Here is a 288,358-nt window from a genome sequence, read left to right as displayed (position 1 = left end):
TATTGCCACATGTGCTGAAGCCCTAGCAAGGGTCTTCCATTGTCAGTAATGGCATGATTCAAGCATCAAGTGAACTAGAGTGAGCCACCCTTTCTGATCCATACAGCGTCAAAAATTAAGGCACTGGAAGAGCAATATATTGCTTTAATTTGTGGAAAACGCTGATTACCCAGGGGAAAGCTCAAAGAGAAAAAGGAAACTCACCTCAGCAGGGAAATCAGTGACAACATTGTTCCACTGAGTTCACTACGTAAATCTCAGTCTTCCATTCCAGTATTTTCTATTGCCCAAAAGTATGGGAGTAGCTAAGATAAAGCAAGATCTGAACCTATTCCTTCTGCTGCAGTCCAAGAGAAAACTTGTCCATAATGTCACTTTCTCACTCCCTTACTTTCTCTCTTGCAGAACCTTGCTACATGCCATGAGATACTCTCTGTGCTCAGGCTGTTATTTCTAGACGTGATCCAAAACCAACACATGAGTTCCACATTTGCTGTTTGTTTTGCGCTTGGCTCCTTCCCTCCTCATTCTGCTCCAGGGGAGAGACACAGGTGAAATTGTAAAGGAAGAACTCGATCCCTAGCTGCTTCCCTTTGGCTGTTTTCCTGCTGGCTCTACTGACACAGAATAAACTCAGACTTGTAAACTCTTTGACTTCTGCAAAGCGCTGAATCAGCCTCCAGCAGTGTAATTTTCTTATTAAAAATTGAGTTTAACAGAGTAACCTGACTTTTCCTTAATCGGCTGAATGGACAACCTCGGATCAATGGGTTTCACATCTTCTCCAAGCCAAATTCATTCATCCATTCCAGGATGTGTGGTGCAATCCAATAAGGAGAAAAGCATGAATCACACAAATCAGCAATGAGTCAGTCATTGTGCTGGTGCCTGGGTCACCTAGTGCAAAAGCTGTTATGCCAAGAGAGGTCACTGGGTCAAAGTGTGACAGGATTCAGTGAAATCTGCCTTTGTAAGACACCTCTGACCACGTTCTTCCCAACTACCTGACAGCAATATGGTGACCTGTTCAAAAGATTTCATTAAAAATAAAAATTATAGTTTGCCTAGCAAGGCAGGGTAGGAAGTGAGTGAGTAGGAAGTTTGTAAGCCTTATAAGTGATTCTAACTGGAGGGTTGAGTGCAATAGTTTCAGCATCCTGACTTGGACCTCCAGGTTTACAGAGCCAGGTATTTGTTTCATGTCTGTGTCTACTTAGCACTCTCTCATGAGTTAGAAATCAGAGAAACTCCTCCAGGAAACAGTCTACAGAGCTGAAAGCTGTTGACAGTGTTTGTGTTTGGAGAAACTTAAGGTGAAACTGCAATTCTAATTTAGGTTCCTCAGACATCTAGGGGAGGTGTGGAAGCTGGAAAACTAGGTTTGGACTTTGAACTACGATATAACAATGAGAAAAATATTTAAAATTTGTGAAAAGTTCTTTTCATGAAGTCTAGAGCTGAGGGCCAAGTGGACCAAAATGTGACCTTGAACTGAGTCTCCGTACATCACATCATTCAGAAAAGTTTCATAGGATTGAATCCCCCAGAGTTACTTTGAGGAACATAGGCTGTTGCCAATGGCAGTTCCTTGTTGCTCTGATTTAACTCTCATCACAAAGCTGGTCCCTATTTACAAGGAATAAACATCGCTCATGACAATCTGTTCCCACAGAGAAGCCATTTTCCAGAGTAAGTAGTTGCATACCAAGAACTACTGTACACTGGAAAAGTACCAATTGCTCCAGAAGAAAGCTTTTTAATAACACATCTAAAAGGAAAGCTATTACGAACAGATCTCCCAAAATAGGGTGTTTAGCAGCACCTTCTCCCATATGCTACTCTGTGTAGACAGTCATTCTTCTGAGAGCTGCAGAGCCTGTCCAGGCTTGGAGACACTGCTACTGCTTAGCACCACAACAGGAGAGTTCAAAGACCTTGAAGGAAGAAGACACAAAAATGGGATGAAACCCAGCCAGCTCCAAGTGTGAGTCAAGGACAATGACGAGAACTTTCCCTACGAGGTGAGAAAGTGCGCAAGAATGAGGAGTGTGACTGCTTTCCCACCTAACCACAGGTAGCCCCAGCACAGACAGCCCTGGGGAGAGAAATGATCACTTCAGAAGCGCAATACAACCGGATGTCACTTTGGATATTCATTCCATGTGCTCACTTTAGAAGCATCTATTTCTCTTTACTGGCTATAAAAGAAACCTAAAACAACTAGCCCAGCTGAAGGCTAATAAACATAGTCAGTGTAACCCAGATGGGTGTCTCTAAGGAGGTGCAGACCTGCTAAAAGCGAAGTATTTATACCATAAATGGAAGAAGAATTTGCAATAGAAACAGGGAAGTTTCAGCACTGTGCCACCATGCACAGCAGGAGCTTCCCCTGTGCTATGTGTGTTGATCAAGGCACCTGTGCAAAGAAAGACAAACTGAAAGTGGAAGTGGTGCAATCAGAATCAGAAGGCCAAGCAGGTGAATTGAGCCTCTCCATCCCTGTATGAACTACAAGTGCTGAAATAAGTAATGCAGCACATTCAAGGCCAAGACAAGACATACCACCGTTATTAAGTACATGAGGACGCAAAAGAATTGTTTGTGTTGGCACAAGTGCAACTAGGGATAAATTAGCCATGAATAATTTTAGACTGGAGAGTAGAAACCATAAGAGCATGGATGTCTTGTTTATGTTTTCCATTTGCAGGAAGGTATGTTCCTTTTCCAGGAAATGCAAGAGTAGAAACTACCAGAAGGTTGAATTAGAAATGGGGTGACATCCAGACAGGAGGCATGGGGTTCTGTGAAGTAGCTAACACTCCTTCCCTCATTTCTGTGCCCTGATACAATTCTACATCCCTATGTCTATAAGGACTTGGGGGTCTCGGCAGATGAGAAGCTGGACCTGAGCCAGCAGTGCGCTTGCATCCCGGAAGGCCAACTGTGTTCTGGGCTGCATTAAAAAAGAGATACCAGCAGGGAGAGGGAGGTGATTGTCCCCCTCTACTCGGCTCTTGTGAGGCCCCATCTGCAGCACTGCATCCAGGCCTGGGGCCCCCAGCACAAGAAAGACGCAGAGCTCTTGGAGCAGGTCCAGAGGAGGGCACTAAGATGATGAGAGGGCTGGAGCATCTCTCCTGTGAGGAAAGGTTGAGGGAACTGGGCTCGTTTAAATTGGAGAAGAGAAGGTTCCAGGGAGACCTCATTGCAGCCTTCCAGTAATTGAAGGGAGCATATAAACAGGAGGGGGAACGGCTGTTTACAAGTGTGGATAGTGATGGGACAAGGGGGAATGGTTTTAAACTGAGACAGGGGAGGTTTAGATGAAATATTAGGAGGAAGTTTTTCACACAGAGGGACTGGAACAGGTTGCCCAAAGAGGTTGTGGATGCCCCATCCCTGGAGGCATTCAAGGCCAGGCTGGATGTGGCTCTGGGCAGCCTGGTCTGGTGGTTGGTGGCCCTGCACATAGCAGGGGGGCTTGAAACAAGATGATCATTGTGGTCCTTTTCAACCCACTCCATTCTACGATTCTACGATTCTATGTCTTGCTTGCTCTCATATTGTCCCAGAAAGGAAATTCCTGCTAGCTTGCACTTTTAAAGGAGAGAACCAATGTCAAAGGACCAATGGAGAAAACTACACTCTCTGTCTTTTATGACCTCAGGGCTGTCAGAGACTTTAACCACCTATTCACTTGGATTCTCCCTAAATCCATCTCAGTAAATGCAATGTTTCTTGCTTACATTTGTTGCAAATGAGAACAGAGCCTGCTGTCCTCACTGGGACTTTCGTTCTTTCAGCTGGTTTTGCATCATCCTGAATCCTGGAGGAATTACCATACTGGCCCCTTTTATTTTTCCCCTGGTTAGTTTAAGTATTAAAAATCATCCCTAACCAAGCAAGCATTAAGGAACTTCATTGTAATGGGCATTTCTGAGATTCCATTATGCAGCAGGGATTTGGCAAGGACAAGCTACCTGAGAGAGATTTGCCTGCAGCTGTGGAGATAACAAGGTTGTAAACAGGAGGGCCTCCTCCTGTGGGTGCAGCATCTGAAGCCTGTAGGGACCCAAGCACCCACCTCCCAGTTCAGTAGGAAAGCCCCTTTCTAAAGGAAGGGAGATTATCCTCTACTGATGTCTACTGTATTGAAAAACACAAGCAGTGATGGGACATGGGGTGGTTTGGGGTCATTGCTTTTAAACTGGATCTGGAGACTTCAGAGAAGGTTTGATGGGGAAAAGTGAAGGATTTGGACTTCAATGATGTTAGGATGAGTGGCACTGTCTTCCCCTCCCTCCTTCTGGATTGAGTTACAGTGGGGCTTGACTGGCCCTACCATGTAGCTGGAATATCTCAGAGATGAAGAACCAATATCTCTTTATGAAAAACATCTTGGCCTCTATTTCTTGATCTGTCCAGAAGGAGGAAAAAACATGGCTTTACACACTTAGAGCCTTAAGAAAAGTCTGTAAAAGTAGGTGCCAAAAAAGGATTTATGAAACACTCAGAATTTCAGGTCTGAACCAGAACTCTGAAATATGGCTAATTCTGTACTGAATACATCTGATAGTTCCTATATTGGGGCAGAGGGACCCAAGTACTGCTCTGCCTTGTGACCCAAGACAGAGTATGTAAGACAGCCAGCACCAAGGCCACAGGAGTCCCAGTGCTTCACCAGAGCAGGACAGGAATCTGGGTCCAGAAACCAGCAGATGGGAGCTGATCAGTCACTGGTACATTTGTAGCCAATGTTTGGCAGCTGCTCCCAAATGCAATCACATCTTCCTAGGATCAGAAGACTGTTTTTCCTACAGCCTTTCTGTCTGCCAGAGCCCAGGGAGGACAAGATGAGCCATGAAAGCAGCCCCAGGAGGAGCAAGCATGGTTGCACTGAAGGGATGAGCAAGGAGTTTTCTCCTCACTGAGAGGTTTTGCATCTCTTTCTCATGGGATGCAGAGAGAACAGCTTCCATTGTCCTTCCAGCTCTGAGCTTCCATCTCCTGCCCTCCCAGCGAACCCTAGTAGCAGAGTCCTGTCCCCATGCAGGCACTCTCCACCCTCTGGGGATAGGAGCATCTCTCCTGCTTTGCCTCTTAACACACACATCAGTATGTACATTCTTCATCTCCAGACTTGGGTTTTCAAACCCCCTAGGACCTACTGGGAGGCTCAGATGATGAGTCTTCAGTGTCCACCTCTCATTTCCCAAGCCTGCCACTCAGACATCACACCTACCTCTCCTGCCATCACATCCTGCAGGAAGCCCACAGACACCTGAATCAGACTTGAGTTAAGCAACTGGAGTCAGCAAATTGGATACCTATTACTGAGCAATGAGATAAGATCATTTACACTCATCTTGCTTGTGGTTTGGGGTGTATCTGTTGCATGAACCTGGCTGGGATATCAGCTTGCAAAATCCTCAGTGAGATGCACCAGCCCAAGCTCCACACATGCTCTCCCACCCCTCCCACTACGAATATACTCAGCTGGCAGAAATTATGATGCATGGAGGGATGCCCCATGTCCCAGGAAGACCTGGCACGCTGGTGTCAGCAATGGTGAGGACAGGATGGAGAGACAGAGAAAACCTGGTGGGATACCCCAGCATGGATCACTGGGGGGAAAAAAATAAGTGTCAGTCATTCCTGGGCGGTTTCCTTAGGGGATGTGCCAGGAGGGCCTGGTTCCAGCTCCTGCCAGAGAAATCATGAGAAATATGAACTCAAGGCTGTTATTAACCTATTTAGAAAACTTCTTGCCTTGCTTCCTCTCCAGGATTGCAAAGGTGTGTATGCGTGGGAGGAAAAGCATCAGTTTTCCTCAGGTATGGCTTGCTACCCCAGCTCAAGATCAAGAAGCTTTGCCACCATGTGTCACCTCCACAGTGTGGACACAGCATCCAGACATAACTGTGGTGGCTGTGGTCACCAGGCATCTACTCAAGTTCTCCAGAGCCAACACACAAGGAGAGCCAGCAAACACCATTGGAATTTCAGCTTAGACTTGTAGGATCTGAGTAGCCCACAAAGGATGTGGACCTAGGGCAAGTGGTAGGACCCAGCTGCTGCAGAGGGTTGTGCCTGTTCTTGGGGGGGGGGGATGCATCTCCTCTAGCCCTTCCCTGTCATGCCTCATATTGCCCCCAGGAGTAGTCATGGCTGAGTCTTGGAGATGGTTCCTTCCCATGCCACCCATGCCAGAGCAGCAAAGTACACCTCAGCCAGGATGTAGCTTTCAAAAACACACCAAGTAGGAGATAACAAGTCTATGTCCCAGAGGCAGAATGCCTTTGTGCCAATGGGATGTGCAGATATATGCTTAGGTTAAACAACCTAGAGTTACTTCTAGCTGGACTACAGCAAGCCCTGCTGAGGGCAGTCTAGGAACTGGAGCTGATTGCTCGTAACTCTTTTGGAGTTACCTAGCCATACCTACTGTACCTAGAAATGAATTAATCTTTACTCACTGAAATGGAGCTTCTTCAGAGGTCAGGGAAGTAAGCTGCTCCCCTGGCACCTGAGTGCTTTCTGCTCTTTACCATTTACTGTAAGGTGCTTTGGAGATGTTTCTGGAATGTGCAGTGCCCTGAGGATGGCTCTAGGCCATGAAACTCTAAACCAGCTCCTGGACCTCTGTGATAAGAGATGTCATCTGTCATTATTACTTCCAGCTTCTGGAGCTGCTGAATTCAGATTGCTTCTCTGTCTTCCATCACTGTTTTTTTTTTTTTGCTGCTTGGTTAAGAGGCAACTTTCCATCCCTGTTTCCAGGAAAACATATCATTCAATGGATGTCCTTCTGACCAACACCTAAAGATTATTGTTAGCTTATGTAACAAGAAATACTAGGCTAAATCCTCCGTTGTGTGTCATTTGGAGCATCTTAGCTTTCAGGAGCAAAGCATTTGACCCATGAGATTTGATAGCCTTTGGTCCTGGGATGCTGCTCTGGTTGCACTCTGGATCATTAGCCTGTGACACTCCAGAAGTTTTAAGGCATTTTAATCTGTTTTAGCTCTAAGAACGCCGGTCACTGTCTGGGATTATACTTCAGGTAGATCACAGATTCACAGAATGGATGATGATGGAAAGGACTGCTGGAGATCATCTGCTCCAATCCCTTCCTCAGGCAGGGCACGTCAAATAGGTTGCCCATGACTTTGTCCAGAGGACTTCTGAAGATCTCCAGGGGGCTGCTTCGATTCATGGGAAGGTGGAGGAAAGAAAGATATTTTCTGCACACCTTAGCTGAGTTTCACTAGCTAGAGATCTTAGCTACAGCAGAGTTCAAGGAGCCCTGCCTAGAATCAGAGTCAGAATGGCCCGGGTTGAAAAGGGCCACAGTGATCATCAAGTTTCAACCCCCCTGCTATGTGCAGGGTCGCCAACCACCAGACCGGGCTGCCTAGAGCCACATCCAGCCTGGCCCTGAAGCCTCTAGGGATGGGGCATATGTATGTATAGATATTAGATGCCTTCTTAATGCTGGAATTTTTTTAAAAATGGTCTGTTTCTGCATCTGCGTGTCCCATCATGACTGCCTGTTCCATTTGTGTGAGACTGCAAGAGCTGGACAGCCAGTACAGAGCCCAGGGGGTCTACCCAGCTTTTGAAAGTCTGTAGCAGGGAAAAGGTTGTGATTACAATGTCAGAACTCCTCACTGTTCATCTGCCCACTAGCAAGAGGCTTGTTGGAGAACATAGAGAGGAGAGGAAAGGATCCTATCATGATGGCAGTTCAACATGACTGACACAAAAGTATCTGTACCCAGCTCTGATGAGTGTAGAGCAATGGAGTTTGGGTTTTCACATATATATATATAAGGATGTTGAAAAATTATAGGACAGTGAAGACAGACCCAGGAAAATCACCTGAAAGCTGAAGGAAACACTTCTTGCATTAAGAAGCTCTGAAGTTCAGCATGGCCAGCCAGTCAGAGAAGTTGGAAGTTGGAGAGTTAGCTTGATTACAGAGAACAAATACCATTGCAGGGAAAAAAAAAAAAAATACAAGGTCTTTAATTTCCAGGAGAAAGACCTGTCAAACCAAATGACTTTTAGCCTTGATCCAGGCAAATAAAAACGAGAAGCCCAGGCACGAGGGATTTGCACTTCCCTGGAGCAGTGCTGCAGGCAGGTGGGCACAGCAGTGCAGTGTCTCTTGGAGGGAAGGAAGAACATGGCTCACAGGGCCAGAAGACTTCCCTGCTTGCCCATATACTGCAGGGGGTCTTTCTCCAGAACATGCTCCATCAGTCCCTTTACAAAAGGAGCATTCACTCCATTGGAAAGAGAGACACAAGCAGAAGTGATTTGCTAGCCTGGGGCTTAGCTGGGCTCCTCCTTCCCTTTTGCTGCACTAGTCATGTTGTGTGGCATCTTGGAGCTCCAGGGATGTGGAGCCAAGCCAGAATAATAAATTGTGCAACACCTTTATGACTGGGAAACCTGCCTCCCCTCCCTTACCTAACGGCAGCGCCTGCAGCGAATCATCTCTTGCTGACTGCAGAGTTGCACGATGCAGAGCAGCCTCAGAGCAACAGGACAGGCACTGCCCCAGCACAGGGCCGGACACCCCGGTCATCCCACCTAAAGGACAGGATGTGTTTGCAGGGCCAAGCCTGGAGGTGGAAGACATTTCTCTGCTCCCACAAGCAGTGTAAGGAATGTATCTAAACACCCTGTCCAAGCCCAAAACAAGAATTTCAACCAACTCAGCAGGTCTAGCTGATATTTCTCCTTATTCCCTCCACTTGAGCCCTGCATTCATCTCCTATTCATTTTCTTCTCTCCCTTCTTGCCATGCATATGCTGCCAGATATGGTCAGACTCCCCACATCTGGATGCAGGTGTCCCTGCACACCAGCCGTGGACCAAGCACCTTCTGGGAAAAGGGGCTGGTAGTGGTTTCACATGTGAAGCGTGCTGCCAGCATAGCTTGTTGTTCTGCTCTCCAGCTTGCACACAGCATTGCCAAACATGTACTGCTGTGGGTTGAGTGATTTCTGTCTTGTTTGTTTGCCTAAATCACATATACTCACCTCTAGCTGCCAAGACACTTTCAAGTGCTTCCAGAAGTTAACCAGTAATGAATATACTTCTTTTTCCATCTTAAAATCATACTTATAAAAGCTCTGCAAAAGACTCTGCCTTGGATTTTGTACTCAAAATGTGTCTGGGAGGAAGGCATGTAGGTATGTGCTTTTGCTCACTGATGAAAATCCACCACAGTGTGGTCCAGCTGCACCTCAGATGTCCTCAGCAGAGCTTGGATGACCTTTCTCATCAAGTCTCCTGAAATTTTTAAATTCCTCCACCTCTTTTCTAAATATTTTGGCACTTCCTGGAAAGGACAGGTCTGCTCACCAACCCTTAAGAGAAAATAGATCTCTTCCCACAGAGAGCACAGAGAATTGGAAAGGGAGACGAGGTTGGAGAGAGGAATGGGCATGGGGATGGAAATGGAGGGACGTATGGGATAACAAGGCAAGCTTTTCTTGGAGAAACCACTTCATGATTCGTCAGAGAGAAACCAAAGCAGACAAGAGGGCAGTGGGATCCAGGAGTAGCTGGACGACGAGGCAAGAGTGCCAGACAGGAGAGGTGGTGGGAGTGGAGTGTGTGAGAGGCAGATGGGGAGGACTGAAGGAGAGCTGGCACCAGGGACACAATGTCTGCAACTGGGGCCAGGTCAGAGGCATGCTTACAGCTGATAAGGGACTTGGGAGAAACAGCAGGGATCACTTATGTGCAGAAGCATTTTAAGCCAGAAACTCAAGGGAAGAACTGAGGCTCAGTAGCAAAACAGTCTGAGTTAAAGACAAGGAGAGTGGAGAGTCTCAGTGGAAATACAACAAAGAGCAGAACACATATCATTTTTGAATGTGAGGGACTGAAAGCCTTGTACTGGGCAGGGAAGCATGGGAGAAGGCAAAAAGAGTGGAACAAATGGGAAGAGACATTCCATAAAGGAAGGAATCCTGTGTTCTGGGCTGCATTAAAAAAGGGATACCAGCAGGGAGAGGGAGGTGATTGTCCCCCTCTACTCGGCTCTTGTGAGGCCCCATCTGCAGCACTGCATCCAGGCCTGGGGCCCCCAGCACAAGAAAGACGCAGAGCTCTTGGAGCAGGTCCAGAGGAGGGCACTAAGATGATGAGAGGGCTGGAGCATCTCTCCTGTGAGGAAAGGTTGAGGGAACTGGGCTCGTTTAAATTGGAGAAGAGAAGGTTCCAGGGAGACCTCATTGCAGCCTTCCAATAATTGAAGGGAGCATATAAACAGGAGGGGAAACGGCTGTTTACAAGTGTGGATAGTGATGGGACAAGGGGGAATGGTTTTAAACTGAGACAGGGGAGATATTAGGAGGAAGTTTTTCGCACAGAGGGTGGTGATGCACTGGAACAAGTTGCCAAAGAGGTTGTGGATGCCCCATCCCTGGAGGCATTCAAGGCCAGGCTGGATGTGGCTCTGGGCAGCCTGGTCTGGTGGTTGGTGGCCCTGCACCTAGCGGGGGGCTTGAAACAAGATGACCATTGTGGTTCTTTTCAACCCAGGCCATTCTATGATTCTATGAATCCAAGAACACAAGCCTCTATCAGCCACTACAGGCTTAGCTGCTGAACCCTAAGAGAGCCTGAGTCTCATTCTGTCCTCTGCTGCCATAAATAATACTCAAGAAGACTTTTATGCAGCATGTGTTTCAACCCCACTTCATTGCACAACCACAGCTTCCCACCAACTGTTCATCTTAGGCTCCTGAGACTCAGCTGGAAGAAGGTGGTGGTGGTGAATCATGAGGACTTGAGGACTGAGTAAGCACTGAGTTTTGATCAGTTGAGTGTTTTTAAGCCACAGAGAACTGCTCCAGAAGCACATACTAAAAGAAGTTTTTTAGGGCTTTAAAGTCCAGCCCTACATTAAAAAATGCTAACCTGAATTTAACTGACCCAGCCTTGCCGCTCCAACCATTTCTCACTCATTTAGAACATGCGGCGAGCTTTGCTCAATTTGTGAGCAGCTCCTGCATCTTCTGTTTTCCTCTCTCTGCTCCTTGTCTACACACAGATCCAAGGCCCGTCAGGACCTCAGCTTTCCCAAGGCAGTCACTAACTTCCAACAGGAGCACTTCATTTGGCTTCCTTGAGTCTTTGGAGCAGGACAGAAGGAGGGAGACTTTATTCGCTCTCCAGATCGGCACAGAATAAAATCTTGTAGGTCTCCCACCTCATGTTCCTTTTTTCAGAGGACTCAGTGCTGTACTTGGTTTGAGTTCAGCTCACACTGTCACCCAGTACTGTACACTGACAATGAGAATGTTACGATAAATCTTACAAATTAAATCCTCTTGGAAGTGCTTGGTCACATAAATCAATGGAGAGGAAGGTTTACACTTGGAAAAGAAAACAGTGCACATCAAAGGGGGTAGGTTCCAAGCAATGCGTGTTGCTCTAGCTGAGATCATCAAAACACAGAGGAGTTCCTATAGGAGGCAGCAGGTCTACCGAATACTTAGATATACTCACATACAAAGTGCAAGGATACTGAGCTGTCTCTGATCTTCTCATGCCATTGTCATGCAGACCTCTCCTGCTCAGGCAAGATGCATATGTAAGTAACAAGTCAGTTAGCATCAAAGTCAGCATCAGTGGGCGCTCAAGGAAACCACGACCAAGTTTTAGGGTCCCAGTATCTGAGCTGTTGGTATAAATCCTCCTGGAGATTCTGATTTCAATAGAGCCAACACTGGGATGAGAATGATAGTAGAAGGGAAGTCCAAGGTACAATGAGCCTTGGAGATGATAACAGGGGGACCACATATTCTGATGGGAAAGATAGGGCCTGCAAGCGAGGCTGTTCCTCTTCTCACCCAGAGAACTTCAAAGGTCTTTCTGAGTGTGTTTACATCATTTTATTCAGTGTCCGAGACAGTGCTCCATCTCTAGAGAAACAGACTTGAATGTATGAACCACATGCTGGACACACACCAACAACACGGGCTGTTAGGCTGGACATCTGGGCACAGCTCAGATATCTAAAACTGAATGTCTCTTGTGTGCCCCTGGCCACTCAAACCCATCAGCAGATCTAACTGAGACCTTTGGGAGAGTTTTGTCTTTCCAAACAGCAGCCAGATGTCATGCAGGACACCGAGGACATCTCAAAGGGCCTTACGCACCTACATTTAGGCAACAAGCCTAGCCTTAAAAGTGAGGTATCAGTGTGTTTTAAATCCTATGCAGTTTGTCTAGTCACATCTTTCTTTACTCAAAACTTTGATCTATATCTGTTCTTTCAGCTGGTCTTTGACTCTTAAGTCATTTGGATGATCTGGAAAATGTTATAGGTATCAGGTCAGATCCAGCCAAGACCCAGATCAGCTCCACTACTCTGGCTCTGTCAGATGCCTGCCATAGCTGTTGCACTGAGAACTTAGTGATTAACCAAGTACCAAGAAGCAGCAAAAGTAGGAAGAGACAAGGCAGAGGACAGAAACAAATCTATGGGAGCTGGGGCCTCAGTTAATCGTGGCGGGCTCTGTCCTGAACTTTGGGGGACAATGGGCAGGGTTTTGCCCTCAACATTTTAGCTCTGGTTTCACTTCTGCTATCTCCAAATTGGGTCTGCAGCAGGGTTTAAGAGGCACCACAAAACTTTCTGACAAGAGTTTCATGTCTGGTCCTAATATTCTTTTCTGCCTCATTTTCACCTTCTGCACCATAAATCCTTATCTACTTCTTGTGGGCTATGCATTGATGACTAATTAATGTTAAGTAAGTTCTTCCAGACTTCCAATTCATGCAGATATACATAATTGCAAAATATTAATTCCTGTTTACTTATTATTATGAAGTCAATAGCAAAACCAGCTCCTTATCTGCTTCAGCCATGACTCAGAAAGAAGATGAATGCTGATAGATGTTCAGATGATCCTGTACAGTGACACACGTGCATTCATATGTGTGTGTATGCATGTGCAAAGGCATCTGACATCCCAGGGCTGAGCCCAAACTGGGCCACACAGATGTCAAAGCTGTAAGCACACTGAAAGTCCACAGAGATGAGCAAAAGTCCATCTTGCCAACGAGCTCACTGGAGAAATGCATGTCTAGCAATGACTCCTGTGTTTTAAAATGATGTCCTTGAGAGAGAGACCACATGACACACAGAATTACAATAATCAAGGCTGTAAAAAATGTTGCAAATGACTACAAACCTGTTGTAAACACAAGTTAGCATTATAGCATGCTTGGAACCACAGAATCATAGATTGGATTGGATTGGAAGGGACCTCAAAGTTCATCAAATTCCAACCTCCTCACCACAAGTGGGATTGCCAACTACTAAAGCAGATGACAGACCAGGCTGCCCAGTGACACATCCAGCCTGTAAGCATCTCCAGGGACAGAACATCCACAGCCTGTTGGGCAGCCTGTGCCAGCGCCTCACCACCTTCTCAGTGGAAAATTTCCCCCTGACATCTAATCTAAATCTGAATCTCTTTTAGTTAAAAATTGTTGCTCCTTGTCCTATCACTGTCCACCCATGTAAAAAATTGATTTCTCTCCTGTTTATATGCTCCCTTCAAGTACTGGAAGGCCACTGGAAGTGAGGTCTCCTTGGAACCTCCTCTTCTCCAAGGTGAACAAGCCCGGTTCCCTCAGCCTGTCTTCATAGGAAATGTGCTCTAGCTATCTGAGTATCTTCATGGCCCTCCTCCAAAAGCTCCACATTTTTCTCAAAAGGCAGGAGAGAAACAGGGAGAACAAAATCTAGGAATGAAGAACATGATAGACAGGTAGAAAGGAAACCAAGATGAATGTTTTGCCATTGGTATGAATTGACACATTATTGTAGAATGACAGAAATGAATTTTGAGTTGAACTTTCATCTGGCTTGTGGTCAGAGGACAGGAGCAGGGAGGGTATTCTACAAACAAGGACCAAATGGGTGGCATGCACTGATTAATGAGTGTTTAACGCTTGCAGCGTGACAGAGCAAAAGTGACTGACTTTATTGATAAAGAGGCAGATCTAATCGAGCTCTGTTAGATAGATTAGGACTCTGAAGAGGAATTGGTGGTGCTGGGCTTGATGAAGCTCACTGAGGTGGATGGGGTCTAGAGATTCCTGGAGGAAAGCACAGGCTGAATTTGGAAAACACATGTCATAGGCAATTAAGAGTTATATGGTGCAAAGGCTTCCAGGGATTTTATAGATACCTTGAAATTACTGTGCAATCTCAGAGGACCTACTATATCTCTCAGGTATTCTATCATCTCTAAACACCTCAAATTGCAGCCTAGCACTTAATACAATGGTGTGCAAAATTATTTTCCTAATGAGGGCATGAACGAGCAACCTGGAATCGTATGGCTGCAGCTCCTGCTTGGCCACTTGCTGGGGAACCTGGATCCTCTGAGCTGTGGTCACTATCCCTGCCGTTCTGTTCAGTCCCAGGTGCATATATGGCACACAGCCTGGGCAGTTCTCATATACCCAGGGAAGTGCACAAGATGCAGACAGATAAACTTCCCTGAAGAGGTCGTTAGGAGAACAGAAATGGTTCTAAGCTACAAGTAAAGGCATATAAGCTCATTTGCTGTTAGGGGTCTTTTGTATGTATAAATGACTGTAATGTACTGGTCCAAAGGAGTTACACAAGATGGTGCTACTCTGTAATGTGAAAGCTGACAAGACATGAAATCAGGTGCAGAGCAGGAATATTTAGAAGTCAATGGCAATGGCCATCAGCGTTCTTCCGTGTAGAAGTATTAGCAGGTCACAAACTGCCTCATGGCCAAGAGTCCATGGGCCCTCAAGCAGTTTCTTCCTTTCCTTTCAAACCCCCAAACCAATCAGACCTAATCTAAGAAGTGTCCTACTGATACTACCAGCCAGAGATCAAGGCCAGAAGACATGCTAGAGCCCATGGGTTTTGGTCTGGAGATGGTGACACAGCTGTCATTGCAATACTCTGAGCAGTTGTGTATCTCATCCATCATTCAGCCATGGTGGAGAACTAGTGAGAATGATTGCCAAAGCAATAGTAATAATTTTTTGCATTTTTGGTTTGGGGTTTTTGGTTTTTGGTTTTTTTTTTTTTTTTGCTTCTTGTTTTTGAAATTGGCTCCTCAGGAGAAATGTAGAACTAACAAATAGTTTCCATCAGGAAATCACTGTTGCTCTCTGAGACACAACGATACAAGAACATATCTTAGCGATGTTAGGATCCAGTTCCTGATTCTATCCCCACCTCCAACAAGAGCCTAAGGAAATACACTTACACTTCAGGGAGTCTGGGAGATATGATCAGTCTGGAAGGCCCCAGTCTGATTGGGAAGTCTCCTTCTTATATTGCAGACAAAACACAGCACCTGTCCAAAGCTAGTCAATGTTGGGCACACGCATATCTTTTGTCTGAAACCTGAACCAGCACACTGTTGCTTTTTCAGCCTACTGTACATATTTCTCCCTGGTGTTCCTGGCTATAGTGAAATAATTTTGAGCATCCCGAGTATACCAGATATTTAGGTAAATATTCTGCTGGTGACTTTGGTGCTTTCAGAATCACTGTTTGCTTTCAGTTGCAATGCTGCTTTTAGGAGCAATATTGTTCCTTGTTACTTATGGCTATCAAACCTCCATCTCTCCATAATCCCCTTGACATTCCACCAGGTCTCTTGCACTGCCAGGATCCCACTGAAGGTTTGAGATGAACTTAATTATTCAGAGAACAAATGTTTTGAAGATGGCTTGATTTTCCAGGCATATTTTACATGGCTACAGTTTTTTTTTTCACTTATCTGTTTAAAGCACTTGGAACCAAATACTTCCAAAACACCTCAATAAACAAGCTTTTAAGGTCTTGACAATCATGCCCAGGCCCAGATCTCCATTAAGGACTGAAGTTTATTGGTTGCCTTCTCATGAAAACCAGTTGCTTACTTTCAACCTGAGTGCCCTTACCTGTTTTGACAGAAAATCTAAGTCTTAATAAGCAGAGTTTATTCTAGCAGCCTCCTGCAAGATCTATTTTGTAGCCATGAATGAATCTGGGTCATGTCCATGCTTTAACACTAGTTCAATCACGAAATCTAGGCCAACAGCTTTAATGACTTCAGTATAAATAAGACCAAAGTGTGTTAAAGAGAAATGAATGGATTAAAAGGTAGGCGTTGCACTCAACTCTGGACCTGCAGTCTGATCCTCTTCTGTCTGTTCTGCCTGGAGGTCCTGACAGGAGACATACCAGTGGCCACAAACACTTCTGACTCTAGGGTGTGGATCTTGAGATTACAGCAAAGATCATTAAAGAGTGAACTTGCCTGGTTCCCCAGTGAATGCAGAGTCAAAACGTAAATTGCAGACATCCAATCTATCTCTTACTGTCCAACAATAAGCAAAAGTAAATAAATGATGAGTCACAGCATCTTCCTGTTTATATTTCTCCAGCTAAGAAGAGGTAGATTTCCATCTGAACAACTCCACCCCGTCTATCTATTGTCTCTTTTACCCTGGCTCCCATACTTCTTTTACGTGCTCTCACACAACCCACTGCATCTCATCTTGTTCCCTGTATCCCTGTTTTCCAAACAGGTGACCTCAGTTCATTTCAGAGAAGCTGAACCCCCCCGGTACCCCTTGTAAGGAGATCCCAATAGAAATATCTCAGCAGTGCTACACATTGAGCCCTAAAAGTGGACCTCTTTTTAGTGTTTCTGTGTTCAACTTAAACCTACTGATGAAGGCATGCTAGATCTAGTCATATTTTAGAAAAGAACACCTGCAAATTGTTCTGGACCCTTGTCAGGAATATGCAAATATCCAAACTCTGCTCTAGCTGTCTTTTGTGCCATGGTGAAAGTTAAAACACATATGCAGAGAGGAAAGGAGGTGAAAGGAAATACCAATGCTGCCTTGTGAAGGTGAGGCCACTTAATCCTCATCATCCACCATCTATCGGATCCCACAATTTCCTCCTAAGACATCTCAAGTGACTCTCCTAATAAGTTCGCATTGGAAGATGCCTCTGTCGAAACAGATGGGACTGACAGCTGCCTGCAGCATGTCAGGCAGAAACTCTTGCACGCTCTGCAAGCCAGAGGAGGCAATGACAGAAAAGACAGTGAGTTCTTTGCTTTTCTGATGGCCTCTGCCAGCCTACCTGCGTTACTTGTGCAGTTGGGTCTCATGTGGCAGTAGCAGAATAAGGACAGAGACTCCAAAGAGTGGATAAGTTTGGATAAAGATATCCAAACATAGATAATGTTTGGGTTTTTTTAAAGGAGCTATGAACAAACTTGGGGAATTTATCTTAGGGAAAAAAAAGCCTATGTCAATAAAGCAAGTGCAAGAGAGTCTGTGTGCTACCGAAAGATATTATGCACTGTTGTACATTATCACAAGCGATCAATTAGTGCATCAGGAGTCATTACAGACAATGATCTGGTGTGACAATTGACTATATGCAAAAGATTAGTCCATTGTAAATGAAATGAAATGGGTTTGCTTAACCCAGACACAGAGGTGCTTAAACTAGCCCATTTAATTTCACAACCAGGACAGGCTCAAACACAGGGTAAGAGTCAATTACTATATTTCAGCTGACAGGTAATAATTTCTTATGATGTGTTGACTTAATTCCCTTGCAATCACATGAATATGCCCTTAGTTAAGCACAAAAACAAACTGTTCTGATGCACAGGGAACAGAGGAAGTACATGAAGAGCTTACAGTGACTGCATCAGATGCCACTTGATGACATGGGAATCACAAAGCAAATTGTACAGCAGATGGAAATGCTATCATATACATAGTGATGAGCGCAAAGAAAAAGCCCAGGCAGGCAAGGATAATTCAGATAGGCTGAAATGCATGACAAAGGTTATAAACTAGTGAGACATATGGTGGGCTGCATAGAAAATATTCTTCAATTACACTGGAATAAATAGAAGATTAATTAATACAGACCCATTATTTACAAAAAAAAAAAAAAAAAAGAGAGAGAATAGTAAGGAAGTGAGAGAAAGCCAGAGCAGCCAACGCTGTCCTTCACACATAGGAAAAGGTTAACTGGGGCACGCTGCTAGCAACTGAAATTGTTAATAAGGGATTGGAGAAGGGTCCAGAGCAGGAAAAACACAGGTCGAATCCCAGTGTGCAGAGTCTAATAAACTGAGGGTACTTAAGGAAACACCCGGAGACACTTTGGACCCATTAGTGATTATCTCTGAAATCTCTTGACATTCCCATCAGACTGCTGCAAGGTAAACACAATATCTATCTTTAAAAAACAGGCCCAGGAGGACATCAGCAGACCCAGCTCAGTCAAGCTACCCTCTATACCTGGAAGGATCCCCAGCTGCATTATTATGTGCTCCATCTGTAAGTGCCGGGAAAGCAATGAGGTGATAGCTGCACCAACATGGGTTTGCCGAGAAGAAATCACATGCAATCAAACCTGTTTCCTGGCAGATTACCCTGTGTTCTGGAAGGAATCTGGAGATGAGATACCACTCTTGGCACTGTCCTGCATGAAATTCTAATAGAAAATCAACAGAGCACAGCTGCAATTCTGGTTAAAAAAGTCTGCGCTCAGAAATATCGTTGTACAATGCATTCTCAAATCGGGAATGCCTCGAACAAAGGCTGAGATGGGAGCAGCTGTCTGGTCTGTGCTTTTATTAATTCACAGGTGGAAAAATAGGATGCTTACAAGGGAATCTGCAGTGCAGGTTTGGGTAAGATAAAAATGACCTTCTTATACCAAAGGAAATTCAGGAAAGTCAAATTCCACAGTTGGAGAGGATGACCCAGATGCAAGATAGCAAAAGCAGCATCTGGAGACAGAGTGAGCTTGCTCACAAACTACAAGGCTATGGTGCACAAAGAAAGGTAACATTTCTGTGGGTAATATGGATCTGAGAGCCTAGGATCCGGGGCACAGGAAGTCACTGTTTTGCTGTGCCTATCACTGATGAGGCTGCAGCTGTATTGCAGTGTTCCACTGCATGTTCTACAACTCCAGACAAGCTGGGGGAATTGAGGATGGACATGCAGACAGGGCTGGGAAACCTACAGAAGTAGGGGGGCTCAATGACAGGTATGAGTCCCTTCCAGCTCAGCATATTCAATGCTTTTCAGGGAGAGTGAGGGTCCACAGTCACCACCAAGGTGCTAATGCTGGTATTTGTGGTCTGCCAGCTCTAGCGTGTGCTGGTGTTGCTTTCACAGATGAAAGTTGCTGCAAGTTGCTGCAAATGTAGGGGGAATCAGCACTGGGCGTACAAGGGCTTTGCATGGGAGAGGTCTTGGCTCAGATAGACATAGGCGCTGTGGTTTCCACCAGTCCAGACCCAACAGAAACACAGACCTGCCTCCTCATATAAACCCAAAGGCATTATCTCCTCACTGGGAACCAGAAACATGCATGTGTTCAACAGCCTGCACTTGGCTGGGGCAATACAGGGCAACAGAATGCCAGTGAGAGTGAGGAAAGTGTGGTAAAAGGAAGGAGCAAAGAGTCACCATTGCCCCTCGGTCCTGTTCTCTGACTAATGCCATGGTTGATACAACATAGGTGATTCAGTGAGAACAGTACCAACATTACTGGGCTGTTAACAGCATCTTTCTGCTTGAGTCCCAGCACAGGGACTCCATCCCCTTTTCATTGCCAGGCCCTGCCTCCACGCACCCATCCCCAGCACCGTACCCACCCGCTTCATCCTCAGCCACTCCATGCCAAAAGGACCCCATCATCTCAGGATGCAAGAGAATTATTCTTTGGCAGCTGAGAGAAAGGAAATGAGGTTTTACTTTCACAGTGATTTTTTTTGGTGCTGTTCCCTCCTCCGGGGATATTGGCAATGAGATGCATGAGACGGGACTCTTAGGCAAGATTTGCGTCTTCTTGTGGCTGAAGGAGTCATGTCAGGCTGCTGCTGTAATAGTCTGAAGAGGTTCATCAACGAGACTTTCCGTGGGCATGCCCATCTTTCAGACCATCTTTCAGACCACTTTTCAAAACCACAACAGATCCCTCAGCGCACTCAGCATGGTTTGCCGTACCCCTATTCATGAGGTGGAAGTAGTTATCTAATTATTCTCAAAGTCATTCCTGAATTTACAGGCAGTCTGTGGAACATCCTTCACCATCACACCCACAGTTCCTTTGTCCTGAATGTGGACCTTTCTTGCTCATTCTTGTCCAAAAGTTGATGAATTTAGTCATTAGCCTGGAAAATAAATTTCAGTCCTACTCACACAGCTAGCTGGGCTGCTGAAATTTCTCTCAAGTACAAGATGGCCAAGGTCACTTCCTCCTTTTTTCCCTAGCAATTCTTCTTGCTCAGTCCAACCTTTTTCCCAAATCCCATAAAGAGGCAGGGCATTTATGCAAACAAGGGAATGTTTAGGAGAGGCTTGAAATCTCACTGCTTCTGTATAGATGATTTTGGAAACCATGAAAAATTCAAGCTTTTGTATCCAGATAGCAAAAGAAACACAAATGACCCCAGGTGACTTGTGTTGTAGTTTGGGAAGCATTAAATTAGTTGCTACCTCCTAGTCAAGACATGGAGCTGGAGTATGTATTGATAGGCATGCAGAGCAAAAAAAAGATCAAGACATTAACCTGGATGTGGTTGCAAGTCAAAAAATAACCTTTACATGCAACTGGTAAACATAGCAGATTTTAAAACCAGGGACCCTTTTGTCCAAAAGACAAGGAAACAATTAATTAATGTCATCTTATAGAATGATAACTCCTACACAGACATCAGATTTAGTAAAGACACAACATCTATATACAGAAAACAAGCTTTGTAAGATATGAGATCCTATTGTGCAAGAAATATTACATGTCTTGCTGGTTGGGAGCAAAGATGTAGGAAGGTGTTATTAGAGTCATTACCTTTGTCAGAAAAAACACAAGCCCACATTCTTCTTGAGAAAGATGCTGGTTAGAGAAAAACAGTAGTTTAAGAAAGGAAACACATGTTATATGAAAAATATATTCTGCCAGAGGAGCCCTGTAGCCTTGAAATATCTAAAAACTAGTAGGGGTCGGAAAACTCTCTACAGAATTTTGTTACCTCTCTGATTCAAGATTCTATTTGCCCTTGGTTATTCCTTAATTGACCATGATGACAAAAACCTTTGTAGAAGTTTAGTGTGGATTTTTTTTACCTGATGCAAATACATTCATGTAATTACCCTTTCATTGCTTGACTATGTAAATCTGGGAAGCTTTATATTGCATATGGCAAACTCCCTAGAAGAACAATTGTTAGCATGATCACTAACAGAATACAGAGAATTTGTATGAATCAGGAAATTGTTTGCTTGGCGGAGTGCAGACAACTTCTTTAGAAAATTCAGAAAAATCTGAAGGACTTCAGGAAAACAAAAATAATGAAATTTTTAAGAAGGATTTTGGTATCAAGACCTTCTCCAACTAATGTCATTAAAAAGAAAATATGCATGCTGGAGGATTTTTGTACAAATAATACTGTCCTTCCAGTTTATCTGGAGTAAAATTTCCACACCTGTGAGACTCTAAGAGGTCCAGAATTACACCTCACCAATTGAAATCCTTTCTCATGATTTCTCTGCTCAAGAAGAAAGGGAAACAAAAACTGTTTCTGCAAGAATGAAAGAGTCCAAAAAGCCATGGGTTGAAAATTTCAACTTAATCCCATGAGAACACTGAGTCATCATAAGGACACTGAAGCAACACAACAGTTTGCTTCAGATCCAGACAAGCAGAAAAGAACTGTATTTTCTTTCTTCTGTGGGTCCTTGAAAAGTGATTGTAAAAAGCTCTCTGAACTGAACGTGTGTGTCCTCAATCCTCATCCCTCAGCACTCAACACACCCTCTCTGCAAACAACCATGGCAGGAGGAACAACTGAAATAAATGGGTTTATCTCATAGCGCAACTGTGAGACTCAGCAGAGTTTCAGCAAAATGATGTATTGGAGACTACTCCAGTACGGGTGGGTCAGAGATGTTAAACTCTGCCCAAGAATCAGATTGACATCTTGATAGATGTTAATGAGTTTTTAAAACATTCTATCTAATTCAGTGCCCTCCTGCTAATCTCCTGATTGTACACGATATGTTTTCCTTGAGATGAAACAAACAAAACTTCAGTGAGAAGGAAAACCAGTAGGCTTTGGTTAGTTTGGCTAGTTACTGAGATTTGCCATTGTAAGATAAATTTTTAGATGACTTTTTTCTCAATAACAGGGTAGGACAAGTTCTTTGATTTCATGACAATGATTAACAGCACTCATGCTTCTCCACTGAAACTAAGAGTTTATCCTTGACATGCCCAAGGATCCTTGACATGAACAAGGATTCTCCAACAAGGAAATGATACTGCTGTCTGAGAACCCTTTTAGCTTCTGATGATACCATGCTGCATCTGCTACTGATTCGGGCTAAAAGGTGAGACAGCTCAGAGCCATAATCCCTGGAGTCTTTTTGGAGCCACACCTTAGCAGCTAGCGCGAAACACTGCTTTCTGTCTGCTTTAACAACAAATCACCCTACAAAATATCTTTGTCTTTGATCACAGAAGTCCTGGTCAGGAATACGAGTGAAACGCTCTGGATTGGAAAACCCTCTGCGTGAATCAGGGTTAAAAGAGACTCTGTTAAGAAACATCAGGCAGCACATAGAACTGCCTTCAATGGTGTCTGCAATGAGGTAAGATCCATATGCGCCAGCACCATTAAATCAGTGTGAGGCAGTGAGTTATTGCATGATGAAAATGTAATACCTGCCCCACTGCTAAACTGTGCTACAACTTTTCAAAGTCTTTCAGACACGGCTGTCAAGGACTGCAGAGACAAGAAGTGAGCAAGAAAAGAAGCAGGTGAACTGCAGCCAATGTATCTGAATCAAAAAAGCAATGCAAGCAAGCCCCAGCCCCTGCACTGTTCAGAGCTCTTGAACCTGTTCCTGCAATGTGCCAGGGTCTCACCTCATCTGCCTCATTCTCATTTCATACTCTGTCCTCAAACCACCTTCCAGGTCCATCAGCTCATCCATTCTTTCTCCTGCCTCTTGGTAAGGTCCCTCACACAGTGCACTGCCTTTCTAACAAAGCTACATGCACAACAAGGCTTTTACTCTCTTTCACCTCTCTCTCCTCACTATCAAGTACCGATATTGTTGTGAACAATTGCAGCTTTTGCTTTCTTCAAACACAGCAAATGTTTTTGGGGGGAATTGGATCTTAATCTAACAGCACCAAAAGCATCACAGCCAAAGTTTCTGCCTGCCCTTCCTTTAATCACATTTTCTCTTGTTGCTTCCAGGTCAAATTCAAGACAGCATGAAGCAGAGGAGAGGTGGATAATGCTCCAGGTTTTTTTTGCCAGCACTATGAGAAATTAGCCTCAGATCAGATGCTGCAAACAAAGAGAATATGAGGTCGCTCTATTCAACTCTCAGGATCAACATGCCAGTCTTGTGATGCAAAATCATAGAATAATAGACACAGGGAGGTCTGCCCAGCAATTTGTTGATACTTGGGGTTGGATTAGTGGGTTAGTCTTGCTCAATACATTTTTGCTAATCCAGAAAAGGAAGCAAGCAGTTAGGTGATTACTTGATCATTGCTCACTTCCTTCTCAAGAACATTTATGAATATATTGAATATCAGAAACTGCAAATTAGCACTAGTTATAAAATAATAGAGAACTAAGATGCAGGATATCATTGAAAGCCAGATTAGTGAGAGATATTTACCCTTTTCTTTGAGATGCCTATACCAGAAATCTCCAGACTGCCCTGCTAACGCATTCCAGCACTTAGTAGTCCTGCTGTCTTTAACTTTTTCCCCCCTGCTTCTCTTCCACTACAGTGGGGTCGGTCAGTGCTTGGTTCAGTCTTGTTCAACATCTTCATCAGTGACCTGACTGAAAGGTTAGAGTCCACCTTCAACAAGTTTGGTGATGATACAAAGGTGAGAGAAGTGGCTACACACCAGAACACTGCTACCATTCAGCAAGTCCTGGTCACACTGGAGACTTGGGCAGGGAGGAACCTGATGAGGTCTAGCAAGAGCAAGTATAGAGTCTTGCACCTGGGAAGGAATAACTGCATGCATCAGTACAGGTTAGGGGCTGACCTGCTGGAGATGAATTCTGGAGGACCTGTGGGTCCTGTTAGACAGCAGGTATGCCTTCAGCCAGCAGTGTGACCTTGAGGCCAAGAAGGTCAGTAATATCTTGTTCATTAAAAAAAGCATGGCCAGCATGTCAAGGGAGGTGACCTTCCCCCTCTACTCTACCCTGGTGAGGCCAAATGTATGCTGTATTCAGTTCTGGGCTCTCCAGTTCGAAGAGGATAGGGGTATCCTAGTCAGAGTCCAGCGGAGGGCCATAATCATGATAAAGGGTCTGGAGCATCTCCTACATGAGGAAAGGCTGAGTAACATGGGCCTGTTCAGCCTCTGGAAAAGTAGACTGAAAGGGGATCTGATAAAAGTTTATCTAAGGGGAGGTGGGAGGCAAATGGGTGAGGCCAGGTTCTTCTCTGTGGTGTGTAGTGATAGGACAAGAAGCAGTGGCCTAAAGCTTGAATGTAGGAAGTTCCCTACCAACATGCAGAAGAACTTCTTTACAGTAAGGGTGACAGAGCACTGGAACAGGTTGCCCAGAGAGGTTGTGGAGTGTCCTTCTATGGAGATATTCAAGATCCATCCAGATGCCTACCTGCGTGACCTATTGTAGAAGCTTGCTTTAGCAGAGGAGTTGGACTCAGTGATTTTTTGAGGCCCCTTCCAACCCCTGCAGTTCTGTGATTCTGTGGTTCTGTAGTGCACTCTCCTAACTTTCTGACCCTCTCATCAGGAGGACAGCTTCTTCCATCAATCACATTTCATGTATTCAAAAATAGGCACTATTTTGCACTTGAAGCCACCTCCACAACAGCAATGGTTTGCAATCTCTGAGTTCAACGTTAGACCAAAAAGAAGCTTTTCTGCAAGTACAGACCATGTTATAGATATTGTATTTGTAGACAGATCAATAGCATATAGTAACATGCTGTTCTGAGTTACCTCTCCCAGACCCTTTAAAAATAGACCAGAAGACAACAGACTAGAGATCGAAAAATCTCTGCTCTAGACTAAACAACCCCAGCCTCTTCAGCCCCCCTTCATGCGTCATGTTTTACACCCTCCAGTTACTTGAGTCACATTCCTCTGGACACTCTCCTAATGGTACATATCTTTCCTGTACTCTGGGCAGTGCCCAGAGCTGGGCACATTATTAAAATGTAGGCATTGTCTACAACAACAGGCTGTTGGAGTTATTTCAGGTGTCCTGTGAACAATGCTGCTGTTTACACTTCCCAGGGATGTTTAACTTTTCCTTTCTTTTTTGCAACACCGTGACACTGTTGACTTATGGTCATCAGATAATTATTATAGCACTTGCAAAGCCTTTTTGACGTAGCTGCAGTCTTCCACACTGCTTGTCTTCCTTTCCCCGTTTGTAAAAGGGACAGTTCCTGCATACATGCTGAATGCTGAGCCATAGAATCATTAAGGTTGGAAAAGACCTCTAAGATCCCCAAGTCCAACCACAACCCATCCCCACCATGCCCACTAAACATGTTCTTCAGTGCCACATCTCCACATTTATTGGATACCTCCAGGGATGGTAACTCCCCCAGCTCCCTGGACTAACTGTGCCAATGCCTCTGCAATTTCTGACATTTTCCTGATATCCAACCTGAACTTCCTCTGGAGCAAGTTGAGGCCATCACTTTCTGTCCTGTCACTGCTACACGGAAGAGGCAGCCAACCTCCGTCTCACACAACACCCTTCAGGTCGTTATAGAAGGCAATGGTGTCTCCCCTGAGCCTCTTATTCTCCAGACTGAACAATCCCAGTACCCTCAGCTGCTCCCTGTAAGATTTCTGCTCCAGACCTTTTGCAGCTTTTTTTTCCTTCTTAGGACATGCTTCAAATTGTGAGCAAATCACTGACAACGCTGGGTACAGCAACTGTACAATGGTTTCTCCTATAACACCAACAGATGGAACTCCGTAATGACATCCACAAGGAAAAAAAACAGCTTTTGAATTATTCAGAACTCTGCTTACTTTAATCACTCCACAGAGAGACCTGACCAGTGCAGTAGGCACTGCCAAACGCTGTTCCATCTGCAGTGACTCACACTGCTTATTTTTTATTTCAATCTTTACTTCTAAGCTGGATATTCTCTCAACACCTTCTGATTCTTTCGTTTTTGGATTATGGTGGCCAAAGAATGCATGTTTCATAACAACCTGCACAAGTAAACTAAGTAAACTTGTTTTTGTGATGCTGGCATCACACAGCTCAGGCTATCTTTGGGGAACATAGAAGTTCATGCAGAGATTCCCAGAAGCAGATGATTAAAGCCTAATGCCTGAGCCATTACTAAGCACAACCTGCCCGATTGCAATACCCAACAAAGAAATCTGGCTTTCACATAACCTTTTTTTTCACCTGTACAAGGGTAGTGACCCTGTAAGCTCCCAGAAAGACGGAGCTTCAACACCTTTCTGAGGCTCTGTGTCTTCATGGGTAAGGTGGTTAAAAAAGCAATGGTGTTTCTTAGTACACAACCAGGAAACCTTCAGAGGGTCATCCTGGCACTTCATATGTATTTCAGATCTTCTGCCTCTGTGCTCTGCTCTGTGAGACCTCATCTGGAGTACTGCACCCAGATGAGGACTACTCAGTGCAGGAGAGACATAGACTTGCTGGAGCATGTCCAGTCCAGGACTATAAAAATGGTCTGAAGGGTGGAACACCTCGTTGTTCAGCTGGAGAAGGCTCCAGGGAGACCTGAGAGTGGCCTTTCAGTATCTAAGAGGAGCTGTAAGAAAGAAGGGGACAGACTCTTTAGTATGGTCTGCTGTGATAGGACAAGGGGAAATGGTTTCAAACTAAAAGGAGAGAGATTTAGACTGGACATAAGGAAAAAGGTTATGCTTCAGGGTAGTGAAGCACAGGAACGGATTGCTCAGAGAGGTGGAGGAGAGGCTAGGTTGTATGGAGCTCTGAGCACCTGATAGAGCTGTAGGTGTCCCTGCTCATGTCCAGATTACCTTTAACAGTTCCTTCCAACTGAAGCTATTCTACGATTCTATGATTCAGCTGCAGCTGAAATTCCAAACAAAAGAGAAGCAAGAAAACAGGAGGATGGATGAAGGGGATGTCACAGAAATTGTCCAGCTTCATCAAAAAAATAAAATCTGGAGACTTTTGACTGTGCACCTGAAATGCCAAATGGCCAAAAGCTACGTGCGGTATCTCACGTGGGATATCCTGCACACGTCATGCTCCCACATGGGCCCTGGACACACCATCTCCTGCAGAGGAGGAGACCAAGCAGATCCATGAAGCATCTGGTAATGCCCATCTCATGAAATTTCCCTCTTTGATTTCTTTTTACGTTGAAGAATATTTTAACTTGCATCAAGCTTCTCAGACATTTCAGGTCACAGATTAAGGTAAAGCAAAAGTCCATCTAATTATCAGTGTATCTTCTTTGCTTCTCGTAATCACTAAGGTCTTCTTTACTAATTAGGCTTCAGCTACTGTGGGGTGAGTACTTTAGCACCCAAAAGCCCTGCAGCCCTCCTCACTGTTGTTTTTTGTACAGAACACTTCTCGCCCTCCTGAAACTCTGCCAACCTCCCAGCTAACACAGGGCCAGGTGTCAGGTTTTCCTTCCATACCGTTGTGAAATACTTCTTATTTCAGGGCGTACAAAAGAATATGACATGCCCCATTTTCCTCCACATACAGCTTCTGCAACATGAAGGAGAATGATGAGGGCCCCGGGGCACCATGGAGCTGTGCAACCCACCCCACTTCAAGGCCACACTTTCAACACATCCCCAGCGATCTCAGCAGGACCTGACCTCTTCCACCAGGGAGAGGAAGAGAGGAAGGCTGCAGAGCACTGCTAGCAGCTCTGGGAAGCTGAGGGATTCTGCATTGCCCCGTTTTATCACTGCTCTCCTCAGCCCTGGGACAGCTCGTGCACATCTGCATGAAGGCCCAGCAGCGCTGCTGAGTCAGAGCATGTTTAATGAGAGGAGCCCAGGGGCCCCATAGCTATTTCTTTTTTTTCATTTGGCATCTACATTTGCTGTTTCCAGCCCATTAGCTGTTCTGCCACAGCATGGGTGTGGATGCTTCCACTCCTCAGGCAAGGATGAGGCCCCATTCATGGATTAACCACCTCAGTGGGCAACGTGAACAGCAGACACGATTTGTGCAGTCAGGCTACAGCTGCCAGGAGGGACTGCATTTTAATCCCATTCCACAGGGGTCATATCCTCAGCTCACAGCCTGAATCATATCCTCATTCTCCCACCTCGCAGTCCTGATCCAATTCTGTTACACTTGCAGCCCTCTTAGGGAGGAAGAGGTGGGGGCTGACTCCGAATGCCTCTCTGATGCTGCCAGGAGGAAGACTGTGCCTGAGCTTCCCTCTATAAGCAGTGGTAACAGCTGGGTCTCCTCCAGGCTTGGCCCTCAGAAGCACCAACACAAGTCCTCCCAGCCCAGCATCTGCTCTGCATCCTGGAAAAGAGATTTACTGCCTCCTGAGGAGAACTTTCTGGAGATGGATGTGGACCAAGAGCCCATGAACCCATGGCTAGATGGATTTGATTCCACAGAATCATAGAGTCATTAAGATTGGAAAAGACCTCTAAGATCATCTAATCCAACTGTCCACCTAACACCAATGTTGCCCACTAAACCCTGTCCCTCAGTAACACATCTCATACTTCTTTAATAACTCCCGGGATGGTGACTCCACCACTTACCACCCTGGGCAGCCTGTTCCAATGCCTTACCACTCTTGTATACTCTCTCGGGCATTGTGCAGACACGAGATGACAAACACATCCCTGGCCATCCACTTAGCCTTCTCCCACATACAAGGAATTGATCTTTGATTCAGTGAATGCCCTGCAAATAAATTACATAAGAAAACTGTGATTACATAAAGTGCATTGCACAAGGCATTATATAAAGCTCAGATCACGTCCCAGTCAACCACACTCACCTCCGTTACACTGAGAACAAATAATCCAAGGAGCAGCAGTGAGGGGAACAGTAGAAGGAGGATGCTGTTCTCTGAAGCAGCTATGTGGCACACACATGGCAAATGGGCCCACCAAGTGCCCAAGAAGGGCAGCACCCAGCCAAACCCCAGCTTTTGTCTCCAAGCCTGCCTGCAAGATATCTGAGCTGCAGGGATGGTTTTGTTCAAAATGTTCTGGTTTGCTTTTCTGCAACTTCCTGATTTCAAACCAGCAGGTAGTAACCGTGGGGAACGCTTGGATTCTGACAGCAACAGAGCAAATTTTGTACCAACAGATGGAAATCAAAACCAAGTGGAATGCTCTATTCAGTCTAGTTGCAGAGGTACCCACAAGATGTGCAATGAAAGCCAAAGACTTGTTTGTATGCTCTAGTATTTAGATTTCTCCAGAAAAATTAGTTGGGATTTGTAGATTTTAAAGCCAGAGAACCTTATAAAATTAGACCTGGAACTTCCAATCAATTCACCATTGGGATAGTAGGAGAGACCCCCTCCTTCTTCTGGAGATCATAAGTATCATTTTTTTGGTAGCTTTGAACTGGTTTTGGATGGGATTTTGCGCTTGAAAGCACTTCATGGCAGGAAATATCTGCAAAAGATTCCAATGTGCCTTAGCGGCACCAGACCAAATGAGCATGGTTCTCAGGGCAGTTAACTCGTTGCTGTTGCTTTTAGTGATAACAGCGTACAGTACAAAGGAAAAGCAATAAATCTATAGGAGAGGAGATACACTTAAATTAAACAGCAGTGCTTTGAAGTACCATGGAAAGGCCCAGAGGCAAAGAAAAGCTGGGATCTGCTTGATCCATTGTGTCAGATTTACAGAGAAGCTTCCTATGCCAACAGGGAGACTGAAAGGTATCAGGAGATGAAAAATATCCTCCCTGAGGACTGGTTTTGCTGCTGGGATGGGCTTCTAAATGGAAGGTGATTTTCTGAAAAGCAAGAGGGAATTGTACGGAATAGTATGGGTGGTGCAGGGGATTCCTGAGCCTTGGAGGCAGGTGACATCTAGCAGCTCTTCCCATGAGGAAGACCATGAGGAAAGCCTGGGGTTCTTGCATCAGATTTATACATGGGAACATTAAGATGGCCAAAAAGTGGAGTGGCATTTTACCTCTGCGGGACCTCCCAGCATCACTAGCAACAGATCTGGGGTTTAAAAGAAAAAGAAAAGAAAAATTAAAATCCATTCCCACCTTGAAATTTTGAGAGCTGGAAAGCTGGAAGGGGACCCAGAGCAATTCCCCTATTCCTCATAATGAGCCCTCCCTCCCTGGGGAGTTCCCAAGGGTCTCCTGCAGAAGTGAATAAGTCAAGAGTTTGTGCATGCAAACATGCAGAGGCTAAGCAGGGATCCCAGCTGCCATCCTTGGGCAATGGGAATGGTGAAGGTTATTCAGGAGGCCTTATTACAGCCAAGATCTCCCTAGTCTGGGTCAAACAAGTCCTCAGGAGTGCAGACACCATGAGCACGTCCACATGCCAGCATCTGGCTACAGGACAAGGCAAAACTCATAAAGGTAATGCCTGCTGAGCTTGGTGGCCATTGCATTTCATTACACCCACCCTCCTTTTCTTCAAAGAATGGTTTTAGCAAGGGGTTATTCAGTACACAAAGGCCCTTCTGGGCCAACATTAGTTCACTGAGTCATTGGATGGAAAGCAAATCTGTGGCAGCAAGAGATAAGGGAGTGAGCTGCAAGCTCTTGCATAAGGTGTGCGTTTCCCAATGATGACTGGCAGAAAGCTGCCAGCTTTTGTACTCGAAATGAAAATCCCTTGGAGAAGATGAGACATGCCTGTGAGATGCTCTTGCTGACTTCTCCTCCAGCTCCTCCAGCTGGCAAACTGGTTCTGAAGCAGGACCATGGAAATTGGGCAGTGGCAGTGCTCACAACAAATGCTCCTTTTGCATGGAGCACTGGTGAACAGCCACCTTTGCTCATGCTTTCCAAAAAAGACAGATTTACCACCCACACCTCTCAGACAAATCCTGTGTTCAGGAGATCCCCACTAATTACCAATGCAAACAGGCTTTGCTCTGGGACCTGCACAAGAGCAGGTAGGTAATCACAGGTCACGCTATTCTCATGAATATCAGGCACGAAGCTCTTACTAACACAAATCTCATGCCTAAGAAAAAAACAAAAGACAAGAGATTTGGGCAAAATGGTCTCACAGTTGGTCCTGGCAAGCCTTAGGGAAAGTTGAGTAACCCAGATTCCCCATCTGACACACAGAGTGATGCCTTGCAGGGCTTTTTGGCACTATGGGCAGCTCGCAATGGCCATGATGTACACGGCAGAGGTCCCTCCCTCAATGGAGTTAAGGAGGATGGAGATGGCAGGCATTTGGCTCAAACGCCTCCATGCTCTGACTGGAGAACGTTGTGAATTTGGGTAACGTGGATCCCCTGCTGTGCACTGCACAAAGACCAGGGCAGCTAATACTGTTTTTCCTAGATGGAGAAGGGCACTGGGACTGGAGGTTGGCCTGTCACAAGCAGTCCCCTTCCCCACAGTATCTTTGTGCCTTGGAAGTATTGCCAGGATGGAACTGTGCCATGGGCTGACCGAAGAGAATCACAGCAGCAGGATGGAGGTACAGCTACACTGGAGTCACCCACCTTCCTCTGGGCCCAGATATGCCTCAAGTTGCCCACTGGAGTCAGGGTAAAGCATGGGAAGATCTTGGAGGCCAGTCCATGCTGGGAGGCCAAAATTGCTTTCTGCATGGAAACAGCTTCCCTCCATCCAAAGACCCTGCCAGAATAAACTGCTTTTCCCTCCCGTACCCCAGGAACTGACTAAGGCATAGCAGTCTAACTAAGGCATGGCAACAAAAAGCGATATGTGTGTCTATCTGGGTGAATGTAGCAATAACATTCTATGATTCTGTGACATTCACACTTACTGTTGCCACAATAAAGTATTTTCCATTATCTCTATTAGTTACTACAAATGTTAGGGTGTTTGCAGGGCTCTGACGTTCAGACACAAGTTCACACACATGATGAAGCCATTATGGAAATGGTCCACCCCGCATAACAGCGGAGTCCATGAGCTTGGCTGGTCCAACTCCTCCAACAGACCTCTGGTTTTAACACCACACCTGGTGCTGAGAAAATGGAGGACACTCTTCACAAAATAAATCACGTGCCAGGTTTTGACCAGAGCAGAAGCATCTACTGCTGAGCAGAGGCAAGGAGCACTGCTGAACAAGTCTGGTGATGCCCAGCTGTGGGGCTGGAGTCAGGCAGGAAAGGCTGCACCACTGGTCTTGCTGCTCTTCTGCAAGGGTCCTCTTCAGTCAAAGTTAATGAGATGCTGCAAGGCAAGTGAGGGTAATGCCTTCTTGGAGGCATCAGACATAGGCAGCCACGGATAGAGTAGGCAGATCACAGATGTAACGTGGGAACACTCACCCCCCCTTCTTCAGGTCAGCCAGGTACTCTTTGCACCCTCAATTTGATGTGCACCCTCCTGGCTCTGCTTGTGGGCTTGGGTGCTTCTCACATCAAAATGATCAAAGAGGGGAATAAGTAGCTACAATAACTTACGAAAGATCAGCTCATCTCACTAAGTACAAACACTCTCTACTCATCCAGATGCATCTTGTAACCTGCAAGGAGGAACTGAAAAGAGATCCTCCTGCAATGTTTAAGCCTACATACAACAAGCATGTTGCCCTGGCCAAAACCACCTTCTGCATAGCTGGGTATGAATGCTGCTATCTGCCAGTCCATCACACATAGCCCAGATCTCTCATGGGCCATGAGGAGTTCTCAAATTAGGGAGAGTGGCAGTATCAGGTCTCTCTCCTCTTTAGTCCAGCATGGCAGGGAAGATTACAGAAAGAAAACTGGGGGAAGAATGAGTTCAAGGAGCATTTGGACAACACTCCAAGACACAGAGTTTGAAATTTTTTTGGTCCTGTGTGTAGCCAGTAATCGGACTCAATGAGCCTTGTAGGCCCCCTCCAACTTGCAGCAGTCTGTGATTCTGTGAGTCAAGGAGAGTCACCTGAACCCCATGGGAAGTGCCGAGGTGGGGAGGGTGCCCAGTGAAGTTGGTGGTCTCATGTCTTTCTTCCACCAACCACACTGCTGAAGAAAGGAACGTCTTTTGGATCACCTGGGGAGAAGCAGTGTGGCAATGAGGCAGCAAGATGAAGCAATGATGTGGGCAGCACAAGGCATGAGCAGGAAAATCTGCTCAAGGACCAGATTCCTCAGTCCAGCCTAGGGGACCCAGAGACATCCAATTCCTGGCATTACTGTCACTGACCCCTGCAGAGCAAACAGTCACACAGAGATCTGTCTAGAACCATCAGCACTGACCTCCAGCATCATCTAAATCAAAAAGCTGTACAGCCAGCATTTCCTGCCCAAACCTCTACTTTCTGCTTGGCCAAGAGGGTCTTACTTGCTTTCAGACCAACAAGAGACCTTGTTTGAAAGGCCACATCTCCCATGGCTGTGCTGGACATGGAGGTTGCCGCCGCTAACATGGCGTACAGTGCACTGAGACCAGTTCTGCCTGACCAACACATGCTGGGGCATCTCCCCCCACCATACACAGGCTTCCACACCCCTAGTGTGCAAGATGCTCATAAAGAGAGTAGAGAAAAGAAGGAGAGGGTCTTCAGCTATCTTAAAAGGGATCTGCATGAATTAGACCTGCTAAAGGTTTGGCCTTAGAAGTGCAATGCATTTATCGGCCAGCACAAGCAGAGAGAAGATAGCTAGGAGCTCTCCATTTAAGTGCTAGCATGCTCACCATCTTGAAAAAGAGCCTAAAGAGCCTGTGCTCAAAGTCCCTGTGGTTCCCTAGGAAGTCCCCTCCATGGTCCTGACCTGCAACAAACTCACTAAGTCCCTGAGCTTTTCCCTTTAGGGAAAATGCAATTGGGATAGCGCAGGGTAAGAAGCAGCCTACAAGGACTACGCAATCCAAAGTTCAGCCCCAGAAGAACAAACAGCAGAGAACAGCTGGTGGCACACATGGTCCCCAGCTGCATGCTTTGTGTGACGTTCAACAACATCCCTTTGACACCCTAACTTCATTAGGGTCAGAACAAGTCTGCACATAGAACACAGGTAGTATTCATGTGTCCACTGAGAAATCGTTCTGTGGTGAAATCCTGCATGAAGTAAAGATGACCAGAGGAACTTATCACACTACAGCCACACATGCACCACAAGAACACAAAACCCCAGACTACCTTGGAGCAGCCCACATCCATTGTGCTCTCCAGAGAGAAGTTCCACCCATTCTGCCTTTCCCAGCCTCTCCCTGCTGTCCCATAAGATGCAGCAGGATGCAGAAGTAAGTCACCATGACTATTGGTGTCAGTGGGACCCACGAGACACAGGGGTCCTGCTCACACCCCAGGACCAGGATACACTCACCGAGACCCCAGAAGGATGGGGACAGGCAGGTGCTGACCTCCAGCCCGCCCAGCTGCTTCACCACCTGAGATGACATTGATCTGCAGAAGGTTCAAGGTGTGAGCAGTGGGCACAACTTGTGCGTAAGTCTCTCCTCTTCAGGACTTTTGTGGGTAATGCACACTCAGCCTGTCCTTGTGGAGCCCAAGTTTAACTGGGGATGGGCAAATGCTACAGAAGATACAATGAAAGTAGTATGAGGAAAGCAGAAATTGCAAGCTCTCTGCTCCTCTCCCAGCTAATCTACGTCCACCTAGCAGCTGCCACTGTGTGGCTGCTTGCCTGGCCTGAATTCAAGTTTTCTTGGTAATTTGGCACCAGTATATTGTAAACTCAATTTGGGGGCAAGCAAAGCAGGTGTTAGGGTGCCCCACTCGCACAAAGCCACGTCAGCAGCTGCTCAGGAGGGTCTGTGTGTTGCTGGCTGATAGTTTATCTTAGAGAGTTCCTGAGCACCAGCAGTCCCGCACCCCAGGAACAAAGCCCTCTTGGCTGCTGCAAATGTCACTGTGCGTGTGCAGCAGCAATGATAGTGAGTTAAATATTGTCATGCCATGGAATGAGCTGTTTGTGAAACTCTGCGTTGTTCTTCCCATACTGCAAATCTCTCATCCAGCTTCAGATCCTTTTCTAGAGAGGACAAGTGGCTTGAACCATTTCCCCACTACCTGGTGCTTGCCATGTGGCTCACCCAAGCCTCGCAGCACCAGCTGAGATAGAAAGATAAAGACAAGTGTGTCCCACCACTGCTAGACCCTTGCTATGCTACATTTTTATGGTGCTTGTCACAAACAGGTTGAAAAAAGGACTCAGCAAGTCTTCTTGGTGTGACTCAGCAAAGGCAAGACCAGCAGCCATCCTGTGATTCTGCTCCTCTTGCTCTGGGTGACGAGTTTACTCCACAGTGGGTCATTCCAGGACTTTTCACCTCAGCAGAACTGGGAAGTGCCACCTAATCTCTCCCCCAAGACCCCACAATCCTCCCAGGGCACCCCTTTCTCACACCCCTCCAGTTGCCACGTCTGATGGTGATGGGAAAGGTGCAGGCATACCTCCTCTGAAGAGGAGGCAGGAGCCCATAGATCAGTCACTGGTCTGGCAACATAAGAAACACAGCTACTTGGGATAATGCATGTACTTCAGAAGTTTCTGCTCAAAGATGGATCCAAGTAATGACAGCTGGGCCAGCAGTGACCAGTGTTGCTTATCTTAAACATTTTGATGCCTCTATTGAAATACCCATGTCAGCCACCAAAATGGACATTCAAAGCAGCAGCCATCTGCACAGGCCTGACCTCAGCTCACAGCTGGCTGCTGTGGCATTAGCTTGTGAAATACTAGCACGCTGGTACTTGCATGAGGGATTGGTTACGAGTGAGTTCACTCATCATCAGTTAACTTGGCATCATTATTTTTATAGGAGGCTAGTCTGGACATTTCCCAGCCCTTTGCTGCACGCTGCAAACAGCATGCTCTATCCAACAACAAAGAGGGCAGAATACGGCCATGCAGTCAAAGATTTTACATCTTTCTAAAAGCAAAAAGGGAATGGAGTATTAAAACAACATCAGACATGGTAACACTAGGATATGAAAGGAAGAGGTGCTGCAGAGCTTCCTTTACAGGTTATATATTTTACATATCTCACAAACTGCTATGATGGGGAGGCCAGGATAGGGAGGACTACAGAACGGTCCAGCTGCAAAAGCTAAAAGCATCTCTTCATGGCAGGGAAATAAGCTAGCAAGCAGCAGCACTTCCTCACACCCATTCTGTGACACCCCAGGAAAGGAGGGAAGCAGAAATTTCCAGTTGGGGCAGAAGGTTTGAAGGAACTCTGCTCCCCTGCAAGTGAACATGGTCTACACCACATGCCTTTGGGCCTTAAGGAAAAGCATCAACAGATTCAGCAAAGAGAGTGCCCCCGTTCCAGACTATTCACATCTAAAACATACAGTAAGTGGAAAAGCAAGAGTATAACAGAGCACACAGGGAAGCTAACTTCAGCACATGCAACCAGTGCAACAACTTGAATGCTGTCCAACTTTTGTTGGCAAACTTACAGGATCACAGTGTCAAACTATACATTTGGAACAAAGGCATATAGGCACAAAAAGTAGAAATAATCTGAGTACTCAGGAAGATTAGCCATTGCTATAGGCAGACTGGGCAATAAAACACCTAGAGGATGATAAAACAAGATAAAGAAGGTTTAGAGATTAGTTATTCACTGCTTCTGAAACCTGTTGAAGTCACTGCCTGGATTATGTTTGCTAATGGATTTGTCATCAGTATCTTAACTACAGGGGCCACAGTAGCAACAGAAAGTGCCACTTTGTTCTCAGATTTGATGCGTGCTTGATACACTAAGTACTTTGGGTGTTTTCAGTTTAGATGTTCTCACAAAGATCTTGCAGGTATTAGATGTACAAAGGCACTGGAATGGCTGCCAGTGGAGCTGGTGGAGTTACCATCTGTAGCAGTGTTCAAAAGGTGTCTGGATGAGGAGCTATGAGATATGGCTTAGTGCTTGTGGGAGCACTATGGTAGCAATGGTAGTGGGAGGACAGTTGGACTAGATTTCCAACCTTACAATTCTGTGACTCTATGAAAGGTTTTCACCCACAGCCTCTCTCAGCTGCTGGCACAAGGAAGAGAGAAAAATGCTTTTTGGATGCTACACATAAGTATCTAGGTCCCATATGACACACTATGCCACCAAACACTGGGCCAATGGGCGCTAGCTATGCTATCCCCGAGATAGCCTGCTTTGAAACGCTTCAGAGAAAGCACTTGGAAAACAAGAAAAAAAGAAACCACCTGCAAGTCTTCCCCACAAAGCTTCAGACTCACTTCTCGTAGCTGGAAAGGCTGGTAGGTCTTGAAAAAACAGATTTAGCATCCCACCCAAATGCTTCTTTATCAAGCAACAACTCTCTATAATTATCAGACTACATGAACACCCACTTGGCTTCCCAAGTTTGATCTATTTTTGGTTTCAGCAATAGCTGCTATCACCAAGTCAGTTTCCTTTACCCTACATTTAACTCATACACGTGAACTGACACATGTGATCGCTCTTCTCTGTTCACTGCATGTGCTACCTAAATCAAAAGAGGCAGATGGGACTAGTTCACTCTCTTATTTATTTTTCCCCATAAGAAGTCCACGTGATAATTTCAGCCAGAGGCTTGGAAGGCACCTCTGGAAATCATCCAGTCCAACACCCCCTGCTCCTCAGGGCTCCACCTGCTTTTCTCCTTCATCAGATACTTACACGTATTGGTAAGATACCCCTGAGCTCTCTTGTCCAGGCTGGACAGTCCTAGTACATACAGCTTCCTTGTATAACTGACATTTCAACTCCTTTATTATCTTCACTGGAAGCCACTTGCGTGGCTGGAAGCCTTCCCAGGACCCACCCCAGCATTTCCATCTCTTTTTAAATGGGATGCCCAGCACTGGACACAGCACACCAGTTGACTGTCATCAGAGCTGAGCAGAAGGGAATAACCTGCTTAGTTTTTAGTGTTGGCTTCTTTAGATTTGCTAGCTATTTGCGCAACAGAAGATGCTATGATCTAGGAAGCTGCCTTCCTATTGCACACTACAGCCAGAATTTTCAGGCCTTGATGTATTCTTACGAACACAGTTATGAACACAGTTTCCTGTTATGAAAAGAAACACTTTCAAAAAAACTTCTTCCATCTTTATATTTTCTTCAAAATAAAAAGATAATTGCATTCTTAAAAACAATAAAGGTCCCATCACTTTTCTGGACAAGGCATACTAAGTTAAATACAGTCAGATACACAATTCTGGGATTTGAAAAGCCAAAAGCCTTTCCTGGGACTGACATATAAAATCAAATGGCTCCAGAGTGAACAAAATCTGCTTCAGGACAAGTCCTTCTCATGCTTCTTAATGGCCTCAGACAGTCCATTTCTCTGTATGCGCTTCCACTCTTTTGACCAGGCCTTCTCCCAAAACTTCAAAGTCCTCCAGAATTGCTTCTATGTTGGGAACACAAACCAGCTCATTGTTCAGAGTAGTCACTGTTCGTCCTTTCATATTGGAGACCTGCAGGGCATAAACAAACATTATACAAATGGCAACACCAGTTCAGAGCTGCTTTGCAACCTTTACAAGCCCAAAACAACTGATGTAAATTGCTCTTCTGCCTTGTTACATACAACCCCCACCACACCTCTTTACCACTTCTTGATACCATCACTGCTCAGTGTCACTGGAGCTGCAGCGCAAAGGCTGCAAGGGAAGAAGAGAAACAACTGCCAGAGCATGATGAAGATGGGAAAAAAAGTACACAGGCACATGGAGAAGCCTGTGTAAACAGGACAGAGAACAGCAAAGGCCAGGCACCAGACTGTGACCAAGGATTAGGAGCTGGCTGGGCTCTGCTCTGTAGCTGGATGTCAAAGCCTTGACTTCAAAGAGATTGCCAGCTCCACTAGGATAAGGAAAAAGAAGAAAAAAAAAACGAAAAAACACACCTCAGGTCTAACCAAACTATACCCAACACAGATGCCAGCATCTCCTCCTATTATTTCACCACCATGAACAACCAGGTTTCACAACCAGCTAGGCTGAATGGCCAATGCCCCCTAGCCACGAAGAGGGGAGATAAATCATCCAGAGACTAACAGCAGAAGAACCTGGGCTGCCAACTCCATACTGTGAATCACTACTCAGTTTCTTTGCGTCTTTCTTTCATAGAAAGCGCCGTGAATCACTTCAACATGTCTCACACCTAGTTTAATTACCCTCTAGAGATCACCAACCCACACAGCATGGATGGAATGCATCTCCGTAGATTTACAGGACTTGAGCACTTTAAAGCTGGACTTGATGCCTTAACATCTTGCAGACCAGATATTTCTATTAAGAGACATCCACAACCATGAGAACGGGTCAGCCTGCTACACAGACCAAACATTTTTAGCAAACAATGCATTGCCCATCTCCCAGAAGGAGACCAGAGAAGAGCACCTGGGACAGTACGTTCTGTTTTGACACAGTGATCACAGTGCTAGGGCTTGTCCAAGAACATAAGTTTGTTCCCCTTTGACTCTGTTGATGACTGTGGGGAAGCTGTGGCCACATCCCTGTCCTGGTTTCACTTTTCCTAAGGCATGGACAGAAGTATTTGTTGTATTTCTAAAATGGCTTTAGGACTGATAAGAATTACACAGTAACTGCAGGAAAAAGCGACTCAAGCTTTCAGGGTATGAAGGCAACATGCCTTTAGCAGAATCAAAAACTTACCTTAAAAGGCTGAGGCTGAAAGCTCAAAGGTTTCCACAAAACTGCAATCACTTCCCCACCATGTTTGTCATAGAAGAATAAGGCGAGATCACTGAAGGCTTCCTGGGGTGAAAACAAAAAGGTGTCAGATAGCCCACAGAACCTCTGCTTGAGCCAGGACCACGGAGACAACATTTCCAGTGGATTAAGAAGAAGCAAAACAGCATAATGACAAAACGTAAATGCCTCCTGTGCCTCTATTCCCTCTGTCTTGATGTTCAGAGCCTCCAAATTTTGCATGAGGATCTGACTGCTGACTACCTCTTGCTATCCCAGACGGCCACCACCTCCCATAGGTCTGCAAGAACACTCAGAAAATGGAACCAAACCTAGAAAGTTGGATCACTTTGGCAGAACACATTCTTCATCCGTGTCCCCTTGTCAGCTAGATTTGGCACTATTAAGCCCTCCAGTCCTGAGGTCCAATTGCTGTGTCCGAGACATCACAGTACATCAGATGGTATGGGGCAGGTCCTGTCCAGCAGGCAACCCGGACACACACAGTAAGTTCCACTAGAAGGTCTTTGCTACTAGAAGGCAGCAAAGATATACCCCAGACAAACCAAGGACTTATCACCAAAGGGCAAAATCTAGAGTTCTGCAATCTGTGCAACTGAAGATGGACATCAAAAATCCATCTACAGGACAAATCCCACATGTGCTGTCAACACTAGCATCCCAAAGAATATTTAACAGCAGAAACCTGAAGTAATTCAAAGCCCCAAGAGCTGCAAATGTGACAAGATGGGGGTCTTCCAAGTAACAAGCAATAAGACAAGCCAGAACAGCCTCAAGTTGCATCAGCAGAAGTGCAGATTGTATATTAGATAGAATTTCTTCTCAGAAAGAGTGGCTAGGCATTGAAACAGGTTGTCTAGGGAAGTAGTGGAATCACTGCCCCAAGAGGCATTTAAAGAAAAGACAGGCGTAATACTTACAGACATGATTTAGTAGGCAATATTGGTAATAGGTAGATGGTTGGACTAAATGATCTTATAGGTCTTTTCTAACCTTAATGATTCTATGATTTCTATGAAAAACAATAAACACTCAATGGAGGCACTGCAGGAACCTGCTCTTCTTGCCCCTGTGTTTCAGCAGCTGTGTCAGTGAGTAACCTGTTACGATGGTGCTCAGTGGGAGAGCTCAGAAAGCCCACAGTCTTGTTTCCCTCTAGCCCACACAGGCTGGATTTCCAGCGCTGCAAAGAGCTAGAGGATGAGCATTGCAGCAGAATTAAACAAAACCATTTGAAAGCAACTTCAAATCCAAAAGGCTTGCTCAACAGCTCAGCACTCATCGTGCTGGTACCTGGAGATATACATCGCAATCACAGCTGACCAAAACAGCCACAAATCTTCACACAAATCACACAGAATGGCCTGAGTTGGTAAGGATCTCAAGGATCACCAAGCTTCAACCCCCTGCCGCAGGCAGTGCCACCAACCTCCCCATTTAATGCTAGACCAGGCTGCCCAGGGCCCCACGCAACCTGGCCCTGAACACCTCCAGGGATGAAGCATCCTCAATCTCTCTGGGCAGCCTGTTCCAGCACCTCACCACTCTTTCTGTAAAGAACTTCTTCCTGGCATCCAACTTCCCTCCAACTTAAAACCATTTCCCCTTGTCCTGCAGTTATCTCCCCTTTCAAAGAGTTGATTCCTTAAGGTACTGAAAGGCTGCAATGAGGTCACCCCACAGCCTTCTTTTCTCCAGGCTGAACAAGCCCAGCTCCCTCCCTTTCCAGACCCCTCACCAGTTTCGCTGCCCTTCTCTGGACACGTTCCAGGGCCTCAGTGTCTTTGTTGCAGTGAGGGGCCCCAAACTGAACACAGTAGTTGAGGTGCAGCCTCACCGGTGCTGAGTACAGGGAGATGATCACCTCCCTGCTCCTGCTGGCCACACCATTTCCAATGCAGGCCAGGATGCTGTTGGCCCTGTTGGCCACTTAGGCACACTGTTGGTTCATGTTCAGCTGAGCGTCAACCAACAACCCCAGATCCCTTTGCTCTTCACAGTCATCCAACCACTCACCCCCAAGCCTACAGCGCTGCATGGGGTTGTTGTGGCCAAAGTGCAGCACCCAGCACTTGGCCTTGTTGAACCTCATCCCAGCGATCCCAGCTTATCCAGATCCCTCTGTAGGGCCTCCCTAACCTTAGGCAGATCAACACCACCTCCCAAGTTGGTGCCGTCTGCAAACTTACTGAAGGTACATTCAATGCCCTCGTCTAGGTCATCAATAAAGATATTAAACAAGATGGTCCCAGGGGTGTATTCTGCACAGCATTCCAGACTTCCAGATCAGGGCGTAAAGTGCCTCAAGGATAACTGACCTGCCTATTAAAGGCAGATGTAAAGAAGGCGTTGAGGACCCCAGCCTTTTCCTTATTCTCAGTGGTCACATTCCCCACTGCATCAAGTAAAGAATGGAAAATATGATGAGGGCAATATGATTAGGTCAGCAGGCTGGGATGATTTAGAGAGCTGCCAGCTCATCCTACTCCACAGGATTCTCATGGAGGCAAAGCTGGTCAGAGCATTAATGACCAAACCAGCATGAAAAACCACTGTCTATAAAAAAACCTGCCCTGGTGCTTCTCACCTGAGACTAATGGGCAGTGCTCAACACCTAGTCTGAAAACTCCTTTCCCAGCTGGCAAATTCCTAGTTATGGCAAAAAGCAATGGCAAGAGGGAAGGAAAGCACAGCAAAAGCAAATCACTGGGCACAAAGACTGCCATTATGAAGATTTCTTCATCAGAGGGGACCAGAGCATGTGAGAACCTTAAAAAGGACCATTAATCTACCATGTGAGGTCTCAAGTGCCACATGTTGCTATGAGAAAGATGTTTTTACAAGCATATCTTGTTGGACAGAAGCCAGGAGCACTTGCAGGAAGGAGCCCTCCCAGGCTCAGCTCATTTCCCAGTAAAACTGTTCCTCTGCCTGACGCTCAGCACCTTTCATATAAACAGGAGGGAGCAGAGGACAGACATGAGAACAATTCAAAACCCCAGCAGAAAGCAAGCTCCTGCACTTCTGTCACTGCCAGCACTGTCCACAAGACAGTACTTCAAGTCAGCTTCACCAAACTGCAGAGATGCAACCGAACTCCTGGAAAACTGCAGCATTAAGATCTGGTGTATTAGTCAACAAGTCAACACACTTCTGTTTGTTCAGAGGCTTGAGGAATAAAAGCAAACAGAATTCGCTTCTTTTCCATTTCCCATGCTCTATGCCCGGTGCCACTAGGTTTGCTTCTGCTTCCAAACATCTTTCTCAAGCGAAAGTTAAAAAAAAAAAAAAAAAAAAAAAAAAAAAGCAAACAAAACAGCCAGAAAATGGTAGGGAACACATCTAAACCCATGGTTCCTTCCCAAGCTGCTCTATCTTCGGTTACAGTTCAGTTTTAATGGCCCTGCTTAGAGAGATCCCTACCATCAAACCCTACAGCCAGTTTCCTACTTGCAGAGGTAAGAAGGAGCCTCACCATCAGGGAAAAGGCAAGCAGTGCCTAGAAGATTAAACTCCCTGCAGTCTGCAGGGAGCTACCTGGGCAGAAGGACTGAAGGAACAAAGAAAGGTGGTGAGTAAAACAATATCCCCACCTAAAATGGGATTATTGAATTTAGCCTTTCAGGCTGAAGCATGGATTTTACAATGAGTTAAGAACTTATACCAGTTAAGCAACTACATTACTGTTGTTTAGAGGCGAGTGGGCTTTTTTTTTTTTCCAGCTAATCATTTATCCATTCATTTTTTCACTGTTCCTACTTAAACCTGGAAATTGAGCTCTTATTGCACCACATCTGTTACAAGAACAGGAACTGTCTGGAGAGACCTCAGAAATGGGTCTGGCTGTTCTTGTTGGTGCAAGACAATTCTAAAAGCAAACATATTCATCAACATTTCCTCAGGGCTCAGGACATTTTAAGTGCTCTCAATCAGACACCTGACAGTACAAAACTATTAAAAGTTACTTACTTCCAGCAAACAACCACACATGTCGTTAACACTTACAAGTTCTTGGTTTATTCAGCCCATCCAAACTGTTCTACCTCTTACTGGCTCACCAGAGCCACACAAGAAGCCTGCTACTAAGGATTCATTTTAGTGAAAAACTAGTATGATAAGAAAGGAGGGGAAAATAAACCACCAAGAAAAAAAAAGGTAAAGAAAGTGAGAAAAGCAACCCTACACCTATGATCTCCTAGTTCTGTCAGTAAATACGCCTTGTCCAACAATACATGAGACAGAAGTCTTCAGCTTTTTTTCTAAGGGATGAAGTAAGGCATTACCAAGACAGAAATGCAAGCAGAACTACCTCCTGATCTCACCCAAGCAGCAGAGGAGTAGATACTTTAATACACATCTGCACACTCATGTGCACACACTTCTGACTATAGGCACTGTGGTAAGGCTGATAGCTGCTTTGCAGCTGCAGAAGCAGAGAATTTCCTGCCACCTCTGCCCCTTTCAGTGCAGACATTCAAACACAAAGATTTACTCCATGCCATAAAAGCCAACAGAGCTTTTAAATTTTGCCCTTGCTCTTTGGAAAGACACTATGGAAGCAATCATGCTTGTCAGTCAAAACAGTAAGGGAGCAGTCTGACCTGAAATGATTTCACTGGTTCCAGCTACATCCCATAGCCACAGCTTCTACACTGTATGCAACGCAGAGCTTCTAACATCATTAATTCATTCCTAACAAGCTCTAGCAAGATATACATTCCTACACTGTGGGAGGAATAAAGGAAAGGACTGTAAGTCTTCCAAACAGGTCTTGTCTGAAGACGTTAGAAGTACAAAACATTGCCTTAGAGGAAAGGATGTTTACTGTAAAGCAGGAAATATACTCCTGCTCATCCATGCAGAAAAAAAATCTCCTCTATACAAGATGGGCAGCTCCTTTGCCATGAGCTCTTTGACAGGCAGGTGCAGCCACAGCAAGCTAAAATCTCAATGAAAGAGTGCTTCACATCCACTGATCTCCTAATACCAATGACCTGGTAAAAAGAAAAAACAATTATTTTAACAGCTACTGCAGGTACAGAGACTGACAGGGCTCAAGCAGCTTCATCCAGCTTTCCTGTTGATGCAGAACAGCTCGGGATCTTTGTGAGACAGTAAGAGACTTTGGGTTTTGTGAGCTCCCAAAAGCACGCAGACAGACACGATAACTGCATCCACAAACTCACTGGATGCAGGCAGAAGGATTTTATCTTGAAGAACAGAGGACATCCAAGCCATCCTTGAGCAAGAGCTGTGCTTACAGATTCTTCCTATACTACATCTCTAGCAAACTCAGCAGACACAGAGGCAACTCACAGTTCTGCAGCTTGACAGCAGCCACGACAAACCTACAGTCACAACAGGGGGAACATTGGCTGAGTCACCTAAAAACATAATTTTGCTGGAGAATCCCTGTCAGGACATGACTGTAGGTGTTTGATCACCAAACCTATCCGGACTATAGGCACTGGGTAGTCTGGTTATGGGACAAAGTTCCAGGGAAACCCTCTTTGTGGGATGTTTGACACCTGCTTTCCTTCAAAAGCACTGCAAAGCCTTCTCATCTGGACCAATTCCCAGAACAGATCACCTTTTCCATTACATCTGCCTTGGAATTTAAGCATTCACTATCTGAATGCCATGACAGGACTTTCATCTTTACTCAGAGTCTCTCAGGCATGAGTGCAACTTGATCAGACCATCTCCTGTAGCACATCTTCTTGAAGAAGAACGAATTGAAGCAGTCAGGGTTTAACGCCTCCCCTCCTTTTATTTCTTCCTCTTAGACTGCTTGGGAAAAGTATGCAGCAATCCTCCAGCTCCAGAGCACTCCTCTTTAGCCTATCCCTTTGATGTGAGAAAAATGGGGCACCTGTGGTGTGCAAACAGAGAGGGCAGACATGGGTCTCCTGGTTACTGGAGAAAGGATGCTGCCTCCTCCTTGCTCCTTTCAGCTTAACGTGTCCAGGCATTTGAAAACCTTTTCATGTGGCTCTCTGAAAAGGACAGATGTTTCTTTTCCACCCATAAAAGAGAACACAATCCCATAGAATTGCTGCATAGCAAATATCTCCCTCTGTTGTTATAAAACCACTATAGCTACACTGTCAGACACTACTAAACCCCACTGCTCAATTCTGTGGTTTGTGCTATTAAGGCAAAGCAAATTACTCTGAGGCAAAGCCAGCCACTTCTGTGTCCAAATGCTTTCTCACCCAAAGTCCCTTGTAAAGATTCACTGTTGTCACTGAGCTGTTCTCACAACCCTTTTCAGTATCTGCATCTTGCTGCGTTCATATCAGCCCCAGGGCTCCCAGCCTCCAGGAGAAGGAGAAGCTCAACTGCTTTGAGCAGTAAAAAACAGGGAAGGAAAAACACAAGAAAAAACACAAAGCTATGACAAAGGCCTTGCTTCTAAGCAACATCAGGACCCTGAGACATGGGGCTGGATGATTTCTGACAGGGGAGTGTCTACCAGCTGCTCCCCATCAGCTGCCTGTTGGTGTCTGCACAGAGCAAAATCAGCTTTTGGAGCACTCTGACACAGATAAGCACGGCTGAGTAATCTGAGAGCAAAGGTGTCCAACAACTGCTTCATGTGCAGCTGTTACCTTTGAATTTTCCAGAAAAAATACCAGTTTGCCCAGACAGAGATATTCATCAGCCTGATCAGGTCTGTCTGCTGCTGACCTGGATGCTACAGGAGCAAAGTGAACTGGTATTGCAGGATACCTCCACTAAAATGGTCACAGAGAAACACAGCCTGGTATTCTGCAAAATCAGTGACCAATTCCTGCTCTGTTCCTCCCAAGCACTCTCAAGCTAAAGACAAGAGAATGCATGCTCCTCTTTGGGAATGTAACACTTCTTCCAGTAATGCAACATAACTGTAGCTTTTATCCATGTTTCTTCACTGGGATGTTAGTACATTAGGGCCAGCTATAATTTGTAATCAAAAAAATCAAGCCCTACTCCAAGCCCTACTGTTATCACCTGTATAGGTAATAAAAGGCAGTAAAAATTCACTGTTTGGATGCCATATTTGACTGGTTCAACTAAGTAGTTTTGTTTTTAACAGGATAATTAAAACTGCTTTCCAAGGAAGCTTTTTCTGCACTTTTCTCTTTCTGGAACCATTACTGACACCTCCTTGAAGACAGCAGGTTGACCAGAAGCACAGAAGCACTGTAACACACCCTGACAAGTTTTCTGACAAGTCTCTTTGTAAAGCCAGATTTGCTGCAAGCCTATTAAAATCCCCCTCAAGGAGCCTGCTTTCCTCATCAGCTTTTCCAGTAGTTACCAATTCCTCTCTAAGTAAGATGTCAGCCTCCTGCCAGGTTTCCATAAAAGTCACTTAGCCCTGGACCTCTCTGAAGATGCAGTAGCTCTGGCCCTGTGCACCTTGGCAGCTGCTGAAAGACTCCACTCAACTCTAATCATTTGAGTACGGGATGGAGACAGATGTCAGGATTAAGAAACTTCACCTTCTACCCAGATTCATGCCTCCTTGTCCAAGTTTCACGGTGGTAAGGGAAACTAATTACATGGAGAACAAAAAGGGGAGCCTGGACTGATACTCAGATACTCTCAGATCCAGACATCGGTAGTGGGTGAAATAACAAACAGCTCCCAGTCACTGGGCTTCCTGCTCCATTTCAGAAGTAGTGTACAAAATATTTCTTCCTCTTCTTGTATATCCCGGACCCCAAGAAATCCCCCAGCATCTCTACAATCTGAGCTTCCCAACCAACTTCCTTCTTGTAGGCAAAAGACTTCCTATCCAGCTCTGGACACCTGCTTTCCTTTCTCCTCCACATCATTCCACAGAAGCAAGCAGTGCCACTTGCAGGGACATTAATGGACAATTATGATGTTTTCCTCAACTTAAAGACACCTTGATTACATTCCTGTCTTTTCCCCTCCCCCCTCCCAGACAGCCTCAGTCTGCTGTGGGTGACAGTATGCACACTGTTGTGTCTGACAGTTCTAGTGAAGCCAAAACATACTCACATGGACAGGGCAGAAATCGGTACACAATATGGTTGGCCGACAGCATGGGAAGTAAAGAGGCTGTGCCCAGAGTGAGGAAACCTACAAAGAATCCTTTCCAGTTTTCTCTGGTCATCTCCTAAGCTATCTGATTTAAGGCAAAGAGGGAGTTTGAATGAGAAGGGCCCAGCATTCTCCAACTTCAACAGGAGTTTGAAGTGAAGCAGCTCTGCAGTTCCCTCTTTTGGACCTGCAGGCCCTTCCTGCCACCTCTTTCTGCAGCTGCTGCCACCATCAAACCTGGTAGCAGCAGCAGTGAAACATGCAGTGGCTGTGCAGCATGAGGCAGCCTGGAACAAGCAAATGCCGAACCCTGCAGGTCCAGAAAAATTACAACAGTACCCAAGATCTGTTCTCTTTTGTGGGCACACTTCCTGCTCTGACATGAGCGTGGAGAGAAACTGATACAGAATCTTCAGGCAAGTAAAGCACATGGGAAGGCAGACAAAGCCCTCCCAGCATGTTAGCTCGGAGAGGGGCAAGAGCCCCTGTAAACCCTCAAACCTGCCAGGAGCTGCAAGAGCACAGCTCAAGTCCGCGGGGCTGACAGACCTAGTTTTGCCTTGCAAAAAGCCACCCCCAGAGAAGTACAGCCCAGTTGTTGTGATGAATTTCAGGAAGCAGTGTGCACTGCAAGAAAGGAAATCCTAATTAGATACTAAGAAACAAATTTACAGAACACTGCTGACTAAATATTGGAACAAAAAACTCATGGGAGTGGGAAATTTCCAGACATGGAGATATTCAGCACTCAACAGGACTAGGCTTCCCTGATGGCAAAGCTCAATCTGCTTTTGGTGGGAAACAGGACTGGAGACCTCTGCAGTACCTTCCTGCCAGAACAGCTTATGGTTCTCATGTTCTAATGCTGCTTAGAACACTCACAACACTGTCATAGGAGACAACAGCAGTTGAAAGTCTAGACAACTTTTGAATCACAGCCTCACCTATGCACATGTTAACACTCAGCTCTGCAAGTAAAGAAATAAATGCCAAAAAGCCACAGGGTGTACATTTGCAGAGCACTGGCTTGGAGATCACCACTGTTACTCAGCATCTTGCACATCTGTTGTGGCCATGTGGTAGAAAAGTGCTGGATTGATGATTTTCAGACACAGATGTTCTCAGTTTACTCCTTTCACCAACTTCCTCTGCCATCACACATAACGAAGCCTGGACAAAGCAACCTGTGATCAGTATTCATCCTCTATGGTTCATGCAACCACTGGATTTACAGCAGTAGGCTTACTGTTACCATACCACGATTATCTATGGCAGACACTGCCTTGTACATCACTCTAGAAAACATGGCTAGTTCTGTCTGCAGTGCACTCCAGCTGGAGCAAAAAGCCAGCAAGAATCAATAAACTGAATAGAAAGAAATGGCTTACAAGATACTTATGCACTGAAATTTCATATTCTTTAAAAAAGCTCCAGATACCTTACATCCAAAGTCATTCTCACAGCAGTAACACTCCTATTTCTAAGGAAGGAGTGATACACTCACCAGGTTTTCTGATGAAGAACTGATTGCAGTGTATAAAGAGTAACCATCACAAGTAAAATACAAAGAATCATTAAATGGTATTGTTTGGAAAGAACCTTAAAGTCACCATGGCTAATGACACCTTCCACTGACCAGGTTTCCCAAAGCCCCACCCAACCCTGCCCAGAAGACCTCTAGGGATGGGGCACCCACAGTTTCCCTGTGCAGCCTGTGCCAGCACCTCACCAACCTCTGTGTAAAGAACTTCTTCCTAGTGTCTGATTTAGTCTAGCCTCACCGGAAAGGGCAGGCAATGCCCTAATGCCCTAAACTGCAAAACACAGCTCTCCCTTAGGCAGCCCATGTACAGTCCTAAGGAGCTATGCTTACTCTCAAGTCCTGGAGGTAGCACTGTACAGGGTCATAATCCACCACAGGAAAGAGGACCCTTGCTCCAGCACTGTTCTTCACCACTCCCCGGGAAAATGACTTCACTGGCCGGTCCACACTCTCCAGATGTCGAGGGATCTGATTTGAGTTCAAATGGATGAGGACATCATAGAGGTCCAAAGGAGGGCGGAAGACAATCTGCAGGAAAAAAAACAAAAAACAGTGCCACTTAATAGAGGACACAAGCAGGAGCAATGAGAGAGATGTGCCAAGTTATTGTTTGCATTTTATTTCCTTCTCCCTAGAAAGCAGTAAAATCAAAGCTGAGTTTTTGCAAGAGCATGTCAGAAGATTGCCAAAACATCCTCAAGAAAACATGTTTGTAGTAGACTGATGTGGAGCTCCAATCCAGGCTAAAATACATCCCTGTCCCAGCACAAGCTCTGCTTACACCAGACGGATGTGACCTTCACTTCCCTACACCCCATGCATAATCAAGACACGGTCAATAGAAAGGCAGTATCACCTACAGCCCTCTCCTGGTATACAGGCTGAATGTTTCTTGGACCAGAAAAACATGCTGGGAAGGTTTCACTTTACTCCTGCAGTTCAGCTGTCCAGCAAGCTAAACCCTTTAACAGGGGAGCTGCTCCCTACCCACACCAGACATTTAGACAGAAGGGCTACAGCTTCTACTCCACCAGTCTCCCAGATCTGCAGAAAGAGGTAACCACTATCCCAGGATTACAGGACAGTCCCTAGAGAAGAACATTCCAAAAGGCCAAGCTGGTCCTCTTCAATTCTGACCTAAGTCTCCAGGAAAATCACATGAGAGCACAACAGTGGAGTAGGAAATTCAACAAGCTAAAAAAGGTAACCACATTGATGCAGTTTCCCAAAATAAGAGAAGGGAACCGAAAGGATTACAGGAACCAAGCTAAACTTCAGAGGACATAAAGAGACATCTAACAACAAGACAGTCCCATCTGTCCAACAGGCATCACCCCAAATGGCAGTAGCATCTTCCAGCAAGTAAAGAGAGGATGAGAACACTAATAGAAGAGAGCAATTCCAGAAACAAATATTTGGATAGAAGGAATGTGGAATTCTATATACAGCTGTATTAAAACAGAAATCTTAAAATTATCTGTAAATTTTCATAGAAATGATGTGGGAATATGGACAGAGCCACTGGACATTGCTCAGCATGAGTTGGTTTCTTGCCAGGCTGGAGAACACAGACAAAGAACACTGACCAGCACCAAATCTCAATGGTGGCCCACCAAGAGTTGCTCTCTCACTCTTTTTAAGTCTGTAGCTTTACTGCATTCCTTGTGAAAGCAAAGAAATGGAGCTCACAAACCCATTTCTGCATCCACGTGAAAACTGGCACATCCTCAAGTGACCCAAACATAAGGGGCAAAAAATAAAATAAAATTCAAAAGCCTTGGAGGACCCCATTAGACATATAAGAAGTATCTCCAAGTTGCCTTGGAAAGTCTTCTCCCCCTGTCCCAGGCTCGTGCTTTGCTTAAAAACAGATTAGCAGCTCTGGAAATCCCAAGTTATCCCCAGGGAACATGACAGGCCTGGGTGGACAGTGGTACGGACTAGAGAGATGAGGAGGCATTTCACTGCAGTGGCCAAGAGGAAGGGAACGGGATTAAAATCAGAGGACACCAAGTCAAGGATTGGGGAGAATGCTATGGTCAGGCAACAGGCTGTTTCAGGAACCAAAGCCCTACAAACCCAGCTCAAATACATAGCTTTGGTCTCATCTCTCTGCTGTAACCGTGTAATTGTGAACCAGGCATTTCTCACACACACAGCCAAGTCCACACATACTCCTCCCCGCAGCAGGGTTCAGACATCAAGTCTGAAGTCCTGACGAAGACTAGACCCTGGGGCAACTCAGCCTCATCTCAGCACAACGCAGTTGCAATGTGAGGTCAACTGCAAAAAGCTGGCACCCGAGTAAGAGTTTTACACCAGACCAGCAGCTGCAGTGACATCTCCTCCCTAACTCTGGGTTGTTTCTCTTCCTTACCTCGGCTGAGTCAAAGACTCCTGACAAGCAGTGGGTGGCTGGAACAAATGGGGCCCAGAGAACTAAGAAAACATTCCTGAAGCCTTTTCCAGAACCACTTCCCAACCTCCAAACAAATGATGCTTTAAAAGGGAAATTCATCCCAACAGCAGCACTGCTTTGCTCCACCATACATGAAATCACCTAAGTTAATCTGCTATTTTCAGCTCCAGTGCCTATGAGCAGTCACAAAACAAAGCAATGAGTTCAGAAAAAAATAAATAAGTTTCTTTACAGCTCGGTAACAGACAATGCTCCCACTTCAGGTAAATTTCACCCCAGTAGTATTTCAAGCAAAGGACAAAGCAGAAGTGAAAGCAGTATCAGAAAGTCCATTATTCACTGCTTAAGCAGAAGAAAAGCCGTTCTAAACCAAGTACCTCTAATGTCCAGATACTGTTTGGCTCTCCAAGTCCTCTCAGCTTTAACTGCCTACTACTTAGTACACCAAGACAAGCTCCCATCCAAGACTGACTTTATCTCTTTTCAATGAAGAAATAAACGTATCTTAATCTCCCATACCCATTTGAGTTATGAATTGAAAGCAAAAAATCATGTTAAAAAAAAAAAATCAGTGAGAAAGCAAATAGGGATAAAATACATACAGCCTTTTTCCAGTGCTCAAACTACAATGAAGCCTTCTGAGAATGTACTAGCAAAATCTCACCAGCGTGGGACAGACTTGAGCACACAAGTCAAAGTTGCACAGCTATGCTGAGGCAGTCTCAGAGGTACTGTTTCCCCCATGGAGATGTGACCAGTTCGGCATAATATCATGTGCTTGCTCACACCCAAGACAACCAGAGAATACAAAAAGCTTCAGGGTAATAAGTTTGGATTAAACATCATCAGTTGGGACAGAGCTGCTGAGCACAAGCAAGTCTGCCAGAAGCCAAGGCACCAGCCTCTGTGCTCCCACCATCACTGCTTTTTGTCCCAACACAAGTGCATGAGGCACAGGGTGAATCCCACCAAATGCTTCTCAACTACCATCACTAGAAGACCAATTTTTTTTTTTTTTTTTTTTTTTTTTTTTCCCAATATAGTGACCAATCTATTTCCTCCCTCAGACTATGATTGCAGCTCAGCTTACCACAGACTAGACTCCTATTCTGGAGCAGAAGAACTGGCAGCTACACTGGATCTAACAAAGGGAGTTGAAATGGCTGCAGCTTCCTTGATCAACAACAGCACCTCTGACTCACAGGCACAGAAGATGCCTCTTTATCCATGGCAGTTTAACTAAGCATGAAGCATTATAGTTCAAATACTTTTTTTTCTTTAAAGTAACTTTTCAGACATATGGCTACAGATGGCAGAGGGAAGGTGGAATACATTTGCTCATTCTTCCAGGTCACTCCCCTACACACAAGCTCACAGATGAAGAGTGAGGAAGCTTTCTGGGTTTTTCATTTGATTCACTTCACAAAGCCAGTTTGCAGATCACTTCTCTTCCCAAGCGAGCAGCTCAAGAAAAGAGCAAGTAACCTCATCTCATAGAGCGATTCAGTGATTTTACCATCGCAGCAGCACAAGTCTGTGGCAGAGCCAGAAACTGATCCTAATTACCCCCAGGCTCAGTCTCCCAAAAGACATCTTTCTTAGAATCATAGAATCATAGAATCACCAAGGTAGGAGAAGACCTTCAAGATCACCCAGTCCAACCGTTCACCTATTCCCAATAGCTCCCACTAAACCATGTCCCTCAACACCACATCCAGCCTTTCCTTGAACACCCCCAGGGTCGGTGACTCCACCACCTCCCTGGGCATCCATTCCAGTGCTGACCACCCTTTCTGAAAAGCAATACTTCCTCATGTCCAGCCTGAATCTCCCCTGCCGTAGCTTGAAGCCATTCCCCCTGGTCCTATCACTGATGACACGAGAGAAGAGGCCGACCCCCAGCTCACTACAACCTCCCTTCAGGAAGTTATAGAGAGCAGTGAGGTCTCCCCTGAGCCTCCTCTTCTCCAGGCTGAACATTCCCAGCTCCTTCAGCCTCTCCTCATAAGCCCTGTGTTCCAGACCCCTCACCAGCTTTGTTGCCCTCCTTTGAACACGTTCCAGGGCCTCAGTGTCTTTCTTGCAGTGAGGGGCCCAAAACTGGACACAGTACTCGAGGTGCGGCCTCACCAGTGCTGAATACAGGGGAACAATCACCTCTCTGCTCCTCCTTGCAACACTGTTTCTGATGCAAGCCAGGATGCCATTGGCCTTCTTGGCCACCTGGGCACACTGTCGGCTCATGTTCAGCCCAGCACCAATCAATACCCCCAGGTCTATTTCCTCTACGCAGTCCTCCAGCCACACCGCCCCAAGCCTGTAGCGTCGCCTGGGGTTGTTGTGGCCAAAGTGCAGGACCCGGCATTTGGCCTTGTTGAAACTCATCCTATTGGCTCCAGCCCAGCTCTCCAGCCTGTCCAGATTCCTCTGTAGGGCCTCGCTACCCCCAGGCAGATCCACACTTCCAGCCAATTTGGTGTCATCTGTGAATTTACTGAGGGTGCACTCGATGCCCTCATCGAGGTCATCAATAAAGATATTGAAGAGGACAGGCCCCAACACCGACCCCTGGGGAACACCACTCACGACCGGTCGCCAGCTGGATTTGACTCCATTCACCACCACTCTTTGAGCCCTGCCCTCCAGTCAGCTCCTCACCCAGCCAAGAGTGTACACATTCAAGCCTCGGCTGCCAGCTTCTGCAGGAGAATGCTGTGGGAGACAGTGTGAAAGGCTTTGCTGAAGTCCAGGTAGACCACATCAGCAGCCTTTCCCTCATCCACCAGATGGGTCACTCGATCATAGAAGGAGATCAGGTTGGTCAAACAGGACCTGCTCTTCATGAACCCATGCTGGCTAGGCCTGATCCCCCGCTCATCCCGCACATGCCGCACGATCTCCTTCAAGACAATCTGCTCCATAACCTTCCCTGGCAAGGTTTCTTCCTCAAGCCTTTCATCTCTTCTTAGGAACTGGTAACTCAACCTCGGCCAAAAGCAGATCCTACAAACACCAGGGTTCAAAACACCCTGCTGACATCCTAAATAGAAGAAAATAAGCGTGAAGCCCAAAGTATCACTGTCATGGTCAGACACTGGGCAACAGCATCATCAACTGGAAACACTACATTGGGTAAGATCACTCACCAGCAAGTCCAAAACCTCTTTTCTTCCCTCACTATCATCATCACTCATACATGCATTTTCTAAAGTACAGGGAGTGTCGAAGGTAAACTCATCCTGTAAAAGGCATCAGGAGCCAGCAGGTTTGTTTCCTTCAGTAATAAATAACAATGCAAGGAACAGAAAGCTACTAGCACGGGCTTCCCCTCAAGGGGCTGTTCAGAGACACCCACCCCTGCCCTAGGATCAGGTCTAAAATAGATATCCAAAGCCCATAATGATACACAAGAGTGGCCAAAGTGTTACAGCTAGCCACAATGCTAATTCCAGATGACAAAGAAAAGGATTCAGGCAAATCTCAGCGGAAAGCAGCATATGGGTGAATATAAGTCCCCTCTCTGCTGCTTCCTATTTTAATTATTGCGGGAAACATCTCTACTGAGTCTGCAACTCACCCCTGTGACCTCAGCCCTGACCTTTCTTGAGGCCTTGTACTGAGTCTTCAGCTTAAGTACAAGCTGTCTCCCACATAACAAATCAACTGCAAATTGTGGCCCTTCTACCCAGACATCCAGGAGCATAAGAAGATCCCATCACCACCTTGCCTGGGAGCAAAGTGGCAGGTAGCTGCAAATTCACACCAAAGGCAGCCAATAATCACCCCATAACACAACATCCTGGATCCCTTTCAATCTGGAATTTGTCTGGCCATGAATCAGAAAGGAAGAGTAGTTACCGGCTATTCTGCCCGTTATCATCTTCCTCTTCCTCCATCCCACAGAGACCTCCCAACAGAAGGGGATGTAGTGGTTACTTGGCTATGGGAAGGTGCAAAATCTGTATGCAAGGCCCATGCACATGCCTTGCTCCACACATCTCTTCACTAGGAAGCAGCATACCTCTCGGACGCAAGGAATGAATCTGTATGCTGAGGCAGGCCCCCTGCCTCTTTCCTCATTCCTCTATGCCAAAATACCCTCATCCCTTCTAAGCAGTATCAGGTTCAGTTCTCAGCACCCAAGCTTATGGCAGGAATTATAAGAAAAAAATATAGCAGAAGAGAGGAAGATGTAACACCAAGCACTGCTACGTATGAAAGTCTTCTCCTCCTAACTGCATCAACCTCCCCCATATCATTCTCATAATCCTCTGAGGAAAATGCCAACTGCAACAGCACTGCGCCCAGGAGAGGAGATACAACAATCACAGCCATTCACAGTTCCTGGCCATCACATGTCACTCTTAAACACGAACAGTGCTGCCAAAAACAGCAGCACTTGGCACAGCAGCCCTTCACACCTCAGATCCACCAGTCTAGATCTCAGCTCAGCTGCGCTGCTCTGTGGCTTTATAGGCAGCCCCAAGCAAAATCAAGGGTTCTCACAGTGCTAGATGGTGCACTGAAAATGTGTTTTGACAAATATTACGCAGTGTATGCTGCAGACCTAAAAGCAGGAGATAGGTATCTCAGAGCACATGTTTTATGGAATACTAAAACCATCGTTTGCGAGGTGACTGACCTGGTCGTGAGACAGGCTACAAAGCCAGCATTGAAAACATCTACACCACAGATCAGAATAAAACCACAGAAATAAACCATCTATCCCATGGCAGAGACAGAAACGATGCTCCTGTTTAACAGAAGAGGACCAACACTGACCAGAGGATTTTGCTCATGGTCCTGAGAGACAAGGAAAGAAACCTCTATTTCCATATTTCAATGGAAATATTCCATATTGATCTCTACATAGCAAAGATACAATGACTTGGATTTTAATTCTGCTGAAGGACCATGGTTCAGCTACACAGGGGACCATACAGAGTTGAGCCCTCACTTCTCAGCCAGGTATTTCATGCATCTTTCTTTTTAAACCAGTTTAGGTAAAATATCTTGTTCCTCCAGCCTTCTCTAACCTTTTTCAAACAAGCAGAAAACCCCCCATTCCTCTCACCAGTTTCTAACTGTAGCTGCTTCACTGCAAATGCTCACTGTCAAGACAACAACAAGGTCACCGGAAACTAAATACCAGAAGAAGTCCTGCAATAGCATTTGTCACTGAGCTCAGTTCAGATTAAACTAGAAGGGCTGAGGAGAGGCTACTGATGTCTGCCAAGTCACAGGGCAAGCAGGGAGCCAGGATGTTCTTCCACTGCAGGAGATGTGAAGAGAGAGAGGATTTGTAAAATTGCAACTGGGCAGAAGTTTTGGAGCTCAGGTTGCGCACATCGTCTGCACATGGGGTCAGGACTGGTTGGGCAGCCTCCAGCTTCCATCTGGATGGCAGGAGCTCCTACATGACCAGCTCCTCTCCCAGTCTGCTTTGCCAGAACCTGGAAACCCTCATGTTGTGCCCTAAGGGATCACCTTCACATCCTGGCTGCTGAGCGGATCCATGAGCTGCTCCTCCAGGGCCCGGACAGACTCTGAGGCCAACACAAGAAGGCGCTGCAGGATCTGTGGAGAAAAGAGAGCTGTAGGGTGAAACTCACAACGCCTTGGACATTGCAGGAATCCCACTTACCCACTGGGCCAGGGGAGCTCACCAGCACTGAGAGTATAAAAACACCCCCAGGCAGCAGGCACTGCAGTGCACAGACAGGAGGCCCCAGCTCACCTGTGCTGAGGGTCGCTCCTGGGTCCATACTGAGTTCCACTTGTCTTTGGGGGTGGCGATGAACATGACAGGAAGGCGAGAGCGAGCAGCCACAAACTTGTTCTTGATCTCCGTGCAGTCAGCATCTAGAAAGGACAGGCAGATGGGTGAGATGCTCCACTGAGATGTCAAGACCAGCATTAGAAACTACCTTTTGCCCTTTCCCACGGAGCCTCAGCTGAAGCATGGCCTTGGCACTGCTCTGCTGGTGTGGCCATATGAAGCTGGATGATGCTGGAGCAAGGACTGACTGCTGGATTTGCTAGGAAAGCAGCCAGTAGCACCTACCAAACGCTGAAGGACACACCTCTGCAGCAAAGCAGCAACACCAGCAAACGCTGCAAGCATCTGGGAGAGAAGCCAAGTAAGTAGGTCTGGGCTTGCTCTGCTGTCTGCAAGTATCTAGGGACATCCAGGAGATGGGAGGCAAATGGATAGGGCCAGGCTCTTCTCAGTGGTATACAGCAACAAGACAAGGAGCAAAGGCCTAAAAATTGAACATAGGAAGTTCCATGCCAACACGCAGTAGAAATTCTTCACAGTAAGAGTACTGAAACAGGTTGCCCAGAGAGGCTGTGGAGTCCTCTTCTGTGGAGTTAGTCAAGACCCTGTCTAGATGACTAACTGTGCAACCTCATGTAGGATACCTGCTTTAGTAGTGGATCAGGACTCAATGATCTCAAGGTTCCTCCAACCTCTGTAATTCTGTGCTCTTGCACTTCACTCTGCATTTGCTAACAAAGAATTTTGGTGACAGGATGCAAAACTTAGTGAATCTTTGCTCTGAGGCAAAAGATTATTTAAGAGATTCTTTAAGTGGAAAAACAACTCTTTGGTCAAGAAGACTTCCCAGTTTGTTCACTGACCAAAAAAAAAAAAAAAAAAAAAAGTAGAACGTAGAAAAATACAATTTTCCAAAACCCACCTCTTTCCCAAGAAAAACAGAAAGTTGGGGGAGTGCTGAAACCCACAGAAACAGCTGCTCCCTTCAGGAGCTTGCTCACACTCCCATACAGGTTCTTCATCTCTTCTAAATTAGCCTTAAAAGCTAGGTATTGTTATCTCACCCACAACAGCATTTCAGTAAAGCCAAGACAATCACACAGACTAACCTGGCTCCTGAGAAAGACTGCAGGTACCCAAAAGATGATCAGACAAAATACAAGGAAGAGAGCAGGATCATGGGTCTGCTTGGATGCATCAATACACTCCTTTGGAAAACAGACATATCTACCAGGAAATCCCCAAAGCTCATGAATAAACACAGGAGGATTGTAGCCCTTCTTCTGGCAGGTTTCACAGCTGAGGACTGGTGGACAGACCCTGTGATGTGTGGTGGTCAGGAACCAAGACAGCCAGGAGGCTTCAAATTTTCCTGTTTAAGAGCCCAGCTGCTCCACTAGCAGCCCAAAGGTGACTGGCTCCTCCTACACAACAAAAGATGTGGCCTCAAAGAATCAGGACAAAGCCTCAAGCCAAAATGCTGGCTACTGATGATTGGAAGATTTTAGAGACACAACTGCATTCAATACTCAGATCTCGGCAAGAACAAAATGGCAGACCATTATCACCAAGATTCAACTCTTTTTAGGCAGATATTTGGGGACAGGGAAGAAAGAACCAATAAAAAAAAAAACAACCCATACTCATACAAATCCCAAAGCCAAGTTATACACAGCAGGATAAGAGGGAAGGAATTGAAAATCTTCTTGCCCTATCTAGAAGCTGTAAAATCCTATATATACAAGAACTCTAGAACCAGGGTTGACCAAAGGAGGGCACAAGACCTTCACACTGTGGCTCTCCCACAGCTGTGGCCTCTGTGCTTCCTGCTTACCTGTGAGGCCAGCATTCAGGTTGACGATGAGCGGGCTATTTCTCCAGTCGTAGGTTGCCAGCAGATTGAGGAAGCGCAGGAACCCAACCTGGGGAGAGCTAAGGCAAGACAAAACAGTTCAACACCAGCATTTATTCCACCTAACCTGGCACGGGCTTCAGGAACAGGGTTCCGGAGTGTCCTAGCACTGCCTAAGCCACAGACTGCCCCCAAAGGGATGTACGAAGTGAATGGGGAAAGCCCAGGAGTATAGGGCACTTACCCCTTCTCCAGAACATCAGTGAGTCCATGCAAAATAGCTTACCCTAGAAGACGGTAGGTTTAGACTAGATATTAGGAAGAAATTCTCTACTGTGAGGGTGGTGAGACACTGAAACAGATTGCCCAGGGAGGTTGTGAATGCCCACACTCTGGAGGCATTCAAGGTCAAGGCAGGATGGGAATGTGAGCAACCTGGTCTAGAGAGAGATGTCTCTGCCTATAGCAGAGGGGTTGGAACTAAATGATATTAACGGTTCCTTCCAACCCAAACCATTCCATGATTCATCCCATGCATCTCCCAAAACCCAGACTCTCGGAAATGGAACAAGGGTAAACTAGAGACAGGGCTTGTCCCATCTCCAGTACAAAACCAAACGATGCTGGCCAAGCCCTCACACCTGCCTCCCTGCAACCCAATCTGCTCACAGAGCAAAGTATCTGGGAAGGTGGGGCTCTTGCTAGCAGTGTATTTTAGGATACAGGAAAGCTTTCCAGACATGTTGCTAATTTGGGAAGGAAAACAGATCTTTAGCACAGGTTAGCACAACCTTTTGCCTCCATACAAAGCACAGAACCAATATAACTTGATACTTGCACATTCCACCTGCCAGAGGACAGCATGCAATAGGACCCAAGGGGATTATTTCCCAAAATGCTGCTCTGTTCAGCTTCCAGTGGCTGACCTTCTGCCCTTCCCTTGGGAGTTCTTTCCAGGACAAACACAAGCTGCAGCCATGAGCACTGCTATAACATCCTTCCCAGAGAACCAAGGACGGCCAACACTCTGGTTGCCATCACAGAACGTTCACCCCTGCTTCTCCTAATAGTCACCCCTAGGACAGGGAGCCCCACCAGTCCTCAAGAAAGCAGAAAACATGCAGCAGATGTACTGCCAGCACCCACCCAGAGGCCACAGGGATGCTTGCTCTCATCGTTATCTGCCTTCTCCATGCACAAAGGGTGCCCACTGTTCTATTCTGAGCTCCTCATCCTCACCTGGGTGGTGTGAAGGGGGCTGGGTGGAGGAAGAGAGATGCCACAAGCAAGTCCACACACTCCTCAGAAACGCTGTCACTCAGGAGCTGGGCACTGATCCACCGCTTGGCCAGCCGGCAAGTGCTGCCAAAGACAGGATGCTGCTGCTGGAGCCTGCAAGAATGCAGAGAAGTACCCATGACTGTTCAATAGATACATCCCAGGACTCCAAACACTCTCTTTGCATTTGAGACAGAAAAGAAAAAATAACTACTAGGAACATGAGTCCAGCATCACAGGCATGAAGCACTCTATGGGTGTTATGATTCTGGGAAAACAAAGGGGAAATGCTGTTACATGCTGTCCTTTAACCATATCACTCTTTGGTACTTGTTTTTCCATACCAGAGGCCTTCCATGTGACAAAAGGGACAGCCAGTTCCCCTCTCCCATTCCACCAGCTTACAAGGAGGGTTGAAGAACCACTTCCCACAGTAAGGCTCTCTCTACATCACGACCTTCCACCATGCAACTTCCACTCTACATAGTTCCTGGCAGTACCCCACACTGCAGACTCCCAGCCTTGCCTACCCATGCAGGGAGCTGGTTAGATAGGGCTGATGCAATGTCTCCAGTTCCAGCCGCTGAGACTCCTCTGTGTCCTGGTACTTCAGCATCCCTTCTGGAGTGACTACTTCCTTCAAGATTAGGGGCTCACGATGGTAGGCCACTTGGAGACGGAAAACATAGCCATCCTGAGATGAAGACAGGTGGTGAAGTCAGCCTTGGTGGCATTACACCGAATCACAAAATGGCGAGGGTGGGTAGGGACCTCAAGGATCATGAAACTTCAACCCCCCTGCCATGGACAGGGCCACCAACCTCCCCATTTAATGCTAGACCAGGCTGCCCAGGCCTCCATCCAACCTGGCCTTGAACACCTCCAGGGATGAGGCATCCACAACCTCTCTGGGCAGCCTGTTCCAGCACCTCACCACTCTTTCTGTAAAGAACTTCCCCCTGACATCCTACCTAAATCTTCTCTCCCTCAACTTAAAACCATTTCCCCTTGTCCTGCTGCTATCTACCTTTTTAAAGAGTTGAACCATTACAACCAGATGTTGCTTTATGCTACACTCCAAGAAAACAGTGGCATCCCAGCAACACAGCAATATTTCCATGATTCCTGCTAACCAACCAAGCATCCAACTCCAGTTTTTGTTCACCATGACTGCCCCCATAACCCCCTGCTTGTCTCCTCTACAAATCACCCGTGGATCTGAAGAAAGTCTCCACCACCTCTCCTACCTTGTATACATCAGTGTGGGTGACTGCAGGTCTGCAGATCAACTGGTGCTGCTGCTGGAGAAGCTCAGCCAGCTGAAGGTGGAAAGCTGCCTTGATGCGCTTGATGGCTTCTTTGTCCTGTGGCCACTGGCCACTGCCTTCCATATGGCATATGACTGGATGCAAAGAGACAACAGGAGACCAGTGAGGCTCACGTAGAAGTGAAGTGCTGGATTTGGGTGTCTGGGACTAGAGGTTACGGCAGGAACGCAGGATGAGCTGGGGCTCTGGTCCTGCCTGCAGCACACAAATACGAAACTCAGCAACACCACTTCCCTGTTTTCCCCCACCAAATCATCTTCTTTTCACCTCTCCACACTCACTTTTCAAAGGGGTTATATAAGCAGGACAAGGCTTCTCCTCTGAAGGAAGCAGCAAGTGCCTGATCTTGACTTGCTTATGGAAGGAGTAAATTGGCTTCATGGGAATGGGAGGGAAGACCTGTGAGAAAGCAGCCATCAGCAACTGAGAATACATAGTACAAACACAGTGGCATGACACACCCTCACCCCTAAACCTCCTGTTCTTACAAAGCTCGAGTATGAAGGGCTTGGCAACTTAAGCACAGTCAGTCCTAGAGACTGGATGGCAAAGAGCTGCACACCCCAAGCATGCCCAGTAGGCACAAAATAATGAACAGTTCTCTCTGTTCCTCCACCAATCCAAGACTCAACTGTCAGGGTATCCCCCCAGCTCCTTACAAACTATCCCTTCTGTGTGCCATGCCCAGGCATACTCACGTCCGTGTACCGAAGGGCTGGGTGGACACCTTGTACAGCTGTCACTGTTAGTGGCAGCCCCTCCAGGTTCCACAGCTTGCGGCTCAGGTCATCATAGGAGCAGACAACGCTGACCATGTCCTCCTCACCCGTCCCTAATGCCTACAGACACACAGAGAATCTTTGCTTTTACTTCTCCCATTATTGTGGCACAGGCACTCACCTTGCATTACTCATGGGCTGGCATTACAGCCAAGTCCTGAGGAGCTGGGACTGCAAGCCAGCTGCTCCTGGACAGTGCATTCAAGGGAGAGGAAAGCCAGTGGATAATCTGTCTGCCAGCTACTACAGGCATACAAGACACATTTCAAGAGAGAAATGAAATTATTTCCTGTGCAGGATACTAAAGCAGCAATATGAGTTTTCTCCCTAGAAAGGGAGAAGTTTACAATGATTTGGGGATAAAGAGATCACACACTAGTGAGAATTCTGCTGCTGCCTCCTGTCCAGTTGCTGCATCACAACCAGAGGCAGCAGAACATTGCTCTAACTACATCCTTAGAAAAGGCAGAGCTGTAAAGCATGGCAAAAACAAGGTCAGAAAATACTCATCTCAAGAACTCTGGAGAGAGTACATAAGAAGCACTGAAGGGAGAACTGCTGCTGTCTCTGCAGCTTCTACCATCTGGAAGCACAGCAGAAAAACGTAAAAGAGGAGGAAACACTGCTATTGTAAAACAGCACAGATCATACTTGGCCGAACCGAGACACATGCATTTGGCTTCCCCAGGCTTTATAGCAGAGTAGCAGCACCCTCTGCGGGATGAACTGGAGATGACAACCCCTTGATGTGAGAGGCTGCCTGTTTCTAGAGCTAACTGCACTATCCATCTTCCCTCACACATACACTCTGACCAAAAGCTCCCTAGACTGCCTCTGTACATGAAAACTAGAAAGCAGAGACAGTAAAACCCACCACCAGACCTGCATAAACAGGAATAAATTTCTCCTTTGTTCCTGAAGGACTGGTTATAATCAGACTTCTGAACACCTCTCAGGCAAGCATCCCTTCTCACAATGGGATCTATCAACCCTGCTTATCTCAGGCTAGCTTGTAGGGAGAAAGTGCACACAGATTTTGCAGCATTATCACACAGTCAGTACAAACTGCCATCTCATCCAAAAACCGACACGTGGCTCTGCGCAGACTGCAAGTGAAGCTCATTTCACATCACCAAGCTGGTTTTAACAATGGTCCTGGTGCAGAAGACTCCTCAGTCATATTTGCTACTCTTTACTCTTAAAAAGGTGAAAGGTGAAAAACAAATTTCCTCTTCCGTTCAACAACCAGATTGGGTTGAGCAAAAGCCCCAGCTTTTACTAAAACATCAGTAAAGTAGAGCTGGAGTACTTGGGTCTCATCTCCAGGCTTTAATTTCACATGTTGAAGAGCTGAAGTACAAATGTGGACATTTCCTAGCCAACAAGATGCATCTTTTCTGTTTCAAAGAGACACTTCTTTGCTTCAAGTGCAGATTCAGCAGCAGCACTAGGCATGCAGGATCAAGCACTTTGCATCGCGACAGGAAATACCCTCCTCCTGGGCTTCCCAGGTGAACTTGCAAGATGAAAACACAGCAGCAACCAGCCAATGCCCTGAAGGATGCAGAATACGAAGAAGTGCAGCCAGAGGATCACAGGAGAACCATGATGTAACCATAGATTACATGGATGAACTAAACACAAGCAGAAATGGAAAGCTGGAGGAATGCTTAGAATCACAGAATATCCCAAGTTGGAAAGGACCATAAGGATCACAGAGTCCAATTCCTAATGCTTGCAGTGGATGCTTGCAATGGATAATGAGGTGTGGATGCTTGCCAGAGCCAGAGTACTTCAGCAGCTATGCCTTGGGTTAGCAGAAAAGGCTTGGCAGATATATTGCTCTGCCTGAGTGCCTGCAGATAGGCACTTCCTTACTCTCACTACCACCTTAAGACTTCCCCAGCTGTGCCTGGTCCACAAAGCTCCCTACAGCTCTTCTCAGATTATCTCCCTCTCCCAAGAAACCAATAGCCCAATTTGGCAAGCAACTGTACCTCTTTCCCATTCTTGATCACAGACTCCAGCAGCGCTCCTGTGTAGCAGATGGACGATTCAGGAATGTCCGCATGGCTATGTGAAGGGAAACAACTGAGCGTTAGAGCTAGGGCCTGCCAATCCATCCACCCTGTACTGGCTGCATACAGGTGACAGTCAGTCCAAGCCAAGGAATCCCTCAGTACAGGAAAGTCATGGTGAAGAGATTAACATCCCTGAGTTCTTCCTATACTCAGTTTATCTACTCAAAGCAGCACAACTTGTGCACCTTCACAGGACCCAAAGCCAAAGCTGACAACACAGCCTTTCCCTGCAGAACTCCACCCTGAGTTGAGATGAGAGACCTAGGCCACCTCTTTTTAATATGCAAGATGGTCCCACTTTTGACAATTCTACACTTCCAGACTTGTCTAAGCTTCTAAGGTAGGTTATCGGGAGATCCAGCCTTTTCTACCATTACAAAGTCTCACATGACTTCAGGAAATGTCCTAGGGTTGGAGTCTCTTCCTAGCTCTGCCAACAAAAGATGTCCCAGCATTCTCTCTGCATTTAAGGCAAGAACATTGCTTCCCCCTCCCCCTTATCATACTGCAGGTAGCAGCTACTGCACTAAGTGTGTATCCTCACTACCTCGTCCTAGGAAACAGCTAGCAGCATCAAGACCACAATACTGAAATGACTTCTACACTGCACAAATCTGAAATGACCTACAACTTTCCACAAAGTGCAGATCTGACGGTGGCATTACCACAGATGTGGCTCAAGCCAAGCAGCACAGCAGTGAACTCACATACAGCAACAAGCTTCTCAGCCTCTGCTGCTGCTCAGCGTGACTTACAGTTTCAGCAGGTGCCTGACAATCTGCTCAGGAATGAGACGTTTCTGGCAGATGGTGCTGGCCTCCCACACCACTGCCTCACAGATAGTGCCATCCTGGAATCGTCGTAGCTCAGACTTCTCCCCCCAGAAAGTCCGGAAATCTGTAGCCTGATAGAAAACATTGGCCAAGACAGGCCAGGAGCATAGGTCACCACTGGGACTGACGAAAGTATTCCTGTGACTGTCAGCAACTCCTGCAGTTACCCATAGCTACAGCAGAGCACCAGATATGATCCAGCCTCCTAACTCCCTTAACCAAAAGGAAGCCTCAGGATGGGTGGAGCAAAATATCAGCTCTAGGGCCTCCCACTGTTTCTTCCACGTCCCCATCCCTTCCTAATCATCATTCATTCCACAGTAAAGAGCCTCCTCGCTCCCTTTCTCTGATACCTCTCAGACCACTAGAGAGCACCATCAGCCCAGTAGTCTTCTCATCCTTGACCTGTAACAGTTCACCCAAAGCAAGCACTCAAAAACACACTTGGCATCCCAAAAGCCACAAGTCCCACCTCATCCACTGCTATCCCACTCCACACACAGAGAGCTGGCCTCACCTCAGGGCGATCAGCCTGTGGTCCCTTCTCTAGAGTGCTAGCAGCAAACTCTGGGGCAAACAGGATCCCAAACATCAGAGATCCAACATCCTTGTGTTTTGGGGGTTCAGCATCAATTGCCCACTAAAAAGAAACAAAATACAATGCACACAGAGAGATGAAATGACAAGATAGATACACCTTCTGCTACAGAGGACATACAGAAGCCACATTTAACACCTTTTCCTGATAAGAAAGCCAACTGTTGTCACCCTGCCGCACTGCTGGGACAGGACTTCTGCCTAGACCAAGTTTCCCAGCAGTACCTCATTCCCAGTCCCTCTATTTTCTCCCCGGTGACCCAAGATTCCCTCCCCAGCATCCAGCAGTGCCATATATAAAGGACCTCACAGTCAGCAAAGGATGCAGTGTCGCTGCCCACTGTGTTACCTCAGGGGTCTCAGGCAAGGAGTGAGCCACAAGCAGTGCTCTTCTGGCCAGCCCACGTGTCAGCAGTGAGACAATGAAGGGAAGAGCTGCAGCTACATAGTTCCCACCCTGATCCATCAGCTCATTCAGTAGCTGCATCTTCTTGCAGGCACTCTGCAGTTTGGAGACATGTTTAAGGCTGCAGGAGGAGGAGAGAAGCCAGTCAATTCCCTCCCTCTGATGCCTCCACCAAATCCTTCCTGAGACAGAAAGACCCTAGAGGCTGAGTGAAGTGAGGAGCAGTGGGTCCCTGTGTAGGATGGGAGCTACAAGGAAACATGGCACTTTGATGTCCCAGGATGAAACACTGTTACCCTCTTCCTCTCCCACTAGACAGGTCTGAATCCAGCTTGGCTGGAAACTAGAAGTAGCCCACTCCTCTCCAAAGAGGCTCCCTCAGCACCACCCAAGCATGAGGAAACTCACTGGAAGACATGGTCAAAAGTTCTAAGCATGGGCTTTGAAGTCATGAGCAGTGCCTGGAAGCCATCCACCATTCTGTCATCCAGAATTTCCATGGAGCATTTGGCTTCAAACTGAACCTGAACAAAGGAAGAGCAATAGTATGAAGGGTGAGGAGTTAAGCAAATCCTTCCAACAGCAGTTACCAGTGCTATCCTGAATGCTTGAATCAAGAGAGCCTCTATCCTTAGCATGCTGTCAAGCAACCAGAATATATGCTGCTCTTTACACAGTCTCTCCTTGGTATCTCTACCAACAAGGTACATTTCTCTCTGCTCCAAAACAATTATTTCTGCTAAACAGATGATTAACTTCATCCAAAGGTGCCCACATAGAATAATCTTCCTCCACCATTCAAGCATAGGTATAACAAAATAGGTAAGCTGCAAATCCAAGACTTAAGATTTACTTCCAAGCTTTAGAGCTAAGGATGGATGTTAACATCTTAAGATTTTCTCCCAAGCCATAAGTACCTGGTGATATTTGCTGGCAGTCATATCCGCACAGAGGTTCACCAGCCCAGAGGGATCCACAAAGACCACTTCAAATGCATGGTGGAAGTCAGCCAGGGCAGGCTGAAACAACAGACAGTCCTTATTGCCACTGCATAGGTACCAAGGCACCACCGCCCCACCACATCCCTATATTGAGCATCTGCTTGTCACAGCAAAACTGACAGCACAGCCAAACAAATACAGTCAGACAGCTGCTCACCAGGGAAGTATCTGTATCCTTTGCAAGGCTGATCCCTGTCACACACAGGTCAGTGGTAGCTGTAGAGAAAGAGGGAACAGCAAGTCAAACCGCTATCTACATCTCCTGCACTGGTCAGGGCGGTACAACTACTTGCCATCTATAACTACAGTTAGACTCAGTACATTAAACAGTGCTGGAATGTGATGCTGGTCTTCACCATGGGAAACAGATCTATCCATCCCACTCCTGTCTGTCCTACCTAAAGAGGGAGAAAAGCCACTCTTCCCTCTCCTCCACACTGTTCAGGCATCATGCAGAGACTCCACTGACAGTAGCCTGCCATTACCCAGAGAGTCCCTGGAAACTCACCTAGGAACTGAAGGACATTTCTCAGCACCTGGTACCCACTCATCACTTTGACAATCTTGCGTTTCACCACCAGGTAGGCAACAAGCATTGAGGCCAAAAAGCCACTAAAGCATCCCAAGCCCTGTGAAGGCAAACAGCTGAGTCAGCAAGAGCTCAAAGAGCCACCACAAGCTGCAGAACTCAGCTTACACATCTGCTCCTTGCCTGTCATCATCAGCAAAGCAGCCCCAGCACAGAAGATGTGGTGGAGAAGCCCTGTACAACAAGCAGAGATATGGATCCCCTTGCACAAAGGCAACACTTCAAAATGCCAGGAAGTTGGACAAGTTCCCTGACTCCCTCCGTCCCCGCCCTCCCACCCCCCAGCCAAAAAAAAACCCACGTCACTTCTAGAATCTCAACAAAGCATGAACTTCTGGTTCACACAGACCCATTGCAACACACAGGGCAGGATGGAGTTCCTTGTTTCAACCCTAAAATAGAATACGCTGAAAGCACATTTACTGGGCAAAACCTGTCCAGTCTCCTGAAAGGAAACTCACCTTGCTGAGCTGCCTCTGGTTCAGCCAAACTTTGAGAAGAGCCAGGCCATCCTTCATGCCTGGAAAGTCAGTGGATACACTAGACAAGAAATGCAGGTGGGACAGCAGCACCGTGTCACAGAGGATGGAGTTGTTATAGTGTGGGGTGGCAGGCTCAGGAGTTCCTGTGCAAGGAGATAACAACATGCTGACCCAACCACAAATCTCCCATTCAAACAAAAGGGCTGCAGTGAACTCAACTCCTAGCACTCTGCACAGGCTGCAGCTGAAATCACAGAATCACAGAATCACAGAATTGTAGGGGTTGGAAGGGACCTCCAGAGATCATGGAGTCCAACCCCCTGCCAAAGCAGGTTCCCTACAGCAGGTCGCACAGGTCGGCATCCAGGCAGGTCTGGAACATCTCCAGAGGAGGAGACTCCACCACCTCCCTGGGCAGCCTGTTCCAGTGCTCCATCACCCTCACTGTAAAGAAGTTCCTGCGCACATTTGTGCAGAACTTCCTATGCTGCAGTTTCCTTTTCCCTTGTCCTGTCTCCACTCACCACTGAAAACAGTCCGGCCTCGCCATTCTGGCCCCCACACCTCAGATATTTATAGACCTGGTCCCCTCTCAGTCTTCTTTTCTCAAGGCTGAACAGACCCAGTTCACTCAGCCTTTCCTCATAGCAGAGATGCTCCAGGCCCTTCACCATCTTCGTGGCCCTCCGCTGGACTCTTTCCAAGAGATCCTTGTCTTTTTTAATGAAATGAACAGTCTTGTGCTCCCCTAGCTCCAAGCCCTACCTTCTTTGGGTGTGCTCTGCTCCAGGAACCAGGCTGTCCGGACATTGTTCTTGCTAGGATAAAAACGACTTGGCTTGAAGAAATTCGGGGCAGGACAGGCGTGAAGTCGAACAGTAACCAGCTTTTCATCCTTGCCTGTAAGCATTAAATGTTGGATATGTGGGAGAAAGAGATGTCAGAGACTCAGAGGCTACAACTTAAGAAAAGGAAGCAGGCCACTCTTGGAAAACAAAGAAAGCTCCTTCCCAATGAAGTAGTAGTGGAAGTCATCTCACAGATGACTGACCACATCCTGAGGCCAACTTAAGTCCAGTCATACATCCTTGCTGACCAGCCAGGTACACATGCATTGCCCCAGGACCCTCCTGCTTGTACTGGCCTTGTCATGCCACTACCTGCCAGATTCACACCTGCTATCTCTTTGGGCATATGGAAAACACAAGCAACACCTGGCAGTCTTCGTATTTCACATCATCTTAGAGAGTGCCAGACTGCATATAACTGCCTTGTGAAAGCAAAAGGATAGTGGTGAACAAGGGGTGAGGAGAAGGGACAGGAAGAACAATGCGAGACACAGCCAGATTCTGTCTGCTTCACTTCATGAAATACCCAAAGCGTGGTCTAACCAGCAAGGCTGGGAGCACAGCCAAACTGCAGAAGACAGCTCAGAAACCATAAGAGGGAAAGAAACCTTTAAGAGTCACATGTGTGTGCAGAGAGAACCAGGAGCATCAAAGCTCCAAAACTTATCACCATTTGCAGGGACAACTCTGAAATGACCCCTCCTCAAGGAGCCTCTTACATAGTGCAAGACCACTACTCTCCAGCCAGTGCCAGCACCAGATTACAACCCGATGGAGCAAGAGACAAGCACTACCTTGTGGTCTCAGGAGCAGAATGGGCTTGAGATGGTTGCTGTTCATGTAGGCAAACTTCACAGTTCCAAAGAGATCCTCCTTCGATAAATGCTGGGCAATGTGGGCCAGGTATAGAGCTCTCTTGCGGTGGTAGCGCTGGTTCAGGTTGTCTTTGTCCTGGAAGATTTCCTGCAAAGAGAGGGAAAAGGGAATCACACCTTTCCTGCCTCTGGAGTCTGATTAAGCCTAAGGCACTATGGCACCTACAGCTCTCCACAGCCCCACAGAGCCCTACCTCAGACGTGCACCTACTGTCCCAGAGAGCCTCAAGTCAGTCAGGAACACTGTTTTGCTGCTGGCACAGGAGGCTCTAGGAGCACAGATCAGAGCCATGCAACCTAACAGGACATTATGATATATGAAATGCTATTAAGTACAAGAATGGACAGCAAGAGGACAGAGCTCTGCTAACAGCCTACAAACATTACTCTCCTTTTAACACAGACTTGGGAGTAGGGCCAAAGTGCAGTCTCATACAAAGCCAAACTGCATACTACTTCATCAGCATAGAAGTTTCAGCTGACACAGAAAGAATGAAGATTGTGAAGAGCTAAAGCCAAAGCAGTTGAAAGCTCTAGATCTAGCACAAGTACTGAGATCACGCTGTCAGCTTGTCAGGAAAGCTGACATTCTAACTTCATCTTCACTCACAAATTGAGACACAGGGCAAGGACAACAGGGAACAGGAAGGGATGGGGCGCAGATAAGCACCAAGCTGCTTAGGGACTTTCACATCCAGACTCACCCGTGGCATGGTCACCGCCACATCCACATTGATCTCTGGCTTAATGCAGGTGCCTAGCAGATAGCTGCCCACCACACTCAGCTCGTCTGGGGGAAGGAAGCGAAACTTCCCCTTCACGTTGAAAGGCACTTGCAGGAACGGCACCTTCACACCCTTGGGAAGCCATGTCTGGTCAGTGATCTGAGGACAATACACACGTAAGCATCACTAACAGCAGAGACCAGCATCTCTCATGGTACAGATCAGTGCTGGCAAACACCTGCACTCAGGTGATGGAGCATTCCCCTCTTCCCTCCAAAGGGATGCCTCCTCCATCCCTCTAGGACCTACATCAGTTTCTGGGGTCTCTGGGATGGCACTCAACAAGCTGTTAATTTCATGGAGGAAAGCATCGATCTTCTTCTTCTTCGTCTCCTTCAGTGTCACCTCCTTTAGAAGTTCTTCAATCTACAAAGGAAAGGCGAAAATTAAAGAGAGACGCAACACTGAAACTGCAGCTGCCCTTCACCTTGGCTTCTGGCACTGATAGTGAGCAAAGTGGCAGAGGAGCAAAGCAATATTCAAGTCTCTTTGAAAACCCTGATCAGAGCTGCAAGACTGTGATCAGCCCATAACACAGCCCTACCACTTCTGGAGAAGTGACAAATGGAAATCAACTCCATCCCATTCACTTCTGTGTGATGTCTAATCACAAGATGTACAATTATTCTCACAGGCTTTGCTCTCAAAAGGGTTTTTGTATGACAAAGCCGCAAGTCCAAGACAAGACCTTGGTAGGCTCACAGTATGAATAAGGTCCTAGAGATCCTGCTACCAGAACTCACAAGCAATCAGGAGATCAGAGCTGCTCTTCAACAAAATCACTGTGGTGAGAACTAGCAAAAGCTATTTAGTTACTTCATAGAACCACAAGAGGTTGAAACAGACCTCTAGAGATCAAGTCCAACTTGTGCTAAAGTAGGTTCACTAAAATAAGATGCACAGGAGAGGATCCAGATGGGTTTTCATTATCTCCAGGGACAGAGACTCCACAACCTCTCATGGCATTCTGTTCCAGTTCTCTGTCACCCTCAAGTCAAGAGTTTTCCTAATTTTAGTATGGAACTTTCTTTTTTCCAGCTTGTACCCAGTGCCCATTGTGCAGTCACTGGACAACACCTGACAGGACTTGGTCTCATCCACTTGACACTCACACATTACAGATTTCTAAGCATTGATGAGATTCCCCTCTCAGTCTTCTCCAGGCTGAAAAGCCCCAGGTCTCTCAGTCATTCCTTATAAGGGAGATACTTCAAGCCCCTCATGCTTGTGGCTGTCTGCTGGACACTCTCTAGAAGTTCCCATCCTTTCTTGAACTGGAGAGCCCAAACAGGACACAGCACTCACCAGGACAGAGAAGAGGGAGAGAAGAACCTCCTCCATCCTGCTGGCCTTGTGTATTTTAATGCACCCAGGATATCATTGGCCTTCTGGCCAGTACTGGCTCATAGACAACCTGTCATCTACCCAAACCCCCAGGTGCCTTCCACAGAGCTCCTCTTCAGTAGGTCAACTCCTAACCTGTACTAATGCATGTGGTTATTCCTCACCAGGTTAGGACTCCGCACTTGCTCTTGTTGAACCTCATCAGGTGTCTCTCCACCCAACTCAGCCTCTCCAAGTCCTGCTCCTCCTAACACAGGCTACCTATCTTCCCAGAACACAGAAAATGATGTCCACAACAATCAGCTGCACCTGACGATGTTACTTCCCCAATAAGCAACAGAACAGCTCTCACTGGAGAGGTCAAATCAGGAGGGCCCGGGGCCTGACTGTAGTCATTACCGCTTCTCCACGTCCAGAAGCCCCGAGCCTAGGCCTCGCTGCTCCCAATCCCCAGCTCTGCAGGCGCTCGGGGGACACGCGTGGGACTGACCTGCAGGCGGAGCAGGCTGGAGTGGAAAAGGTCCTCCGTCTCCTTCAGCTGGTTCAGCTCCTCGTTGGTGGGAGGTTTGTACAGTTCGGCCCGGCTCAGTTTCACCGGCTGCAGCGCCGGGACCGAGGCTGGGACCGCCGCCTTCCTCTTCTTGCCCCGTGCCGCGCCGCGCCCGGGAGGCTGCGGAGGCTGCGGAGCCTGCTCCACCTCCTCGGCCTCCGCCGCTTCTGCTGGCTCCCTAAAGCCCTGTGAAGAGAAAACAGCATGATTCAAAGTGCCGGATCCCGGCCTGACCGACGGGACCAATCCCCACAGCCTCCCCAGCACCCGCGTACCGCCATGGCCGCCCCCTCTCAGCCGCGTGCAGCACCACCCGCTCTGCCAGCGGCGCCACGCCGCCTTCCCATTGGCTTTCATTCCGCGGCGCAAGGCTTCCGATTGGCTGCGCGGCGCTTCTCACCCCGCCTACGGGGCCGCCGAGATTGATTGGGAGGAGTCTTCTGTCGCTTTGCGGCAGGTCGTGCCGGGAGTGCTTTGCGGCAGGTCGTGCCGGGAGTGCTTTGCGGCAGCGAGCTCTGATGTGTTCACAAGAAGGCGTGGCGTGAAGGAGCCAGGACAAAGCGAGGTGCTGCCTAATGAATGCACTGTTAATAATCCCAGTTAAAGCTTGCACTGCCTTATGTACAATTTGCAATAAAACACCGTGCCAACACATGTAGTCCTAGGGACATGTACCACCAGAAGTGTGGCAGGGACGGGTGTACTCCTAGGTTGTCTGCAGCCCTGAAACCTCGTGCCTCTCCAGAGCTGAAGTTACTTCAGAACTGGATTTTCTGTAGTTTTGTCCCATTTCTCAGCATGAAATGAGACATGCTGAGACATCATCTCGGCATGTGAGAGATCTGTTCCAAACTTCCAGGCAGAAAAGCCAAGCCCTTCCTTTCAAACGCTGGCCTGCAACAGACTTCAACCCACCCTGAAACAGAATCATGGAATGGCTCAGTTTGGAAGCAACTTAATGGGCCTGATCCCCTGGTTGACCTTTAATTGGTCCATGATGGTTCCCGAGATTATTTGTTCCATAACCTTCCCAGGCACCAAGGTGAGACTGATAGGCCTATAGCTACCAGGAGTATCTTTCTGGCCCTTTTTGAAGATGGGCGTCACATTTGCCAGTTTCCAATCCACCGGGACATCCCCTGTTAGCCAGGACTGCCAAAAAATGATGGACAGTGGCTTGGCAATCACATCTGCCAACTCCCTCAGCACTCTAGGATGCAATCCATCTGGTCCCATGGACTTGTAAGCATCCAGCTTTTGCAGCAGGTGCAAAACTATCTCATCATGGATCATGAAGGGCTTATTCTGTTCCCTATCCCTATCTACCAGCGCAGGGGGCTGTGTTCCCAGGGAGTAACAAGTCTTACTATGAAAGATTCAGGCAAAGAAGGCATTAAGTACCTCAGCCTTATCCCTATCCTTGGTGACTAGGTTGCCCTTGGCATGCAACAAGGGATGGAGATTCTCCCTAGCTTTCCTTTTGCTATTAATGTGTTTATAAAAGCATTTACTGTTTTCCTTTACCTTAGTGGCCAAGCTCAGTTCTAACTGTGCTTTGGCTTTTCTAATTTTCTCCCTGCACAGCTTCACTACATACCTGTAATCCTCATAAGTAGCTTGCCCACTCTTCCAGAGACCATAAACTTTCCTTCTGTTCTTGAGTTCCAGCCAAAGGTCTCTGTTCAGCCAGCCTAGCCTCCTTGCCCATCGGCTCATCTTCCGTGACATGGGGATGATCAGGTTCTGCACCTTTAAAACTATTTCCTTAAAATATTCCCAGTTTATTCCAGTTACACCTCCACCCCCCTTTGTACCTACTTTAAAGCCCTCTGAATGAATCTAGCCAACTCCTGTCCTAAGACCCCTCTTGACTGGTGGGAGAAGCCACTCCTATCAGCTGCTAGCCAGCCCAGTCTCATGTAAACAGAACCAAGGTCAAAAAACCCCTGCCAGGCCCACCAAGCACTGAGCCAGGTATTAAGCTGTTAGCCCATTATATTGAGTCCCTCATTATTCCTTATAGCTGGAGGGATAGAGGAGAACACAACTTGTGCTCCTGGAGATGTGCTCCAGCCCTGATGGCACACCCCTGGGCTTACCCCATCAGTTCTGCGTTCTTACTGTACTGGACCCAGACCTGGATGCAGTACTCCAGATGAAGCTTCATAAGGCTAGAGCAGAGCATTTTCCAAAATTCCAGCAGCTCAGTGCCGTGCCCGCTGCCCTGGGCAGGCCGTTCCATGGCCGTTCCATGCCCACCGCCCTCTGATGCAGAGCCTTTCCTAACCTCCAGCCCAACCCTGGCACAGCTCCATGCCTTTCCCTCGGACCCTGTCGCTGTCACACAGAGCAGAGCTCAGCGCTGCCCTCCGCTCCTTGAGGAGCTGCAGCCACCATCAGGCTTCCCTCAGCTCCTTTGCTCTGGGCCCAGCACACTCCGGGCACTCAGCCACTCCCCCAGACTCTTCACCACTACTGTAACCCTCCTTTGGATGCTAGTATTTTTCTGTACTTGTGAGAGTTAAAACTGTATTGTTTTTGGATTTTTTTTCCCTACCTCTCATACCAGCTAGGGTATGTTTAGATAAACAGATAAGCAGATAGTGAGAGGCTCAACTGTCGAGATTAAGAAAATGGATGGGACAAACACAATAAATGAGTAAACACCTAGAAGATTGTGGACCTAGAGTACGCAATTAAAGAGGAAACAGGAGGAATTCTTGGAGTCAGTGGATAGGGGGTCTAAGGTTGTCCTGTGTTTTTGGTTGTGCACACCTGCCTGTAGAATGCCTGACATACAATCACAAAGTAAAACTTTTCTTTTTTCACGTACTGTGTCTTCCAAACCTACACTCAGTGCTGGATGTAGAGCAGAGCTCTGGTGTCTCCACCTGGTGGCAGTGCTGGGCCTGATGCACCACCCTAAGGTTGGCTCTCTGGGCCTTTTAACATGGCGCCTTTGCACATGCAACTCCAGATCTCAGGTTCAGCCAGGCTCATCTGAGTTGTAGGGATACTTAAAGGCCAACTCTATATGCAAACCCTTATGGAACGTCAAAGATCTGGCATTCAGATGATTTTGGTTCTGTTTCCGGCTCTTTGAATGCTTGTCCACAGGAATGTCACCGGAGCAACGCTCACTCAAGCACGCCTCCAGCACCGCCCGCACCCTGCCTACAATCCCGTCGCGCCTCTCACGGCCGCCTGGGGACCCCCGCCCGTAAACGCCCCTCCCAAGCCTCGCCCACCCACTCAGACTCCGCCCGGCGCCGCCCCTCCTGCCGTGAGCCGCCCGGGGAGGGACGGGATGGGGTGAGCGGTGGGAAAGGTTGGAGAAAAGGGTGAGGACGGGGTAGGGAAGTAAAGATGGAGTTAAGGACAAAGATGGGAATAGGACAGGGACTGGGGACCAATAATAGAGTCGGGGACAGGGAGTGGGGACGGAGATTGGAAGTGGGTGGGGATGGGGAAGGACAAACAGTGGGATTGGGGACAGCTTGAGACAGGGCTGGGGACAGTCAGAAGGATGGGGTGGGACAGAGGTGGGCACATAGACAGGGCTGGGGACAGGAAAGAGAGCCCATGGGGACGCCCTCACCCCCATTACACATGCAGCCAAGCCCCAAAGCCCACCACGGGACAGCAGCGTCAGCGCATTGCCAGGCTCTGATCCTAGGGCCACCAGCAGAGGGTGACACGGGAACACCCTGATGCCACCCCACACTAATGTGGCCACAGCATCTCAGGACTACCAGAGATGGGTGGCTGGGGGGGGATATGGTGCTTCCACCTGTATTAAGAGCACTAAAAGAGAAAGGGGGGATGGCAGATTGTGGATACATGTTGTGTGACAGTGGGTGACAATGTGTGGCAATGTGACAGAGGGGTGTTGATGCCCTCAATTGAGTGCCACTCACTGTGAAGAGCTTCTGTGTCACTCAGAAATGGACACACGTGGTTCTGTGGAAGGGTCTGGCATCCCAATCCCTGCAGTGGTACATGTCCTCACCCCCAGAATGATGTCCCCTCTGCAGTGACACTCATGCCATGCAGTTGATGCTCAGTTTGAGTGTCATCACCCTGGATTGGCCTCAGTTATGCTTGTCCCCTCAGCATTGATGACACAAATGCCATTTGTCCATGTGCACGTGTTTCCCTGCACTCCATCAGATCCCAACATCACCTGCAAGGAACAACTTTCCAGCTAGAGCGGATGTTTGACTCCAAGCCAATTTTGCAAGTAATTATTGTGGACAGGCCCTGTGACTGCCAAGTGTGAATTATGGCATCAGCTCCTACCTCAGCAGGAATTCATCCTCAGCACTCCTGAAAGAAACAGTCTCCTTCCTCCATTCTCTCCCAGTCATGACGTGCCAAGGTTCCATGCTCCAGCTCAGCTCCTTTCCTAAATTTCCCATTCACTGTGTCCCAACCCCAAAGTGTCATGAGCACTACCCAACACCATCAGCTGTTATGGGTATGCCCATGGGGTCAGGTTCCCCCCTGCTTCAGGGTGAGGGTGATTACAACCCAGCTCAGGATTTTTAGGAAGGCTAGTAGAACTTGTTGGGTCATTGCTACCCACAAGGTCACACCCCTAAGCTGCTCAAGAGCAACAGGAGACTAGGGACGTAGCCACCAGGGAAGGTGGATAACAAGGTTGCCCATGGGCATCAATTGTGCGAGCCCATTGGCATTCCCCAGCCCCTGGGGGCTTCCTTTTGGAGACACACACACTGCCACATGCGCATACATATACGTATGTACACGTATACACTTACATATGTGCACACACATGCTGTCCCAGAGTGGCCTGGCCGGCCCCACAGCAGTGCCAGTGATGCCTTCCCCACAACAGGCTATTTAACAAACTGTTTCAGCACCAGCAAGTCATTAATTATGCCCCATCCTAACATGCTAATACTAATAATCATCATAAGAAATTACTTCCTAGTATGCCACTTCCCCTGTCCACCCTCACAAGTGCTGCTCACCTCACACCACCGCCCCAAGCCCAAAAAGAGGTGGGATCCCATGTTAGGCTGTGCTGCAGCCCAACACCCAGACAGCACCACGACTGGCAGGGATCCTTCCCCTGGCTTCATCTCCAGGAGCTCAGGGCTTTCCAGCCCAGGTGACGCCATTCCCAGAGTGATGCCAGCATCTCCTTGGCACAGCATCCCTGAGCTTTTCTAAGGGGTGCAGGCAGACAAAGAGCCAGAATCGGCACACCCCTAGGGAAATCCAGATGCTATCCAGATGCTGTAGTCAGTATGGCATCTTACAAATGACAGAACTTCACAAAATAAAGTTTGTAGTTCCTTAAAAACTTCTAGAGGGCACTAAAGAAACCACAACACAGTGGTTTAGTAGCCACTGGCTACTGTCATTTGTCCTTGGCCAAGTCACCCAAATACGTGACCTGACCCCAAATCCCAGAAATTATACAGCCACCACCCTTCCTGGGGCAACCTCATCTCTTTGTTCCATGCAGATAGAAACTGCATTGGGGTACTAAGCAGGGAGCAGGGTGTCTGGATGGGCTGAGACCCAGTGGCAGCATCACTTGCAGATGTCCCACATTTCCCACATGCAAAACCGGCTCCATACCTGAGTTTTGCATCCATTTGTGGCCCCCTTGATTACCCCATGGCCACAGAAAGTCACAACCCAGCCACACAAGGGCTGGGCACTTCCAGCCGTGACTGTCCCATGCCTGATCTATGCAAGCTAGAAGTCACAAAGTCCGGAGCACAGTAGTGTTTGGCTCCTGGTTCTGATGTAGATTTTGCCCAGGTCACCCAGTCCCAGGTCCTGCTTGAGTGATAGGCTGAAGGACTCAGGTCCCTGTAGGAGGACAAGTTGCAGATCCTCTGCTGTGTCTCACCAGCACCAACCACCGCTGATGGCATGGCAGGACTATGACCTGCTTCATAGCACTGGGTCCAGGAGATCCCACAACATCCAGAGCCCCCCCTGAGGTGGACCATGCTCAAGGAGACTGCATTACATGTTCCTCCTATATAAAAACAACAAAGAAGCCTAAAAGGTCAAAAATCCAAAGACAACCAATCCATAATTGTTGGAGAGGAAAAAGAAAGGCTAATCATGACTATTCAAAGCCAGCAGCTCCAACAGCTTTATCACAAAACTTGGATGATCAGAATTGCACAAAGAACGGAAGGAAAGTTCTCATTTCATAGCACGCCAGCAGCATCTATCTGCTTTTAAATCACCAGTTTGCTTTTTGCATAAATGGGTTTGTGTCCTTGTTTTTATTTTCTGCCTGCTTTTGGCTTGCTCTCTGTGACAGGCTAGAGAGTGAGCCTGACTGATTTCCCTGCTGTTGCTGTGGGCTGTACACATAGCAACAAGGAGGAAAAAACCTTTTCCCTTTTTTTTTTTTTTTTTTTTCCCCTGATCCTAAGAAACAATCTGCAGCCTCCAAAAATCACACCAAGGGACAGAAGGGACTTGCAGAGCTCTGATCCCTCTTGTTTTGCCATAGTGCAGAGCTTTGTTGGTTACACTTCTTTTTTGTCACGATACCATCAAAACAGCCCTTGGCAATCTCCCTATAGCAGAATATTGCTCCATTTTCCAAAACAAAGAGATAATTCAATCTCTATGGCAGCTCCTGGGAGATGGTGGAGATAATTAGGAAGATGAAATGCAGTTCTTATTTACCATGGCTTAAAGCTGCCAGTCCCAGGGCACTCAGTGATGCACACCTACAACATTCCCTCCCTCATTTTGTGTGGTGATGTTTTGGGGCTGGAGTGGACAAATGGTGCTGAACTGGAGTGAATGGTGCTAGAAAAGGAATCACCTTGGCAATACAGAAAAACATCAACAGGGTGAGGAAGATGCTGATGACTTGATTCATTGAAAGCATGCTTGGTTCAGATTTAACAGCTCTGGCTCTTTTCATCATTGTCCTATTTCTCTGTAGACCTTCAAGACCACTGTGGTCCATCCTTTTTGCTCACCAGATAGAGAAACTGAGACACAGCAGTGGCAGGGATTGCCAGGGTGCAGGAGAGCTGAGCCAGGGCTGGCACAGGTGGTCAGGCAGCTCACTTGCAGCTCTCATTCTGCTCTCACCTCCCACAGAAACAGAGATGATACAGCTATGCTGTTATCTCTGCCAGATTCTTCTCTGCTTTGAGCTTTGAATCCACAGAGCAGCTTCACCCTCAGGTGCAGACAATTTAGAGATGTGCTGTGGGAGCAGCAGCTCAGCTGGGAGGAGAAGAACCTAAGGCAGTCACTCCACTGCAAGGGAGCTTGTGGAGTGTGCTGAACTGCATTAGCAGCTGCAAGAGACTATACACAAGAGGGTGCTAGTAGAAACCAGGTCTCAAAGCTCGGCCTCCCAGGAGCATCTTGCAGAAGTGAACAGGTACCACTGTTCTCTGTACTCTCAGTCATTTCAGTATTCCCTTGCCTTCCCAGTGCCCATTGTATGCCAACACAAAGAGACAAATTATCCAGTATTACAGTCTGGGTTAGGGCAGCAGCATCCAAAGGAGAAAATAAAGGCAGGGATAATTTGAAGTTACCTGGGTGGTGACATCTACTTTGAGACATTTTCTCTTTATTTGTCTTTAAGACTATCTGGGGGTGGGAGTGGGGGGTGCACCCAAGACTCATGATCCTTATTATAAAAGGGATGGAGACAAAAGAGAAGCCATCTCCAGGTGATCTTAACACCCTAAGGTCTCAGCATCCATAGAAGGGTCAGCTGTGCAGGCTGACTCTCCTGTTCACAAAAGATACGCATGGGAAAGGCTATGGAAGAGTCTGTAAAATACTGAGGGGCAGAAAACAGTTGTGTAGTACAGGGCTGGTCATCATCTCCTCCAACGTAAGGATGAGGGCATCAAAAAGGTGGCAGGATCAAAACAAACCAAAGGAAATGATTCTGCACCCAAACAGGTCATTAGACTGGTCAGCTATTTGCCACAGGATGTTGCAAATGCTTAAAATTTACCCAGCTTCAAAAATAACCATACAAATTCTGGCAGAAAAAATCTACTAAAGACTTTTACATACAAAGACATACATGACTCAGGGAGAGAAGCATCACATCTTCTAACATCCTTTCATAGTTGTCAAAAGGTGGACTTTCACAAAGAGAGGCACTGGGTTTGACAATTTCAGCATTCAATAAAAGGAAGATGTTCCAGGACTGGTTGTGATTTCCTTTTCTCTGCACTCACCATTGCAAATCCCTCTTTGTGCTGTAAGAGGAGATGGGATCAGTTAACCACAGGCAGTAAAGTGGTCCCAGTTTCCCAATACTGAAACACCACATTGGTCATGATAAGTTTGTTATCCAGCTGTGTGGATGCAGTCTTGGAGCTTAGCCCAGAACTGAGGCACAGAGCCTGCTGGGATCAGAACACAATCAGGTGAAGCCTTCCCAAATAAAAAGGGCATGCAGACAGAGAGAGATGCTCTATAAAGAGCTGGAAGAGCAAAGATGCTGAGGGATGAGGGACACTGACATGCACCAGCAAAACTCAAAGCCCTGGCAGTTTCAGGTCCAGAACTTCAGGATATTTTCTGTCTGCAGAGCTGGGCAACCATCTCTGGGAGGCACGTGTGAGTGGGGAGAGGAGATAGCACCTGCTGGGAGCTGTGTGTTCTGGCTGCCAAGATAGAGCAGCATGGGTATCGCTTGTTGCAGAAGCATGATAAAGCACCAGCTGCTGAGGTGCCGAGCCTGAAGGCCATGAGATAACACAAGGAGAGGAGATCTAGCTCTGACCTGGCCATGAGAAATTCCAAATCTCCCCTCTGTAGTGTGGAACAAAATGAGTAGGATCAAGGACAAGACAGAATAGGACAGAATAGAACTCAACAGAGTAGAATAAACTTAGTTTGTTGTGGGCCTTCAAAGATAATTGAGTCCAAGTGCCTGACCACTTCAGGGCTAATCAAAAATTAAAGCATGTTACTCAGAACATCATCCAAAAACCTCCTGAGCACTGACAGACTTGGGGCATCAACCACCTTGAGAGGAAGCATGTTTCAGTGTCTAATGACCCTCACAGAAAAAAAAAAAAAAAAAAGGGGAAGTGTTTTATGCTATTAATGAACACCCAAGCAGAGAATGAACACCCAACTAGACCAGTCCAGTTTAGGCTTCCCCAGATCTCTGGCAGAGAGCCTTGAGGTCTCTGGTCTCTCTATAGCCATCTCTAACGTCAGTAAAATGCTGTCAGCCACACTGCCAGCGTGGTAGCCAAGAAACCAGGTGGCAAATGTCCCATCCATGCTGACATTCAAGATCAGGCTGGACCAGGCTCTGAGCACCATAAGCTCTGAGCTGTAGATGCCCCTACTCATTGCAGTGGAGCTGGTCTAGATGGACTAGTCCAAACTCTCCACCAAACTCTGTACCAAACTCTCCCTTCTAATTTCCATTGTTCATAACACTGTTCAGGTAAATGAAAATACGGCTCACTCCAGAGAAAAACTCTGCATTTCTGAGTCTGAGCCAGTGCTGTGCTGCCAAGGGAAGCATCTGAGTGCCCTGGCAGTGCTCACCAGTGCTACTCTTAAAGAGGAAAACAAAGTCAGAAATTTACTAAAAATGGATGACAAGAGAAAATCACACTTGAGACCAAGAAAAGAATTTATCCAATTTCTGTGGCCTTCACAATATTTTTAACGCTTCTTTGCAGTAGGAGAAATTTGCTCAGTACATAGTGCTTGCTGCTCCATGCAATTCTCTGTCTCCAAACCTTTACCCCTTTCATACAAGAAGGAAACATGTAATACTTGCTTTTTGGGATCCTTTTTGTGTGGAGACAGGATGAGGGGGAACGGCCAGAAATGCAGCATAGGAAGTTCTGCACAAATGTGCGCAGGAACTTCTTTACAGTGAGGTGACGGAGCACTGGAACAGGCTGCCCAGGGAGGTGGTGGAGTCTCCTTCTCTGGAGATGTTCCAGACCTGCCTGGATGCCGACCTGTGCGACCTGCTGTAGGGAACCTGCTTTGGCAGGGGGTTGGACTCCATGATCTCTGGAGGTCCCTTCCAACCCCTCTGATTCTGTGATTCTGTGATCCTTCCCACCAGCCAGCAAGTACATTCAGAGGTGTTTTATTTTCCCTAGGGCAAGAGCAAAGAAAGGTCCTCTGATGGTCTTGGAGATAAGGGCAGCATGAACCAGCCAGAACTGGGCTGCAGTCAGCTTACCCAGCTGAATGCCTCCTGCAGCCCTGGGAAATCCATCAGCCAACATAACTGCATCCCAGCCTCTACTGGAGACAAGAACAAGGAAATTTTGTCTTACACCAGTTAGGCTGCAGAAATGAGAGTCCCGATGCAAAAGTTTGGGGTGACTTCTAAGCTTCCTCCCTCCAAATCCTCAGGATTCCCTTGTAAAGATATAACAAACCCAAACGAAATAAAATCCTCCAGCTGATAGTTTTAGCAGCATCAGAGCCTTCCCCCCACCTTCAACAGGAGTGTGCTTCTGCAGAGGGACCAGTCCTAGTGAGCACCTTGGTGCAAGCATGCAGCTCAGTGCTAGCTCCCTCTGTGCTCTGCCAGACTTTGAGCACACAACCAGTGTTCAGAGAAGGGAAGGTCTCCTCCTGCAGAGGAGCTGGAGGAGCACATCCTGCTGAGATGTGCTAAGTGGGTTATGGACATGGGATGAGCAAATTCGCCATGAACTGAGAGCTTTGAGTTGTGCAACCAAAGGGTTTCCTGCAGGATAGAGCATCACAAGGACAATTAATGGAAACAATCTGGCTAAAAAACAAGTCTGAAGAAGATTTAACTGATCCTAGGAGTAGCTGTAGTAGGAGAGTGACATAACCAGGGTGTTCCCACGGTCTGCAAGAGACCAAGAAGGCTGGTGGAGAAAGGGGGACCAACAAGGAGTGGCTGGAGGAAATATGATGTGTATGGAAGCTGGTGGAGACAAGGGACAGGACTTCAGCTCCTGACCTTGAAAGCTGGCACTAAGGCTCATGTCCCTGCATGGTCTCTTCAGAAGGGTGTGTGAGCACTGCTCTGCCATCAGTACAAAGCTGGAGTGTTTAGGCCTTGCAAGATCTGACCAGTGATTTTCTAGTTGATTTTTTAGACCCCTTATAAGCTCTTTGCAAATTTCCAAAGAACTGAAGTCCCTGGCATGAAGATGACCTAACCATTCATTACGTTCAGGTCAGGTAGTGAAGCTTCTCCAGACTTGTTTGCCTGTCTACAAAATTTGCATAAATTACCTGCATGGTGATTCAGGCTCCAGCAGGAACACTCGGCCTCCTCCCAGCCACGCGTGGACACACAGAGCAGAGCGCAGGGCTGCAGCAGCAGTTCTTCCCGTTTATCCAGCCCATTGCTTTTAAGCAGGGCTTCACACACACTACTGTGTTTTCCAGAGCTTAGAGCCTGCTCATATGCATGGATGAGTGAGATATTGTATCTGTCACACAAGCTCTGCAAACATTTTTAGAGGAATATCTCATTTTAGGAAGCTGGAGGTGGAGGCTCAAAGGGAAAATCTTGTGTCTCATCTCTGGACCTTCTCACCCAAAGCCACCCAAGCCTCTCACTTGTTTCTGGAGCTCAATGGTTACAGTGCAGTGTTGTTTCTTCCTTCTGAATCTGTTCATGATGGTTGTGATAATTATTGTGGAGAAGTCAAAAGGTCCTGGGCAGGATCTGAACTGTCCATCTGCAGCTCCAGGAGCAATGTGAGTCCCAGAAGCGCTTTCTTCTCTTGCTTGATTGCTTTTTGCATTGTTTCAGGATGCTCTGATGATTTGTCAAAGGAACATTTATCTCTGATGTATGCATTATCATAGAATTATATATTATTATAATTACATATTGTAATTCATACCATGGAACAGCTTAGGTTGGAAGGAACTTAAAAGATCATCCAGCTGCAACTCCCTGCTCAGAAGAGGGTTGCTCCTCTCAAATCAGGCTGCCCATAGCCCATCCAATCTGGCCTGCTCATGTCTCTTTTGTAACTCCATACCCACCTCTCTAACCTCCTGCTGCCATCTGCTCTAAGCTCTCCATTCAGCAAAGTGTGAATGACCAAGCAGAAACTATGGTATCTTCAAAGAAAAACAGAGGTCGCCAGCAGGATTTCTGGGTTATTGGGGTGTATTGCCATGCTCTGTCACAGGCAGGAGACTGCTGCTGTTTTGAAGATGAACACAGGGTCTGATGCACACAGCTGCCCCATGGGCTCTGGCCCCTGTCACTCCTCTCCCAGCACGTGCCCTGCCCGAGGATAGGGGCAGTTGGAAGGTCCAGCCCAGTAGTTACGCATTCTGAAAGAAAGTCATCCTTCCCCAAATAAACTACACCACCTGTCTTCAACATGTAAACTAGATTGCATGGACATCTCAGGTACATTCCATCAACAAAGTGATATTCTCCCAGATGGAGACAGAAATCAGATCAGGAACCTCTGTGGGCCACGTCATGAGCCACCACTGCTAGAGGGCTGTTCCTGCAGCCAGCAGGTCCCACAGGCTCAAAGTGCACCGAGCCCAGAACAGGAGGTGTAAGAAGACCTGAACAGTGGGTTACACAAACTGTTTGGAAACACAAACCACAGTCTGACAGGTATAAGGTCACCACCATCGTGCCCCTGGGCCCTGGAATCACAACTGAAATAGCATTGTAATGTGTTTATAATTTATTCATCAGCTGAATGAGCGCAGCAGCAGGCATTTTCATGGCACTCTTTTATCAAACCCCTGTGATGGACTTCATCCTTTTAAAAGAGCAAACTACAGTAAAAAGAAAAATAAAAAGACAAATTTATTCCGTTTAAATTTAAACAAGCAAGAGAAAGAACAAATCAAAATAAAGCTAAAAAACAGAAACAACTTTTTTTTTCCTTCATTTTTCTTCTGCTTTGTTCTGAATCTCCCAAACTTTGCATTTCTTTCCTGGTGGCTACTTTGATGCCTGAAGCTTCTGTTAACTCAGATGCTGCCAACTGCCTATCTAAAGCATCTCTTCATCTCTGTGATGAATTCTGCCTAAGGATCTGCTTGTCCCATTTTTAGGTGAAACAGAGACAAAAGCTGAATTGTAATCAGACCTTTACCCTCAGAGGCTCACAGCTGCTTCCCCTCTCCCTATATCCAATCACTATTTATGTGAGAAATTCATATTGATTCCCCTCACTAAATGCTTGGTGAGCTTTTGGGGAAATAATTCCTTGGCAGTGAGACCTTAGTGCCTGGGATGAGCTCCATCACCATGGTACTGGGGTACCTCTGGTCTGGGACCAGGGTTTCATCTGTAAACAGAAGAAATGCTGATGGTGGTAAATATTGGTAGTAGATGGACAGTTGGACTAGATGATACTGGAGGTCTTTTCCAACCTTGTTGATTCTACGATACTTCTCTGTCACTGTTTTCTCCTTGGCAGAGAACACAGTCTGTGATGTATGGTGGGAGATCTGCACCAGCAAGGATGACAGCACTCCAGAGATGGTGTGGAAGAAATACCCACTGCTTGTTCTCCATACAGCATGCATCTTACAGTGTCCAAGCCCATGCTGGATTATCAGAGCCACAAGGGTTCTTGATGGTGCCTCATCAGAGCAGAAGATCAGGAGGAGGCAGTAGGAAATGAGATGGATTCATCTTTTAGCCTAGGCAGGTCTTATTTCCCAGAGGAAGGAGCAGATGTCTCATCCTCAGAGCCACACAGGAAATAAACTGGATACAGCTCTGCAGAGAATTGTGTGAGATGATTGTGCCCTGGGATCTGAGCAGTGTAGGTGGGACTGGCCCTGTCTTCCCACATCCTGTCCCCTCGCTCTTCCAGCTCGTGGGACAGCAACCCTCCAGTGTGACAGTGATGATGCATTTGCATTTTCAAAGCTCCTGTGGCAGAATTCTGCTGTTGCTAAGCAGAAGAGTTAACTATCAGTTTGTCATTGTTTATGAATGCAGCACTCAGGAAGAAGGAAAGAGAAGAGGAAGAGATATTAAAAATAGATGAGGAGAACAAAGCAGAAAGGGCTTGAAGTTTTCATCTCATTTTTACATAAACATCATATGGTACCTGAGGTCAGTCCAGTGTACAGCAACCAGCTCTGCACTGAAGTCTGGATTAAGACTACATGCAGCCTTATCTGAGCTGCTGAGATTTCCCCTTACTGGAGCCACACTTTTCCACACCAGATCCTATTTCCTTTTCCAAGCCCAAAGAGCAAAGCAAGTCATTCAGAAAAATAAAATTAAAAAAAAAAAAAAAGGAAAATGGAGAAAGAACAATTGTGAGGTGTGTGAGAGCACATCACACTGAAAGAGCAGTGCCATGGCTTCCCAGAGCTCTGTTTGTGTGATGACAGTTTCTACTTTTCTGTGAGAAGGGAATATTTCTATGAAAAGGGAAAAACAAAACAAAACAAAACAAAAAACAAAAAACAGGTTTGAGAAAAAAGAGCAATATTCTCTCTAAAAGCTGTTCTGATTGAAAAATTTCAGCCTGCCCTATTGAATACACCTGGGCTTTCTTTACTTTCTGTCTTGCATGACTACCTCGTTCGTTAACATTCAAGACAGGCAGCAAGCAGAGATAAGAGCCTAATGGCAACAAATTGCTTCTCCCATCTTTCCCAGCATTGGACCAGTTCAGACAAAGCCTTCAGTGAAGGCTAGCCACAATGAAAGGTGAAACTATTACCTTCAAAATAGAGGCAAGCACAATCCTGAAAGGTTTTGGCTTCAACTGGCTGGATCAAACCGAAGGGCTGAGTAAAGCTGTTGTTTCTTCAGCAAGCTGTGACGTCATGTTAATAGTCCGGATAAAGACAGTAGTTATGGTCTAACATCAACAGGGAAGGGCACAGCATAGTGCTCTGGGTTGAATGCTTTCCCACACTCAATAGCGATGAAAGCACAGCACATGGAAGGGCAAATGGAAGTGGACACCAAGGCCTGCATGTCTGGGAATGATGGTGGCCATAGCATTAAACCTAGGTGTTTGGGAGATGAAGATGGTGAGGGTAGAAATGTGAATGGTTTTACTAGGGCTTAGGGAGCAGTTGGGAGCAGGATATTTGGCCTGAGAGGAAGTGGGATGAAGCTAGAAACACATTGATGGACGGGATGGGACAGAAAGGTATAAGATGGGATGGGATAAACAGAGAAGTGCTTTCTTTGACTGCTGAGAGCCTGGAGCCTTTCCAGATGTGGCCAGCACTGAGGAGGGTGGTCAAACCTGCAGCACAGGCTGCCCCAGCCACACCACACTGCCAGATGCATGACAGGCATCCCATGCATTTAGGAAAGCCCATGGGTCAGGGCACGGGAAAGGGAAGATGGCAGTGTAATGGTTATCCATACTGCTATCCTCAGGACGGGAAAGCAGTGAGTAGTGATGCAGCAAAGTCAGAGGGGTAAAGGTACACAAGGGTAGAGGGATAGCTGGGTCCAGCTTCGCCACATGGTTGTCTGCTGGTGAGGGCCACTGCCATGTCTAGTAGGATGAAAGCAGCGCCTCTAACTTAAGTTTGAAGTGTCCTATGAATCCCATTCCTTATTAAGTAGTATCTGTTACAACTGATACTTTTACAGCCTAGATACAGGTCTTGCTTCCAGTTCACAAGTAACGTCCTGCAACAGTGAGTCCAGGGAAGGAACTGTTCTGTGTAACCATTTCCCACTTTGTGGGTTGTCCCTGACTACTCTGGTCTTTTTAATTAACCTAATCTTTAAAGTAAACACACCTCAATCCCTCTCTATGCAGCAGCATCTGAAGGTCTTTTACCATTTTATTCCTGCACTCCATGTAATCCAATGTCACTGCTGAATTACATGATTTTTACTTCTATTCATCTACAATTTTTTATTTGACCTTAAGCAGAAAGACAGCAAATACTTCACAGAATTACAGAATAGCTTAGGTTGGAAAGGGCCTTAAAAATCATCCGTTTCCAACCCCCCACTGAATCAGGCTGCTAGGGCCCCATCATGCCTGGCCTTAAACACCTCCAGGGATGGGGCACCCACAGCTCTCTGTGCAGCAGCCTGTGCCAGTGCCTTGCCATCATTTGAATAAAAAAAATTCTTCCTGACATCTAATCTAAATTTCTCCTCTTTTTAAAAGAGCTTAAAGTCTCTTGTCCTATCACTATCTGACCATGTAAAATGTTGGTCCCCCTCCTGCCTGTAAGTTCCCATCAAGTACTGGAATGCCTCAGTAAGGCTTCCCTGCAACCTCCTCTTCTCCAGGAACCTCCTCTTCTCCAACTCTTCATGGCCCTCCTCTGGACCCATTTCAACAGCTCTACATCCCTCCTGTGCTGGGAGCCCCAGGCCAGGACACAGTACTGCAGATGGGTCCTTACAAGAGCAGAGCAGAGGGGACAGTCACCTCCCTCCCTCTGCTGCCATCCTTCTGTTGATGCAGCCCAGGACACTGCTGGCCTTCGTGGCTGCATGTGCACACTGCTGGCTTATGGTTTTCGTCCACAGTGGCCCTAAGGCCTTCTCTGCAGGGCTGCTCTCATTGTGTTGTTCTCCCAGTCTGTACACGTACCTAAGATCGCCCCAACCCAAGTGCAACTTTGCACCTGGCTTTGTTGAACCTTCAAATAGCATTCTGGGGGGACGTGTTAACTAAATCAGAACTCATCACAGCATGTCAGGTACTAAAACTACTGCAGTTACAATCAGATAAACCCTGGCTGGGGCAGGGCTTCCAGCACACGGTGCTGGGCATGCTGTGTGTTCCCGTATGTTGACAGGCAGGTGTGTGCCTCAGTGTTTCCAGAAGCGAAACGCAGATTGGTGCCATCTGCAGCCATGTTATGCTGTTTGTCTTCCTTCTGGATCACTGCTTTGTTATTTAATTTGTAAGGACACGCTGCAGAACACCAGCTCACTAGCACCGCCACAGGTCTGTGCTCACAGCTCTAATCGTGCAGGGCGATGCCTGCTCGCCTCTGAAAGCTTTTATTTGTCTCAAGGGGAATGGCAGGAATGAGCCCAACTCCAATTCGGGGCAACAGCGCTTTGTGTATCTGCGGAGCGCTATGCAAACAGAGCCCGTGTCGGAGCCAACGCTCACAACTGCTATTTCACTGCTGTTCAGCTGTGAGATTGCCAAGGGACGCCGGCTCAGCACAAGCCCACCTTACTGAGGCCTCCGTCTGAAAATGGCTCCCCCCCATTAGCCTCCCTGTCCTCACAGCTCAGCCAGAGCTACGCCAGGGCGGCAGCTGCCCACCACGACCACAGCTGTTGGCTTCTGCAGTCACCGTGCCGATCGGCAGGAAAGGGCAGGAAAGGGCAGGAAAGGGCAAGAAAGGGCAAGAAAGGGCACAACGGGCTGCTCCCCGCGCGAGTGCCGACACGGCCGCCTCCCGCAGAAAGGCCCCGAACTCGCGCACGCAGCCCCGCGCACAACTCGGGAAGCCCACCACGCACAAGATGGCGGCTCTCGTCGGCCGGCGTCGCCCCTTTAAGCCCTCCGGCGGGGGCGTGGCGCCGGCGGCGCGGGGGCGTGGCGTCTCGCGAGAGGGGCGGAGCGATGTGGGCGGGGCGCGGCGCAGCGCGCTGAGGTCAGCGGCGAGCGGGCGCCGTCACAAAAGGAAGTGGCGGCGGCGGCCGTCAGAGTGGGGAGGGGCGGGGGCCCGCGGGGCAGCGCGGCGGCAGCAGCGAAGGAAGCGGAGGCAGGGGTCGGAGCGGCGGGGGCCGCGCCATGGCCCAGCAGCAGATGAGCAGCTCGCAGAAGGCGCTGATGCTGGAGCTGAAGTCGCTGCAGGAGGAGCCGGTGGAAGGCTTCCGCATCACCCTGGTGGACGAGTCCGACCTCTACAACTGGGAGGTGGCGATCTTCGGGCCCCCCAACACCCTCTACGAGGGTGGCTACTTCAAGGTACGGCTCGGCGGCCGGGCCTGCGCCGCGCGGCCTCGCTGCGGGCGGGGGCCGGGGGCTCGGCGAGAGGTCCTGGCTTTGCGGGGGCCCACCGGGCCCTGCCTGCGGCCCCCGGCGCCGAGTGGGCTCCTTCGGGGTTATGATTAACGTTCTCGTTATCCTTCTCTTCTTCCGAACTTCGGAGGGCGGCCACGAGGGTGCTTAGTTTGTGAAGGCAGATACGTGCTTTCAATTCCTCTCAGTTTTCCTGTTCATCCTCCCCCTCCCCTCTTCCCCCCCCCCCCCCTCCCAAAAAAAAAAAAGAAAAAAACTTTTGTGGTGGTGGTTTCCTCTCTTGTAAATAGAGAAAAAACAAATCTGGCACTTCCTTACCCAAAGAGAGCTGAAGGGAGAAGACCCGAAGAAGAATTGTGTGGTTTGTTGAAAAGAAACAAAAGCTTGGATGCTCACAGAAGGTGAGCACTGGGCATACCCCTGTGCACGATGTGCCCACTTGGTTTCTGGCAAAATCATGTCACTCTCAGCTCTGATCTCCTAGGTCTTATCGGTTTAGTTACTGGGTCTTCCCACCCTTATGCTGGAAGAAAGCCTGGATGATGCCTTTGCTTAGCAAGCATGCATCGTCAGTGCCTCTTGGCCTTTCTGGATCGAGGTTTAAGCACTCTACTTCATAAAAACGAAGTAACCTGTAGCTTGGGGAATATTAGATTTGAGTCACGTTTAGTTTGGCCTCCTTGTTTGGAAGGAAGGGAACATTTTGGCACCAGGCTTTCCTTTTGTGATGAGTTGGCTGACTTACTCATGTAGGTGTGATATGTGTATTCTTAGACTCACCTCTATTATTCCTCCTTCAGGAAGTCGCTGCAGACCTGGGTCAGTAACTGGGTCATTTGTGCATCAGAATGGACTGGTGACCTCTTCCTGCACTTACATTACTCATCAATTTTTCAGAGAAATCACAAGGGGTCAAAATATTTGTTTGGTTTAGGAGCTGCCCGAGCCTTATGTCCGTAATCATTCTTGGAAAGTAAGCTGAAGCAGCCGGTGCAATAACCTGAGGATGTGCCTTCATCAAGGCTTTGGCAGAGACTGTCAGTGTTACCTTATCTCAGCACTGTGACTGCAGTGGCTTTCTGATGTTTGTTGTCATTGAGCTGTAGTGCCTTTCGTCTTCTCTATAAATACTGATCCTGTGATACTAATTTCGAGAATGGGAGATTGCATGATGCTTCTGTCCTCTCTGCAGCTCAGCAACTACTTTCAAGCACTATGTTAAAGGCTGTTTTATGGAGTTAATCTGTTTTTCTCTACTTGGTTTTCTTTTGGTAGTGTGTGATCTCTGGTAATTCGTCTTAAATTCTCAATTTCTGTAAAGATCAGTCTCAGACCTTAATTCTGTCAGGAGAGTGAAGGTTTCTATTGTCCCATTTGTGAAGTTCTTTGCTTTGTGTTGGGCCACTAAGGCCCAACTTAGCTTTAAATAGGTTTGACTTGGCTTACTGGACAGCCTGAAGTTTAGGATATCAGTTTTATCTTTATTTGGTGGAGTTAATTTCATGATGTACACTTATATTTGAGGTGAAAGCTAGTTCAAAACGTTTCTGATGTGGTTTTTTTTTTTCAAGGTTTCTTCACTTGTTTTCTTGAATATCTTTCTTTACTGTTTTGTATTTCAAGTTTCCCAATATTAACTAAGTAGGATTAGAAATAATAAAAAGTTCCATCCTGTAGCTGTGTAGAACTTTGTGGCAGTGAGAGTTTGGGAACTTTCTTCCATTTGCTTGAGGTGTGGTTCGAGGGAAAGCACAGAATCTTCTGGTTAAATTGAAGTGTAAAAATTTTGAGGATTTTGTGCAGTTAAAGTGACTTTAGTACAGAAAGTGTTAGTGACAGTCGATAGGGAATACAAACACTTTATTCAGATTCATGAAGCTGTCAGCTGCATTGATACCTTGTTTATCCTTGGAGAAATATGACCTTTCTCTGTGGATTGTTGAGCTAGCTGAATTAACTAAAATGAGGAAAGTGCTCTCTCTGCACCTCTTTGAGAGGCATTACTGCTGTTCAAAGCTGGTGTAACGTTTCAGCAGACTCTAATTTCAGTTGCTAATCCAGGAATTGTACCATTCGATAAATTTGAGCAGAAAACATGTCTTGCTAATTTTTATAGATGGTTTGTATTGGTTATCAGTACTTTAGTACGAGCCATAATAGAATTAAAACTTTAGCATCTGGTTGCATGAGCTTATATCACTGATGGCTGTGTTGTGCCTAGCTCTGCTGCAGGACCTGTCGGCTGGCTGGGACGGGCAGCATTCCCAAGTGACCATTTGAGCAGAGCGTGGTGTGGAACAGAGCAGTCCTGAACCACATGTCCCCATTACAGAACTAGCTGAAGTGGGGCTGTGACCCCTGGGGTGTTGGTGTGGCTTTCCTCTATCCTGTTAATCTCTTGCTTACTTGTTGAACTTAATACATAGCCATTCAGTATGACTGGGAATGTTTTGAGCTTGAATTCAACACTGCCATTGTCAAGGAAGCTGTTTGATTGTCTCCTCCACTGGCTACCCTCTGTTCCTTGATGCCAAGGCAAAACTAGCTCATGGTCAGTGATGCTAAATCCTCCTCTAGAGAGGTCCCATGGTGGGAGCAAACATCTGACAGCCCTCAGTTGCTGTCAGCAAGGACCTGTCCTTGGGTTTGAGCAAAGTTTTTCCTTATGTTCTGCCTCAACAGGTTGCAGTTGGCTGTGGGTGCTTGACTGCTGCATGTTAACTTCATTTTCTTTAAATATCTGGTTTACTGGGTTTGCTTAAGCAAAAGCTGGGTAGACCTCATGCATTTAAGGCCAGGATTTCCACAGAGTTCATTCCCAGTTTACAATACTGTGACTGTTTCTCTGGCTTCACAGTAGACAGCCAGATTGCACTGTAATCTGCAGAACTGCGTGTAAACAGTTTGTCCATTCTGTCTTTAAGCCATAGGCATCTTCAGTTGAAAGGGTTATTCACGATTTTGCTGGAGAACCTTTATTTGTTTTGTTTTGTTTTTTTTTCCTTTGTTTGGCATCAGCTGCTTGATAGGTAGCAATAGAAGAGGGGGTTGTTAAGCTGAAATCTGTTGGTAGTAGGTGCTGGTCTCTGGAGTGATTGTGATACTCTTCAGTAGTAGAGGCTTGTGTATGGTGGAACTTTCCCTGTCTCACTTCCCTCTTGTTCTATGGATAATGTGTCCCTTTACTCAGTATCTTTCATGCTTGAGCCTTCAAAACCTGAGGTCTGATAAACCTCTGCCAAGTGTTGTAACTGAGTGATGGTCTTGGGATATCAGCAAAATAATTGTAGTGTGCTTCCTGGTGGACTAAAAGCTCTGTATGTTTGCTGCAGTTGCATCTTTGCGGCACAGCTTTTGATTGCTTTTTTTAAAGAAAAAAATAAAAAAATAAAAAATATCAGTAATTTTATAGTTGAATAGTATTTTGCTCGTGCAGTGAGCAAACCTTTCAGGTAAAAAAATAAAAACAAACTCGTAGAAACTTCATTATTAATTACATAGCACTGCCTAGAAGCACAGTCTGAGCAAGAAGGCTGTGTCTAGAAACATGCTTCTTGTAGAGCAAAAGTCAATATTCACCACCTTCAGAGGTGATTTAGGCTGGGTAGGTGAAAATGAGTACACACAACATGAAAGGAAACAAGTAAAATTTAAACTGTACTGTTAGGGTTGCTATTTGATAGTTCTTTACTTAAGGCAATTTGATTCACAAGGTATTTTTGCTGCTTGAAGGAGCAAGTCTTGACTCATAAGTTGGAGGGGGGGAAAAGCAAGCATCATGCTTAATTTTCTTAAGTAAGGTGGGGGCTAGAACATCTTCCCTGCTTTTTTTTTTTTGTTTGTTTAATATAACTCCTTAGCCATGGGCTCTTCTTTGTTCTGTATTGCTGGATCTCTGCTTCTTTCTGTGGATTGATTTTTGAATTCACAGTAATTTGCAATATGTGAGAAAATGTTTTTCAGAGCAGATCTATGTAGGACTAGAGGATATAAAGAATAAGCTTTGTGTTTAAAAGTGCGGCATCGTAGGTCACTCCCAGAAAGCCTGGAATTGGGCAAATGAAAATTTCTTGAGTGCTTGAGTATTTTCCTGGTTACATAACTCTAACTTCACAAAAATATTACTTCATGCCAGGGAAAAATTGTGTGGTCCTGTCTGTACAAAAGCTGAGCTCTGTGAGCCTCCTAGAGAATTTCTCTTGGTCCAGTTAATTTTCAATTTTTGTTGCCTTTAGGTATCACTGATGCTGATAGGCAGAGGTTTGCAACGAAAGGGAGTGGAGCCACACATGAATAGTGTGGAACTGCTGCTGCAGATGTAAAGTGCTTCCTCTTTGAGCAAACTGTCTCTGTAGGAAAAGAAAAGCTAAGCCATCTGCAGAGAGGGAAGACATGAGTTTATTTCACTCAGGCTAAGCACTGTTATGATCCCTTACTCTAAGGCCAAAGAAGCACTTGCCACAGCAGAGCAGGAGCCAGACGTGTCGATTTGTCTGATTCCATCTGTAGGCTGCATGGACTCCTCCAGACTGTCATTCACAGAGCCTGTCCTGGGCAGCTGCTCTCCTCATCAGGCAGTGGGCAAGGCAGTGGCAGTAGCCAGCTCCTACTTCTTTTCTAGGGCTTTCCCCTTCCAATTTGAGTTATTCTGTATGCGATGAAGGCACACAATGGTTTGCTGTTCTGGTACTGCTTCAAAAAAAATACAAAAATACAAGTATGTGTGCAATTTGACACTGTTGTGTGGCAAGAGAAGAGCTGTGGCACAGCCTACTTCTGCCATTAGACTTAAAAATGGAAAGCTTTCCATTTGGAAAGATTGAATGTGTTGGCTTGCATACTTTTTTCCATTGTTTGGCTCTATTTCCATGAGTTTGCACAGAATGATCCTTGGAAAAGGTTTAAAAAAAAAAAAAAAAAAAAATTTTTTTTTTTCTTGGATAGCAATGCAAAGAGTTGCCTCTTGAAGGTCTGTGCCAATTTGTTCAAGATATAGACTGAAACCATTGGCATTCTTTGAATGACTGTACTGTAAATGATTGAAAATATTTACTTTATAATGTTGGGAATGCATTCTTAATTTTTTTGTTCACCTAGTAAATCTTCAAGTTGTCAATTATTGGAATGACGCTATGCAATGAATATCAAATTTCCAACATTTAGTCATCACTGTCCATTATGATGAATGCCAGAGGACAGCCAAAACTGCATGGCCAAACTCCACATCACCAAAATCACCTCAGTTTAAGGATCAACAAAGTTTTACTGTTTTTCGTTTTTTTTTTTTTTTTTTTTTTTTATGCAAAATGAGCACCATGCAGTAGAGACATAAAATGCTGTTAAAAAGAATTTGAATATAGAGGAAATATAACTGTGATACAGATGGGTTGCATTGTGGATGGATTAGGGGTTTTGTGACTTACAATTTGGGCTGTGTGTGACCAGATGTGCATGCACAGATATATATGCAGAATTAGCTTCCTATTTTCAGAGTTCTAGTACTTCATTTTTAAAACCCTAGCATTTTATCCAGCAATATCAGTTAGATGAATTGCAGTTAATCTTACTGAGCTTTTGCTGTAGTTATACTGTGAATATCTAGTCTGACCAGAATAGTTTAACAGTACTAGCAGTGATATTGTGTACTGTCCCCTGAAGTAGTGGTACCTATGTCTAGCCTATCTCATTTTCTGAAATAGTTTAAAAAAAAATACATAGCTTTGACAGAAATGGTCTGTAAATGGGAGAAAAAATAAAGCTACCAAATGGGATGCATGTAGGGTACTTCATGATCAACTTGAAGTGATTGTAGGAGTTGCTGAAAATTATTACTATTTTTTTTTTTTAGTTGAGACTATCACACGCAGAGCAGGGGATCATAAAAGGACTGTTGTATGTGAATAACAAACACTTTCAGATATTGTATCTGTGATTAACAAAGACTGCCTGGAAGGCAGGCTGTGTCTTACTCCTCAAGGTCTTAGTACTGAAGGAGTATTGAAAGAGTGGCATGATATCCCTACTGGTCTATTTTGTTCTCTTAGAAATATACAAGTAATTTAGAACTTCAGAGGAAAGGCTTTTACTGAGAGATGAAACTTTGAAATTGTAGGCATGTGACTCATCCCAACTAAGATACATGTCCTGGATAAAGAACGTGTGCATTTTTGTTAACTGTAGCAAAATGTTTGGAAAGGTTATGAAAAACGGTCAGAATATGAAATAGTGTAAAGGCTTACACGTTGTGCCACTTTGAATTTGTCATTCAAGAATTGATTCTGTTTTGCAAAACTTGTTGGTTTTAAATTAATCCTTATATGTTTTCCACAACTGTAAGCCTTCACCATTCAAGCTGAGCAAAGGCTGAAGCCAAGATTCACTTCTGCATCACTCCCTTTGGCCTTGACAAAGCAGTGCAGTGGAGTCTCTGCTGCTTACACCGCATTCCATGAAGATGCATTTGTTCATGCATAAATTCTGCTGGCCTAAGCTTCTAACTTCTGGATGTAAACTATGCTAGTGTGAGTTGAGAGTGTTTGCTTATCTTGAGTAGAGTAACTATTTCTAAAAACACTCACCTTTTATTAGAAGAAAAGCCTTCCTATAATGTGCTGAAGAGAATAATTTCATTTTGGTGCTCCTATTTCTCTTGCAGAGTAGAAACTGTACCTACTTAGTAACTGAATGCCTTTCAGAAGTGCATTAAGTAGTATAACCTGAGAGGTTAACATCTCTTTTGTACCTTTTGGTGTCCTGCAGCTATTATCTAAACCCTTTCTAATTTTTTGTTCAGGTGGTAACAGAATGTCCCAAGTCTTTCAGATAAAGATGTGTGGCACTTCATGGCTAAGTTGGAAAGAGAAGGTCTTGTCTGTTCTTAATGATACTGCCACTTCACCTGAATCTATCTAACCTAATCATTAAAATTTTCTGGCACAAGTTATTCAAAATGCTAAACAAAAAAACAACGTGGAGGCTCAACTTGTCTAGAATACTTAACCGTTAAAATTCTGTGAATGACAGTAATACTTTTTCTCTTGTATAATTCTGTGTCAAGTAGATATTTCTTGAGAAAACCACAGCCATGTTTAAACAATCCTCTGCAGGTGACCTGTTGTCACTTCCCTTATGAAAGACTTGTGAACTTCTAAATGAAATTAGGCATCTTATATTGCTGGATGAAGTGTACAAAAATGAAAGCTCTGAGACCAACATATGGAGTGATTTCCATTTCTCGATGTCTACCAGAAACCCAAGAGTTTATGTGCTTCAAAATTTGACTAATATGCTTCTTATGAAACATAACCATTTTTTTCTTTTTTTTTTCTGGTGGTAGCAGTCTTTCATTTGTATGGAAGAAGTTTTAGCTGCTTTTAACCTGAAATACAGTGGTAGAAGTGCTACCAGGGGAAGCTGGGTAGACAGACTTCAGAGTGAGTGAAAGTTTGGGCTTCTACACTGTAAAGCAGGGCTGGATTATGATTGAAAATCCATTAATAAGTTTGTTTTGACCCTCAGAGGTTTATGGGCAGACTCATCAGGAGCTAAACACCAGCCTAGGCAGGATTATTGTGGAAAGTCACTCTGTTGGAGTTCCGTTTTAAATGGCAATAATAGCGCAGTTCACTGTCATAAACACATCATTCATGGCTATCCTCCAGTTGGAAAGATTCTGTAGTTGTATTGGCTCCTACTGATGAGGGATGAGATCAACAGGCGGCTGGTCTTGGCTGCTTTTTTCTGGATATTATGGAATAAATCTGGCTTCTATTGCTGTGAGAGGTAATATTCAGATTTCACTGATTTGAAGCAGCCTGTTTAATGTTCAACTTTGAACAAATCTAACTTTCATCCAAGTTGTAAGAATATCCCGTACCTACTAAGTATGTGGATGTTCATTTCCTTGATGTAAACCATATTATTTGCTTCAATTCTTGAACTGGGGACCACATTTGGACTTCAGGGACCAATTGAGTAACATGCTGGTGGCCAGCAAAAACTGAAAAGCCATCCTCCTTAATAGAAACATAGATGGAAGCCACAGCTAAGCTGCTTTCAACAGGTGCTGTGTACCTGAGCCAGGGAGCTGCCTTCTGGGTAGTGCAGGAGTGGTGCTGAGTGGTGATCAGGTCAGGTAGGAGGAAGAGGTGTGAGTGACCATTCCAAAGTACGGTATTGCCTGCTCCCAGGCCTGATTGGGAGACATTGAAATACCACTTGATGTTTTCTTCAGCATTCTTTGGCACACTTTGAGCTCAAAAATCTCCTTGCTCTCCAAGTAGATAGTGCTTCACACTGTGAGGCCACATGCTAACATCTCGTCATTGGCAATTGGGCATGGTTGGCCTTGGAAGATCTATCGCAAGAATGCTGTCAGGCCTCGTTAGCTCTCTGGGGTCTTTGGGAATCCAAGCCCATCACAGGTGCCTTCCCTCTTCCTGCGTCTCGTTTCCTGTACTGCTATGACTGTACTTTAGGACATAACTGGAGGCTGACCTAAGGCTGCCACATGTGACCTCCTGAGAGCTCCTGGTGACCTCCCCATGGTCCGTTAGTTCTGTTTTGTCTTTCCCTCTGTAGCTATCAACTTGCTGACAGTGTGGATGACTTGCATCTGTTTCCAAGAGAGCAGTGAAGTATTTCTGGCCTGTCTACTCTAATCAAGACTTCTAAGATGTGTATATATGCTATTAAAACAACAAGCTTGCGGGTGAAGTTATAAAAAATGTGTGAGTTATGCTTCAGCAAATCTAACAAAGCTCCAAGTGGAGACTGGTTAACAGAAAGATAATCTTCAAGTGATGGAGTTTGCACTGATTATATATTGAACTCTTACATGCAATGATTTGTAACTAGCTGTACTGTTCAGTGTGAATTAACTAATAGATGGGAGTATTGATGAGTTTGTTTTTTTTTCTTTTTCTTAAGTATAAATAAATTCTGTGCTCTGTCAAGAAGAGAAGATGCATCATCTTTCCTGGATATAACTGTATAAATGGCTTTTTTTTTCTTGTGTTTTTGTAGTCTAAACTGCTATAGCTTGCTCCTTATATATATAAAATAGATGTACCTATATTTATAATATACAAATATATATGAAGGATGCATTTTGTAACAGAAGAGCATAATGATAGCACGGGAAAGAAGACTCCATATGCTTAGCTGGGATGTAATGTGTAACTTGTGCAACGTGGTATTACAGTAAGACTGAGGACAACAACATTTAGACAGACTGTAAAGCCCACCATCAATCAGTATATCATAATTTGTGCATCTGTAACTAGATGATGTCAGCTTTAAATAAAAGAGTTTTGGGAAGTGAATTTCTTCCTTTCAGGAAAGGGTCGTGTGTGTTACCTGGAGGTTTCTGAGCCAACCAAATATGTTTTGTGAGCCAGGAGACTTTCTTCAGAACTCTTGTTGGTTTTTTTTTTTTTTTTTTTTTGGTAAAGCAATTAAAAACTGCTGTGTCTGGCAACAGTCTGATTGTTAGATTGGGTGAAAAGGATGCACAGTCCAGAATTCATCCTCTCTTAGGCCCTTTGTGTCAGTCAAGCATTGCACTTGTTGAGAACAGTCTGTGGACACTACACAAACAGAATGAAGGAATAATGTGTTGTTCTGCATCTGTTGATGTAAGAGGTGCTTTTCTGAAGGATGTGGGGCTAGGATTAGAATAGTCCTGTAGAAGTGTAAGGATTGGGCATAACTGTGCTTCAGTGCAAGGTAGGGCCAAAGTCTTCCTTGACAGTAAGAGGAGACAGTGTGGTTTAGTGAATAGGATTTGGATTAAGTCTCTTATCTCTAATGGATTTGTGTATATAATCTTTGAAAAATTAACATTTTTATATAAAATGGGTATATCTTATAATAGAATTGTTGACTAAATCTGTAGGTAGAAAATGTTCTGCTTTTTATAAATAGTACATAGGAAAGCTTTCTTTCTAAGTAAATTCAACTTGTATATTTACAAATGCAGTTCTTAAATTTGTAAGGGCTGAAGAAACTGACAAGTAACTTACAGGCTGCTTAAGCACAAAAACAAAGGTGGTTTTTGGTTTGTTTTTTTGGGGTTGTTTTTTTTTTTTTTTTTTTTTAATAAGAACTTCTACTTATTCCTGTTGTTTAAAAAAAAAAAGGAGAAAAAAAACTGAGCAGTTTTCTGAAGCACCCCAGCACGGATCCTGATGTACTGACAAGTCGGACTCCTCTGCATAGACTTTGTCCGTGAGGCAGCTGCAGCAATTCTCCAAGAGCAAAAAATAAAGCTGGGGTTGTGTAACTTAACCTGGGGGAGGAGGAGGACATTCCTGGTGTTGAAGAAAAAGCTGTCAAGGCCTGGGCCTGTAGGCTTGCTGGGGGAGACTTATGCTGTGCAGGCTTCACAATTCTCACAAGCAGTGTATTGGGGAGGTAATCTGGGTGAACTTCTGAGTGTTGGAGGAGGCAGAACTATTCCTTGGCTGCCTCATTGCTTCAAATGTCAGAGGGATCTGCGCTGATTTCAGATCTACCCAGCTTCTGCATTTATCACCTCTGGGATTCCTGTTCTGTACTGTCTTAATTGTTCCAGCTCCTATGCTCTTCTACTAGAGCTGCCCCAGGTCTTCTCTCCTGTGCTTTGAAAGATTTGGTTCAAAATAAAGCCCCTCAGCGTAGTGAAATTGGCACGTGGAATTTGTGTCAAGTGTGAAAGTGTGGCACAGCTCACAGCACTGTAGCTTGGCCAGGAAGTGGTCTGGTGCCCTGCTTCATGGAACTGGTGCTCTTACAGCATAAGATTGGTCTCTGGTAAGTTAAGATGAGGTTTAAAGTGTGTTACTGAATGCCTCTGAGTACTGTTATGCTTGTCACCCAAAGTGCAATTATCCAGGCTATGCCACAACACTGAGCTTAAAACACATGGGCAGAAAGCCCAATTCTACACTTAGCAAGCACTTTAAATAGAAAACTGCAGCACAACTGACCTGCAGGTATGTTTTATAAAGAAAGCTGGTATTCCTAGCTGCTAAGGATTTCTTCATTTAATCATGAATGCGTTGATAAATGCTTCTTCAGAATATTCATCAAAGTAATGTTTGCTTGTAGCTTAAAGTAACTAAAAGTTACTGCAATGTAGGGTTTGAGTTTCAGGCAGGGTATAAAATCTTTACCTATTCTAATTTTGTTGATGTTTGTATTAATAGGTACAGTGACAGGAGCACTCTCTACTTACTGCTCTAACACTGTATAAACCATGGCAAATGATCAAGGTTTACAGCACTAAACACTGAGATCATGTTGTAGTGTTTAAGTATGTCTGCATTGCAGCAGTGGTGTAATGTACCCATCTCAAGCACCACAAAGCCCAGCAGCAGCAGCATGGTATTTAGCACTGGTTGTGAAGTGATCCAGTGTGCATGTTGGTTTTGCAGTCTGTGCTTAATCCTATGTTGCCATGGCTAATCAGCCACCAGATCTGAGCTCTCTGGGGCAGTGCTTGTGCAGGTGCAGCTGTAAATCAGCGTGAGAGTTGCAGCCACAATAGCTTTGTAGGTGTAAGCTTGAGAGACTGCTCTCACACTCCTTCAGATGCTGATGGTATGGTTGCTTCCTGGCAGGAGAACTGAAGCTGGTTGCAGTGTTTCTGCTGGCTTTGCCTACATTTTAAAAGATGTAAATTCTGATCAAAGCACTGTGTGGGGTCTTGGTTCCCAACTTTCATGAAAGTAGTGGAATCTGAGGCCTTGGTCCCAGGTAACAGCTTCCATGGTGACGCAGGGATCAGAGACAGGAACAGCTTAGGCCTCTCTTTGTTAAAGCACACACATTGCTGTGGGGATTATTAATGTATTTGTGGAAGTTTTGTGATATTGAAATACAAATGTGTATGGGAGCTTATTTTAAAGACCTAGCTGAGTTGGATTTTATAACATACTGAGTCACTTTCTGCTTCTCATGGTAACAGAAAACAAAGTAGAATGAGGCTTCAATGAAAGCTACTGCACAGGCATGCGTGAACTTGATTTAAAACTTAAAACCTCTGTGATTAAATCTTCCCCTTCATCACCTCAGTGCCATGGAATTTAAGCATCACACTTCCAGCTTTACAGGAAACCTCACTTTCGAGGATGTAATCAAAACAAATCTGTTTCTACAGAGGAGGAGAAGTACCTAGGGAACTTGAGTTCCTTGGGACAGGAGATCTCAAAGGCTAATAAAAGCTTAGGAAAGAAGGCTGATTTCAAAATGACTGCTGCTGGCACCCAATTTCTTAGAAGTCATGGTGAACTGAAAGGAAGCCCAAGATAGATGAGCTGAGGTGCTGGTGTTGATGAAGCAGTTGTCTTGGCAACTGCAGTCACTTAAATATCTCTGGGAAAATAACTAGCGAATATTCAGACTGGGAGATGTCAGAAGAATCCAAAGTAACGAGTAGCTTGAGATTTATACAAGGAATGCACTCGACTACAATGGCAAGTAGCTATTTTCAGTGGTGGGTCCTTCAGCCATGCAATGCTGACGGCGCTCCTCATACAGCCATAGCATGTCTTGTTGAATGAAGCAAGGTCCTTGTGGGGAAAAAAACACTGACCTCTCTGGTTGCATTGTGCCCATAATAATGGGAGGTGTGCTGGGAATTCTGGAACTACAGGGGTGCTTCATTTTGTAGCCCTACTCTTCAATGGAGACAAACACTGCAGTAAAAACTGTTGTGAAAAAAACTGTGGGAACCTACATATGAGAATTGTATTTTATTGTCAAATTGCAGAAGCTTTAACTGATTGAAAAACTGTTTTTAGGCTCTCCTAGTGCTTATCATGGTGAGAAATTGAGACTTGTTACAATGTGTGTTTTGTTAATTGTGACGGTACATGCTGTTTTGTGGTTCAGTAGGTAAAACTGGTGAGATCTAATCTTTACTTTTCCTTATGGAACACTTAATTCTCTTTTACACTGGCACAAAAAACAAATCCCAGAGAAAGGCTGGCTGAGTAAAATGAGCAGAGTTTGAGCCAATTGTTTCCTGCTGCCACAAGTGTATAACTGCTAACTGTGACAGGTATTTCTACAGGCAGTGAATCTTAAGCAGAACTCCAGGTGCTAGTAGATGTTACAGAAGGCTTAAGTGTACATTTTCTGCCTCTCCTCTAAGAGCTGGCTTGTGAGCTTCTTTATGTAACTTGTGGAAAGTTGTGGTCAAAATCTTTCAAATGAAAGCATGAACTCTAAAGTTGCTATTTACAGGAAAAGATAGTATGAGGTGAAAGCTGGTGGTAGGATCCATTTCCTATTGACATTTTCCCTTCCTCTCTTTAGCAGGAAAAGTCCAATCCTACACCAGTAAGAACAATCACTTTGATCATATATGTAATTTTCTAACCTTGTGTATTTATAACCTACATGGCTCTACTGATGGTGTACAAGATGCTAGGCAGGTTTGAAGTTCCTGTGATACAGATCTAGTTAGCGTTCTAGTTAATTCAGTAGAAGTATCTGCCATTTGATCAGCTATTTCTGATTTTACTGTGCTAAAAAATACAGCTAAGTCTCTTCTAACTTCCTCCGCTAGCAATGTAAGCTGGTGTTACAATGTGTAGTTGATTGGACTCCTGTATCCTTGCCAAATTAAAGGGAAGTTTTCCTTGGCAAGTGACATCAGCTTCTGCAGTACTGAAATGTTAAAGTAAAAAAAAAATTCCAGTCCTTGGCATAATGCAGATAATGATGGCAGATTTGGGTTTTTTTGGTGGTGGTATTTTTTATTTTTTATTTTTTGTAACTTTAGCTGAAGGTGCAATAGCAGAGATGCTTAGCTGTTTTTCCTTCTGTGTGGCTAATAAGCTTTTAACCTCTCTCACATCTTCCTCTGAGCTTCCAAGGTGTTCTTATTCCAGAGAAGTGCTAATAGCAGATGGTGTGCTTGAAGCTTTTAAGGCTTCTGGAACTTCATCTCACTCTATGATTAAGGTTCAGAAATCACCTTTGGAAATGGTGCTGCAACTTCCAAAATCATCTTATTGTGGACAAAGAATACGTTAATAAAAAGTGAGAGTACAGAATGAAGTCTTTATAATCTGACGTGAACTCTTTGAATTCTGCACTAATAGTGAGCTGCTCAGCTGTTATGATCTGCTGTTCTCATTTTGTCTACTTGGACTATTTTAACAGCTGAAAGTTCCAAAAAGGCCTGGTACAATCAAAACCACCCTCTTGTCAAAATGAAGCTTGATACAGGGAGCTTGATAAGCTTTGCACATGAGTAGTCTGGGTTTTCTGAAAAGAGCATATGGTAGCTGACACTTCAGCTGGAGATGACTTGGTAATTATAGCTCCTTTGTCAGAATTCCTTTGCCATTTCATGGGGCTAACAGCAAATTAAGCATCTCTTTGTGTATGTAAAGAGAGGCATGCTACTAAAAATATTTGGTTTCTGCACATCTTCAGTTATTCTATCCAATTGTATTGGGCCAAAAGCCTGGAGCCAGAGCTACAAGTTCTTCTAAAATGTATGAGTAATTTTATGGGAGGCAGGCTTTATTCTGAATGGAAGGGGTCTTTATTCTGGTTAAGCTGTTCTGAGGCAGGACAAGGCAAACGTGGTATTTGTTCAATGATTCTATTATATGACTTTGTCATGATTCTGTGATTTCTTAGAGATATTTCGCTTGAGTTTTTTTCTCTAGCTTCCAGCTCATTACTAAAATCGGCAATGAATTGCTTACCTGAGAATTTATTTATCATGGTTTGGGTTCAGTTTTGGTTGTTGTGATGATCTAACTTTCGAGAGTGATTCCATCCAACAAATTGACTTACTGTCTGCCTGAGTTCTACCTTGTGTTACAAGTATTTGTCTGGTAAATAAGGGCTGCATTGCTTTTATTCCTAGATGAATGTAATTTCCATTGAAAAAGCTCACTTAGATTTGAACCTGAGTAGTGAAGTCTAGTTGTTTTGTGTTTGTTTTTTTTGTAGTCTGATCCTTGGTATGATTTAGTGAACAGTTGCTAGAACAATGACTATGGTTTCTACTACTATACACAAAGCAGAACAATTGGAAAGAACAATTGGAATGATAAACTGGCTGACTCATGCCACAGAGCTTGGTATTCCTTTAATCCTTTTATAAACTGTTTTGTCCCAGCTAATGTGATTGTGGATGTTCTTATTGCCCATATAATGTCTAATCTCTTTTGAATTCTGCTAAACTGTTGGCCTTAATGTCGCTTTGCAATGATTAACAAAATACAGGTGTTTTGCATATTGCTTAACTGTTGATCGAAGCTTTGAGGGTTTTTTGTGCTGGCCTGTTACACTTAGGTTAGCAGTATTCCACTGTTGAACATGTTCCGGCTGATGCTCACATCAGCCTGATTTGCCAATCCCCATGCTCAGATATGTTAAGCTTTTCTTTGGAGCACCTGTGTTATGTTTGCCCTTGACATGGAAGACTTTTAAAAGTGCTTGATGGTATCCCTTCTGAACTATCGAGTATTTGTATGCATCTTCAAATCTGCAAAGAACAAAGCATCTGCATCCATTTTTAAGCACACTCATGAGCTGCATAGCTGCTACTTCCAGTTTAACACTAAGGTTAAGCTAAAGGATGATGCTTGTACCCAGGTAGCTTGCTGTAGGGGGCCTGTTCTGCAGGGGGGCTGAACTTGATGATCTCTGGAGGTTCCTTCCAGCCCCTACAGTTTTGCGATTCTCTCTTTCTGTGTGGGGGAAAAAAGGGAGAATGGTAGCTCTCATTCCAATATGGTCAATATCTAACTTGAAGAATGTTTTGTTTTGCTAGAACTTTGGAGGAATCTTTGTGTTCTTGATTCTTTATGATCCTTTCTCAAATGCATTTGCCTGATAGGCAAGTTGGGGTGTTTGATGTCGAAGTTCTACTTCAAGGAATAATACAGATTTCTAAAGTAGTCCTTGCTATGTTTGTTCCAAGGCTTTTATTCATTGCAACTCTTACCAAAGTTCTGGAACAATCTCTAGTAAGTGAGATGAAGAACTAAGATTGTGCAAAACTGCCAAGTATGAACAGGCTCAGAATTGAAAAGTAAAGGCCACCCCCACCTTTCTGAGGACCTATCTTTTTCGTGAGACTTGGAAGGGTTCTGCCATTGCTTCTCTGGGGACAGTGGCCTTCTCAAGGCTTTGTTTTGTACAAGAAGTTTAGTGAGTGGCTCTCAGCCAAAAGCAGTGGGTTATTGCTTAGAGAGGGGTTCATTTCTCCCCTCAACTTGAAGAAATGAAGCACTTTTCTGGGTGAGCAGCATAGCCATCAAGCAGTCAGTTGCTGCAGGGTGCTTCTTTATTCCACTTTCCCTTGCTGAAACTTCACCTTCTGTGCAGAGGTGGGGCTGCACAGTGGGTTAGAATCAGCTCCCTTTCCAGTGTGAAATATTTATAATCCCAGCAGCTTTTTTCCAAGCTCTGTGCTCTGTAGACTCCCCTGGCTCGAACCCGAGCATTCCTGTCTGGCCAGGAGCCTGATGCCAACGGGCAGCCTGGCAAACACTGTGCTCCATGTTCTCCAGGACAGGCTTCCACCCAGAGCTGGACGATGCAAGTTCAAGTGTGTTTGAGCCAAATGACCCACTGCTATCTGGGACTGAATAAGGTGTCCCACTTTAGCTGCTTTTTGAGGAAATAGGCCAATCATCTGAACTGAATGTGTGGTGAAGCTGGTCATGTACAGGATTTCAGGCTCTGAGTCAGCCTTTCACAGATACCTGCTGGTAACCTTGAGTTCAGGATTAAGTTCATTGAGTTTGGGACACTTCAAAGCGTTTTCTTTCCTGTCCTGCTATTGGGCAGTTGACCAAGCATTACTGAGGAGATATATATATGTATATAGAATGCTGTGTTTAGGCATGGGGTTTCCTGGTGTGGCTCCCTGGGTCAACACTTTCTCTTCTGATGTACTTTGTAAGTTCTGGGCTTGTAGTGCTCATCTATCTTTCTTGCTCCAACTCCTTCCAGATCTGTCTTTCCTGTTCCAGCACTGTCCAGCTTGTCAAAGGATGAGCTAGTTGTAAATAGCTATTGGTTAATAGCCTCTTCTGGAGAGTGCAGGATCCTTTTGGCTTGTACATGTATCTTTTTGGAGGACACTGAGGAGATAAGGGGTAAGGCAGTAGCCTCAGCTGTTTTGAGCTCAGTGCTGTTGTGTATTTATGTGAGAAACTCTTTTAAAGTCATCTTCCTTCTACACCGAAATCCGTCCATAAACACCTGATTAGTCACCTGATTTTTCTAATTTCATTGTAATTTTTATGCATGTTGCATGTGGCTGGCTTATTTGCATATTAACTTCTAGTGAAATTTTCAGTTTGGTTTGCTGTCTCTTGGATGAAGTTTTGACATTAAAGAAATCACTTCGTGTTGGAAGCAACTTCAATGTCCTGTGATAACATGTCCAAGAATGTCAGATCTGTCAGTGTTTAATTTGCAAATTAAAAGTCTTGTAGTTGTTGCTTTTTGTGTTAAACTACTGAACTGTAAAGGAAATGAACTAGCGATGCAGACTGCCATGATCATTAAACTGATATTGTCCTGGCTGTGTTTTAAAGCTAACTTTGCAGCAAAAAGCAAATGAGCTATGTGTTACCTTAGATATAATTAGATATCCTACTTTGTATGTTTATTTTGGAGATTAGAGCAGAAGAACAAAAAAACCTTTGGTACAGCCTGCAGTGCCCATTGCTAAAGTGAATGTACAGTGGAGGTAAACTTTGCAGGTAGGTAACAGTGTGAGTTACACTGCTTTGGATTTTATGAGAATTTTTTTTTCCACTCTGATAGTAAACTGACAGTATTTTAATCCTCCTGGCTGTGCCAAATAAAATGGTCCTGCATGAAACATGAAATCTGGGCTGCTCTAAAAAGATGAGCATTATTTCAGCAAACACAAAGGAGCTTGTGCTGCATATGTCACTGCTTGAATATTGCTGAGGTCACTTCCACAGCATCTGACTCCTTGGTTTTCCCTTTGTGGAATATCTGGACTATTGAAGCCTGAAATGCCATCCCATTTACTTATTACTGTGGGCTGTAAACAGCCACTATGCTCAACCTTTGTATCTCTGCAGGCTTTTTATCTTGAAAAGATGGGATGACTTTGCTGAATTACTCTAAGCAGTAGTTAATTATGTAGATGTCTTCCAGATATTTGTTTCAAGATTTGAAGACATAAATGTATTGGATCTGCAGCCAAAGCTGCCAGTATAGTTGCCTTTAGGATGAGAGCCGTTTTGCCAGCAGGAATGTTATTTTTCCTATATTTAAAAATTTTGGAAAAAAAAAAAAAATAGAATAAAAAAATTGCACCTTAACTTGCAGTTGAAGTGTTATCACCAAGAACCTTGAAGTTTACTGCCCCACTGTGGAATGCCTGAAGGTATATTGCTGAAACAGGGGCAGTGTGCCAGAGGCGCTATTCTTTTTGCAGTTGGAGAGTACAGCCATTACAGAAGGCTGCTGAGGTTGGTGTTTGTGTTCACATGTACAGCTGTGGTTGTGCATAGACAGCTACAGTGTGCTAACTGCAAGGGATAGCACTAGAACCTGCAGTACCGAAACAGAGCTTGTTTGGCTTTATAGTCCTCCAACAAGTGAAGAGTAGAAGGCACTACATAAACAGCTGGGTGCTCAGCAGAGCAGCTAAGCCCAGAATCCCAGTCTAGAAACCAAGCACCACATTACATGTGGTTTGTCTCACTGGGACACAATCAGAATTAAAGACAGAGTTAACCTAGCCAAAATAGATAATTAAAAGCTGGTGAATAATGATATAGCATGGGTAGCGCTGTTACAGGCATTTGAACTCTGACCCATCTCAAACAGAAGTGCATGAACTGTTGTTTCTGCTCCTTGCATTGAACTGTGTTGTTATAAATCCGTAGTAATATTACTTGAGGGAAAAAGTGTCCAAACACTGTAGGTTCTGAACAAGGGTACATTGGAGAACCAGTACAAGTCCCAGCAGCAGTTCTTCCCAGAGCTGGCACTAGTGCTTGCACTGCAAATCAGGAAGTTGCTCATTTTAAGCTAAATGATTAGTGATCGCTTCCAGCTTTATTTCTTAGTTAACTGTCAAGACTGTAGGCATAAGACTCTTCAACAAAGCTGACTTTTTTTTTTTTTTTTTTTCAGTAAGTGTGGGACTGTACACACATGGAAAAAGCCCAGTTGGGAATCTTTACCAGCTGTTGAAATCCTCGAGATGTCCATTTTTTTTTTCTACTAGAGAACTCATGACAGGATAATTTTTAAACTGTCTTTGGAAAAAAAAACTTACATGTTATTGATGATCTGGAAGTTGCATTCGTTCAAGCATGTAGATAAATAGACAGGTAGTACTGATTGGTACTTTTGCACTCTGATTTGGTACTTTTCCATAGGTTTCCTTTCTGCATCCCAATATGTGGGCAGTACTTTGGAAGTGGGTAGTGGCATAGGAGAATAGCTAAGTTACTGACTTACTTGCTGTATAGTGATAGATAGCCAAACTAGCAATATTGGCCACACTTAGTGATCACTTAATTTACAATGTAGATTTGAAAATTATGGCTTCAGCAACATGTGTTCCTCTACAGAGCATGTCATTAATGTGCCATGTTTGTTTAACTTAATGAAAGAATACGAAAAACAAGAAGCCAGCTTTTACATGTCTTAGAGCAAAAACAGTGATCTGTCAGCAACCTTCAGAATACACTGGCTTTCAAAAGAGCTCTGATTTACTAACATATGGTATGCAGTTTATGCATACCATAAACTGCAAAGTAGCCTTCTTTTTTGAGCTCACTAATAGCCCGACCCCTTCTTGCACTGTGGGCTGGGTTAACTTCCCAGATTTGGGAGCACTGGGCAGCCCAAGGTCTCATAGCACTGAATTTTATGCCAGGTAGTGCACATCTTGCCCCTAGGATAAGCCAAGGATAACATAGCCTCCTGCAGCAGTAGGCAATTTACATGTTTCTTGGCTCTTGGTGTCACAGAATCATAGAATGGCCTGGGTTGAAAAGGCCCACAATGGTCATCTTGTTTTAATCACCCTGCTACGTACAGGGTTGCCAACCACCAGACCAGGCTGCCCAGAGCCACGTCCAGCCTGGCCTTGAATGCCTCCAGGGATGGGGCATCCACAACCTCCTTGGCAACTTGTTCCAGTGCATCACCACCTTCTGTGTGAAAAACTTTCTCCTAATATCTGACCTAAGCCTCCCCTGTCTTAGTTTAAAACCATTCCCCCTTGTCCTATCGCTATCCACACTTGTAAATAGCAGTTCCCTCTCCTGTTTATATGCTCCCTTCAAATATTGGAAGGCCACACTGAGGTCTCCTTGGAGCTGTCTCTTCACCAAGCTAAACGAGCTCAGTTCCCTCAACCTTTCCTCATAGAAGAGGTGCTATCTGATCATCTTAGTGCCCTCCTCTGGACCTGCTCTAAGAGCTCCATGTCCTTCCTGCACTGGGGGCCCCAGGCATGGATGCAGTGCTGCAGATGGGGCCTCACAAGAGCCGAGTAGAGGGGGACAATCACCTCCCTCTCCCTGCTGACACCCCTTTTTTAATGCAGCCCAGAACACAGTTGGCTTTCTGTGCTGCAGGTGCACACTGCTGGCTCACGTCCAGCTTCTCGTTAATCAGTACCTCCAAGTCCTTCTCTGCAGGGCTGCTCTCAAGGAGATCTTCCTCCAGTTTGTATAAATACCTGGCATTGCCCCGACCCAAGTGCAGCACCCTGCGCTTGACCTTATTGAATCTCATTAGGTTTTCATGGGCCCATTCTCCATCCTGTCCAGGTTCCTTTGGGTGGCTTCCCTTCTCTCCAGTGTATCGGCTGCACCACTCAACTTGGTGTCACCTGCAAACTTGCTGAGGATGCAGTTGATGCTATCGTCTGTCATTGGTGAAGATGTTGAAGTGCACCTGTCCCAAGACTGACCACTGATGAACGCTGCTTGTAACCGGCCTCCATCCAGACATAGAACCATTGTTCACAACCCTTTGGCTGTGACCAGCTAGTCAATTTATAATCCACCCTACAGTCCGTCCTTCAAATCAGTGTTTCTCCAATTTAGAGAGAAGGATGCGGTGAGGGACTGTGTCAGGGGCTTTGCAGAAGTCCAGGTAGATTACATCCATCACCATTCCCGCATCCACTGACACCACCACTCCATCATAGAAGGCCACCAGCTTGGTGAGCCGTGATAGTGAAGCCATGCTGACTGTCTCAGTTCACCTCTTTGTCTTGTATGTGCCTTCACGTAGCTTCTAGGAGGATCTGCTCCATGATCTTCTCATGCACAGAGGCGAGACTCACTGGCCTGTAGTTTCCTGGGTCTTCCTTTTTACCTTTCTTAAAGATGGGAATGACATTTCACTTTTTCCAGTCACCAGAGACTTTGCCTGACAGCCATGGTTTTTCAAATATGATGGAAGGTGGCTTGGCAACTGCATCAGCCATTTCTCTCAGAACCAGCCTTGAGTACCAGACAGTTTGCTGTTGACTGAAACACTCAAGTTACTGTGCAGTATTTTCAGTTAGCCTCTTCCCAATAAGGGATCATTCTAAGCAACTGTCTGTGTGCTTGCTTAGAAAAAGAAGAAGAAAAAAAAAAACCTGATGCGGGACTACCTGTTACAATAAAATCTGAAACTGTCTGTATAACTGCTGGTCCTTTGCTAGTCTCAAATTCTTCTAGCTTCTTCTAGCTTCAATTTCTTCTTTCTTTTTTCCTTTTCCTTTCATGTACTGATGCTTGCTTAGGTAGCAAGCAAACAAGCTTGATGCTGAGAGGTTGCATTATGTTCTTCGAAGATAAGTGGGGAAGGAGGATTTCTTTGCTGAAGATAAATAAATTTGCACAAGTTCAGCTTTCAAAATAGATCTTGGCCCTGTTTCATTAGAGGTTTATCAGATAGTAGCATGGAGACTTTTTGCCATCATTTCTTCTGAATAACTGTGACAACAAAAGTGCACCATGTTCTCTTGGCGATACCTTGTTAGCATTGAAATTCCTCTCTTCAACTGAGAAATAGATTCACATCTTTAATCTCCTTTTAAAACTTGTTTCTGTCTCTGTTCACCATCCGGTATGCCTTGAGCTTCCTGAGTGCTTTAATGAGTTCACTTCAATGCTTTCTGTTATTTTAAAGCGCCTTCTTGCTGTTGACAGGCTCTTCGTGCTATAGAACACTGAAGCTGACTGCACAGAAAAAAGCTTGAAAAAATCTGCAGATCTGTTCTTGGCACTAATATGCAGTTTCTTCTAGACAGTTGACACTTGAGTCTTGCTGTCATATTTTAATTTGTTGTCCTTGATACTGATTTATGCAATAAATCAAAGCTGCATGTCTTCTCAGTCCACTGTTCTGTTCTTGATACTACCTCATCTGTTTTTGTTGGAAGATAATGCAGCTAGGCTTGCATTCAGTTGCATGTACCGGCAGAGAGGAACAGAGTGTTAATAGAAAAGCTTTAAAAAAGAAGAAAGGCTTCAAATACAGCTTGGTCATCCCATGTAAATGATGATGGACATTTGTGCCCGCAGCTACTTTCAGCATCAGATCTGCAGCCCCTTCTCCAGTGACATGAGGCTCAGTTGGGGTCTTTGCAATGTTTTGATTTCCACAGTGCAATGTGCTTCTGATCTCTTTCATATTAGCTGCAGGATAATTCGCTGAATATCTCAGTTAAATAAATCTCAGTTTGTAAATCTGAATTTTCCCTCAGTTTTTTTTAAAACTATGTCATAACTGCTTGTGAAGTGCCACTTGAACTGTGTAGCACGCTGAAAATACTATTGCACTACATACATATTTCTGAATGCATCCTCTAGTAAGGATTCAGAACTCTGAATGCTAGCTTTTGGAGTTCGTATTGTCTGATGTTACTGCACGAGAGATCCAGAGAAAACTCTTGAAGGCTGCATAGTGGTAGGCTCAAATGGTGTACCTACAATGGCAGCAATTCTGTTGATCATACTTTGTACTTTGAATTACTTCGATTTCAGACTAGTCTACAGTATTCAAACTATTTTAGAATTTAGTAACCTTGCAGTTCAATGAGTGGAATTCAGAGTTCTTAGGACACTGAAATTTCAAACTAAATACTACTAGGTGGAAAACCATCCCCCTGAAGCTTTTTGCTTATTGCCTGGGAAAGGGTAAATGTTTAATGAAGATGATAAGAAAGTTCCCTGAGTAACAAAGGGTGACGGGGCTATTCCAAGCTAACAAGCTAGATGACCATTTAACTTCTGATTGCCTGGCATCACAAGCTCCCATGCTTCATTAGGCTGCTCAGTGCAAGTGAGCTTTTATACTGATGTGCCTGCAAATCTCTTGTAATAACTGCCTGCTGCAGTTCAGCTGATGACCTAGCTGAAACATTTCTGAGACTAGAGTGCCCTGACTTCACAGGCATACTCTGCAATTGCATGCACAGCTCATGCTGCAGATTCTACAGAGGAACTTCTGCTCTGCCTTATAAAAACTGCTTAGCAGCTAAAGAAGTAGTGATTATTAGAGCTGAATTGCAGACATTTTTGCCACAGCACACAACTTGAACCAGGCAGCTGCAGCTGTTTCCTGGGATACCAGAGCAGAGCCCATGAGCAGATAAAATGTTCCCCTTTGCTATTGGACTCACTGGTTTGTCAGTGCAGTCTAATCACCTCGCTTTGCAGAGCTCTCTGAAGTGGACAGTATCTGGAAAACATTGGCAAAATCAATGTGATAACTTGTTCTGTTGTACATAAAGTTGAAAACTGGCAGTGCAGTCACCAGCTGTTATCTATCTGCTATACTATAGTGTAACTCTCTAGTATTATGTTAGCAGGTTAAGCATTCCTGGCTAAGATGTGTATTAGTGCGAGTGTGGTGTTTCTTAACATGACACATGATAACTAGCCAAGTCTTCTGCTTTTTTGATACCCAAGTGATTTGTGTTCTTACTTTAACACCAACACTTGCTTTTAGACAAGCTTTGACCTGGCTGCTACAAACGTTGAGAACATGAAGAAGTCTCTTGAGGAAAAGTGGTCTTTTTTAAACCACTTTAAAACTTCTCACATAGTGGATGCAATGATAACCTTCAGAGTAAAGTTTAGATACTCTTAAGCTATCAGTCAGGAATGTGTAGGATATCTCCTGCCATTTGTGATGGTAATTGGAGGGAGAACTCCAGCTTTTCCAAACTTCAAAGCATAGTGTGCTAATTTGAAACTGCATTGAGTGTATTGAATTACAATTAAAAAAAAAAAAAAAAGAAAAAAACCCACAACAATTTCTTACCCTACTGCTAAAACCTAGACTGATTTGAATGCATACGTAATATAACCATCAACCACAAAAAGGAGGAGTGACAAAAGAAGGTAGTTAGGCCGTAACTTCAATTATGCATTCCTGTGCAAGGCTCCCTGACCTTGTGTGAACTAGAGTTGATATGTTTTGAAGTCCATCAGTATCAGTGTGGCCAAGATATGGTGGCTGAGCATCCAGAAATCTGTAGCTGAAGTCAAGTGCACTGTCTGGGAGGGGGAGAAGGTCCTTGTTGAGAAAGGTTCTTCCATTTCATCAGATTCTAAATCTGACTTGAAATGAAAGTATGTATCATGAATGTTGTCGACAGTATATGCAGCTTCTTCTATTTCCTGTGATAGTAATGGCTTTGATTCCCTCCTTAGTTCACATAACCGTGGTAAGTGAGCTGTCTTGCTCTCCAGCAGGTTTCAGAAAGCACCAGCTTCTGCTGACCTAGTTGATGCCAAAGGTGATAATTAAGCTTCCTATAAAACTCTGAAAGCAGTCCTATTTGAGTAAAGTATTCATGAGTGTGCTAATAGGTGGGTGCAAAGTGGGAGTTAAAAGGGATTCTCTTATCTCTGTGTGATTGCTTCGCCATTGCCATGCAGGGGAGGAGAGCTCATCTGTTACTGCAGAGCATCTTGTAGTAAGGAGATAATAGTATTAAAATAGAATCAATGCCTCTGGGTATTTTCAGGTGCACCAAAGTGTAGCATTTAATAAAATAAAAAAAAAACAGAAAATAGCATTTTACTTTCAGACTTCCAAGAAATTATTTTTTTATATCCAAATATGTCAATTTGCAAGAGCAGTGTGATTTCTTTCAAAATTAACAAGTTCAAGATGATAATGCTTGTGTGAGCATTAAAATGAACGCAAGCAATGTTATTTATCAATGGATTTGGCGCACTCAGAGAGGAGGCAGCTGTTACTGCATGCCTTTTTGTTGAACCACTTTGTCCTTTAAAGTGTGATAGGGTTGTTGAGTTCAGGGTATTTATTTCAGGGTATTTGGTGTTTAAAAAAAAAGCAAGGTTTTTGTCCTCAGACCTTCAGTGGCATGAAGTTGGGCTTCTGTTGGGACAGTTATACAGCAGGAGTTACTGCAGGATGCTCTGGAGCTAACGTGAGCGTAATGATGAACATGCATGGATAGAGAGTAAGGCTTAGATATGTTCTAGTTCTTACAGGCTCTCATTTTAGCTCTTCTCATGCCCAGTGCAGAAAATGAGCCTGGTGGTACAGCCGGGATCGCTGTCTCCTGATTTTTCCCTGCACAAAGGCGTATTTTGCGCTGATCATACGAAATCATACTGCCTTGGTATACCTTGTAGGCATTGCCAGGACTGTTTCTAGGAGACGCAGCATCTTTATTTTGCAGGGCCATTTTGGGTGGGAGGGATATGGAGGCAGATTGCTGATCCAGGACATGTGTATGCCTTCTGGTGAAGGAAGAGGGGCTCTCCGGTCTGACACTCAGCTCTGACTGCCAGCAAAGGTTACTGCTGTCACTGTCTCTGATGGACACCATTTTGCTTAGCTAAAAACTGGGACAGGGTGGTGTATAAGAGACTGAGCTTTGGCTGTATTCAATATGCTGAATTCCCAAAAGTGGGAACAAGAGTGATTCTGGGTGTTTTTTTCCAGGGGAAACGTTTAGAGTCCATTCCTGCAGCTGTCCCCCCCATGCTGCTGCTGCAGTAGCGCAGGTATTTCCAACACTTTTTGCTCTGAGCTCTTTGCAGTGTGATGGTGCATAATCCACGATGGTTTGGTGAGCTGATTATGTCCATAATCAGTCCATGTGGAACCAATACTAAATACTTTTTTAAACCAAAATCATGTCATAGCACTCTTCCTACTCTGAAATTTCCAGCACATGGCTGTTCTTGTACAGAAACACAGCTAAGTGAAGCATAGAGTAAAATGGAGCTGCAGGGAAGCAGTTGACAACTATTGGTTCTCCCATCTCAGTAAGCAGCATGTTGATCTCCCTCCAAATCTGCCAAGGCATGCAAAGCTCTAAATGCATGTTGTTGCATCTTTACTCTACAGCAGCATGTAAATTATTCTGATTTTTTTCAGGAAATAAATGCCATACAAGAGCATAGTTGGGACTATCTGGAACTGTAGATTTGCAGACTACTTAGGGAGGAAAGAAATTGTATTTGGCTTCCAGTCAGTTTGGAGAGTAATTTTCATCTAGAGATCTAACACAGCAGCAGGGTTTATTATATTTATAATTTAAATAATGCATGATACTTAGCTTTTTATATATTATTTATTAAGCAGAGAATGCATTAAGAGCTATACTTTCTGTTGTGGTATATCCAGGTCTTGTAAAGCAGGTCTTACCGAGTGGCCGTTGCTGTAAACATACTGATCATGTGTAGGTGGCTTTTCATTCGGTCTGCATGTAATTGTATACTTTCTGATAGTATTTGAAAGATAATTCAGCTTCAGTTTTTGTATGTGTGAAATTTTTGTGTATCAAGTGCAGTCATGAAGAAGATAGAGACCTTTGGTTTCTTGTGAGATAATTCTTCCAGAGGCTAAAAACCAAACCTCTCCAAAGTGCTTGAACAGTATCTAGTCTGTAGTTGCTGTTGGAAAGTACTGGAGCAGCATTAATGTTTGCAGCATTCAAACTTTTTAACAGAAGTCAGCTGTTCTGTTCAGTGCCTGGAGCCACATGTCCCTTTAAGTCCTCCAGTTCTTTAAAGACTAGATAGTAGAAACCAAATGGTATGAACATGACTGCAAGCAGGTCTCCAAATTATTTTCAACTTGGCTTTTTTGCTATGCTGAAGAAAGCATTATAATGTTGCAATTAGTGTTTATCAAAAAGTATGGTGTTTCCAAGCTCCTGGAGGGAATAAAGCCAGCTTACCAGTTTTTGCCCTGCAGCATGCCAGTAGGGCTAATTCATACTCAGATTTCAAGATCTGAGAAATTATGTAGCTTCTTTGTATTCTTGAGCTTGCCAAAAGTGGTGCAAACAAGAGCACTTAACAGTTGATACTGTCAAATAGAGTCCAAGCTTTGGAAAAGTCATCTTCCAGCAGCAAAGCGTTCTTCAGCAGTGGCACATATGGAGCATACTGTCTGTGTAAAGTTGTTCCAGGGATTTGTTTCTGCAGTGCACACACCTTGAACATCCTTACTTTCTGTATGCATAGTCACAGTTTAATTAAAAATATTGTTCAGCCTGTCAGTACGTGGCTTGTATAAGTCAGATACAATCACTGCTCCATGTGGTGGCAAACTTTGGATTTCTTTGTTCGGTTTATATTTAAAATATGATGTGCAGTCTGAAGAGGACAAAAGTCTTCTTTATTGAGTCAAGGCAATGTGAAATTTGTAGGCAGAGCACCATTTAAGTCAGCCTACTGGATACCAGTTGTTTCTGTGGCTTCCAGTTGTTGACAGCCTGACTAGAAGCAGTGCGTCCATAAGCTAGCGTGAGTGCGTGCAAGGTTGTTCACTTATACTTGAGTCTCTGTTAATTCATAATCGCATCTGCTTTATCACCACTAGAGGCTCCTCCAAGTCATGCTTTAGATTTGTTTGTCTGAGGGGAAGCAGCTTGTGCTTTAAGTTGGATGCAGGTGTTTGACAGCCTAACACCTCCTTACAAGCAGTGAAATAATTTTTATTAAAAAACAATTGCTTGTCCTTTTGATGGGGTAGTTGAATAGGAATCATCAGTTAGAAATAATTACTGACCGTTAACTCCTGGTGAACTTTAAAATGGTGTTGAGTGGAAACTTATAGAGTTGGTTACCATTACCATTTGAAAAAAAGTTTGTGATGTTGAGTGTGGTCAAATCATTTTCGTTTGACATCAGCATATTTTATCCTGGCATAGATAAGGTTATGATTACTTCAGAGTTCAGATGTGTATTGAGGGTGGGTTTCTTCTGATAGTGATGCACATGTTCACAAAACATTGCCAGCTTCTGCTGCAATCTGGTTGTTACTGCATTCAACTTGGTAGGATCTAGGCATTTTATATCAAGTACCATCAAGCCAAGATGCAGACTTGTCAAACATCTGGACAACATTAACCAAGTTTTCAAAAATTAATCTTACAAGGCAGAGAGGAATGTCGTTAAGCATTCATAGCGAGCATACAAATCAGGATGAACCTTCTGTTCTCGTGCATTCCTGGGTTTTGATAGCCTCAGCTTAGTCCATATAAGAGCCAGCAAGTCCTTTGCTTGGGTTTTAGGCTTTGTAGATGTGCAGACATAGTTTTTCTCAGAATGAAATAAGAGGTGTTTATTCCCAAATGGACCATGCAGATGCTACATTTTGAGCCCTGTAGAATGCTGGAGCACATATTGGAGACTGTGTGTGTGATTGTGGAGTAAGTGGCAGCGATCTGCACAGATACTTGTGTGTGCTGATCATACCACTTTTTTAAGCAACAGAGGAACGTTTAGATGAGTTTTTGCAGGAAAACAGTGTGACTTGTTTCTGTGGAGTCTTAGAAATAGGAAAGTGCTACGTGATTTCTGTCATGTATGGGAGGACTTACGGGAAGGCTGGCTCTTGTTGTTTGTTTCACCAGCATTCAGTTAGTGCTCTTAAACTCCAATGCCTTAAAAAGAAAACCTGAAATTGAAAAGTAGATCTTGCCAGATTCACCAGAGAACTCTAGATAGAAAGCAGTATCTCACAATGTAGAACTTGCTCTAAGTTCTTGAAAAATCATTTTCTCAGGCATGAGCTGTTGCTACACATCTCTATAGACACGGCTATAGCATCTCTTGTTGAGTTCTCTTTTAATCTACTTCTGCTGTTTAATCTTGCTGCTCCATATGGATTACTCTGTTAGATTTTTGCTGCATCTTTTTCTACTGTAGTATTTGAAATTGTTTCTTCAGTCACGTTCCTCACTAAATGCACACTATCAATCTGTGATAATCTACCCATCTTCCTAATATGACACTTCTGTATGATTGCTTGTCTGTCACTCAAGTTTCATTCAACGCTAAGTCAGACTTGCCATTTTGAGTAAGTGTTTTATCTGTGACATATATGCTTAAATACAGAAACAAATTAATTAAGTTCAATTTCCTCCTTTTTCCTTTCCACTTACAGGTAGGCATTAGTGTGTAGTGTTAGAGCTGTTTGAGAGTCATCACTCATGCAATTGCTCAGGATTCCTCTGGTGATCAGGCAAGGTCCAGCTTTCTCTGTTCATACACTCAGCAAACCTGCATGTTCTCATCTTACACATGCCTCACTGCACAGCTCTGGTTTGACCTTGGGGGCTGCTTGACCTGCAGTAGTCTGCACTGGTTCTTCCTGGCTGTTACTCTTACTAGCTATGCCTTCAAATTTAATATAAATTATTTAAATTAATTAGATATAACTTTAATTTCAAGAATGTTTGTTCATGTACAGAACTCAGCTTTTATCATCCTGTCTCTACTTTAATCAGAGGGGCAAAGGTTACCTTGGTAACTGTGCTGCACTGCAGAGGAATCAACCTGCTTTTCAATCTTTTGCCCGCACTTTCAGGAGGTATTTCAGGAAACTGCACATTCTGGCTTTATCTAGATGTCATGTTAGCCATTTACATAGTAACTTGTTGGAACGCAGGTAGGAGTATATGAACGCTAACTCTCAATTCTGTGTTGTATTTTCTCTCATCTGGCTTGAAAGATGTCTTATTAGTCATCTAATGTACTAGTCACATGTACTAGTGATGGTCAAGAACAACCATTTTATAGATGTTTTTTCTCTAGTCACTTGTAACAAAATTTCAGATGGTCCATGGTTGCTACAATAGGGAGATGACTTAGAGCTGTGCTGCAGAGGTAAGGTCTGTATTACCCTGTGAGCTTCAGATCATCTAAAACCTATGGAGGGGTGAAAAGAGGTAGAGATGCTTTATGCTTTTTCGACTCACAACTAAGGAAAAGAAAAAAAAAAAGCACCCTGTTACCGTAGAAACAATAGCCTGAGGCATGAGAATGGGTATGTATCAGCTAAAGCACTTATTTTAGCTTAAACTTAAACTTCATATCTCTGAATACCCTATGATAATGGAGCTGACAGGCACATTGTTATGCAGTAATGTGGAAAAACGCTCAAATGAAGACTTCTCAACAGTGAATACCTCACGACTTGATGCTATTTTCTGCAGCCAGCTAGGGGACGCTCAGCAGGGTGGCATTTTGCATGGGTGTGTCAAAGTTTGCTCCTCATACAAAACTAGGGACATTCTTCAGACAGCTGCAACATACAGTTGTATTGGTACAGGATTATAAAGCTGCATGAATCCAAACCTTGTCTCTACTCTAGGAGACAGTGCTGCTGTATTTATCTCTCTGGGTTGCAAGTGGTAGAGCCCTAAGCTGTGTTTGCTTCTGCTGCCGAGTGTGATCTGCCTCTACTTGCATTCGGCTCAGAACAGAACAGCTCACAGCTGGTAGAGCAGTGGCTGAAAGGTCGGCAGCATGGCTGCCCAGTGCTTAGTTGGCTTCTGCGTGTCAACCAGCCTAGGTAAGTTTCTTAGAGACTGCACTTCTTCAGCTGCAGTTCAGTTGCTCGATACCTGAATGTCTTGTTTAAATAAAAGCTGGTACACGAGCTTGAGAAATCTCTTGAGAAGAGCTGCTGCTGGCTGGATGAGAAACACGAAGTTGTGTAACACTGCAGCACTGTGCTTTGGTTTACACTTGCAATGCTATAAATATTCCTTTCCCCTTGCTGCTTATGAAAGAGGTGACTGCATCAAGGCCTGCCCTGAGTTTTTAGCAGAACATGTGATTGGTTTCCCTTGAGGAATGCTTTTCTCTTGCATACAGCCTGGATTGCATATGAAGAGAATCAAGGCAATTAGTCACTGACTGACTCATGAATGGTTAGGCTGCTATTTGTTTGAGAATTCTCTAAAAATAGTTAAACAGGCTGAAGCAAATGGTGTTTATTTATGAAGCTAGTTTGGACATCATCTTTTTGCTCAACAAATGCAAATTGTATAGCTTACCTCACTGCAAAATAGGAAATAATCTACTGCATTTTAGTGAATGTGCAAACTACTGGAGTGAACAGTGGAACTCACAGGAACTCTGTCACACCTGATACAAAAGGTTGTGAAACTGTTTTGCTGCTGATCACTTGAATTTGTGCAGACTGAACTATGGAAATGACCAGGATAATTCCCAAGTACATCCTAGTGTCTGCTGTTCAACCGTTCCGTATATGCACGGGGTGTATCTACGTAAATCTGCTTACAAGAGTTTACTTATCAAATCATGGAAGTTTGAAATGTGAGATTGAGCAGTATACTGAATATGCTGTAGGCTTATGCAGCTTCTAATGAGATGTTGTGCTGGACCCCGAGGACTGGGCATACACACTTTACTGGAGAGCTTACACACATGCTGCCAGAGATGCCATTAATGCAACACAAACCTTTGAATAAGCAGTTTCAAGTATTCACAAATCTTGATTATTTTTTGAAACAGAGTTAGGATTATTTTTTTTTCCTCTCAGAAGTGGACACAAGCAGTTTTTAAAACTCTGCTTAGTACCATAAGTATACCAGGTCAGGTATCTAATAGCATACCTTACAGTAGGGCTGCTTTGTGTGTAGCTCCTCCTTTAAAGCAGAGACCCAAGTGGAGATGGAAGCTTTAGATGCAGCATTGCTGGGTATCTTTAGCTACTCAGTAAGACCTAGACAGTACAGGGAGACCTCCGTTTCACACACTAGGAGTTATTCTTTCTATTCTGTCCAAACAAGGAAGTCAATATTTTTGTACAGATATAAATAAGAAGTGAGTCAGTTGTTTCTGCTTGAAAAATAGGCCAGCCTCTCTGCAGAGCACACTCCAAGTGAACCTCACGTTGTGTGATATAGCTTGTCTATAGACTGCAGGGAAACTGGAAATCATCAGTCCCAAGGACTCAGCCTCAACATGAGGACTTCAGGGATCATAAAAGTCCTCTCACATCTAGACTGCCAAAATTTGATCTTTCCATTCATACTGCTCTTAATCAGACCCAATTCTGGAGCAAGACTGAACTAGAAGCAGAATCTAGTGATATTTCAGCATGGAAATTCTCAGTAAACCTCAGCTGGCATCTGCTTTTTCATGTGGGAATATGAAATTGCTTTATCATTGGCCTATGTGGGTGAAGTTTAGCAGAGCTGTTGGGCCTGTAGCTTGCAGTACAAAAGAGGACCAAGTCATTTGGTTTGTTTTTTTGTCTTATATAGCTGCTGGTAGCTGCCTCTTTTGTGATGAGCTAGCAGACAAATGTGAAAGCCAAGTGGAAAATGGACAGGTTGGAAATTTTTGTCTCTCCATTTCCAATTCAGTAACTCCTGCTGGTTGCTACCTCTCTTGCAGCCTAGGGCATGGTGCTGAGGCAGGAAAAACCTCTGCATCAGAGCAAGGTTTGAACCTCAGGCAGCTGGCAGTGGGCACTGGCTGGTGAGGCCGTGCTCAGCATTGTGATGGAATATGAAACATCCCCAGAAATATGCAGGTGGCCTGATGCCAAGGGCAGTTGTTACTCAGTTTTCAGCTTGTTCCCATCTCTCTGTCTGCAGTAAACTTTCCAAAACACAAGTGCTTGCAGCTGCCCTGTCTTCAGCTGGATGCTCCTAGCCTGAGAGCACTGACAAGGAGCATTTTTAACAGGAGCCAAAGTGGCTGTCTCAATTAGCTGGACAATATTATGGAATATCCCTGCAGTAAAACTCACTGCAGGAAGGAAATGTATTCTCTTAACTGCTAAAGTGCTCGTGATCCTAAGTGCAGCTGACTTGTGCAGGCTAACTCAATCTCTCAATGAGCAGCAGCTGTCATGGACAGTTATTACAGTAAGGCTGAAATCTCCAGACTGAATTTTTAGGATATCAAACAGCAACTATATTTAAAAAGCAAAACAAAACCCCTTCTGTTTCTTTTGAGTAATGTTAGAAGAAAAAGGTCTGTTTTCCAGGCACTGCTTGTTCTGACTGACTTTATTGTTTTATTTACTCAGATCCCTTGAGATGCTCCAGACAGCAGAGTGTGAATGTATGAGATCACGGGAGCCTGGATGCAGTCCAGCCGAATAGGGCTGCAGCATGCTGCCCAGTCCAGAACCATTCAGTTCAGCCACGGGTTCATGTCGATTGTTAGTCCTGTGATTTCAGATCAAAGAAGCTACAAACTAACATGGGATTCAAAACCCTTACTGTAAAGGTGTAATTGTTCTTTAATGGTCATATTACAGACTTGCTGCTTTGGTGTAGGTTGTGTGACTTAGCTGTCCCAGCTTTTTTAAAAAGAAGTTTTGCTAAAAAGAAATCTGTTCTATGCTTGAGTAGCCTTCCCTTGAAAATGTTTGGTATTGCCTCAGGTAATTGCATATAGAGATATGTAAGATATGACTTAGTTGAAGCAAGAATGGACTCCTCTGCCTGTAAAACCTGTCTCTGATTTTGTAAGTTAACCTCACTTTTTGAGTCATCTTTGGCCTTCCCATTTGTTGCCCTATTTCTTTTTTTTTTTTTTTTTTTTTTTTTTTTACTTTGTTGAACTTAGTGTCTTTTTTGACATCTAGTTCACTTCACATTCAAGTCTTCATGATTTAAATTCCCTATGAAACAGATCAGGTAATACAGAATATAAAGCATTTAATACTGTTCATACGGCCATTGAGCAACAAGGGACTTTTCTGAACTTGAAAGGCTTAATTCTCCCGACCTTCTAACTTGGACTAGAATCTCAGAATCATAGAATGGTTTGAGTTGGAAGGGACCTCTAGTATAATATAATAATCATATAATAATTCCAACACCCTGCTATGGGCAGGGACACCTCCCTCTAAACCAGGTTGCCTAAAGCCCCATCCAGCCTGGCCCTTGAGTGCTTCCAGGGACAGCTCATCCACAGCCTTGCTGGGCAACCTGTTTCAGTTTCACTACCCACTCCGTAAAGAATTTCTTCCTAATACCTAGTCTGAATCTACCCTTTTACAGGTTAAAACAATTTCTCCTCGTCGTGTCACTACACACCTTATTAAAAGCCCTTCCCCGGCTTTCTTGTAGGTCCTTCATGTACTGGAAGGCTGCTGTAAGGTCCACCCAGAGTCTTCTCTTATCCAGGCTGAATAGCACCAGCTCTATCAGCTTATCCCCATAAGTGAGATCCATGTCAATGATCCATGTCATTCAATTGCTCTTCCTTTATCCACTGATGCTGTAGCTCCATCATAAAAGGCCACCAAGTTTGTCTTGTCATGCACGAGTTGCTCTTGGTGAAGCCATGTTGGTTACCACTGATCATCTCATCTTTATTTCCGATGTGCTTTAGTAGAGCCTTCAGAAGGATCTGCTCTATCATCTTGCCAGGCACAGAGGGAAGACTGACTGGCCTGTAGTTCCCTGGATCTTCTTTTTTCCTTCTCAAAAATGGAGGCTAATATTCTCCTTTTCCAATCAGTGGGAACTTTACCAGGCTGCCATGACCTTTCAAATACAATGGACAGTGGTTTGGCAACTTCATCTGCCAGTTCCCTCAGAACCTGTGGATGGATCTCAGTGAGTCCCATGGACTCCTGCATCTTCAGGTTCTTTAGATGGTGGAGATGTCGTCCTACTATCCTAAAAGCACAATCAATGTCAATATGATGATCTGGTGCTGCTGGAAAGTAATGCCAGAATGCACAGAATCACTGAATTGCAAGGCCTGGAAGGGATGTAAAGAGATCGAGTACAACCTCCATGCTAAAGCAGGTTTCCTGCAATAGATGACACAGGTGTCCAGACAGGTCTTGAATATTTCCATTGAAGGAGTCTCCACAACCTCTCCTGTTCCTGTGCTCTGTCACTCTTACCATAAAGTTCTTAAGCATGTTATTACAGAACTTCCTATGTTCAAGTTTTATGCCATTGCTCCTTGTCCTATCACTATACACTGCCAAGAAGAGCCTGGCCTCACCCATTTGCCTCTCTCCTCCCTGTAGATGTTTATAAGCATTTACCAGATCCCCTTTCTGTCTTCTTTTCCTGAACAGACCCAGGACACAGACCAGGTTACTCACTAGGGTTGTCTCCTGTTCTACTATAATAAAGTGCTTGGGTCCTAGGTCATAATATGTGGAGCTGAAATAGCAACGTTGTTCTTGCATTCCTTGTTACCTTTTTCAGTAATTGACCTTTACTGGAAAAAGTTATTAAATTAATATTGAGCCATTACAGTATGCCTAGCCTTAGTGCTGCTTTTCTGGTTCTGAAGCTGAAGGACATCAGGGTGCTTTAAACCTCACTGGTGTGCAGAACAGGCTGCTGACCTCCGCTAAACGTGTTTTCCAGCACACAGTGTTTAATACTGCATGCCATAATCCAGGCTTAATGTGGAAGAGGAAAATCCACTAGATGAATTGTATAAATGCTGGATGTGCTACAAGCAATAAAGGGCATTTTGTGGGATTACATATTAACACTAAACCCCGTGGTGGTCTTGTAGTTCCTGCTTTTGTTGGTTCTCTCTGTGCTAAATGCATGGTGCAGGTAGCACTGTGTTGGCAGGAGATGCACAAAATCTTTTAAAAATTCAAATGCTTCCTTTGTATTTCATCTACAGTTTTCAGAAGATGTTCAGTTTAACTTATGTGGCATTTTCATAGGGCTTGTGTTGAGCTGATGATGTTACAAAAGAAAAATTACTTTAACTGGCATTGTCAGAAACATCAAAAAGCTGCAGTTTCCATTGGCCACAGTTAAAAGCTTCTGGCTTTCCCGATATCACCAAATCAGGTCAGTTGTTGTGATGCTGGTGGCTTTCCAGGAAATGGGTACTCCCCCAGCTTCCCCCCCCCCCCCTCCCCCTTGCCTTTCTGCAGAGGACAAATAGGATGGATTCACTGTTCCTGCCTTCACTGCCTGAAAATATAGCATAGGCTTTCTCAGCATGAGAAGTGTATGAAAACACTGTCAGACAACAAAGTGTCATAGACAGCTGGGCTGGAATAAATTCTGGATTTCTAAACAGCTAAGTTAGGAGTGAGTCCTACTTCTGTCAGTATTCCCCACCAAGAGGGTGATGGGATTAATATGTAAGTGTTGATTCAGTTATGTGGCAAGACCTCTGGAAACTCAAAGTCACTGCACTAGTTATTCATAGTGACTGAATCAGGGCTTCAGCAGCTGGTAAAAACACTGGATTTGCATTTTCAGTCTGATGACTTGGATATCTAGTAGGATTTTATTTTTCCTACGAACGTAGATTTCACTATGGCTGTGCCTTACCAAGTATGGAGTCTGAAGAAAACTTAAACAAATCTGAAGTGTGATCACCACTAACAGTGCCAATGAGCAAGACAGTAAAATAGGAAACAGCAGAAGTGAGGATGCTGCCAACAATAATCCTGAAGTGCTTTGTGGTGTGATTTGGAGGTTGAAGCTCTTGTGCAATAGCAGTAGATGCCTGCTGAACTCTGAATCTTCTGCTAGTCTGGTCTGTGTGACATAGCATGTGGTGAGTCTATGCATTTCTTTCTAGGGTCTGTAAGTATGACAAGTTATAAATTGGGGAAGGAGGAATGGATGAGTGACCCTGTTTCTGTCAGGTGCTTTCTGTGGTGTCAAGGAGCCAGGGTGAGAAGGCAGCTGAAATCAAGATGCTGAAATGGGATTATGTCTGTAGGAGTCAAACACACAGTAAATGCGGTAGTGGCTGGAAACTTATGGGGGTGCCTGTGGACAGAGATGAGTTAAATCTCGAGTACTAGGTTCATTTGTCTGGATGCAGGCAGGCTGACAAAGAGCTCCCTTGCAGCTCTGCCACTTTCAGTATGTAGCAGTCCTGGCTGATCTTGCTGGGAACAGGAAGCAGTTTTGAGAGCTCAGCTTGAAACCTTAAGAAGAAACCTCATGAGATATTGCTTAGTTTCATAAATAAAGTTATTGCTTAATTCAGTCTCTCTTTTTTTTTTTTTTTTTCCCCCTCTTAATACACTTAGAATTGGGCTTGCAGTGGAAAAAAAATGACTTGTAATTGTGGCTGTTCCTTTATCTTTGCAAGCAGTCTTGCAGTTTGTCTTGGAAATTCTTGGCAAGCTTAGCCCATCAGAAAATCAAATAGCATTTGGTGAGTATAGAGTGGTGTTACGTAATTGTATGGGATTTTCTGTTACAGAAAAGATGCAGAATAATTCTCTGGGATTTGTTTGTTATGCTCTGGAAAAACAGCTGTTTTGTTTTTCATCTTCTGAATGATCTCAGCGTGGGGACCTGAAAGTGGCACTTAGTAGGAAAAAATCCCTGCTTGTAGTGTGGAGTTTCCTACTCCAGTGGCTTGTAGCTCTGAAATTGAGCTTTGTACAGAGGCTTCATTTTCTTTGTGTTTCAGTACTGTTTCTTAATGTGACAAACACACAGGTTAGCTAGATACATCCCACAGAGTTGCCCTGCCATTTCTCTAAACAGGGTTGATTACAGGCGAGCTGGTGTCTCAGCTGCCTCTGCAGAAAGGTAGAAGTTTTCTGGAGCATTTTTTGGAGCTTGAGGCATTCTTCCCATAGTAAAACATCAGCTTTCATTAATTCCATGACGATTGCTATGCAGGCAATAGCCTTCCTCTGTTGCAGAGGTGTGACTGCAGAACAGGGTTTAGAAACTAGAAGCCATCTTCCAGTGTCTAAAAGCATGATTCTGCCATGCACAGAGACCATAAATGCTGCTTTGACTTGGCTTTTTCAGTAGTCTTCCTGAGGTGAAACTCTCAGGTTTACATGACGTGAGAGCAGAGGGTCTGTACTGGCTGGAATGAGGTCTTCTTCCTTAGCACCCAGCCATGTATGTGGGTTGTGAACATGACAAGGCTGTCATGCTACCAGTGAGGTCTTTTTTCAGTCAATTAGGTACTATTCCTGTATGTAAGACCATACAGCTCCTGCCAAGAGTTCTTCTAGCTAGCTCCATCCTAAGCTTTGTAGTCTCTTGTGTTTTTAATTTCAGACCTTGGGCTGTTTCATGTCTTAGATCTCACGAAACTGCATGTAAGCACAGGAGTGGGCATGGGAAAGCCCCAGCGGTCTGGAGAAGTCTGCAAGCACTTGAGCTGAACTAAACCTGCCCTGTCCTTTGTAAATCTTTGCTCCACTCCAGTGCTGGGCAGCGCATTCCAGCTGCCTTGCTGCAGCACTTGATTGCTTCTACAGTGATAACAGGCACTTGCCTGCTCTTCTTGGAGCAGTGCCATCCACGTAACTGACCTTAAACTGTGGGCTAGGATTGTTTAAGGAGACGTGAATCATTTGGCTGTGGATATGTCAGGGCAAATTCTTGTGGTGTAAGGGCTTGATACTGCTGTGCATCCAGCAGCATGAGAAGAGTGCAGCATGTTAGCTGTGTGAGCCACTGAACTTTTATCAGCAAGTTCTGTTCTTGCTACCTGGCACTTTGGCTTAATAAAATTTGGCTTACAGTGCACAAGCATATGCCAGTCTGTGAGTAAAACTGCATTCAGCTACTTAGGTAGAGTCATAAAATCTTTTGAGTTGGGAGAGACCCTTAAAGACCATCTGTTCCAGTTCCTCTCAGTGAGTGGGGACACCCACAGCTCTGTCAGGTGCTCAGAGCCCCTCCATCCTGACCCCTCAAAATCAATTCTGTAAATGTTTCTGGAACTTTGTTTAAAAAAAATAATCAATAAAACTTCCCATAATCTGTCCTAAGAACAAGATCAGCAACTGTTTCTGGGGTAGTTGGCTAAGAACTGAATCATTGAATCATAGACTCATTGAGGTTGGAGAAGACCATTCAGATAATCTAGTCCAGCCATCAACCCATCCCCACCATGCCCATTGACCATGTCCATCAGTGACACATCTCTTTGTAATCACCCTGGGCAGCCTGTGCCAGTGCCTCCACACTTCTTGTGAGAATAACTTTTTCCCAATACCCAACCTGAAGTGGCAGGACTTGAGCAGAGTTTCAGGCTTGTTCCATGTGTGACTTGCTGGGGGTTTATTTCTTGTGTTCCCAATCACAGCTTTGGGGCAGAGGATGGGGAGTGCTACTCTGGAGATCCCATCTGAGGCTGGTGGAGGGACTCCAGGCAGGTTGAACTGTGCCAGGAGATGTTTTTGGGCTTTGCTGTGCAGAACTATTCCCTACTGGTTGACTTTTTTGGCTGTTCTGAATGACAGGACAGCATAGAAGATAATATCCAGTGCTGGAATCTTTGCAGCCTCTTCACAACAGACTCAGCTCTGAGTCTTCTTCCACCAGTGTCTGCTGACAGCATGGGTATTGGGTGGCAATGTTTGCTGTCCTAGCCCATCAGTATTTGGTTCGTTGGTTTGCACAGATTTATTAGACACAAAAAGAGTATTCAGGCATGTTTGCTATGGCAAGAAGTGCATTGTTAGGAACCTAAGCAGATGGATCAGTCCCTTTTATATAAGAAAAGCAAAACCCCTTGGGTCTCAACTAAGAAGTGTTTAAATCTCTTTTCCACACAAAAAGATTAGTTTAAAAGTTTTGCACTGGCACGTGTGAAACAGCTATTCTCACTACAGCACATGCTGTTAGCTTGCTTCTGAACCCAGCAAGAAGCAATGATATCTTGAGTTCTTCTGTCTTTTCGCATCTGTTTTACCCTACTGAACAACAGCTGTTGGATAGTGCTGCTTGAATTTGGACATGGCACATAACCTTTTAGTTTATTTTCAGGGCTGAACTTGAGCTGTTAGAGCCCAGGTGTAAAATTTTTTTCCTTTTTTTAATTACTGTTCTGTTTTGACTGAAACTGTAGAGTTGTATTGCAGGTCCACGTAGGCACTGGTATATAAAATGAAGATGTTTTGCAGCCCTGATGGAAATTGTAGTGGTAGCTTGTTATCTCCTTTTGTCCTAACTAAGGTATTTTGCTTTTTCCAGGCTCACATTAAATTCCCTATTGACTATCCGTATTCACCACCTACCTTCAGATTCCTGACCAAAATGTGGCACCCCAACATTTATGAGGTAAAAGTTCATTTGTTTGTTTTTTTAAATAAGTTTTTTGCAGGCATGTAGGAAGGTTTTCTAATTTTCAAACGTGTATTGTTGGTACTCAATGTCTCTGGCCATAACTGAAGCAGTTAGCAGTTTATGTTAAATGCCAGGTTCATGGTTGAACAGTTAATTCTAAAACCTGTATGAAATGCTGTTCTTGTAGGCAAGGATGGAGCCTTTATTATACCAGCAAGCACAGCTGGCAGCCTCAGGTGAAGCACTGTGTGAATGCCAGCAGTTTCAAGGGGTTCTTGGATAAAGGTGTCTTACCCTGCTGTGGTACATAAGAAACTAGTGGTTGTTGATGTGCTTTTCATTATCATTTTCAGCACATCCCACAGAACTGTGTAAAACAACAATATAAAACAAATACAAAAAAATATAAAAAAAGGGAAAAGTCTTCTGCAGCAACCAGCCTACAAGTGAAGGGGTTTGGTGCACTCTGACTGCAAGAGAACTGGAGCTGAGTTGGAGTCCAGAAGTCTTGTGCAGCCTGGTTGCCAATTTGAAGCAGCCCTTAGATCAGTTTGTGCACTGGTCACACCCAAAGGATAATACTATGGGTTGATGAATCCATAACTGGATCTTGGTACAACTAATAGGAAGTGGAATATTCTTATGTAAGTGCTCTTTGGCAAGTAGCAGTCCCTAGCTTGAAAGCATTGTCTTGGAGCAACTTAAAGTGATTATTGCAATTGGTTCAAAACCAACCAGTTTCAGAAAGCTATATTTGAAAGTTGAAGACCTGTTGTAGATAGGTGTAGATGAAAACAAGCTTTTAGAGGCCAGTCAAATTCCTGCTGAACTTTTGAATATTTTAACCAAATGTCAGCCTTCTAGGACTGCTACCAGAATGCTTTTCAAGATGCTAAAGGCCTTTCAAAAATGCTCTTGTCACCTTGTCTTCCTGAAAGAGATTGTGCAGGCTTCCTATGGGTCCAAACAGGAATGTCATTTCTCTTCCTCACTGCGAGCTTCATTTGATGCCTTGGGCTTCGAAGGCCCTTTGCTAACAAGTCACTGCTGCTGGATGTCCTAGATGAGTGCTCTCCAAATGTCACACTGAACTTCACTTATCTTTTAGTCATAAATAGCCAAAAGCTTAACCAAACTTCAGTGCAAAACAGGATTGTAATTAGCTCTAATTACTGGATGCACAGGAGGACTATTCCTTTGTTAGGCACAGGGTCTTCCAAAAATCAGTCATCTAACAGTTTGCTGTCTTCAGTTTTGGACTTGACACCAAATCTAACATGTAGCCAAGGATAGCATTTCTTTTTAAGGATCATTTTCAGTAGCATGGGAGTTTGATCTATAAATAAAGAAAAAAAAACAACAACAAAAGTCTTGACACCTGCAGATTATTGCAGAAGTGTAGCATGGATGTTTCTGAATCGAGACATTCTCATGCAGGAGGTGAGTGGGAAATGGTTACCAAAGTGGTACATACAAAATGAGTCTTGGAAAGGACCTCTCCCAGTGCCAGTGGGAAAGATGAAAAATTGGCTCTAGAAACAGCTGAAGGTAGGAGGAGAAACTAACCCAAAACCTGATGGGTGTTCTTTGGGGTTACTCTTCAAATACTCCAGCACTCATCTTTGTTCTTTGTGTTCGTAGTGATATTTCTTGGAGCTGAGGGAATCTGAAACAGCTTGCAGGCTGTTTTGGAAACAACATAGAAGCACTGAAGATGAGGCACTGGGATAACTCCAAATGAAACTGAGAATAAATCAGCGAAGGGCTTGAGGTTTGAGGGTTTGTCAGGAGGGAAAAAAACATCTTTCAGTGTAGTGGAGATGAAAGAAAGTAACAGTTTGCAGAATCTGCTGGTGAGACCAGATGGAGAGGTTGAGGCTGACGTTCCAGTTCTGAGCAAACACTTCAGTAACTTATGCATTTTCCTCATCCCACTTGCTCGGTCATCTAGTTTAGCTTTAGATTTTTATTTTTGAGGTAACACAACCTTCTCATTCCATCATAATAGATGTATAGGTTCTTCCTTCTTCTGGTTGATAGAAACAAGGAAAGTGATATATTTATCTTTCAAAAATATATATAGGATGACTACACTGTCTACCTGACCACACTGATCCCTAAATGCTTGTGCTGACTTCATCAGGTCCCACCATACTTCAGCTTCTTCAGACTCAACCTTGCCCTGTTTGTGGTCTCAAATATGTAACACTAACTATAGCAAAAGGGAAAAATCCTAGCTTCCCTCTTCACGTTCACACTAAAATATTTGTTGGCCCAGATATTGCTTAACCTATACTATGAAATGCTATGAAAGACTTCCCACAAGTGCTGCAGCTCTTTCTCATGGTCAGCAACACTTTTTTCAACATCACTAAATTTTCCTGGGAAATGTTTAAAGGAGAACCTGTGTAAACAAGAGGGAATTTGGAAGAAAGCCAGAGAGAACATAAACATTGAGTAAGGTTAATTTCACTTTAAAATGATAATAAAAATATTTATAGGTTGCACAAGTCTTTTGAGATCCAGAAAGAGAAACTGCCTTGTTATGGCAAACTGTACCAGCAACATAAACGTGTGCTTGGGTATTCAGCAGCTCCAGGTGCTACTTTGCTTTTTGTAGTTATGTTCTTGATGAAAAGATGCTTCAAGATGATGACAGCTTGCTGAATTAGTACAGCTGGCAGATTCAGTGAGTAGCTGAATTCTGGATACCGATCACAGGCCTGCAGTGTTGAAGTAGGATCTAATTTCACTATAGAACAAATATCATTCTTTCAGCTTACTATGAGGAACATTTGGGGAGGCTCTTCAGTTGAGCTGCCACTATCTGCAGCCATGATCACTGGCTGGAGCTCAGAGGCACAGATGCTATCACTGTGAGCAGTGCTGCTTTGTGCTCCAGCTCCTGTGGGCAAAATAGTGCTGGAGAGTTCTCAGGATGCAGCCAAGACAAAGCACTTGGGGAACTGCCCTACCAGTTTTCAGTCTTGGACCAAGCTCATCTGCAGTTTCTCTTCTTGGTATGATGAACCCATTAGGTCAGGGTGACAAGGGGACAGCATGAACTCTTCCTATCAGCCTGGGCTGTGCCACCTGAGGATGCCTCTAAGAGCTTGTAAGTAGTTCTTGTAGCTGGCTGCAAGAAGAAATAAACAGAGCTTGGAGGCAATGTCTTGGCTGGACTTGAACCCATCTGTAGCTTCTCTTCAGCCTGCACAAAGATACTTGGTGTCAGCTTTGCTGGGAAACATCAGCTGTGATGGATGTTGCTACAGTACTCCTATGAAGTAATCATGTCAGGGTACTGTTGCAAACAGAGGATTGGTTTTACAGGCTTCTTAAAGTATTTATAAACTGTAGGCATTATGAAACTTTAAATCTCTATTCGGGCTATGGCACTGGTGAATTAAACACAGGTTGACGATTACGTGCCTGTATGGCTTCCATATGCTGCCAAAATATTCTTCCTCTTGCATGCTGGAAGGGATTTTCTGTGGAACCTTCAGAGAGCATCTCCTGCTTTTTCACCTGATATTTCAAATGGCTCTGCCACCAGGGAGTAGTGTAAGCCTGCCTTGCACCATCTGTTCAACTTGCATACGTCCCATGAGAAGCATTGTTGTGATACCTGAACTAGGATAGAGCATGGAATCCTTGGATTTAAAGATTCCTGTTGCTAACTCTGTCATCACGGGGGAGAAAAGAGATGGGGACGTGGGGTCTCATGACCCCACAAATAGAAAGTTCATTTCTATTACTGTGGTATTATATGCTATCTAGAGACTAATATAGTTTTATTAGCTACTGTTCTTCTTGCTTTGCTGCATTCTTTTAAAATTCTTGGCCTGAGATTGTTTTGTACCAATCTGCAGTCAAGCTGTAAACAAGGAAAGCTTTGAACATGTTAATACAGTAGACCCAGGAAGAACTCAGAACCGTTTGCAGTTTCTGCATGGTTTTTACTGTAATTTGGGATGTTCATATCAACAAGATTTCTGTTCACATATAGCCAGAGATTGAATTGAGTCTTCAGACCATTAGCCAGGCTATTCACAACTTTCATTTCTGTCTTTCAGAATGGAGATGTATGTATTTCAATTCTTCACCCACCTGTAGATGATCCACAAAGTGGAGAGCTGCCATCTGAGAGGTGGAACCCTACCCAAAACGTCAGGTAACAGTGGGAAGCAGTGATGCACAAAGCTGACCTCGATGTCCTGTCATCTGTCTCCTAAACTAAAGCCTCTGTTGGGAAAAAGCTTGGAAGGGAATGTGAGGCTTAAGGGGGTGTTTTCAGGGCTTGAGCCAGGTAGGATCCAGACTTAGCAAGCAGTCTGAAAATACTAAAGACTGTGAATCTTGCTGCCATGTTAACAATGTAGAGCCGTCTGTACTCTTCACAGGTTTTCGCATTCTTAGAGCAGACACTTCCAAACCCTTCTAAGGTATCTAAGGCATCACTCATGGAAAAGGGCGTTGTGTTGTATTCAGGCTTGACAGAAATAACTTTGTGCAAAAGACTGATGGCGTACCTTCTAGTACAGGCCCGTATCTTTGTCCTGTCCAGTGCGGTGTCCTGAGCACTTAGCTAAGTGTTTCTCTAGGTACCAAAAAGAAAGGATCATTAAGCACCAGAGGCATTCAAGGCTAACACACCCATTTTTTAAAACATAGCTGGGTTTCGTTGTAACCTTAAGACGCTGCCAATAAAGAACTGACAAAGCAAATATCAAATAACAAACCGCTGACCTGTGAAGCAATGGTGATGTAGTGGAAAATCCTTGAACTCAGGTACTTCTGTTTCAACTATTTGACATGATTCATTACCCAAATAAGGTGGAAATAATTGCCCCTAATTTTTCGCATATCGTATGGGAATTACAGTTGTTTTCAGAATGATTTATTAAATGTTGGTTCTTTAAATCTCATTTTAATTGGTAGATCCAGCCAAAGCATCTCAGTCCCTGTGAGGGAATGCAGCAGTTTGAAAAGGGTTTTCTGAGAGCTCTGCTTTTATGTGACTTACCTTCATTAAATTAATTTGAAAAGAGCCTTTGTCAAAGCAAAGATCTAGCAAGGGGGGTTTATTGGATTCTTGATCCTTGGAATGGGTTTGTAACATGCACTGCAGAGTGCTGAACTAGACCTGATGTGGCAGGAAACTGGCAAATGTTAACAGTCAGCAAATTATGACAACTGATGTTCCCTCCTGGAGCACACTGCTTCAGGGTTAAAAACGCTCAAGCAAAATGGTGCATTTTAGCTGTGTGAAGTTGTGAAGGTCAAGGCAAATGTTATCCAATCCATCTAAAGTAAAAGTCAGTATGAAGCAGTCTGTCAGAAGTTCCATCTCAGTTTTGTTTCTAATTTTCTTGGAAATAGCTTTTGAACTATGCGTTCTGAGCTACATTCAGTTGTATGCACACATGGCTGTTGAACTGTCCATATGTTTGATGTGATTATCTCCTCCAGTTATGATGACTAGATGACAAGCCTCAATTCATAGCTAAGAAACAGAATAAGGCATTCATTATTTAGGTCATTTTGACTATTTCATCCTACGCAACACAAAACTTAACCTTTCTAGTTCTGACTGCTGCTTTTTCTTATTGTGATGCAATTTTCAGTGCTTATTCTACCAGAACACATTGACTTAAGGAAAAAAACATTCTTTCTGAGAAGAAGACATTCCTCAAGTGCATCAGCAAGTGGGAACAAAATTTGTCCTTAGCTGTTACCCCACTGCCAGCATCACCCACTGGGCTAAGTGCTGCATACGGACCTTCCTACTGGGGTCCCATCTGGCTCTGCGAGCCTCTGGAGTCTGTCAGATCAGAGGCAGCAGGACTGAAGGTGCATGAGGGGAGCACGTTTGTGTGTTGAGTGAGCTGTGTGCACAGGCCAGGGCCTCTCTTCATTTTCTAAGTCCTGCTGAGTATCGGCAGCTTACTACCATGCTTGAAGTGTCTACAGTGGGAGGATATGTCTGCTCTGAACATGAGCCGACAGTGTGCCCAGGTGGCCAAGAAGGCCAATGGCATCCTGGCTTGCATCAGAAACAGTGTTGCAAGCAGGAGCAGAGAGGTGATTGTTCCCCTGTATTCAGCACTGGTGAGGCCGCACCTCGAGTACTGTGTCCAGTTTTGGGCCCCTCACTGCAAGAAAGACACTGAGGCCCTGGAGGGCAACAAAGGGTTCAAAGGAGGGCAACAAAGCTGGTGAGGGGTCTGGAACACAGGGCTTATGAGGAGAGGCTGAAGGAGCTGGGAATGTTCAGCCTGGAGAAGAGGAGGCTCAGGGGAGACCTCATTGCTCTCTATAACTTCCTGAAGGGAGGCTGTAGTGAGCTGGGGGTCGGCCTCTTCTCTCGTGTCATCAGTGATAGGACCAGGGGGAATGGCTTCAAGCTACGGCAGGGGAGATTCAGGCTGGACATGAGGAAGTATTACTTTTCAGAAAGGGTGGTCAGCACTGGAATGGATGCCCAGGGAGGTGGTGGAGTCACCGACCCTGGGGGTGTTCAAGGAAAGGCTGGATGTGGTGTTGAGGGACATGGTTTAGTGGGAGCTATTGGGAATAGGTGAACGGTTGGACTGGGTGATCTTGAAGGTCTTCTCCTACCTTGGTGATTCTATGATTCTATGATTCTATATCATTCTTAACACTGGGAGCACCTGTGCTCCCACCTCTAAAGATGTGTTTTAAGCACGATAAATACAGACTTTCCTATCACTCACAGCTGGATGAGTCAGCTGTAAGTAAATGCAGCAGAGGTCCGGCAAGATGTAAAGGAATGCAGCTGTGACCTGTGTGGCAGATAGTGCTGCTCCTTCTTGTGCCTAATGGGCCGTAACGCTGAGGAAGCGGTGGCCGGACCTGGGAGCAGAGGATCCTTGATCATGTTAGTTGCCCTTCTCAGTATCTCCCCTGAGTCCACTGTGCCCTTTGAGGTGTCCAGCCCCTGATATTTGTCATCGGTGTGTGCACTCAGTGCGGTGCTCAAGGTGCTGGTACTCCCATGTCTTGTGAAGACAGGTGATGTCCTGCCTTGCTGTTCTTTGCTTTCTGAGGATGCTAATTCCTGTTGGCTTTTTCAGCTGCCTTAGTGCACACTGAGCTGACAGAAGCCATCCAGACCTAACATGACTGTCAGTAAAGCCAAAGCCAAGACTTTTTACTGGAAATAAGAATATGCTGTACTTAGCTCTGACAAAGTGGCTGAATCCAGGTGCTAACTCCTCTCCTACCTGTGCCTTCTCCAGACTGTGCTTGCTCTGCAGTAAAACCATTGCTGGAGCTGACCTGGCTTCACAGTCTGCCTGCTAGGAATCAAAGGCTTTTAGATGTATCCTTGAGATGAAGTGGAAGATTTGTCTGCCCATCATTCCAGCCTGGCAAAACAGTTTTTTCCAGAGCTGTCATTCCCTTCCTACTGAATTATATCTTTTGGAAAACAATCTGCAGAAGACTCCTGGTAGCTGTGCTTAGCAGTCTGACCAGACGTATTTAGTTTCAGAACTTTCAAGAAGCAGAACATCCAAATGACCGAGCATTTCCTGGAATTGTATCCCAGTTACAATCTGCTAGATGTGCTCAGCATGCAGTGCTCTGAGTGCACCTCTAAATTACTGTGAGTACAGTGGGAACTGAGTCTCCTTCATCTAATTCTGCAGAGCAATTGCTGTGTTCTGCTACATTTCAAGACATATTATTTGTCTCTGTTCTTTCTTCTGTTCAGGTGGCATTGGGGCTGCTGCAGAGGGTCATGGGCAATGCGGGGGCTGGGTGAGAAGTGGTGCTTGCAGAACAGTGTGCCCAGTTAGCTCTGTGCTGTGGACAGAAATCCAGGAGCATCGCTGAGGTTATGCAAGTGGTTCATGCTGGTGTTGCTGAGGTGTTGCAGCTGAATCCAGCTGAGTGCTTGGTGGTTTGCCGAGGTGTTAAAAAAAAAGACAAAACAAAAATGATCTGCATTGCCTTCCTGCTGCTGTGCTTGTTGCCACGGCAGCTCTGGAGCTGCATATGTGGAGGAGAGGTGATGCCTGGCTCCAGCCGCTGAGCAGGGCAGGGCGGCCTGGCTGCCGGGCTTTTGGTCACAGCAGGACGGGAAGAGAGCCCAGCATTTGCTGGTAAGCTGAATGTCACCAGGAGCAGGCTCCAACCCTGCACCATCCACAGGCAGTGTGGATGAGATGAAATCTGGCCTGATCTGATCTCTGCCGGCCACCCCCATCACAGACACGTGATGGGCCAGGTGCCAGAGCATGCTTAGCTTTGTGCTCCCTCTCCGCACTTGTTCTCTTCTAGCTAGAATATGAGCTCTTAGATCAGGTGGTGAAGGAAAGGCCTTGGCAGTTCAGCCTGGGGGAACCCTTGGGCATGGCAGCTCAAGTCCATAAGTACCTGCTTTCCCTTCAGCTGTTGTTCACTTATCCTCAGGTTAAGTTTTGACTTCAAACAACACATTTTGATGCTTTTCTGATGCATCACCTAAAGAAGTTGCCAGCATCCAGAATCCATGAGTGCTTTTGCTCTGACTCTGCTATTATGATTGCCTTTTTCAGGACTATATTACTGAGTGTAATCTCTTTGCTTAATGAGCCCAACACATTCTCTCCTGCCAATGTGGATGCATCAGTCATGTTCAGAAAATGGAGGGACAGTAAAGGAAAAGACAAGGAATATGCAGAAATCATAAGGTAAGTTGTGCAGCGTGTGATGCTGTGCTACTCACCCTTGTTCTGAATCCTACAGAACAGACTGCTTGCAGAACTTACTGATACCAGCTCCTCTCTGTGGCTACTGCTGTAGAAGTGAATTTTAGTCTTATTCCAAGCCCAATTTTCCAGTTTCCACAGGTCTTTTCCCACAGAATAGGTGCAGACTTCTGGAGCAGAAGGACCAGTCTAATCTGTCTTTGAATTGTTCCTTTTTCACATTAATCTGGCGTGGTACACTGCAAAACCTTTGGTGGCTAATAAACCCCAGTCAAAGTCCATGCTTGCCTTTGAGCACGGCCTGCCTTGGTTGGGGTGTAATTGAAACTGACTGCATCCTACTAATTCTGTGCTTAATGCACTCATGAATCATAATCTTGTCCCTTCAATTTGAAGGAATATCAGCAGGGTTTGGCAAATGCTTGCAAAGCTTGGAGTTTGTTTAGCTTGAAGCATTGTTCAGTCTTGACTGTCCTTTGCTCAGAAGCTCATGGTTCATCAGGTGCTGCTGGAAGACAATGCAGTTTGAATTGGGGTGGCTTGGAAACACGACTGAGCAGCCCCTGCTGCTGCAGAGTGGCTGTTGCCACACTGCAAAAAAAGACACCAGGATGGCTGCTGGCCTGACCTAAATGAGGAGAATGGCTGGAGTCCCAGCCCCTGCCAGCCCTGTTGGTTTCAGCAGGACTAGGAGTAATCCAGGAATGGGCAAGAGGGGGCAGCCTGACCCCTGGTCCCCTGGCCCTGTGGCCTGGTGAAACACCTTGATATTGGGGTGACTCCATGTTCCTGCCACTCTCGCTGTACCATGGCAGCTGAGAGGTGCCAAATACTTTTGGAAATCCCAGTTTTGAGCATACTGAGATGGTTTTCACTGGTGGAGGAGGCTGTGGACAGCATCTTGGAAACTCCCTCAGTAAGTCATCTTAGAAAATGCCACAACAGCTCTCGTGCATCAAGGCAGTCAACATAATGAGACTTGCTCTGAGCTCTGGCAAGCCTCTATTTGGTGTAATATCTGACTGTACGCTGCTGGAAGGGTGCGTGCCACAAACACCCTTGGAGCGCTCCCAGATGCGGGGCTGTGGGAGCTCAGTCTGCTGCTGCTGGCAGTGCCTCAGCTGGCTGAGGGCTGCACGTGGGGCTGTGGGAGGTGGAGAGCCCTGCACCCGCTCACCGGCCTGCTCTGTCCTCCCCCAGGAAACAGGTGTTGGCTACCAAAGCTGAGGCAGAGAAGGATGGCGTGAAGGTCCCCACTACGCTGGCAGAGTACTGCATCAAAACTAAAGTGCCTTCCAATGACAACAGTTCGGATTTGCTTTATGACGACTTGTATGACGACGACATCGATGATGAAGACGAGGAGGAGGAGGACGCCGACTGTTATGATGACGATGATTCTGGCAACGAGGAGTCGTGACCTGCTCCCTCTGTGCCCCTGTACTGCCCTGCCAACTCAGGCCAGAAGGGAGCAGCGGTAACCTAGCAGCAGTCCAGCAAAAAAGTTGTGGGGGGGGGATCAAAAAACTTTTGTCTCCTGCTGTCTCCTGTTGTATGGATCTGTTTGCTCCTTTTTTATGGACCTCTTAGAGACCCTCCACAGAATGTCTGAATTCTTGCATTCTTAACCCTTTCATCACTGTATTACAATTTCTTTTTGAAAAAGAAAATCCCCTTTTCACTTCTCTACGAAACGCTCACAGCGAAAAAGGTTTGCTCGCATTTAGGTTCTTGAATTCAATACAGTCTTGCATTGAGGTGTTTAATGTATTTAAAGCTGGAACAAACACATTGGAAGCTGTGTTTCTTGGGAGCTCAAGTGCTGCATTTACTGGGAAGAAAAAAATCCACACAAAGCAAATTGCCAAGGTTTAGCTGCTCCATTTACAATAATAGCGTGTGTACATTCGTTTAGCCGTGTGGTGGTGGCTTTTCCTTTATAAGGTGGGGGGCGGAGAGTGTTAAGCTACTGTGTGTTGAGCTTGATGGGATGCTACTGAAAGGTACAGTATTCCTTTTCAGCCTGCTCACGATAAGAAAGAAGTGGCTTGTGGTATGAACCCTAAAATAAACACTTAACACTTCACGTCTGTACAGCTGAGCCCTGGATTGCTATTTACTTCTTGTTTCCAGATTGAGTTAGGGTTAAAAAGAAAATCCAGTTTAGCTATGCTGCTTCCAGAAACCTGCAGCCGGTGCTTATCCCCAGACTGTCTTTGGTGAGGGGAGAGGCTGATGGCCACCTGTCCCTGTGCTTGCTTGCAGCCCTGCTTCCTGCAGCCTGAATCCCGTGCTGGCCTTTTCCCGCTTGCTTGTGTAGAGCAATGCTGTGCTGCTGTGGGCTCTGGGGGCAGGCAGAAGGGAAGGCTCCTGCATGTCCCCACGAGCTGTCGGCCCAGCTTGCAGCCCTCTTGGGCAGGGGATCCTACACACTGTCTTCTGCTGCACCCTCCTGTTCGGTCCCTCCACATTGTGACCCCTTTGCCATGTGCTTTTGTTTGGCTGTGGTGTATTGGCCTGACTTGACTTCTAGGGTGGTGTTCAGCTTCCCTCCTGCCTTCACCAGGGCTGGTGAGACCCTCCGCTCCACCCCAGCAGGGCAGACTGCTGAGATCACCAGGCTCATGCACATGGTTGTGCCCTTTGTCTGCTCTGGGGCTCTCGATGGTACGGCACCATCTGCAGCACGGTGGTGGGAGCAAGCCTGGTCCTGGGTCTGCATGCATCCCTGGAGCAGGCTGAGGACAGCAGCTGCAGAGTGGAATGTCTGCAGCGACGTGCATAGGGGCAGCAAAGCTGTTTGCAGAGTGCTGCAGCTGGGGACGGCTGGAGGTTGGTGGCACCTCACCCCTGCAGTTGGCAGCGTGGCTCCGCTGCCCCAGCTCTGTGTGCCTGCATCCCACCTGCAGCTTCTGTGGGGCTCGGGGCCGCGCTGCTGACCTGGTTGGAAATGGGGTACTGCATCTTTCAGGAGCTCCCGTGTACTTTTGACCGTCTTCACTGTATACTCTCCAGTGACTTGTATTTTCAAGCTTGGTGTTGTGAGATGCATTATCATGATTCTTCCGTTGCCCTTTTTTAAAGACAAAAAAAGAAAAAAAAAAAAAAAAGACAAAAAAAGAAAAAAGGAAAAAAAAAACAGCCAACCAAAACCGACCTATTTTGAGAGCTCCTGCGTTAACCAGAGTAATTTCTCTTCCCACTGTCCCCTGCAGTGTCATTGCTTGTTGACTTGCTGGTTTCCTTTTTTAGAGATACAAACTGAGTATGAGGGTTTTTTTGAAACTATTTAAGAGATTGAGGAGAAATGTTTACCTGAGCTGTATTCTGGTTTTTCTTAACCCCTCTCCCTGTCTCAGCCCAAGTTAGCGTTTACATTTGCAACCACAGCCCTTTCAGATGCAGTTTTCACCCATTCTGAAACCAGCGGGGTACACTTAGGGTTCTTAGTAGTTTTCTTAGCTGAAGTCCCAGATGTTTTCCTTTTTTTTTTCTTCAGTATAATTTACCAGAGAGAATTAACTGATGCATTTTTGTGTTGTCTTCCCCTTCAGTAGTTATATTTTGTCTTTTCTGCACATCTGTCTACTAATAAAAAATGTGAAATGAAAATACCCCTGTACGGTCACATCGCTGTTACTTGAGCTTTTCTGTTTGCATGGGTTTTCTTAAAGCTTTGAGCCACCACCACCCGCGCTCTGCGTTGGGCGTCTCTATGCAGCGCATACAGCACAGGTAAGGGGTGCAAGAACACCGGGCCTGCTGTGCAGTGTGAGCAGCAGAACAATGTCCCAAAACCAGAGCGAAGGGAGAGAGCAAGTTGAGTGAGTCTGGGCTCAGAGGGCTGCAGTGGGAAGCAGCAGTGGTGCAGGGCTGCTGCTGGCACTGCACACTGCAGCAGCACAGGACAGGGCTGGAGTGCTAGGCTGCAGCCATGCAGGGGTCCCATGCAGGGAGCTGAATTCCCAGAGGTGCTGGTGGAGGGGCTGTGCCCAACCCATCCAGCAGGAGGTGGAACAGTAAATGCGGCACAAGTCTGGGCACTTGTGGTGCTGGGAGAGCTTTTTTTCCCCATCACTGGTGGCCAAGTGCAAGCAGCGGAAAGCTGCGACGTAAGCAGGTTGCTGCCAAAGTGGTACCTCCTGCTTATTTCCATGGAGATGGCAACGGATGCAGAGCGCACGGTAACACTATTCGATAGAGCAAGTTCTAAGCTGCGAAACACAACACGCAAACTTCTCAGCAATACTCATCACCGTGAGCTCTGCATTTTTGCCAGAGATGAACAAGAACCAAGCTGTGCTGTAAAAATCTGCACCAGCAGAGGTGACCGTTTGTCACTGCTGAATGCACCACCCACTGCCTCGCTGTGCGCACAGCCGCGTTTGGTCTCCATAAACATTCAGCAAACATCATTGAATGCCAGCGGGTGGTTGTGTTTTCTCTTTTAATCTAGACAGGCTGAGCGCTGCGCCCAGGGGAACCTCGTGAGGCTCAGCACATCCAAGCGCGAGGCGTCGCACCCGGGTCGTGGCAACCCCCGCTGCCAGTACGAGCCGGGGGACGTAGGGACAGAGCACGGCCCTGCCGGAAAGGACCTGGGGGTGCCGGGGGATGGCAGCCGGGCGTGAGCCAGCAGTGTGCCCTGCGGCCCAGGCAGCCGGCCGGATCCTGGGCTGCATCCGAAGCAGCGCGGCCAGCGGGGCGAGGGAGGGGATCCTGCCCCTCTGCTCTGCGCTGTGACACCGCACCTGGAGCGCCGCGTCCACAGCTGGAGTGCTCAGCACAGCAGAGACGGGGGCCTGCTGGAGAGCGTCCAGAGGAGGGCCGCACGAATGGTCAGGATGGAGCAGCTCCCTGTGAGGACGGGCTGAGAGCTGGGGCTGTGCAGCCTGGGCAAGAGGAGGCTGAGCGACAGCTGAGGGCGGCCTGTGTCTAATGGGGGCTGTAAGAAAGGTGGGGACAGGCCCTTTAGCAGTGTCTGCTGTGACAGGACAAGGAGAAATGATTTCACACTAAAAGAGGGGAGATTTGGGCTGGATATAAGGAAGGTTTTTATAATCAGGGCGGTGAGGCACTGGAACAGGTTGCCCACGCAAATGGTGGATGCCTGCTCCTGGAGACACTCAAGGTCAGCTGGTGGAGCTCTGAGCTGTGGGTGTCCCCGCTCATTGCAGGGGAGTTGGACCATAAATCTTAATCTCCCACCTCAAACAATTCTGTGATATTTTTCTGCACAGAGGAATAACAAAATAAAAGGTGTTACTTTCAGAGAAGCTGCAGTAAGCAAGGCAACATACTGACACGGCTGGAAGACCTCAGGGCTGAGCACGCCTAAGGCCAGTGCCGGTGCAGCCTCCCTCTTTATTTCATCCATTTGAGCAACCACAGCTACCACAGCAGGAAGTGCATAGAGCTCCATGCCTGCTGCTTGGCCAGATAGAGCTGCACAGTGCCTGCTGCCAGGAGCAGTGCCAAGCTCCCTCCGCCTGCAGCACCTCTGCCCCATGGGCACAAGGCCACGTTCCCTCCTCCCCCTTCCCGTTGCCAGCACCCAAATGGGGCACAGTGAGGGTACAGTGGGCTGCTGTCAGGACGCTGTACCACAGCCCTGCTGCACCAACACAGCCTTCATTCAGCATCCACCGTGTCCCTCCCTGCTAAGCTTTACCAGGAGGGCTGAGAAAATGCACACAGACAGCAGTGATATGATCATAACTTTAATAGGTGGAAGAAAGACTAAGAAAAAATGAAAACTCCTAAACCATCCACTGCACTGTGCAGGACCACAGCACCAGGAGGTGCCATCCAGGTCTTTGTTTAGAAGAAGTGGGGAGGGACAGTGAAGGTCCATCCAGCAGCTCTGGTGCTCCTGGGCAGGGGGCTCAGGGCAAAAAGAGGAAGGAGACACAGTTCAGACTTATATTTAAGAAACTGCTACATAGTTTCTGCCTCACATGATGCAAAGGACGTTGCAGGACACACTGAGCCATCCAAAGTCTCTTGCTCAAGGGAAAAAAAAAAAAGAAAAAAAAAGAAAAAAAAAAACAAAACAAAGGAACAAAAAAAGATATTAAGAAAAAAAAAAAGTCTTCTTTATTATTTATTTTATTTATTTAGAAATTGAAAAAGAAGGTGAGGGCAGAGCTCCTGGCTCAGCGGCACTTTGCTCGCTGTGGTCACTGCAGGAGGGAGGAGGGAGACAAAAGAAAGGGGAGGGCCCACAAAACATCATCATTTCTTTTTTTGTTGTTGTTGTTTGTTTTAAAGTAACAGCTATACGGGGGGCATGGGAGCAAATATCCAACCAACAGGACATGCCTTGATTCTGTTTGAAGGAGCCAGGACTCCTTACCTGCCCGAATTTAGAACTGCATTAAACAAATGGGCTCTCATCAGCTCCACTAAGAATGGTGCAGTTTTATTTTGGACAGAGATAAAAAGCCCACAGAGCTTAAAAAACAAGGAAGGATGCCCTGGTGCAGATGGAAAATGGATAATTAGTTTTCCTACAAAGAATAGAACAGGCTGCAAGATGCAGAAAACCACATTTAGGCTCTATTACATTTACAAATACATACATAAATATATTACATACAACAGCAACTCAAAGAGGAAGCGGGCGAGTCACACAGAGGATGATGGCTGCAGTTCTCCCCGCACAGACATTTGGCTGAGCAGTTACTTCTCCTAATAATTCCAGGAATGGGCTTCGGCTTTTCTTTCTTTCTTTTTTTTTTTTTTTTTTTTTTTTTTTTTTTGCTTTTCTTTCTTTCATTTTTCTCCTTTCATTCTCTCCCCCCTCCCCGGTTTCGGATTTAGTTTGTCCAGTATGGAGAAGTGCCGTAGGCGGTTTTGGTAGCCTGAGACTTTTGCTGCATGGTGCTGGGCTGGTTGCGCTGGCTGGATCCTCCCTAGAAGCAGAAAGGAAGTGACACTGAGGCCATGGAGTGCACCCAGAGAGGGGAAACAGAGCTCTGAGGGGTCTGGAGCACAGGCCTCATGGCGAGTGGCTGAGGGAACTGGGATTGCTCCATCTAGAGAAGTGTCAGGGGAGACCTTATCTCTCCCTTCAACTCCCCAAAAGGAAACCGTGGTGAGGTGGGGGTCGGCCTCTTCTCCCATGTACCAGTGATAGGATGAGGGGGGGATGGCCTCAGCTTGCACCAGGGAAGTGCAGGTTGGATATTAGGAAGCGTTTATTTTCTGACTGTGGTAATGCATTGGCGTGGAGGGTGGTGGTGTCACCGTCCCTGGAGCTCAAGATACATGAAGATACGGCGCTGACGGCTGATGGGGAAGGGCTGGGGTTGGACCAGATGATCTCCATGGTTCTTTCCAACCTCAGTCATTCTGTGACATCAGCATCAGCCATTTGACCCTAGCACCCACAGGCTGCACCTCTCTGTGCTGTACCTGGCCAGGCATGGGGCCACCAGAACAGCAGGGCTGCATAGGGTCCAGGCGCACTCTCAAGGCTAACGCACCAGCCATGGATTCAGAGAGGCCAGTCATTTCCTCTTCGAAGCAGAATGCCTTTTTTTTTTTTTTTTTTCCCCCAGGGAAAATTTATAGTGAGGAAACATTCTGGCTGATGAAACCAAACCAGGAACTGGAACTCTGATGTAATCTGCAAGCAGATGCTTTGCTTTCTCCCTCACTTGCAGTGCAAATGCTCACTCCCACAGAACAGCAGCAGCTCACCCCTCTGCACCCACATCATAACAGCCTCTTCTGAGCAGGACTCACCCCATAGCCCTCACCAGTTCGTTTAACAGCACCAAGCCTGCAGTCTTGCTAGGACACTTTCCCAATGGGAAGAGCAAAAACCAACTAAGTCAGGATAAAGCAAAGATCCCACACCAAGAGGTGGGTGAGCACAATGTGTACTTTGCGAAGGGGCTGGCTCACCTGCCCATCCTGCTGAAGGTGGTGATGCAGCATCTGGGAGTGAGGCTGCTGATGCGCAGGCAAGATATGAAGAAAAGGGGCTGGAGCATAACCCGGGGCAGCACCAGGGTTCAGGGGCCCAGTAGATCCGAGAGCAGAGGGCAGGCTGAAAGGAGGCGGTGTGCCGGCGTGGAATCCCTGCTTGTCAAACGTCTGCACCAACAGGCAAGATGGATATTATCAGAAAGCAGCAGGAGCACACACAGACCAGACAAGAACAAGAGAACACAGATCCCTGTGCCTTTCCTACACCCCATGAGCAGATTAGGCCAAATGCCCACAAGCACTTCAGTAGATGAGTTTCAACCTCTGTTCTCACTCCTATTTCTGCTCTAATGCCTGTAACTTTAAAAAAATATACTTCATTGATTATTGTGTTGCTTTCCCTGACCTCTTTTCATTTAGTGGGACATAGGATTGCAACAGCTGCCTGAAATCAGCTCTTCACAACCTGAGAGGGTCCAGACCACTCAGGGCAGCCTATCAAAAGTATAAGAAATTGCAATAACATTTTCCTTCCTCAGGCCAAAATTCTGCCCCTGATGCTAAGCACATGCCATGGGGCTGCAGTGGTGAGGCCCTGGCACCACTGCCCAGAGCAGCTTTAGATGCCCCATCCCTGGCAGTGCTCAAGGCCAGGTTGCATGGGGCCCTGGGCAGCCTGAGATGGTGGGGTTAACCAGCCTATGGCAGGGGCTGGGTGCTTTTTGAGGTTCCTTCCAAACTAAGCCATTCTGTGATTCTATGATCACAGGTGGACACAGAACATAGTGGTGGACTATGAACATAGGTGAACCCCACTATCTTGGCAGGAAAACAGCTGACTGCCCCCATTGCATACCACAGCTCCTCCAGGCACCTTCTGCATGCACAGCAAGAGCCCCACAGGTGAGCAGAGTAGTGCTGGTACCCATGCAAGAGGCCCTGACACACAGGGGTGGGCACTGCTGATTGATCTCTGGAGAAAAGCAAACATGCTCTTCACTCACCTGTTCTGGGGGCTATTCTTGACTAAAACTAGTGGTGCTACCATGTTCTAGCTGCACAAGGGAACAGAGTGTGAGGTTGCAATGGGACGGGACAGGACAGGGAGCTTTGTGTGTCAGAAGATGATGCCACAGATGGGAGATACTCCTCTCCAGCAGCAAGCACAGCCAGCCCACGGAAAGCCAAAGCCCGCTGCCACCAATCAGCCAGGGACATGCTCCTGGGTGTCAGCATGCTGCTGAGCCACCAGACTGGTTTAAGGCCCCTGGGAGAATGGTCCAGCATTCCTCACCTGAGTCTTGTTATAGACTGAGCCACTGATATCAGGCACACCTGTGTTACTTGAGGTCACAGAAACACCTGGAAAACAAAAAGCCACTGACAGTGAGAAAGCTAAGCAGCAACCAGCCTGAAACCTGTGTGTTTGCTGTGCTGCTGGTGCTGAGGCACCGAAACCTGCAGCCTTTGCCCCATGCACCTTTTGCTCTGCACTCTGAAACCCACGGGAGTGAGAGGAGGGGGACAGCCTCTGCTCCTGCTGTAAAGCAGGAAACCAGCCCACTGGGGGATAGGTCATCCTCTACTACAGCTGGGAATCAAATTCGCTCTAGCTGTGCTGAACACTCATTTAGCTCACAAAACACCAGTTCTCCCCTAGGATTAGGGATGCATTTGGCTCTATCACAGCATTCAGAAGCTTTCCAGTAATGCACTCAGCAGTGAGCCTCTGCATCTGCTACAGGCTTGTGCTCCTGTCCTCACACATCAAACTGAAAAGCGAGGTCTATAACTCTCTTCTGCCCCTTCAAAATTAATATAAGTGACTCAGGCTGCCTTCCACACAGATTAGCTGGTGCCACAGAAGCAGAAACACTCTGTCACCAGCAAGTTGACTGAAATTGCCACTCATTTGTGGGCTTACAAAGACAGAATCTGATGGCTTCACTTGAATCAGTATAAAACCAGTAGTTTCTCCAGCCAATGAACCAGAGGCCCTGACCCAGTGGGTTGGAGCTGCCTTATGCTGCACCATTCCTAGGAGACAGCTCATTTGCAGGCCACTGAGTAGAGCATCACTGGCTTTTAGTTGAAGGCCTGCATACCAACCAGCTGGTGTTTCAGATGCACACAAATGCTTGGTATTTGCTTAAGCCCAAGGATGAACTCGTTAGTGCCAAGCAGTCTGGTATAAATTTCTCAGGTCTAACCAGCATGTGCAGAACAAAGCTGCATACATTCCTTAGTCTTGGCAGTTACAGAGGAAACATTTCCAGGCACGAAACAATGCTGTGAGTTACAGAGCATACGGACAGCAGCTGAAACAACAGCCTGGAGATGTGTGAGCTGCCCCACTCACTGAACACACAGCTAACTCATGTGCCTACCAACAAACCCAAAATCCAAGTCAGCATTTGGCAGGTGACCATTTCAGCAGCAGCACCAGCTGCCTCGTCTTCAGTGACACAGCACTGCTGTGAGACTGCTTATTCTTCACCAAAGACAACTTTGGCAGGGAAAGCAGCTCACCAATTCTCCCATGTGTAACTGAGGACAAAGCTGCACATCAGACACACAGATCCTTACCCAAAGTTCAGGCATTAGGTTTAGGAGGAATTCTTGGGCATTAGGAGAAAAAAGCATTTTGTATACGGGAGATGGAGAAACAGCTTGGATCTTGACCCTCTTTAAAGCTGGCCGCTATGTTGACTGCACAGCACTGGCAATACTGGGAGTCTGCCCTGCTAAATCCCACTCAAGAGCAACCTCAAGTCTCGTGTGTTACCTTTCCCAGGTCCAGTGCCAGCAGATTTGTTTTGTGCTTGAGATGACCCACTGTAGCCTCCTTTGCTGTAATCTCCAGCTGCCGTTCCCTGCGTTAAGTCATCATAGCCTGCCAGTGTGTACAAGACAACGTGTTACAGTGTGCAAGCAGCTCTGCAGATGCTCCAGTGAAAAGCACAGTGATGAGCATACCTGCTCCATAGCCATGCTGCCCATAGCCACTTGCTTGCTGGAAAGGAGTCGAGGCGGTGTTCAGGTTGACTCCGTGCTGCTTTGCTGATGCCGGAGGTACCTGAACAAAAGAGGAAAGGAACAAAAGGCGCTGTTAGCCGGGCGCTAACAGCAAATCCCCTCTGCCACCTAGTGGGGAAGGCACCTCCAGCTCATAGGGAAAGGTAATTTGGAACCGGGAACACCACGATCACATGGGAGGTTGTGCCCACACTGCCAGCAGTAGATTGCTGGAGCAGATCCCTGCAAGCCACAGGCTGCTTGCCATACTGCCCCTGGTCCTGCATCATATGGCTTTTCTTTCTATTGCAACGCAATCACATCTCAGAACAGGCTGCACATTCCTTTCATACATGTAATAAAACTAACCACAGACAACAAATGCTTATCCAGAAACCAAAAATGAGTAACCAAAATGCTCTCCAGAATCAAACAACACACACCAACCAGCTTCCACCTGAGGCTGTTTCATGAAACACAGTCCTACAGTGTCCTCAGGTAGACTCACCTACCGTTCTGCCCAGAGCACAAGATCCTCCCAGATAACTTCCTCCCTCCTGAGACTACCAGTGCTGCTCCACGGCTTCCTGGGGTGTCACTTCCTCTGAAAGTTGTCCTAGGCATTCTCAGCATGCTTGACTCAGCTTTTGGTCTCTGTTTCTCTACAGACTGAGAATTTTCAGGAACACTAAAAATCCATAAGCTGCAGCTGCCTACTACTTACTGTAACCTGTGCCCATGATTTCAGGCCTTTCAAATTTCCTCTTCTCTTGGAGAAGGGGCAGCATTATTTTCTCAAGCTTGAACAAATCTTTTGGAGATCCCTTGCAGGATGGAGAAGGTTTTGCTCTGAGAGTAAAAGCAGAGAGGCACAAAGGGAGAGTTACAGCCACAGCTGTGACACTTACAAACATGGTTGGCCCATACTGGAACGCACTGGGTACACCTGGAACCCCAGCGTAATAAGGCAGCCCAGTGTAGCTGTAGCCTGGTGGCAGGGTCGGGTTGAGGAAGGGCTGCTGAGTGGTGTGATGAGTCTGCGTCTGGTTCTGCTGCGGCTGGGCTAGGGTTGTTGCAGGAGCAGGAGAGGCAGAATCCCCACGGCCAAATTTTGTTACATCACCTGCAAAAGAAAGAACTGATCAGAAGAACGATCAGAGCTTTTGCACGAGGAACTTCGGTGTACAAGTAAACAACTGAAAAAGAAAAAAAAACAACACACATCCTATATTTGAAAGGCTGGGGTTTCCATGGGAAGAGCTCTCCTGTCTCTATTCCTGACAGTGCAGGTATGTCACTCATTTGTGGCACAGAACTCTGTGTTGTGACTAATTCACCAGTAAAATGTAGGCACTAATACCTACCTATTTCACACACACTGAGTAGATTCATCACCATCAGACCGTTGCAACAAAATATGCTAAAAGCAGAAATATGGTAGAAAGCCAAAGTGCAAATGGTTGTTGGGTTAAAGTGTGATTCTCCTAGAGGTTAAACTGATTAGCCAAGCTTCGTGTGCTCAGAGCAAGTTAGGATTTACATGCAGTGATGGGCATATTTTTGTCAACATCTGTTTATTTGTGAAGCATGACTAGTTAGATATCTGGTTCCTCACACCACCAAAGTTCTGGAGACAGTAGCTGAAGGCCAGGAAAACAAGGCTTGCATCGTGGACCACCTTATTGAAGAAGTAGGAAGGGAAATTTGGTTATTAACCCAAAATCAACCTCCCAGGAGAAGTGACTATGATGCATAAAATTTCAAAAAAATATTTCTATTTTCCGACAGCACTCAGAACAGCCTGTTTATGTGTTTGGTTTTGTAACACATCTCCCTTACATCTGTCTCCTCCTGACCAGTATTCCCCTTCATTGGCTGCCAAGAAGCAGGACAAGATTGAATGCCCACATCATAGAAATTATAATTCAGATGGCTACAGCTCTAAGCTGTAATCAGATGGCAGCAGAAGAAAACCACTTGCTAAACATGCTGCAATGTAATCTCTGCACACTGATAAATGAAGAACAAAAAAAAAAATGAGGAAGGGATTCTCAGACCACTTTTGAGAATGAAGCCCATTAGACTAGGAAGAGGGCAGGGGAACAACTGCAATAGACAGCTCCTGGTGGGATTACTGAAATTATAAAGTAGCAATAACTGGGAATAGGGAACTGCTGGGAGGGTTCTGAAAGGGTCTATTCCCCTGCCAAAAGAGGAAAACAAGACAGCAGAATTTCAAGAAAACATATTAAACTACCAGGTATTTTCCAAGCACTTGTATGTGCACGGGAAGGGCACTAGATGACATTGCCATTTACATTTTTAACAATTTTGCACTTGCCCCCAAATACTATCCAACTTTCTCCCAGAAGAGGTCCCGTTTGAATTACCAATCAGATCTATGCAGAAAAATCCACATCAAAATTGTGAGAAGCTTGCTTTTATTTGCCTATTTTGCTTGGGTGAGTGTAATTGCCTACAGAAGGACAGAACAATTGCTCTTTCAGCAACAGCTGGATGACCTGAATTCAAAAACTGGCACATCGCACTTATCTGTCTTTTAACAGCACTCACCTGAGTATGGGTTGTTAGCAAGGCTCCCATCTCTGCCTGTCAAGGTTGCAGGAGCAGGGAATGTAATTCCATAGTAATCCTTAAAAAGATGCAATAGCATTTATAATAGTTGAAACCATAAAAGACCTGAATCGTTCTTACAAATCCTGTCTTCCAAACATAACAATTTAAAAGCAATGAGAAGCTAGAAGGTCAGCTTCTGCTCAAATTTACAACAGAGTTAAAGATTTACCAGGATCCTTGATTTCAAACTAAACCTACTTAATGGACACTTAGTATCACCTGCAAACAATCACTTAATGGTAATTTTACAAGGCTGGATAAAGCTTCTGCCTTTAACCTGCTAAAGCATCTAGGAGGAAGGAAGTTTAGGGCCTGAGACACAAGAAAAGTTGTTATTTTTATTTTCCCTTAAACACAGACTGAGTCTAAGAGGTGGCTGCTGACCACCTCTTCCAAGTGCACAGAGTTGATTACAGCTTCTCAACACCTCCTGCCAGCAGAAAAGCCCTAGAGCTTCTGCCTGTAAAGGTACAGAGGAGCAACATTTCTCACTGAGTATTCACCTCTGCTCAAAGGCAACAACCAAAAGCTCTTCCCTCCCAACCTGCAGCTCAGAGCTGACACCTTTCAGCAGGACTGAGTCTGGAAGAGCAACAGGCCATGCAGGGTGCAAAGACTTGAGGTCAGGCCAGAACCATAATTGCAATGTGGATGCAGCCTAACAGTCTTGAACCTTGTCCTATTCTCTAAAAGAAAAAACATCACCTAGACAAAGAGTACAGATGTATAAGAAAACTGCAGCAAACAGAGCTGACTGAAAAAAAGTATTTAAACTAGATGTTACGGGAGACTTTGGAGTAGAGGTTTCCAAAGTGGAGTGCCCAAGACAATCCCCTGCTGTGTACGTGCTTTCAGTATCAAAAAGGGGGCTGCAGAAAGAAGGGGACAGACTCTTTCGCAGTGTCTACTGTGACAGGACCAGGGAAAACAAAAAGAGAGGAGAAATAGACTGGATATAAAAAAAAAAAATTAAGATAAGGGCAGTGAAGCACTGGAGCAGTGAAGCACTGTCCAAAGATGTGGGGGAGGACCCACCCCTAGAGACAGTCAAGGTCAGGCTGGACCAGTTCTGAGTACCCGATCTAGCTGTAGGTGTCCCTGCTCACTGCAGGGGAGTTGAATCAGACCTTTACAAGTTACTTCCAACTCAATCGTTCTTCAGTTCATAGACTGAAGCTCATAGACTCTATGATGAGACATTCATTGGCCAAAATTAAAATTAATACTGATTTTCAACCAAAAGGGTCCATGATGAAAAATGCTGAAATACAGAGACTATTCTTCTAGGTCTCATACAGAAAGTTAGGACAGCGTTCAGCCTGGCAGGCCTGCACTCCAAAATGACAAGGGCACACTAAAAACAAAGCAGCATTTTGTTTTCAGTTTGGGTGAGGAGTTTCCCTTTCCTGATCTGGGTGAGCTGTGGGGTAGCACACTGTGTAGTGGTTTTCCTTCTAAGTGGATCACTTGTTCCTTGCTATTTCTGATGCACTGAGCTAATGTTTAAACCACTCTTGCACCCATTCCCACACGTTCTCCAACACTCGAAAAGCATCTTTTTTCACAGGTATCTCAGCAAATTCCCTGACAACTCAAATGCTTTCTCAGATTCAACTTTACCTTCCACACTGCTACACTTGTGTGTCACTGCCCCATTTCTTACACACAGTTCTCCACCACTGAACATGAAATAACTCTGCAAAGATTTATTATTGCAAGGTAATTTATTATTACCTTCTGTAACTTGAAACCATCTCTTATTTCTCCATTCTTCATCCATCATCCTCTCCATTCCAAATAATTCCCATCTTATCAACTCCAGCATCACTTAAATTATTATATATATAACATAATATATACATTATATTATTATTATATAATCCAATAACACAATGTTATCGTACTAAACATGCACATGAAGAAGTTGAGTTGAATTTCTTAAAAAAAGCATGACCCCACATAAAGGGAATTCCCATTGGTTGAATCATTGCTGGAAATAGCCCACATGTGGTGACATCTGCATGTGGACCTCTGCCAACTTTCACTATGCAAACAGACTGGCACCTTGAACATCAGCATTCCTGCTAAGGAATATGTTTGCTATATACCGAGTAGCAGGAATTTCTCCAGTAAATGCAAAACATAACAGAAAAAGTAACAAGCAGGATGAACACAGGAATGATTGACAACAAAACCTTCCCAACAATCAGAGATACATATTTCCATAATAAAACAGAAATAACTCAGACGGTGCAGTGGAAAAGACATTAGATTTTGGTAGGCAGGGAAGTGTAGAAATAAAACTTAGAATTCTAAGTCCATGAAAGCAACAAAAGAAAAACTCCAAAGCACACAAAGTGCAGTTGCCTCAAAAGCACCTGCCCCAGTGCTTTCACATCCCGCACTTAAGCACAACAGCCTGGCTGCAGGCCAGCCCACAAGCAGGCACACTAACAGCAGAGTAGACTGCCTCTGCCTCCAGTACACCACGTGGTCTCACCTCGCCAGACTCAATAGAAGCCTGAAGGAAAAAAGCAAATAGAAAGCAAAACTAAAAACGGAAACAAGGGAATTCTCTCTAGATAATGATGAAAAGAAACATGCAACTTCTCATAAAGCTGGCCTCACAGCAACACCCCAAACATCATCATGAAGTTTCACCAGGCTGCTGCCCAGCCCAAGACAAGTCCCACCAAGGCTACGCCTGCAAATCCTCAGTCCCCAGGGATGCGCAGTATCCTACTGCTCCTGCTCCTTCTGCCAGCTCTCACCACTGCCTTCTCGTGCAACCATCTTCGCCATCAGGATGCCAACTTCTCTTGGAAGAGCCTCCAGCTCCTTCAGAATGCGGCTCCACCTCCACCACAGCCTTGCCCACAACAAGATGTGACTTATCCATTTCCAGAAACCCTTCTGGAAAGCAAGGACAAGAAGCAAGCCGCCATCACCACCCTCCACATCCTACAACACCTCTTCAACATACTTGGCAGCCCACACACTCCAACACACTGGATTGACCACGCACGCCACAACCTCCTGAACCAGATCCAGAATTACATCCATCACCTTGAGCAATGCTTCGTAGACAAAGGCACGCGCTCCCAGAAGAGAGGACCTCACAACTCTCACCTCATCATCAACAAATACTTCAGATCCATTCACAACTTTCTCCAGCTCAACAACTACAGTGCTTGCACCTGGGACCATGTTCGCCTCCATGCTCGTGCCTGCTTCCAACACGTGGACACCCTCATACGACAGATGAAAAGTTGAGATCCTCTCACAGCTTTGTCCAAACATCTCAACACCCAGTGACTGTTCTCAGACAACCGCAATGGCCACCCAGCGAGAGGAATGAGACGCAGCAAGGGCTTGGGCAGCCCAGCACCATCTGCTCAGCCTTCCTCCACCCAAAGATCACAGCAGCAGGGAGACAGGCATGACTGAGCCCAACCCACTGGCACCACGTCAAGGCCTGAGTCTGGCTATGGCACCGCCCATCCTGCCAAACGCCTGGCCCACACCACAGCCTGAACTTGTTTGGAATGGAAGAAGGAAGTCTTTGTGATGTTGAACACCTGGGAGACAGTGGGGATAGGATCACCATTTATTTCTGAGGCAGTCCTGCAGACAACTTCCCCTGATGGAGGGGGAAGGTCTCAGTGGACGTCATTGGACTTGCACACGCTGATGACTTGCTATTTATAACAGCACTTTATTTATTTGCCTATTTCTCCCTCATTCTTTTTTTATTATTATTTATTTATATTTATTAATTGGTTCCTTTATTTATTCACCTTTTTTCTGGAAATAAAGACCTGATATTTAAAAAAAAAAGTATCATTCTGTACACACGCATAGACAAAGGCAGGCTTCCTGCCCATAGGCAGAGCTTAGCTTCCCAACAGATCTCGGCTACTGACCATTATCATGGACCACAGGGCTGCAGGAGAGCAGCACATCACCCTATCCACAGACCCCATGCACTTCTCACATGGCAACAAAAGCCCAGTGGTGCACGCCCAACACAACAACATACATTCATTTAGGTTAGAAAAAACCTCTACAAGATCATATACTACCCAACAACCACCAAGTCTACCATTAAACCATAGACATCCAACATTTTGTCTTACCTGGGCCACACTGAGTGAAGACAAATTGCCTCAAGCCAGGTATAACATAAATAATATACACACTGTATATAAGCAACAAAACTTACTTAAAAATAATTTTTACTAAAATGAAAAAAATGTGCAACAAAACTAGTGGGATATCTGACTTTCTTTTTCTGAAACTAATGCACTAGTCCCATTCAATGGAAGTTACTCCAATACTTACTGAGTTCTCAAAATGCTTGTTATATTTTTAATGAAATTTTATTCATCTTATATTTAATCCTTAAAAACAGTTCACAACTGCACATACTGCAAAAAGCAATGACATGAACATACTGTGACTGTGAAATGAGGGATAATTCTATCAGGTAAGACAGGTTTTATAAAGCTTAACACAGAGACACGACAAAACTGTGGAGCAGAATGTCTGATTGCAACTCCATACATTTCAATTTTAGATTACCAGATAATGTATTTATGACAACTGAAAATGCAGATACAGCTACACAGAAAAAATGAAGGCTTTGTTTTTGTTTTGTTTCTTTTTCTTCTTACTTTGTTTCTGTTGCAATCTTGCAACCTATTCTCAAATATCAGGACAAAAAGAAAGGCAGCGTATTGTTCACTACTCACTGGATTATCTTCAGTGAAAATACTGGAATGCAATAAATTTTTTGTCCTAACCTGAGTGACATAGTACTGTGCCCTTTCTATATTCTGGATGCAGCTGAAGCATTGGTAACAGCACACAAAAATTCAACTCTTCCCAAGACTGAGCTCAGGGCTGGGCTGGGCCTCCTGGAGGGAAAGAGCCACTGCCATGATGCTGTGGGGGCAGGGGGGTGGCTGAAGGGCAGACTGGGTTCCCATTCTTCCCAACCCTTCCTGCAAAGAAGTTTTTAACACTATTCAACCTAAAACATCTTCTGGAATATTCCGAGACCACATCCTCCTGATCTGTCACTTATTACATGGGAGAAGACACCGATCAAAATATCACTAACGTCTCTATTCAGATACAAGTAGAAAGTGACAAGGCTGCGTGAGAAGCTTTAATCCTACAGTATTAATAAGCCCAGTAGATTCAAACAACCTATTAAAGACATTTTCAATAGACAAATCAAAGCCAGGTAATCATACAAACTTGTGCGTGTACCCAAAATTAGATGCACTTCCTGAACTAAAGAGAAAAAAACTGATGTCATAACTCAAGATGAACACTCAACAACAAGGAGCACAGCAAGACAATCACTACCACAGTCTGAAAGTTCACATTATTTAGAATAAAAGAAAGAAAAACGAGAGCCTTCATTGAAAGTTAAGTATATACTTGGCTAATAAAGAGCGAAAAACTGACTACTTCACCAAAGGAAGGTCATGCCTAACTAATCTTGTGGCCTTCTATGATGGAGTGACGGCATTGGTGGACAAAGGGAAGGCGACCGATGTCATTTACCTGGACCTGAGCAAGGCCTTTGACATGGTCCCCCACCACATCCTCATCTCCAAATTGGAGGGAAGTGGATTTGATGGGTGGACGACCCGATGGATAAGCAATTGGTTGAAAGGCCGCAGACAGAGGGTGGTGGTCAATGGCTCTATGTCCAGGTGAGGCCGGTAACAAGTGGTGTCCCCCAAGGGTCTGTCTTGGGACCGGTGCTCTTTAACATCTTTATTAATGACATCGATGAGGGAATTGAGTGCACCCTCAGCAAGTTTGCTGACGACACCAAGCTGAGTGGTGCAGTTGATACGGTGGAAGGAAGGGATGCCATTCAGAGGGACCTCGACAGGCTGGAAAGCTGGGCTCGGGTGAACCTAATGAGGTTCAACGCGGCAAAGTGCAAGGTTTTGCATTTGGGCCGGAAGAACCCCAGGCACCCGTACAGGCTGGGAGGAGTGGTCCTTGAGAGCAGCTCGGCAGAGAAGGACCTGGGGTCCTGATGGATGAGAGACTTAACATGAGCCAGCAGTGCGCTCTGGCAGCTCGAAAAGCAAATGGGATCCTGGGCTCCATCAGGAGAGGGGTGGTCAGCAGGGAGAGGGAGGTGATTGTCCCTCTCTACTCGGCTCTTGTGAGGCCCCATCTGGAGTACTGTGTCCAGGTGTGGAGCCCTCAGTACAAGAAAGACATTGAGATTTTGGAAAGGGTCCAGAGGAGGGCGACTAAGATGATCAGGGAGCTGGAGCACCTCCCCTATGAGGTCAGGCTGAGGGAGTTGGGCTTGTGCAGCCTGGAGAAGAGAAGGCTGCGGGGTGACCTCATTGCAGCCTATCAAAACCTGAAGGGAACCTACACACAGGAGGAGAGTAAACTCTTCAAAAGGGCTGACAATAGCAGGACTAGGGGAAATGGATCCAAGTTGAAGGAGGGAAGATTTAGGTTGGATGTTAGGGGGAATTTCTTTAAAAGGAGAGTGGTAAGGCCCTGGAACGGCTGCCCAGGGAGGTTGTGGATGCCCCGTCCTTGGACGTGTTCAAGGCCAGGTTGGACGGGGTCCTGGGCAACCTGATCTGAATGTGTATGTTTGGTGGCCCTGCTAGGCAGGGGGATTGGAACTACATGATCCTTGAGGTCCCTTCCAACCCGGGTGATTCTGTGATTCTGAGTGATTCTGTGAATCATCTCAAACACAAGCAGAGGCAGAAGTGCCTGCCGGGTCCAGAGAAGACATTAGCACCAAACACTGAGTGCACGGTAGTGCACGGACACAAAGGGGGCCTACGGGACACCTGCCGTGGGAACCATAAACGCGGACTGCAATGGCAGGACAGGGGGCAACGGCTCGCAACTAAAAGAGAGGAGGTTCACACTAGACGTTAGCAAGAGACTTTGTCCTCTGAGGGGCGGTGGGGCACAGGAAAAGGTCACCCACAGAAACTGAGGACGCCCCAACACCGGAAGCCTCCAACGTCAGGCTGGAGGGGGCGTTGGGCAACCCGCTCTAGTGGAAGGCGGCGCTGCCCACGGAAAGGGGGTTGCTTGGAAGCGGACGGCACTTGAGGTCCCTTCCAAACCAAACCACCCTCTCGTTCTATCATCTCCTCAAGTCTCCGCATCCTCAACAGGTGCTTAATAACTACATCAGGGGGCTCGCCTCCATAAGGCTTGTGGACTCCTCCTGGACACTCAGACAAACCTTTGGCCTCCGCAACGTAAGATCCTTGCCTTACAACTATCCGCCTGCTGGTCCATTTCCTCCTTCTCACCGGATGCCACAGGAAGCAAGGAAAAGAAGAGACGACGGAGGAAGGAGACGCGGCGCCCGAGGAGCACCGCAGCCGCAGCACCCGCTCGGAAGCATCGCTTCCCTTTCTCATTCCTCCTCAAGCACAAGCCTTTTCTACATGTTCTCAGCAGCCTCCAACGCAGGCGGCGCTGCCTACTCCGACCACTACAACAGCCAACCCAGAGTTCCTCACGCCACCGGAAACTACCCAAGGTTCTTCCAACGCGCTTCACTTTGCAGTGCTTTCTAAGAAACAAGCACAGAAAGCAAGCCACGGGCAACACACATCTCAAGTCGAAAGACCAACACCCATTACGGCATTAAGGCGTTACGTAAGAAAAGCAGAGTTGAACAGGAAGAGGGATTTCACTGAAGGATACACCAGAGCTCTCGCTGCAGGCCTAAGGGAAAGGATGAAAACAGATATCTGCAGAACAGCTGACCCAGAAGATTCCGCCCCACCACTTTCACATCCCCCTTCCAACCCGTGCAGCCAGCCACCCAAAACACACCGCCGGACCAGGATCTCCACCAACAGCCCCACGCACACCCAAGCCATTTGCTCCCAGACCACAAAAACCAACAGCCAAAAGTGAAAGCCACAGACAAAATCTCTCGGCAACAGGAAAGCGACAAAGGGAAAGATGACACACCACATAAAGCCGGCACCGCGGCAGCACACAGACCACTGCCACCACCCAGCCCCACCAGGCTCCTGCCCACCACAACCAGAGTCCCACCATGGCTGTGCCTGCAAGCCCACAGCACCCACGGGGCTACAGCATCCTGCTGCTCACGCTCCTTATGAAAGCTCTAGCAGCCGCCGCCGCCTGCAACCACCTTCGCCTCCAGGATGCCACCTTCTCTCGCGACAGCCTCCAGCTCCTCCGGGACATGGCTCCCAGCCCACCCCAGCCGTGCCCACAGCACAGCGCGCCATGCTCCTTCAACGACACCATCCTGGACACCAGCAACGCCCGGCAAGCCGACAAAACCACCCACGACATCCTCCAGCACCTCTTCAAAATACTCAGCGGACCCAGCACTCCAGCCCACTGGGTCGACAGCCAACGCCAAAGCCTCCTCAACCAGATCCAGCGGTACACCCAGCACCTCGAGCAGTGCTTGGCGGGCAGCGACACGCGCTCCCGCACACGATGGCCTCGCAACCTTCACCTCACCATCAACAAACACTTCAGCTGCCTCCACACCTTCCTCCACGACAACGATTACAGCGCCTGCGCCTGGGACCACGTCCGCCTACGAGCTCGCACCTGGTTCCTGCACATCCACGACCTCGTGGGCAACACGCGCACCTAGCCCCAAGCGCACCTCCCACCCTCTTCCTAGTTATCTATTTATTCAACTATTTATACAAACGACTATTTATTCGTCTATTTATTCTTCTATTTATTCAGACAAAATAAAGCTCTCCTTTCCAAAACTGCCTGCGACTGCCTCCTTGCGCTCAATCACAGGAGCCCCTTTCGGGGGCAACCAACCCTGGGATTCTCACACACACCTCTGAAAACTCTGGTACCTGCTTGCTTCTTCTGCAAACCTTGCAGGTCCAGGGAGATCCACCAGTTCGCCACAAAAAGCAGACAAAGCAGGGACACCTGCGGCAGCAGGACCGGCCCGCTTTGACTAACAAAGCCAAAGCAAGAAGCTGATTATCACTTTCAGCACAGCAGCTTGACGGCCACAGCGGTACCGCGGGGACGGCCAAAAGTAGCCCTACAGTTAACTCGAGCCTTGAGTACGGTGAGCAAGAACGCAAAGGCGGCGTATCACTGCAGTACTTGACTCTTCACGCAAATCCTGTCAAACATCACCCCACACAGAGAAACCCACCAGAAACAGCTTCTAAGGGGAAGCAGAGCAGACAAAGGTAGGGAGAAGGAAGGAGACAGCAGAGCTAAGAGACGGGAAGCTACAGTCATCTTACTCCACCATGACGGGGCACCTTCTTGGCAACCACTCCGCCTCACCTCGGGGTGGAGAACGCTGCCACAGCGTGGATTTGAGTACCGCTGTGTCTTAGTTTCACAGGCTGGGACTAGAACTGTTTTCTTCAGAGCGCCTGATACGATGCGGTGTTTTGGTTCTAGGAGAAAAACAACGCTGCTAACACACCAACGCTTACTCTTGCTGCTAAGCGGTGCTGCACAGAGCCAAGGCCACTCTCAGCAAAGGGCCCAAGGAGCTGAGGGGGAGCAGAATTAGGACAGCTGACTCCAACTGGCCCCAAGGGGTATTCCCTACCATACGACATCAAGCGGAAGGAGTTTTGAGGAGGGTGGCAGATCAACTCGCTCGTCCTTCCGCTCCTCGACTGGTTGCAAAGCAGCTCTCCGCCCAACCAAAAAAGTCACGGCTGTCAGGCAAAGTGCCCGGTGACTGCAAAAAGGGAAACACCACTCCCCGTTTTTAAAAAGGCAGGCAGGAAGACGCGGGGAGATACTGGCCGGAGAGCCTCGCCTCTAGGCCTAGGAAGATCACCGAGCAGAAGTGCCAGGAAAACAGAGGGACCAGCAGGTGATCCGAGACTGCCCCCACGGCTTCAACAGGGGCACATCTATAGCGCTAGTGCCTGACTATCCCAGTGGCCTCCTGCGATGGAGCGACTGCATCGGTGCCCAAAGAGAAGGCAACCGATGCCATCGATAAGGAATTCCTGCAAGGCCTGCACCTCACCCACGTCACAAATTGGAGAGACGGGGGTTCAAAAGGTGCAGCTATTCGGTGGATGAGGAATTGGTTGCATGCTCGCGGCCCGAGGGCTGCGATCAAGGCTCTACTCCCAGGTGGAGGCCGGACACAAGTGGTGTCCCCCAAGGTGCGTCTTGGGGCCACTGCTCTTCAACATCTTTAACAGCAACACAGGTGATGGGATCCTGCAGCCTCACCAAGTTTGCAGGCTTCGCGCATCAAGCTGAGCGCGGCAGCTGATACGGCAGAAGGAAGGGATGCCATCCAAAGGGACTCTGACCAATTCAAACCCACCTGGGCCCATGTAAACCCAAGGACGTTCAACAAAATCAAGTGCAAGGTGCTGTACCTGGGCGGGGACGACGCCAAGATACGCAGGCAGCATGGGAGAACAACTCCTTGAGGGCAGCCCTGCCAAGAAGGATGTAGGGGTCCTGGTAGACAAAAAACTTAACATCAGCTAGCAGTTGGCACCTGCAGCCCCCAAGGCCGACCGCGTACTGGTCTGCATCGAGAGGAGTGGCCAGCAGGGAGAGGGAGGCGACTGTCCCCCACCCCCGCTCTGCTCTGCCCTCGTGACACCCCAGCTGCAGTAATGCCTCCAGGTCTGGGGCCCCAGCTCAGGAAAGCTGGCGAGATTTTGGTGAGAGGCCAGCGCAGGGCCACAGGGACAATCAGAGGGCTGGAGCGCTTCGCCTGCAAAGACAAGCTGACGGAACTCTGCCTGTCCGGTCTGCAGAACACAAAGCACCAGGGTGACCACGTTGCAGCCTGCCAGTACTTACAGGGACGTTATAAACAGGAGGAAAATCAACTTTTCACACGGGTACATAGCGACAGGACACGGCTTTAAAATAAAAGAGTTTAAGATCAGATGCCAGGGGGAGACGGACGTGAGGCACTGGCACACGATGCCCAGAGAGATTCTGGATATCCCCCAGTACCGGAGGTGTTCCAGGCCACGCTGGATGCAGCACTGGGAAGCCTGCTCTACGGCTTGAGTCTTGCGGTTGGCAACCGCGCCCTCGGCAGTGAGTGGGAACGACATGATGACCTCCGAGGCCCCTTCCAACCCAAGCCATTCCGTGACACAAAGGGGGCCTACGGGACACCTGCCGTGGGAACCATAAACGCGGACTGCAATGGCAGGACAGGGGGCAACGGCTCGCAACTAAAAGAGAGGAGGTTCACACTAGACGTTAGCAAGAGACTTTGTCCTCTGAGGGGCGGTGGGGCACAGGAAAAGGTCACCCACAGAAACTGAGGACGCCCCAACACCGGAAGCCTCCAACGTCAGGCTGGAGGGGGCGTTGGGCAACCCGCTCTAGTGGAAGGCGGCGCTGCCCACGGAAAGGGGGTTGCTTGGAAGCGGACGGCACTTGAGGTCCCTTCCAAACCAAACCACCCTCTCGTTCTATCATCTCCTCAAGTCTCCGCATCCTCAACAGGTGCTTAATAACTACATCAGGGGGCTCGCCTCCATAAGGCTTGTGGACTCCTCCTGGACACTCAGACAAACCTTTGGCCTCCGCAACGTAAGATCCTTGCCTTACAACTATCCGCCTGCTGGTCCATTTCCTCCTTCTCACCGGATGCCACAGGAAGCAAGGAAAAGAAGAGACGACGGAGGAAGGAGACGCGGCGCCCGAGGAGCACCGCAGCCGCAGCACCCGCTCGGAAGCATCGCTTCCCTTTCTCATTCCTCCTCAAGCACAAGCCTTTTCTACATGTTCTCAGCAGCCTCCAACGCAGGCGGCGCTGCCTACTCCGACCACTACAACAGCCAACCCAGAGTTCCTCACGCCACCGGAAACTACCCAAGGTTCTTCCAACGCGCTTCACTTTGCAGTGCTTTCTAAGAAACAAGCACAGAAAGCAAGCCACGGGCAACACACATCTCAAGTCGAAAGACCAACACCCATTACGGCATTAAGGCGTTACGTAAGAAAAGCAGAGTTGAACAGGAAGAGGGATTTCACTGAAGGATACACCAGAGCTCTCGCTGCAGGCCTAAGGGAAAGGATGAAAACAGATATCTGCAGAACAGCTGACCCAGAAGATTCCGCCCCACCACTTTCACATCCCCCTTCCAACCCGTGCAGCCAGCCACCCAAAACACACCGCCGGACCAGGATCTCCACCAACAGCCCCACGCACACCCAAGCCATTTGCTCCCAGACCACAAAAACCAACAGCCAAAAGTGAAAGCCACAGACAAAATCTCTCGGCAACAGGAAAGCGACAAAGGGAAAGATGACACACCACATAAAGCCGGCACCGCGGCAGCACACAGACCACTGCCACCACCCAGCCCCACCAGGCTCCTGCCCACCACAACCAGAGTCCCACCATGGCTGTGCCTGCAAGCCCACAGCACCCACGGGGCTACAGCATCCTGCTGCTCACGCTCCTTATGAAAGCTCTAGCAGCCGCCGCCGCCTGCAACCACCTTCGCCTCCAGGATGCCACCTTCTCTCGCGACAGCCTCCAGCTCCTCCGGGACATGGCTCCCAGCCCACCCCAGCCGTGCCCACAGCACAGCGCGCCATGCTCCTTCAACGACACCATCCTGGACACCAGCAACGCCCGGCAAGCCGACAAAACCACCCACGACATCCTCCAGCACCTCTTCAAAATACTCAGCGGACCCAGCACTCCAGCCCACTGGGTCGACAGCCAACGCCAAAGCCTCCTCAACCAGATCCAGCGGTACACCCAGCACCTCGAGCAGTGCTTGGCGGGCAGCGACACGCGCTCCCGCACACGATGGCCTCGCAACCTTCACCTCACCATCAACAAACACTTCAGCTGCCTCCACACCTTCCTCCACGACAACGATTACAGCGCCTGCGCCTGGGACCACGTCCGCCTACGAGCTCGCACCTGGTTCCTGCACATCCACGACCTCGTGGGCAACACGCGCACCTAGCCCCAAGCGCACCTCCCACCCTCTTCCTAGTTATCTATTTATTCAACTATTTATACAAACGACTATTTATTCGTCTATTTATTCTTCTATTTATTCAGACAAAATAAAGCTCTCCTTTCCAAAACTGCCTGCGACTGCCTCCTTGCGCTCAATCACAGGAGCCCCTTTCGGGGGCAACCAACCCTGGGATTCTCACACACACCTCTGAAAACTCTGGTACCCGCTTGCTTCTTCTGCAAACCTTGCAGGTCCAGGGAGATCCACCAGTTCGCCACAAAAAGCAGACAAAGCAGGGACACCTGCGGCAGCAGGACCGGCCCGCTTTGACTAACAAAGCCAAAGCAAGAAGCTGATTATCACTTTCAGCACAGCAGCTTGACGGCCACAGCGGTACCGCGGGGACGGCCAAAAGTAGCCCTACAGTTAACTCGAGCCTTGAGTACGGTGAGCAAGAACGCAAAGGCGGCGTATCACTGCAGTACTTGACTCTTCACGCAAATCCTGTCAAACATCACCCCACACAGAGAAACCCACCAGAAACAGCTTCTAAGGGGAAGCAGAGCAGACAAAGGTAGGGAGAAGGAAGGAGACAGCAGAGCTAAGAGACGGGAAGCTACAGTCATCTTACTCCACCATGACGGGGCACCTTCTTGGCAACCACTCCGCCTCACCTCGGGGTGGAGAACGCTGCCACAGCGTGGATTTGAGTACCGCTGTGTCTTAGTTTCACAGGCTGGGACTAGAACTGTTTTCTTCAGAGCGCCTGATACGATGCGGTGTTTTGGTTCTAGGAGAAAAACAACGCTGCTAACACACCAACGCTTACTCTTGCTGCTAAGCGGTGCTGCACAGAGCCAAGGCCACTCTCAGCAAAGGGCCCAAGGAGCTGAGGGGGAGCAGAATTAGGACAGCTGACTCCAACTGGCCCCAAGGGGTATTCCCTACCATACGACATCAAGCGGAAGGAGTTTTGAGGAGGGTGGCAGATCAACTCGCTCGTCCTTCCGCTCCTCGACTGGTTGCAAAGCAGCTCTCCGCCCAACCAAAAAAGTCACGGCTGTCAGGCAAAGTGCCCGGTGACTGCAAAAAGGGAAACATCACTCCCCGTTTTTAAAAAGGCAGGCAGGAAGACGCGGGGAGATACTGGCCGGAGAGCCTCGCCTCTAGGCCTAGGAAGATCACCGAGCAGAAGTGCCAGGAAAACAGAGGGACCAGCAGGTGATCCGAGACTGCCCCCACGGCTTCAACAGGGGCACATCTATAGCGCTAGTGCCTGACTATCCCAGTGGCCTCCTGCGATGGAGCGACTGCATCGGTGCCCAAAGAGAAGGCAACCGATGCCATCGATAAGGAATTCCTGCAAGGCCTGCACCTCACCCACGTCACAAATTGGAGAGACGGGGGTTCAAAAGGTGCAGCTATTCGGTGGATGAGGAATTGGTTGCATGCTCGCGGCCCGAGGGCTGCGATCAAGGCTCTACTCCCAGGTGGAGGCCGGACACAAGTGGTGTCCCCCAAGGTGCGTCTTGGGGCCACTGCTCTTCAACATCTTTAACAGCAACACAGGTGATGGGATCCTGCACCCTCACCAAGTTTGCAGGCTTCGCGCATCAAGCTGAGCGCGGCAGCTGATACGGCAGAAGGAAGGGATGCCATCCAAAGGGACTCTGACCAATTCAAACCCACCTGGGCCCATGTAAACCCAAGGACGTTCAACAAAATCAAGTGCAAGGTGCTGTACTTGGGCGGGGACAACGCCAAGATACGCAGGCAGCATGGGAGAACAACTCCTTGAGGGCAGCCCTGCCAAGAAGGATGTAGGGGTCCTGGTAGACAAAAAACTTAACATCAGCTAGCAGTTGGCACCTGCAGCCCCCAAGGCCGACCGCGTACTGGTCTGCATCGAGAGGAGTGGCCAGCAGGGAGAGGGAGGCGACTGTCCCCCACCCCCGCTCTGCTCTGCCCTCGTGACACCCCAGCTGCAGTAATGCCTCCAGGTCTGGGGCCCCAGCTCAGGAAAGCTGGCGAGATTTTGGTGAGAGGCCAGCGCAGGGCCACAGGGACAATCAGAGGGCTGGAGCGCTTCGCCTGCAAAGACAAGCTGACGGAACTCTGCCTGTCCGGTCTGCAGAACACAAAGCACCAGGGTGACCACGTTGCAGCCTGCCAGTACTTACAGGGACGTTATAAACAGGAGGAAAATCAACTTTTCACACGGGTACATAGCGACAGGACACGGCTTTAAAATAAAAGAGTTTAAGATCAGATGCCAGGGGGAGACGGACGTGAGGCACTGGCACACGATGCCCAGAGAGATTCTGGATATCCCCCAGTACCGGAGGTGTTCCAGGCCACGCTGGATGCAGCACTGGGAAGCCTGCTCTACGGCTTGAGTCTTGCGGTTGGCAACCGCGCCCTCGGCAGTGAGTGGGAACGACATGATGACCTCCGAGGCCCCTTCCAACCCAAGCCATTCCGTGACACAAAGGGGGCCTACGGGACACCTGCCGTGGGAACCATAAACGCGGACTGCAATGGCAGGACAGGGGGCAACGGCTCGCAACTAAAAGAGAGGAGGTTCACACTAGACGTTAGCAAGAGACTTTGTCCTCTGAGGGGCGGTGGGGCACAGGAAAAGGTCACCCACAGAAACTGAGGACGCCCCAACACCGGAAGCCTCCAACGTCAGGCTGGAGGGGGCGTTGGGCAACCCGCTCTAGTGGAAGGCGGCGCTGCCCACGGAAAGGGGGTTGCTTGGAAGCGGACGGCACTTGAGGTCCCTTCCAAACCAAACCACCCTCTCGTTCTATCATCTCCTCAAGTCTCCGCATCCTCAACAGGTGCTTAATAACTACATCAGGGGGCTCGCCTCCATAAGGCTTGTGGACTCCTCCTGGACACTCAGACAAACCTTTGGCCTCCGCAACGTAAGATCCTTGCCTTACAACTATCCGCCTGCTGGTCCATTTCCTCCTTCTCACCGGATGCCACAGGAAGCAAGGAAAAGAAGAGACGACGGAGGAAGGAGACGCGGCGCCCGAGGAGCACCGCAGCCGCAGCACCCGCTCGGAAGCATCGCTTCCCTTTCTCATTCCTCCTCAAGCACAAGCCTTTTCTACATGTTCTCAGCAGCCTCCAACGCAGGCGGCGCTGCCTACTCCGACCACTACAACAGCCAACCCAGAGTTCCTCACGCCACCGGAAACTACCCAAGGTTCTTCCAACGCGCTTCACTTTGCAGTGCTTTCTAAGAAACAAGCACAGAAAGCAAGCCACGGGCAACACACATCTCAAGTCGAAAGACCAACACCCATTACGGCATTAAGGCGTTACGTAAGAAAAGCAGAGTTGAACAGGAAGAGGGATTTCACTGAAGGATACACCAGAGCTCTCGCTGCAGGCCTAAGGGAAAGGATGAAAACAGATATCTGCAGAACAGCTGACCCAGAAGATTCCGCCCCACCACTTTCACATCCCCCTTCCAACCCGTGCAGCCAGCCACCCAAAACACACCGCCGGACCAGGATCTCCACCAACAGCCCCACGCACACCCAAGCCATTTGCTCCCAGACCACAAAAACCAACAGCCAAAAGTGAAAGCCACAGACAAAATCTCTCGGCAACAGGAAAGCGACAAAGGGAAAGATGACACACCACATAAAGCCGGCACCGCGGCAGCACACAGACCACTGCCACCACCCAGCCCCACCAGGCTCCTGCCCACCACAACCAGAGTCCCACCATGGCTGTGCCTGCAAGCCCACAGCACCCACGGGGCTACAGCATCCTGCTGCTCACGCTCCTTATGAAAGCTCTAGCAGCCGCCGCCGCCTGCAACCACCTTCGCCTCCAGGATGCCACCTTCTCTCGCGACAGCCTCCAGCTCCTCCGGGACATGGCTCCCAGCCCACCCCAGCCGTGCCCACAGCACAGCGCGCCATGCTCCTTCAACGACACCATCCTGGACACCAGCAACGCCCGGCAAGCCGACAAAACCACCCACGACATCCTCCAGCACCTCTTCAAAATACTCAGCGGACCCAGCACTCCAGCCCACTGGGTCGACAGCCAACGCCAAAGCCTCCTCAACCAGATCCAGCGGTACACCCAGCACCTCGAGCAGTGCTTGGCGGGCAGCGACACGCGCTCCCGCACACGATGGCCTCGCAACCTTCACCTCACCATCAACAAACACTTCAGCTGCCTCCACACCTTCCTCCACGACAACGATTACAGCGCCTGCGCCTGGGACCACGTCCGCCTACGAGCTCGCACCTGGTTCCTGCACATCCACGACCTCGTGGGCAACACGCGCACCTAGCCCCAAGCGCACCTCCCACCCTCTTCCTAGTTATCTATTTATTCAACTATTTATACAAACGACTATTTATTCGTCTATTTATTCTTCTATTTATTCAGACAAAATAAAGCTCTCCTTTCCAAAACTGCCTGCGACTGCCTCCTTGCGCTCAATCACAGGAGCCCCTTTCGGGGGCAACCAACCCTGGGATTCTCACACACACCTCTGAAAACTCTGGTACCCGCTTGCTTCTTCTGCAAACCTTGCAGGTCCAGGGAGATCCACCAGTTCGCCACAAAAAGCAGACAAAGCAGGGACACCTGCGGCAGCAGGACCGGCCCGCTTTGACTAACAAAGCCAAAGCAAGAAGCTGATTATCACTTTCAGCACAGCAGCTTGACGGCCACAGCGGTACCGCGGGGACGGCCAAAAGTAGCCCTACAGTTAACTCGAGCCTTGAGTACGGTGAGCAAGAACGCAAAGGCGGCGTATCACTGCAGTACTTGACTCTTCACGCAAATCCTGTCAAACATCACCCCACACAGAGAAACCCACCAGAAACAGCTTCTAAGGGGAAGCAGAGCAGACAAAGGTAGGGAGAAGGAAGGAGACAGCAGAGCTAAGAGACGGGAAGCTACAGTCATCTTACTCCACCATGACGGGGCACCTTCTTGGCAACCACTCCGCCTCACCTCGGGGTGGAGAACGCTGCCACAGCGTGGATTTGAGTACCGCTGTGTCTTAGTTTCACAGGCTGGGACTAGAACTGTTTTCTTCAGAGCGCCTGATACGATGCGGTGTTTTGGTTCTAGGAGAAAAACAACGCTGCTAACACACCAACGCTTACTCTTGCTGCTAAGCGGTGCTGCACAGAGCCAAGGCCACTCTCAGCAAAGGGCCCAAGGAGCTGAGGGGGAGCAGAATTAGGACAGCTGACTCCAACTGGCCCCAAGGGGTATTCCCTACCATACGACATCAAGCGGAAGGAGTTTTGAGGAGGGTGGCAGATCAACTCGCTCGTCCTTCCGCTCCTCGACTGGTTGCAAAGCAGCTCTCCGCCCAACCAAAAAAGTCACGGCTGTCAGGCAAAGTGCCCGGTGACTGCAAAAAGGGAAACATCACTCCCCGTTTTTAAAAAGGCAGGCAGGAAGACGCGGGGAGATACTGGCCGGAGAGCCTCGCCTCTAGGCCTAGGAAGATCACCGAGCAGAAGTGCCAGGAAAACAGAGGGACCAGCAGGTGATCCGAGACTGCCCCCACGGCTTCAACAGGGGCACATCTATAGCGCTAGTGCCTGACTATCCCAGTGGCCTCCTGCGATGGAGCGACTGCATCGGTGCCCAAAGAGAAGGCAACCGATGCCATCGATAAGGAATTCCTGCAAGGCCTGCACCTCACCCACGTCACAAATTGGAGAGACGGGGGTTCAAAAGGTGCAGCTATTCGGTGGATGAGGAATTGGTTGCATGCTCGCGGCCCGAGGGCTGCGATCAAGGCTCTACTCCCAGGTGGAGGCCGGACACAAGTGGTGTCCCCCAAGGTGCGTCTTGGGGCCACTGCTCTTCAACATCTTTAACAGCAACACAGGTGATGGGATCCTGCAGCCTCACCAAGTTTGCAGGCTTCGCGCATCAAGCTGAGCGCGGCAGCTGATACGGCAGAAGGAAGGGATGCCATCCAAAGGGACTCTGACCAATTCAAACCCACCTGGGCCCATGTAAACCCAAGGACGTTCAACAAAATCAAGTGCAAGGTGCTGTACCTGGGCGGGGACAACGCCAAGATACGCAGGCAGCATGGGAGAACAACTCCTTGAGGGCAGCCCTGCCAAGAAGGATGTAGGGGTCCTGGTAGACAAAAAACTTAACATCAGCTAGCAGTTGGCACCTGCAGCCCCCAAGGCCGACCGCGTACTGGTCTGCATCGAGAGGAGTGGCCAGCAGGGAGAGGGAGGCGACTGTCCCCCACCCCCGCTCTGCTCTGCCCTCGTGACACCCCAGCTGCAGTAATGCCTCCAGGTCTGGGGCCCCAGCTCAGGAAAGCTGGCGAGATTTTGGTGAGAGGCCAGCGCAGGGCCACAGGGACAATCAGAGGGCTGGAGCGCTTCGCCTGCAAAGACAAGCTGACGGAACTCTGCCTGTCCGGTCTGCAGAACACAAAGCACCAGGGTGACCACGTTGCAGCCTGCCAGTACTTACAGGGACGTTATAAACAGGAGGAAAATCAACTTTTCACACGGGTACATAGCGACAGGACACGGCTTTAAAATAAAAGAGTTTAAGATCAGATGCCAGGGGGAGACGGACGTGAGGCACTGGCACACGATGCCCAGAGAGATTCTGGATATCCCCCAGTACCGGAGGTGTTCCAGGCCACGCTGGATGCAGCACTGGGAAGCCTGCTCTACGGCTTGAGTCTTGCGGTTGGCAACCGCGCCCTCGGCAGTGAGTGGGAACGACATGATGACCTCCGAGGCCCCTTCCAACCCAAGCCATTCCGTGACACAAAGGGGGCCTACGGGACACCTGCCGTGGGAACCATAAACGCGGACTGCAATGGCAGGACAGGGGGCAACGGCTCGCAACTAAAAGAGAGGAGGTTCACACTAGACGTTAGCAAGAGACTTTGTCCTCTGAGGGGCGGTGGGGCACAGGAAAAGGTCACCCACAGAAACTGAGGACGCCCCAACACCGGAAGCCTCCAACGTCAGGCTGGAGGGGGCGTTGGGCAACCCGCTCTAGTGGAAGGCGGCGCTGCCCACGGAAAGGGGGTTGCTTGGAAGCGGACGGCACTTGAGGTCCCTTCCAAACCAAACCACCCTCTCGTTCTATCATCTCCTCAAGTCTCCGCATCCTCAACAGGTGCTTAATAACTACATCAGGGGGCTCGCCTCCATAAGGCTTGTGGACTCCTCCTGGACACTCAGACAAACCTTTGGCCTCCGCAACGTAAGATCCTTGCCTTACAACTATCCGCCTGCTGGTCCATTTCCTCCTTCTCACCGGATGCCACAGGAAGCAAGGAAAAGAAGAGACGACGGAGGAAGGAGACGCGGCGCCCGAGGAGCACCGCAGCCGCAGCACCCGCTCGGAAGCATCGCTTCCCTTTCTCATTCCTCCTCAAGCACAAGCCTTTTCTACATGTTCTCAGCAGCCTCCAACGCAGGCGGCGCTGCCTACTCCGACCACTACAACAGCCAACCCAGAGTTCCTCACGCCACCGGAAACTACCCAAGGTTCTTCCAACGCGCTTCACTTTGCAGTGCTTTCTAAGAAACAAGCACAGAAAGCAAGCCACGGGCAACACACATCTCAAGTCGAAAGACCAACACCCATTACGGCATTAAGGCGTTACGTAAGAAAAGCAGAGTTGAACAGGAAGAGGGATTTCACTGAAGGATACACCAGAGCTCTCGCTGCAGGCCTAAGGGAAAGGATGAAAACAGATATCTGCAGAACAGCTGACCCAGAAGATTCCGCCCCACCACTTTCACATCCCCCTTCCAACCCGTGCAGCCAGCCACCCAAAACACACCGCCGGACCAGGATCTCCACCAACAGCCCCACGCACACCCAAGCCATTTGCTCCCAGACCACAAAAACCAACAGCCAAAAGTGAAAGCCACAGACAAAATCTCTCGGCAACAGGAAAGCGACAAAGGGAAAGATGACACACCACATAAAGCCGGCACCGCGGCAGCACACAGACCACTGCCACCACCCAGCCCCACCAGGCTCCTGCCCACCACAACCAGAGTCCCACCATGGCTGTGCCTGCAAGCCCACAGCACCCACGGGGCTACAGCATCCTGCTGCTCACGCTCCTTATGAAAGCTCTAGCAGCCGCCGCCGCCTGCAACCACCTTCGCCTCCAGGATGCCACCTTCTCTCGCGACAGCCTCCAGCTCCTCCGGGACATGGCTCCCAGCCCACCCCAGCCGTGCCCACAGCACAGCGCGCCATGCTCCTTCAACGACACCATCCTGGACACCAGCAACGCCCGGCAAGCCGACAAAACCACCCACGACATCCTCCAGCACCTCTTCAAAATACTCAGCGGACCCAGCACTCCAGCCCACTGGGTCGACAGCCAACGCCAAAGCCTCCTCAACCAGATCCAGCGGTACACCCAGCACCTCGAGCAGTGCTTGGCGGGCAGCGACACGCGCTCCCGCACACGATGGCCTCGCAACCTTCACCTCACCATCAACAAACACTTCAGCTGCCTCCACACCTTCCTCCACGACAACGATTACAGCGCCTGCGCCTGGGACCACGTCCGCCTACGAGCTCGCACCTGGTTCCTGCACATCCACGACCTCGTGGGCAACACGCGCACCTAGCCCCAAGCGCACCTCCCACCCTCTTCCTAGTTATCTATTTATTCAACTATTTATACAAACGACTATTTATTCGTCTATTTATTCTTCTATTTATTCAGACAAAATAAAGCTCTCCTTTCCAAAACTGCCTGCGACTGCCTCCTTGCGCTCAATCACAGGAGCCCCTTTCGGGGGCAACCAACCCTGGGATTCTCACACACACCTCTGAAAACTCTGGTACCCGCTTGCTTCTTCTGCAAACCTTGCAGGTCCAGGGAGATCCACCAGTTCGCCACAAAAAGCAGACAAAGCAGGGACACCTGCGGCAGCAAGACCGGCCCGCTTTGACTAACAAAGCCAAAGCAAGAAGCTGATTATCACTTTCAGCACAGCAGCTTGACGGCCACAGCGGTACCGCGGGGACGGCCAAAAGTAGCCCTACAGTTAACTCGAGCCTTGAGTACGGTGAGCAAGAACGCAAAGGCGGCGTATCACTGCAGTACTTGACTCTTCACGCAAATCCTGTCAAACATCACCCCACACAGAGAAACCCACCAGAAACAGCTTCTAAGGGGAAGCAGAGCAGACAAAGGTAGGGAGAAGGAAGGAGACAGCAGAGCTAAGAGACGGGAAGCTACAGTCATCTTACTCCACCATGACGGGGCACCTTCTTGGCAACCACTCCGCCTCACCTCGGGGTGGAGAACGCTGCCACAGCGTGGATTTGAGTACCGCTGTGTCTTAGTTTCACAGGCTGGGACTAGAACTGTTTTCTTCAGAGCGCCTGATACGATGCGGTGTTTTGGTTCTAGGAGAAAAACAACGCTGCTAACACACCAACGCTTACTCTTGCTGCTAAGCGGTGCTGCACAGAGCCAAGGCCACTCTCAGCAAAGGGCCCAAGGAGCTGAGGGGGAGCAGAATTAGGACAGCTGACTCCAACTGGCCCCAAGGGGTATTCCCTACCATACGACATCAAGCGGAAGGAGTTTTGAGGAGGGTGGCAGATCAACTCGCTCGTCCTTCCGCTCCTCGACTGGTTGCAAAGCAGCTCTCCGCCCAACCAAAAAAGTCACGGCTGTCAGGCAAAGTGCCCGGTGACTGCAAAAAGGGAAACATCACTCCCCGTTTTTAAAAAGGCAGGCAGGAAGACGCGGGGAGATACTGGCCGGAGAGCCTCGCCTCTAGGCCTAGGAAGATCACCGAGCAGAAGTGCCAGGAAAACAGAGGGACCAGCAGGTGATCCGAGACTGCCCCCACGGCTTCAACAGGGGCACATCTATAGCGCTAGTGCCTGACTATCCCAGTGGCCTCCTGCGATGGAGCGACTGCATCGGTGCCCAAAGAGAAGGCAACCGATGCCATCGATAAGGAATTCCTGCAAGGCCTGCACCTCACCCACGTCACAAATTGGAGAGACGGGGGTTCAAAAGGTGCAGCTATTCGGTGGATGAGGAATTGGTTGCATGCTCGCGGCCCGAGGGCTGCGATCAAGGCTCTACTCCCAGGTGGAGGCCGGACACAAGTGGTGTCCCCCAAGGTGCGTCTTGGGGCCACTGCTCTTCAACATCTTTAACAGCAACACAGGTGATGGGATCCTGCAGCCTCACCAAGTTTGCAGGCTTCGCGCATCAAGCTGAGCGCGGCAGCTGATACGGCAGAAGGAAGGGATGCCATCCAAAGGGACTCTGACCAATTCAAACCCACCTGGGCCCATGTAAACCCAAGGACGTTCAACAAAATCAAGTGCAAGGTGCTGTACCTGGGCGGGGACAACGCCAAGATACGCAGGCAGCATGGGAGAACAACTCCTTGAGGGCAGCCCTGCCAAGAAGGATGTAGGGGTCCTGGTAGACAAAAAACTTAACATCAGCTAGCAGTTGGCACCTGCAGCCCCCAAGGCCGACCGCGTACTGGTCTGCATCGAGAGGAGTGGCCAGCAGGGAGAGGGAGGCGACTGTCCCCCACCCCCGCTCTGCTCTGCCCTCGTGACACCCCAGCTGCAGTAATGCCTCCAGGTCTGGGGCCCCAGCTCAGGAAAGCTGGCGAGATTTTGGTGAGAGGCCAGCGCAGGGCCACAGGGACAATCAGAGGGCTGGAGCGCTTCGCCTGCAAAGACAAGCTGACGGAACTCTGCCTGTCCGGTCTGCAGAACACAAAGCACCAGGGTGACCACGTTGCAGCCTGCCAGTACTTACAGGGACGTTATAAACAGGAGGAAAATCAACTTTTCACACGGGTACATAGCGACAGGACACGGCTTTAAAATAAAAGAGTTTAAGATCAGATGCCAGGGGGAGACGGACGTGAGGCACTGGCACACGATGCCCAGAGAGATTCTGGATATCCCCCAGTACCGGAGGTGTTCCAGGCCACGCTGGATGCAGCACTGGGAAGCCTGCTCTACGGCTTGAGTCTTGCGGTTGGCAACCGCGCCCTCGGCAGTGAGTGGGAACGACATGATGACCTCCGAGGCCCCTTCCAACCCAAGCCATTCCGTGACACAAAGGGGGCCTACGGGACACCTGCCGTGGGAACCATAAACGCGGACTGCAATGGCAGGACAGGGGGCAACGGCTCGCAACTAAAAGAGAGGAGGTTCACACTAGACGTTAGCAAGAGACTTTGTCCTCTGAGGGGCGGTGGGGCACAGGAAAAGGTCACCCACAGAAACTGAGGACGCCCCAACACCGGAAGCCTCCAACGTCAGGCTGGAGGGGGCGTTGGGCAACCCGCTCTAGTGGAAGGCGGCGCTGCCCACGGAAAGGGGGTTGCTTGGAAGCGGACGGCACTTGAGGTCCCTTCCAAACCAAACCACCCTCTCGTTCTATCATCTCCTCAAGTCTCCGCATCCTCAACAGGTGCTTAATAACTACATCAGGGGGCTCGCCTCCATAAGGCTTGTGGACTCCTCCTGGACACTCAGACAAACCTTTGGCCTCCGCAACGTAAGATCCTTGCCTTACAACTATCCGCCTGCTGGTCCATTTCCTCCTTCTCACCGGATGCCACAGGAAGCAAGGAAAAGAAGAGACGACGGAGGAAGGAGACGCGGCGCCCGAGGAGCACCGCAGCCGCAGCACCCGCTCGGAAGCATCGCTTCCCTTTCTCATTCCTCCTCAAGCACAAGCCTTTTCTACATGTTCTCAGCAGCCTCCAACGCAGGCGGCGCTGCCTACTCCGACCACTACAACAGCCAACCCAGAGTTCCTCACGCCACCGGAAACTACCCAAGGTTCTTCCAACGCGCTTCACTTTGCAGTGCTTTCTAAGAAACAAGCACAGAAAGCAAGCCACGGGCAACACACATCTCAAGTCGAAAGACCAACACCCATTACGGCATTAAGGCGTTACGTAAGAAAAGCAGAGTTGAACAGGAAGAGGGATTTCACTGAAGGATACACCAGAGCTCTCGCTGCAGGCCTAAGGGAAAGGATGAAAACAGATATCTGCAGAACAGCTGACCCAGAAGATTCCGCCCCACCACTTTCACATCCCCCTTCCAACCCGTGCAGCCAGCCACCCAAAACACACCGCCGGACCAGGATCTCCACCAACAGCCCCACGCACACCCAAGCCATTTGCTCCCAGACCACAAAAACCAACAGCCAAAAGTGAAAGCCACAGACAAAATCTCTCGGCAACAGGAAAGCGACAAAGGGAAAGATGACACACCACATAAAGCCGGCACCGCGGCAGCACACAGACCACTGCCACCACCCAGCCCCACCAGGCTCCTGCCCACCACAACCAGAGTCCCACCATGGCTGTGCCTGCAAGCCCACAGCACCCACGGGGCTACAGCATCCTGCTGCTCACGCTCCTTATGAAAGCTCTAGCAGCCGCCGCCGCCTGCAACCACCTTCGCCTCCAGGATGCCACCTTCTCTCGCGACAGCCTCCAGCTCCTCCGGGACATGGCTCCCAGCCCACCCCAGCCGTGCCCACAGCACAGCGCGCCATGCTCCTTCAACGACACCATCCTGGACACCAGCAACGCCCGGCAAGCCGACAAAACCACCCACGACATCCTCCAGCACCTCTTCAAAATACTCAGCGGACCCAGCACTCCAGCCCACTGGGTCGACAGCCAACGCCAAAGCCTCCTCAACCAGATCCAGCGGTACACCCAGCACCTCGAGCAGTGCTTGGCGGGCAGCGACACGCGCTCCCGCACACGATGGCCTCGCAACCTTCACCTCACCATCAACAAACACTTCAGCTGCCTCCACACCTTCCTCCACGACAACGATTACAGCGCCTGCGCCTGGGACCACGTCCGCCTACGAGCTCGCACCTGGTTCCTGCACATCCACGACCTCGTGGGCAACACGCGCACCTAGCCCCAAGCGCACCTCCCACCCTCTTCCTAGTTATCTATTTATTCAACTATTTATACAAACGACTATTTATTCGTCTATTTATTCTTCTATTTATTCAGACAAAATAAAGCTCTCCTTTCCAAAACTGCCTGCGACTGCCTCCTTGCGCTCAATCACAGGAGCCCCTTTCGGGGGCAACCAACCCTGGGATTCTCACACACACCTCTGAAAACTCTGGTACCCGCTTGCTTCTTCTGCAAACCTTGCAGGTCCAGGGAGATCCACCAGTTCGCCACAAAAAGCAGACAAAGCAGGGACACCTGCGGCAGCAAGACCGGCCCGCTTTGACTAACAAAGCCAAAGCAAGAAGCTGATTATCACTTTCAGCACAGCAGCTTGACGGCCACAGCGGTACCGCGGGGACGGCCAAAAGTAGCCCTACAGTTAACTCGAGCCTTGAGTACGGTGAGCAAGAACGCAAAGGCGGCGTATCACTGCAGTACTTGACTCTTCACGCAAATCCTGTCAAACATCACCCCACACAGAGAAACCCACCAGAAACAGTTTCTAAGGGGAAGCAGAGCAGACAAAGGTAGGGAGAAGGAAGGAGACAGCAGAGCTAAGAGACGGGAAGCTACAGTCATCTTACTCCACCATGACGGGGCACCTTCTTGGCAACCACTCCGCCTCACCTCGGGGTGGAAAACGCTGGCACAGCGTGGATTTGAGTACCGCTGTGTCTTAGTTTCACAGGCTGGGACTAGAACTGTTTTCTTCAGAGCGCCTGATACGATGCGGTGTTTTGGTTCTAGGAGAAAAACAACGCTGCTAACACACCAACGCTTACTCTTGCTGCTAAGCGGTGCTGCACAGAGCCAAGGCCACTCTCAGCAAAGGGCCCAAGGAGCTGAGGGGGAGCAGAATTAGGACAGCTGACTCCAACTGGCCCAAAGGGGTATTCCCTACCATACGACATCAAGCGGAAGGAGTTTTGAGGAGGGTGGCAGATCAACTCGCTCGTCCTTCCGCTCCTCAACTGGTTGCAAAGCAGCTCTCCGCCCAACCAAAAAAGTCACGGCTGTCAGGCAAAGTGCCCGGTGACTGCAAAAAGGGAAACATCACTCCCCGTTTTTAAAAAGGCAGGCAGGAAGACGCGGGGAGATACTGGCCGGAGAGCCTCGCCTCTAGGCCTAGGAAGATCACCGAGCAGAAGTGCCAGGAAAACAGAGGGACCAGCAGGTGATCCGAGACTGCCCCCACGGCTTCAACAGGGGCACATCTATAGCGCTAGTGCCTGACTATCCCAGTGGCCTCCTGCGATGGAGCGACTGCATCGGTGCCCAAAGAGAAGGCAACCGATGCCATCGATAAGGAATTCCTGCAAGGCCTGCACCTCACCCACGTCACAAATTGGAGAGACGGGGGTTCAAAAGGTGCAGCTATTCGGTGGATGAGGAATTGGTTGCATGCTCGCGGCCCGAGGGCTGCGATCAAGGCTCTACTCCCAGGTGGAGGCCGGACACAAGTGGTGTCCCCCAAGGTGCGTCTTGGGGCCACTGCTCTTCAACATCTTTAACAGCAACACAGGTGATGGGATCCTGCACCCTCACCAAGTTTGCAGGCTTCGCGCATCAAGCTGAGCGCGGCAGCTGATACGGCAGAAGGAAGGGATGCCATCCAAAGGGACTCTGACCAATTCAAACCCACCTGGGCCCATGTAAACCCAAGGACGTTCAACAAAATCAAGTGCAAGGTGCTGTACTTGGGCGGGGACAACGCCAAGATACGCAGGCAGCATGGGAGAACAACTCCTTGAGGGCAGCCCTGCCAAGAAGGATGTAGGGGTCCTGGTAGACAAAAAACTTAACATCAGCTAGCAGTTGGCACCTGCAGCCCCCAAGGCCGACCGCGTACTGGTCTGCATCGAGAGGAGTGGCCAGCAGGGAGAGGGAGGCGACTGTCCCCCACCCCCGCTCTGCTCTGCCCTCGTGACACCCCAGCTGCAGTAATGCCTCCAGGTCTGGGGCCCCAGCTCAGGAAAGCTGGCGAGATTTTGGTGAGAGGCCAGCGCAGGGCCACAGGGACAATCAGAGGGCTGGAGCGCTTCGCCTGCAAAGACAAGCTGACGGAACTCTGCCTGTCCGGTCTGCAGAACACAAAGCACCAGGGTGACCACGTTGCAGCCTGCCAGTACTTACAGGGACGTTATAAACAGGAGGAAAATCAACTTTTCACACGGGTACATAGCGACAGGACACGGCTTTAAAATAAAAGAGTTTAAGATCAGATGCCAGGGGGAGACGGACGTGAGGCACTGGCACACGATGCCCAGAGAGATTCTGGATATCCCCCAGTACCGGAGGTGTTCCAGGCCACGCTGGATGCAGCACTGGGAAGCCTGCTCTACGGCTTGAGTCTTGCGGTTGGCAACCGCGCCCTCGGCAGTGAGTGGGAACGACATGATGACCTCCGAGGCCCCTTCCAACCCAAGCCATTCCGTGACACAAAGGGGGCCTACGGGACACCTGCCGTGGGAACCATAAACGCGGACTGCAATGGCAGGACAGGGGGCAACGGCTCGCAACTAAAAGAGAGGAGGTTCACACTAGACGTTAGCAAGAGACTTTGTCCTCTGAGGGGCGGTGGGGCACAGGAAAAGGTCACCCACAGAAACTGAGGACGCCCCAACACCGGAAGCCTCCAACGTCAGGCTGGAGGGGGCGTTGGGCAACCCGCTCTAGTGGAAGGCGGCGCTGCCCACGGAAAGGGGGTTGCTTGGAAGCGGACGGCACTTGAGGTCCCTTCCAAACCAAACCACCCTCTCGTTCTATCATCTCCTCAAGTCTCCGCATCCTCAACAGGTGCTTAATAACTACATCAGGGGGCTCGCCTCCATAAGGCTTGTGGACTCCTCCTGGACACTCAGACAAACCTTTGGCCTCCGCAACGTAAGATCCTTGCCTTACAACTATCCGCCTGCTGGTCCATTTCCTCCTTCTCACCGGATGCCACAGGAAGCAAGGAAAAGAAGAGACGACGGAGGAAGGAGACGCGGCGCCCGAGGAGCACCGCAGCCGCAGCACCCGCTCGGAAGCATCGCTTCCCTTTCTCATTCCTCCTCAAGCACAAGCCTTTTCTACATGTTCTCAGCAGCCTCCAACGCAGGCGGCGCTGCCTACTCCGACCACTACAACAGCCAACCCAGAGTTCCTCACGCCACCGGAAACTACCCAAGGTTCTTCCAACGCGCTTCACTTTGCAGTGCTTTCTAAGAAACAAGCACAGAAAGCAAGCCACGGGCAACACACATCTCAAGTCGAAAGACCAACACCCATTACGGCATTAAGGCGTTACGTAAGAAAAGCAGAGTTGAACAGGAAGAGGGATTTCACTGAAGGATACACCAGAGCTCTCGCTGCAGGCCTAAGGGAAAGGATGAAAACAGATATCTGCAGAACAGCTGACCCAGAAGATTCCGCCCCACCACTTTCACATCCCCCTTCCAACCCGTGCAGCCAGCCACCCAAAACACACCGCCGGACCAGGATCTCCACCAACAGCCCCACGCACACCCAAGCCATTTGCTCCCAGACCACAAAAACCAACAGCCAAAAGTGAAAGCCACAGACAAAATCTCTCGGCAACAGGAAAGCGACAAAGGGAAAGATGACACACCACATAAAGCCGGCACCGCGGCAGCACACAGACCACTGCCACCACCCAGCCCCACCAGGCTCCTGCCCACCACAACCAGAGTCCCACCATGGCTGTGCCTGCAAGCCCACAGCACCCACGGGGCTACAGCATCCTGCTGCTCACGCTCCTTATGAAAGCTCTAGCAGCCGCCGCCGCCTGCAACCACCTTCGCCTCCAGGATGCCACCTTCTCTCGCGACAGCCTCCAGCTCCTCCGGGACATGGCTCCCAGCCCACCCCAGCCGTGCCCACAGCACAGCGCGCCATGCTCCTTCAACGACACCATCCTGGACACCAGCAACGCCCGGCAAGCCGACAAAACCACCCACGACATCCTCCAGCACCTCTTCAAAATACTCAGCGGACCCAGCACTCCAGCCCACTGGGTCGACAGCCAACGCCAAAGCCTCCTCAACCAGATCCAGCGGTACACCCAGCACCTCGAGCAGTGCTTGGCGGGCAGCGACACGCGCTCCCGCACACGATGGCCTCGCAACCTTCACCTCACCATCAACAAACACTTCAGCTGCCTCCACACCTTCCTCCACGACAACGATTACAGCGCCTGCGCCTGGGACCACGTCCGCCTACGAGCTCGCACCTGGTTCCTGCACATCCACGACCTCGTGGGCAACACGCGCACCTAGCCCCAAGCGCACCTCCCACCCTCTTCCTAGTTATCTATTTATTCAACTATTTATACAAACGACTATTTATTCGTCTATTTATTCTTCTATTTATTCAGACAAAATAAAGCTCTCCTTTCCAAAACTGCCTGCGACTGCCTCCTTGCGCTCAATCACAGGAGCCCCTTTCGGGGGCAACCAACCCTGGGATTCTCACACACACCTCTGAAAACTCTGGTACCCGCTTGCTTCTTCTGCAAACCTTGCAGGTCCAGGGAGATCCACCAGTTCGCCACAAAAAGCAGACAAAGCAGGGACACCTGCGGCAGCAGGACCGGCCCGCTTTGACTAACAAAGCCAAAGCAAGAAGCTGATTATCACTTTCAGCACAGCAGCTTGACGGCCACAGCGGTACCGCGGGGACGGCCAAAAGTAGCCCTACAGTTAACTCGAGCCTTGAGTACGGTGAGCAAGAACGCAAAGGCGGCGTATCACTGCAGTACTTGACTCTTCACGCAAATCCTGTCAAACATCACCCCACACAGAGAAACCCACCAGAAACAGCTTCTAAGGGGAAGCAGAGCAGACAAAGGTAGGGAGAAGGAAGGAGACAGCAGAGCTAAGAGACGGGAAGCTACAGTCATCTTACTCCACCATGACGGGGCACCTTCTTGGCAACCACTCCGCCTCACCTCGGGGTGGAGAACGCTGCCACAGCGTGGATTTGAGTACCGCTGTGTCTTAGTTTCACAGGCTGGGACTAGAACTGTTTTCTTCAGAGCGCCTGATACGATGCGGTGTTTTGGTTCTAGGAGAAAAACAACGCTGCTAACACACCAACGCTTACTCTTGCTGCTAAGCGGTGCTGCACAGAGCCAAGGCCACTCTCAGCAAAGGGCCCAAGGAGCTGAGGGGGAGCAGAATTAGGACAGCTGACTCCAACTGGCCCCAAGGGGTATTCCCTACCATACGACATCAAGCGGAAGGAGTTTTGAGGAGGGTGGCAGATCAACTCGCTCGTCCTTCCGCTCCTCGACTGGTTGCAAAGCAGCTCTCCGCCCAACCAAAAAAGTCACGGCTGTCAGGCAAAGTGCCCGGTGACTGCAAAAAGGGAAACATCACTCCCCGTTTTTAAAAAGGCAGGCAGGAAGACGCGGGGAGATACTGGCCGGAGAGCCTCGCCTCTAGGCCTAGGAAGATCACCGAGCAGAAGTGCCAGGAAAACAGAGGGACCAGCAGGTGATCCGAGACTGCCCCCACGGCTTCAACAGGGGCACATCTATAGCGCTAGTGCCTGACTATCCCAGTGGCCTCCTGCGATGGAGCGACTGCATCGGTGCCCAAAGAGAAGGCAACCGATGCCATCGATAAGGAATTCCTGCAAGGCCTGCACCTCACCCACGTCACAAATTGGAGAGACGGGGGTTCAAAAGGTGCAGCTATTCGGTGGATGAGGAATTGGTTGCATGCTCGCGGCCCGAGGGCTGCGATCAAGGCTCTACTCCCAGGTGGAGGCCGGACACAAGTGGTGTCCCCCAAGGTGCGTCTTGGGGCCACTGCTCTTCAACATCTTTAACAGCAACACAGGTGATGGGATCCTGCAGCCTCACCAAGTTTGCAGGCTTCGCGCATCAAGCTGAGCGCGGCAGCTGATACGGCAGAAGGAAGGGATGCCATCCAAAGGGACTCTGACCAATTCAAACCCACCTGGGCCCATGTAAACCCAAGGACGTTCAACAAAATCAAGTGCAAGGTGCTGTACCTGGGCGGGGACAACGCCAAGATACGCAGGCAGCATGGGAGAACAACTCCTTGAGGGCAGCCCTGCCAAGAAGGATGTAGGGGTCCTGGTAGACAAAAAACTTAACATCAGCTAGCAGTTGGCACCTGCAGCCCCCAAGGCCGACCGCGTACTGGTCTGCATCGAGAGGAGTGGCCAGCAGGGAGAGGGAGGCGACTGTCCCCCACCCCCGCTCTGCTCTGCCCTCGTGACACCCCAGCTGCAGTAATGCCTCCAGGTCTGGGGCCCCAGCTCAGGAAAGCTGGCGAGATTTTGGTGAGAGGCCAGCGCAGGGCCACAGGGACAATCAGAGGGCTGGAGCGCTTCGCCTGCAAAGACAAGCTGACGGAACTCTGCCTGTCCGGTCTGCAGAACACAAAGCACCAGGGTGACCACGTTGCAGCCTGCCAGTACTTACAGGGACGTTATAAACAGGAGGAAAATCAACTTTTCACACGGGTACATAGCGACAGGACACGGCTTTAAAATAAAAGAGTTTAAGATCAGATGCCAGGGGGAGACGGACGTGAGGCACTGGCACACGATGCCCAGAGAGATTCTGGATATCCCCCAGTACCGGAGGTGTTCCAGGCCACGCTGGATGCAGCACTGGGAAGCCTGCTCTACGGCTTGAGTCTTGCGGTTGGCAACCGCGCCCTCGGCAGTGAGTGGGAACGACATGATGACCTCCGAGGCCCCTTCCAACCCAAGCCATTCCGTGACACAAAGGGGGCCTACGGGACACCTGCCGTGGGAACCATAAACGCGGACTGCAATGGCAGGACAGGGGGCAACGGCTCGCAACTAAAAGAGAGGAGGTTCACACTAGACGTTAGCAAGAGACTTTGTCCTCTGAGGGGCGGTGGGGCACAGGAAAAGGTCACCCACAGAAACTGAGGACGCCCCAACACCGGAAGCCTCCAACGTCAGGCTGGAGGGGGCGTTGGGCAACCCGCTCTAGTGGAAGGCGGCGCTGCCCACGGAAAGGGGGTTGCTTGGAAGCGGACGGCACTTGAGGTCCCTTCCAAACCAAACCACCCTCTCGTTCTATCATCTCCTCAAGTCTCCGCATCCTCAACAGGTGCTTAATAACTACATCAGGGGGCTCGCCTCCATAAGGCTTGTGGACTCCTCCTGGACACTCAGACAAACCTTTGGCCTCCGCAACGTAAGATCCTTGCCTTACAACTATCCGCCTGCTGGTCCATTTCCTCCTTCTCACCGGATGCCACAGGAAGCAAGGAAAAGAAGAGACGACGGAGGAAGGAGACGCGGCGCCCGAGGAGCACCGCAGCCGCAGCACCCGCTCGGAAGCATCGCTTCCCTTTCTCATTCCTCCTCAAGCACAAGCCTTTTCTACATGTTCTCAGCAGCCTCCAACGCAGGCGGCGCTGCCTACTCCGACCACTACAACAGCCAACCCAGAGTTCCTCACGCCACCGGAAACTACCCAAGGTTCTTCCAACGCGCTTCACTTTGCAGTGCTTTCTAAGAAACAAGCACAGAAAGCAAGCCACGGGCAACACACATCTCAAGTCGAAAGACCAACACCCATTACGGCATTAAGGCGTTACGTAAGAAAAGCAGAGTTGAACAGGAAGAGGGATTTCACTGAAGGATACACCAGAGCTCTCGCTGCAGGCCTAAGGGAAAGGATGAAAACAGATATCTGCAGAACAGCTGACCCAGAAGATTCCGCCCCACCACTTTCACATCCCCCTTCCAACCCGTGCAGCCAGCCACCCAAAACACACCGCCGGACCAGGATCTCCACCAACAGCCCCACGCACACCCAAGCCATTTGCTCCCAGACCACAAAAACCAACAGCCAAAAGTGAAAGCCACAGACAAAATCTCTCGGCAACAGGAAAGCGACAAAGGGAAAGATGACACACCACATAAAGCCGGCACCGCGGCAGCACACAGACCACTGCCACCACCCAGCCCCACCAGGCTCCTGCCCACCACAACCAGAGTCCCACCATGGCTGTGCCTGCAAGCCCACAGCACCCACGGGGCTACAGCATCCTGCTGCTCACGCTCCTTATGAAAGCTCTAGCAGCCGCCGCCGCCTGCAACCACCTTCGCCTCCAGGATGCCACCTTCTCTCGCGACAGCCTCCAGCTCCTCCGGGACATGGCTCCCAGCCCACCCCAGCCGTGCCCACAGCACAGCGCGCCATGCTCCTTCAACGACACCATCCTGGACACCAGCAACGCCCGGCAAGCCGACAAAACCACCCACGACATCCTCCAGCACCTCTTCAAAATACTCAGCGGACCCAGCACTCCAGCCCACTGGGTCGACAGCCAACGCCAAAGCCTCCTCAACCAGATCCAGCGGTACACCCAGCACCTCGAGCAGTGCTTGGCGGGCAGCGACACGCGCTCCCGCACACGATGGCCTCGCAACCTTCACCTCACCATCAACAAACACTTCAGCTGCCTCCACACCTTCCTCCACGACAACGATTACAGCGCCTGCGCCTGGGACCACGTCCGCCTACGAGCTCGCACCTGGTTCCTGCACATCCACGACCTCGTGGGCAACACGCGCACCTAGCCCCAAGCGCACCTCCCACCCTCTTCCTAGTTATCTATTTATTCAACTATTTATACAAACGACTATTTATTCGTCTATTTATTCTTCTATTTATTCAGACAAAATAAAGCTCTCCTTTCCAAAACTGCCTGCGACTGCCTCCTTGCGCTCAATCACAGGAGCCCCTTTCGGGGGCAACCAACCCTGGGATTCTCACACACACCTCTGAAAACTCTGGTACCCGCTTGCTTCTTCTGCAAACCTTGCAGGTCCAGGGAGATCCACCAGTTCGCCACAAAAAGCAGACAAAGCAGGGACACCTGCGGCAGCAGGACCGGCCCGCTTTGACTAACAAAGCCAAAGCAAGAAGCTGATTATCACTTTCAGCACAGCAGCTTGACGGCCACAGCGGTACCGCGGGGACGGCCAAAAGTAGCCCTACAGTTAACTCGAGCCTTGAGTACGGTGAGCAAGAACGCAAAGGCGGCGTATCACTGCAGTACTTGACTCTTCACGCAAATCCTGTCAAACATCACCCCACACAGAGAAACCCACCAGAAACAGCTTCTAAGGGGAAGCAGAGCAGACAAAGGTAGGGAGAAGGAAGGAGACAGCAGAGCTAAGAGACGGGAAGCTACAGTCATCTTACTCCACCATGACGGGGCACCTTCTTGGCAACCACTCCGCCTCACCTCGGGGTGGAGAACGCTGCCACAGCGTGGATTTGAGTACCGCTGTGTCTTAGTTTCACAGGCTGGGACTAGAACTGTTTTCTTCAGAGCGCCTGATACGATGCGGTGTTTTGGTTCTAGGAGAAAAACAACGCTGCTAACACACCAACGCTTACTCTTGCTGCTAAGCGGTGCTGCACAGAGCCAAGGCCACTCTCAGCAAAGGGCCCAAGGAGCTGAGGGGGAGCAGAATTAGGACAGCTGACTCCAACTGGCCCCAAGGGGTATTCCCTACCATACGACATCAAGCGGAAGGAGTTTTGAGGAGGGTGGCAGATCAACTCGCTCGTCCTTCCGCTCCTCGACTGGTTGCAAAGCAGCTCTCCGCCCAACCAAAAAAGTCACGGCTGTCAGGCAAAGTGCCCGGTGACTGCAAAAAGGGAAACATCACTCCCCGTTTTTAAAAAGGCAGGCAGGAAGACGCGGGGAGATACTGGCCGGAGAGCCTCGCCTCTAGGCCTAGGAAGATCACCGAGCAGAAGTGCCAGGAAAACAGAGGGACCAGCAGGTGATCCGAGACTGCCCCCACGGCTTCAACAGGGGCACATCTATAGCGCTAGTGCCTGACTATCCCAGTGGCCTCCTGCGATGGAGCGACTGCATCGGTGCCCAAAGAGAAGGCAACCGATGCCATCGATAAGGAATTCCTGCAAGGCCTGCACCTCACCCACGTCACAAATTGGAGAGACGGGGGTTCAAAAGGTGCAGCTATTCGGTGGATGAGGAATTGGTTGCATGCTCGCGGCCCGAGGGCTGCGATCAAGGCTCTACTCCCAGGTGGAGGCCGGACACAAGTGGTGTCCCCCAAGGTGCGTCTTGGGGCCACTGCTCTTCAACATCTTTAACAGCAACACAGGTGATGGGATCCTGCAGCCTCACCAAGTTTGCAGGCTTCGCGCATCAAGCTGAGCGCGGCAGCTGATACGGCAGAAGGAAGGGATGCCATCCAAAGGGACTCTGACCAATTCAAACCCACCTGGGCCCATGTAAACCCAAGGACGTTCAACAAAATCAAGTGCAAGGTGCTGTACCTGGGCGGGGACAACGCCAAGATACGCAGGCAGCATGGGAGAACAACTCCTTGAGGGCAGCCCTGCCAAGAAGGATGTAGGGGTCCTGGTAGACAAAAAACTTAACATCAGCTAGCAGTTGGCACCTGCAGCCCCCAAGGCCGACCGCGTACTGGTCTGCATCGAGAGGAGTGGCCAGCAGGGAGAGGGAGGCGACTGTCCCCCACCCCCGCTCTGCTCTGCCCTCGTGACACCCCAGCTGCAGTAATGCCTCCAGGTCTGGGGCCCCAGCTCAGGAAAGCTGGCGAGATTTTGGTGAGAGGCCAGCGCAGGGCCACAGGGACAATCAGAGGGCTGGAGCGCTTCGCCTGCAAAGACAAGCTGACGGAACTCTGCCTGTCCGGTCTGCAGAACACAAAGCACCAGGGTGACCACGTTGCAGCCTGCCAGTACTTACAGGGACGTTATAAACAGGAGGAAAATCAACTTTTCACACGGGTACATAGCGACAGGACACGGCTTTAAAATAAAAGAGTTTAAGATCAGATGCCAGGGGGAGACGGACGTGAGGCACTGGCACACGATGCCCAGAGAGATTCTGGATATCCCCCAGTACCGGAGGTGTTCCAGGCCACGCTGGATGCAGCACTGGGAAGCCTGCTCTACGGCTTGAGTCTTGCGGTTGGCAACCGCGCCCTCGGCAGTGAGTGGGAACGACATGATGACCTCCGAGGCCCCTTCCAACCCAAGCCATTCCGTGACACAAAGGGGGCCTACGGGACACCTGCCGTGGGAACCATAAACGCGGACTGCAATGGCAGGACAGGGGGCAACGGCTCGCAACTAAAAGAGAGGAGGTTCACACTAGACGTTAGCAAGAGACTTTGTCCTCTGAGGGGCGGTGGGGCACAGGAAAAGGTCACCCACAGAAACTGAGGACGCCCCAACACCGGAAGCCTCCAACGTCAGGCTGGAGGGGGCGTTGGGCAACCCGCTCTAGTGGAAGGCGGCGCTGCCCACGGAAAGGGGGTTGCTTGGAAGCGGACGGCACTTGAGGTCCCTTCCAAACCAAACCACCCTCTCGTTCTATCATCTCCTCAAGTCTCCGCATCCTCAACAGGTGCTTAATAACTACATCAGGGGGCTCGCCTCCATAAGGCTTGTGGACTCCTCCTGGACACTCAGACAAACCTTTGGCCTCCGCAACGTAAGATCCTTGCCTTACAACTATCCGCCTGCTGGTCCATTTCCTCCTTCTCACCGGATGCCACAGGAAGCAAGGAAAAGAAGAGACGACGGAGGAAGGAGACGCGGCGCCCGAGGAGCACCGCAGCCGCAGCACCCGCTCGGAAGCATCGCTTCCCTTTCTCATTCCTCCTCAAGCACAAGCCTTTTCTACATGTTCTCAGCAGCCTCCAACGCAGGCGGCGCTGCCTACTCCGACCACTACAACAGCCAACCCAGAGTTCCTCACGCCACCGGAAACTACCCAAGGTTCTTCCAACGCGCTTCACTTTGCAGTGCTTTCTAAGAAACAAGCACAGAAAGCAAGCCACGGGCAACACACATCTCAAGTCGAAAGACCAACACCCATTACGGCATTAAGGCGTTACGTAAGAAAAGCAGAGTTGAACAGGAAGAGGGATTTCACTGAAGGATACACCAGAGCTCTCGCTGCAGGCCTAAGGGAAAGGATGAAAACAGATATCTGCAGAACAGCTGACCCAGAAGATTCCGCCCCACCACTTTCACATCCCCCTTCCAACCCGTGCAGCCAGCCACCCAAAACACACCGCCGGACCAGGATCTCCACCAACAGCCCCACGCACACCCAAGCCATTTGCTCCCAGACCACAAAAACCAACAGCCAAAAGTGAAAGCCACAGACAAAATCTCTCGGCAACAGGAAAGCGACAAAGGGAAAGATGACACACCACATAAAGCCGGCACCGCGGCAGCACACAGACCACTGCCACCACCCAGCCCCACCAGGCTCCTGCCCACCACAACCAGAGTCCCACCATGGCTGTGCCTGCAAGCCCACAGCACCCACGGGGCTACAGCATCCTGCTGCTCACGCTCCTTATGAAAGCTCTAGCAGCCGCCGCCGCCTGCAACCACCTTCGCCTCCAGGATGCCACCTTCTCTCGCGACAGCCTCCAGCTCCTCCGGGACATGGCTCCCAGCCCACCCCAGCCGTGCCCACAGCACAGCGCGCCATGCTCCTTCAACGACACCATCCTGGACACCAGCAACGCCCGGCAAGCCGACAAAACCACCCACGACATCCTCCAGCACCTCTTCAAAATACTCAGCGGACCCAGCACTCCAGCCCACTGGGTCGACAGCCAACGCCAAAGCCTCCTCAACCAGATCCAGCGGTACACCCAGCACCTCGAGCAGTGCTTGGCGGGCAGCGACACGCGCTCCCGCACACGATGGCCTCGCAACCTTCACCTCACCATCAACAAACACTTCAGCTGCCTCCACACCTTCCTCCACGACAACGATTACAGCGCCTGCGCCTGGGACCACGTCCGCCTACGAGCTCGCACCTGGTTCCTGCACATCCACGACCTCGTGGGCAACACGCGCACCTAGCCCCAAGCGCACCTCCCACCCTCTTCCTAGTTATCTATTTATTCAACTATTTATACAAACGACTATTTATTCGTCTATTTATTCTTCTATTTATTCAGACAAAATAAAGCTCTCCTTTCCAAAACTGCCTGCGACTGCCTCCTTGCGCTCAATCACAGGAGCCCCTTTCGGGGGCAACCAACCCTGGGATTCTCACACACACCTCTGAAAACTCTGGTACCCGCTTGCTTCTTCTGCAAACCTTGCAGGTCCAGGGAGATCCACCAGTTCGCCACAAAAAGCAGACAAAGCAGGGACACCTGCGGCAGCAGGACCGGCCCGCTTTGACTAACAAAGCCAAAGCAAGAAGCTGATTATCACTTTCAGCACAGCAGCTTGACGGCCACAGCGGTACCGCGGGGACGGCCAAAAGTAGCCCTACAGTTAACTCGAGCCTTGAGTACGGTGAGCAAGAACGCAAAGGCGGCGTATCACTGCAGTACTTGACTCTTCACGCAAATCCTGTCAAACATCACCCCACACAGAGAAACCCACCAGAAACAGCTTCTAAGGGGAAGCAGAGCAGACAAAGGTAGGGAGAAGGAAGGAGACAGCAGAGCTAAGAGACGGGAAGCTACAGTCATCTTACTCCACCATGACGGGGCACCTTCTTGGCAACCACTCCGCCTCACCTCGGGGTGGAGAACGCTGCCACAGCGTGGATTTGAGTACCGCTGTGTCTTAGTTTCACAGGCTGGGACTAGAACTGTTTTCTTCAGAGCGCCTGATACGATGCGGTGTTTTGGTTCTAGGAGAAAAACAACGCTGCTAACACACCAACGCTTACTCTTGCTGCTAAGCGGTGCTGCACAGAGCCAAGGCCACTCTCAGCAAAGGGCCCAAGGAGCTGAGGGGGAGCAGAATTAGGACAGCTGACTCCAACTGGCCCAAAGGGGTATTCCCTACCATACGACATCAAGCGGAAGGAGTTTTGAGGAGGGTGGCAGATCAACTCGCTCGTCCTTCCGCTCCTCGACTGGTTGCAAAGCAGCTCTCCGCCCAACCAAAAAAGTCACGGCTGTCAGGCAAAGTGCCCGGTGACTGCAAAAAGGGAAACATCACTCCCCGTTTTTAAAAAGGCAGGCAGGAAGACGCGGGGAGATACTGGCCGGAGAGCCTCGCCTCTAGGCCTAGGAAGATCACCGAGCAGAAGTGCCAGGAAAACAGAGGGACCAGCAGGTGATCCGAGACTGCCCCCACGGCTTCAACAGGGGCACATCTATAGCGCTAGTGCCTGACTATCCCAGTGGCCTCCTGCGATGGAGCGACTGCATCGGTGCCCAAAGAGAAGGCAACCGATGCCATCGATAAGGAATTCCTGCAAGGCCTGCACCTCACCCACGTCACAAATTGGAGAGACGGGGGTTCAAAAGGTGCAGCTATTCGGTGGATGAGGAATTGGTTGCATGCTCGCGGCCCGAGGGCTGCGATCAAGGCTCTACTCCCAGGTGGAGGCCGGACACAAGTGGTGTCCCCCAAGGTGCGTCTTGGGGCCACTGCTCTTCAACATCTTTAACAGCAACACAGGTGATGGGATCCTGCACCCTCACCAAGTTTGCAGGCTTCGCGCATCAAGCTGAGCGCGGCAGCTGATACGGCAGAAGGAAGGGATGCCATCCAAAGGGACTCTGACCAATTCAAACCCACCTGGGCCCATGTAAACCCAAGGACGTTCAACAAAATCAAGTGCAAGGTGCTGTACTTGGGCGGGGACAACGCCAAGATACGCAGGCAGCATGGGAGAACAACTCCTTGAGGGCAGCCCTGCCAAGAAGGATGTAGGGGTCCTGGTAGACAAAAAACTTAACATCAGCTAGCAGTTGGCACCTGCAGCCCCCAAGGCCGACCGCGTACTGGTCTGCATCGAGAGGAGTGGCCAGCAGGGAGAGGGAGGCGACTGTCCCCCACCCCCGCTCTGCTCTGCCCTCGTGACACCCCAGCTGCAGTAATGCCTCCAGGTCTGGGGCCCCAGCTCAGGAAAGCTGGCGAGATTTTGGTGAGAGGCCAGCGCAGGGCCACAGGGACAATCAGAGGGCTGGAGCGCTTCGCCTGCAAAGACAAGCTGACGGAACTCTGCCTGTCCGGTCTGCAGAACACAAAGCACCAGGGTGACCACGTTGCAGCCTGCCAGTACTTACAGGGACGTTATAAACAGGAGGAAAATCAACTTTTCACACGGGTACATAGCGACAGGACACGGCTTTAAAATAAAAGAGTTTAAGATCAGATGCCAGGGGGAGACGGACGTGAGGCACTGGCACACGATGCCCAGAGAGATTCTGGATGTCCCCCAGTACCGGAGGTGTTCCAGGCCACGCTGGATGCAGCACTGGGAAGCCTGCTCTACGGCTTGAGTCTTGCGGTTGGCAACCGCGCCCTCGGCAGTGAGTGGGAACGACATGATGACCTCCGAGGCCCCTTCCAACCCAAGCCATTCCGTGACACAAAGGGGGCCTACGGGACACCTGCCGTGGGAACCATAAACGCGGACTGCAATGGCAGGACAGGGGGCAACGGCTCGCAACTAAAAGAGAGGAGGTTCACACTAGACGTTAGCAAGAGACTTTGTCCTCTGAGGGGCGGTGGGGCACAGGAAAAGGTCACCCACAGAAACTGAGGACGCCCCAACACCGGAAGCCTCCAACGTCAGGCTGGAGGGGGCGTTGGGCAACCCGCTCTAGTGGAAGGCGGCGCTGCCCACGGAAAGGGGGTTGCTTGGAAGCGGACGGCACTTGAGGTCCCTTCCAAACCAAACCACCCTCTCGTTCTATCATCTCCTCAAGTCTCCGCATCCTCAACAGGTGCTTAATAACTACATCAGGGGGCTCGCCTCCATAAGGCTTGTGGACTCCTCCTGGACACTCAGACAAACCTTTGGCCTCCGCAACGTAAGATCCTTGCCTTACAACTATCCGCCTGCTGGTCCATTTCCTCCTTCTCACCGGATGCCACAGGAAGCAAGGAAAAGAAGAGACGACGGAGGAAGGAGACGCGGCGCCCGAGGAGCACCGCAGCCGCAGCACCCGCTCGGAAGCATCGCTTCCCTTTCTCATTCCTCCTCAAGCACAAGCCTTTTCTACATGTTCTCAGCAGCCTCCAACGCAGGCGGCGCTGCCTACTCCGACCACTACAACAGCCAACCCAGAGTTCCTCACGCCACCGGAAACTACCCAAGGTTCTTCCAACGCGCTTCACTTTGCAGTGCTTTCTAAGAAACAAGCACAGAAAGCAAGCCACGGGCAACACACATCTCAAGTCGAAAGACCAACACCCATTACGGCATTAAGGCGTTACGTAAGAAAAGCAGAGTTGAACAGGAAGAGGGATTTCACTGAAGGATACACCAGAGCTCTCGCTGCAGGCCTAAGGGAAAGGATGAAAACAGATATCTGCAGAACAGCTGACCCAGAAGATTCCGCCCCACCACTTTCACATCCCCCTTCCAACCCGTGCAGCCAGCCACCCAAAACACACCGCCGGACCAGGATCTCCACCAACAGCCCCACGCACACCCAAGCCATTTGCTCCCAGACCACAAAAACCAACAGCCAAAAGTGAAAGCCACAGACAAAATCTCTCGGCAACAGGAAAGCGACAAAGGGAAAGATGACACACCACATAAAGCCGGCACCGCGGCAGCACACAGACCACTGCCACCACCCAGCCCCACCAGGCTCCTGCCCACCACAACCAGAGTCCCACCATGGCTGTGCCTGCAAGCCCACAGCACCCACGGGGCTACAGCATCCTGCTGCTCACGCTCCTTATGAAAGCTCTAGCAGCCGCCGCCGCCTGCAACCACCTTCGCCTCCAGGATGCCACCTTCTCTCGCGACAGCCTCCAGCTCCTCCGGGACATGGCTCCCAGCCCACCCCAGCCGTGCCCACAGCACAGCGCGCCATGCTCCTTCAACGACACCATCCTGGACACCAGCAACGCCCGGCAAGCCGACAAAACCACCCACGACATCCTCCAGCACCTCTTCAAAATACTCAGCGGACCCAGCACTCCAGCCCACTGGGTCGACAGCCAACGCCAAAGCCTCCTCAACCAGATCCAGCGGTACACCCAGCACCTCGAGCAGTGCTTGGCGGGCAGCGACACGCGCTCCCGCACACGATGGCCTCGCAACCTTCACCTCACCATCAACAAACACTTCAGCTGCCTCCACACCTTCCTCCACGACAACGATTACAGCGCCTGCGCCTGGGACCACGTCCGCCTACGAGCTCGCACCTGGTTCCTGCACATCCACGACCTCGTGGGCAACACGCGCACCTAGCCCCAAGCGCACCTCCCACCCTCTTCCTAGTTATCTATTTATTCAACTATTTATACAAACGACTATTTATTCGTCTATTTATTCTTCTATTTATTCAGACAAAATAAAGCTCTCCTTTCCAAAACTGCCTGCGACTGCCTCCTTGCGCTCAATCACAGGAGCCCCTTTCGGGGGCAACCAACCCTGGGATTCTCACACACACCTCTGAAAACTCTGGTACCCGCTTGCTTCTTCTGCAAACCTTGCAGGTCCAGGGAGATCCACCAGTTCGCCACAAAAAGCAGACAAAGCAGGGACACCTGCGGCAGCAGGACCGGCCCGCTTTGACTAACAAAGCCAAAGCAAGAAGCTGATTATCACTTTCAGCACAGCAGCTTGACGGCCACAGCGGTACCGCGGGGACGGCCAAAAGTAGCCCTACAGTTAACTCGAGCCTTGAGTACGGTGAGCAAGAACGCAAAGGCGGCGTATCACTGCAGTACTTGACTCTTCACGCAAATCCTGTCAAACATCACCCCACACAGAGAAACCCACCAGAAACAGTTTCTAAGGGGAAGCAGAGCAGACAAAGGTAGGGAGAAGGAAGGAGACAGCAGAGCTAAGAGACGGGAAGCTACAGTCATCTTACTCCACCATGACGGGGCACCTTCTTGGCAACCACTCCGCCTCACCTCGGGGTGGAGAACGCTGGCACAGCGTGGATTTGAGTACCGCTGTGTCTTAGTTTCACAGGCTGGGACTAGAACTGTTTTCTTCAGAGCGCCTGATACGATGCGGTGTTTTGGTTCTAGGAGAAAAACAACGCTGCTAACACACCAACGCTTACTCTTGCTGCTAAGCGGTGCTGCACAGAGCCAAGGCCACTCTCAGCAAAAGGCCCAAGGAGCTGAGGGGGAGCAGAATTAGGACAGCTGACTCCAACTGGCCCAAAGGGGTATTCCCTACCATACGACATCAAGCGGAAGGAGTTTTGAGGAGGGTGGCAGATCAACTCGCTCGTCCTTCCGCTCCTCAACTGGTTGCAAAGCAGCTCTCCGCCCAACCAAAAAAGTCACGGCTGTCAGGCAAAGTGCCCGGTGACTGCAAAAAGGGAAACATCACTCCCCGTTTTTAAAAAGGCAGGCAGGAAGACGCGGGGAGATACTGGCCGGAGAGCCTCGCCTCTAGGCCTAGGAAGATCACCGAGCAGAAGTGCCAGGAAAACAGAGGGACCAGCAGGTGATCCGAGACTGCCCCCACGGCTTCAACAGGGGCACATCTATAGCGCTAGTGCCTGACTATCCCAGTGGCCTCCTGCGATGGAGCGACTGCATCGGTGCCCAAAGAGAAGGCAACCGATGCCATCGATAAGGAATTCCTGCAAGGCCTGCACCTCACCCACGTCACAAATTGGAGAGACGGGGGTTCAAAAGGTGCAGCTATTCGGTGGATGAGGAATTGGTTGCATGCTCGCGGCCCGAGGGCTGCGATCAAGGCTCTACTCCCAGGTGGAGGCCGGACACAAGTGGTGTCCCCCAAGGTGCGTCTTGGGGCCACTGCTCTTCAACATCTTTAACAGCAACACAGGTGATGGGATCCTGCAGCCTCACCAAGTTTGCAGGCTTCGCGCATCAAGCTGAGCGCGGCAGCTGATACGGCAGAAGGAAGGGATGCCATCCAAAGGGACTCTGACCAATTCAAACCCACCTGGGCCCATGTAAACCCAAGGACGTTCAACAAAATCAAGTGCAAGGTGCTGTACTTGGGCGGGGACAACGCCAAGATACGCAGGCAGCATGGGAGAACAACTCCTTGAGGGCAGCCCTGCCAAGAAGGATGTAGGGGTCCTGGTAGACAAAAAACTTAACATCAGCTAGCAGTTGGCACCTGCAGCCCCCAAGGCCGACCGCGTACTGGTCTGCATCGAGAGGAGTGGCCAGCAGGGAGAGGGAGGCGACTGTCCCCCACCCCCGCTCTGCTCTGCCCTCGTGACACCCCAGCTGCAGTAATGCCTCCAGGTCTGGGGCCCCAGCTCAGGAAAGCTGGCGAGATTTTGGTGAGAGGCCAGCGCAGGGCCACAGGGACAATCAGAGGGCTGGAGCGCTTCGCCTGCAAAGACAAGCTGACGGAACTCTGCCTGTCCGGTCTGCAGAACACAAAGCACCAGGGTGACCACGTTGCAGCCTGCCAGTACTTACAGGGACGTTATAAACAGGAGGAAAATCAACTTTTCACACGGGTACATAGCGACAGGACACGGCTTTAAAATAAAAGAGTTTAAGATCAGATGCCAGGGGGAGACGGACGTGAGGCACTGGCACACGATGCCCAGAGAGATTCTGGATGTCCCCCAGTACCGGAGGTGTTCCAGGCCACGCTGGATGCAGCACTGGGAAGCCTGCTCTACGGCTTGAGTCTTGCGGTTGGCAACCGCGCCCTCGGCAGTGAGTGGGAACGACATGATGACCTCCGAGGCCCCTTCCAACCCAAGCCATTCCGTGACACAAAGGGGGCCTACGGGACACCTGCCGTGGGAACCATAAACGCGGACTGCAATGGCAGGACAGGGGGCAACGGCTCGCAACTAAAAGAGAGGAGGTTCACACTAGACGTTAGCAAGAGACTTTGTCCTCTGAGGGGCGGTGGGGCACAGGAAAAGGTCACCCACAGAAACTGAGGACGCCCCAACACCGGAAGCCTCCAACGTCAGGCTGGAGGGGGCGTTGGGCAACCCGCTCTAGTGGAAGGCGGCGCTGCCCACGGAAAGGGGGTTGCTTGGAAGCGGACGGCACTTGAGGTCCCTTCCAAACCAAACCACCCTCTCGTTCTATCATCTCCTCAAGTCTCCGCATCCTCAACAGGTGCTTAATAACTACATCAGGGGGCTCGCCTCCATAAGGCTTGTGGACTCCTCCTGGACACTCAGACAAACCTTTGGCCTCCGCAACGTAAGATCCTTGCCTTACAACTATCCGCCTGCTGGTCCATTTCCTCCTTCTCACCGGATGCCACAGGAAGCAAGGAAAAGAAGAGACGACGGAGGAAGGAGACGCGGCGCCCGAGGAGCACCGCAGCCGCAGCCGCAGACAACGATTACAGCGCCTGCGCCTGGGACCACGTCCGCCTACGAGCTCGCACCTGGTTCCTGCACATCCACGACCTCGTGGGCAACACGCGCACCTAGTCCCAAGCGCACCTCCCACCCTCTTCCTAGTTATCTATTTATTCAACTATTTATGCAATTATTTCTCTATTTATTTATCTTAATATCAGACTAAAGTTCACTTCTTGTAAAAATAAATAATTAAAATAATGCTTTTACCATCTTCTTTTGCTCAACCATAAGTACTTTTTAGGGGCAACCTACATAAGGCCATTTTACTAATAATCAGCAGCCAATAGTAAAAACTACACACAAATACTCAGTTGAAGCCTCATCACACACAACCTATACCCCATGCCTTTACCACAACACCTGTTGTCTGACACAGCCATACACCAACAGCAGCTCCACCAACATGAGCATACCTCAACTCTCCCCTTTACTCACCATACAGAGACACTGCTAACAGCTGCCAAAAACCCTTTGGCCATGGCTACTCATCACCTTCTTATAACTGAATCTATTTGTTTGCATCATATTTTTCATCTGTTAAGTATTTATAGGACAGAAATTAAAAACCTTTTTTAAAGACATTTGTCAGTAGTTTTGCTATCAGAATCAATAAAGCATCACAGGAGGGAAATAAACCTCCCTTTGCCGTGTACTCACTGACCCACCCACCCACTCACCCACCTCCACAAAGGCCTCAGGAGATCCCCGGATTCTTGTCTGTGCACAGGCTCCTGCAAGCATGGACATTCTTCCATACGTTTCAGGCCAATCCACATCTCCTGTCTGCCATTAACTTGCTAAGAACATGCCAAGGCACTGAGTAGATCTGCCCAAGATCCTGCACATTCACTGAGTACTCATCTCTATCTTCTTACTTTGTTAACTGTTGTGCATATTAAATTTGGACATTTTTCCTAAAATGTTTGGACATTCATTTTATTCAAGTCACATGTTCAACAGGCATAGCAATGAAATGGTCAGGCAGGTGTGCCTCTTATACATTCCTAGCACAAGTCTTATTCTCCGCACCAACCCAAAACTTGCAGCCAGGGCAGCTTACTTTGTACTAGTGTCAGTGCTGCCCTGACTCAAAAGGAACCTCAGAGACTACCTCCCACAGCTGTGACATACATAGCTCCACTACTTATCAACCAAGCAACCCCAAAGAACAGTCTCTTTCTGAACACACAAACTTGAAAACTAGCTAGCCTGAAGACTGAAGAAATCATTCAGGAGTTGCAGCAGCCTATCCTGCAACCGCATTTATTCCCTGATGCTCAATTCGTCTAACTCCTTTACCACTTTTCAAGAACTGAAGCTTGAAGTTCCAGTTCCCATTTTCATCTCCTCTAACGTTATCTTCTGCCTTTATAGGTGAACGTAAGCTACACCATCTTTCTGACACAAATGTCCATGGAAAAATAAGGATGAAGCAGGACATAAGCATGCTCCCCCTATCAATAACAGCAGCCAGAGGCCCAGACATGGGCTTGCAGAAGCATACATCTTTGCATTACAGTAGCATAAGGTGCCCACACTGACCACAACCTTTCAAAGCCCACAGCTCTTGCACCTCCTGCTCACCTGTTCTGTGCACACTCCTAAGCCCAGGCCAATTATTGTTTGCTCTCTTGTCTCACATTTTTTACCTGCAGTGTGCCACACCTTCCCAAATTTCCAAGACTTTTTGTTTACTGTCTTACATGAACTCAAGTCACCAGAAACATGTCACCAAAGTTCTCTTTTGTAAAGAGAGCATCTATTCTAGAATCATAAATCTACTTCTAGCACTTTCTGCAGCACAGCTTTCATTACTGGTAGGTTTTTTAAAAAATTATTTTTATCCAAGCATGTTCTTGCTTGTGTCTGTTGCCTGTTTCTTTACTTCACATTCATCAAATCAATTTTTTTTTTTAAATTAATTTATTTATTTTACTTCCACAGGGTTGTCCTTGCTTTAATACTACAGCTCTTATTACCCTATTTCATTGCATGATCTCTCATTTAATACCTCCCACCTCACTCTCCATGACATATTTGCTCTATTTTCCTAGCTATCTGGTAACTTCTTTCCAGAACTGGTATCAGGTTGCCACGTCTTCATTTAGCTAGGTCTTTCCCTTTATCTCAACATGGAGTCATCCACTCACTCTGCAACTTTTCTGAGTTTCAAAAAAGTTTTACTAGAAAATAAAAATGATTTTCAGAAACCTTCATCACTGATCTCCAAATCATTGAATGTCAGTTACATCAGACCTCAATTTAATATCTTCCACTGAACAACTTCCCAACAACAAAACTGCCAGTTTTCCACCATAGTTCTGTGACAGCTATGAAGCTTCTTTTGCAGCTAAATATTAGTATTTTTTCCATGGCTTTTATTTTTCTCATTACAGGAAATATTCATCCTTTTTAACATTACCTGTTACCTTCGTTTTTGGCTTCATTTATCTTCTCTTCTGGCAATACATTTTTCTTCTAACATACCATTAATTATCAGTTATTATCCACATTTTTTTTCTTCCATCTCAATTCAGCTGTCAGACTGGGTTTTTTGAAACCATTTCTTTCTCAACTGCTTTCTGTCTTTCTTTTCTCTTAACCACAGCACTATCCTGTGTGCCTATCCTTCCTTTGATTTTCAGTATTTTTCTGGGACATCCTTGTACTCCAACTGGCTAACATCCAGATTCCACATGGAAGACCTGGCACTTTCTTGAACTTGGCCAAAACATTCACTCACTAATATCTTTCCTCTTCAGATCACTGCAGTGCGCTGCTCATTTTTTACCTTTATGCATATAGTGCACTGCTTCATCCTTTTACTTTTCTGAGTTACATGCTACCATCTTCACTTCAGTTTTCAGGGTGACATGTAACAACTCACCTTTTCACATTCTAGGCTAAGGATCCTTATGAGTTCACCTGCCCGGAATATGAGTTTCACTCATATGTCCTTTTTATTCTGGATTCAGTTAAAACAAACTTTTTCATACCTTCCCACTTGCTGCTCATGGGTTTGTTGCCATAGTGCATACTGCAAATACGCCAGATGCTAATAATCTTCACAATCTTTAACATGCACACAATGTTTATCAACATGTATACTATGCCATTACAGATGTATATTTGTTTACTATGCCACCCCTTGCTAGGAGAAATTCATACTCAGATTTCAATTAGAACTGATGAGATTTTACACTGTTGCTTCAATACAGATAAAAGAATTCTAGTCAAAGCACAGACTATGATTCTGTATTCCATATGCAGATGGACAAATGGAACAATTGCTTTATATCAGTCTACAACGTCAGGTAAAATCATTCTGGATATTAAAAAAAATTAAACACACGGATAAGCTCTTAATCAACATTATATGAAGTAATTTGTATTGTAGAGTACTCTGTACTCTGTGTTGTACAGATGATCAACACTAAAGATCACTTGTTTATAACGAAACAAACTCAAGCTATTTACTTACCATTGGCAGCCTGGATTGAAGCATCTGGAGATCATCATAACCATAAATCTGCTTGAAGACAGATAAAAATACAACATCATTGTAACACTTTTTTTCTGACATTGATGAATTCAGGGCTTTAAACAGTTTGATCTAGATTCAGCTTCAGTTAAAGGTGTAGGGCTATATGTTGCATTGTGCAATGACAGAGCACTGTAGAACTTCCATGCAAATAAAGTGGAGACTGAAATGTTTTGTGACTCTAATGTAGCTCAGCTAGGTCTGTACAAACAATTCTTAAGTTTCCTATTAATATCAGTGAACATCAATAAATATATTTCATATTTCTTCAACAATTTCATAATTCAAAATGCCTTGACATAGACAGCAGCAGGTCTGGAGGGCCCACTTGCATCAAGGTTTAAGGACAAGTACAATTAAATTGCTTACTGGGTAGGCAGGTAGAAGTCCTCCAGGTCCCACAATATACTGGTTATGTAACAAGGGTGGTACACCCTGGGGCAGGTTGGGGGGAGCTTTGCCTGTAGAACCAAAATACAGACACTTAAAGAAGACCTTCAGAAAAGAAAAGGCTTCAGCACTGAAAACAAGATAGCTCGCAAGCCCTGGAGCTGCACTAGCGTAGCTTTTAAAGAGCAGAACAACATAAGAATTTAATGCCACTTTATGAAATCGCCTCACATCCACACATCAAGGAAGGAAAAGCACAACTACTTTAGACTTAAAAAAGTCCCATCAGAGAACAGTCCAGTTTTGTCGTTCAGCTAGGCAGAACTACAGGACAGAAGTTCCCACAATCCTTAAGGTCTCTCCTGAAGATAAGAATTTAGGCAATGTTCTTGATCTGAACATAAATTCTTTCATTTTCTGCTGTCAGTATGTTCCCCTTTTGCTGCCAGCAATGGACTGGTAAGCATTAAATGCTGCCAGTGTACTTTTTGTGAGGGACTTGTAACAGCTGTGAAAAGCAAAGAGAAGACTGAGACAGTTTCAGTTGCCTCCATGAAGCAGAGGGTAAAAGAAGGCACTTTAGTCAGTCAGATGCTCCATTTACAGCGAGAATGGGAAATGAGAAATTCTCATGTATAATTTTGATTTTAATACTTAAAAATTGTTCACTTCCCTCCACAGAATTTTCCTTTAGCAAGTTAAGTTGATCACAGAAGCACCAGAGACATTGAGTATTGCTTCTACTTAAGTACAGGAAGCCTCCCCAGCTTCTCTGTCAATAGACCCTTTTTTCAATATGGCTATTGCTGTAGAAAAACCCAGACATCCATGAGATACTTCTTTCCTCCATCTATGCGGCAGTAGGGTTTTGACATATGATAATCAATCCACTACAATGTATTTTTATACTGTCTAATGAATTCAAGTCACAGAGAAGTCTGAAATTAAAGCTAATGTGAACTCACAGTCAAGAGCTAATTACAACCTGGAATACAAACCAGGTAAATCTCCTAGTTTGAAACTGCAAGTTGGAATTGCTCATGTCTATTTATAAAGCTCTCTGAGGATAGAATGTGCTATATAAATTCCACATCACACCCTAGGAAATTTGAAAAACACAAAAGCAAGCAACTTTATTTTATAAGTCAGCAAATAAAGCATGCTGAAAATGCTAGTCAAAGAGTGTGGATTTCTTAGCATAGTAGTTATTGCTGGTGAGATGCTTGACTGACAGCCCTGCAGAATGAAGTCTTCTGTCTATCCATGTGATCTGTTAATACTGCGAACCTGAAGACACTAAAGGAGCTGCCCGTGTGGTAGCAGCTGGTATAGACACACTGGTAACGCTCAGGCCAAGGCTGTTTGTAGTGTTCATACTGCTTGCCATGCTGACAACCGATGATGTGGTGCTAGTGGCTGAGGTTGAAGCAGCTGAAAAGGTTGTTGAGGGCTGGAGCGAAGTTGTGTTCTCAACACTAGTGTGCTAGAAAGAAGACAAACAGGATGAGGATCACAGAGCAAATAAACCACAGTGAAAGATGTTGAGGGAAAAAAAACAACCATCTTTTAAGTAACAATAGCACATGCAAGAGAATGTTTAATAGTAAATGCATTAACTGCATAGCAAGCAAGCAACTAAGTTGCAAGCCTGTGATTTTTAAATATTCATAGAAATTTACTCTGTGAAAGTTAAATTCAAACAGCTATAAAATCAGAAAATCCTATGACAGAATTTTAAATGTCTGTCTGTTGCTTTATTTTTTGCCCTTGAGCTGCTTAATCATTTAAGCTAGTTCTTCTATTAAATAAGCTCTTATATTCTTTTAAAAGATGGCATTTGTTTTCAGATTTCAGTACAAGGCTCTTGGGATTTCCACAATGCGCTTGTGCAATTGGAAAGATTAAAATTGCAACAACCTACAACAGACTCGATGCAGTAAACAAGCAGATTAGGTACATTACAGGAACACCTGACTGTAAGGGAGTTCATGGCTTGAACCCAGCATAATACAGTGCCTTAACTTTTAAATCTGGCCACACTTGCAAAATACAGCATCATCACCACCACACAGAAGCTGTAAGCACTCATGCACATGTCCTTCCTTCCTGTTGTGTGAATTTTCAAGTTATGCATTCACTCAGAATGAAGAACATAAACTAAAACAGGCATAAAAACACACCTTAACTGGAATAGTACAGAAGTGCTCCATCACAGAGCATGGCAGTCTGACTTATGTCCGTGCAACCTCCTTCACAGCACTGTGTTCAATAACATTTGCCTTTTCTCAAAAGTATTAAATACTTACATGACAACAATGCCATGTGATAAACTCGAACACCATTTGTCACGAGGCATTGTCATGATATATATACCACTCCATCACCTGCATTTTTCCAGTTAAATTTTTTGGTGGAGATTGCTAGTACTCCACCTTTCAGAGCAGTTTCAAACAGTTTCAGACACTTTTAAAGGTTATTTTTAATAAACTTATTGCACAAGTTCTCTCATTATTCCATTTCCCCTTCCTAGCAAAAAAAAACCATTTTCTACAGCTGTGCAATTGGAAAGCTTCTAACAGTTATTCTCGATGAAGTACAAATCACAAGTAGTAATGACAACCTTTTCACCCCTAGAGGACTAGTAGTCCTCCTATCCTGAGACAAACCTCAGTTCTGGGCATACTGGAACACAGCAAACTTTTTCTGATAATTAAGAACCTCTGGAAGTGACTATATGCTAAATATCTATTAAATACTAACAGGACTTACTGCATGTGACGTGCCTGAAGATAACACTGAGGCAGGGGAGAGGCTGCTTTGATGATTGGAAAGTGAGCTAGAAAGAAATTGCAAAGAATTAGTACAATGAATTTTTCTTAGAACAACTTACATATGTGCCTACTGCGTATACAGGGACATTTATGTACATGTCCCTACAAGCAACTTCTTCTTTAGCCAATATCAAACTACCTAATGCTTAAAAGAAGATTGTACAATGATTCAGAATAAATTACACACTCTGACTAAATAGCAAATGCTTACATCAGTTCTTTGGGGCAATGGACCACAATAACCTTGGCAGTTTCACAGACTAGTTTTGCTTCAAGAATTTTAAACTGTTCTCTACTGCAGAAAATAGGATGACACCATTTCAGGCAGCAAGAAATGGTTCAGTCCAGCATACAGTTTTAAACTATTTCCTTGCTCACTTTCCCTTTCTTGTAAGAATCCCCAATCCATCACCTGACCTACAGCAGAGACTCAGACAAGTTGCAGCACAACCAAGACAAACATATTTGGAATTCAGGCAACATCCTTTCATGGTATTTAGTGTTTGCCCAACTGTTAACAACCCTCCAACTAAAATTTCTACTAACATACACAGCTTTTCAACAAGTGCAGGGATATGGGTTGTTTGGTTTTTTTTTTCTTCTAATTTTGGTGAAGTAATTCTAGTTGGCTGACACTTATACCATTTTATTCAATATCCATTAAAAGCAAAAAAAAACAAAACACCAACAGTAGTGCAAAAGAGAATCCACCACACCCCATTTGGCCTACATATGTAAAGCTGCGTTATCCCAAGAAACTAGTTTTATTACAACAACAAATAAAGTACAAATGAGAGCAATAGAACCATGAAGGATCAGTATAGCTCCAAGATGTCATCTGCCTGAGAAAAAAGCTCAAGTAACAGGGACAAAAAAAAAAACAGAGATTGTAAATGAGCAGTGCTGCATAGACTCCAAGGAACACCAACGTCATATTTCAAATGTCTTAAGGAAATGACTTATTTTGTGGTTTTCTGTTGTAATTTTTCTGTCTCTATAGAATTATTTTAATTTAGAAAATTAATGAACTCTTAAAGGGATCATTTCACACATAAATTCAAGCATAAAGCAGACACTGTGGACAAAGTAGGAAAAGCAAAGTGGAAGAATCAATTCCACTAATTTAGATTGTGATAAATTGTGATACTGAAGCAAGATCCCACTGAAACATAAAAGTGCTAAAAAGCCATGAAAATTTGATGGCAGCACTGTTCCATCATTAACAGACAGCCCATATTGCCTATCTGCAAGCAAAAAAATCCTTTTTTCTTCTGAATCTGTCCCTAAATTATAATTCATGACAGAAAAGAGGACCTCATGGTCTGACAGCTCCTATATGCAATCACCCTTATATACACCCCTTCCTCACAACTTCACCTCCCTTCACAGTTTACCACAACTTCCACTGTACCTGCTTAGCTGGGAGAGGGAGCTGCTGGCCAAGTCATTGGGCTGAGGCAAACTGGGCAACGTTGCCACATGCTGAGATGCTGAAGGCAGAAGCGAAGTGGTCGTGGATACCACGCTAGGCAGCGAACCAGCAGAAGGTAGCGAGGGAGAAGGCTCTGTCTTAGACACTGAAACTGATGAAGTAGCTGCAATGAGTTGAAAAGAGACATTCAAACACAAATTCCAACATATCTGACTCTCAAGATGAATTCAGAAACACAATATGTAAGTATTTTACCTTTGTTTTACAGAAATCTGACTGATAGGAGCCAGGGTCAGTATTAAATGATCTGGCTACTACTATGGAATGAAGGAATGACAATACAGTGATCAGTTTCTCTCTTTAAGCTCCTCACTTAGAATACATTTCTGATTTTCACTGGTACACATGTTGTAAACCACAGTCCTCAGTTATCTCCCACTATCTGTACGCTTGCTTTTGCTCAGAAGTTCATCTGCATTTCAAAATTCTTAGCATTAAAGTTCAATCCTTTCCATAAAGAGAAGTTGCTTGCACTCTTCAAGGTACGACAAAAATCTACTCTTATCTACAGCTCCAGTTCTTCACTTCAACCTAAAGAGCACTTTTGATGTTTGGGATTTTGATTGCTGGAGCATAAAGGCACAAATAACTAATCTGGTGTACTGATTCCAGTGTGCATTGTAGTAGAATAAAAGAAGCTATAATAAAATGTCAAAGCTGACCAAAGCATTACGCACAAACAGTTGTAAATATTGTCTCACTTTATTTAATCTAGATGAGAGGTGGTTAGCATTTCTACCTATACATAGTAGAGCCTGTTTACCACAAATGTGTATTTACCATTCCTATCATAATTCCGAGCATTTTCTCTTGTCCTCTGAAGAAGGATAATGCACAGAATTAGCCAGCCATGCGCCAAAGAAAATCTCAGATGACCCATTGTGTATGAGCCCTGCCACGACCATACCCTCACACACCACCAGAGGCCACTACCGAGTGGATCACTGCTATTTCACAATGCTTTTGAAGTCACACAACCTAAAGTCTGAAAATACTTGTAAGTATTATTGTTGATACTGGCTTTCCCCCGAATGACCCAACTTAGTCTGCGGACCAGGTGCTGGGTAAACAGAAAGCAAGAGGTCTTGATCTTGGCAATAAGCACAATGATAGCTGACAAGAAGGAAATTTGTGTGACAAAAAAAAAAAAAAAAAGCACAGTTGAAGACACAACTGTATTTACCTGACACCTCCTGACAACATTTATATAAAAAGCAGTAAACACTACTTAAAACTCTAATACATTTGTGCCAGGATTCACTTCTTGAAATCAAAGTAGATCTCTCCAGTATGAGGGAGAGTATCACCATCTTTATTAAGACCTTTTAAATTATGTCTGAACATGATGTACAAGGAAACTGCAAGACAAACAGGACTGTCAGAATTATAATACTAAGATATTTAGTATTGAGTTGCTAAGAGCTTAAAAAGAATAAGACCTGGAAATTAAAGAGCAAGAGCAGGTAAAACAAGGGATGAACAGCTAACAAAATTAGAAGCAAATACAGAAAACAAAAGGCCACTGCCTTAAGTGTTAACAAAAGGCAAAACAGTCTGGACACATGAAACAGATACGTGGGAGAAAACTGATCACAGTTTATGGGCCTGAAATAGAGAAAAATAGAAGTTTCGTTGAAAGGGAGCTGACAGAGAAAAAGTTCAATTTAATGGCTACGGAATAACTACAAAAATACTAGAATTTCTCTGATCACTGCTTTCCATAGCAAAAAAACAAACCCTGCAGTGAATTTCAAAAATCAGTTGTTAATTCTGTACATGACAAAGTTTTCTATGTTCAAAGTTGTCCTACGTATTACAGTCTTTCACAAGGAAAATCTTTGGACATGTATTCTCACTTCTGTTCACTTATATTCAACCTGACACCAATGAAATACTAATAAAATTTGTTGACCCAAATCCTCAAGTTCTTTCCATGTTGTAATATAGAAAAGCTGGACTATCCAAGAAGTTTAAGGGGAAGAGAGACTAAGGAATGAAATGCTGGAATTCTAGAATATATTAATTCAAGCTGCTGCCCTCGAAAATTTTCATAAAGCAGCATATAAAGGCCAGAAGAACAACAACTACATTTTGATTATTTTAATCCCAGTAAGAAAGCTTTAGGGGTGTGTGATTTTCACATAACACATGAGAAACAATGGTGACTGCTTATCTCTTTTGTAAGCCTTAGGGATGGAGATCTACAAAGTCATCACAAAGCACAAATGAAGGAGGGAGTCTTCCAGCAACAAGGGCAGTCCCATTTTGGTTAAGGGTTGCAGGAATGAGCTGCTTATGTTTCAGCACAGAATCCCAAAGGCCACAGTGCTCACAGTGGAACCTTTTACTTCATTAATATGAAATAAACATTAAAGTTAACATTCTTCAGTGTGCTAATGAGTTCTAAGAAGAACCTGCTAAACGTGTGACTGTAATACTCAACCCTCCATGCAAATCCTGTTAAACCAGCACACATGGAAGCAAACAGGTATGGCTTAAGTTCTAAGAGAAAGAAAGCATCTTGGAAGGACTCAGACAAAAGAAATGCAGGGAAAATGAGGACTGCAGAAAATTAAGAGATAGGATGCTGAGCTCCACCAAGATGGAGGCGCTCTCTTGGTAATCACTGAGCCTCATCTCTTGGCAAAGAACAGACGGGATACCTTGTGTTTTGCTAGCTCTATTATCATACATTAGTGCTACTACAGCTACAGCATTTATCAACAGCAATCCTAATATGTTATGCCTGTCACTTCAATAAGTCATCTGTTCTTTTTTAAAGAAACTATGAAACTGTCCAGTGAAAGCCCTTGTCTGAGGGCGGCTGGCATGAAAAAAATCAAAACTATACTATCAAAGAGACAAGGAGTGTTACAAGTAAAATATCACCTCTCAAGAAAGAAAGAATGGGCCAAGATGAAAAGAAGTGTATCAAAGCACACTGTGTTACTGTTGGTCTACTGCAAGACTGTAAGTCACCCAGCAGAGGGAGTGTGCTGGTCACTGTTATTACCTACAGGATTGCAATTGAACAATCAAGCACTATGCTTCACAAGAATGTGACTGTTTCTTTTACTTATGCAAACTAAATGCTATGCTAGTTGCAGCTTTCCAAATAAAAATTGATTAAAAGTTAAGAAATTGTATATTAAATAGCTTCAGAAATTTTTTTAAAGGAGAAAAAGCAGTAAAGCAGCTTTTCTAATGCTTAATACTGCTCAGTGTTGCACAGTGGGTATAGATTCAGAGTTGCTTCCATGTTTCATTCTTCCAATAAGCAAGCAGTACATCCTGTGCAAGTACAATCAATTCCGATCGATTAGTCAAAAATTAAGCAGGGAGAACTATTGAAAGCCTTCAACCAGATGTCACTGCTAAAATTGCATGCATACCAAATTTCAAGGAAAGATTAGAAAAAGAGTCCTGTTAGCAACCATGTTCTGTAAACTTACTGTCAAGAGTTGCCTGTGTTCTAACACCACTGTGCCCGTTCTGTAAACAAAGGAGAATGAACACATTATCTTAGAAGTATATTACACTTTTAGAATTAACCACACATGTAACATGCTTCATGCAGAATTCTATATTCATTCTAAATCAAAGGACAAGGAAGAAAACTAGCCTTTTACTCCTTTAACAAAACCACATAAGTTCTCAAGTGCAAAGTGTCCTGAGCATACATAATCCCATACATAGCCCATACTACACACATCGGCAGGAGACTTTCCCATGTACTGTATGTTACAAACTTCAGGTTCACATCAACATGAAAGAAAGAATTGCATTAACATATAGGAAATGGTTGTGCTTTTGATCTAATGCAACTCACAATTTTAACTATCCAAGTTACACAGAGACGCCAATTTTTTTCCATTGAAAGATAAGACTTGAGAAGCACCAGTTGCTTTTTGGATAACGCTGGAGTACAGAAGTGGATAGTCTATGCTTGATCCTCACCAGTACATACGAGCTAGTGCAGAAGACAAGTGTGACTGAGCCATTACATAACAAAGGCCAGAAGTAAACAAACTTACAAACACTCACAATTTCCTTAAATATTTAATAAATTCTCTTAAAACAAACTTACAAGAGCACCTACTCTCTTTATATGGAATAAGCATCTCCCAAGGGAGATCCTCTCTGTCTTAAGTGAGATCTCATCCCAGGTGTTTTAAAATAAAAATAAAACAGTATTAATTCCTAATGGTGTCTAAATACAACAGAAGAATAATGCTGGAGGGACCACGAACAGTTTGAGATCTATTGGCTAGGCTCCTTAAGATTCAAAAATTGATCTTTGGATAGGAACTGTCAGGTAAAAGAAAAACACCATGAATACTATATACACAGAGAGTCTCCTCTTTAAAACCTAAGCCTCAGGGAAGGATACTTAACTAGAATGTTAAGTATTACCAAATAAAAGGATCAAACACCAATTTAGGATGCCAAGACCCACAAAACCAGAAGCATACACATTTTAAGTACAGCATAGCCAAATAAAGGCTACACAATAGGAAAAGAAAACACAGGTAACACAGCAGGTACTGGGAATCAAAGAAGCCACTTGGATTGGTTAGGAGTAGTAACACAGCAGGGTAATAAAAGTCTAAGAGGTATGAGAATATTTCACCTTTTTCAAAAGCTTTTTTCTGAAATTCACTCACCGTAACTGCAACTGGAGTTGGATCTGATGGAGCCATGGAACTTTGGTACGGTATCCTACTATGCACAGAAGGCTGGTCATAGGAGGAAGTTGTTGTTACTGGGCTAGTGCTCTGGGATGAGCAGGTCAGACTGGAAGAGGTGATGGCAGAGGTTGTGTAGGTGGACTCCTGTACTGGATTGGATATTGGCAAAGAGGTATTCAAAGGATCACTGGAAAAAGTAAAAATTATTTACCAATATGGCAAATTAGATCCCAAACACCTTCATGAAAATATGAACTCCTACACAGGAACTGATAAAAATACAGGAGCTGATAAAAATACTTAAGTAAAATATGTAGTCAAATCCCCATTTTTTTTATATTAAAAAATCATCAATAAGTATATTCTTTCTCTGGTCCCCAGTAATCACTTCTCCAAAAACAACAGTTGGATTAACCACCATTCACCCTCCTCCTACCAGACCAACCAAAACAAGAATCGATACAAGCAATTTACAGTCATTTTCCTCCCTCTCAAATGATAAGCAATGATCATCTTTCTCTCTTAAAAAATTAGATCCACAAAGTCTGGTATATAATGCGAAACACTAAACCTCTTTTGGCAATAGTATTATAACACTTGTAGTAACTATCTAACAGAATTAACTAAGAGAAAAGAAAAAAATACTTCAAAACATGCACCATGTTTTATTTTCCAAATAGCTTAATGCATGTATAGAACTAGAAATAAATGTGAAGGTCCATTTTTCACTAGTGTTCCTGAATAAACTTCAGGAAGTTTTTTGTTTTTTGTTTTTTGTTTTTTTTACCAATGCCACTTTTTGAACGAGTAAGGAAGAAATAAATGAATTATTGATATATTTGTACTTATTATCAATGCTAGCATTTCAATAAAAGCTTCTGCATACTGAAAGTCTGGATACTTTCATGATTCTGTAGGAGCATCATATTCACAATCTGGTACACAAAGATGGTACCATGCTCAACTCTCTTTGATCCAATACAGAAAAAATTGCACTGTGAGGAAAAACCCTCCAGCAAATTTGAAAATCTGCTCAATCAAATATGAAACAGTTATATTAAGGCTAACTTGCTTTAAGATTATTTACACTCATGTCACCTCCAGCTTCAAATTAACCCATCTGGAAGATTTTGGCTGCTATTATTCAAGAGATTTCTCTTTCAACACAGTATCCACAGAAAAGAAATCCTTATAAGCCACCATATTTTCCCCTTCTATTAGATGGCAATTGTGTCTTGACATGTTTTGCACAAATTTGATCCTTAAAGAGGATGTTTAAGAAGGCGCATGGGGAACTTGCACATACTTTACAGATTTTGTGTACAAGCTATTGTTGGTTGTCTGGCTGGCATTCTCGCTGCTTGAAGCTGATCCAAACTCTGGGAGTGCAGGCTCTGATCCAAACTCCAAAGCTCCAAACTGAACATTTAACCCTGTCACATCAGCTGACCCAGGCATCTCCACTGCAGAGGCAGGAATCTTAAAAGGGGTAAAAAAAAACACAAAACAAAAAAAAACAAAACAAAACAAAAAAACAAATAAAAGGTTGTGGCTTGTTTTTTATCTACATTAACTCCTTTAACTACAGGCTTCTTCAATTATCAACTCAATTGTTGCTGTCAACTACATGTGTCACAACCCTCCAGTTTACATCACATAATTTGATTCTTGTAACCTCAAATTCACTTACTGATTCTGTGCATCAACCTGCAGCTGAAGCCTAAGCCATGCTGCTTTGTGAAATGCAAGTATCGTACACATCCACCCTCCCCTATCCAACATTTGCCTTTTTGCCACTTAAGTCAATCCAAAATCACTCAGCAGCAGTCATTTTCCACACAGTGCAATCAGATATGTGCTTGGGAAAGACAACATCATTGTATTTTGGACTGTCGAGCTATTTGCTTAGAAATCCCTACTTCATAAACAGGAAGCGATGGTCTTTGCTTCCCTTCTCCCTAGAAACTCATATGTGTTTACTAAGAATTGGGTGCCAACGAATCACCCACCTTGGATGCTGGAGTTATTCTCCGCTTTGGTGGTTTTATCTGTTTGTGATGGGTTTGATGGGCTGTCACTGTCTGGTTATCCATAGACATAGTGGGGAGCTGTAACATCTTGCTGACAGCTGTGGAGGTGTCTACCGGCGAGGGCTCTCGGAGTTTTACCTGGGAGGAGAAGGACTCCAACCCAGGAGGAGGTACAGGGACTGCCTGTGTTTGTTGTTGCTGTCGTTGAGTCAGCTGGCTCAGAATTGGGGATGGTTCCGGCTGGGATTTAAAGTCTGGTCAGTTTGGGAAGAGAAATCAAAATTAAGGCATTAAACTTTGCTCTTCATGCTACTGCCCTTTAGCAAAAAATTGTGTTTCCTGACACACCTGACAGCTACTGCTGCAAGTCTCTTCCAGAAATCATTACACAAGCTCTTCATGGAACATTACCATTGCAATAATAAGGCCAATATATTAGGTTCACTACCTTAAATAACCGGCTTTTGTGAAGTATTTTGTTTTATTTAAAAGTAAGGAATTAAACCCATTTGTACAGTTTCATAACGATGTGCAGTAGGTAACAAAAATTTTACGCATTATTTTAGTCAAATGTGGCATGTTTCACTGCAAGTAGTTGTGCAAATAAACTCTGATAACTTTCAAGGAGTTTGGACTTGCAACTCAGACTTACTATGAGTTACAATTTCCTGCTTTACAAAGAAGATTTTCAGCACAAACCAGCACAAACAGGGACTAATCTATGATCTGAGTATGGCTGAAAGTCAGAGACACTGGACATCTACAGGCTTTTTTTTTTTTTCCAAGTCTTCCTCTTGCATAATTTTCAGATGCTGAAAGCCAAGGAACAGACTGTAGCACTAGCTAAGAACTGTAAGAGACCCACAGCACTCAATCTGAAGGGGCTCTTTTATTCAGTTGCTTTCTAATGCATTTTACCAACTTGAAATGTACAGTAAAACAAATATTTTTATAGAATTGCTGCATGCCAAAAATTATGTCACTAAACTGGCTGCTTATCTATTTGCAAACATGCACAGACACACACAAGATAGCTACAAGGCACTCTTTACAGCAAGAACACCGCTATGAACTGTACAAGTTCCTGTCACAGTCACTACTGTTTCTGCCAATCATACTTAAATGAAAAATCCATACAATTACAAACAGACAAAATGGTTAACTTGCATCATTTTCAGCACATGCAGACTTCACAAGGGAAGAACGGTGAGAAGATACACACTATAAAGACATTATGCAGTACTCATTCAAAATTCATGTAATGGTTAGAAGAGAAAATAGGGAAAAGGCAACAAAATATGGTAAAATCTTGTATTCAGCTAGAAGCAGCACAGGCAAAAAGACAAAAGACTTATTCTCCTGGAACTGCTGAGAAACTAAGTCACATCAGAGTTCCACTTAAATAGTCAGGCACACTAAATTGAAGATGTAACCACATGAAGGCTCCACACCTTCTGAAGACTAACACGTTCTACACATAGCCTTATGCCAACCAAAACAGAGTTTGTAATGTATTTTTAACAACTATCACCAGCAGACAAGCTTCCCTAAAATTTTATGAGTTATATTGCTAGCATTGTTTTTAAAGCAAAAAAGCCTTTCATCAAGGCAATTTTCAGCTGACATCAGCCTAAAGAAATTTTACAGACTAATAGAGAAAGAGAGGTTATGTTAAAGCACTTACCAAACTGACTAAGGACTGAGGACTGAGTAATGGGCACTTTTAGATCCCAAGATGATGGGGCAGTTGTAGTAGTGGTGGTAGAGCTACTATTGTTTTGTTGAGAAGTAAATTGGCCCAAACCTGGAGATTTCAACTGGTCCAAGATTTGGGATCCAGTCGAGTTCGCCAACTTGGAAGATCCAAGATCTCCAAAGCCAGAACAAAGAACTGCAGACTGACAAAAAATAAGGGAACACAAAATAAAAAAATTAAAACAAAGGCAGGGAGAAATAGAGTTAAGTATTTTATTAATCATTGGAATATAATCATCAAGTCAGTGCCAACAGCTGCTATTTGGCAACAAGTAAAACTTCCTCAGCTCCAGATTGCTAATTTACAACAAGTGAAAAATTCAGCAGTTGTAGCACATGCCTGGACTCTGTTATTATTGATACTCAGGCTGTAATTTCTTGAACTCACGCATTTCAAAAAGACATTTGATTACTAATAGCTGAATAGATTTTCAAAGAATACACCAGCCCAATTTTAGACTCTAAAATTGTTGAAGAAGGGAGGTCTTACTCATATCACTCCAGAAAACTCAGAAATACTCATGTTTCCTCACACAGCAGTCAGATATGTGCTTGGAAGTATCACATCACAGTTTCCTGGCATAGAGCTCTTCATTATAAATAAATGATTTTGTTCTGAGTCAACATGTAAGATGCACCTTTTTGTATTCAAAAGTTAATATAAGAACTTAATGTATACCAAGGAACAACCACTCAGCAAATACAAGGAAAGGACTGTTTGTATATGAGAAAGGATATTCTCAATCCCATTTCTGTAGCATTTATAAGCTGAATTTTACAAATAATGAAGCATTTCATGAAATGACCATTACTGGAAACATTGCTTAACTTGTAATATTTGCTAACGAAGAATATTTAGAAAGCATAAGGTAATTTTACCAGACTCTGAGGGGAATAGGAGTTTACAGCACTGGAACTGCCAGCTCCTGATGCCATCTGGTTGCTGTGCTGAGAATTTGTGAAGACTAGAGCTTGGCCAAAGGTCTGCTGCTGAGAAGCCTCAAATGAGTTGCCTTCTGTCTCTTGAGTAGAAGTCATTGGCTTTTGAAGCAACGTCACCATATCAATGCTGTAAGGAAAAGTAAAGTTTGGTTAGAATAAACATGCTGAAACCGAAGAAAATACTAATGGTATTAGATAAAGCTTCTGTACCAGCCTAACACCTTCTGCTAACAACAGCCTTTAAGAATACTGTATGTCTGTCACAGAAAAATCCTCCATAGAAAGAGGAAGAAGAGAGTAAAATAAAATTCTACTAGCTGAGGCATTTACCATAGTTAGAATCTAGCTCATCTTTGCACTCCTCTTGAAGATTCTCAACTTTTGCATCATCACATAACATATATGATAAACACAGCCACATAACTGGAGACAAGTTACAAAAGACACACCACTTTTGAATGGATCCTGCCTTCCATCACATTTTATGTATCAATTATCTGCATTGCATACCACACTATCCCTCTAAAAAGAGCAAGGGATCAAAGTTCTAACCTCTATATAAGATGGGTTTGAGGATAGTAAAGTCATAAATACAGAAACTGAGTGAAAGTGTGGTGAGACTGAAGTAACAAGAACATAAATAAAAAGCATAAAACAAGAGTATAACGAGCATAAATAAAAGTTTCTAGCAGGCACATATCCAAAATCACCCTACAGCATATACATAAGCAGGACAAGAATCATGTTTTCTTGTACTTAACTTATTAACCTCTACAGAAGTTTATCCATAAAAAGTAAAGCATTTGAGCATTCGAGTAAGAAACATACTCCCAAAGTTCTGACTGAAGTTTATCCTAAACACACTAAGTTCAGGCTGATGAGTTGCTTCTGTCACTTCTATTCTATAGATTTCTAAATGCCCGAACATTCATTTTAATAAGTTAAAAAAAAAAATTACCAAACTTAAATTTATAAACTAAAATATTTTCTAGCATAACTTGAGGGAAATTCACTGGAATAATATTCATATCAGAACAGTGAACATGCAAGCATACTACCCTTAAGAGGCAAAGAAACATAAGACCTAGACCAACTGATGCTACACCTTCTCCAGGTTATATATCCATGTTAAGACCTTCTAGCTAACTAAAGCTCTTCTGTGAAAATATTTGTCAAAATGCTGCATTCTGAGCACTTTCTGAATCTAGAGGGGGAGGATTCCTATATTCTGGAAAGCAAAGCCAGTGCCTCCCTTTAAACAGCAGAAAATTCTTCCAAGTTACTTCTATTTCTGCCTGTAACTAGTCTCTGTGCAAAAGACAGTCTTCTAAGTATTATCCTCGTGGATTTGATAGATTCAGCTCCAAAACCATAGTAAACTACAGGTAACACAGGAACCCACGAAAGCAACTACCTGCAAGCAAGAGTTTTGCATTTAGCTTAACCACATTTTGATGGGGGCTGTCCTCACATTATTTCAAGCCATCATTTGCTTTAGATGCTACAGTCTTACACTGATTCACCAAGAGCTTTTTAGGACATAGGAAAAACATGCAAGAACTTACCTTTGCCCAGGAGTCACATGATTCTCAGTTGGAATGGAAGAAGCAGTAAAGACTTTCGTTTCAGAAAGCTAAAAAAAGATTTTTTTTTAAAAGAGTATTATAATCACACACACATTCACATTTCACTTTAGCAGCATTTGAAGAAAGTCTGTCTTGGTCACGTAACTCCTGATAAAAATAAATGCCAAACAACTGTTACAGCCAGGTATGCTGCAGCTCTAGCAGACAAAAATAGTCAAATTTCTGCAAAGACTTTTCTGCAGAATCAAGAATCAATTTTACTAACATGTTAGGAAATTTCATCTCGTAAGCATACGCAGTGATATACCTACCAACTTACACTAATTTGGGCACTAACAACTGAAAAGCATAATAAGTAGAAATTAATGTGACAGCTGGTATATCGTAAGCATAAAAATACCCCAGGTAGATACAATTTAAGATTCCACAATACAGCTCTTATAAATCCTGCTGCAGAATTTTAGCACACAGCACTGTTTCCACGTACATGTTCCCATTTCATCTACTCTGTTATATATTTCAGCTCATACTAGTAGTGGAGGCAGATCTACACTTGAATGCATATAGCAAGCCAGCACTGAAGGTTCCTTCTTGGCAGTTTTGCTAAGGAAAGCAATGTTGTCTTAAACTGATTGCTCTACAAGCATGTCCTGGAAAACCAAGTGTTTCTACAAGTAATACAACCAGTTCCTCCATCCTCAGCAGAAGCCTTTGCTGTTTTCATTACTTCTACAACAAAGACACTTAGCAGGTAGCAGGGAAGGGGAAGGGCTGGTTAGTTGGCATTCTAGGGGATTAAAAGGGTCCTGTTTTCTTTTTTCGAGAGTTTTGGTTTTTATAAAAAAAAAAAAAAATAGCATGATAGCTGTACTTTGTAAAGCTAACTCATGTCTATTGGCAGGAATGGTAACAAGCAGAACATCTTAAACCAATACAGATTAGGTTTAACGAAATAAAAAATATGTTTATATAATCATTCTATTTTAAATTAAATTGGCACAGAATCACGTTTAACTATTCAAGCATAACCTCACTTTATACCCAAAGAATAACTGACCTAGTCAAAAAGCTTCAGGAATCCCCTTAGAAAGTGACATTTGAGTAGAGCTCAAAGGATATTACACATTCTTAGTTCTGTATATTGCCATTAGTCCAATTTAAAGGGCAACACAGGTACCAACCTTTTTCACCTGCCCTCACACGGAGAGCTCTACTGGAAGCAAGCATCTCCATACCTGTGTCCATCTGATTCACATTCTCCTAAAAAAAACCACTCCTGATTTCATAAGGACAAAGTAGGGCTGGGTGGGAGCTATCACAAACCTCTCAGAAACAGCATCCAAACGTTCCACGCGCTGCAGGCACACACCTACCACGCAGTGTCATGATAAAAAAAATAATCTCACAGATCCTCCTTCATTTCCTTCCAGTCAATAAGATATATTCTACCCCAACCTTTCTAAAACATATTTCAAACCTATCCTACACATAAAACTACCAGCCTGCAAACCTTTGTACTACCCAAGACTAACAGGGAACTTTCAAGGTCATTAAGAGGCTATTTCTCTACTGTGCAGCCTTTTCCCTGCTGCAAATGTGATTTTAGAACATGTACTGCACTTTCTACAGTGTTATGAGATTCCGATATCTTATGGCATAAGGAGGTCAGGTAATGGCAAAGCAGCAGCCTACGACCCGCAACCTGTTTATATTAGATACTGAATTCTTTGCAGTGTCAAAACCTTCTCATGTCCATAGAACCCAGGATAAGACCAACTGTAGCCATAACACTGATGAATCCTGAAAACTAAGCAAACTAAGGAGCCATTCACAGAGTATAAGGGAGGAAATGTTCCCTACAAGTAAACTGCCATGCAAAACAACTACCAAGTCTCCAGTTACCAGTTCTACATTTAATTTTATCCTGCACAGTGTCCCTGTAGCAAACTAACTGCCACATACTTAAATCAGGCAATTAATTCTGAAGTCTGTAGGAATAATGGCATTTGTTGAAATACATATTTTCTGCAGCAGTTTCAAAAGGTTGATTACACAGATGTATTTAACAGTTACTAGAGGTAGTATAATTAACTAAATATTTATGCTCAACATACATCAAACTTAAAAATCCTTCAGCAAGGCAAAGAAACTTCTTAGAACAGAATTCAGGGTCATTAATTATTTACATACGGCAACTTCACCAGGGCATTCCCTCCATCCTTACTGAAACGTTTGTGCTTTTCTGTCTTTGTTGCTATGATAAACCCATTCTTCAGTCATCAAGCAGACAACATATTTAAGAATTAACTAAGCACCTCCTATGGACAGTTGATACGCAACAGGAACAAGAAAACACACTTGAGCACCTCCATGAAAACCCAATCTCTACAAACCAGAAATAATTAAATCTCATTACTGTTTTGTACTGAAGTTAGAGAAGTTAAACAAGTTCTTGTTCTGCTTTCTAGGAAAAGAAACTAACACTAAAAAGCAAAGACAAACCAACCAGTCTATTTTGAAGTGTTGATGTTTCAAATCAAAGCAAAGAGTGCTGATATGGTGCAGAAAAGCATTGTCTCTTTAAAGATATTTGTACATTCTTCCTCTTCTGATTGTTTCTATAATTAAGTTACATACTTTGGCCAGGAGAATATGACCATAAATTTAAGAGGAAACCAGAGCTGTCCACAATACCTCAAAATTTGTCTCATACTTCACACTGTCATGTCCTGAATGCCTCATCAACAAAACAGAATCTCCTGCTTTCATTGCAAGCAGTTTCCTTGCTACTTAAGATCATGTTGACAACCTACTTACTCATTACTTTGCCAAAATTAAATACCCAACAGGATTATTAGATCACAAAAATTTAATCCTACTCATGTCACACAACACTGAGTTTCACTCAGGTGTTCATATACTGAACACACAACTTAAACCTAACTAGAGAACAGAAATCTGAACAAAAATATTCTTCAGAAAAGTACCTGGTCTTTTTCTGCAGACAGCATGCCCCATCAGCATCCTTGACTGTTTCAGTCATTAGTCACACTGCTAGAACTATTTAATTATACATTTAACTGTGCAGCTCCATTTTCCATTCAAAGATTCATACTATGCCTTTTCTGCTAGATTATAGGAACCAATACAAGCTAATCAAGTAACTTTTTTAGATTCCGTAAACTACGCCACATAAATTTAAAAATCTCAATTTAACACCTTTTTTATTCTTTAATTTTCAGCTGCTTTGCACAGTTTCTGCCTTTTAAAAGCAATAAGCAAGTGAATGCAGTACTTCAAAATCAAGTTCTGAGGAGTCCACACACAGAAATAAAAACCAAGAATGATTAAGAGACCAGGAAGAGTGCCTGCAGGCAAAAAAGACTACAGGAGTGGGTTTGTTTTTTTTCTGCAACAGAATTGCCTGTAACAAATCATAATATGCTGCTTTCCAGAAAACAGCCCTCGATTCTGGACATATTCCTAGAATTCTTCATTCCTGTTTATTTATTTATACTCCAATTCATTTATACATTACTATGTTCACTTTTGGACCCCTCACTACAAGAAAGACATCGAGGCCCTGTAGTGCGTCCAGAAAAAGGCAAGAAGCTGTGAGGGGTCTGGAGCACAAAGTTTATAGGGAATGGCTAAGGGAACTAGAGTTGTTCAGTCTGGAGGAGGCTCAGGGGAGACTTCGTGGCTCTCTGGAACTCCCTGAAGGGAAGTTTTGCAGGGGTGGGGGTCAGCCTCTTCTTGAATGTAAGACATAGGGATGGCTTCAAGTTGCACCAGGGGAGATTCAGGCTGGGTATTAGGAAACACCACTTCTCTGCAAGAGTGGTCAGGTGCTGGAATGGGCTGCTCAGGGAGCTGGCGGAATCAGCATCCCCAGAAGTGTTCAAGAAGCATTCAGATATTATATTTAGGAAGTATTACTTTTCAGAAAGGGTGGTCAGGCACTGGAATGGACTGCCCAGGGAGGTGGTGGAGTCACCGACCCTGGGGGTGTTCAAGGAAAGGCTGGATGTTATGTTGAGGGACATGGTTTAGTGGGAGCTATTGGGAATAGGTGAACGGTTGGACTGGGTGATCTTTTAGGTCTTTTCCAACCTTGGTGATTCTATGATTCTATATTAAGAGCCATGGTTTTGTGGGGGAATACTGGTGGCAGGTAGATGGTTGGATGGGATCATCTTGGAGGTTGTTTCCAACCTTGGTGATTCCGTGATTCTATTTCTATTTTTTTAAAATGATGAAGTAGGTGAAGCACTCGGCTACTTAGCTATACTAAAACATTTTTAATTTGAGCAGGTCAAGCGTACGAACTTCTCCCCATGACAGGCCCACTTTAATTGACTAATCTAATAAACTTAAAATTTCCCAAACATATTTATAGTGATTTTTATTGTTCACTTCCAAAGTGAAGCTGGGATCTGACCTACAACTGGGTTCCTCTGTGGCTGAAACAGTCAAGGAAGCTGATGGTTCTCCCAGGAATCGTCCACATTCAGTTCAGATACTGCTGCAAAAGACCATTTGCCAAAACTGGCAGGACAGATATAATTACTAGATACTACTAGATGGCTTTTCTGACATCCCGGAATTATTTCTTTTAGAAACAAAAGTCATAAAATCAAATCTCCTTTAAGGAGATACTTCATCTTCATAGTTCACTCATAATTTACTTAAAGATCAAGATTAGCTTTATTTGAAATAGACTTTTCATAAAAGAACAATCAAAAAATCATAGGTAAATACAACATAAATAGCACAATCTGTATTCTTCCCTTTTTTTCTTTCTTTCTTTTTTCTTTTTTTTAAACACCAGCACCCTCTATGTTTCCCCATTTGATTGCAGACTTATTCTGAGCACCATCACATGAATAATTTTCCTAGGTTACAGTGACTTTTCCAGCATTCCAAAATTAATGAAAATTAACAACAGGCTAGAGATTTCATCTGCAGTCCTTCCAAAAGTCAAACTACTCAGATGTAATAACAAATAAACATCTATCCCTAGGGAGCACTGCTCAGTGTTTCTCCTGTACTACAAATGCTGCACTGTACCAGCACCAAATAAGGTAGAGAAACAAAGCCAGAAATTTTCACTATCCTTAATCCACCACCAGCATATATAGGAGAGAAAGGGAACAGACTATAAAAAACAAGAACACAACATTTGATAGCAGTAACTGATTCAAAGAAGGTAGAACTGGTAATGTTTGTTGTTTTTTTTTAACTCCTCTAGTTTTCCTCAAAAAACACAGCAGGGAGTAAGGAGTTCTATTTGTTAACAACCTGCTCACTCATTCCCAGGGATAATACCGGCACAACACACAATGTAAGGAAGAAAATGGAATTCGCTCAAAAATAATTTTGAGTTAATTGATAGAAGAATCTTCCACAGAAGATGAAAAATGAATTAAACAGTAAGATCTTATTTCTTGCTACCTCATTTGTTTTTTGAGCTGCCTTGGCTTTAATACAATACACTGCAACTCATAATAACAAATGTTACATGACAAATACGCCAAATATTTTTCTGACATGAAGAAGTGTCTCTTACCTACTAAAGAACAAAGACTGCTACAGTACTTCATTGCTACAGTGCACAGCATGATGAAACAATGTAAACGAAGAAATTAAATGCTAACTTCAACACATCACTGTGTCCTCTCTTCATATTATGAACATGAGGATAACTAATTGGAATAATTATGCACATTTCAAGCAAAAAGAATCAACGAGTCTAAACTTTACTACAAAGTAAACTTCGGCACTTAATTATAAAAAGACTTGTGATAGTATGGCTTTTAAATTCCTACACAACATTAGGTGGAAATATGCAGGATAATATCCATCACCATTATGAGTTAAAGAACTATAGTTAACTAATCCTATATTTATTATTTAAAATTTATTATCCATACATAGGCTTTCAAGCAAAATAAAATATTTCTTGAATCAATTTTATGTAAGATTAAAGCTCATCTAAATATATAGTCTTTTAAAACAGAATTACAGCAGGCAACGTAAGAAGCGTCACGGCATAAGCACAAGAAAATTAATCACATTTAGTTTTGAAAACAATGCAGAGACTCTGAAAAGGTAAATAATGAAAGCTATCTATCTGAGAAGATACACTTACATCCTCATTCCAGTCTTCTGCAGTCCATTCTTCTATTGAATTTTTCCATGCACCTATTATAATTTAGGGAAGGAAAAAAAAAGCAGTTACAATCTGCAAGTACAATTGCATATATCAAACCTTCTGCATTACAAATGATCCTATTTTGATATTAGTTGAAACACAAAGTGAAGAGATGTTGGTTGGAAACATGAGAAGCCACAGAAAATTGGTCTGCAGATTTAAAAATCTGGGAGGTGTTTGGGGTTTTCTCTGTTTCTTTTATACTTCAGTGTATGATTTCAGGAAACTCCTGGCAACTGTGGTAGTGGACAGTTTGCACAAATGCATTTCTGCAACCGGTAATAAAATACTAAATATTGGCAAGAACTTCTTCCTACACCTGTCCCAGGTGACAAGGAGAGGTTACTCAGCCCCTGCATGAGTTCTCCCAGCTCCATACACAATTCCATACAACCAAAATACAACCAGAGCACCTGCTCTAACATTCATAATCCTATTTTTGACAAACTCAAATTAAAAACTCAAGCTTTTTTTTTTTTTTTTAATCTTAAAACACATAAAGACATAATGGCAGCAGAAAAGTCACTAAGCTTCCACCACAGCTGCAAAACATTTCTTCCCAACAGAATTTTGGCAAACATCAGAGCACAGTGCCAATCTGCAGCATGCAGCAAACGTCAAACTAAACTGAGTGACCCTGTGGGTTTAGAAACCTACTCCCTCCCCTAGGAAACAGCAGATCCAGACATGCAGGAGCAATGAACGGACTGAACGCCTTGCCCACCAATAAGAGCACAGAGAGAAGGAAATCAACAGTTTGAGCCTTCACTCCAGCTGTACACTCACAAGCCAGCAAAACACAGTGGTAAAGTTTCTGGTACCATCACCTCTAAACATGCATAAAAGAATCTGTACCTTAATTGCATGTAAAACTAAGAACCCTTTGAGATAAATTCTTTCCAGAACAAAGCCCCTTGAAGACAGCATCAAACCCCACTTACACTAATGCAACCACTCTCTATATCAGCACAGTTTTTGCTAGGCTTTGAGCAAGCAGCAGTCAGGCCAGAGCAGGGCAGAGTGGCACCAATCCCATGTCAGGAGCAGGCCAATCACAGGGAGTTACAGACAGGTCGAGAAGGAAGGGATTTTATATCCATGAATCCAAAATTATTTGGCAGGTTCTGAACAAGGTAACATCCGCTCTGTGCTGGTTCAGTGAAGCAATATAAGGTTGCCTGAAACACCTCCTGCTCTTCTTTTCTCTGATCGGCTAATAAGGTGTTTGGTTTTTTTTCCTCCCTGTAAAATACTGATGCTGACTTGAATAATAACTTATGATTATAGGATAGCACATCAAAATTACAATACCTCAAATTACTAGACCAACTCACATTTCCACAAAAATCCTGGAAAGTAGACAAAGCCCTTCAAGCAATACTCTTTAGAGAAAGCTGGGAGTTCTCCCTTCTCTCAACTACAACATGGTATCTTTGATGTTCATCTTCTTTAAACAGATTCATCCCTATTTTTGTCCTTCCTGTATTTATCTCACATTGGACAGAGCAAGACTGACCTCTGCAGAAGATGAACACTGCACTACTGCCAGAAATCCAACAGTGCAGCTCGGTCAAACAAAACAAACAAACAAAAGCCTTGGCAGAGCATACTCCACCCCTGTGTTACCCTCACACACCTCAGAGAGATAGGAGCTGTTTGGAACAATACCTGAGATGTTTCCCAAACGTTCCACACTGCTTCTGGTGATGATGCACTTCTGTGCATTTACTCTACTCAAATATTTGACATAACCCTCATTATTTTATCAGTTCTCCTTGGCCAAGTTTGTTACTGTCACATATTAACATTCTATGTTCCAAAGTCAACCTGTCAGCCTCTATTTACCGTTGTTCCCTGAATTTAATCCATACTGTTAACAGTTTCATGGTATGGACAGGATTCTATTCACAAGTGTATCAACTGTTTTTTTGTTCATAATATACCTTGGCAAGACTGTAAATCCATATATTCTCTTCATAACCTTTACCCCCGTGCTTTGCAAAGCATTTCTATGTAACAGTTCAGTTTTCCACTGAAATTACGCTTTATTTTCAAAGAACCTTGTCAGATCAACTTCAACTTACACTTCCAACCATGACCACTTCCTGTTTACTGCTGCAATAAGTGCAATTACAGAAAGCTGTAAAGCCAAGAAGTATAGTTTTGGTACAATTTCAACTGTTTTTTTCCAATCCCTCACTTCCTATCGCTTTTTCTCCTTCATCGAATTACCAGCCAAACACATGTACTGGCACCCAGATTATTTTATCTAGGTTTATCTCAAACTTCTATACAAATCCTTTTCTTCTCCATTGCTTCCACATTCTAGAATGACCTGAAGGATTCCTTAAAATGTTCCTCCTGACTTCTACTGCAGTCCTACATAAACAACTTCCTCGCAATTTTCAATTCCTTTCTATCCCATGGACAGATGGTTATTTTAAGAAGTTGTAAAGCTAATCATGCCCAGAGTAGGATAACTAGAACTAGATCTTGTAAGACCCTTTCAACCAAAACCATTATATGATCAGTAAGCCACCAGGGTGGAATTTTATAATCTACTTTGAGAAGTGAGCACCTTCATCCCGATTTATTTTTAAGCGTTGATGCTATTTGTTACTGGAGATCTCTCATTGCCTTGTTTATCAGTAAAAGAAAGAGAACAAAACCTCAGCATGCAATTAGGGAAACATAAAACTGTTCTAGTACACTCCCTTTTGGAAGAGCATCAGCCATTTTGTTTCCTTCCACCTGTTCCTTCTCTTTGCTTCAACTGCTACATTATTAAAAACTAGGATGCTGAATACTTCCAACACAATTACAAGAAAATGTTATAAACCATTAAGATTCAAACTTTACTCTCTTCCTATTTCAACCACAAGCATTAAGTTTTAGATCCAGAGAACCAACTAGCCTTTCTACAAATCTACATAAAAATGCCTACAGAAAAACCTCTCAGGCTGCCAAGATTCCTCCAACATCTGCAATGATTCAGGTTAAGAAAGTCCACGGCACTTTGAGAGCATGTATGGGACAAACTACATTTCAGAAACAAATCGTTTATTCCTTTCAACTGAAAATTTTGAAGTTGATCCTCTCACTGCACTGACTTTAAGCAGAATGACTCAATTTCTCAAAGGATTTAAGTTTTAGGATGAATTCAGAAAGCATTTTGACACAAAAACTGGTCTGGCTTCTCCAGGTGGTTGCCCACTATCTCATTTTTAATTGCCTGTGTAGCTAAAATGAGCTAATTTTGTTTACTTCTTAACAGATCAAAGAAGATATGGGCTTATCTCACATTTACTAGCCCAGTGCAGGCTCTGCATACAATAATAAGCCTCATCATTCACATCATTAGCATTTCCACATTGTTACCTTATTACTGGAACTAATTACATTTGTAATTAACAACACAGATCTGTAAAGTAAGAGGAACTAATTAAAAAAAGAGAGAACTAATATTTACGATTAACAAGCCAAAACAACAGCTCAACCTTGTTCATCTCCCAGCCCACATCTCCTCTACCACTGTATGCTTTACCCCTTATTCTCTTCCTTCCCAGCTCTCCTACTTCTGCTTTTAAACTACTACCACAGCTGCAGTTTCTTTTTTAGTGATCCTTTAACATGCTTTCTGGACAACAGTTGAAAGTGCTTCCATTCTTATTAAAACTAAATAATTAAATGCTAAGGTCTACTTTTATTGAAGGTTTTTTTGATTGGTTGGTTGTTCTTTTCTAATTTCATTTTATTTTGGCCAATGGGGAACAGCCCAAGGACTTGCCTAAAGAAGCAGCTTTATAAAGTAAAGCTCTCCCTGAGCTGTCATATACAGTTTTGTCAGCTATGGCAACTTTTTGCTGAAAGTAAAGGGAGATTATCTGTAAAAAGGTACTTTGAGTCTATAAAGAATTTTTACAGTAAACTACATCAAATTTCCACCCATCAAATTATTATGAACAAAACTCCCTGCACTGACAAACATTTCCTACAATGAGAAAACTCCACTCAATCACTCAGTCATACCCCCTGTCACAGTCAACAAAGCCAAGGAAATCTCTCACCATGCTCCCCAAATACCCATATATGTCGTAAGCTGTTTTGTTGAAATCCTGTGCTTTTCTCAGTGATGTCTGTGTGATACAACAGCAAAAGCAGATGTGGCTGGCATTAAAAAAAAATGCAGACACAAGCTAGCGCATTTTCAGTTTCCAGTGATTTACTTAGCAGCAAATCCCTTGTACATGGATTCATGCACTACAGGCATCTGTTCAGCCACACCCAGCCACTCTATTACTCCTAACTAAAATTCTTCCATTACTGAAGACTGAGGAGATACCCACAATAAGAAACAGAGTAGGCATACAATAGCTACGCTGGTTACAAGGATAGTAAAAATATTCAAGCTCATTTAGGAAGCAGAGTGCAAGTCCAAGCTGTAAACCATAGCCTCCTAGCTGTGTTCATCAATGAATAAACAGAGAATCTTTTAACTCTGTTCCTGTCTCCACATGCCTTCCTTGAATATTTCTCCAGTCAGTTAACATATTGTTTCTCCAATACTTGTGCCAATCAACCCTGCACCATAGCACCGCATCATTTTAAAAGTAATTCCCTGAAAAGATGCCACATTTAGCAAGAACTGCCTTTCAACAGCCATTCAAATACTCAGCATCACCCTCTGACACTGGACTATCAGGCAGTCAAGAGTGACAAGAAGCTGTCCATTAAGCCCACCTAGACAATAAGCCTGCTTTTAGCTTCTCTGGTTAAGTGAAAAAATGGCTTTCATGAAGTTGATAAAGTTGCATCTTAAGAGCACTGCAACGCTCAACAAAAAAAACACTCGTCTCCAGTATCAGTCTTTTCCTTCAACACTTGAAAAGGGGTTGTGAAAAAAATCAAACAATGAAAAAAAGAAAAAAAGAAAGGTCACCCTTCCTGGCTGTTGATTTTTTATATTTTTTTTGCGCTCAGAGTGGAGTTTTCTTGTTATTTTATTTTTTAAAAGTATCTTCTGTCAGTCAGTAGTTCCCAGGTGTGGATAAAAATAATGTCACAGACCATGACACGTCTTGGCATCATGACACAGGCTTTCCTTTGTCTTCATCTCCTGCCATAGAACATGGCAAGCAGCAATTCATCTTGCTTTTTTCCAATTCATAGATAAACAGGCCACATTCTTCAGCTCTGAATCACCATGAGACCAAGTTAAGAGGTTTCTTTCCAGACTGTATTGTCTATTGCCCTTAGCCAGGAGTGCACATTTCCTGAAACTTCATTTAGAACACACACATGGATGCCTCTATCTTCAGGGAGGCAGATTGCCTTTCTGGCTCCCATTGAAGTGCCCCCTCTTGTGCTTTAGTAATTACTTATTTTCAAAAGATGTCAGACATAAAACCTTTCCTCCATATTGGAGACTCATATGCCCAGGTTCTTATCTTGTATAGACGGGCCTTCCAAAGCCATGTCAGTGTCACCAAGTGGATTTACATTCAGCAACAGTTCTTCTATTTCTCTCCTTATTCTTCCACTTAGGTATTCAGATGCTATGGCTCAACGCCTGTGAACCAATCACTTTCAGTAGTACTTATAGTCTTAACTACAATGTGAGATCTCAAGCAATATTTAAGATAACTAAACAATTCTTCACATACAAGGCTCTTCCAGCAACTCTTCAAATCCCTTCGTCTCTGAAGGGATTGTTAGTATCAAACAAACAAAAAAACTGCAATTACCTTCCACTCCATTCAGCCAGAGTTGCTTGAGTTAAAGCATGTGCTCTGCAATTCAACAGCAGTTAAGCTATAACAATGATCTAATATCTGTGCCACGAGAGATGTGTTCAGTTTCATAAGTTAACAGAATACTAACAGAATGCTTATTCTAACTGCAATTTGCTACAGCTCTTCATTCCAATCCTTTCACTTCTGGAAGCATCTTACCAGTTCCATCATCTGCATCATTCTGACCAGTCTCCCAAATCTCTGATTTTGTCCCAAAGCCATCAGTGGCAGAAGACTCCGTATAGTCTGCAGGGTTAAATGTCCTAGAGTTTTAAAAGTTAAGAAATGGGAGAGAATACATGGGTCATTCATTGAACACAAGCGCCATTATTTTCAGCTGCAGTTGTGTTAGATTTAACATCTTGATTTCCACATGTTTATCTTGATATTTTGTTTTCCAAAAGAAAATTTTCCTCTAGCAGCAGACACGGATAAAAAAAGGAAAAAAGGGAAAAAAGAGAAAAGAAGTAATAGGAAGGGGAAAAAAAGTGGAGACTGTTGAGAAACTGAACCAAAACCAGAACTCCTGAAAAAGCAGTCAACAACAAACATACTCCTCCTCATCCTATGACACAGTTTATACTGTCAGCATTAAGCCCTTCTCAGTTGAGAGTTTCTCGGTGGCAGACTGGTGAGAAACCAGTATAGTGTACTTTAAGAGCACCAGAATGTGCAGCAGTCAGAACATCACCAAGATTATTTCAGAAGGCACTCTTGACACCAATGCCAAAAAACAGATGCCTATAACAGGTGAAAAGGACTAATTCAGAAAAATTTCCTTTCAATTTATCATCAGAACTGTGAACAAGGACTATCAGAGAAGTAAAAGTAGCCTTCTGTTTGTTCATTGCGACACCATTGGTGTTACATGAAGTGTCATTTCAAGTAAACAATGAAAGTAGTGGAGGCTATGCTTCTCTGAATCAAGCTATTCTGACAAAACTGAAAACAGTTTTTAGAACTAATGATAAACTTCCTTTGATTCTGTCTTAGAGCACATGCATGTCCAAACAGATAAGGTGTGAAAGCTCAAAAAGAGGAGAAAGTTTATGATCAGTAGTCTTTCTGTTTTACATAGGGCTCACATGCTGATTACACATTACACTGATACAAATATTTTTAAATTGGCTTTGGACAATAACCATTTCAGAGCACCTTCAGCCTCCTAAGCACTATGTGTCTGTTACTGATAGGTACAAATGAATTCAAGTTTGACACATTAACATTGAGTAAACTAAGATCAGGATAGTCCAATTAGAAATACTGAATTAAAATAATCCATTTATTATCTAACAGAGCCTTGAATTTTTGCATCCATGCTGATTTACTCTACATACAACAGTACTAATACATACAGTGGCAATCAATATTGCTGCTGAGCTTGACTCTCCCCAAAATCTGCACTCTGCATGTTTCTTACCCCATGCCTTGGGCTGAAAACCGCCCCGCTCCTCTCCCTCTGCCACGTCCAAACCCTAGGAGAGAAAACACCATTTAACAGCAAAAGCAGAGAAGGAGCCAATCACTAGTCTGTCACATAAGAAAATACCATGATTGAAGAGAAAACCACTGTGATTAGTTAATTATATATTCTCACAGGAGAACATCTCCCTAACATATGCAATCCTGGGCAACCTGGTCTAGTGTTTGGTCTAGCAGTAGGCAACTCTACCCATGGCAGGGTTGTTGGAAGTAGATCATCTTTGAGGTCTCCTCCAACCCAAGCCATCCTATTATTCAATTAAGTCACATTTTACTGAATTTTTCAGCAGGACTTGCAATTTTTTTTTGCTAGCTTTTCTGTGGCTAGAGAAGTAGCACAAAATTCTAACAATAGGACTTACCTAAAGCCTCATTCCCAAAGGAGGCTGCTACTGCCAAGTCATTGGCAATGTTTCAGTGTTCAAAAATTTGTTTCTACTTTCTCACTCTTGCTTTAGAGGCTCTACAATCACAGCCCCCATGCATGCTCAGAACTCTCCAAAATTCCCTGTCACTTCCTGCCTGTGAGACAAGGGTGGAGGAAAGAGGGAACACACAAGGGGAGGACTGCTTCAACAGAGGTCATCCCTACTTGTGACCCCAAGCTCTACTCCATTCCCTGCACTCAGTGTTTTGCAAATACAGCCACAGATTAACCACAAAACAACCGACAAAATAGTTGGTTCACTGTTGAATAAGTTTTCTGAATCAGATCCCTTCTTGCTAACTGCCAGAGAACTAGTCATCTTCACATTTGGATAATTCACCAAAAATCAGGTAAACAGCTATCATGATGCCTTCCTGCTTTTGTATGTTTTTTTGTTGTTGTTGGTTGGTTGGCTTGGCTTTTCTTTTTTGGCTTTGCAATCTTCAAATGCAATAGGAAATAATCAGCACCAATTCCTCTCTGCAGTGATGTCAGTTTACGCTGCATAAAGAGCAGAACTAGTGGTACTCTAAAAAGACCAATATGTGTTTTCCAGCATAATGGACAATGTTTCCAAAAAGTTATTTTTTTCTTGTGGTAATTCACATTTTGCTATTCTTCGATGGGTATTTTTAGTCTCCCACCAAAGAGAACAAATGACATGGCACTAGCTCATTGCATCTTCCACTGTGATTGATGGAACAGATTTTCTTACAATCATTCAGCATACTGAGCAAAAAGCAAATAATGACATTAGGGAAAGAATAAAGTTACTGCCCTGTCTCATGCAAACACTCATAAAATTTCTTGGCATTTCTTTCCACTTGTACCTGCAAGGAACAGCCCAAAATAAAGTCAATGTAACTTACTTATTTCTGTTCCAGGAAGCTAGGACTCAGGACCTATGCTTAAAGGTGATTCCAACTAACACTCCTACTATTAATCTTATCCAACATCATAATTTTAAATGAACTATTTAAAATATTCTCCAGTTCTCTTTCAGTTTTTACTCTGTGAATACTGTTAGTTCTTTTCCTCCTTTCCAGAACACCTCCCTCAGTCAGCTAGGTTCACTCTGGCTATAACTTGTTTTCATTTAAATTCTCCAGCATTCATTCCAGAAGAGAAACAGGTGTTGAGTTTTTCTGTCTCCAGTAAAACGTACTGGGAGTTCAAAACTTCTACAACCAGAAAATCAGCTCTGGTATCTCCCCTCCACGGAAACAATGGTTCATACACTTCATTCAGAATGCTTCTTCTCCTAACCACATGCACACTGCTGGGAAGCACAAGATAAATATTTATCCATTAATTCTGCCTATTTTGTAGAACACAGCTTAGATTTCTGAACTTAGAAGTAAGTTCTTCCCCAAAAACACAAGCTCCACCTCAAAACTAAGATTTCCATGCTGAATGGTTTGAATTAGACAAAGAAGCATCAAGGTTGAAAAAGAGGCTGAGAAGAATAAAAGAAGAATAAAAGAATAGCTGAAAGGAGAATACACAGACTGGAAGAGCAAGTAATACCCCAAAGATCTGCTCATCTTACACTACGTAGCAGCTGGAAAGCCCAAGCCTCTGTTCTGGAAATGCAGAGCAAGCCAGCCACAAGAAGATGAGGAGATAAAGGCCTACCACTTATGAACAGGTAACAAGGCGGATGTCTTCTATTCTGGGTATTCCATGCTACAGAAATAAACACTGAGGTTTATCTGTAGAAATTCAAATAACTTTTCTTATTAATCATCATAAAGCTAGAAGCACTGGCACAGTTTTACGTACTGTATGTGCTCTAGTAACCATTTGGAGAAGCAAATGGGAAAAACTTCCAATTCCACACATAACATGAAGAGAAATAAGTGACCTATGTTAAAACAAGGAAAAAAAAAAAAAGAAACTACAGGAACGGAACACAGAAACACTATTTAGAAACACAAGGAGCTCCATAGCCAATGCAAGCTAACTACAGAAAAACTAAAACTTCAGACTGTGACCTCCAGAAGGTCTACTCTGCATTCATGTTTCAGAAAAAAAAAAAAAAGAAAAAAAAAAAGCAATATTCTTGGTAGTTTTGGCAAAGAAAATTCAAAATGTGTTCTATATGTCCTGTGACAACTGTACAAAGCCCTTAGACATGCAGTTCTGGTTACAGAAGCTCACCTTCTTCCAGAGAAAATCTTTTTTTTTTTTTTTGTAAAGAGAGAGATTATGTACACAGGCTGGACTGGTCTGATATTTACAAAACTGGCCAGCCGCTCTACTTTTTTTTTTTTAATATATATATATGTATATATATCTCCAGGAAAATTTTTAAAAGTTTGAAAGGTTCTTCCACAGTCCAAAATTAAAACCTCATGCTTTTCCCTTTCACTTTTATTTCTGTTTTCCTAGAAGGAACTCACTGTTGGTTTTCTCAAAGAACGACAAGGAAGATTTAGAAATAGCAGTAAAAATGACAAATTCACTCTCACTTTACAAATGAGAAAAATGACCACATACTATTTCTATGCTGAATGAAGATCACAAGTTCATCTACCTGCTATCCTGTTATCAACTACTGGCAGTGAGAGTTCTGTGGAAGCATGCAAGAACTGAAATCACAGCATAATCCCCCTGGACATTCTCCTGGTCTTCAACTATTAGTTGCTCAAAGGCTTCATGAGCCAGATGATCTACATAATTCACAGCCCTTGTAGGGTTTTGGGGGTTGTATTTTTTCTGTTGGTGGTCTTGTTTCTTCACTATGGATCTTTTTTAGGATGATTTTGTCAAGAGCCTGCAAATGTTACAGATTCTAGAAACTTACGTTCCTCGGGTTAATTACCTATAAGAATATCACTTCCATATGCTCATTTTGAACTTGTAACATAATAATTTACTATCCTCTCATTCTCATACTCACATGAATTGACTGATCAATTGATTTTCTCATAGAAAATTTCCTGCAGAAATTTTACAAATCCTCATCATACAATCATTTAGCCCTCTGTTTTCCAGGCTGCAAAGCCCTACTCTGCCTGTTCCTCACAGCCCATAAAGGCCATCTTCCCAGTACCTTTCCAAGTCTTCTGCAGTTCTACCACTCCTATTTCAGTGTGGGGTAGGGGACAGTGGGAGGACCAGATACAAATTTAAAACTGAAGACATAGGAATAGCACAAAACAGCTATAAAAAAAAAAAACCCACAAACACTGTGTCTGTAAAATCTGTCAGTTTATAAACAGCACTACAGCTGATTAAAATACAAATAAGTAAACATTTCTAGAACTGACAGTCCTGAAGTTGCAATCGTCTCTCTTCCTAATTCCTTCAGGAGATTCTATTCCAGACAGTTACAAATCCTTCAACAACTAACACAGAAATACAATTATTATCAATCAGTATTACAGTGATTTTTTTTTTTTTAACCGCTAAATTAAACTGATTGAAGAAATTCAGTTCTGAAAAGAAACAAAATGGGAAGGCCACCTTAAAAACACGAGCTCCTTGACTTTTTTCCCAATCAAGGTTTACAACCTGCTTAGCAAGCAAAGATTAGAAGCAGAGCAGTCCCAGCTGGGATGTGTCACAGAACACCTCCTGTGGTGCACTTGTGCTTTCTCTTCCTTGGTCAGTAACACCCACCTGAAATCCCTGATGTTGCGTATGCCAGCAACCAGCACTGTTTGTACACTGAGTACCTATTAGCCGACTAAGATGCAAGGAATGTCACACAGTCAGTAATGGAAAATCTACTGCATTAGGAAATAATGCCTATAGCACTAAGTTGAAATTCTCAGTTTGTTTTCTTCCCCCAGTGAACAGTACGCTGTCACCTCTGAGTTAATTCAATCTCTTCTGTTTTCAAAGCATGTCATTCCTTAACATTAGATTCTTCTACAATGAAGCAGTAATACAGTGGGCCAACAATCTTCCCCCTAGAAAGCAGCCAATAAGATAATTCCAGCCTGAGACAGTAGCTTAAAATAGAGAAAGAGTGTGTTGCTCAGATATTAGCTGACCCCTACGATGCCTGCACTCCTACACACTGAATGAAAAGCATCTAAAAAAGGGACCTGCAATGATTACCAACAGTCTATTTACTTTCAGCAGAAATACTTTACCCCTACATTTCCCTATTTTGTCTAATAGTGAAAAAAACAGCAAGGACCTTTTATTTAAAATAAAACCTACTCTTACTGAAAGTCACACATCACTGAAATATTGAAAAGTAAATTATATAGCTTTACATAATTCCCTGCAGATTTTGAGGGGTCGCATTATAAAATGAAACTGGCTATTTCTACTCTAAAATACACATACTTGTAATACAACAATCAGGAAGTCATTCACAGGGTTTATTACAGACAGTTGAAAAGACTTAATCGAGGCACTTTGCTCACATTAATGCAGAATACGAAATATTTGGTAAAGAGATACAGAAATACTGTATACACTAACCCAGATACAGAAACTGGATAAAGTTCTTCCCATTTTTTCAGTCAGGTAAATCAGTTTGATACCAATGATTAAAAGCCTTGGCTTGAAACATGATATTCACCCAGAGAGTGAGTTAGTGCTGACAACAAATGCAATGCATTGTTCACATGGTTACAAATAAAGATACTGAAGACTGAACTTAAAATTAACCTCTGAATTTCATCCCCAAAATTTAATTTTAAAAGTCCTATGTTTATATTTACAACATGCATAAATAATTACTTTACACTAAAAACTAAAGCATTTGAATTCCATCTGTAAACAGTGAATTATACCACAATTTCCTCAGCAAAGCTACTCTGTGAACATGTTACTTCTTATCAGCTGATTGACATGCACAATAGAGTAATTCTCACAACCCTCTGGAAGCTATCTATCTTTACACCCTTCCATTCCTTCAGGATATAGATTTGGAAACAATGAAGTTTGATGTTCCAGTCACTGAATGCCTCGTTACTGGATATTCCAAATAAGACTGTCTTTGGTAGGTAGAAATTATCTTTTTCCCTGCAAGTCAGACATTATTAAGCTATTAGCTCTGCTGTGCACTCCATCAGTGTAACTTCTTTATTACCCATTTTCCCCATGCAAGCTGTACCATTCCCACGTATCCAGTTCCATTCCTTTTGCTCTAAGAAAAATATGCTTCTTTCCACTAGATCAAAAGAAAATCTAAACCAACTGTGCATCTTGTTTCCACGTCAAACAAAGACGTCTGTCCTATCTCTTCCAGAGAATACAATTAGAGTTGTAGCTATGAGTCCACAGTACTGTGTCTTTCCATACTTCTGTTCAACACTCCCGTGCTAATTCTATTTTTCTTTTTTTTTCTTTTTTTCTTTTTTTTTAAATAACAAAAAACCTCTAAAGTTACTAGTGCTCTCCTACTGGGTATTGAAAACAGAAGGCAAACCTGGCAACAGGATCCACTAAAACAAAATGGCACAAGAACACATCAAATCCCTCCACAAGAGTTCTACAGAAGAAATCTTGCACTCTCCTGCTGCCAAGGTACATCTTGAGGAGTCCATTACACTCCCACACACAGGAGGCTGTCGCGATTCAATTTGGAGAAGAGCTCTCCATAGCTGGAGGACACAAAAAAATGCCATGAAGGTGATGCGCTGATACTCTTAAGCCATTATGACACCAAACAATGGTCTCATAGTGGTTAGGAATGAGAAACAATGGTTAGGGGGTGAGAGTATCTAAATTAAAGATGCCTGAGGTGCTAATGGATTCAAAGGAAAACCAACAAATGCTTAAAAATAAGCTTTTAATCAAATAAATGAGGGAGTTTCATTTCAGGAAATGAAATCAGTGCCAGTCCCACACCAACGCCACCATCTCACCTCTCCCACGGCCACGTTTCCCACGGTCTGAAGGCCTGTCTCCTTGACTGTTGTCCACTCCATTTTCTTCAGCTCTAACTGTGGAAAGATGACAACTTAAGAAAAAGTTTAGGGACTTATACATGAAACAACACAGTCACCTGCTTAACTTGAACCCAAAAAGATTGTCAGAGCACTACGGTCAAGATACCTCAGTCATCCCTCTCCTTTTTGCAGGCCTAGATACGGGCAAGTTGCTCACTTTAAGGTGGACAACTAGGAAGCAAAATATCTTTTAAAAGGGTTATGCCTTCTTGCAGACACAGCACTTGTTTTTTAAACCCTGGTCTCAAATCTATATAGAGGCAAGAAATTACCCTGCCTCATACTTGACTTTCCTGATAATGTGCTGATTGGCAACAGCAGATGAGTAAGATAACCAATAACACCAACACTTCTCCTGTCATCCTGTCCTGTGCCCCATCTTCTGACTCCCTTACAGAGGTTGGAAATGACTGACTACCTACAGCACTGTTGAGAATTATGTACTACACAACAAATTCAAATAGCACCAACATAACCATTAAAGAATGTATGTAAAGGAGAGAGGATAATATCAAGATTTGGTAGTCATCTTTAGTTCATTTTTAGTACAGAAACAAGCAGTATATGGCCTTGCCAAGACATCTCTCTCCATACTTTCATTTTTCTACAAAGACTCACAATGCCTCCACTGACTGGTACAGTTATGAATATATTCCAGTTATGAGTTACAGAAGTTTGGCTAAAATTGTAAATATTTGTCCTGCTTCTAAGGGAAAAGGTGGGGTTTTTTGGTTGTGTTCTTTTCTATCCCCTTCATTTTCTACTCATTTATTAGTGTTACAATAAATATTTATGGCTATCTTAGGAGATACAGGTAGCTTAGATAATTTCTGATAAAACGTAAGAGAAAAAAGGTGATCTGTATATTCAGTGGTGATTTAATGAGATTCTGTGTAATTCAAAAAACTTCAGTTCTCTCTTGCACAGCATGCTATTGTATCTGCATAAACGTGAAATTTAAATGTTTCTGTTCGCGAAGTACTACTTCTGTTGTGGAAACTCACCTGCAGCTGGTTTATATGAGAAATATATGCAAGAGATTAATAATATTCCCAGCTTTTTCATTCCCCTTATGAGAAGATGAGAACATCTTCAGGTTTTCACACTCATAAAAGGAGATGGAGTCAAGCTAGATTTTTTTTTTCATTAAAAGAAACAAGAAAATGTATCAGCTGTGCAGCAACATATTTGCCTTCAGGCAGTCTTACAAAGACTCATTTCTAAAACTCACATGAAGAACAGCAAGTTGTAAAAGATCAATTAACCAAAAAGGTTTAAATTAAACTGAGCTGTCTCAAAAACAAAAGCAAAGACCATTCAAAAAAACCAAGTAGATAAATCAAGTATACTTGTCACATAAACAAGTTATGATCACATCAGCACTGCGCTTCAGCTCTGACAGACTTTGTTCCATTAAACATTCACTTTCCACCAGTTTCATCTGCAAGAAAGACATCCAAAGCTTTTAAAGTGAACCCCTATACGTACACTCTCGGCCACGGCTGCCTCCTCTTCCCCGTCTGTTGGAACTTCCCCGTCCACGACTTACTTCTCTGTCCCCTCGTTTTTCTCTGTTCTCTTTGTTTTCTGAACTTTCCTTTCCAAGGCTTTTCTTCTTTCCCCCTACAGTCTCCCAAGAAGTCTATTTAGATAGAATAGAATTAGATACAGAAGTCAAAAAGAAAGAGAAATCTCTGTCTATAATATCAACCCACACCTGTTCACTTCAAAGGAAAAAAAATAGGTATTTCTATAATAGCAGGTTAGTGATATGTACCAAGAACTACACTGATACAAAAGGAAAATCTAGTTCTATCCATGGAAAGAGGTGAGCAAGAAACAAATACTAGAATTTAAATGCAGGCTAAGAACTTCACAAAACACAAGTGTCCACAATAAGCCAAACCACCCGCTCTCACAGCCACAGCTCATCACAGAGAGCAGAAATCAATACTATGTCTAAACAAGAAAAAAGACTAAGGTCCAAACATCAGACCTTGGTTTTAATATAAAAATCCATCCTTAAAATAAATTCAGTGATAACATCAATTTCACATGAATGTAGGAGTTGAAAATAAAGCGACTAAGACACTTGCTAAAAACAATACAGTAATTTATGTACTATGCAATTGCATGGTTAGTCTACTGAGCAGAGTAAAAAAAAAAAAAAAAGTATCATTTGTAATGAATGAACAGTGAAGATGGCAAAACAATGAAGATGGCAAAAACTTCTTCTAAGAACTTATTGTCTAGATAGTTTTCATGAAGGAAATTTGCTTATGTAGATAAGTTGCCATTAGCTATGAAGTACTAGATAAAGCCCATGATCCCACATCAGGCAATTGCCAATCATATTTCTTATTTCTCTTCAATTCAGCTGACAAGCAGTTCTCACAAAGTAGACAGGGACCAGCTAATCCAACTTGCCTAGAATTAAGAAAACTAATGTTGCAAAGCAAGCAGGTAGCAAAACAGTTCACAAATAAAAAGTTTCAACATCCTGTATAAGACAACAAGTATTAGAACGGTCACACACAATCACAGAATGGTAAAGATTGGAAGGGACCTCAATGATCATGAATCTCCAGCTCCCCTGCCACGTGCAGGGCCACCAACCTCCACATTTATTATTAGACCAGGCTGCCCAGGGCTCCATTCAGTCTGGCCTTGAACACCTGCAGGGACAGGGCATCCACAACCTCTCTGGGCAGAGTTATTTTTTGCAGAAGTGTATGTGAGAAAAAAGGCTGAAATCACTACTCAATTTCATAACCAGTAAATATATCTAAAACTGCCATAAACCAACTGGTCAACAAGGTGAAACACAGATGCTGTAGATTAGAAGAACAAAACAAACAGCTTGATTGAGCAGCACTGTTGTTTGTGAAACAGAAATCTCAGCCTCCTCTAGTAACTACTGTATGAGGCCAGGCTCTTGTCAGTGGTGATTAGTGACAGGACAAGGAGCAATGGCCTAAAATTTAAACATGAGAAATTCTGTAAAGACATACAGAGTAACTTCTTTACTACAAGGGTGATGGAGCACTGCACTGACATCTGAAGAAGCAAATCAAGATGGGTCAGAATGCACTATTATTTCTCTAACAGTACAGTGCCAAAAGACTTTTAATCTTATTAAGAAATTTCCCAAACTGAATGGTTCTGCAAATCATATGTAAAAGTGGACTCTTTTTCATAAAGCTTTATATGGCATGAAAAAAATGACCACAATGGAGGCATCGGATTTCCACGCATTCCCACAAATAGAGATTTCTGATAATCACAATCCTTGGGGTTTGAAAAGTCTTTTATTACTATTTATACAAGGAAAAAATCAATATAATTTTAAAGAAATCTGAGAAGTTGGGAATGGTGTGGTCTCTGTGCACGGGTACACATCATGGACAATCGTGCTTTATTAGAAGTTAACTATTATGATTACATTTAGCTGAGGATGCTTCATGCAACCCAAATTACAGCTGTAAATTTTACCCTTGGAAATATATAGAGCAAGTTCCCTCTTGCTCATCTTGTCCCCTTAAACTACCTTAAAAAGCCTCAGCAACTAAAATGTAGTTGGGCATAAAATGGTTTTTGCTCCTGTAGGAAATTAAATGCCTTAGGCAAAGAAACATGCCATTATCTACTCTCCCTCTGTACATCCAAAGCCAGACAATCACAACCATTCCAAGCAAAAAGTTTTTACTACAACAGAGTACAAAGCTTTAAGGATCGCAGTTTAAAAAAAAAAAAATACAGTCTGGCAGTATATCAAAGAATTTATAAATAGACACTATCACTCCTTGCTCTTCTAATTCCTCAAACTGTGTAGATACATCTACTGAATGAAGTAAAAAAATAATACAGTGCACTAAACAAATCAAAGTTCAAAACAGATTTGGCAATTTTACTCAGAACAAGAAGTACCTCTGCTTCCAACATTATATTACAGTGCAACTATTCTGGAGTACAATGGCTCTGCAACAAACCATTTCAAGCTTGAGGTCCATAATTCCACAAGGAATAATAAATGACTTCACACACTGATCTAGAGCTTGCTAATTAATATCTTTTCAACCTTCCTCACCGAGCTCTCTGTATTTCTTTGTGAGCTGCATTTCTTCTATGGAGAGCAATGTGTTCAGAGGGACTTTGTTCAGAAATGAAGATACTGTATCCTACTGATAAATGAACTCAGAATGTTTATCCTATATCATCATCACTTATAACAATTTGCTAGGTAAGAAAGCATTTAACTTTTTTCTTTTTTTTTTCCCCCCCCCCAATCAAAAAACTATTTTCAACTAGAATATTATATATTCAAGAGATGACAGAAAGGACAACACATTACTGAGATTGGTATAATCAAGGTGAGGTGGTCTCTTTTACTATCAGCTTACTCACACACTCAGCATTACACACTGCAGTGCATTACATGACTTCAACTCCTACAAATGAAAGAGGATAGAATAGAAAGATCCCTTGGTTAGAATGTTTTGTGACTTAGATCTGAGGTGCACAAAGTAAAGCTTCCTCACAAGCAATAAGCACACCCTGGTAAGTCACAGGAAGTAGTCAACATTCAACATTAGGGAAGTTCAGATTTCTTTCCTGATTTTCATGATAGTAAACTGGATTTTATTTCAGATAAATCTAAAGAAGCCCCTCCAGCAAAATCTTCAAGCAGTTTTGTGAAAACCTCCTGTTGCCATGCAACAGTATGTGACATGGTTGCCACACATAGCTCAGATTCCTCTTTCTGTTTCCCGATGAAGTCAGGCAGATGAGCAACACAGTAACAAAAGAATTACTTGCTGTATCCTCTCCTACTATTATTAGCTTTCTACTCATCTTTCAGATAGAGACTGGAAACCCACAATGCATTCCAGCAAAAATTACAGGTCTTCAAGTACCTCCCTATCCTTTGAGGTTTACAGAGGTTGTGGCAAACAGTACCAAGTCTCACGTCCCACAGTTGCGGAGGTGCTTCAAACAGGCCCACATAAAACAAAAACACGTTCCAAAGAACACAGATACACCTAAATATAAGATGGAAGACTGCAGGACAAAAGTAGAAAATCCATGACTTTTTCAAGGTTCAGCCCACACTGAAGTATGCACAAGACAAAAGCAGCTTTGGGCCTCCTCATTTCTTTCAGAGAAACTTCAGTGGAGACATAAATTTAAAGCTTCTAAATAGGACTTTCCCAATACTTATCTCAAAGTAGAAAAGTACAGCAAGCAAAAAGATTAGTTGAATACTGAAGTAAAACCTTACCGTGTCTGAACTTCCTTCCAGCAGTATGTTGATTGCTCTGTTCACATCCCCATTACAATCATGTAGTGCCACTATGCACTCATCCTGGTTTTTCCCCGTCACTTCCATAAGCTGGCAGTAAAAGTCACACATGTTAAAATATTCAAATCATCATCATCAAGTAAGAGTACCACCACAGATTCCAAAAATGTGCACAGCTACCGTGTCAGAGCAATTTAAAATCCTAAGTAAGGGTATCTACCTTATAAAGACCTGCTTACAACTCAGATAAGAGACAAGTTCAAGTAACAACCAATTAAGCATCCCTATGCTTTTTTTTTTTTTCCTTTATACTTCATGATTTCAGCAAATGCTGAATCCTCAAGATAACTATATATGAGTGTAAAAACATTAAGAGGCTAGGACAGCTCCAGTAACATTCTCCCTCACCACTTGACCCCACTGCGTAAGCACAGCCATGGTGGAAAGTCCAGATCCATCTGGAAAAACATCCAGAGAAGTTAACTTTTTTAACTAGATCAGCTCCTTTGATCTACTTTAGCATAAAGCCATGCAAGCGGGCTAAGTGATGGCTGCTCAAGGAGAGCTGGTACTAAATTATGCCTTGTGGAACCTGTAGCATACATCCTGAGTAGTTTGGGACAGATATAAACAAGATCTGTCATGGAGTATCCAGTACCTCTATCCATCAAGAGAAAAAAAACCAAAAACCAACATATGATAGAAACCAACGTGCACAATTAAGATTCTGTACAACTCCTACGAAGAATTTAATTCTTAGCCTTCTTCTGATCAGCAAAGCTACAGGCACTATTTCAGGGTCCTTAGGCTTTAGGATCTACAGGACTTCACTCCCGGCATAGCAATGAACAACTTTATGGAAAAGAAAAACAAAAAGCAGTTAACAGTGTCTCATAGGAGGCTTCAGAAAGGAAAGGCAATTTAGAAGTGCGCCCCCACCTGCTGCAACAATGCATTCATAATAACTCTTGTACTGGATGTGTTCCTACGTTCTACATGAAACGTGATGTGCTCACAAAGGTAAAACCAATGCACTGAGCCAAACAGGTATAGCTGAGTCCTCAATACTCAGCTACAACTGTGCAACAGAAGATGGAATGCATAAAGCCAATGCTCAGCATGACAGAGGAAACAGTGTGATATTTCACTTTAATGCACACACAAATCTAGGAGATCAGATTTTAAAAGACAAAAACCCCACATTACTTCAATTCACCTTTTGCTAGTAATAGATTTTTACTTTTCCTGAAAAACAGATGGTGATTTAGCAAACCCAGTTTACACAGGTGACCCATTTTTCCCACGTGCATGTACATGCAGACAAACTGAAAGCACTCATTAATTCTGAGTCAGCTCAGCATCAGGACCATTCTAGAGACAGAGTCTGGAAGAACCATTGGCACAGATGAGTTTTAGCTAAAAGCTTTGTTTACAAAGGGAAACGGTCCAGAATAACTATACATCCAGTGTTATTCTACCACACAGTGTCTTACAAGCAGAATTTTACAGTGCAATAAAAGCACCTATTCCTAATTAAATGTATATCATTCTGAAAATGGCTTCATCTAAATAATAATCAGCCACCCAAGCTCCAAAACGTAAGCCATCCTAGGAACACCTCATTTGCAGGGCATAAAAACTCTGTACCGTAAGAAACATACTTGTTTCACTTTATCTTCAAAATCTGCATCGTTCTTATCGTAGATCATCTGAGCAAGGCGAATCTGTTCTGCTGTTGCCTGAAAAATGCAAACATTCAATAAAGTTCACAAAGCATAACAACATTTTTTAAGAGTATCTCCTAGAGTCACTATTTTTCTCTCCAGATTCTCAGAAAGAATACATGCAGCAAATACAAAAGAGCTATGGAGAAGTGATTAACATTTTCTTCTCTGTGTCCATTTTTCAGTTAAAAAGTTTATTGGAACAGAAGCGATTTCAACATGTGGTTTTGATGTTTGTGCCAAAGCTAGAAGTCACTACATAGATAAGACAATTATGTAACAGAATTTATTACACAAGTTTGTTTTGATATTATTACTTTTAGTTTTATGTAGTATTTGTCATTCCAGAGTCATTTTTATCATAAAAAAGCAGTAATGGTATTTTTCTAAATTAACCTCTTTTCTGATGATTCCTGCTCCCATCACCTTCCCTTGACTCTCCAAATGTGACCATAGATTTATGAATACTTAGAAGACACAGTTGCACCTCCAGATTCTGCCTGTGAACAGCTGCACTAATTCTGGCTTCCAGAAACTGCTAAAGGATCTTGCTGCTTATGAAATATATGGTGCCTCTGAAACATTTCTGGCCTACAAAAGTATACCTGCAACTCCTCCAGAAGTTGTTAGGCTAAAACAAATGGATACAGTAATGCACTATAGATCCTACTATGCGAAGGATGCCCCACAAACAGAGCTTGTCAACACCATTAATGTCTCCTCACAGTGTGGTATTTGGAGTCCACTGGAACTGCATGCCCCTGAAAATAACAAAGATAACTGTATGCTGCATGATCCTGGACCTAATTTGGTTTCTCTCAAACAGAAAAGACTTGCTATGGAAGGCTGATATTGAAGAGAGCTATTTGAGGTGCTGCAAAATATTTCTTCATTAAGAAAAGAACCAATTCATCCACTGAAATTCTTGAATAAAAGGATCCTGAGCAGCTGGTCAAACCTCACCTTTTGAAGTCTCACTTCAGAGAATACCAACATGAAGTTCTGAGCCCCAAGAGTTTGACTCATCAGCCTCAAATTGCATCGCTGTTGGAGTTTACCACAAATACAAGCTCTGGAGAAGGTCGCCAAGTGCAAATGCTGAGAAGAGTCTAAAAATTACTCCACCATACACCATCAGCTGCTTATTTGCTGAGAAGTTACTGCAGCTGTCTCAGTTCCTTGAGGGATGTGACATTTGTCATGCTGAGAGGCAATGTTCCAAGACAATTAGTGTTGTAACAGAGTTAAGCACTCTGTGCTATTTCACATTTCCAAAGTATCATGCTGACAGCTTCATACGTCAACTGGCAACACAAATGAGAGACTACTGCAGAATTCCCAGCTCCACGCCTTGTATTTCCCAGAGCACACTACACCTTCATGAGAGCCTCTCAGTTAGCAGGGTGTTCTGTGCAAAAAAACCTTTATTGGTGTCTGCCAGGTGAGTAGCAGAGAACAAAAAGTAGATGTCCACCAAGACTTATGCCTTGCTGACACATCCTCTTCCTCTGACTGACTTCAGTTTCCTCGGGCCCATCACAATTTTTAAATTCAAGACATTTCCTTTACAGACATCCAAAGCAGAAAAATTCAGACAATGTAATTTCTGTGTAGACATGACCACATATTTGACCAAAAATGGGAAGCCGTTAAAAAAAACTAAAAATTTATCTTAAGTCCCCATCAGATGACCAAAATATACCAATTTAATAACAACATAAAACATGACAGTATCATATTATTTTCTGTGTAAGAAGGCGGCTTAGAAAATCACTGATATTTTTGCCAGTGGACTACCTCCATACAGTACTCAGGATACTAAAGAAAAACAAAGATGTTTTTATTACACAAGTACCAAATCATTCTCACAAGTTTGGATTGTTGTCATTCGTGGGTTTTTTGCCCAGTAACTTGCTGTTCCTCATTTTTTAAGACACCATCTTTACAAGTAATATTTTATTGTCCTATAAAATAGTATAAATTTTACTCAGCCTTTCAAGATACATGACTTTGCAATGTTAGACACAATATTTTGAACCAACAACTTACAACTCTCAGAAAACAGAAATGTATAAAACACAAAATTAAGTGACAATAGTAGGCCCAGATCTTATAATAAAATATTGTATTTATGTATCCAGATGCTACAGAAAATATCTGCAATGTAACTTCTTAAAATATGATAATAGGATATGACAGTAAAGAAATCTCCATCTAGGAAAGCAAAGTTCTTCTAGATTCAGAGAAAATAATCAACAGTGATTGAACAGTAAAGCATCTTTCTGTTGATCTCTCAAGTTTGACTAAATAGGAAAGTTCATCTGATTTCTAAATAATAATAACACACAGTGCAGTAAAGCTAGTTGCTGTAAATTTGAATATCATTTTTTCTACTGAGCTGAGCAAACAAGTATTTGTTATGCAAGTAGAAAGAATAAATAGATAAAACCCAGAACACATGCAGTGAGACCAAACCTCTGAATCACAGCAGTTGGAAAGGTCCTCCAGTAATACTTGTGCAAACTTCCACTGAGGGCAGGTCCCATCAGAGAAGTTGCCTGGGACGAGACAGAGATCCCACCACCTCTTATTTCAGTATTTGTTAACTGTGAAGGCAGTCTTTCTTCCTCCCTTTTAACAGCTGGAATTCCCAGTATTCCAGCTCAAGCCATCAGATCTCTCTGATAAAACTTAGACTTTACCTTTTCTACGCCCTCAAAAAAGACATCTGAATAAACCCTGCCTTTCCTCTTAGGGCTGAGCAAACCTAGCTTTCTTGATCTCCTCTTAATTGCCTAAACTAATTTAATCATCTCTGATCTCTCAGCCACTTCTTTAATAGACTTGCTCCCATCTGCCCAAAACTGGTCTTGTATATGTCAAAAAAAATAAAGGAGAAGTCATCATTTCACAGAATATTATAACAGAATAATTTGGATTAAAGGACCTTAACGATCACCTACTTCCAACCCCCTGACAGCAGCAAGGACACCTTTCACTGGATCATGCTATCCATGGCCCAGCCATGAGCATTTCTGGGGATGGAGCACCCACTTCTCTGGGCAAAATGCTCTTATGCCTCACCACACCCATAGGAAAGAATTTCTCCCATGTATTTAATCTCAATTTCTCCTCTTTCAATTTGAATGTATTACCCCTTGTCCCATCATTAAACTTCCAGATAAAAAGTCCCTTCCAGCTTTCCAGTAGACTTTTCAAGGCATTGGAAGGTCTCTATAATATCTCCCAAGAGCCTACTCTGTTCTGGGCTGAACAAGCCCAGATCTCTCAGACCTCAGTATCCACAGAAGAGGCGCTCCAGCCTTCTGATCAGCCTTGAGGTCTCTATGCTCTTTGTGTGCTGGGACTTCCAAAGCAGACAGGGTCTTAGAAATGCTGAGTAGAAGCGAATAATCATCTTCCTTGCCCTTTTGGACTCTCCTTTTGATATAGCCCAGGATATGACTGACTTTTTGGGCACAACTACAAGCTCATGTTGATTCTCTCATCAACGAACAACTTCAAGATCTTCTCTTTAGGGTTGCAGTCCATCCAGTCACTCCTCAATCTGCACTGATGTTTGCTGTTGCTTCAACACAGGTACTGCACCTCGTGCTTGGCTCTGTAACGTTTGCGAAGGCTTACCTCTTAAGCCTGTCAAGGATGCTCTCGCTGGGACCCCTTCCCTCTAGAGTAACAACTGCACCATTCAGCTTGGTGTCATGCACAAATTTCCTGAGGGTGCACTCTAATCCATCACTAGTGTCATTAAGACATTAAACAGTACCAGTCCCAGCACGGACGCTGGAAGTACATCGCTTGTCTCCAACTGTACATCAACCCTTTGACCACAATTCTGAATGTAGCCATACAGCCAATTCCTTATCCATTGAATAAGTACATAAAGCCCACATTTCCAATTTAGAGACAAGGATGCTGTGTGGGAACACATCAGAAGCCTTGCTTATGTCAAGGTAGATTACATTCACTGCTCTCCCCTTGGCCACCACACAGGGTAGTTAGGCACGATTTGCCCTTTGTGAGGCCATGCTAACCATCCACAGTCACCCCAATGCTTTCCATGTGCCTTAATATGATTTCCAGGAGAACATGCTTCATTGTTCTCTCCAGGCATAGAGGTGAGGCTGGCCAGCTTGTAGTATTCTAGATCTTCCTTTTCACCCTTTATAGAAACAGAGGTTGTCTTCCTTTTTCCAGTCACTGAGGACTTCACCTAATCACCACAAGTTTTCAAGTAGTAGCTCAGCCACTTCATCTGCCAGTTTTCTCAGGAATGGAAAACTAACTGTGAAGACTAAGACAAACAGCTGAGTATCCCAGCCTTCTCCATGTCAGCCAGAGTCAAGACCTCAACTCACTCAGAGATGACATATCTTCTTTTGTTACCTTACGTATCTGGAGAAACCCATCTTGTTGTATCTTATACTCCCAGCCAAGTTTAGCTCTAAGTGTGACTTGGCTTTCCTAGTCTGGTCCCCACACTTCTGGGCCATGTTCCTATAACTCCTCTAGCATGCTTGTCTCTGTCTACATATTTATTTCATGTGCTTCTGTTTGGCTGAGAAGTTCATCATCCCACAGCACTCTAAATTATAATAGAACAAAAACAAATTCAGCTTCATCTATTTGAAAGTCACTTTCTAAATCCACACATTAGCATGAATCACCAGTAAGCAAAACACTGCAATGCAAGGAGATGAGGGCTTTAGTTCACATAATTAATACTGTATAAAACAGGAAGGAAGTCTCTCTGTGTTAAAGATCAGTCTGGAAAACAATAATAGAGACTACTTCCCAAGGGAGCACCTCTAGACTGATATGCTCTTTGCCAGCAAAGAACTGAGGCAATTCTTGAACTGAGTCCAATTTTGGAGAAGTACCTGACAAGAGAATAGAGTTGCCAGAAGCAGAGAAATTTTGCACTCTCTGTAACCCAGACAAGCACACAAACTTGACTACTTTGTTGCTGGAAATCAAGACAATGAGCTAATCTCACAGACACTCAAAATACTTCCAGTCTATTGGTGGACAATCTTCTTCATTTCACTTTGTGTGAAGACACTGCACAAGAAATATAGTATTTTGTGACTTACAGATCTGCTGAATCATGCTGTAGAACACAGTATGTGTCTAGTAAAGATTTTCCCACCCACCCAAATGCCTGTAAGAACAAGGAATCTTCTAGCACCATGAGGCTAACATATGGAAGGGCTGAAACCTGAAGACGCTGAGGTCAGAGGATAAAAATCTTGACACACACATAAGCACAGAATTCTTCACTGATGAAAATATTGCTGAAAAACACAAACTCATTTAGAGACAAGAACACAGGAACAATTGAATGCTGTGCTAGATTATACATTTAAAGTGAGATATCAAATACTCTTCCAGAATAAGTCTACAATTTATTTTCTTAGTTTTTACTGACTTTTGGAAGCACATATCATTACACACCTTCAACTTGAAGATTACTGTACAGTAGCACATACCTGTACTACTTGTTTCTGCTGTTGTATTGGCTGCGTGGTTGAAATCTGCGCTTTGTCCCGAGTGCCCCGGGTACGTTCACTGCCCACCGAAGTCATCATATACAGTATATACAAAACAATGTATGTACAAAATAGAAAATCTGAAAGAGAAAAAAGAGTGTGCGTTAAGTGGCAATGATTCAATACCCAGGAAACATACAATGCAGTAGATGCAGCTTTACTCGCCTTTAACAGGAATTCTATACAAAGATTCCTGTGAAAAGAGCTCAAAAAACACTACTATTGGATTTATCACAGTCTTTATAGTAAAAGGGATAAAAAGCTTTCTTATCAGCTGATTAGGACCTGTCTAGATCTGTAGTTTCAGACAACATCTACAACTCCTAGACTTTTCTCTCTGCTGATCTGTTGAGATTGCAGTTCCAGCTGTGTAACTCTCTAAATTTTTGCAATATCTCCCCCCGTTTTGATGCCTGGAATTTAAGCACGATAATAGCTATTCAGAACACTAATTAAATAATCACTTTCACAAACCAGACAGTTCCCTATCATTAAATCTCTTTCCTACACATATAAAGAGGTTGCAGCCAACATCTACTCATCATCCCTCACTTGAAAGAGAAATGATGACCCTTGCCTTTAAATGCCTTTAGATGCCTTTAGATCTGGTCTGTGACAGTCAGCTTTTACTTAAATTCATTTGGTCATTAGAATCATAATCTTTGAAACAAGAAATTTATTATTCCCCCACATTTGTACAACACCTAGCACAAAACTGACAGATGAAAAAAGGTTTTTGGTAGGTACGATAACTGAAAACAGCTCTCAGAATATTCATCGTCAATTGCTTGTTTTCCATCCCTGCAACACTGGGAAGCAAAACTGCAAATATAGAGAAGTAAAGACAATGCATACTTGCTGCCACTGGGCAGAAGATGTGCAACGTTGCAGCAAAGACTTTTCACTACTGCCTTGGTGCAAGAATGTGTCTCAATGCACAACCTGCCAGGGCAAGTAGCTTCAGCACAAGCTCAAGGCTGAGCTCAGTGCAAAATAACACTAAAATTAAAAGCAAGCAAATAACTGTGATTATACAGACAAGAATGTGTTCAATATCAAACTGGTCACCAGCTTTTACAAGCAATGTGTACTCAAAAACTGAAGATCAATGCGATGTTTCTGATCTATGGAACTCAGAAGCCTCACCTAGATAACAAAGACAATTAACACCATTACAATCCTCAATTTAGAAATATTTTTTTGTTGGCCAAAATTGAACCCAACATTGAACTGTTTTGCGCGACTGTTAAAGCTATCTCAGGCTCTGTGCCTGACACACACTTCCACAAACTCTTACATATTTAACAAGAAAATGCCTGCCTTTACCAGGAACAAGCCATAGTATGATCAGAACTAGGACAAAGTGTTTTATTCACAGCGATCAGGACAATTTATAAATACATTCACCAAAGCCAATGTGTTTTGCAGTCTCTTAATGTAGTCTAACTTCATTGTCTTTTAAACCCTTTAACAGGCTTTCAGAGCACTGTGCTTTAACATCCTAACAGTCAAATACAGTCAAAAGTAACTAAAGCTCTGGCAAGATGATCCATGGAAAGCAAAATGTGAAGCAGTCACGAAGACAGCCTGAACAACTTCAGTGCTTACCAAGCACTCTGGTCATGATTGTCCACAGGGCCGAAGCACTAAACTTAGAATGTGCACAGAACACTAAGCATTACTTTCACTGCATTAAAATCCATTGTAAACTATGCTGACTGAAATTCCAGTGCCTTAAGACTAACTCAATTTTATATATGCTAATAACAACCTTTGGTTTGTCTGAGGGTTGGCTTTGTTCTGCAACAAGTTGATGGATACTTCAAAACAATTTCAATCAGGTGATTAAAAGTAATAATAAAAAGCCCCAAAGAGAAAATAAAGCACAAGAGAAACTCATCTGAAAGAGAAGCTAACAGTTTAAACTATGACCGTCTAGAATCCACTCACAAAGATATGCTGAAGAATTGGAGCACTGCTGGGTCTAAACCTGTTCATCATTTCCGAATTAAAGTTGTGTTTACATAGATTTTGGTATCTTGAAATTCTGACACTCATTTCACATGCTAATTTCTCTACTTTCACTAACTAAACAAAGCTCCTCAAAATATTGAGATTCAAGCTTCGGATGTGACTGGAGTGCACATGTTAAGACAAAGGTTCTGTTTTTAAAAATATCTGTCTGCCTATGGCTATGTGAAAGCCAGGCAACATGTGGATACAGAAAAGGATTGGGCCTGTTCTGCCTTTCCTAACACACAGTACGGTGCCTCTGTACCACAACTGCTTAAGCTATGACTGTTTTTCCACAAGGAAAGGATCTTTTAAGGAAAAATGAAAGCACATGAACATTTGAAACACTCCTGGGGAATGATGCTATGTAGCAAGGTCTGCCTGCCGGTCAGAATGGTGCCAGATAATCTTATGGTATCATGAGATCTTTAGGCAAGATCCTAATCTTGCTGACCACACAGCACTGTGAGCAGCATGACATGACAACAGGTCCAAAGCAGAAAAACAGCAAAGGTGAGAGCCTCTCTTCATGGACTTGCTTCAGACAAGCACGGAAACAAACACACCCTCAGTCTGAAGTTCCCTTCAAGCCAACAAGATCATGCTACCATCTATTTCAGACACGAATCCACTGTCTTAAAAGCACTGCTGACAGCAGCCGCAGCAAGGCCCGAGCTGAAGGGCTTCATCTGCTGCTGGCAGTGCAGAGGAGAAACGCCCACCGTCCCACACCAGCCGTGCGCACATCTCACAGCTGTGAGGTCCAAAGCAGCAGGCTGAAGCAGGCAGATCGCCATTGCCTGCTAATTACCACAGTGACTAGGATGTCAAGCACTACATGGGATATTATTAATAAAATTAATGAGATGGATCTGAACAGGAACATTTCCTTGCTCACAAAGCAGTTGTCATAGCAATGAGGAGGATGAACTTAATTTTTTACTGTAGATCAAACGAGAAAAGAAGATTTGAGACTAGAAGAAGACAACTCTTAATTAAAAATCTGTTTAATAAAGATTAAAAAAAAAAATATTCAGACAAGCAGATGTTTCAGGACACCAAGGTCTGTCTCAGGGCTGAAGTCCTTTATTCCAAGCTAGTACTTGACCTTGTAAACATACCGAAACTGAAGCAAGCAGTCAAAACAGCTGTATTTGGAAGAAACAGATATACATGAAGCAAAACAGACCTCCAGAAGACAGAAAAGCAGAACAAAGCGTAAGAGATTAGAATTCCCAAAACTTCTGTAAAGTAACCACAGTCTCATAACGCCACAGATACACTTGTTTATAACACTGTAAAATAAAAGGCTTCTAATAATCCACAGGAAGACAGCCTTTACATAAATGAAATGGGAAACAGAAACCATAATTAGTATTTAACAGAACAGCCATGTTGAATGTCTCACACACTGAGATACGCAAATCTCAGCCAATAACTACACTTAAAAGTTGGAAGAAACAGTCATTTAAAAGGAAAATCATCCTAAATATCCAGGTTTTGTTGTACAGCAAGCCTAGTCCAAAAGCGCAGACATGACTGCAGACGTCAGCACCAGTAGTAGAATGGAACAGCTATTTTCATGTCCAAAGCCAGCAACTAAACATTGATGCCCTACAACAAACTCCTCTAGGATTATGAAATTCCACCCCTACAAGTCTCCACATCAGAGTCATATTCAACACAGCTGCATTTTTGCAGTGCGCTTTACAAAGAAGACCAAAAGAAAAAAAAATAAAATCAATGAGTAAAAGCATTACCAACATAAAAAGCAGGTTTATCATAATGCTTTCTTTGATCTTTTCTTCAAGCCTCCTTGGGCACGAAATCTAGACTCCAGAAAGTCAGAAAAATCAAGACAGACAGAATATAGATCAGCATGGCAGGCCCTGCAAGACACAGACAATCTATTGATGAAGTTTCAGGACAGATCCAACACCACAGTACCATCTGACTTCCAAGAATCCTTCTGAAGTTAAATATTCACTTCCACAACCTGAACAAATCATTTGCAGTTTTAATTCTCTTCCTGAGGCAGCCTCAAGCAAGCAATTTTTCTTGACTCTGGACAAGAAGGTGCGATAAAGAAGACTGCAGACATCTGTGTGAACATCACAGAACCATGACTGCCCTTTTATCCTCTCCTGAAAGCTACTCAATCAATGATCTACTGCAATAACAGGGTTGGGAAAAGGCTGTAGGACATCGTCTCATGATGGCATGACTACCATACATGAGCAACGAGTCCAGATTGTATTGCTAAGGAAGTAGAGTGACAAGAGCATGAGGAAGAAGCACAAGGAAAAGATCAACATCAGCTTAGCATGAATTCAATGCATTTCCCTCAAATGAAGACTTGTCTAAATAACCTCACAACTTTATTACTGCTTGGAAAGGGCAAGGAGTTTACAAGAGTCAAAAGTTCTTAACAAAAAGTGCCGACTACTCCATGTCTGTACTGCCCCAAGATAATAATGCTGAACCTCATCTAATGGATGCTGGGAGGATTATGGTCTCATCTTAACTTATCCTATACTAAATAGGAAGAATATTCATGGCCAGGAATAGATCTCGATCACTGGTCAAACACCACAGGAGATAAAAGTTGTACTATCTGTATGCTCTCATATAGTTCCATGAAAATAAGGTTGCTGGGAGTGCCCAGCAGTCAGTGCAAGTACCAGCAAAACCCAACACACACACTTCCATCATCTACAGCTCTTCCATTCCCAAAGCTAAGGGAAGAAGCAACTGTGTATTCTTAACCACCTCATTTATAGGTGGTTACTTATAACCAACTAAGCAGCTGCTTGAAATTGCTATTCTGCAATCCACTCGGTAAACCTGTAATTAAGGAAGAACACACCCTAGAGCTACAGAAATTAATCATTTCTCATCATGAGATTAAAACCAAACCTAATCTTAAAGATTAGTATTTTTAAGCAACTGTTATAAAAAGAAAGATAGAGGGAAAAACAAATAGAACAGTTGCTACAAGAACAGACATTGTTTTGGGAGAAAGAAGCGACCAGTTTTCAAAAGACAGAGATGAAAAGGTTGGTCACGTATCCAGGGCACCTCTAAGAAGATGTGGTTCTGGCAATGAACAGTGTATGCTTTTCACTAGCAGAGCACGTGTCAGTCATGAATGTTAAGTAATACCATTAAGAAAATCTTCTAACCTCATAATATCAACCTTTGTTATTAGTCTAGTGTTTCTGTTTAGCAGATAACATTTTACACTTTCTTACTAATAATACCTTAATCTAATAATATCTTAACCTTAATAATAATGATTATTCCAGCATTCATCAAAAGTCTGCCAAGTATATCCAATAAACATCCTTGTCCCCATCAGTTCTTCACAAATATTCACTTCTGAGGCAATGAGTGCCCTTACACAGAAACTTCAGAAGGAATTATCTGTACTCCCAAATTTTTTATTTTTTTTTTTAAAAAAACATACCAGTCATACTAAACATCAGAGAATATTAACTGGCTTCTATTCAGGATTTCTTTTTTCATACTGCAAAGGTAATCTCCAGAATGCTAAAAAAGGGAAAAGAACAAAAAACAGCAAAGCCTGCCTTGTCTCACTGCTGACAGAGGACAAAAGTCACCAGTGATTCTGGACAGCCAAACAGTGCAGCATCCTAAAGATCAGAGGACTCTGCCTGATGTTTCAGCCATAAATTTTCCACAGAGTCACTGTTCTCATCTGCTGCCATTCTGCTAGAAGAACACGATTTTAGATAGCAATTTGGTAGATTTCCATACACAAGAAAGAATATAGTTTTGCTGCCTGTCCTAACTATTTACAAACCCCAGGTTTACAAAGACTTGCCAGATGCACTGCTTATCTGCACTTAGCATCAACTGTAACAAAGCTTTAAGAAATAAAGAGACCCAGAAAGAATAACTGCATGTTACTTCCCCCTAGGCAATCCTACTATATTATACTGAAGGCCAGAACACAGCTGTTGACATGGACTCAAAAGAAAAGAAGCCTGTGTTTGCCCACATATAAACATACTTTACAGACAACAGGAATCCTCTTAAAGAAGCAGCGATCAATGGGCATCCCGTAAGGAAGGGACAACAGCAATTCACTTTTGAAATACAGTTGTATAGTTTCTGCCAAGAAATATTTAAAGAAAGGTCCCTTCCTGATATTGTAGCACCTGAAGGGAAAGTTTATGCAAGTTCTTGCTGTCTTCCACAGAAAGATTTCATTTCTCATCCTCTTTCTCAGAAATGACTTTTCTGAAGCTAACCCTCTCTAAATACCACAAAAGTCAAAGAGATAACCTCTTCCATCACTGCCCATGCCACATCTCATCCTGAACTGTCAACCTAATCACCATCTTGGGTTGGGAAGACAACAGAGGTTCCTGACACTGGCCCAGCCGCACACATACCCTACTTCCTCATGATGTGGAAGGAAAGCAACACCTTTATTTCCAGCTACTCGGGTTCTCCTATTTGTAGCCTATGGAAATATAATATTGGCCCAGTCAGTAAACACTACAGTTTACTCCATCGCTCCTATATTCAGTGGTGAAGAACCAACAGTTTTTGCAAATCTCTTCATCTGTTTCTCTGGGTTCACTCCCCACCAAAGAGTAAAATAAATGAATAAACAAATAAACAGAAGGATCAGATCAGTTAATGAAGATAAAAAGTAAAAGTCCATGTCATTTTCCCTTCCAAAGTCTCCTAAGTGACATCTAACGAAAGGGAACTACAGCATCTTCTACTTCCAACAAAGAATCTGATAGCAGAACAATATTATGGCCCAGTCACTCCCTGCAACAAACACTCAGATCGAACCATACTCTGCATTACCTACATGGAGACTTGTTAAAAAACAAACAAACAAACAAAAAAACTAGTACTTTACAAAAGGAAAACTTACTGTACCTGAAAAACTAAACTAGCAGGTTTTTCAGGGTTGAAATTCATTACCTTCTGCAGACAGAACTAACACAAGCCTTGCCAAAGTCATAAATAAACCAGGGACAGCTGCACAGAGTTTGGGACAAAATCTCCAAACCAAAATTTCAGTTTTACTGTGGAATTTCACTTGATGGGGATTTGGCTTTTCCATCTGTAGTGATAGTGAAGGCACAACCCAAATCCTTTATTCCACTATAATCAAGTTTCACCTTGCATCTAATACCATGCAAGTACCAGCAATCCCCAAGAATGGCAGACCTGCTCCCTGGCTCCCATGTACATAACATAGCTTCAGTCCGACTAACAATCCTGCAGCTGCAGAGCGAGTCCCTTCAGTAAGCTGATCCAACAGCAAACTAAACCCCCTAACACAAAACAGCAGGTCATTTGAAAAAGCTTATCCAATGGGAAGCTATGTGGCTATACACTGTATCCAACACAAGGGATAGGAATCCTGTTCATGAGGAAAGGAGGAACATGCACTTCAGCAGCCACGTGGCATTATCAAAAATTACATTATGTTTTGTCTTTGCAGGATTCAGTACAGCAAGACTTGATACTGATCAAGCCCTCTGCACATAACAATAAAAATCACTAAAAAGCCTTACAGGAAAAAAAAAAAGCAACCAACCTTCACAGGAAAGGACTCTGCCAGAAGAGTGACCCTGAATATATCACCATGTCAAAGCATACACAGTCTTTTGATCACCAGTAAGAGAACAGGGACTTTGATCTTTGATGAGAAATGCTTCTTCATGTCAAGGTACCTCGATGTCTGCAAGCAATTTGTAAAGAATAACCTTTCAAATACTTGGGATTTCCTCTATCCAAGCAAGAAAGAAGGATACAATCAACCAACATGAGGACAGTTTACCCAACATAGAATACATTAATCTAGAATTCACTTCTTTCTCCAAAGTGCAGAAGTATCTTTCGGCATTCAGTCTTGGGCATTAATTGTAGAGACTCAAACTTAAAGGAATTTGACCGGCAAGAGAAACCCTTCAAGATTTTGTACACCAACTTCACCTTCACAGGACTAATGCACTTAACGTCCATCCTTAACCCATCAAAAGCACCACCTTGAAAGGGCTGCTCCTCTGCATTCCCTCAAAGGGGAGGAGGAAAGCAAGACAGATGCGTCTGGAAAGACAGTGCCAGATGACTTGGAAGTTCTTTCACCAAAAACTCACATGGCAAAGTCTCCCCTTACTGCTAACTAGTAATTTGTACAGTTTTCTGTTTCAGCTGAGTTGAGCAGGGGGGTCATTAAGACACCTGGGTCTGTTCAGAGCACATGAATATATTACAACAGTTTAAGCAAGGGCTACATCAGTATATTTGTATATTTTTATATATACACACACACAGATGAGGAAACATCTGTAGAGTAAAAACCAGACAAGAAAGATGTTACCCTCAAAGAAAACACAGAAAGATGATCCTAGGTCACACTCACAATACCACAAGGAAAAAAGTATTTAAGTAGCCAAAGCATCTTGCATACAACAGACTTACACCACTAAAGCTGCACTGTGGTGTCTTCCCATCCTGTGACTGACATCTCAAAGCCACTATTACCCACACATCTAGTACCAGCGTCAGCAGGAACTTTCAGAACCATTTAAGCATGGGTTGGAAGGGATCTCAAGGATCATGAATCTCCAACCCCCAGCCACAGCAGGGCCACCAACCTCCACATTCAATATTAGATCGAGCTGTCCAGGCCCCATCCAGTCTGGCCCTGAACACCTACAGGGATGGCAATCCATAACCTCCCTGGGCAGCCTGTTCCAGCACCTCACCACTCTCTCTGCAAAGAACATTGTCAATATCACTAGCTGTAAGGCACAACCATCAAAAGCAAATACATTCAGTGCATCACTGACCTATCAGTTACTGCAATTACAACAAAGTCAGCCAAACTCAGAATTTGAGCAATTCATTCAACAGAAAACCAAATGCTAGTTGTTAAAACACACACAAAAATAACTTACTAGGAAAAGTAAAACTGATTCCAAATCTACCAAAATATGATGAACTGATAGGGTGGAAAGAGGAGCATGTTGGAACAGGTACTTAGTACTGTCAGCTTTGCCTACTGAACAGCAGAAACATATTTCAGCTACTTGCTCTGATGCAGCTATCAGTATCTGAGCAGCCTCTAACTGGGGTTATCCAGTTCAAACACTGAAAGAAGCCCAAAAAGAACATAGCAATTGGAACCCAGATACTCCAAATGAGAAAAAGAAATAGCTAGCACAAGCTTGAAGATAGGACAATATCCAAAGCAGAGCATTTCCTTTGACAAAGGACCTTACAAAGAAGGTAGCACGCAAGAAAAGCGCTCAGTGTAGGATTTCAACTGCCAGCGACGCGGCGCACCCCTGCTGTCCCTGCCCCCTCCAGCTCACTCCTGCATTGCTGAAACACGCTCTCCTCAAACAGCTTCCAAAGGAATGCTCTGAATAGAAACAGATACGAGCAACAGGAGTAAAAATAGCCAAGTAAGAGCTGAGACATTTATGATGTCCTCAAACTTGCAGGAATGCGCTCAATTGCCTCAAAAAAAGGGCACACAGTTAATTCATAATACCATTGACAGTGAGCAACAAAGTAGAAAGCATCATTTTAAAAAAAGGTTGGAAGAGGAGGGGATTATTAAGGCCTGCAACAGCGTCTCAGATCACATTACTACACTCAATACAAAAAGCAATAAGTTACAATCCACAAGTGATACGAAGGCAAATACACTAAATAACCACTAGGTTGTACCTGTGAGATACGTTAAAAGCTCAAGACAGCAAATTTCTGAGTCTAGCTGAAGAGTTTTGGTAGCAACAGCAAAGGCCTATAATACCGTTCCTACACCTTCACACAACCCTGCTTCCTGAGCTGGGTACCTGGGGTACAGCAGGGGGACGAATACTTGACAAACAGATGCTTATTCAAAAAAGAAAACAAACAAAACCAGAAGTCCTGGGAGGGGGGAAGATTTTTAAATAAAGCAGAATATTCCAGTGTATCTTTCTGCAATTTCCCCCAACACCATGGTACTTCCTGAGGTTCATCTCGAGAGAGAGGAATCTATTACAGTAAAACCACTTTTTTTAGCAAGTTATACCACTGAATAAAAAGTTCCCAAACAAGCAAGATTCTGTGGCAGTGTTACAGGCTTACTTCCTTAACAATCTAGTGCTCTAACTATGCAGAAAATATTGATGAAAACTCACAGCCACTTGGTTCACTTTTCCAAAAGTGAGAAACAGAGCCTTTTTCTCAAACTTTCTATCAGGTGCTCAGACATGAGCAGTCCCAGAAACAAAACAGACCTGAAAACCACACAAAAACCATTTTCAATTCTTTGCCCATTCTGGATTGCTCCTTCCATAGTGAAGAGCAGTGTCAGAGTTCAATCAAAATGATACCAAACTATGGAAGGATGCAGGATTAACAGCCTTCCCAACTTCCAACATACCAGAGAGGAACATGCAAACAGAACTGTCCTCCAAACAGAATTCAAACCTAAATAGGACTCAAATCATCCAGACCTGTTCTTGTGCAGTCAGTATTAAAATATCAAAATGAAATTTCTCTCTAGTGAGCTCTTCTTTAAACAAGATAACCAAAGAGATGAGCTATTTAGACAGCATGTCAAATCATCTAAGTTTCATTACTTTTATTTTCTCTCCAATATAAGTAGGGAGAAAAAAAAAAAATACTCACCTTCTTTTAGACCCACTCTCGCTGCTGCAGCCCCCCACCTTCACCTTATTCTACAAGTCCTGTCCACCGTCTGTCAGCAATGGGAGCTCTCACACTATATATCTTCCAGAGGCAGCGTAGCTTATAATACAAAAGAACAATGTGTACAGATTTGTTTTGCAAAACATGCACTTTTTTCTTCCAAACCATCCGCTCGATAACTAGACTATTATAAACATTGATTGCACATAAGTTTATCTGCTAGTTTTTCTATTGCTTACATTCCATTTTAAATATATCCTTGTATTCTGGAAGGTCATTTATTCCTATGCTAAACTAAACTACCAGTCTCCAATTCCACAAACGCGCAAACTTTTCACTGCACAACGCAACATCAAAAAGTTTAAATAGGAACTCCGTTTTCTAAAACATTCTATGATATCAGCCATTTGTCTATTCCACCAACCACCTAAAAGACCAGGAACTTTGCTGGAACTTGTGAAAAAAAAAAGGTACTTGCACTCTTCACATCTTAGTCTCTGAACCAGCTTATTTATATTAATTGCAGCATCTCAACCTCAGCACACGTGAATTTTGAGGCTGTGTGTGGAATACACATTCTCTTAATTGCAGCATAAAACTAGCAACAGCACTAAATAACACAGGTACCAGCTTCAGACATTATACTGTACCTATAAAAATGTCACTGAACAAATGCTTTGGCAATTACAGTCTTTAAAGCCATTTCAGTGTATATGTTGTAAACATCAATTTTCCCCCAGCAAAACAACAGAGTGTATATACATGAAAGTTAAGCAAGGGACGAGCAAGGGATAAGCAAGACAAAAATATCACAAGCTTTAAAAGTTGCATTACTGGACTAAGAACTTTCTGATCACAATAATAACTTCCAGTTGTTTGCAGAACATAATGTGGAAAGTCAAGTCCAAGAGGGACTTGCTGTAAAGGCCACGATGACACTGTAAATAAAGGAAGAAAGCAAATGCAAGCAAGCTTTAAATGCAAAACATTTCAAATGTGTTCTCAATTTAACACACCGAGGCTGTTTTCATGTTTAGTGAAGTATGCTGCCCGAAACACGGCTTTTAAAAACTGGCAAAAACAACCTGATACACTGGCATAAGGTAAAGATAACAAGGTAATTAAGAAGAAAAAAAAACACCCCTCATCACTTTACATGCCTTGCCCAATAAAAGCAAAACCCTTTATACAGAATACTGACAGAAAATAGGGCAGCATCACCAAAGGCTGGTGAATTATTAGAAGCAGGTCAATGGCTAAAAAACACTCCGTGTGCCTCCTTCCAGACACTGATACACACATGTCCACAGGAGTCCGGGCAGGTCTTTACATGTATATGGGTCTTGTAGGTACAGGCACTGCTTTTGTGGACCCTACATTTTCATGCATCTACAATTTAAAGCACCACACTTGCCAACCCTTCTGCTGCACTCTAAAGCTGCAGGGCAGAAGGCATTAGTGTGACCATAGTTTTGGTAACACACAAAGAACCTTGCCATGCAGTCCTAAGGTTGTGACACCTGCAGTCATGGAGGTTACTGTAAGATCACAGCTACATCCCAGGGATTTCTCTCCACAATCAAACATAAACTCACGGAATGCAATAAAGCAGCTCTCAACACACCACATTTAAATACCACTGAATATGTGGAGCCCCAGACAACAATTTTAAGGAGAAACTTTATTTCCACTTATTTATGAAAGTCCATTTGAACAGATATGAACTCATCCAAGAAAAACACTGTGCTCCATACAGATTCCCCCCCCACCTCCCACCTCCCACCCCCCCCCAGGGGAAAAAGGAAGGAAAAAAGCATGTTTTAATAGATTATCTTGTTCCCAAAGCCAGAGACATAAGGGAACTTCCTTTCAACCATTCTAACTTCTCAAAAGTTATTTACACTTCAAAAACAAAAAACTCACAACCATCAAGAGTAAGGCCTTCCATATTAGTTTGATATTATAAGCATTATTAATATTAATGTTCTAATAATCAGAAACATTTGAGAACAAAGAACTTTGCTACCTGAATTATTACAATTCCTATTGAATTATAAAAGAAAAACAGAGCTGAAAGAATCCAATGGAATTAGGTGAGCAGAAAAAGCAGAATTAACACGAGGAACCAGAAATCAACAGCATACACTCATATGAATCCACAGAAGGTTGTAATTTTACTTGAGAGGCAACTATAAATAAATGTTTATCTGGGACTCATTTGGCAGTAGAGATTTCAACATGAGTGAAATACAAGTTGTCGTTCAAAAGCTAGGAGGACACTGATGTCAATCTCAAGTTCTTTTGCGGTAAACAAGTATTTATTCAGCCAAATTTTTCTAGAGAAATATCCAACTGCTGTGGAAGATTTAAAAGCTTAAACTCAGAGTTCCTTTTGAAAGAAAAGTCTAATCCTCAGTACCACGAACTACCTTCCATCATCACAATGATGGGTATTTTTACACCACAATTGAATACTTGATCTGTTTTATTATATTCAGTTTCTGTTACAGACAAGTGCAACACTTTCAGTCAGCTTTCAGATCGTTGGAGTCATTATGTTTTGGATTTAAATTCAATTGAAAAAAAAATTCAAGGCATCTTCTTTAAGATGAGTTTCAGCAAGGATTATTTTTATTTTTATTATTATTCAAAACTTACTCTAAATTGATTAAATCTTCAATTTATATAGTCTTAGGAAAAAAATATACTGATGAGTTCCATCCACAGATTATTAGAAACTTGGGTCACTTTAAAAGTAATACAACTTTTGAATTAAAGGAGTGGAGATGCTGAATAGGTCAATATTTTAACAAAATTTGATACACCTCAGAAGCTGAACTACTTGGAAATTCAATGTTAAACAGGCTGGAATAGCTAAGCCTGCCACTTCTTCCTCACTGCTCTTTTAAGATTTCAAGACGGCAGAGCTCCCCACCATTCTACCCATAAAATTTCATGACATAAACGTGACAGAATGTATCCAAATATACCCAATATATATCCAAAAGTACCTTTGGAAAAAAACAAACTATTGTAAGACTCTGTTTTCAGTCTCTTGGGCACTGCTGTCAGCTGAATCTTTGTACTCTTTGTAGAGTATTATACGTAGATTATAGTCTATGTATAATAAAATACGTAGAGTTAAGATTCACAGTTTAGCAAAAGTGAATCCAAGCTCTGTTTATGTGAGCTGTCTTTACCTGGAAGAGAAATAGAGAAGCTTGAAGTAACAACTTTTAAGGAAACGTAAGGGGCAAGATGGGGGCTAACAGTGTAATTTTAGCGAACAAAATGAATCACGCCATCACTACAGTGCCAAAAGGCAGCTTATCCCTTTTTCTGCTTAACATTTTTCCCTCAAAAAAGAACAAAGTAAAAATCTTGGATTAAAAAAAAAAATAGTATTTTCGTTACTCTATTCATATGTAAACTTGTGGGGGAAAAAAGAAGCTAACTCATCAACACTGCACTACATGTGTATGAGAATGCAGAACAGAAAAGCACATGCAGGAATATCAGGAGAAATAAAACTAAACAAACCCTAAGCTTTCCATCTTGCATGACTGCAGCCCTAGCTAACAGAGCAACATCAGTTCTGGACAGAAGCACAGCCACAAGATCAAGCGTTTCGCTGCACCGACTGAACAGACACACGGGATGCAGGGAACAGGGACTCTTCATACCTTGTGCTCTCCCCAGCTCCAGCAAAGTGAGCCTCGCTACTTCACCGCTAAATGCACTGCAGCTCAAAGCAGGAGTTCTGTTTGTTTGCAGGAACACAACTAAGGTTCCCCAGCATTAATGACTCCAGATAACTCCAACAAGAAAATCAAAGTAGCAGCCCATTCTACCAGAACAACAACATCAAGCTCCTACCCCACTCCTGTCCCTCCCCAAAGCTGCCATGTAATTACCCCAAGCCACATCCTCCTCCTCTGGCTCACACCACTCATCTTGTTGCATACTGCACAACCTGTGTAGTCAGAGGGAAAAATACTATCCAAAGAACACCCAACCTATCCTAACTTTTCTCTAACAGCAAGCAGTAAATGGAAGGGGCAGAAGAGCTGTGTGTCAGCTTTCAGCCAAGCTCTGCTGATAAAAGGAATTACAGCCATAAAACAGTTCCTGATCACCCTGGAGTTCACTGCTCCATCAGGTCCTGATGACAAAAACGACTTCAGCTGCTCAACTCTCCCATTTGTTCTCTGCTACATCCAGTTCCCATCCCAAACAGCAACTTCTTGTTTGCCAGATGGAAAAGCTTTTCCTTAGCACAGTCTGACTCAATCTTCAAAACTTGCTTGTTCTAGCCTGCAAGGTAAGATGTGTCACAGTATGTTTTTAAGCTCAAATTTTGCTTAGATATTAAAATCATACAAAGTTGGATGGTTCTGAGGATCCTTGCACTATGTTTCACTGTAACTTCTAATAAGTAGGTAATTTTATAACTCCAGAAACAATTAGTATGCCATCTATTTATGTTTTAATGGATTTTTATTTTAATGGATTTTTTAACAAAGGAATATATAAAAGTTGAAATTTTTTCTCCTCCCTCACTCTCATGACTCAAGAACTCAGAGCACTCCCCAGAAATCATCACAAACAGCAAGGCATAAGTCATAAATATTTGAGGTAAGTTTCCTAGCAGAAATTAAATCTCACTGGTGTTTCATTTCAGAGGACTGCTCAAAAAGAGCTGTCCCAGCATTTCTCAGATTCAAGGTCCCTAGTCATGAAACAGCTTTAGCCACTTTACTTCGTCTGCGTCTTTATCCACAGTTGTGGAGGTCCTGGGGAGTGGTAAGAGTAGAAAGAACAGGCAGATCTCACTCATTTCTGCTTTACCTAGATTCGCCTAAATCTATAAAGTTCTGTGTTTAGTCTCATTAAAGAAATATTTCCAAAAATCGTTTTATTGAATAGAGCTTTGCAAAATGAACTGCTAAGTACACAGAGGTACAGTAAGAATTCTTACTTTTCATAAACATTACATGCACATTAAACCATCATTTACAGTGCACGTAATTCCTAGACAGAGAATACATAGGTAGGACTTGGACAGTTTTATCACTCTCAGGCAGTCAAAAGCTCAACCTGTCTCCCTCACAAAACTAACAAGTTACAATCCTCAGTTCAGCTAGCACCAAGACACCCAATTATTACCTATCTTCAAATAAAATAATTACTCAGACTTAAAATATGCACCTTATTCCATTTTCATAGCATTCTTCTACGTGCATATCCAAAACCCGTTCACCTTTCCACCTACGAACAGTCAAGAACAACTTGTTATCACCATCCTTCCAAAATTCAATCCATCGTCCATTACTTTCCAAAAGGCACATAAGACCACACGGCCCGAAGGGCTGCAGATTTCTCAAGAAGTTTAACCTAGAGAAGGCAAGGCTCAAGAGTGGGAGCCTTCACCGGTGTCTACAAATGCCTGAAGGCAGGCTGCACACAGGATGGAGTCAAGCTCTTTACTATGGTGACTGCTGTCAGGACACAGAGCAGTGGGCACCAATTGGAACCCAAGAGGCACCCATGTGAACAAGAAGAAATGCTCCTTTACTCTCCAGGTGGCAGAACACTGAAACAGGCTATCCAGAGAATTCTTCAGTCACTCTCCTCTTCATCAGTCTTCCAATATCAGTCTGGATGTGGTTGTGGACAGCCTGCTGCAACAAGCTGTGCCTGGGGAGGGCTTGGACCAGCTGGCATCAGTCAGCCCCTGCCAACCTCAGCCAGCCTTTGGTCATGTGAAGTAAAAGGGGAAGAAAGTCCTGAAGTTGTGAAACTGTTCTCAAAGATGTCACACAAGCATCAAGCCCTAGCTTCTCTGCTCAGACAGTGCAAAGAAAAGTGAAAGTCTAGTAATTTCAATTGAATCAGACACTGCAAACATCATTAAGACCTCAACCCAGAAACATACACTGCTCCACCAAGAGATGAGACTGCAGACAGTGATATATATGAGTAAACATATAGCACCACAAGGAGTTTCCTACTTGCAATCACAACAGACAGCTATTCAAGAAAGAAAATATTTTCCTAAGATACATGGGAAAGTTCCTGGATATGCTGGAACATCAAAAAGCAGTACAGGGTGAGGTTGAGGACACGTATCAGAAGCCACAAACTTTTCTCAAACATTTAAACAACTTCTGCATGCTTATTAACTTGCTTCCACCAAGCTCCTAACACCATTTCAACCTCCTCTAAAGCAAATCTGAGATAGCTGCCTAATAGCACTTCATCCATATTCAAAACACTCAGAAATCCATTCAGTCACTATTGAAAGAAAGAGAAGCACAAGGCTGGAAGTGCAGCACTGCTCCTGAGCATGTCCAGGCACCTGAAGTTAACATCAGTAAGTTAGGCTACTCTTCCATCAGTGTCAGAATAGATCATGTCTGAAGAACAGGAGTGTGAAAGTTGAAATAAAAGCCCCCAGCCAAAGCATGGACCAGAGCTTCCCAAATACAGTACACTACATGCTCTATGTGTACAGTCCTGCAGTGTTTGGCATCAGGATTCCTTTTGGATTCACACTGCCAAAACAGTATCTACAAAAACAGAAACTTTTTAAAATCAAGGAAAAATGAAAATGCAAGATTTCAAATAAGGAAAAAAAAAAAAACAAAAAAAAACAATAATTAACTCCTACTATAGGAAACAAAGACAATGTGATAAGAAATATTACAGGCCCAGTATTTACCATAAAACAGCCACAACTCCAGTAGTATTTCAAACCAAACAGAAAACAAGGAAAAACTTTAAAAAACCACATGCTCCATTCCACATTATATCAACCATTCTCAAAATACTTAACAACAGTATACCTATGTATACTGTATAACAGTATACTTAGCAGTAGCAAAAAAAAATAATAAATAGTTTTCTCTGCTTAAGATGAATCTCAATACGGTCTCTAAAGAATAATTCTCCAACTATCTACTTCTAGGAACAATACTGTAGTCATGGGAAACACAGCTAAAGTATTCAACACAAAGCCACAGCAGAACTGTAGGACCTCCTTCCTGTGCAGCAAACCATTAGGAATATTAAGAAACGTGGATAATAGGCACAGAATTCAAGTTTTGCATCTTCAGCCACAGGGCTGCCTATCATAGGAAGAAGGACTTCTCTTCCATTAATCTAGGTTAAAGAAGGGCAAATCTGATGGCTGAGATCTGCACTTAACTTGAAATTCAAATACTAAATTATTCTTCTGAATTGGCACCTTCTGCAGATCTGGAATAAACTGTGTTTCCTATATGATAAAGCAAGAAAAAAAAAAATCCATAATGTTCACCACACAAGTACTACGTAGGGCAAGCCTCAGGTCTTGAGAAAGACTGAAGTTCTCCCAGCATGGGAAACATTTCATTGTTTTAAATGCAAAAAAAACTAGAACTAAACAGGTCAGAGACTCCTCCACGCTCATCTGCAGGAAAACTTGATTTCAACAAGCTGGGGAGGGAGGAGGAGAACATCTGGCAAGTTTATCTTCCAAAGAAGATGAAACGAAGAAGTGCTCACAAAGATAGCCAGACAAAAGAATTTCCAGGGAACTCAGAGTTAGAAAGAGCTCCATTCAAGGGAGCTGTGCAAAGCTGTTCATATAACCTATCCTGCCAGTTTTACAATCTCCAGAGAACATCAATAAAACAACACAGTCAGCGAAAGAGTTACGATGCAGTAAAAGCAAGCTGAGCAAGCGATGAGATCTCAGGCATCAGATCGTATCACCTTTAATCTGTCTTAAGTCACTGCTCACTCTTCAGAGTATTGAGAAGTCATGGGGGATAAGAGCTGCAGGTAACTTGTGAAACAGATTGGAAGGGTCCCTGGATGGACTGAGAACCCTGAGAGATGGCAAAAGTTGAAGAGCACAACTTCCATGTTAGAGTAGCACAGGGAAAACCTTTGTACAATTTTTGGACGATATGAGCCTTAAGTAGTTGAAAGGAGCTATTTCACAGGAACACAGAATGGCCAGGGTTGGAAGGGACCTCAAAGATCATGAATCTCCAACCCCTCTGCCACAGACAGTGCCACCACCCTCCCCATTTAATACCAGACCAGGCTGCCCAGGGCTCCATACAGCCTGACCTTGAACACCTGCAGGGATGGGGCATCCACAGCCTCTCTGGGCAGCTGTTCCAGCGCCTCACCACTCTCTCTGTAAAGAACTTCCCCTGACATCCAACCTCAGTCTTCCCTCCCTCAACTTAAAACCATTTCCCCTTGTCCTGCAGTTATCAACCCTTTCAAAGAGTTGATCCCCTCCTGTTTGTAGGCTCCCTGTAGGTACTGAAAGGCTGCAATGAGGTCACCCCGCAGCCTTCTTTTCTCCAGGCAGAACAAGCCCAGCTCCCTCAGCCTGTCTTCATAGGGGAGGTGCTGCAGCCCCCAGTCATCTTTGTGGCTCTCCTCTGGACCCTCTCCAACAGCTGTCTTTGTCTATTTCAAAAGCTTTCATCCCAACTCTCACTTTAATGAACATAACCTGTTTATGGAAGCCGTATGAAAAACAGCACAAGTCCAAGCCAAGTCTCTGAGAAGCAAGCAGGACACAAGGGTCTACAAGCCAGCAGACTGTATCAGGGACAGAAAGAAACAAAATAAATAAAATGTTAAGATACAGCAGACCACCAACATTGAAATCAAGTTATTTCTTGTATTTCCTCGCACCTTCTGCTCAACAGTTTTGAAGTACACAAATGTAACACAAAGTGTCTTTGAATCTGGCCGTTTGTAAAGGGGACAAGTCACTCAGCTTCCCTCTTACCAAGGTCATACAAGGCTGCTGCAAACCTGCAAACAGAGCACAGCTTTTCTGAGAGCTGCTCCTGGGCTTCTACTTAACATGAAACAAAGATAAGATCATCCGTATCTGTATTCTTTCTTATCCTTCCACATGTCCAAGTACCGGTACTAACCACAACTGAAATTACAAGTAAACATTACTATTAGTACTAGTTATTAACATAATATCAATATTCCGCTATACAAGCATTTCTCAAGTACTATTAAACAGCACATCACCCTGCTGTGATCACTATCACTAGAGGGACACCAGCAACAAACATAAAACATACCAAAAAACGGTGCCTGATTAGGAAAACATAGCATAGAAGCACATGGAAGAAAAAATAAAACAACACATCTACCCCTACAATCCCAAAAGTATAACAAAACAAAAACAGAAAGACCAGGTTACAGTGACCAACAAGATTTTGTTGTTGGGGTTCTCCTTGGCTTACCCTATACTTTGGTGGTAAACCTGCACTTCTAATCTTGAACAGTGAAGCCCTTTTGCAAGCTCAGGAGCTTTCCTGAGGACTAGTCAAAACAACAGAAGTGGAACAGATCAAGGTTCTGAATTTCAGTGCCTTTTTTTTGTTGTTGTTGTTGCTGTTTTATTATTATAAACACTTTTTAAAATCAATATGCTGATAAAATCGTAGCCAGAACAAAAGAGAACAGAGCATTCCTATTCCTCCCTCCCTCTTCCAAGTTACCAAGACTGTTTAGGTTATAAACAAAAAGCATGCCCATTTTCCAGACTATACATCAAAATCAGTTCACACCAGTTAATCCAGTTTCTCCATGTAACACTCCTGGAGTCCCAAAACATCATTAATGCTGCAAAATGATTTAGCCTACCTTGCTTTACAGTTACCTAGCATAGAGTTAAAAATAAATTCTTTAAGCAAGTTATTTCAAACCACCACAGAGAGATCAAACTCAAGTATAAATAGTGAGTCACTCAGATAAAAATGCAAGCCCAGATTCCATCACAGATCACAATATATCCGAGACAATTCCTAAAAGGGCCTGGTAAATATTTAAAAAACAAGCAAACAAAAAAAGGTTTCCAAAGGCTTAGCTGATGCTGTTCTCTGTGAAGAGCCCCATTTTCAATGGAAAGTGCTGCTCTAGGCCTGCACATCCTCCCCCTCCCTCTGCTTCACTCACAGCTCCAGTTTCTCTCCTTGAAAAAAAAAAAAAAAAAAAAAAGCCACTCACACACCAGGACAGCCCCTCCATTTCAGCAGCAACTGAGGGCACTGCCTTGATATGCTGCTTTATTGTAAGTCTCTATCCCTCACTTAAACTGAGCCAACTAGGGCTTGGCCATGCTTGGCCCTTGTCAGCTTCCACACGTAGCTCAACACAAAGCCACAACTTTCACAAAGCTCCTCCCAACACGACTGAGAGGACCGTGAGCACTCAGCCTTCGCACACCTGCACAAGGCTGCAAGCCACAGCACCTGAGCGACCCTCAGGTGGCACCAAGTAGCACTGTGGGCAACGCAGCACGCCCTGCTGCATCCACTGCATCTCAGAGTTCAGATCCAGCGTGACTTCAAGGCGCACCAGATCCCTCTCTACACCCAGCTCCTTCCAGAAGGGTTTCTCCCAGTTCACTATCCCGCTGTCATTTCCTTCAGCAACAACAGCAAACAACTTTATTATTATTGTTATTATTATCACTAGACACACCACGATCAAGCTCTCAAGCTCCGTGGCAAAGCCCTGCCGGGGCTGCCCAGGCTGACAGAGGCCTGGTAACACGGAGCCCCGTCCCCATATGACGGGCCGGTCCCTGACCCGGTGCAACCCCATCCACGTAAAGGCGCGGAAGCGCAGCCCGGTACGGGGCTCAGACAGGAGACGTCCAGCCCTGCCCCCCACATACAGCTGAGGACGCAGCCGCCCCCCACCCTAAGCTCGGGTCGGGCCGGCCCCGAGGAAGGCGGGAAGCAGCGTACCTCAGGGCCGGACCGCCGCCTCCCCGCGGCCCGGTACCGGGGGGCAGGCCGCAGCTCCGGGAGCGGCAGGGCGGCGCGGAGCGGAGGGCGCCGGCAAAAGTAGGGCAGAGCCGACCGGGCCTCGTCTCCCCCCCGCCGGCAGCGTTGACGGACGGACGGACGGACCCGGCCGCCTCCGGACAAAAGCGGCCGTTGGGCCTCGGCGCCGCGAGGGCGAAGAGAGGTGAGAGAGGAAGGGGGGGCAGGAAGGGGGGGACGCGCGACGGCCGCCCCAGAATGCCGAGGGTTAAGGGGGGGGAGGGCGGCGGGCCCACAATCCCCCACGCGAAGCGGGGGGCCGAGGGGAAACGGGGGAGGGCAGCGCGGCACCCCGCGCCCCACGGCGCTGCCCCCGCTCCGTACCTGCCCAATGCGCTCACAAAGCAGCGGCGGCGGCGGCGCCCACCCGCGTCACGTGACCGCCCCTCGCGCCGCTCCCTCCTCCTCGCCTCCACGCGCGCGCGAGGCCGCTCCCCCGCCACGTGACGTGGCGCGACGCCGCACGCGCGCTCGCCCGCCCGCCGGCTCCTCGCTCCCTCCCCGCCCCCTCTCTCCTCGCGCAGTGGCCGCGCCTCGCTCCTCACGCACCACCAGCGCGCGCCCATCCGCCGTCCCTTCCGCCTACCCCCGGCAACACGTGAGCAGGGCGAGGGAGCCCGGCCCTTTCCCCTTCACGTGACCGGGGCTCCGCCTCCCCGCTCGCCGGAAGCGGGCGACCGGGCCCGCCCACCGGAGCTGAGGGGCGGGCGGGGCGGGGCGCTCAGGTGGGCGGTGTGTTTAAAGTACTTGCGGTTTTGTTGAACCTGGCTTCCTCTCCTCCAGACTAAGCAGTCTCGGATCCTTAAGCCGCCCCCCACACGATTCGTGCTCCAGCCTCTCCGCAGCTTCACGCCTGCTCTGGACGCCGTGCTCTGCTCCACGGCCCCAACGGCCTTTTTGAAGCAGGTGGCCCAAAACTGAACGAATGCCCATGTGGGTCTCTGGGCTCTGTCCATTACCATCAGTGCTTCACGCCCAGACTGTGCTTTGGGTTTCCCAGAGCTGCCCTGTTCCTCCTCCACTCGATGTACTGGAGACATCGTCACAGACGTGTCAGGTATCCTAGACGGAATCCAAAGACTCATTTGCATCTGTCAGTGTACTTGCTGAGAGCACTGCCTGAACAGTCTTCGGGTGGGAAAATTCTGCACTTACCTTAATACTTGTGGGTGGTGCGGTGGTGGAAGAGGCTGCCCGTTCCTGCAGACACTCCAGGTCAGGCTTTAGGGCTCTGAGCATCTGATGGAGCTGTGGGTGTCCCTGCTCACGGCAGGGGAGTTGGAACAGATGACCTTTAAAGATTCCTTCCAACTCAATTGTTTCCCTATGTTTCTATGATCAATTTTGTAATCATTAGGCGCTTTCACCAGGCTGAACACAGGGAGGCACCCCACTGATGTGGAGGAATCCCAGAAGGCAACATGCCAAGTGATGCTGCAGTGCCAGCAGGAAAGGGAAGAGGATGCCACAGACTGATGGAGAGCAGCGGGGCTGACACAGCAGGGGGTGGCAGCACTTGGTGCAGTTCTGGCTGTGCCCCTCTGCCCCTGGCAGATTCCGTGGTGACAGGACAGGGTTGGTAAAGACAACCGGCGAGTGTTTGTTTAGCTGCTGGTAGATCCGATGATACATCTCATGATTTTGACATTTTCAGTGGTCTTGTTTCCTTTGCTTGTTTGCTCACCCTTTGTCCTTTGGCCTCCTTGTAAATAGAGAGCACATCAAATCACATTTTCCTATAAGCAATATTTGAACAATAGTCGATGCTGTTTGTGCTTCTGCCCTTCCAGCTTAGAGCAGAAAGGCAAAAGTGGCTTGCATCCTTGATTTCCATTGTATAGGTGAGTAGGAGCTGTAACAGTTCCTACAGCTTGGAAGATGCAAGACATCCCATTTCCACCTTTTCCCAATAAGATACAAGTTCTTTAGAAAAATCAAAATTCAGATCAAACAGTGCACAGATAGTTTTGATTTCTGGAGGCAGCTGTTGATATTTTATCTTATTACTTTTGGGGGAGAGAATAGGCTATAGCTCTAAACAAGGTTTTGCAGGCTTTCTGACAAACATATCCACAGCTCCATAATCTGTGTAGATTTAATCAGTATTATTAGCATCCTTTCATCATGACTTGGCAATCCTTTGCTAATCAGTATGGATATTTGACGTGTAGCATGCAACGACAAAGGCTCAGAACTCTTGGGATTCTCTTGTCAAATGATACAGTGCCAGCTGGAAGGTGTCGCCAAATATCACACAGAATCCAGCTTAGGAACACTTGGAATGAGAGACAATTAAACAAGGATACCAGGGAGAAAAATAAATAAATAAATAAATTAAAATCCACCAACTTTGTGGATTTCTCTCTGCTATACATGGAATAATTACAAAAGAGAAAATAGCACATTTCAGCTCAAAAGCTTCCAGAGAACTGAAGTAATGAAATGATGCAGGCTGCAGTCAGAGACCTTTGCTGTAGCTGTTCAGCACATCTGGAATGGAGAACCTACATTAAGCACAACAAAGGCTTGACTAGGCTTGGCAGGCAAATCCTCCCTACTTAGATATTTAATTCACTACCTTCTGCTCATGTCAGCACTTTATCTGACATTTCTGTGACCTTTCCAGTTTTCCCCGTTACTAGAGAATAATCCATTGAAGGTGCAAATCCCTCCAGACCATATGTTTAAGCTCACTTCAGGGTTGTTTTTCTTAGTCACCTACTGCAGATGCCTTACATAGTTGGCTGAAAACCATCATTTTAGTGTGTTGGTGTTGGCCAGTAACACTTAAGGGGGATAAATGCTAAAATTAAGAATATCACCCTGTTCCTGATTCAGAAGTCTGCTCTACTTCTGCATTACAGGCAATAATCATAGCATGGCTTGAGTTGGAAAGGACCTTAAAGATCACCTAATTCCTGCCGTTGGCTGGTTGTCCCACTAGACCAGGCTGCCCAGGGCTCCACTCAACCTGGCCTTGAATGCCTTCGGAGATGGGCATGCACAACTCCTCTGGGCAGCCTGTGCCGGGGCCTTAACACTCTGAGATCTCCCTGGAGCCTTCTCATCTCTAGAATAAACAAGCTCAACTTCCTCAAATTTTCTTCATAGGAGAGGTGTACCAGCCCTCTTAGCATCCTCATGGCCCTCCTCTGGACCTACTCCACAGCTTTGCCAGGCATAGATTCAGTTCTCCAGATGGGGTCTCAGAAGGACAAAGTAGAGAGAGACAATCCCCACTGGCCACCCATCTGTTGATGCAGCCAAGGAGACTGGCTGCAAGCATGCACTGCTGGCTTGTGTCCAGCTTTTCATCTTCAGGATGAAATGATGAATTCACCAGTACCCTCAAGTCCTTCTCTGCAGGGCTGTACTCAATGAGTTCTTCTCCCAGTCTATATTAATGTCTGGAATTGCCCTAGCCCAAGTGCAGCACCTCAGTAGGTTCACAGAGGCCCACTTTCAAGCTTTTCCAGATCTCTCTGGATAGCATCCCTTTCTTCTGTCATGTCAACCGCACCATTCAGCTTGGAGTAATCAGCAAACTTGCTAAGGGCGCATTCAATCCCAGTATCTAGGTCATTGATAAAGATGTTGAAGAGTACAGATCTGGAGATGGAACTCTGAGGGATGCCACTTGTCACCAGTCTCCACCTGGACATAGAACTGTTGACTGCAACCCTCTGGCTAATCCTTATCCACAGTCAGCTCTTCAAATCCACATATTTTTCAGTGCTGCCTGTAGCCCTTGGTCCAGGTGTTCTCACCTTGACATCTGACTACGAAAGAAGATGATGTGTTTAGATGGTGTGTTTTCACGAGACTAAATTCTGGAATTGCTCTGTACTGCATTATCCCCCTTGTTATTTTATTTTCCTCCTTTATTTTTTTTCACAGTTTAGAGGTAAGGGTACGGTGTGGGACTGTGCCAGATGCTTTGCTCAAGTCCAGGTAGATGACATCAGTTGCCCTTCCTTTGTCTTCTGGTGCTGCCATTCCATCACAGATGGCCATCAGATTGATCATGCATGATCTGCCACAGGTGAAGCCGTGCTGGCTGTGCTGAATCAGCTGCTCATCTCAGACGTGCATTGACATGTCTTCTGGGAGAATTAGATCCATGATCTTATCAGGCACAGAGGTGAAGCTCATCACCCTGTAGCTCCCCAGGTCTTCCATTCCAAGCGATGTTTCCCTTTTTCCCCGGGCACTTCCCCTGGCAGCCACAACTTTTCAGATATGGTGGAGAGTGGCTTGGCAACCACGCCAGCAGGCTCCATCAGAACCCTGGGATGCATGTCATCTGGCTCCATAGACTTGTACATATTAGTGAAAAGCACCTATTATTCACAGCCTCAGGCTGCAGGAGGTCCTCCCTTCTAATAAAATCACTGCTCTTCTCTGGAAAAGGCTTGTAAGGCCTTAATCCATGACACCTGCAGCAGTTGCACTCTGTTGTCAGAAGGCACTCCAGTAACCTCAGAGAGCCATTGTGATTCCGTTGTACTCAGATTCTGTAAGAGAAATGGTTTCATGTACAGGAACCAAGTTTGACTTTCAGATTTCAGGTGAGTTTGTAGAGAAATAGGAATTCTCTCCCATTAGGGTGGAACTACTGAAAGTCTTGAATTCAAAGTGAAAGAGTGTCAAGAGATGATGCCCTTGAGTGCACAAGGGATTGCTGCTGCATTTGTATTTGAAGTGAGCCTCCAAAGATAATGTCAGGAAATGGAGGTAGCGTGTTTGATTGTGTTAACGTGCATGCCAAAGCAGGGCTTCAACAACATTTGTTCTGCAAAGGTAACTGAGCTTTCAGTGCCCTTCTAGTATATATTCCATTCACTGATTCATGGCATTAAAGGCAGAAAGGGTGATGATATAATTGTCTGCTTCTCATATAGATCAGGTCATTAAAATTCCTGACATTCATGGGCTGCATTAGTCTGTCACATCTCAGCATCACCCTGCAAATTGATGCTGGGCTGCCTGATCATCCCTTCAGCATCACTTCATACCCAGACATAGACCCTCTTCTGTAGGTGCTGCCTGTAGCCCTTGGTCCAGGTGTTCTCACCTTGACATCTGACTACAAAAGCAGGTAATGTGTTTAGATGATGTGTTTTCACAAGACTAAATTCTGGAATTGCTCTGTACTGCATTATCCCCCTTGTTATTTTATTTTCCTCCTTTTTTTTTTTTTTTTCTTCACAAAATATTTGCAGTGACTTTGTGTTTACTTCCAGATAACTGAGGAGACTTTAACAAACCTGGGTCTGATGAAGATCCTGCAGAGCGCTCATTTTGTGGAAGATGTTGGCAGTTATTCTGTGCAGTGCACGCTCTGCTGACGGTGAGTGCTGAGTTCATTCTGTCATACTCCCCAGTTTAATTCTGTGACATGCACACTGTTACCTTTATCAGCCAAAGAATCTCTGAGAATTAAGCAGGCTTTTTTTAACAAGGCTTTTTTTTTTTCCCCACACAAACCTGTTTCTTGGATTAATTTTATGTCTAGTCATGTATTGTATATAAATCAAGAACCTTGTTAGATTTCCATTATTTTGCCTGTGACATCAAGGAAAATAGACTGCAGGTGTCTGGTCACCACTCTGTGCCCAGCTCAAACACTGGCATGCTTCCAGACTCTTACAATTTCCCAAGATTAAAATTATCACCTTGAAGCCAGACATTTTTCTGGGCAGGTTTTAAAGGACTCTTGGGTGTAGGCACCCAGGGTTAGTGATAGAAACCATTTCAGACAGTCAGATGTAACTTCTCACTACTCAGACTGTAAGGTAACAAGCAGCTGTGCGCTCTGCTGGATGTTGCACTGGTCTCTCATCCTGCTTCTTACTGGATCAGATATTCTTGGAACACTATTATTTTTATAATCCTGTTAATGTTTCTAAAACCATCTACGGGAGGGTTAATACAATTACTAGGAACTGTTCTTTAAGAAGTAATCAGTTCTTACAAGCAAAAAACAAAAATCCTTTTGCTGCTGTAGCTTATACCAGTTCATCTAGCAGAATAATGTAAAAGAATATATCTGTTCCATTTTTGGTTCAAGTTACAGCAATGCGCAGTTTATCAACCAAAGACACCTGTTGTTTACATGGGAGGACATTCTGGTCTGGCAGATTAGCAAAGCTGCAGTGCCCCACAGAAGCAAAGCTAGTTCATTTAGCAGACCACATTCATATCAATAAGATCTGCTAGAGGCTTTCAGCCATCCTTGCACAATGTCCTACAGTGCTTCTTTCAGTGCCCACAAAACATCTGTCATTATCTGCTGGATGCCTGATAGAATCTCAGCCCTCCCTTACATCAGATGATGGAGATGTGCCCATATTTGTTTGGTAATTAACTCCTCCTCTCCTCTCCACTCCTCTCCTCTCCTCTCCTCTCTTCTCCTCTCCTCTCCTCTCCTCACATCATGTTGTGAAGACAAATGTGGACACACCTCTATTTGTAGTTTTTGTCTGAATTTCATCTTAGGACAAATTACAAATATTTTTATCCTGTATTATATTTAGGAGAACCTTTCGTACAGCATGTCCAGCAGTTTTTGTCAGCTCTAGTAAAATGTCAGTCATATGCTTTGAATTCTAAAAAGAACACTTGTAGCTCCAGCAACTGGCAATGGCAAGAACCAATGAGCTTGAGTGAGGGTGGGGAATTGCAGGCTGGTCAGCCTCACCTCAGTCTCTGCCAAGGTGAACTAGTCCTGGAAGTCATTTCCCAACATATGGAGGACTGAAAGTTGATTGAGAGTGTCATCAGAGGTTTACAGTGGGGAATTTATGCCTGATCAATCTGAATGTCTTCCACAGTGAAATGACTGACCTGCTTAGTGAGGAATTAACAGAGGATGTCATTCACTTTGACTGTAGCAAGGCTTGCAGTAATGTTTCGTGTAGCATCCTCATAGAAAATTAATGAAGTATGAGCTTTGTACAGAGCCAAAAACAGGGACAGAAAACTGGCAGAATTGGTGTGTTCTAGGTGTTGTGGTCAGGACCACAAAGTCCAGCTGGTGACTGATCACTGGTGATATTCCCATGGGGCTTCTTTCATGGCTTGGACTAAAGTGGGAGGAGCAGGTGATGCATAGAATGATAGAATCATAGAATCCTTAGAGTTGGAAGGGACACTTAAGAGTCATTTAGTCTAATTCCCCTGCAATGAGCAGGAATATGCACTGCTAGATCAGGTTGCCCAGGTTTGATCCAGTCTCACCCTGTAAGTCTCCAGGGGTGGGGCATCATTCACATCTCTGGGCAAAGTGTTCCAGTGCCTCACCACCCTCACTGTAAAAGATTTGCCAGTCCCAACATCATCCTTTTTACCTTTCTTGAAAGTGCGTGTGATGTTGCTTTTTTTTCCAGTCATCAGGGACTTCACCTGATTGCCACAACTTTTCAAATGTCATTGAGAGTGTCTCGGTGACCACATCAGCTAATTCCCTTGGGACTCTGGGATGAGTTGTGGTGCATTCAGAGGGTCCTCAACAGACTGGAGAAATGGCAGTATCATGAAGTTCAACAAAGGGAAACTGGAAGTTCTGCACTTGGTAAGGAAGAATCCCATAATAAAGACAAGCAAATAGCAGCTTGGCAGAGAAGAACCTGGAAGTTCTGGTGCACGAGATGAACACGAGCCAGCAGAGTCCCCAGAGACAGCCTTAGTCACATCCTCTTCAGTTTAGAACCTGCAGTATTTCTGTTATGGAGAAGTCCTTATCCCCTCCAGCACTTGTAATGTTGGAGGCTCTGGGGAGAGAAGGAACACCTGGAATTACACATTTTTACAGGGGGGGGAAAAAAAAAGCAACCACCAAATCAGGTACTGATTATGATGGCTGCAAATCTTCCTGCTGAGACATCAGCATCCCTGGAACATGACCCATGTTGTGTCTCTGTTCATATCTTGGGCACAAACAGTCCAAGGAACTCTCAAGCTGACCTTTTGACTGTAGCTCTGTGCGGAAGCCAAGAAGAACCTTTTCTTCTTTCTTCTCTCAGCTCATGGTGCACTGTAATGCTGAGGGAAAGGTACTGCTGTCCAGGGCAGTGCTTTCAAGCAGCTGATCAGCTGATCCCAAATGAGATTGAGGCTTGACAGAGGCTGGAGCCATCCTGACATTTGTTCCTCCAGATGAGGAGGCTGGGGCTTGAGAAAGGTGGGAGGCAAAAGACAACATTATTTGCTTTCTAATGCAACACGTGTGAACTTGCTAACGTTTTGCCTCTGACAGAATGGGCTGCCCTTATCCCGAGAACACCACCAGCAGTGTGCTCCTGGCATTTCTCTGTGTATGAATCTACTTACTGAACTGAACGATGGAAGCACCTCACAATGGGAAATACTCTGCTGCTTCTCCATGTAGAAGCAGTCAGGATGAGTACAGGTATGGTTAGGAAGAACCAAACAGAGCCAATATGAAGCCATGACCGCAACGCTGCTCTGCTCTGGCTTCCTTGTTCTGCTCAGCGGTGCCACCAGCTGGCAGGAGCGGACAGAGCCACGGTGATCAGAAACAAAACATACCCAAGCAGAAGAGTGGTGACCGACAGCCTGACAAAGCTGCAGCAGCGGGGCTGCTAGAAGGAGGCAGGCAGCAGTTTGAGTGCTGAAAGGGAGGACAGTGTGCACTGCCACAGGTCTTGTAGTGTATGGTAAATCGTGATGGACAGCAGACCAGCACAGACTCCAGGCCAAGGAATGCAACAGTTCTCTTGATTCCACCCCAGCAATGATGATGGCCACACACGTGCATGCTGAGCATGATCTGTGAGAAAGTGCTGGAGGATCATGGACTGTTCAGTCTGAGGAGTGAAAGCCACTGCCATGAAACAGTTAAAATGTCCATTGGGTAAAGAAATCACAGCAAAAAACAAACTCTCATCTGCACTGTGAATGGGAAAGCAAGGGGACTCACAAGCCGGGTGATGTGGCCAGGTAGGCTAATGCTGAAATTAGTTGCTGAGAAAAGGTTTGGATAGCTCATTGCTGAGATCTGTTGCTGGACACATGCCTAGGAAAAAGCCTGTATGTATTGACAGTCCTGGGGCTTCCTGAGGTCCTCAGCCACTTCCAATCCTTTCTTGCGTTTACTTTGTGGAGAACCAGATGTAGCTGTAAAGGACCATTTCTGTAGCTAAAAGTAATTGCCCCTTCACCCTCTCTCTTTCCTAAGGCTTAGGAGTAGAAACGCAAGCCTTATCCTGCAGGGGGCCCATTCTGCACTGAGTAACAACCGTTCAGAGGAAACGTGACGTGCAAGGACAGCACGCAGCTCACCAGCAGTTCATCTCCAGATTCCACACCGAGGGCTTGGCACGAGCCCATCCAAAGCCATGGCTGTGGCAGAGCGCAAGCCAGGAGCCACAAGCTGTCCTGCTACCAGTGTTTTCCAGCCTCATCCTGCCACCTGTTATCCACCGTGTCCTGCATGTATCCAGCACACGGGACTTTTTTTCCTTTTGCTTCCCTCAAATCTCCAACAGTTTTGGTACAGGCTCAGTAGGTGACAGTATACACATCTTTTGACCTTTCTTTTTCAGGTAACCTCAAGCCTGAGGAACACCTACTACAGTACGACAGGAAGCAGAGATGGTTCTGCTGGAGGTATAGTCTCTTATACCTTGCATATAATGCCTCAGTCTTTCCATGAGAAACTACTGTAGGAACCAGCAGCTCATGGCAAGGCCAAGTGAGAGAAAAATGGGGATGCAGGAGGAGCATTTGGCACACAGTTTCTAACTCCCAACATAGAACTTAGGATGTCCCGAGGACATTCCTCCCTAACCAGTCTTCCTTGTTCTAAGGAGGGAAGCTGAGACAGAGAAATAGGATGGCTGGACAGAGACCCTGCTCTCTTGAGCAATGAAAACATGGAGACAGATGCATCTCTGGAGCTCAAGATTCACCTGTAAGCTTTAGTGCTATGCAGCCAACACTGGTCCACCTAGAGGTACATGTATGGTCCAGTGCCTCTGAGGAGAAACTGTTGCTTCAGAGCAAATGAGGTACCAGAAGAAAAGAGAAAGGTGTTTTGAGGTCTGATAGTTGCAGCTCTGCCTTTACACTTATCCTCTATGGAAGTAAGGACTGTTACTGCAGCCATACACAGAAAGTGACTGATGTTTAAACTGTGGAAAAGGCTGAGAACCTGTCCTTGGGTGTCAGAGCAGTCACTGGTGAAGGGTGAGGGAACAAAACCAAAAAACTAATTCACTACTTCCTTTGAATCAGTCATGTCTGCATAAATGCCAGACTGCTAAAAGGACAAATGCAAGTCTGCTCACTGTCAAACTGCCTTTGGTTTACTTGTTATGGAAGGACTAGCAAAAAAAGGAAGCCGTCAGCCAAGTCGACATTTTATTTAGAGATACCCACAGTAAAATGCACAAATACATCTTGTTCACCGATTTTCAGGTCACACAACTTCAAGTATCGGAAAAACAAACTGCAGTTAATTACAGTTATCCGTAGAATGGAGCAGTAGTAGAAGATTCATCTGTCAGACTACATCATGGGTAATGACGCTCAGGTATTTAAAAAGTGCATGGGTCGTTGCCACATACACTGACTCGGTTTTTCAAAGAGCAATGTCTTTCTGGCATGTGAGCACAGTAACACGGTTAATATAGGATGGAAAATGAAGCTCTTGATTTGATCTGGAAATGCATTCCCCAAAAGCAAATTAAGAGCTGAGACTGAGGCATGGGAAGTAAGCTGTAAAAATCACAGTTACATACTCCATGTGGTTAAGCAACATAGAGGTGGCCTAAAATGATTGTTATTCTTCTTATTCAGAAGACTCCTGAGCACTTGATTGTATTCAGCAAGCTGGCAGAAGAGCTATAATCAGAGATCCAAACTCTTGCATTCACACTGAGTTCTTTCACAACTGGAAACCTCAGTCCTCACATTTCCAAAATCCTGTGTTCCACTTGCAAGCACATCAACTGGATCACAGATTGCTGTGTCTACTTTTGTATTCCCATACAGAGGAGAAAGTAGGAGGGGGTGCTGATTTGGGAGGAGCGGCATCGGTTTAAAGCTGTATTTAAGTCAGATGGAACCTGGTCTCTTTTCTCCAGTGTCTCTCCATAGCAAGGAAGTTCAGCAGCTTGCACTGCTCCATGCTCCCTTTTGCTACCCAAAATTTATGCTGATGAACAGAACCCCCTGATAGCACTGCAACTTTCTGTGGATTATAAGACAAATCTCCTGTTGAAGCAATAAAAAACACCTCAATTACTCTGTTCTGATATTTTAGACTCCCAAACTGCTTCTTCACCTGTTCTGTCCAGAGATAGCATTCCATTTGTGTGTATGCAGCTGCTTCTCCTCCATAAAAATGGCTCCGGAGATCCTTGTTTCTGTGCACCTTGGAAGGAGACAAATAACACTGATACCTCATTGGGATGGGCCCCTGTACCATGTTCAGGAGAGAGCCGAGAAGTCAGTAAGATTTTGCACTTTTGCAGTGAACCCCAAAATGAGAAGAATAATTGAAATAACCAGCAAGTCCTTCACAGCTGGCACTGAATGAATTTGGAGCAAAGCCCTTCAGGCTGAGAGGAGGATACCAGCCGGGGGGAACATCAGGGCTGGGTTACAGCAACATGCCCTGACTCAGCACACTGTTGTCCAAGCACAGACTCAAACTGCAGTAAGGCTTGGAGAGGCAGCCCCAAGCCTTGCAGGTCTGCTACCTGAGGATGCCATGAGACAGCAAAGAACTTGCTGGAGGCCAGAGGAGCAGCAACAAGGGAGCAGGGCTGAGACTGAGTACGGAGACAAAGTATTCTGAATAGGATGACGGCCCGTCAGAAGGTTCTCATCCTGGCCTTCTAGCACTATTCCTCACTGTAAGAGAAGGCCCAGCTGGTTTGGTACAGCCCTGCACACACAGCTGGTGCTGAATCAGCAACAGCCATGTGGATGGCTTCTGCTTAGCCCTTCTGCTCCATCCCAGCTGGAAGCACATGGAGGGGGCTGGTAGCAAAGCACAGTGCTCTAAATCATCATGAAAACGAAGAGACAAGCACACTGCATCAGTGGGGAGAGAGATAAGTGAGTGGCTGATCAGAGGTTCTTTCCCATCTCATCTTCACACCTCATCTGCGGATAAGAGCAGTAGCTTTGCAAGTTCTGGGAGCATCTCTATAGTGACATAAGCATAAAGAATGATGGACTAAAACCTCACAGCTTCCACTGCTCAAACACTGGCTCCTCTGAGTGCAGCAGCCTTGGGTATTACTGCTGGCCAAAGCTAATCTGCCTTTTAAGCACAGGGTTAGAGTTAACTCATCTTACAGCATGATTTTTTTCATAATCCATTAAATGCACGCATGCAGAGAAAGGTTCTAGATGGGATTAAAAATCATCACAAAGTCAGTGAAGCGTCCTCCTGTCTTTCTGCTCAGAGGATCTTTAGCTGTGATGCCAACCGAAAAACCACAGATCAGTTTAAACAAGCGTTGCGCCAATGCTGGGCATCTCCATTTACTTCATGATTTGCTGACATCCACTGTAAAGTACAGGTGTGAGAATTTCAGTCTCTGTAGACTTTGCAAGAGTGGAGCCTGCATATCTGAGTTGGCTAGACAGTAACTGAAGTTTGTGGTAAAAGAACAGAGAGATCTTTGTACAGCGGGCCACAGGTTCCTCTCACCCTGAACTGATATTTTCCAGGCCAGGCAAGCAGCTTTGAAAACTGTTAGTTTGAATTAGGAAGAAATGTGAGAAGATGTCACTGAAGTTCACTAAATAAGCTGAAACCAAACTGTTCTACTGGAAATTGTGATAAAAACGAGGCTTTAATTTCAAAGAAACTCTAGAGTGAATAAACCTAAAGAACTCCAGGTTAAATTCACACGGGGGCACAACCAGCTACAACGGGAAATGCACAAACCTTAGAGCTCTGTGATGATGTGTTAAGATAAACAGGATGACAGCTAGTCACGCTGCTTCTAAATACAAAGGTAGTCTCATGGATCAACAGAATTCAGTATTTCAGTTAGTTATGGATATAAGGGCTCATTTAAGGTGACAGGAAGCAAAGAAGTGCTCCAGTTTCCATGCTTTTAGGATTAGATCAACTGGGAGTAGACATCTTGTATCAATCACACTCTATCTGCATAAAAGACAGAAACCTAGCTCGAACTCCAGGTGTCATTTTACAAATAAAGATATAATTTGCCAATTTAGAAAATTAAGCCAGATGCATTACACCTTTGTCTTGGAAAACAAAAAATCTTACTTCAAGGAGGAAGAAATGTACAAGGAAACTCTGAACACTGAGGTCGATGAGCAGACAAGCTAGTAGTTCTTGCCTACTCTCAGCAGTTTCCCACTGCAAACTGCATCAATAACTTCAAACAGCTTCACAGTGCAGGTAAAAACACGCAGTGTAACATTTGAAGAGAGCTGCTACTGCTGCCTTTGACAGCTTCTGTGATCGTTCAGCAGTGCTGTTGGACGCAGCTCATGACAGAAACAAAAAGCTGAGAAAAGCTCTGCTGACAGAACTGCAGTTGTTAACGTCAGAAACTAGATACAGAACAAAAGCCAACAAGTGCCAGCATGTCCTGATCTCCACCCCACCCTCCGAGCTTTGGAGCTTTAAGAAAACAAACAAACAAACATTGATAATAGCTCACTGTAGGACATTCTACCTTCAGGCAACAAGTTGTGATCAGCACAGATTTTAAAACACCTCCCGCGGTTTGTGCATCATAAGCATCACCTCACAGGTGATGGGAAGACCCAGCATCTGTGCACACGTTAACAAGCAAGCACTGACAGAAGTCACGGGTAAGATTTATTCCAAGACAAACCAGGGCATTGATTTGTGCCGACACCAGGCCCTAAAACAGATGAAACAAGTCACAGAAAGTTAGGAGTACAAACCTGTTGCAACTTCAACACATCCATGTTAGAAAAAGACATTGCATGCACCCAGCCCTAAGACAGCAATGAGTTTGTGAGATAGATCAAGGTACCAGAAGAGAAAGGCACGTGAACCTCTGGCTGGTCCATTTCAATATTATGTGGATGAGTCATAGTGATTTATACACCCTGAGTCTGTGGGAGGCCTTGAAAAGTACAAGTTTAATGAGATTAAAATTCAGCACCTGAAATTTCCCTGTTAACCAGGGAATCTAAAAAAGCAGATCCTAAAAATACCAAGAGTTGATTCCTAGATTTTTGTTCTGAGATCAAAGAACCAACATCCAGAACTAGAGACATCCCACTGGATGCTGCAAGTGTTTTTATACATCTCTCTTCTGGTTCTACAGAATTTGTGTGTAGTCAAGTGTTTGATTTATTGGTTTCTTTTCCAGGCCAGAAGTGGTCAGGCAGCCTGCACTTTCCATTCCTCCAGTGCTGGAACCCTGTGTTGGGTCTGTGTGCACTCTTAGACTTTCTCACTCCCCACAGGACAGTGGAGGCTACTAGAAGATGGCATTTAATTTTTAATTGTAAAGATTCTTTTCTGTCAAGGTTTTTTTTTTTTTTTTTTTTAAATTACAAGAAACCACATGATTTTGATAAACACAGCGTAAGTAAAAAGATAATTTAATTTACGTCCTTCAAAATTAACATGGGGAAAAAAAAGAATGGAAGTGACATCTACCTGACCTCTTTGAAAACGTTTCCGATTAAGCCCTTTCACAGGCACCTCCTGAGCAATGAATAAGCATCACCTCCGTGTTGTTAAACTCAAGTGTTCTGAGAGAAATACCAAATGCTTATTTGGGCTTTTTCTTTTCTTGTGCCCTTCCTTGCCCCTCCGCACCACAATGAAGTGCAGAAGCAAGGGAAAGCACACACGAGATCCCTTCAGAAAAGATGTGGCTG

At 45.4% G+C, this 288,358-nt stretch overlaps 13 protein-coding genes, 1 long non-coding RNA gene and 2 other non-coding genes across 22 annotated transcripts; 12 read left to right on the top strand and 4 right to left on the bottom strand.

Moving 5' to 3' along the window:
• Positions 1–38,278: 38,278 nt before the first annotated feature.
• On the bottom strand, positions 38,279–73,695 carry NOL6 (nucleolar protein 6). The gene is made up of 26 exons (XM_052670639.1): positions 73,631–73,695; positions 73,296–73,541; positions 71,711–71,827; positions 71,381–71,560; positions 70,596–70,764; positions 69,719–69,853; positions 68,933–69,096; positions 68,391–68,511; positions 68,040–68,098; positions 67,799–67,900; positions 67,290–67,405; positions 66,825–67,002; positions 66,396–66,518; positions 65,801–65,949; positions 64,962–65,037; positions 62,884–63,024; positions 62,467–62,584; positions 62,105–62,259; positions 61,388–61,551; positions 60,819–60,971; positions 59,562–59,659; positions 57,686–57,810; positions 57,436–57,525; positions 49,860–50,057; positions 39,875–39,976; positions 38,279–38,671 (listed from the first exon to the last, which is right to left on the bottom strand). The coding sequence occupies exons 1-26, from the start codon at positions 73,634–73,636 to the stop codon at positions 38,522–38,524; spliced, it is 3,435 nt and encodes a 1,144-aa protein (XP_052526599.1). The 5' UTR covers positions 73,637–73,695; the 3' UTR covers positions 38,279–38,521.
• A 17,259-nt stretch (positions 73,696–90,954) lies between these two features.
• UBE2R2 (ubiquitin conjugating enzyme E2 R2) lies at positions 90,955–142,402 on the top strand. The gene is made up of 5 exons (XM_052670688.1): positions 90,955–91,243; positions 131,499–131,585; positions 135,668–135,765; positions 140,156–140,290; positions 141,509–142,402. Exons 1-5 carry the CDS (start codon positions 91,067–91,069, stop codon positions 141,726–141,728), a joined length of 717 nt encoding a protein of 238 aa, XP_052526648.1. The 5' UTR covers positions 90,955–91,066; the 3' UTR covers positions 141,729–142,402.
• A 4,620-nt stretch (positions 142,403–147,022) lies between these two features.
• On the bottom strand, positions 147,023–274,128 carry UBAP2 (ubiquitin associated protein 2). 7 transcript variants are annotated; one of them, XM_052670640.1, is made up of 29 exons: positions 273,806–273,914; positions 251,844–251,983; positions 246,271–246,348; positions 244,589–244,699; positions 240,799–240,952; positions 239,227–239,304; positions 232,907–232,961; positions 231,646–231,749; positions 225,632–225,684; positions 219,460–219,527; positions 217,832–218,021; positions 216,882–217,095; positions 215,177–215,451; positions 214,474–214,646; positions 213,144–213,354; positions 211,932–211,971; positions 208,399–208,582; positions 206,926–206,992; positions 205,444–205,639; positions 204,136–204,227; positions 203,707–203,757; positions 153,833–153,911; positions 152,874–152,936; positions 152,167–152,381; positions 151,220–151,319; positions 151,029–151,136; positions 149,538–149,605; positions 148,220–148,411; positions 147,023–147,222 (listed from the first exon to the last, which is right to left on the bottom strand). In XM_052670640.1, the coding sequence occupies exons 2-29, from the start codon at positions 251,940–251,942 to the stop codon at positions 147,127–147,129; spliced, it is 3,414 nt and encodes a 1,137-aa protein (XP_052526600.1). In that variant the 5' UTR covers positions 251,943–251,983; positions 273,806–273,914; the 3' UTR covers positions 147,023–147,126. The 7 variants fall into 7 exon arrangements, with proteins under 7 accessions (XP_052526600.1, XP_052526605.1, XP_052526606.1 ...); XM_052670645.1 differs by lacking the exons at positions 152,874–152,936; positions 273,806–273,914 and adding an exon at positions 274,031–274,128 and having other exon boundaries at positions 152,167–152,396; XM_052670646.1 differs by lacking the exons at positions 152,874–152,936; positions 273,806–273,914 and adding an exon at positions 274,031–274,128.
• LOC128074649 (interferon type B-like) lies at positions 156,545–157,168 on the top strand. The gene has a single exon (XM_052670691.1). It carries the CDS (start codon positions 156,545–156,547, stop codon positions 157,166–157,168), a length of 624 nt encoding a protein of 207 aa, XP_052526651.1.
• LOC128074659 (interferon) lies at positions 161,985–162,563 on the top strand. Its single transcript, XM_052670701.1, has one exon. The coding sequence runs from the start codon at positions 161,985–161,987 to the stop codon at positions 162,561–162,563; it is 579 nt and encodes a 192-aa protein (XP_052526661.1).
• On the top strand, positions 166,306–166,884 carry LOC128074657 (interferon). The gene has a single exon (XM_052670699.1). It carries the CDS (start codon positions 166,306–166,308, stop codon positions 166,882–166,884), a length of 579 nt encoding a protein of 192 aa, XP_052526659.1.
• LOC128074655 (interferon) lies at positions 170,627–171,205 on the top strand. The gene has a single exon (XM_052670697.1). It carries the CDS (start codon positions 170,627–170,629, stop codon positions 171,203–171,205), a length of 579 nt encoding a protein of 192 aa, XP_052526657.1.
• Positions 174,948–175,526, top strand: LOC128074654 (interferon). The gene has a single exon (XM_052670696.1). The coding sequence runs from the start codon at positions 174,948–174,950 to the stop codon at positions 175,524–175,526; it is 579 nt and encodes a 192-aa protein (XP_052526656.1).
• LOC128074653 (interferon) lies at positions 179,269–179,847 on the top strand. The gene has a single exon (XM_052670695.1). The coding sequence runs from the start codon at positions 179,269–179,271 to the stop codon at positions 179,845–179,847; it is 579 nt and encodes a 192-aa protein (XP_052526655.1).
• Positions 183,590–184,168, top strand: LOC128074651 (interferon). Its single transcript, XM_052670694.1, has one exon. The coding sequence runs from the start codon at positions 183,590–183,592 to the stop codon at positions 184,166–184,168; it is 579 nt and encodes a 192-aa protein (XP_052526654.1).
• Positions 187,911–188,489, top strand: LOC128074656 (interferon). Its single transcript, XM_052670698.1, has one exon. The coding sequence runs from the start codon at positions 187,911–187,913 to the stop codon at positions 188,487–188,489; it is 579 nt and encodes a 192-aa protein (XP_052526658.1).
• Positions 192,232–192,810, top strand: LOC128074658 (interferon). The gene has a single exon (XM_052670700.1). It carries the CDS (start codon positions 192,232–192,234, stop codon positions 192,808–192,810), a length of 579 nt encoding a protein of 192 aa, XP_052526660.1.
• Positions 196,553–197,131, top strand: LOC128074661 (interferon). The gene has a single exon (XM_052670702.1). It carries the CDS (start codon positions 196,553–196,555, stop codon positions 197,129–197,131), a length of 579 nt encoding a protein of 192 aa, XP_052526662.1.
• On the bottom strand, positions 214,973–215,057 carry LOC128074682 (small nucleolar RNA SNORD121A). The gene has a single exon (XR_008203269.1). It is a non-coding gene; the product is annotated as a small nucleolar RNA SNORD121A (small nucleolar RNA).
• On the bottom strand, positions 217,451–217,534 carry LOC128074683 (small nucleolar RNA SNORD121A). The gene has a single exon (XR_008203270.1). It is a non-coding gene; the product is annotated as a small nucleolar RNA SNORD121A (small nucleolar RNA).
• Positions 274,129–274,223: 95 nt separating the features above from the next.
• On the top strand, positions 274,224–284,637 carry LOC128074666 (uncharacterized). Its single transcript, XR_008203260.1, has 3 exons — positions 274,224–274,538; positions 278,725–278,831; positions 283,048–284,637. It is a non-coding gene; the product is annotated as an uncharacterized LOC128074666 (long non-coding RNA).
• The last annotated feature ends 3,721 nt before the right edge of the window (positions 284,638–288,358 follow it).

The sequence above is a fragment of the Tympanuchus pallidicinctus genome, unplaced genomic scaffold, assembly GCF_026119805.1.
Source record: "Tympanuchus pallidicinctus isolate F22 unplaced genomic scaffold, pur_lepc_1.0 scaffold9, whole genome shotgun sequence".
NCBI classification, from domain to species: domain Eukaryota; kingdom Metazoa; phylum Chordata; class Aves; order Galliformes; family Phasianidae; genus Tympanuchus; species Tympanuchus pallidicinctus.
Note: the sequence above shows the minus strand (reverse complement) of the source record. Positions and strands in the feature narration are given on the sequence as shown.

Coding starts and splice junctions, on each gene's coding strand:
- LOC128074658 (XM_052670700.1), top strand. CDS start 192,232: ATGGCTGTGCCTGCAAGCCCACAGCACCCACGGGGCTACAGCATCCTG.
- UBE2R2 (XM_052670688.1), top strand. CDS start 91,067: ATGGCCCAGCAGCAGATGAGCAGCTCGCAGAAGGCGCTGATGCTGGAG. Junction 91,244..131,498: donor ACGAGGGTGGCTACTTCAAG/GTACGGCTCGGC, acceptor TGCTTTTTCCAG/GCTCACATTAAATTCCCTAT. Junction 140,291..141,508: donor GAATATGCAGAAATCATAAG/GTAAGTTGTGCA, acceptor GTCCTCCCCCAG/GAAACAGGTGTTGGCTACCA.
- LOC128074654 (XM_052670696.1), top strand. CDS start 174,948: ATGGCTGTGCCTGCAAGCCCACAGCACCCACGGGGCTACAGCATCCTG.
- UBAP2 (XM_052670640.1), bottom strand. CDS start 251,942: ATGATGACTTCGGTGGGCAGTGAACGTACCCGGGGCACTCGGGACAAA. Junction 219,528..225,631: donor CAGAAGACTGGAATGAGGAT/GTAAGTGTATCT, acceptor ATCTTTTTTTAG/CTTTCTGAAACGAAAGTCTT. Junction 214,647..215,176: donor GAATAACTCCAGCATCCAAG/GTGGGTGATTCG, acceptor ACCCCTTTTAAG/ATTCCTGCCTCTGCAGTGGA.
- LOC128074649 (XM_052670691.1), top strand. CDS start 156,545: ATGAAGTTTCACCAGGCTGCTGCCCAGCCCAAGACAAGTCCCACCAAG.
- LOC128074657 (XM_052670699.1), top strand. CDS start 166,306: ATGGCTGTGCCTGCAAGCCCACAGCACCCACGGGGCTACAGCATCCTG.
- LOC128074655 (XM_052670697.1), top strand. CDS start 170,627: ATGGCTGTGCCTGCAAGCCCACAGCACCCACGGGGCTACAGCATCCTG.
- LOC128074656 (XM_052670698.1), top strand. CDS start 187,911: ATGGCTGTGCCTGCAAGCCCACAGCACCCACGGGGCTACAGCATCCTG.
- LOC128074661 (XM_052670702.1), top strand. CDS start 196,553: ATGGCTGTGCCTGCAAGCCCACAGCACCCACGGGGCTACAGCATCCTG.
- NOL6 (XM_052670639.1), bottom strand. Junction 71,561..71,710: donor CAGAGACCCCAGAAACTGAT/GTAGGTCCTAGA, acceptor TATTGTCCTCAG/ATCACTGACCAGACATGGCT. Junction 67,003..67,289: donor ACTTTTGACCATGTCTTCCA/GTGAGTTTCCTC, acceptor CTCCTCCTGCAG/CCTTAAACATGTCTCCAAAC.
- LOC128074653 (XM_052670695.1), top strand. CDS start 179,269: ATGGCTGTGCCTGCAAGCCCACAGCACCCACGGGGCTACAGCATCCTG.
- LOC128074659 (XM_052670701.1), top strand. CDS start 161,985: ATGGCTGTGCCTGCAAGCCCACAGCACCCACGGGGCTACAGCATCCTG.
- LOC128074651 (XM_052670694.1), top strand. CDS start 183,590: ATGGCTGTGCCTGCAAGCCCACAGCACCCACGGGGCTACAGCATCCTG.